Genomic DNA, 288,358 nt, shown 5'->3' on the forward strand with positions numbered 1-288,358 from the left:
CCCAGTATTAAATTAGGAGTTAGCTGCGTTTTTTGACATTAAGGTGTTTTGACTGTTGAGCTTGAATGCTTTCTTAATTGATAGTTGCTTTTAAGCCAACTATGGTTTATGTTTGTGCTTACTCTCTAAAAAAGGCTGTATCCTAGTTCTAAAAAGCTGTACCTTTTTAGATTATATTTTAAACTTACATTAGAATTTTAGGAAGTTTTTGGGGTAAGTTTAAAGTTGAACTAAAATTCTCTTCTGGGTAACCAGCTATCACCAGGCAGGCTCGTTAGGCTTTTCATCTCTACCCACAAATCTTCTCACTATTTTGCAACATAGACGAGTTCATCCTGTAAAGATTGTTCATGGGTAACTCGTCTGGTTTCAGGGGGCCTAGCTAAAGTTCTGTTAGGTTGTTCTAGCTAATTCATTATGCAAAAGGTACAAGGGGTAATCTTTGCTGTGTAGTGTTTTTAATTTTTCTTTCATCTTTCCCTTGCGGTACTTTCTCTATAGCGCCAAGTTAAATTTCTATCTCCTATACTTTTAAGGGTAACTAAATGTTTTATTTTATTGTCTAGTGTTAATTGAATTTATGGGTGTTTGAGCTAGCTTTGGCTCAAGATGGTGAGTTTAATATGAAATCTTCTGGGTGTAAGCCAGATGCTTTGTTTAAGCTACATCTTGTTTATCCAAGCACACTTTCCAGTATGCTCACCTTGTTACGACTTATCTCCTCTTGTGGGTTTAGTGGTTTAAATAGGTTTCTTTAAGGGTTTTGTCACTTGAGGAGGGTGACGGGCGGTGTGTGTGTACTTCATGGCCCGATTCAATTGAGCTCTCTATTCTCAAATTTACTACTAAATCCTCCTTTAGTCCTTAGTTTCATAAGGATTTTCGTGGGTATTCTAGTTATAGAAAATGTAGCCCATTGCTTCCCATCTCATGGGCTACACCTTGACCTAACTTTTTTGGGTTAAGATACTTGTGCTTACTTTTCTTCCTTTTTAGGGTTTGCTGAAGATGGTGGTATATAGGCTGAATTAGCAAGAGATGGTGAGGTGTATCGGGGTTTATCGATTATAGAACAGGCTCCTCTAGAGGGATATAAAGCATCGCAAGTCCTTTGAGTTTTAAGCTGTTGCTACTAGTTCTCTGGCGGATAGTTTTGTTTAGTTAGACTATCTATGTTTAGGGCTAAGCATAGTGGGGTATCTAATCCCAGTGTGGGTCTTAGCTATCGTGTGGCCGGAAATGTTAAAGTTACTTTCGTGCTGTATTTTTACGCTAACTGTAGCTTCTTACAGCCTAGTTAAGGTTTAACTTTAGTATGAGTTTTTCTCTGTAACACTCTGTAACCTGGAGCCTACCAGAGGAGAGTGACTGACTAAGCATTACAGCCATTAACCATTTGGTATGAAAACATCACACGGTAGATTCTGAAGTGAAATGAGCAAGTTGCGAAATAATACACAAAGTGTTATCCTATGATTGTAAAACAAAAATAAAAATAACAACTAGAAAACACTTTTTTTAAAAGCCCATGGAGAGCAGGGCCCCCCCTTACCTCCCATAGACTACAATATGGACTCACTACTCAGAAACCTACCTTTTTGGGAGCTTCACAGTAGGATTACCTGGGCTACTTTATTGAACCAGTGCTGATTCTGGGCCCTGCCAAGACCAAATGACAGAATCGCTAGAGGAGGCACACAGGTGATGGTAGTTCCCAACACTACCCAGGGATCACAACAGGACGTCAGCGCTGAGAACCACTTTGCCAAGCATAGCTTCTCCAACTTGAATGTACAGGCCAATCACCTATGGATCTACTAAAACAGACGCTGGGGCCCCACATGCAGAAATTATGATCTTCCACTTCCTTTCAATCGGACTCTCTGGTCACATTTCTGCAGGGTGTCCACGTGAAGTCAGGAGGGGGTTGGGCTGGCTTCTGCTCTTGCAGCAACCTTTGAGATCTCAGATCCGGCCTCAGTCTACAGAGGTCAGGGAAGGGTCACTTGGTATGTGTGGGTGGTCCCACCAGGGACTCTGAGGCCTCAGATCATGTTCGCCTGGTCTGGGAGAACATCCTGGCTGACCCAGGGCATGTAGATGCCACCGCATGACCAGGTGGGGAGAGGAATAATGAGATTCAAACCAATTCTAGTAAACGCTAACCAAATTTAAAGAGGAAGGGATATATCCCAACTTACTCTATGAATCTAGCACTCCTCTGACACCAAAACCATTACAAGAAATCTATAGATTAGCATCTCTCTTTAACCAAACATTAGCAAATAAAATGCCACAATGTATTTTAAAAGACATCTTTGATGCAGGGTACAGTAAAACCTTGGTTTGCGAGCATAATTCCTTCCAGAAACATGCTTGTAATCCAAAGCACTTGGATATCAAAGTGAATTTCCCCTTAAGAAATAATGGAAACTCAGATGATTTGTTCCACAACCCAAAAATATCCATATAAACGTGATTACAATACTGTAATATAATACAAAACAGTAAAGAAAATACAGAATACAAAGAAATATAAACAAATTAGCATGCACTTACCTTTGAAAACTTTCACGGCCGGTGTGAGGGAGACGAGAGAACGGTTATTGTGTAGAAACGACTCTCACCATCACTAATGGAATCACTGCCATCTATTGGATCAATGGAATCTTTTTCTTTTCGTTCAACTTTAACAAGGAACCTATCCAATGACACTTGCTTTTGCCTCCTCTTGAGGATTTCACAGAAATGTGACACTGCATTGACAATCACCCACAATCCCGCAGGGAGAGAGAGAGAGAGAAGAACGAATTGTGATCATGTGACACTTGGCATCAAGTACTAGTAGTATTGCAAGACATTGCTCGTTTATCAAGTTACAGTTTATTAGAAATGTTTGCTCATCTTGTAGAACACTCACAGAACAAGTTACTCGCAATCCAAGGTTTTACTGTACTTGATCGTAGGAATTCAAGATTAGAAGAACATTCAAAACTCAAGCCATGTATGTAATTGACCACATTAAGAAACTAAAATGAAGAGTACCATGATCATCTCAATAGACATACAAAAAGCGTTAGACAAATGCCAGCATCCATTTCTGAAGAAGAAAAAAAAAAAAAAAAAAAAAAAAAAAAACCTCCCAGCAAACTGGTAACAGAAGGGAACTTCCTCAACCTCACGAAGAAAATCAATGAAAACATACAGCTAACATTGTATATTTAAGTTTATTTATTTATTTTGAGAGAGACACAGTGTGAGTGGGGGAGGGGCAGAGAGAGAGGAAGAGAGAATTCCAAGGAGGCTCCTCCTTGCCAGCATAGAACCTGATGCAGGGCTCAAATTCACAAAACTATGAGATCATGACCTGAGCCAAAACCAAGAGTCGGACGCTTAATCGACTGAGCCACCCAGGCACTCCTACAGCTACGGTTATATTTAACAATGAAATACTGAGTGCTCTGCTCTAATATCAGGATAAAATTAGGATTTCTCTCCACTTCTAGTCTACCTTGTTCTGGTTGCACTAGTCAGGGAAGAAAAAGAAATAAAAGTTCTCTCCTCTGGAAAAGAAGTAAAGCTCACTTCCCTCACAAATGACAAGGTCATTTACATAGAAAACTAGATGGAATTTAAAACTAAATTTTTTTAGTTTTATTATATAAAATTTATATTTATATAAAAATAAATAAGTAATATTATTATTAAAAAAATAATTTTTTTTACTTTTAAATAGTTTTAACTACTGACCAAGGAAGAATTTCAGGGTGAATGGACTGCTCCGGCTCCTGAGTTCATGGCTGCTCCACCTGCGGTCCCAGACCTGCTCTGCAGACAGGCATGTGCCTCTGTGCCTTTTCAGCAATTCCCCACCAAAGACTGGAGTGCTCAGCACCCCGCTGAAGACTGGGGTGCGGCTCCCCCTGTTCCGGCCACCGAATGGGTAGTAATGACCACCGAGTGGTCTTAAGCTGTTCCTGTACAATCTGTGGAACAAAATTGAAATACAATTGATGGAAAATAGATGGTTTCTTTGAAAAATAAATAAATAATAAGAGCTCCTAAAATTAATAAAGTTGTTTGGCAAAGTTACACAAGATCCATAGAAGCATTTCAAGCTTTGTTTCCCTGTAAACACTGCTTTAGCTGCATCCCACAAAGTTGGACATGTACCACTTATTAAATCAGTTCAAGATGGTACCTGATTAAAGACTTCCACTTTGACTCATGTTTATTCAGAAGTGTTTTCTGAGTTCAGATTATTTAGGAGAATTTCCTAATATCTTTTTGCTACTGACTTCTAGCTTCATCCCATTACAGTCAAAGACTGTATAATTTCTTTTCTTGGTTTAGATTTATGTCCCAGAATTTTGTAAGATTTTTTTTTCTTTTTTTAAGTAGGCTCCATACCCAACGTGAAGCCCAAGGCGGGACTTGAACTTATGACCCTGAGGTCAAAGTCTGAGCTGAGATCAAGGGTCAAATGCTTAACCAACTGAGCCACCCAGGAGCCACTACTTTGTAAGATTTTAATTTTTTTAATGTTTATTTATTTTTGAGAGAGAGACAGAGTACAAGCGGGGAAAGAGCAGAGAGAGAGGAAGACACAGAATCCGAAGCAGGCTCCAGGCTCTGAGCTGTGAGCACAGAGCCCAACATGGGCTCAAACTCACAAACTGCGAGGTCATGACCTGAGCCGAAGTTGGATGCTTAACCAACTGAGCCACCCAGACACCCCACTCTGCACCCCACAGTGCACACTGGTTTCAGTGGTTTTTTTTATCATACAGCCGTGCATGTATTAACACAACCATTTTTTAAATATTTCAATCACCACAAAAAACAAAAACAAAAACAAAAAACCCTGTAGCCCTCGGCCATCACCCTAAGTAGCCTTATCCCTCCCATCTCTGGGCAACATGAACTTACTCTGTTTCCATACATTTGCTCACTCCGGACATTTTCTATAAAAGAAATCTATCATCTGTAGGAAATGACCTTTACTTAGCACAATGTTTTCAAGGTGCATCTGGCCTGTGCTTTGTATCAGAACTTTATTCCTTTTTTTTTTTGTTTAAGTTTATTTATTTTGAGAGTGTGAGCCATCACGCGCGCGTGCGTGCACAGGGCCCCAAATAGGCTCTCTTCACCAACCAGTGAGATTATGACCTGATCTGAAATCAAGAATCCGATACTTAAGTGACTGAGCCACCCAAGCGCCCCCTACTTTATTCCTTTTGAAAAACTTTTTAGGATGTAGTTGAATACACATAAAGCAAATTGTACTGTGCAATGTACAGGTCGAGCATCTGTCAAACAGCTCTATCATCCCCCTGCCAGAAATTCTCCCTTTATGGGGCGGTTTGTGAGTTCCAACCCTAAATCGGGCTCCGTGCTAACACGGCAGAGCCAGCTTGGGATTCTCTCTTTCTCTCGCTCTCTTTTCTCTCTCTCTCTCTCTGCCCCTTCCCGACTGATGTTCTCTCTCTCTCTCTCTCTCTCTCTCCCTCTCTCTCTCTCAAAATAAACGAATTAATTAGAAAAAGGTATTCTGCCTTTATCAGCAATGTCTTGTCCCCCAGTCTCAATGAGACACCCCGCCCCCACAAAAACTTCCAACAAACCACGCTCCCATCCGGGGCACTATCTCTCACCCACCTCAGACGCTGAATCAAACCACCCAGGGACCTTCGAGCCCAGGGTCACTGTGCCCACCCAGCTTCCTCCTCAGCACCCAATCCCGAGCTCAGACCTCGGGCCTCACCACAGGGCTTCCGCGGGTTCTGCTGGGCCGCCAGACCACAGGTCACGGACTGAAGCTCCTCGTGCACCTTCGGCTACCCGCCCGCCCACCGCACTTCCGCTCGGCTCCCCGTACCCCTGACGCGCAGGCGCAGCAGCGGGTGGAAGAGCCCGTGGGGACGTCTGGTTCCCGGATTTCCCACCTCCACCTGTGAGGCAACATGGCCGCGCCCTGACCCCTATTTGCCCTTGGAGGCAGCCGCTTTAGGAAGCGTGCCAGCTTTGGTAAAACCACTTTTTCCTTGCCCGGAGTCCAAAGCTGTCCCGCTTGGGCGGAAGCGATTGTAACTAGCCACCCGTCACTAGTCTTGCTTTTTATCAGCGGAGCACCACCACTTACCTAGCTGAGCGGCACGCTCCGCCTGGCACACGGAGGTGGTTTGTATTTGTGGCATGTGTGAGGAAAACAAGCCATCCCTTCACAGACCTCTCCATGAATGTCCTCTCACATAAAGCCCCATCATCAATGATCTCCCCCCAGATATTCCACAAGCACTGATTCCCCAAACCTCCAGTTACTACGGAACTAGCGCATTTGCTCCTTGGTGAGTTACAGATAACAAACTACACAAGGGGAGCTTGGGTGGATCGGTGGGTTATGCCTCTGACTTCCGCTCAGGTTTATGATCTCGTGATTTGTGGGTTGGAGTCCCTCACAGGGCTTTGCACTGATGGCGCAGAGCCTGCTTGGGATTCTCTCTTTCCGTCTCTCTGCCCCTCCCCTATCATGCTCAAAATAAATACACTTAAAAAAAAAAAAAAAAAAGGCAATTCCAAGTGGAATTGTCACAAAGGAAGTTTTATTTTCAGCAAATACGGAGATTACAGGGATTAACTCCCAAAGCCCTGAATTTCCAAGGAGTGAGTTTCTTTTATTTAGGGTTAGGATGAATATTCAGAAAGGGGAGTTTTGTCATCCTGTGTAGAGGTGGAAATAAGGTCATGCCTGCATCTTAAGGCAATTGGCCTATACATACATTGTATGTTATGTTAATGAGGTTTGTGCTCTTCCTTAGGCAGAGATTTTTTTTAATACATATTTTTGTATTTTAGATAGAGCTCAAACAAGGGAGTGGGACAGAGGGAGAGACAGAGAGAGAGAGAGGGAGAAAGAATCTTAAGCAGGCTCCAACTCAGGGCAGAGCCCGTTGCAGGGCTGGATCCCATGGCCCCTGGGATCATGACCTGACCCAAAATCAAGTCAGTTGCTTATCCAACTGAGCCACCCAGGCGCCCCGAGATTTTAACATTATAATGAAGCAGAAATAAATGTCAGACATGGAGAAGGGGCTATGTGCATGCTCCAAGAGCCAGCATAAACTGGATTCTTGGCCTCATCATCTTGGGCAAAGGGTTCAGGGCCTAGCTTACTTTTGAAACAGCACTTGAGAGTTTTGTTTTTGTTTTTGTTTTTACCACTGACTTTCTCTTAAATGGTTAGGCTACAGACTTAGTTTTTACACTACCTTTGTTCCCTAAAAATTCTTAACTACTAAGGTTCTTGCATTTCTTTGTAATCTAGACACCTCCTAGGAAGTTCTGCAAGAATTGTGCTAAGGCAAGTAGGGCACAGATTACAGAAAATAGCTGGGGGCCTAAAATGACTTGTCATTTTAGAAAATGAAATTTAAAAAACACGAGTAACTGGTCTTTTTCTGTGGACCCCTCTTTCTACTCACAAAATGGTTGCATTTGTGGGGGGGGTGTATGAAAATATTTGACCATTAAATATTGGGATAGTACTCAGTCTATGCATCCTCTTTTAATATCTGTTCAACAATTTTGAAGAGGAAATGAATGGACACTTTTCTAAGCCACCAAATTGATTTTGCTAATTGTCATGAACTACCTGTGGTCTCCAAAGAACAGAGTCCAAAACAGTTGCTTCGGACCACCATAAACCATCTTAGGACAAAAGATGATAATGATAATTCAATCTACCACTTGCACAATGCTCCAGGCACAGTTCTAAATGCTTTGCAAACATCAAGTTATTTAAATTTCGTAAGAGGGGCACCTGGGTGGCTCAGATGGTTGAGCATCTGACTTTGGCTCGGGTCATGATCTCTTGGTTCCTGAGTTTGAGCCCCACATCAGGCTTGCTGCTGTCAGTGCAAAGCCCGCTTCGGATCCTCTGTCCCCCCCTCTCTTTGCTCCTCCCCACTCCCACACTCTCTCTCTCAAAATAAATAAAATTTAAAGAATTAAAAAGCTATGGCAGAGGAATAATGGCCCCCAAAGATGCCCATGCCCTACCCTCCAGAACCTGTGAACATGTTACCTTATATGACAAAAGGGACTTTGCAGATGTGATTAAGTTGAGGATCTGAAGATGGTGAAATAATCCTGGACTATGTGGTGGGCCCAATATAATCACAGGGACTCTATAAGAGGAAGGTAGGAAGGTCAGAGTGAGAGTAGGAGATGTGAAAATGGAAGCAGAAATCAGAGTCAAAAAGATTTGAAGATGCTATGTGTCTGGCTTTGAAGAGGGAGGGTTTCTTATTTACAGAAAATTCAAAATAACTGCATGGAACCTGGGACCCAGATCTTGGTTTCTAATACCATTCTCCAATAAAATGAACCAGGGTTCCTTGGAGAAATGACTGACTGGAGGACTGAGGATATATATAAGTTGAGTCTGGGGCACCTTGTAGTTCAAAAATAAATAGACAGATAGATAGATAGATAGATAGAGTGTTCAGTGACAACAACAAATCCACAGTGATGGGGGTATTTTAAAGAGGCACAGGAATCAACTGAAAACAATCTCAATGGCCAAAATTGGAAAAAATCTGAGGAACAAAATAAACTAGTATTGGATTATAACCCAAGGTATGAAATAAGTGTCCAGGAATCCATACTGATATAAATGATTAAACAAATAAGTTAGAACAGATAAATCTCCTATACAGAATTCCAAATAATTTATGTAGATACCTCACCTTCAAGGAGATAAAGCATTAACTCTCCACTCTGGAATTGCGGGCTATCATGCACAGTGATTACCTTCCAAAAAGCATAGTACACAAAGGGTCAGGGACGGGGGGAAGTAGGGAAGAATGACCTTATAATGGAGAAACCTGACAAATACATCTCATCTAGGTTCAACGATGTTGACAGTATGTCCCCTTGGCATATGATATTTTACTTCTGTGGTCTTCCCCCAAAACATACAACACCTGTCTAATAATAAAAATATTAGGCCAATCCCAATAGAGGGGCATTTTACAAAATACCTGCCCAGCACTTCTCAAAACTGTCATGGTCATTAAAAGCAAGGAACATCTGAGAGACTGTCATAGCCAAGAAGGGACTAAGAGGTATTACAACAAAACGTAATATGGTATCCCAGATGGAATCCTAGAACAGAAAGGGACATTAGGTAAAAAACATAGTATGGACTTTAGTTAACAATAATGTGCCAGTATTGATTCATTCATTGTAACAAATGTACCACATTAATGGTAGATGTTAGTAACAGAGAAACTGGATGTGGGATATATGGGAACTCTATTTATGCAAATTTTTTTCCTGTAAATCTAAAATTGGTCTAAAAAACATAGTTTAGGGGAGAAAAAAGTTAACATAGCCAGGCTACCAGATAAATAGTACAAGAGTGGGGCGGTTGGTTAAGTTCAGTTGGTTAAGCATCCGACTTCAGCTCAGTCATGACCTCACGGTTCATGGGTTGGAGCCCCACTTCAGGCTCTGTGCTGGCAGCTCAGAGCCTGTAGCCTGCTTCAGATTCTGTGTCTCTCTCTTTATATATCCCTCCCATTTGTGCTCTCTCTCTCTCTCTCTCTCTCAAAAATAAATAAACGTTAAATATATGTATATATATGTATGTAAAACAGTACAAGAGTAGCTAGTATAAGAGAGGAAGGAGGGGCGCCTGGGCGGCTCAGTAGGTTAAGCGTCTGACTCTTGATCTCACTCAGGTCACGATCTCATGATTCGTGAGTTCAATCCCCACATTGAGCTCTGTGCTGACAGTGTGGAGCCTGTTTGGGACTCCCTCTCTCTCTGCTCCTCCCCCACATGTGCACTCACGCCCTCTGTCTCAAAATGAATAAATTTTTTTAAAAGACATAAGGAATTTTGGGGGAGAGGAGATAACTTCTATTTCTGATCTTTATGAACATCACAGGGGAGGGGAGGTGTTCTGGAGGCAAGCAAATATGGGAGTAGAGGTCAAATGTGGCAATACTTGTCAATTTGGGAAACACTAGCATAGAACCAATACCATCCGCTTTCAGAGGGATATTATTGAGAAAGGCGAGGAGGCAAGCCACAGGTACTATCCAAGCACTGTTGAAGCAGGAAACCACGGCAGCTCTTGGCAAAGAATCTTCTTTTTTTTTTTTTTTTCTTTCCTGAAAATCATTTTTTCTGGCAGGCTGACTCCAAGAAAGCCCTCAGTGATTCCCAACTTTTGGTATTCATACTCTTCTGTAAAACTCTCCCCGCCCTCAGCATGTGCTGGCCTAGCAACTTGCTTCTGAGACAAGATGATAGCAGAGACAGTGGATTTAGATGTCATATGCACAATGTGATACTGTCTATAAACCATCTTCAAATGAGTTATGAGTCATTCACATAGCGATGAGGAAGAGCTCAAGGCATTCTATCTCAAAATACACATTTAGGAGATTTATCTGATGAAAAATGAGGGTGGACTTATGACAAGCCTCCAAATATCCATTGCAACCATAGGTTTATCTCCTTTGTGAGATCTCTGCCATTTGGCTAAAGATTCCACGCACTTAACGTATCCGCAGACATTTCTCATTTCTGACATGAGGCCACAGAATATAACTGAAAACCTTATCCTACTCACCCCTGTAACTTGGCAGGTTTGGGGTGTTCAAACCCAGCACATTCCAAAGGACTGAGCTTTTTTCCAAGTTTATTATTTAGGAGAGAGAGTGCATGAGCACATGAGCAGGGGAGGGGCAGAGACAGAGACAGAGAGAGAGAATCCCAAGCAGACTCCATGCTGTCAGCACAGAGCCCGACGTGGGGCTCAATCCCACAAACTGTGAGATCATGATCTGAGTCGAAATCAAGAGTCGGACACTTAACCGACTGAGTCACCCAGGCACCCCCAAATGGACTGACCTTTGACTAGCACCTTGGAGAGAACCTCTCAGCCCCTGGAGTATACTGCCTTTGTATATTTGGGGTTTGGGCCACACGGTGTAGTTTATGCTAGCAATGTTTTTGGTAAACACCTGTTTTTGTTCACCTGTTGACCTTGAGGAGTGTGGAGTGTGAGTTCAGGTCAGACATATGGTTACTCCATTCCTACATAAGCACAAGTAAACACCCTGGGCACTGAGACAAAGGTGAGTTTCCCTGGTTGGCAATATTCCATATGAGGTGTCACATTGTGGCGGAAGAATTAAGCACTGTCCGTACAATTCCACTGAGAAAAGGCAACTGGAAATATATACCTGGTTTCTCCTGGATTCTGCCCTATGCATTTTACATTTGCTAATTCAATCTGTAACTTTTCACTATAGTAACTACAACCATAGCAGTTCTTAAGAGCTTTATCAGTCCTTTTTGAGAATAATCCAATGGGAGAGTGACCTTAAGGACCTGCTATAACTGTCTTCCTATAATTTTTTTCCTATGAGAACTTATTGATGATCTGGAAGTCAAGCTCACTACAATTCAACCTTCTAAGAGCCACTGATATTTAATGACGTTTATCTTTCCATTATCAGTGCTTCATTAGGGTACTCTCAGTGAAAGTTTTCAACGGCATAAAAAGCTAAAACTTTTATTTATTTTTTTTTTAAACATTTTTTTTTCAACGTTTATTTATTTTTTGGGGACAGAGAGAGACAGAGCATGAACGGGGGAGGGGCAGAGAGAGAGGGAGACACAGAATCGGAAACAGGCTCCAGGCTCTGAGCCATCAGCCCAGAGCCTGACGCGGGGCTCGAACTCACGGACCGCGAGACTGTGACCTGGCCGAAGTCGGACGCTCAACCGACTGCGCCACCCAGGCGCCCCTAAAACTTTTATTAAAAGGCTTTTCCCATACTCTGGTTTCTCTTCAGATTGTATAAATCTTTCATCTTTTAAAAGGCTTTTCCATAATGAGCGTATCAAATTTTCCTTATGAGTTTACTGTGACCTAAAATAAAACACAATTGGTAACTGAAGGCACTACCACATTGACAGTATCCATAAGGTTTCTCTCCTGTGCAGATTCTCTGTTGTCTCCTAAAAGTGCACATCTAACAACAGGTTGTCCTACAAGAACTATATTCCTATCCCCACTCGTGTTTAATGTCTGGAATACCACAGAAGGCCTTCCGGTCACTGTTTAACAGTTTTCCTCTTGTATGGGGTCTGTGATACACAATGAGCTGGGATTTCCACAGTAACCATTTTTCACCTTGACTAAATCTACACGTGTCTCTCTCCTGTGACTTGCCTTGTGTTTGATGAGGCATGACTTGTGAGAGGCTTTCCTACAATCGCTGCATCCATATCGTGTCTCTCTGTATGGATTCCCTGATGTCTACTGAGTACTGACTTTGTGAAATAGCCTTTCCCACATTCACTACATTTTTAAGGTTTCTCTCCTGTATGAGTGATTTGATGTCTCATGAGACTTGACTTCTGAAAGCAGGATTTTCCGGCACCACTGCCTACATAGGGAGAATTTCCGGTGTCAAATCCCTGATGTGTCCCAAGCTGAGACTTCCTGGACACAGCTTTCCCACACTCACTGCAACCATGGGGCTTCATTCTTCTTTCAGTTCGCTGATGTATCCTACAGAATACTTCACCACATTTAAGGTGTTTACCAGGTTTCTCCTGCATGAGTTGTCTGATGTGCAGTGAGCTAAAACTTCTGGAGAAATTTTTCCCACATACACTGCATCCATGGGGCTTTTGTTCTGTATGAGTTCTCTGATGTCCAGTGAGCAGAGACCTTCTCATAAAGGTTTTACCACATTCAATACATTCATAATGTTTCTTTCTTTTTCTTTTCCAGTTTGATGTGTAATGAACTGTCAATTGGTGCTGATGGTGTTTCTGTATTGACTGCATTTAATTCCAGTGTAACATTTTTCATGCTTAATACGAGGAAATGATTTATCTATTAAACTTATCGGTATTCTTCACTGCACAGCTTTTATTCTGGTTAACTAATTTTGAATTAGAGTTCAGTAGGTCAAAACTACCATGACTTTGCCTTAAAGTAACAAGATTTCTTTACAGATTAAACATATTTCCAGATGAACTGTGTTCATGACCTCTTTCCATGTTTTTTTTTTCTTAATATGAAATTTATTGTCAAATTGGTTTCCATACAATACCCAGTGCTCCTCCCAACAGGTGCCCTCCTCAGTGCCCATCACCCACCCTCCCCTCCTTCCCACTCCCCATCAACCCTCAGTTTATTCTCAGCTTTTAAGAGTCTCTTATGCTTTGGCTACCTCCCTCTCTAACTTTTTTTTCCTTCCCCTCCCCCATGGTCTTCTGTTAAGTTTCTCAGGATCCACATAGGAGTGAAAACATATGGAATCTGTCCTTCTCTGTATGACTTATTTCACTTAGCATAACACTCTCCAGTTCCATCCACGTTGCTCAAAAGGCCATATTTCATTCTTTCTCATTGCCAAGTAGTATTCCATTGTGTATATAAACCACAAATTCTTTATCCATTCATCAGTTGATGGACGTTTAGGCTCTTTCCATAATTTGGCTATTGTTGAAAGTGCTTTTATAAACATTGGGGTACATCTTTCCATGTTCTTTAGCTTGTTTGGATTTCCAAAGGCCACTGCATATGATCACCAACTTCTCAAACTTCTAGGGAAAAAAATGAATTCTTTCACAATAATGTTACAGAACATAACTGCTTCTAAAATACCATGGTTTGGGCTAGCTCTCTGACAATTCTACTGTCACATGAAAGAAATCATTAAGTGTAAATTTCTTTCTTGGACAAGAGGAGAAACACAATGAAGTAAAATTATAACGTACAAAAAACAAAACAAAACAAAACAAAACAAAACCAAAAAAAAAAAACCAAACCCAAACCAAACCAAACCAAAAACAGTTGATATAGAATCAATGGTAGAAAATTTCCAATTAGTAAAACTTTTTGGTGCTCTTCGAATAGATCCTTGCAAAATGGGCAAAGAGGATGAAGCAGAAATGTATCTCATTAACACAAGATCAGGTAAGCTGGAGAGACATCTGATCTAACATGATGAGGGGACGTAGCCATTCATTCTACCAATATTTATTGAATGTATACTATGTGTCATGTATTGTAAACAGCACTGGGGTACAGACTAAAGAGAAACGTTCTCTGCATTCCAGTGGGCAAAAAGAGAACAAAATGGAAGGAAAGAAATAAGACAACTAGAGACCAAAAAGTGGTTCAAGGGATATGAAAAAGAATGGAAGTTGATCAACTTTACATAGATAATCAGCAATGAGAAAATAAAAGTTGAGCCAAGAAACCAGGAATAAGGAATGTAAAGAATTACAGAAGGTTTTGTTCAAGTACAATGGCAGTGCAAAGGCCTGGAGACGGAGGTTTGGGCCAGATCAATACACAGAAAGGTAGCCAGTAGGTCCTGAGTACAATCCCAATACAGGGAGAAAGAAGAGTTAATGTTCGAAAGGTAGATGGGAGTTAGATCGTGTAGATCTGACAGGAGGAATCAGAATCTGACGCTATTACCAGTGACAAGCCACTGGGAGTTGTGAGCAGGTGGCATCAGGTTCCGATTTACATTTCCAAAGGATTCCTGACTGTTACACAGATACTGATGGGAGAAGGCAGAGTGTGGGAGAGAGAGGAAACAGGAAGTTAATGTAGTAAGGCAGCCAAGGGATAATGGTGGCTGGGTCAAGAGCAACAACAGTGGAGATGTCAAGTGGATGAACTCAGGATACATTTAGGAGAAAGAAAAGACAACATTCAATGTTGAATTCAACGTGGGCTGTGAGTAAAAGGGAGGAATCGCAGGGTTTTCCTAGGCATTTGGCTTAAATGCCTAAGTACTGGCTGTACTGCTGAGGAGCATGAGGAAGATAGGTTTTGAATGTGGGGAAAACCAGGTCTATATTCTGAGGCACAAACATTTTGAGAGGGTTATTGGATATCTAAGTACAGACTCAATTGGAGATAGGAATGTGGAGGAAGATTTTGGCTGGAAGACAAATTTGGGTGTTATCTATATAGAAATATTACCTAAAGAGAAATGACTAGGTGAGGTCTCTCTGGGAGAGTTAAAAACCAGGAAAATGATGACTCAGGCCTTTACGCATTCTGACTTTTAGGGTTTTGTAAAGAGGAAATGCCCAGAGAATGAGGGAGGCTCTTCCAGGAGCAAAAGGGAAGTGACTCATGACCAGGGAAATAAGCAGGTAGAGGTATTTACTTAGAACAAATTCTGGAAGAGGCAGGTCAGAAAGCAAAATTTCTTTCAGTGGACATCCTGCTCCCGAATCTTGTCTCTCTTATTAATTCAGTAATACTGCTACCAAGTGAATTTCCCTAAAGTGCCCTTCTCTTACAACGTGGGGAAGATTCCTGTAGTCAATGCTCTTTCTGTCTGAGGTTATTCTCATATAAGGACGAGAAGAGGATCATCCATGTGTCTTTTAAAATTTTTAAATCCTGTGAATTTTAAAACCAAAAAGTTGGTGGGGCGTCCGACTCTTCAGACTCTTGATTTCTCAAGTCATGATCTCACCGTCATGGGTTTGAGGCCCACTTTGGCCTCTGCGCTGGCAGTGCGGAGCCTGCTTGGGATTCTGTCTCCCTCTCTCTCTCCCCCTTCCCACTTGTGCTCTCTCTCTCTCTCCAAATAAATATTAAATACATACATACATAAGTAAAAAATAAAATTAGGCCAGAGAACCATCTAAACCATCTAAGCATCCATTAGCACAACACTGCTGAACTGTCACTTTTTCCTTTCAAGTCCCTTAAATAATGGAACTACAGACTATAATAGCTGGCTTTCTCCCGTTACATTCCCCAAGCCCTCTTCTTGCCAATGACACTCCTGATTCTTCCTGAATTCTGTATTTATACCTTAGTTATTGCAGATCTGGAATTCATCAATTAAGGGGTCCTCATTCTAGATCAAGAAACTGGGGCACTTAATCTTCGACTTGTAGAGACTGGTTTAAAGGAAGCTAACTTGGAATTCAAGGAATAGAGAGAAAACTAATTTTTTTAAAAAATGTTTATTTATTTTTGAGAGACAGAGAGAGACATGGCATGAGTGGGGGAGGGGCATACAGAGAGGGAGACACAGAATCTGAAGCAGGCTCCAGGCTCTGAGCTGTCAGCACACAGCCCAATGCGGGGCTCGAACTCAAGACCTGTGAGATCACAACCTGACCGGAAGTCGGACGCTCAGCTGACTGAGCCACCCAGGCACCCTGAGAAAACTAAATATAAGCAAAATATTGTATCTTGGAGTCTCTGGATCACAGAGGGATTTAAATATCATATAGTTGGTAACAGGGTTATAACTAGGATTTTTTAGACTAGGGAAACTAAACCAAGAGTAACAACTAAGATGAATCAAGAGAAAGACCTGATCCAGTAAATATATGTGGAAATCAGCAAAGTATCCATGAGTTTTATGGTTTGATTTCAGGTGAAACCTAAGATTGTGAATTTCTTTGTTTTGTTTTGTTTTTGTTTAAGTGAATTCCATTATTTCAGTATATTTGGGAGCTATAATTCATCCTGAAAATTACAATATTTATAGCTCCTCCCTTACCATTTCATTATAAAAATTTTCAAACATACACACAAGTTGAAAGAATTATACTCTGAACAGCCATATGCCCACCTCCCTGATTCTACAGTTAACATTTTGCTACACTTGCTCTATCTCATAGTCGCCCATCCAGAATGAGGAACTAAATACATAAACATCAAAAGACCAGGTTGTTATAGAAACACAGCACCCAAAGTGGGTTGAAGGTCAGGAAGGGAAATCAGTATTATCCAACGAAGCAGGAAAGTTCGCTAGTCAGAAGACAGCGATGAATCTGAAGTATTCTTTGCAGAGAGGCATGGAAGACTGGATTTCCAACGCAAGAGAAGAGGAAGGAACATACAATGGCCCTATGGTTGGCAACGAAAAAGGGAAAGATTTGAGAATGCTCAGTACAAAAAAAAATCTAAGCGAAACAAATCAAGACCCTAGATGAAGTAAAACAGGACCAAATCCAGAGGTGGGAACACAGAAGTATTTTCCTCTAAATGCATAAGCGATGAATAACATAGGAAAGCAATAACCAGAGACTCCATTTAGATATCCTTAGAGACCATCAAAAGTTTAGAAACTAGAAGATGAGTCACCTCCACAGTATTTCAAAGGTGTGAGGACTTCACGAACCAAGGAATTTACTTCTATTTCTCTTCTACCTGGATGCTTCTCATTCACTTACCTGGAAAGCTCCAAGCACGGTTTTCCTTTTCCATTTATGGTTTATCTCCTAGCTTCAATTTGAAGATTTCCATGGTCTGGTATTTTGGTACCCTATTAGGAAAAATTACAGAATACTTGGAAAAATATATTTGGGCACGATATGCAGACATTGTTACATAATACCTTTTACAGACTGTGCAAGTACACCTTGGACTAGGGCTTATCCTGAAGAGTGGGGAGAACACTCCCCCATCCATCTAGGAGACTGAGAATCTACCGCTTACAAAGTTCAAGTCTTATGTAGGGGTCAGCAGACTAAGGCCCATGACTGTAACTAAGAAGAGCTTCTACATTTTAAATGTTATAAAGAAAAAAGGAGAATATGATACAGAGGACAGTTAGTAGCCCATAGGGCCTACAGTATTTGCTACCTGGCCCTCCAGAAAAACTTTCGCAACCTCTCTTACATTAGTCAGCACTTCAGATACCCCCCAAAATCAGTCCACAATTGAGAAAGACGAGGTCTCAATTGGACACCTTGAGTGACACAGGGAACCAGTCCTCTCCCCCACATTGCTAGGAGCTGCCCACTCCTCCCAGGTGAATTGCACAGCTACATCTTCAAATAACAATGATCCTGCAGCAGTAAATTCTTTTTTTTTTTTTAGATGGTATGTTTTGTTATGTTATTTGAGAAAGAGCACACGCGAGCAGGGGAGAGGGGCAGAGGAGAGAATCTTAAGCTGCCTCAACACTCACCATGGAGCCCAATGCAAGGCTCGATCCTACGACCCTGGGATCATGACCTGAGCTGAAATCAAGACTCAGACGCTCAACTGACTGAGTCACCCAGGTGCCTCGCAGTAAGTTCTTCTTTCATCTGAGGTGATTATTTGACAGTTTGGAAGAGATCTGTGGAAATCTCATCATTTCTGATGTATAGGCTGTATCTATACATGTGAATTTACATTACATACTGTGGAAGAGACGGAAGTCTTATATAGACATCCTGCTACTATAATTCAGTCATCCATTTACTCAATAATTCAGAAGGTTTTCTAAATTAAAGGGGGCACCTAGGTGGCTCAGTCGGTTAAGTGTCCAAGTCTTGGTCTCAGCCCAGGTCGTGATCTCACAGTTCATGGGTTTGAGCCCCACATTGGGCTCTGTGCTGACAGTGTGGAGCCTGCTTGGGATTCTCTCTCTGTCCCTCTCTCTATACCTCCCCTCCACACTTGCTCACAATAAATAAATAAATAAATAAATAAATAAATAAATACATACATACATACATACATACATACATACATACATACATACATACGCACGCTTTTAAAAAAGAAAGAAAAGGGGCGCCTGGGTGGCTCAGTCGCTTAAGCGTCCGACTTCGGCTCAGGTCATGATCTCACGGTCTGTGGTTTCAAGCCCCGTGTCGGGCTCTGTGCTGACAGCTCAGAGCCTGGAGCCTGCTTTGGATTCTGTGTCTCCCTCTCTCTCTGCCCCTCCCCTGCTCATGCTCTGTCTCTCTCTGTCTCAAAAATAAATAAAAACATTTAAAAAAAAATTAAAAAAAAAAAGAAAAAAACAAACTCTACTGGTAGTTCTATACTCAAAATCCAATTCAGCAAAATGGTTTGAGAGGCCATTTAAACCTTAATTCATCTCGATAAATCTAGGTTTTATACCTTGAAAAGGATGGGATAACAGAAGGTATTAAAGGAACTCTAGAAGGAACCACCACCGGTTCAATAAATGCTTTATGCTGGCCAGGTGTACAAATGTATAAAAATTCACTTTATTATGTGTATGCTATACCCCAATAAGAAAGCACAAACGTGCATATGTGTGTGTGTATGCACGTGCATGGACACACACACACACAGGAAATAGAAAAACAACCACAGAAAGCCTCTTCATGCCTACACCAGAAAGCTGCTATTGAAGCCACTACCCACTCTAGGGCCATCGAGAAATTTATTGAAATTTCAATGCCAGGAAATATTTAGGTCTCTGAGTAAAGGATCTACTTTCTCTGTACAAAACTGCAAATCACATAACATTTAGTGCTTCTCTTGCTGGAAATGGCTGCCAAAAATATTGGAGATAATCTGGGTAGCTTAACATAAATAATTCAGAGTCTTAGTTTGTTTTTTTAATTAATATTCTGACTTTTAAAATTCTGAGTAGATTCTATGACCTACACTTCCACCATTCCAAGTTTGCCTTGATTTTGACATTATAGTCAATATTTAGTTTTCTACAAATTCAGGCCTTTATCAATGTGTATTTGTCCCACTAATCGAATCAATTTGTATAAGCCTCAACAAATGCAACAGGAAAGAAAGAAGGGACAAAGAAATCTGTAAAACTCACTTGGACCTTGGTCCTTTCCTTCTGCTCTTAGAAAATGGCCAGAACTGAGATCTTTGTCCTTTTATTCTTCCAGATTGTCACTCGGATTCTGGTCACAGATTTCACAGGTCATGTTAATGACGTCCCCAGAAATAATGCTCCCTGCTCCTGACTTCACTTGATTCTAAGGACTCAAAAGCAAATTCACTTTAAGCAGGATATCCCCCTGAGCCACACACCTTGTCAGTGGTACCACAGGTGCTGTGGTAGGCAGAATTGTGCCCACCGGAAGATATCCACTTTCTAATCTCTGGAACCTGTGAACATGCTACATCACATGGCAAAAGGGGATTCAGGATGCTGATGAAATTACAGTTGCTACTCAGATAACCCAAAAATAGGGAGATTTCCTGGATTATTCGGGTGGGCCAAATGTCATCACAAGGGTCCCCATAAGTGAAAAGCAGAAGAATCCAGAGAGATGTGATGTGACAAGAAATCCACACACCATTGCTGGCTGTGAAGATGAGGGGAAAGGGAGACAGGAGGCAAGGAGCGGGGACGGCCTCTGGAAGCTGGAAAAGGCAACGAAACAGATTCTCCCTTAGAGCCTACAGAGAAGTACTCCTACTGACAGGAAAATCCTTAACTTTAGCAGAGGAAAATCCATGTTGAACTTATAATCCATAGAACTGTAGGGTAATAAACTTGTGTCGTTTAAGCCACTAAGGTTATGTTAATTTATTACAGAACCAATAGAAAACTCATATAGGTGTCCCCTAACATAAAATCTCAATACTTTAGGGGCGCCTGGCTGGCACAGTGGGTAGAGCATCAAATGTTTGATCTCAGGATTGTAAGTGCAGCCCCACGTTGGGTGCAGAGATTACTTAAAAATAAAATCTTTTTCTTTTTTGAGAGAAAGTGAGATCAAGCACCAGCAGGGGAAGGGCAGAGAGAGAGGGAGATACAGAATCCGAAGCAGGCTCCAGGCTCTGAGCTGTCAGCATTTCTGGCTTGCACTCTGTCTCTCTGTCTCTCAAAAATAAAATAAACACTAAAAAAAAAATTAGAAACCCTGAGACAATGTGCATTGTTTTAAACCACTAAGTTTGTGGTACACAGCAATGGAACACTAATACACTGAACGACATAGAAATTTTAAATATTCAAGGCACATGGATAAGGGGAAAAGCACTATTAAAAAAACAGGTTTATTCACACCCTTTATTCTTGAGCCAAAATTATTTGCAGATAATAAGACTGCTCAACTTAAAAAATGTAAATGTGGGGAGCCTGGGTAGCTTAGTCAGGTGAGTGTCCAACTCTTGATTTCAGCTCAGGTCATGATCCAAGGGTAGTGGGATCAAGCCCCACGTCAGGCTCCATGCCCGTGGAGTCTGCTTAAGATTCTCATTCTCTCTCTCTCTCTCTCTCTGCAACTCTCCCTGGCTTGCCCTCTTTCACTCTCAAATAAAAAATAAATAAATAATGTAAAGGAATTCACTGAAACTTTCACTTTCAATAATACCAAGAGCAAGTCAATTGCTCTTTTACAGTGCAACATTGAGAAGCAGGGAATTTTTTTTTTTAACTTTTAATGTTTATTTGCTTTGAGAGAGACAGAGTATGAGCAGGGGAGGGGCAGAGAGACAGAGAGAGAGACACAAACTCCGAAGCAGGCTCCAGGCTCTGAACTGTCAGCACAGAGCCTAACGCGGGGCTCAAACTCACAAACTGTGAGATCATGACCTGAGTTGAAGTCGGATGCTTAACCGACTAAGCCACCCAGGCGCCCCAAGAAGCAGCGAATTTTTTTAAGGTACTACTTAACAACTGCAACGAAGCATAACCTAGGGAAAAGAATAACCCAAAATTTCTGAGACACACATGAAAAAAGACACAACACATTGTAGAGGTGGTGGGTAGGAGAATCTGGATAAGCAGAGAATCATATTATAAAAAAAGTATAAATATATAAGTCAAGCCTATTTAAAGTAACGTATACATTTAATATGACTCTAGTAAACTTGCCATTGGTTCACCCACCTGATGTGACACTATTATATAACCTTTTTATACTATGGAAATACGTTTATAATTAGAAATTAAGTGGTATCTATGTTATACAGATCATTCCACATGTGAAGGTAGCACAAAGAGATTAAACATGTTGTGGTTTTCAGTGGACATCAGAGCTCAGGCTAATTAACAGAGATGTTTTTACTTGTATAGAACAAACCTGAAAGGAAACCTCCAAGAAAAAAAAGTAGGGTAAACTCAGAGACAAGAAGGACAAAACACATCTCTTATAACACCTCACCAGATCTTACCTCATTACTGTTTGTTAGGAAGATAAGGACAAGATTGTTAATGCTGCAAGACAAAAGACTTTCATGAGTACCTTGAGCAATATATGGGCTTGAAGGAGTGAAATGGATTTGGATCAGCTGGAGGAATGTATCATCAAGTCTCTTCCTAGTAGGCAACATTTAAGCCTCAACCTTAACCTACCTACTCTCCAGGGATGCAGGGTCTCCAAGGCTCCAGCCTCTTGCCTCTTCTGTACATATGTCTCCAGACATAAAATGGCTTCCTCCCAAAACAAAAACAAAAACTGACTCCAAGTTAAGTCCGAAATCCAAACCAGAAACACCCGTTCACTAACACCCTTCACCCCAGGCCTCCCTGTGTCTGAGCCCCACAGTGGAGTGTGATCCTGGACAAGAAAGCACATTCACTGATACATACCTACCACTCCAGTTCTTGGTCGCTGAGCCCCACAAACAGAATCACTCACACTGACAACCAACATAACAGACCCTCTGCCATTATTTTTTTTTAGTTTCATCTTTTTTTTTTTAATTTATTTTAGTTACCATACAGTGCAATATTGGTTTCATGAGTAGAATTCAGCAATTCATCACTTACATACAACACCTAGAGCTCATCAAAAGTGCCCTCCTTAACACCCATCACCCACCTAGCCCATCTCCCACCCACCTCCTTCAATCAACCCTCAGTTTGTTCTCTATCATTAAGAGTCTTGTGGGGGCGCTTAGGTGGCTCAGTCAGTTGAGTGTCGCACTTCAGCTCAGGTCATGATCTCACAGTTTGGGAGTTCGAGCCCTGCATTGGGCTCTGTGCTGACAGCCTGGAGCCTGCTTCTGATTCTGTGTCTACCTCTCTCTCTCTCTCTCTCTCTCTCTCTCTGCCTCTCCACTGTTCACCCTCTGTCTCTTTCTCTCTCTCAAAAATAAATAAACATTAAAAACATTTTTTTAAGAGTCTTGTGGTTTGTTTTCCTCTCTTCTCTCCCCTCCTTCCCATATGATCATGTTTTATTTCTTACATTCCACATATGAGTGAAATCATATGGTATTTGTCTTTCTCTGATTCACTTATTTCACTTAGCATAATACATTCTGGGTCTATTACTAAAGGCCAGATTCTCCAGAGAAGCAAAAGAAATCCCCAGAAGGGTCCTTTACTGGCCTCACAGGCACTTCACTCCAGAGACACGTGCAGAGCCCTACCCACTTGACGCTGAACTTCTCTACACTCCACCGCATCTACCACAGGCTGGACCCCCTTCCGAAATGACCCCCATTCTCCAGCTCCCCCACCTCCATGGTGGTTAGGGACGCTTCAGGTAGAGCTGGAACCTTCACGACGTTCCTGGAAGTCGAGTTCCGCCCCCAGATGCGCAACACAGAAGTGGCCACCCCCACCTTGGCGATCTGGGTCCAAGCGGCCAGCAGGAGGGCTGCCAAAAGAAATTGAAATCGCTTTAGGGGTGTCACCTTGCCTTTTCCTGCCGTCTTGTTGGCCACCAGCGCTGTGATGAATGCCTCAGAGGCCGGCACTGGCCCTGCGGTTTTCTACCGAGCCTTTCGGGAAGATGGCGGTGCCCGTGAGGACTAGGCAGGAGCACTCCCACAGTCAGGAAGTGCAGCTGGCGGGGAAGACCCCGGCAGCTGCGGGCTAGAGGCCTTCCCACGGCCTTCGAGCTTTGCAGAAGCCAAGACGTAGGAAAGGCGGAGGCCAGACCGCGGACCAAATAACAAAGGCTCAGGCTCCGAGTTCTGCCAAAACTTGACAACGGTGCCCAGCGCGGGTGAGAATCAGTAACACGGGTCTGGATTAGGCAGGTCAGAGACCTACTGGAGGGAGGGAGCTGCGAAAATGGATGCCCTTGGGGGCCTAGGCCAATCGAGTCTAGGGGGCTGGATTGGAGGCTACTTCTAGTAAGTAGAAGGGAGCCTCCCTCCCCATCTTCTGCCACTCTCCCCCGCCCCTTAAAAAAAAAAAAAAAAAAAAAAAAAAAGGAGGCATAACCTGACTGTACATCAGCAGGCAGTTTGGTGAATTAAACACATCCCTTCACCAGAAGTCAGGTCTATAGCCGTTACAAAAGCCAATTACAGGGATGTCTTGGTGGGTCAGTCGGTTAAGCATCTGACTCTTGGCTTCAGCTCAGGTCATGATCTCATGGTCTGTGAGTTCCAGCCCCACATCAGGCTCCGTGTTGACAGTGCAGAGCCTGCTTGACACTCTCCCTCCCTCTCTCTCTCTGCCCCTCCCCTGCCCACTCTCTCTGAGTCTCTCTCAAAAATAAATAAACTTAAAAAAAAAGGCAATTATAAAACTATCAGTATTTTTTTAATGACTTCTTGAAAGCATGGCATAGTGATCTCCACACAGTATTTATATGATCTTCTTATGGCAAAAATTCATAAACATAGGCATTTCAAAATTTTGAATGGATTAAGTAAAACATAATTCTGAGTATATTAAGGGTTTGGACTTGAGATCAAGAGACTCTTCACTGAGTATGTATCCACTAAATTCTAATCAAGAGATTAACAGTATCAAATATACTGCCTCATGCATGGCCACAGCCCCTGAAACTAGGGAGCTCTAAAATGGAAGTCCTTTTCCCCTCCAGACTGACCTTCTCTTATTCTCTTTCTCATCCAGCATCACTATTATGCAATAAATCAAGAATGGAAGTGTGAGAGTTACCTGGATTGTAGATCACTGGAGGTTGATATGACAACATCAGGGATCAACCCAAAACATAATCTATGTATTATCTTCACAGTCACCACTGAAAAATACATGAAACTGCAAGTCTATAAAGGGCTTAAACAGAGAGACTGGGGAACCTGGCCAACTGAGGGAAAGCCGCACTGAAGAAATGATAATTGAAGATGATGAAGGATGAAGAAACCAAAAAATGAGGCGGAAGGAGGAGTCCTTCTTCAGAAGGAATAAGAATGCTTTTATTATTACCACTTTTTCTGCTTTGTCCCTTTATAAACAGTGATTAAGTCTCTCACGTCACAATGAAAACACTCTGGGGTAACAAGTCTGTTCTTTAGAACCATATTTCCCTTCAGTGACAAAATATACTTTGGCCCATTAATATGTTCACTCACTTTCCAAATCTATATATAATTAGGGTTTTTTTCTTTGTGCTAGAAATATAAAATCATGGAAACCAACACTCCAGTATAATCTTCTGGTGTGATGGAAATGATGACAGATTCTCTCATTGTCTCATGTTTTTGCTCAGTGCCAGTGCTGTCCAGTTCTCTAGCCACTATTCACATATGACTGTTGAGCACTTCAAATGCGGTCAGTGTTAGTGAGGCAATGATTTTTCATCTTCCTGGTTCAGAATTTTTTAAACATTAAAATTTAAGTAAAGCCACTAAAATTAGGGAACTTATAATCTCCTTAAGGAAATAAGAAATAACCATTTTTTCAAAAAAAGAAATACACATTTAAAAAATAAAATTATTATTAATTTTATTAATACATTTATTTATGGGGGCACCTGGGTGGCTCAGTCGGTTAAGTGTCCAACTTTGGCTCAGGTCATGATCTCATAGTTTGTGAGTTCCAGCCCCGCATTGGGCTCTGTGCTGACAGCTCAGAGCCTGGAGCCTGCTTTGGATTCTGTGTCTCCCTCTGTCTCTGCCCCTCCCTCACTCACACACACTCTCTCTCTCAAAAATAAATAAACATTAAAAAAATTTTTTTTAAGTAACTTGTGTACTATAATCTTAATCATTAGTCTTTCCTCCATCTTCCAAAATATGCTCCTTGAGCCAATTAGTCCATGTCTATTTCACTTAATATAGATATTTATGTCCTTTCACTAGATTAGCTGGTGTGTAAAGGTACCACATAAAGATAATCCATGGGGCACCTGGCTGGCTCAGCCTGTAGAACATGTGATTTTTTTTTTAATTTTTTTAATGTTTTTATTTATTTTTGAGACAGAGAGAGGCAGAGCATGAGCAAGGGAAGGGCAGAGAGAGAGGGAGACACAGAATCTGAAGCAGGCTCCACAGAGCCTGCTGTCAGCACAGAGCCTGACGCGGGGCTCGAACTCACAGACCGTGAGATCATGACCTGAGCCAAAGTCGGATGCTTAACCGACTGAGCCATGCAGGCGCCCCAGAACGTGTGATTCTTAATCTCTGGGATGTGAGTTCCCCAGCCCTATGGTGAACAGAGAAATTACTGGAAAAAAGTTAAGTTAAAGATGATCCAGGTTACCTCAGTGCTCTCTCCAGGAAACCAGGGGCTTTTTCTGTTTTGGCCACCACTGTATATTCAGCTCCTAGAACAGGACCCACTACAAATGAAGTATTTAACAAATACCTGCCTGGCTGCAGGCTGTCCCACTATGACCACATTCCTAGTTGCTAGAAGTCTACTGATGTTTAAATTTTTTTTTTTTTCAACGTTTATTTATTTTTGGGACAGAGAGAGACAGAGCATGAACGGGGGAGGGGCAGAGAGAGAGGGAGACACAGAATCGGAAACAGGCTCCAGGCTCTGAGCCATCAGCCCAGAGCCTGACGCGGGGCTCGAACTCCCGGACCGCGAGATCGTGACCTGGCTGAAGTCGGACGCCCAACCGACTGCGCCACCCAGGCGCCCCTATGTCTACTGATGTTTAATGGCGTCTGACAAGCCACAGAAGGCACCTGCACAGTCACCACGTTAAAAAGGTTTTTCTCTTGCAGGACAACACTGGTCTGTGAGGACCTGTGACTGAGGGAGGATTTTCTACCTTGACTAAATCAATTTTCTGATGTTTAGTGAGGACTGACTTCCCTCAAAAAGATCTCCCACATTCAATGCAACTATATGGTTTCTCTCCTGTATGAGTTCTCTGATGTATAATGAGCTGGGTAAGGCTTTCCCACATTCACTACATTTAAAGGGTTTCTCTCCTGTGTGAGTTCTTTGATGTTTAGTGAGACCTGTCTTCTGGGAACAGGATTTTCCACATTCACTGTCCACAAAGGGAGTCTTTCCTGTGCGAAGTCTCTGATGTGCTAGAATCCAAAGCGGGCTCCAGGCACGTCTTTTGGCTGAAGCCTTTCCCACACCCATTGCATATATAAGGTTTTTCTCCTGTATGAATCCGCAGCTGTACCATGAGATTTCCCTTCTCGGTGAAGCCTTTTCCACATTCACTGCACATAAAAAGTCTCTCTCGTGTGTTTTCTGATATACACCGAGCCATGATTTCTTGAGGAAGGCTTTGCCACATACAGTGCATTCATAAGGTTTTTCTCCTGTTTAAGCGTTCTCTGGTGTTCAGTGAGCATGAACTTTCTGGAGAATGTTTTCCTGCAAAGACTGCATTTGTGGGGTTACCCTCCTGCATGAAGATTCTGGTGACCAGTGAACCAGGACTTTGAATGAAGCGTTTCCCATATTTACTTCATACGTGAGGTTTCTTTGTTTTTTTAATTTTCTGATGCTTGATGATTTGGCACTTAGTGCTGATGAGTGTTTTGCTTTCAGGGGATTTAATTTCATTCTGAAATTGTTCATGATTAACGTGAAGAAAGGATTTCCCATCTACAGTATGCTCTGCAGTGGTTCTGCTCTGGTTAAGTAGTTAAATTTGATTTCATACTTTTTCCATGTAAGTCAAACATATCATGTTTTTGCCTTAACACCAAACGAGTTTTGCTCCGAAGAAGAGAATTTTCAAATGTGTTACGTTTGTGTCATTGTTCTAGGCTATTTTCCATGAATTCATTTTGTAAGTGCTCTGGCAGATGACCATCAAGTTTCCAGATTTCTAGAAAATAAAAAAAAATTAATTCTTCCACCATATTGACTAAAATAAAATTATTTTTTAAATGTTTATTTTTATTTTTGAGAGAGAGAAAGAGTGTGAGCAGGGAAAGGACAGAGAGTGAGGGAGACACAGAATCTAAAGCAGGCCCCAGGCTCTGAACTTTGAGCACAGGGCCTGACGTGGGGCTCAAACCCACAAACCGTAATATCATGGCCTGAGCTGAAGTCAGATGCTTAACTGACGGAGCCACCCAGATGCTTAACTGACTAGCCACCCCTAGAATGAAAGTATTTTTTAAATAGCTTCATTTGAGGTGACTTCATGATGAACCTATTATATGAGTATAAATAAAACTCTGTGTTTAATGTTCCTTATATATTAGAAAAAAACAGTAATAATGAATAAACACAAATTTGGCAACTTTCCAAATATTGCAGAACATGCAGCCTGTGCAATACACACAATTTACCGTGAGCAGCAGACTACAGGTTGGAGGGTTGCCTCATCCGAACTGGTAAGAGACTCCTTCACTTCACAAATCCTTACTGATGACTACTGTGAACTGGGCATAGTGCTCATGGTGGGGACACACGTGAGTCCTCATGTTCAGGAAGCCTACACTTCAGTTTGGTAAAACCACTTAAAGGGCAAAGAAAGACACAAGGAGAACAGCTGCAGGTTGTGAGAATGAGTGGGAAGGATCACTGGAGATGGAGAGAAGTGCAGGAAATCAGGTTACACTTGGAAGACGGGCCTCCCTGGAGGATTCATTGTCATTGTCGTGGTTGCCCTTGGGGAGCAACAATATGACGCAGCAGAGAGCTCCAAGCACATGTAACCTACACCTCAGAGAGATGCCCCTTTCCTAAAAGAGAAGCCCCAGTCCCAGCACCTCCTCTTCCGTTACTACCATCATCATATTCCAAATACCATTTCATGGCAGCACTTTTCACCCTCTAGACATACAATATATCTTCTTATTGGATCAGGTTTATATTTTGTCATCTTAGAATGAAAGCTCTTTTTCTGTTTTTATGCTTTTTCTCACTGCTGTTACACTAGGCTATCAAGAAAAAATTCATTAAAAAAATGAATCAAGTAAGCAATCGTGTGTGGAAAACAGTGGGGAGTTTAGGGAAAAAAATAGAAATCTCTGCGTGAGCAAGAAATAACCATTATCACAGGAACACAGAGAAGAATTTCATGTCTGACAAGTAGTATGGTTAACTGGGACTTAATGTCATCAGGATATAATGGGAAGAAAATGGAAGCTTTCAGGAAGCGAATGCAATGGTAACATCGACAATAACCAAAAGGAAGATCAGAATTAGTAAATACACAAAGGAATTAAGATAAAGTAGGCATGAGGCATGATATGGCTTAGGCTTGAATGGAGAATGCAGGATATTAAAATATCTTTTTTTTTTTTAATTTTTTTTTTTAACGTTTATTTATTTTTGAGACAGAGAGAGACAGAGCATGAAGGGGGGAGGGGCAGAGAGAGAAGGAGACACAGAATCGGAAGCAGGCTCCAGGCTCCGAGCCATCAGCCCAGAGCCTGACGCGGGGCTCAAACTCACAGACCGCGAGATCATGACCTGAGCTGAAGTCGGCGCTTAACTGACTGCGCCACCCAGGCGCCCCTAAAATATCTTTTTAGTTAAACTTTGTGAACAGCTGAGGAGTGCCTGGGTGGCTCAGTCAGTTGAGTGTGCAACTTTCGGTTTTGACTCAGGTCATGATTGCAGTGTCATTCCATCGAGCTCCGTGAGGATTCCATGCTGACCCTGGTGCCTGCTTGGAATTCTCTCCCTCTGCCCCTCTCCCCTACATGCACTTGACTTCAGCTCAGGTCATGATCTCATGGTTTGTGGGTTCAAGCCCGCATCGGGCTCTGTGCTGACAGCTGGGAGCCTGGAGCCTGCTTCCAATTTTGTGTCTCCCTCTCTCTCTGCCCCTTCCCTGCTTGCACTCTCTCTCCTCTCTCCCTCTCTCTCTCAAAAATAAATAAAACATTAAAAAAATAATTAAGAAAATGCATGATGTAGGTGGCTCAGTGGATTAAGTGACCAGCTCTTGATTTTGGCTCAGGTCATGATCTCACAGTTATGAGATGGAGTCCTGAGTTGGGGTCTGCACTGACAGTGCAGGGCCTACTTGGGATTCTCTCTCTCTGCTCCTAACCTACTCACACTCTCTCTCTTAAATAAACTTTTCAAAAATGCATGATGTATAATTATGTTCATACACAGTGGTAATGTTTAGGAATGGTTAATTATATCATAAAATTATAAAGAAAAGCATGAAAGTGTTTGCTACACTAGCAAGATGGTAATTACCTTTGGGTGTGAGGACGGGATATAATTGGGAAGAGGTTCACAAACAGCACTGGGGTGCTGGCAATGTTGTTTCTTAACCTGGGTAGTGACTGTTTATATATGTATATTTCTTTTATACCGATTAACTTGTAGATATTTTAAATTAACAAAGAAAGGGAAGAGGTGAAATATACTAAAAGACTGTTATGTTAAAAGGCCAATAATAAGTATTAGCCTAGCTACAAATACCTATCCAGTCAAAGGAGAAAGTGTAAACAAAGAATATAAGGAATTAGTGAGAGGTATGACTCAAATAAGATAAAGGGCTTTTTTTTTTTTTGTCTGAAAGAATACTATGAATATTTTTATGCCGCTAAATTTAAAGTCCTGGATTAATGTTCCTAAAACATGTTAACTCCAGACAATATAGCAGGTGAATTTTAATGATAGGCAATAAGACAAAGATGTCCACTAACACCCCACTTTTGAACTCTATATTGCAGAGGAGAACCAAAGTACTAAGAATAAATTATAAACATTAGAAACTGGAATGAAAAATTAAGGTTATACTCAGACAATCTGGGCGCCGGAGTGGCTCAGTCAGTTAAGCATAGATTTCATGGACTTCAGCTCAGGTCATGATCTCACAGTGGGTGAGTTCAAGCCCCGCATGGGGCTCTCTGCTGTCAGCACAGAGCCCCCTTTGGATCCTTTGACCCCTCTCTCTCTCTGCCCTTCCCCCGCTCGCATTTTCTCTCTCAAAAATACGTAAACATTAAAAAAAAAAAAGTTATATTCAGACACCATCATCATGGACATAGAAAAAGAGATTCAAAGAATTACTAACATAAAAGAGAAAATGCTCCCCCAGAAACCAGTAAGCACATTTTCACAGATAGCTGGCTGGAACCGCACCACATACTAAGCTCATTTCACAGAAATTCAGTCATTAGCAGTTGGAACTGGGACCACCACGGCTGACTAACACCAACCGGTACTTAGTAATAAACCGACCTGTGGATCACCCTGCAAGACGGATGGATACTAAGCAAAACGGGCATTCTGTTGGCAAAGAACAAAGTGTGGACGCAGGGCAGGCAAGTAAGCAACAGTGTTCCCCGCTGCTATGTATTAAGAGGTGAGTGCGGGCGCTGGCAAACATTTTTCTGCAAACGGATAGATATTACACATTTTCAACTTAAGAGCTCTGTCGCAAGGACTCAATTCTTCCTCTGCCCCGGAAAACAGCCATAGACGACGACTAACAGACGGCGGTGGCGATTTAGCCCCTCGGTCTGCAATAAGTCAACCCCTGGACAAAAGGCTTTACAACAAAACAAAGCAAACAAAACCACAGAGAGTTTGGAACTACCCTCCTGCGCTCTGCAGTCTTCTGTCCCAACAGCCCAGCTAAGAACTTCACCCCAAACTCCAGCCCCAGGTCCTTGGCGTCCAAAGCCGCAGCCCTGACAAATATCTCTGTACCAGACACCGATCACACACGCCCTTATTAATCCGAAAACCGGGCGAGACACCCCGATGTCATGAGCACCCACCGGAGCCCCAACATCACTGAGCCCCAAATTAAATCGCCCCCACCCCGCCCGGAACCAGACACTTCGATCATCGTAAATGATCTGCCCCGCCTGCTGCAGGACTCCATACGCTCTACAGCGCGGACACGGTCGTGATCTCTACAGACCCTTAACGGTCTTAATGGCCCCAAAAGTACCCCAACCACAGACACACCTGCCTGGTTCCCCTCAAATACCTCAAATCAGAGGCCCACCTGGTTCTCCTTAAATACCTCCGCCTCGGCGTTTCTACCCTCCCCGACCGTCCCCGGCAGTGATTTCACGGATCCATGCTACAGCAGGTCCACACGTCACCCTGTGAGAAGCAAAACGCCCACCGTGAATAACAACAACAACAACAACAACAACAACAGCAGCAGCAACAACAACAATAATAAAACAACCTTCCAAGGACAAAACCACACACTGACCTAGTTGCCGTCAGATCCGTGGGGAGAACCTGAACGCGGATCTTCCGGCAACCCCTCAGAGTACGGCGGCCGACGAGCAGTGGAGGCCCTCAGAGATCCGCGAACGACGAATTTCCGGTATGTCCCATGAGGCATTGTGTCCGCGTCCGCTCTCCGTGGCCGTGCGGGCGGCCATATTGGGACGTCCGACGTACTCAAAGCAAAAGGGTGGATTTGCGGCCAGAAGCGGGAGTGGCAGAGATGAGAAGCTTCTGAAGTTATCTCTTATCCTCAACGTCGACTTTCGCGGAAGATTGATAAATTTTCAAAGTCTGGAGCTTCGCGAGGCAGACGTGGTGCGGGCTACATTGTGTTGGACGGGCTTGTCAGGAACTTACATGACCGGGCGTATATTATCCACTTTGTGTTAAAAAAAAAAAAAAAAAACTTTCCAAACGAACTAGTAGGAGTTTAGGTGTCGATACCGCAGCAGAAAATGAACTAACACCTGGTAAGAAAAAGTAATACGTCCGGTAAACGGACACCCACGCAAAACTTATGGCGGAAGATTGCTTGCAGAAAGTGGTTTTTAAGAACACAAGATTTCCAGAAACTGGTACAGCGTGAGGCTGGTCATCACCCACCAGAGGGAAAGAGCGGATGGACGAACCTAAATTGGGATTGCGATTGGGGTCTGGGAGAAAGGCCACCAAAAGCGAGCCAACAAAAGTCCGGTGCCAGTGAGAAAGGCACAGCCTGAATCCATCCAATCATGTGAGGGTGGGGGTGGTTAGTAACCCAGGATTTAGGACAAAGAGCGCCAAAATTAGGTGTATTTCAGGCCGGTGTTAAAAATGCGGAGTCCTGGACTCCAGCGCCCAAAGGTTCTGGGTTTGGGAGGTGTTGGGATGTGACTCAAGAGTTCGCGTGGTTTCTTAGATATCAGACGCGGGAGGCTTGTCAGAGACGATCCATAGAAACCATTATTAAATGTTATGTGGTTACAAACTGATGGGTGACTCCCCTCAGTAGATTTGTCTTAGCTCAAATTATACCCAGAAAAGCCCATGGAGGGGTAAGGAGGAGGGAATAGAGCCTTGCCTATAACTACCTATTCATTAATATAAATCAGTATTACTAGGCCTAGTAAGTAAATCCGTATTACTAGGCCTAGTAATTAAATCAGTATTACTAGGCCTGGTATTACTAGGACTTAACGCTTTCTTACATTACATAATCCACTTACTCTGCCTCCATAAAGACAGTTCCTTTGCCTGTTTTATTCACTAATGTATCCTCATTGTACAGAACAGTGCCCTGCGTTGTGTTGGTGCTTTAAAATATACCTGAAGGTTGGGGCGCCTGGGTGGCGCAGTCGGTTAAGCATCCGACTTCGGCCAGGTCACGATCTCGCGGTCCGGGAGTTCGAGCCCCGCGTCAGGCTCTGGGCTGATGGCTCAGAGCCTGGAGCCTGTTTCCGATTCTGTGTCTCCCTCTCTCTCTGCCCCTCCCCCGTTTGTGCTCTGTCTCTCTCTGTCCCAAAAATAAACGTTGAAAAAAAAATTAAAAAAAAAATATACCTGAAGGAATGAATACCAATATCCTAGTATTTCATATTCAATTCTGAGACAGACACGGGATGGGAAATCTCTCCTTCCAGAGAACTCACTGTTTATAACTTAGATAGGTGAATAACTATATGATAGTTACTTGATAAGGAGAGGCCAATCCCAGAAGAGGGAGAGTAAATAATGAAGAGAAAGCACATGTCTCAAGTTCAGCAGTGAACAGTGGAGCTGGAATCTTTGATATGGTGGCAACTCTCAAGGGTGATAGTTCTGTAGGTAAATAACAAAGGTTCTTCTCCATGACATCCCCTAGGGATCTCACCTCCCATCTCCTATATTCTCTATTCCTACAGACTGAGGTTCTTGTCCTCCTGTTTATGATATGTATTCTGAGGATCCATTTTCTTTTCTGCTCTGCCTGGTTTATATTCAGTTATTGAGTTGCTAATCACACTCAGTTTGGAAGGAGACATCTGTATTATTTAGAATTGCCTCTGAAGGACTCATTCCTTCTTTTGATGACAAAACATTCCGACTAGTCCATTGGCTAATTCACTCACTTTCCAAATCAACATATTTGTCTTAAGTTTTCTGTGCTGGGAATATAAAACCATGTAAACCAATACTCCCCAAGATAACTTTCTGGGAATTATAATAGATTTCTCTCAGTCTGTGCTTTTTAGCCATATAGTTAGCTATATATAGTTAACCATATAGGTAGCTGTCCAGTGAGGTAGCCACTAGTTACATACTGCTGCTGAGTACTTGAAATTTGGTTTAGTGCAATTGAGGAACTCATTTTTTTGTTTTTAAAACTTTACAATTTAAACAGCAAAAATTATCAAGGAATTTTTAACCTATTTGGGAGATAAGACATGGACGTGAAAAAAAATAACTTACTTACATCCTAAACTGCTTTAAAGTCCATTAAGAGTCCTTGCCCTCCCTTGAAGCAATATACCCTTTGGACAAGAAATTCTGATAACCCCTTGAGCCAATTATAGTGATCATCCCTTATCCATGGTTTGGCTTTCAAGGCGTTCACCTGAGGTCAAATGTGGTCTAGAAGCAGATGATCCTCCTCCTAACATCCACAGTAGCCTAACGCTAAAACCATCACAACTCCTACACGTCACTTTATATCTCGTAGGCATTTTATCATCTCCTATCATCACAGGAAGAAGGGTGAGGACAAGACAATAAAATGTTTTGAGAGAACACATTCACATAACTTTTATACGGTATGTTGTTATAAGTGTCCTATTATTACTTACTGATGTTAATTTCTGTGTGTAATTCATAAATTAGACTATCACAGGTGTCTGCATATAAGAAAAAACATACTATGGGGGCACCCAGGTGGCCCAGTTGGTTGAGCACCTGACTTCGGCTCACCTGCAGTCAGTGCAGAGCCTGCTTCAGATCCTCTATCCTCATTTCTCTACCCCTCCCCAGCTTGCACTCGCTCTCTCAAAAATAAACATTTTTTAAAAAATAAAAAATAAATTGGGGCTCCTGGGTGGCTCAGTCAGTTAATTGTCCGACTTCAGGTCAGGTCATGATCTCGCGGTTTGTGAGTTCGAGCCCTGCGTCAGAATCTGTGCTGACAGTCCAGAGCCTGGAGCCTGCTTCTGATTCTGTCTCCCTCTCTCTGCCCCTCTCCACTCACGCTCTGTGTGTGTCTCTATCTCCCAAAAATAAACATTTAAAAAAATTAAATTAAAAAAAACAACATACTATGTATAGGGTTGAGTACTATTCTAGCTTCAGGCATCCACTGGGGGTCTTAGAATGTATCCGCAGCATATAAGAGGGGACCACCATACTCTCTATCTTCTATGGACTACTTGTGTTCCCCCGCCGCCCCCCCCCCCCCGCCAAAATTCATACATTAAGCCTAATCCCAAATATGATGGTTTTAAGAAGTGGCCACTTGATGGGATGCCTGGGTGGCTCAGTTGGTTAAGTGTTTGACTTCAACTCAGGTCATGATCTCACGGTTCGTGAGTTTGAGGCCTGCGTCAGGCTCTGTGCTGACAGCTTAGAGCCTGGAGCCTGCTTCGAGTTCTGTGACACCCTCTCTCTCTGCCCCTCCCCTGCTCATAACTCTCTCTCTCTCAAAAATGAATAAACATTAAAAAAACTAAAGAAGTGGGCCCTTGAGGTGATTAGGTCATAAGGATGTAACACTCATGAATCAGATCAGTGCCCCTGTAAGACCTCCCACGAACGCCCTTCCCCTTCTCCTTCCCCTTCCCCTATGTGAGGACAGTGAGATGACTGCCTCCTGTGAGCCAGGAAGCAGACCTTTAGGCAGCAAATCTGCCAGTGACTTCATCTTCGACTTTGCAGCTTCCACAACAGAAATAATTTTTTCTTCTTTTATTCAAGACTTCTCATACTTAGAAAGTTTTGAAACATTCGTTACGTAGTAACTTTGCACTTTTTTAATAGATTTTTTTTTATAAGCCATCCAGGCTACAGTATCCTCTTACAGCAAACAACCAAGACTATTTCACCTAGTGTGGATATTTACATCCTCTTATTAGATTAGCTGGTGTGTAAACATACCACTTAAGGATAATCTAGTAACCTCAGTGCTCTCTCCAGGAAACTAGGGGCTTTTTCTACTTTTGGTCACTACTGTATCCTCAGCTTCTGGAACAGGACCCAGTACAAAAGGAGTATTTGACAAATACTCCATAAACTAATGAATTGACTCAGTCTAAGGCTGCTGTTTCATGAGTGCCTCTGCATAAAATAAACTTTAAGAGCTTACAGCAGACATCCCAGTTTCCAACGAATCAGCTTGGCCTGGGGAAACTGAATTGATATACACATGTCCCATATCCCACCCACCCAATATTAGCCCTTTCCTGATTTTTCATTCATAGCAGCATTCCAGATACAAATTATCTTGTATGTTTTTAAAATTCACCTAATTATTTCCTCCACTTGGTTGAACTCAGACTTCCTCCATTCCTTTAACAGATACAATAGAGCAACTGATGTGTATGTGTTTGGGTTAACATCAGCTTATGCCTCTGTATCAATGCATATTTTTAATAGGATGAGGAAATCAGGCTTTCCCAGCCTCAGCCTTTATACAATTCCTCTCAGTATATACTTTTCAGCCATAATACAATCTAGAAATTTTTGCTCAATCCTTCTCCACGTAGAATGTCTCCAAGCTTCCTCCTACTGGTTTTCTGTGACATAAAATAAGACATAATTGACCACAGAAGGCACGAACACATTCACTGTATTCATAAGGTTTCTGTCCTGTGCAAACCCTCTGTTATCTCCTAAGGGTGCACATCTGGCTGCAGGCTGTCCCACTATGACCACATTGCTATTTGCTAAGAGTCCGCTGATGTTTAATGGCGTCTGACAAGCCACAGAAGGCACTTGCATAGTCACTGTATTAACAAGGCCTTTCTCCTGCACACCACTAGTCTGTGATAAGCTGTGACTCTCTGAGGGAGGATTTTCCACTTTGACTGAATCTCCACAGATCTCTCTTGTGTGTATTCTCTTATGTTTAACAAGGCAAGACATGTAGGCAAAAGCCTTTCCACACTCATTGCAGACGTAGGGTCTCTCACCTGTGTGAGTTCTCTGATGGACAATGAGCTTTTCCTTTGTGGTAAAGGCTTTCCCACACTCAGTGCATTCAAAAGGTTTCTCTCCCGTGTGAATTTTTTGGTGTTTAATGAGACCTGACTTCTGGGAACAGGATTTTCCACATTCACTGCACACAAAGGGACTCTTTCCAGTGTGATGTCTTTGATGTGCTATGAGACAGGTCTTCTGGATGAAGCCTTTCCCACATTCATTGCATATATAAGGTTTCTCTCCTGTATGGATACGCTGATGTACAATGAGATTTCCCTTCTGGATAAAGCCTTTTCCACATTCACTGCAAATGTATGGTTTCTCTCCAGTATGTGTTCTCTGATGGATTTTGAGCCGTGATTTCTTGAGGAAGGCTTTGCCACATTCATTGCATTCATAAGGTTTTTCTCCTGTATGCATTTTCTGGTGTTCAGTGAGCATGAACTTTCTGTTGAACGCTTTCCCACAGAGACAACATCTGTGGGGTTTCTCTCCTGTATGAATGATCTGATGATCAGTGAGGCAGGACTTCCTCTTGAAGGCTTTCCCACATTCACTGCATACATGAGGCTTCTCTGTTTTTTGTGTTTTCTGATGCTTGCTGAATTGGGACTTAGTAATGATGAGTTTCTTGCTTTCAGGGGATTTAATTTTAGTATGAAAGTGTTCATTATTAGTGTGGAGAAAGGATTTTCCATCTCCACTAGGATCTGCAGGGTTCTTTATTTCATTGCTTCTGTTCTGGTTACGTAAAGTTAACTTTGGTTTCATAGTTTTTCCATGTAAGTCACACATATCATGATTTTGTCTTAACACGGAATGAGCTGTGCTCTGATGAACAGTATTTTCAAATGCGTTATGTTTATGCCATTGTTCTAGGCTATTCTCCATTATTTCATTTTTTAAGTGTTCCGGTAAATAGTCATCAAGTTTCCAGATTTCTAGGAAAGAAAAGAACAATGAATTCATTCATCATCTTGATTTGGAAGAAAGATCACCGAAAAACTATCTTGATGTAAGGTGTCTATTTAGTGATGACCCTATGAAATTAGGATCAATAAAAATACATTTTAATGTTCCTCGCACATCGGATAAAACGATAATATAAATAACCCAAAGGATAAAAGTAGTTAGCGTAAAAACAAGGTTAGATCATTTGCAATGAATAAATACAGATTTGCCTCCTTTCTAAAGGAGGCCTCACAAAACATGCAGAGACTGTGAAATACACACAATTTACTGTGAGCAGCAGACCACAGGTTGGAGGGTCGCCTCACCCAAACTGGTAAGAGACTCCTTCACTTCACAAATCCTTACTGATGACTACAGTGCACGGGGCATGTGCTCATGTTGGGGACACACACACACAGAGTCATCATGTTCAGGGAGCCTACATTGCCATTTGGTAAAACCACTTAAAGGGCAAAGAAGGACACAAGGAAAACAGCTGCAGGTTGTGAAACGGGTGGGAAGGAACACTGGAGATGGAGAGAGGTGCAGGAAATCAGGTTACACTTGGAAAACGGGCCTCCCTATAGGATTCATTGTCGTGGTTGGCCTTGGGGAGCAATCATAATGATACACACTGGGTTCCAAGCACATGTAACCTACAAATTCCAAAAGGGAACTCCTGATTTCCCATCCCAAATCTCCTCCTCCACACGGCACCTCCATCACAGTGAATGACAACTCCAGTCTTCCCTTTAACCAGGACAGAACTCCTCAGCGCCTCCTCTCATCTGTCTGTCTTGCTCACACACAGTACCTACACCTACCTCATTGATCAATCCCACCTGCCCTCTTTATAATCATAACCAGAACTGAACCAACACCAATGCCCTCCACCCTCGTGGAGGCCAATTTCTTTCTCATTTTACAGCAGCAGCCTCCTACTTGGCTTTCCTATTCCTCCCCTGCCGAGTCCTGTCCCCTGTACAATAGCCAAAGTGATCCCTTCAAACATAAATTACATCATGTCAAGCCTCCTCTACTTGAAACTCCCTAACGTTTTGTCATCTCATGAGGAATTAAATCAAGGTCTTAACATGTCCTTAAAAGGCCTTATGTGACCTGCTACCCCAACCCCCTGTCACTACCCCAGTGACCTTCTCTCCAGTCTTGCTCTGTCCACTCTTCCTAAATTCTTCAGATCACACTCCTGCCTCGGGCCTTTGAACTGTCCAGGTTTACTTTGGAACATTCCTTACCCAGGGAGCTGCTCACATCCCTCATCTACTTGCTCAAATGTACCTTAAGGATTTCCTATTCCTCAAATCACAGCCAAGACCAAGCACTCATTCTTCAATTATGCTGTTTTAACGTTCCTTATAGCCATTTCCACCCCCAGAGTCTTACCTTCAACCTCCATTCATTCCTTCTTCTTATAGCCCATATTTACTTAAATGTCAGATCTCATCTGCCCTCTGTAATGACCGTATCCAGATCATGACCAACACGTCCCTTCCACCCATTCTGAGGACAACCAACCTGTCATGTTGTACGGCAGCCTCCTATGTGGCTTTCCTGCTTACACCCTTGCCTGCTACTGTCTACTATATACACAGCAGAGGGATTCTTTGAAAACATAATTATTACATGTCACTTGCTATGCTCTCGGGCGCCCGGGTGGCTCAGCCAGTTAAGCAATTGACTCTTGATTTTGGCTCACGTCATGACCTCACCATTTGTGAGCTCTGTGCTGACAGCGTGGAGCCTACTTGGGATTCTCTTTCCCTCTCCCTCTCTGCCCCTCCCCAGCTTGACCTCTCTCTCTCTCTCTCAAAATAAATAAATAAACTTTAAAAAAAAATGAACTTGCTATGGTCTCTACTTGGAACACTCCCAACCCAGCAACCTGTTAACTTCCCTCACCTCTTGGCTCTAAGGCACCTTATCAGAGGGGCGCTCCATTCCTAAAAAGGAGACCAAGACCCTACTGTTCCATTATGGTGACTAAGTTTTTCTATTTAAATGTTTACATATTTTTAAAGGTTTACTTACTTATATTTGAGGTGGGGGGCAAAAAGGGAGGGGAACAGAGGATCTGAAGCAGGCTCTGCCATGACAGGAGTGGAGCCTGATGTGGGGCTCAAATTCACAAACCATAACATCATGACCTGAGCCAAAATCAGACGCTTAACCAACTGAGCCACCCAGGTGCCCTGGTAACTAAATTTTTATCACAGTACTTTTCACCCCGGTGACTAAATTTTTATCACAGTACTTTTCACTTCCCTAGACATATTTATTTGTTTATTTTGATTATTTTCTTTATTCCTTCTCTTAGAACGAAAGCTCTTGTGTTTTTCTTACTGCTCTTACCCTCAAGTATACACTGCTAAGCTACCAGAAACTAATTTTTAAAGGAATGAATGAAGGAAGCAGTCACATGTATGGAACACACTGGGGAGAGTGTAGGAGAGATGATGAAACTCTGCCTTTGTGTAAGTGAGATGATACATCATAGATATCACAGGAAGAGGAATTTCATGTCACATGACAGGTAACGTAGTTAACTGGGATTCAATGTCATCAAATCCAATGGAAAAAATACAAGTTTTAGGGAAATGAACACAGCGGTGTCACATCTATAATGAACAAGACGAAAGTTCAAAATTAGTAAATACACAAAGGAATTAAAGTAGGCATGAGGTAAGATCTGCAGAGAGTGAAGGATGTTAAAATATCTTTTTAGTTAAAATTCATGAACAACTGACTCCTTTAAAGAAGAGCACACTGCAGGTAGGGAATATCTGAGGTCATGCCTGGACGGCCAGGATGTGAGATGCACGGGAGTAAAGAAGAACCTAAACTTACAGGGGCTTCCTGGGAGGAGAGAGGAGGTGAGTTCCTTGCAGTAATTGGGAACTCAGGAGAGTTGCCACGGGGATGAGTGAATTATACAGACCTAAAGTCTGGTGGATCACATTGAGGAGATGTCAGTTTGGGAATTTTCTTAAGTGAGCAGAAGAAACTTAGCTTATTAGAATGCAGAAAAGTGTGAAGGGCTAGGAGACCAGATGAGAAGATGGAAAACAGAACCTTGGGAGAACTTCAGAGTGAGGACAAGGGCACAGTGAAGACTTTGGGGACCCAGCATCCTGGCGGGGATGGAGGTTAGGAAGGAAAATCAACACTACCAATGGGACAGAGGGGTGCAGTAGTCAGAAGACAGGAATTCGAAGTGTTCTCTTTGGAGAGAGGCCTTTGGACAATGGAATTTTATAGCAAGGGAGGTCAAAGGGAATGAAGAGGAAGGGAAAGATCAGAGAATCTTAGGAAGAAGAAAACTATGCAAATAAGCAAAATATTAACATGTAGATAAAAATGAATAGATCCCAGAATAGGCAAAGAGTATATTTTTCTCTAAACTCCTACAAAAAAAAAAGAGGTCACACGTTGGGAGAGAGATGCATGGAGGCACTGCCTACCTATCCTCAAACCCTCTCACAGCTGTGACTCTTATCTGGCCAACTAGAATATGATTTCCACAGCCTAGCCCCCTCCTGGTTCTCTGACTCACCTGAACAGGTTCGAAAGGGGATGTCATCTTCCACTGTCCCTGCTGGTTTTCCTTGATCCAACTTGGTGAGCACATCTGGTTTCCTGGGGTAAAAACCTGTTCATGGGAAATGACAGAAGACTAAGCATTGGGCTTGGGGTCTCTGAAGACCACAGAAATGTTATAGTTGACAACAAAACAATTTTCACATTACAAAGGAAAAACATACTGCCCTGCATGTCTCCTCTCCCGTTGATACTCTACTAAGTACTTGACTTCTGACACCTGATCCATGGGGTTTTCACACATCAAGGAATTCTGTGACACCAAAGGACACCGACTGGGTGTCTGACAACTTAGATCAGTTCTGACAATCTCCACCTGGTGACGGCTTCCGATCCCACAGTTTCACTACCACAAGACTGCACACCTCCTCCACTTCAGACGCCAATCACAAGTCCAAGTTGTTTCTTGAGCTTCTGATAGACTAAATATGGACTGGAGGTTCCCATGACCCCCTTTTTCAGGTTCAATTAATTTGCTGGGGCAACCCACAGAACTTAGTAGAACAATTTACTTATTACGTTCCTGGTTTATTATAAACAGATATAGCTCAGACATAGCCCAGTGAAAGAGATACACGGTACAAGGTATGTGGGAAGGGGTGTGGAGCTTCCATGCTGTGTCTCGGCATCCCACGTTCCCCGCACCTCCGTGTGTTCACCATTTCAAGAGGTCTCTAAACCTGTTCTTGTGGGTTTTTATGGAGGCTTCATTAAGTAGGCATGATTAAGTAAATTAAATCATTAGCCTTTGGTGACTGATTCAAACTCCAGCTGTTCTCTCCTCTCCAGAGGTGAGGTGGAACTGAAAGTTGCAACCCTCTAATCGTGGTTGGCTCCCCTGGCAACCAGACTCCATCCTTAGGTCATATAGTGGCTTTCCAAAATCACCTCATCAACATAAATCCAAATATGGCTGAAAGGGTCTTGTTATATAAATAACAAAAGACACCCATTTTACATTTATCTTCTTATAACCTAGGAAATCACCACTGTTGCAGGAGCTCTGTGCCAAAATTGGAGATGAAGGCCAAAAAGATATACATATATGTACATATACATACATATGCATATATATGTATATATGTATAAAATATACATCTACATATGTATATGTATACAAAAGCATACATGTATATACATAAATATATATATATCACAATATCATACATTTGTACAAAGTAAAGGTTGTGCACTTAGGTGAAGGGAGAACATACCCATGTCTCTGGAGCCAGGGAGGGGACTGAGAATCTAATTTCAGAGCAGCACACATACTCCAGAGCTTTAAGAAGCCGAGAAAGGAAAGGCCACTGATGGGGACCCTCTGAGTGACACAGGGGAGCTGTCCTCACCCAATGACACCAGGTTCCTATAGTTCTCCAACATCACATCCCGGTACAGGTTCTTCTGAGCAGGGGCCAGGAGCTGCCACTCCTCCCATGTGAAGTTCACAGCCACGTCATCAAACGTCAGGGATTCCTGTAATAACAGTGCTCTCTAATGAAGTGATGTCCTTTTGATGGTATGGAAGAAATGTTAACATTTTTCTGCCTATTTCCACTCTATAGGTTTTATCTAGACATGTAGTGGTGCTTTTATTTTGGTACAATGTGGATGAGGCAAATACCCAATTAAATATTCTGTAGTTGTGCACTCAGTCATCCATCCATTCTTCCAATGAGAAGTTTCTATAACATGTAGAAGTTCAATCTTGTTAACCTAGAAACACCATCCATATGGAGATGACAGACAAAAGATATATGTATGTATACTTTTCAGATTAATGGAACTGATTTTTTTATAGGTCTCTACAACACCATTAGGGAACAAAGGAAAGAATAAAATAAACCAAGTCACCTGTGCCTGGATCATTTTTTCTGCTCTCTGAAAATAGCTGGCAATGGGGAAGCTCTGCTTTGTGTCTTCTGGGTCTACTCTTAACTTCTCTTCAGAAATCTCAGTCCTGGATGAGCACTGGGTGTTATATGTAAATGATGAATCACTAAATTTTATTCCTGAAAAAAATAAATAAATATATTTTGATTAAAAAAAAAAAAAGCAGAATGAAAACATGAACATGTTGTTAAAATGGGGCTTGTCCTACTACTAGGTATTTACCCAAAGGACACAAAAACGCTGACTCGAGGGGGCACATGCACCCCAGTGTTCATAGTAGTGCTATCAACAATAGCCCAAGTATGGAAAGAGCCCAAATGTCCCACTAACGAATGGATAAAGAAGATGTGGTATATATATACAATGGAACATTACTTGGCAATCAAAAAGAATTAAATCTTGCCATTTGCAACAACGTGGATGGAACTAGAGGGTATTACGCTAAGTGAAATACGTCATCAGAGAAAAACAGGTATCAGATGATTTCACTCATATGTGGAATCTGAGAAACTCAACAGATGAACATGGGGGAAGGGAAGGAAAATCATGATAAAAACAGAAGAGAAGGGGCAAACCATAAGAGACTCTTAAACAGAACATGACAGGGATGTCCACTCTCACCATGTTCAACATAGTATTGGAAGTCCTAACCTCAGCAACCAGACAACACAAAGAAATAAAAGGCATCCAAATAGGCAGGGAGGAAGTCAAACTCTCACTCTCGCAGACAGTATGATACTCTATATGGAAAACCCAAAAGATTCCACCAAAAAACTGCTAGAACTGATCCATGAATTCAGGAAAGTCGCAGGATATAGAATCAATGCACAGAAATCGGTTGCATTTCTATACGCCAATAATGAAGCAACAGAAAGAGAAATCAAGGAATCGATCCCACTTACAATTGCACCAAAACCCATAAAATATCTAGGAATGAACCTAACCAAAGAGCTGAAAAATCTATACACTGAAAACCATAGAAAGCTTATGAAAGAAATTGAAAAAGACACACACACACACACACACACACACACACACACACAAAACCATTCCATGCTCATGAATGGGAAGAACAAATATTGTTAAAATGTCAATACTACTCAAAGCAATCTACATATTCAATGCAATCCCTACCGAAATAACACCAGTATTCTTCACAGAGGTAGAACCAACAATCCTAAAATTTGTATGGAACCAGAAATGACCCCAAATAGCCAAAGCAATACTAAAAAAGAAAACCAAGGCTGGAGGCATCACAATTAGGGATTTCAACCTGTATTACACAGCTGTAATCATCAAGACAGTATGGTACTGGCACAAAACAGACACTTAGATCAATGGAATAGAATAGAGAACCCAGAAATAGACCCACAAATGTATGGCTAACAAATCTTTAACTAAGCAGGAAAGAATATCCAGTGGAATAGTCTCTTCAGCAAATGGTGTTGGGAAAACTGGACAGCAACATGCAGAAGAATGAACCTGGACCACTTTCTTACCATACACAAAAATAAACTCAAAATGGATAGAGGACTTAAATATAAGACGGGAAGCCATCAAAATTCTAGAGGAGAAAGCAGGCAAAAACTCTTTGACTTCGGCCACAGCAACTTCTTACTCAACATGTCTCTGGAGGCAAGGGAAGCAAAAGCAAAAATAAACCATTGGGATCTCACCAAGATGAAAAAGCTTCTGCATGGAAAAGGAAACAATCAGCAAAATTAAAAGGCAGCCAATGGAATGAGAGAAGATATTTGCAAATGACATATCAGATAAAGGGTATCGAAAATCTATAAAGAGCTTATCAAATTCAACACCCAAAAAACAAATAATCCAGTGAAGAAATGGGCAAAAGACATGAATAGACACTTCTCCAAAAAAGACACATAAAAAAATGCTCATCACTCATCATCAGGGAAACACAAATCAAAACTACAATGAGATACCACCTCACACCAGTATGACTTGCTAAAATTAACAACTCAGGCAACCACAGATCTTGGTGAGGCTGTGGAAAAAGAGGAACCTTCTTGCAATGCTAGGTGGTAATGCAAACTTGTGCAGCCACTCTGGAAAACAGTATAGAAATTCCTCCAAAAATTGAAAATAGAACTACCCTACAACCCAGCAATTGCACTATTAGGTAATTATAAAAAGGATACAGGATTACTGATTCATAGGGTCACATGCACCCCAATGTTTATAGCCGTGCTATCGACAATAGCCCAATATGGAAAGACCCCAAATGTCCCATCAACTGATGAATAGATTAAGATGTGATATATATATATGCATATATGTGTATATATACGTACATATATACGCAATGGAGTATTAATCGACAATCAAAAAGAATGAAATCTTGCCATTTGCAACAATGTGGATGGAACTAGAGTGTATTATGCTAAGCAAAGTAAGTCAGTCAGAGAAAGACATATCATATGACTTCACTCATATGTGGACTTTAAGGTATAAAACAGATGAACATAAGGGAAGGGAAGCAAAAATAATATAAAAACAGGGAGGGGGTGAAAAAAATTAAAGCTAAAAAAAACAGGGAAAGGGACAAAATATGAAACTCCTAAACACAGAGAACAAACTGAGGATTGCCGGAGGGGTTGTGGTGGGGGATGGGCTAAATGGGCAAAGGGGCATTAAGGAAGACACTTGTTGGGATGAGCACTGGGTGTTATATGTAGGGGATGAATCACACGATTCTACTCCTGAAATCATTAATACACTATATGCTAATTAACTTGGGTGGAAAGAAGGGAAGGGGAGGGGGGGGGATGGGAGGGAAGGGAAGGGAAGGGGAGGGAAAAGAAAGAAAGAAAGAAAAGAAGCCAAAATTCTACTTTGAAGCATTATTAAAGAGAAGTGTGATTTAGAGAAAAAAAAAAAAAAAGAGAGAGAGAGCGGCTCTAAATACAGAGAACAAAATGAGGATTGCTGGAGAGGAGGTAGGTGAGGGGATGGGGTAAATGGGTGATGGGCATTAAGAGGGCACTTTCCAGGATGAGCACTGGGTGTTATATGTAAGAGATGAATCACTAAATTCGACTCCTGAATCCAAGACTACACTGTATGTTAACTATCTTGAAAATGAATTATAAAAAAAAAAAAAATCTCAATCTTAGTCAGGTGTATCCCATAAAAACTGACACCATATCCGTAACTTCTTTCTCCTTCACATGATCCTTTTACTCCTGGGGCATCAGGATTTGTGGGTTGAGGAGATGACGTAGTCTGAGTGGTGCACTTCCTCTGGGCCCAGACGCTGTCACTACTCCTGGGCACTCACCTTAACAAATACCTGTCGTATTGCTAAGTGTCCCCCCCCCTTTTTTTTTTTTTAAGTTTATTTACTTTGAGAGAGAAGGAAAGCACAAGCAGGGGAGAGGCAGAGAGAGGGAGAGATAGAACCCCAAGCATGCTCCACACAGCACAGAAGCCCAATGCAGGGCTAGAACTCACAAACCATGAGATCAGGACCTGAACCGAGATCAAGAGTTGGACGCTTAATCAACTGAGCCACCCAGGCACCTCTACTCAGTGTCCCTTTATTTAATACCCCAGAAGATTTATTCTTCAGTAAAGCCTGAGGTTCTGAATGTGGCGAAGGTTTTCCTTCATCGTGTGATGTGTAAGCGGGGGAGTCTGACATGAGACGAGGAAAATGAGGCCCACCCAACACATGCCTGAGGAGAAGGGGAATCAGGCAGATCACTTGCACACAACAGACCACACAGAAGAGGATCGGGGCACTGTTTTCCTCTAAACCACATGTGCTCAAGTATATCTTCAGAGCTTTTCGTACAGCCTGTGAGGACAGGCACTTCAGTTTGAAAACCAAAGTCCTGGGAAAATCAGAAGCATGCTTTTATAAGCAATAATGGTAATATCTTAGGAGGTTTTAAATACATAAGAAACAAAAGTACAGAACATTGTAAATAAATTGGAAAGTGGTGGGGCACTTGAGTGGCTCAGACTTGGGGTCTGGGCTGGGTGTGGAGCCTGCTTGGGATTCTCTCGCTCCCTCTTCCTCTGGCCCTTCCCAGTTCATTCTCTCTAAAAAAAGTAAAAATTAGGGGCGCCTGGGTGGCGCAGTCGGTTAAGCGTCCGACTTCAGCCAGGTCATGATCTCGCAGTCCGTGAGTTCGAGCCCCGCGTAGGGCTCTGGGCTGATGGCTCAGAGCCTGGAGCCTGTTTCCCATTCTGTGTCTCCCTCTCTCTGACCCTCCCCCGTTCATTCTCTGTCTCTCTCTGTCCCAAAAATAAATACACGTTGAAAAAAAAAATTAAAAAAATAAAAAATAAAAAAAGTAAAAATTAAAAATAAAAATAAATTGAAAAGTGGTAAATGAAGTCGAAGTGTTCTAAGATTCCTGCATCACTGGAGAAGAGTGTAAAAGAACTAATTAACATGAGAATTTGACAAAGGAAGGCTCCATGCCGTACAGATAATGTCCAGGGTCCTGACAAAAACCAGTAATTGTCTTGATGTTCATAATTTTCATGCTGACAGAATGGGAAAATATAATGGCATGAAACTCATCCAAAACAAGGCAAAAAAGAGTAAGAAACTGAGAATAAGTGGGGTAACTACAATGCACTTGGATGACTGTTTTTAAACCAAACATACTAAGAATTATATTAAGGATAACCAGGATTCCAGTTAATTACATTAAACACAAATGCCTCAAAATTGTCCCACTGGATTAAAATTTAAAACCTAATAGCATGCTAGTATAGGTTACATGTCTGAAACAATGACATGGAAAGCTCCAGAAAAAAAGATTAGGAAAAAATTATACCACGAAAAGAGTAAGCATAATCTGGTTTAACTATACTCTCAGACAAAATGGACCAGAAAGCCCAAAAATTACTAAAGAAAAAGAGAAACAACACTCACTGGTTAAGAGGTCCAATCCACCACATTATAAGAATTTGAATTTCTATGCACGTAACAACATAGCCTTGAAAGGTATACAACAAAAATGGACCTGGGGTGCCTGGGTGGCTCAGTCAATTAAGCGACCGACGTCGGATCACCTCATGAACTCATGGCTGGTGAGTTCAAACTGTGGAGTCCTGCGGAGGGCTCTGTGCTGACAGCTCAGAACCTAGAGCCTGCTTTGGATTCTGTGTCTCCCTCTCTCTCTGTCCCTTCCCTGCTCTCTGTCTCTGTCTCTCTCAAAAATAAACATTTTTAAAATTTTTTAAATAAATAAATTGCATTTTCATTTATATTTCCTTTATTTTTGAGGCCTTGCTCAAAATAATATAAATTATAATAAATTATAAACATTGGAAACCGGAATGAAAATTAAGATTATACTCAGACAACATCATCATGGACATAGAAAAAGAGATTCAAAGAATTACTAACATAAAAGAGAAAATGCTCCCCCAGAAACCAGTAAGCACATTTTCACAGATAGCTGGCTGGAACCGCACCACATACTAAGCTCATTTCACAGAAATTCAGTCATTAGCAGTTGGAACTGGGACCACCACGGCTGACTAACACCAACCGGTACTTAGTAATAAACCGACCTGTGGATCACCCTGCAAGACGGATGGATACTAAGCAAAACGGGCATTCTGTTGGCAAAGAACAAAGTGTGGACGCAGGGCAGGCAAGTAAGCAACAGTGTTCCCCGCTGCTATGTATTAAGAGGTGAGTGCGGGCGCTGGCAAACATTTTTCTGCAAACGGATAGATATTACACATTTTCAACTTAAGAGCTCTGTCGCAAGGACTCAATTCTTCCTCTGCCCCGGAAAACAGCCATAGACGACGACTAACAGACGGCGGTGGCGATTTAGCCCCTCGGTCTGCAATAAGTCAACCCCTGGACAAAAGGCTTTACAACAAAACAAAGCAAACAAAACCACAGAGAGTTTGGAACTACCCTCCTGCGCTCTGCAGTCTTCTGTCCCAACAGCCCAGCTAAGAACTTCACCCCAAACTCCAGCCCCAGGTCCTTGGCGTCCAAAGCCGCAGCCCTGACAAATATCTCTGTACCAGACACCGATCACACACGCCCTTATTAATCCGAAAACCGGGCGAGACACCCCGATGTCATGAGCACCCACCGGAGCCCCAACATCACTGAGCCCCAAATTAAATCGCCCTCACCCCGCCCGGAACCAGACACTTCGATCATCGTAAATGATCTGCCCCGCCTGCTGCAGGACTCCATACGCTCTACAGCGCGGACACGGTCGTGATCTCTACAGACCCTTAACGGTCTTAATGGCCCCAAAAGTACCCCAACCACAGACACAGGCGTCACAGACTCCCACGTGGTTCCCCTCAAATACCTCCACTTTTGAGCCAGTAATTCCACAGGTCCACCCTACTCCACTTCCACGATGTGGACACCACGTCATCCCATGAGAAACAAACCTCCTATGGGACAAACCGAAAACCTTCAAGGGACAAAAGCACACACCGACCTGGTTTTCTCCAGGAAACAAGGAGACCTAAAGGTAACACTTCCGCGAACTGCTGCTATTCCTGGAACCGTCGCTCCAAGTTTTCGACAGCCTATGGCGGCCGAGGAGGACCCTAAGACTTCGAAGAAAGGCGAACAGTTGGCCGGTATTTCCGGGAGCAGTATGTCCGCGCCCGCTGGCTGTGGCTTCGGGGGCGGCCATACTGGAACGAGTGTGGGACAAGTGACGTACACGAGGCAAGGCGGCCGGTTTGCGGCTGCGAGCCAGTGATGGCCCGGAAGTCAGAAGCCGCCGAAATTATCTCATTTACTTAAAGTCGGGTCTTGCGGGAGACGGCTAGATTTTCAGACTCAATTTCTTGGAGGCAAACTTGGTGTGAGTTAAATTGCATTCTCGAGCTATGCAGGAAGTGACAAGGCCCGAGTGTATAGTATACATTCTGTATTTTATTTTATTTTATTTTATTTTATTTTATTTTATTTTATTTTAATTTTATTTATTTTTGAGATACAGAGCACAAGCGAGGGAGGGGCAGAGAGAGAGGGAGACACAGAATCCGTAGCAGGCTCCAGACTCTGAGCTGTCAGTGCAGAGCCTGACCTGGGGCTGGAACTCAGGAAGGATAGATCATGACCTGAGCCAAAGTCCAATGCTTAACTGACTGAGCCACCCAGGTGTCACTCAAGATAGATCCCAGACCTAAATATAAGGGAGAGAGGCAAATGGGAGGTAATGTTCATAAACCAAATAAGTTAGCCAGAGAGTTCGTGAGACAAGACAGTAATGCATGAGCCATAAAAGGTGATAAATTGGACTTGGTTAAAATTAAAAACATTTGTACTTTTTTTTTTCTTTTAAACATTTGTACTTTCTAAGCACAACATTTAAGAAGAGTGGAGCCAGGAATTGGGAGAAAATATCTCCACATTGTACATCTGATAAAGGACTTATATTCAGAATATATTAAGAATTGCCAAAACTCAACAATACCAAAACAACCATCCAGTTTTGGGGGTCATGAAAATTCAAAAAAATTGGATAGTGGTGATAGTGACATAAGAGCCTGGAGCCTGCTTCAAATTCTGTGTCTCCCTCTCTCTCTGCCCATCCCCCACTCATGCTCTGTCTCTGTCTCTCTCTGTGTCAAAAATAAATAAACATTAAAAAAAATTTTTTTGGGGGGCGCCTGGGTGGCGCAGTCGGTTAAGCGTCCGACTTCAGCCAGGTCACGATCTCGCGGTCCGTGAGTTCGAGCCCCGCGTCCGGCTCTGGGCTGATGGCTCAGAGCCTGGAGCCTGTTTCCGATTCTGTGTCTCCCTCTCTCTCTGCCCCTCCCCCGTTCATGCTCTGTCTCTCTCTGTCCCAAAAATAAAATAAACGTTGAAAAAAAAAAATTAAAAAAAAATTTTTTTTTAATTTAATGAAATGGCTCTCATGGAGAAGGAGAATTTACGAAAATGGTTGCTTGTGTCAAACCTGGAAGGAAATACCTGAGGAGACTTTTGCCATAAAATAAAAATCCTGGGGCACCTGGGTAGCTCAGTTGGTTAAGCATCTCAGGTCAGGTCTTGATCTCAGGGTCATGAGTTCAAGTCTACTTTTAAGTGTGAAGCCTACTTAAAAAAAAAAAAAAAAGAAAGAGAAAAAGCCTATCTTTATTCAGGGACACAGCACTTGATCATGGCGAACTACTCTGATTTTTGCAGGGACAGTGAGGAGAGGGGATGCAGGAGACAAATTTTGATTCGAATTTTTGTTAGGAATCTTGAGAAGGGACTCAAAAGACTGAAAGGAAATACTTCCCCCATCCAGAAGGTTGAGCCTCATGGGGCACCTGGGTGGCTCAGTCCGTTGAGCATCGCTCAGGTCATGACCTCATGGTTCCTGTGTTCGAGCCTAGCATCAGCTCGCTGCTATCAGCACAAAGCCCTCTTGGGATCCTCTGTCTCCCCCTTTCTCTGCCTCTCTCCCACTTGTACTCTCTCTCTCTCTCTCAAAAATGAACATTAAATCTCACACACACACACACACGCACACTGGCCTGGGGTTATGAGTCTCAAAACTTCTAGACTCCTAGGCTCTCAAATCCTGCACTCCCCAAAACCACATTGACCTCAGATTCGATGTCAAGGTTACCGCAGGAGCTCTCCTCGCGCGTGGACGCACCTGCCCCTTCGGAGCCCCAGGTGAAATCGCTGAGGTCGTCGAGGCGCGGTGTTCGTGGGTCCGCAGCTCGCCCCGCGAAGTTAACACACAAGCCCCCGGTCCCGACCGGCCGCCCTCGGCCGTCGGGCCCCAAAGACATCGCCTGAGCGCGCGCCCGCCTTCCTCGGGGGCTGAGGACGTCCCCAGGCGCATTCCCGCCTCCCGGGCTGGGCCCCTCGCTCGGGACCCACACCCGGACAGGCGCCCCGAACCCCGAGCCTCTGAGGACTCCCCGGACCTCGTGGGACTGCAGTGCTCTCGGCGCCCTGCCGGCCAGCGGCTGGGGTCTGGGCGGCGAGGGGCGTGTGCGGCGGGCTCGGGGCTTCCGGAAGTGCGTCTCGGCTCGCTCGCTCCGGGCCTGAGGGCACTCGGGTGGGAGGTGACCTCGTTTCCTCACTGAGCGCTCCTAGCGCCTCTGACCGGAGCAGTCGTTTTGCTGCCGGCCCTCTGTCCGGCGGGAAGAATCGGAACCGTCATGAGGGCACCCGGGGCCTTCCCCTCCTCGAAAGAGAAGGTCACAGGCCTCTTCAGAGGCGGGAACCTACCCGAAGCCCATGTGACGTGGGGGCGCATTCTGATCATCAGTTTGGGGAAAAGGGCAAGCTGAGCACTTAGGCAGGAGCACCTGGGGTGCAGCCAGTTTGCGTGAAGTCCGAAGTCCAAGTGCAGAGAAGACCCCACAGAGCTTCTGGCTGGATCTTGGGTTGACTTTTCCTGAGGTCTGTATTGGACAAACCTACAGTTTCGGCCTCCTCCCGTGCTTCTCCTTTACTCACACTGGCTGCCACACGACCCTTGGGACACTTCCGGTCGCCAAATGCGTGTGGGGATTTCCGCACACCCCCCGCAATTCTCCAGGACACCAGCTGGGCCCTGCAGTGTAACTCCATCCTGACACGAGCTCCCTGGAGTGTCAGGCCCCACGAATGAACCCCCCTCCTCATTTCATACCCCAGGGACCAGTGGTAGCTCCCCAGGTTACCTACAACTTCGGACTTGCTTACAAGTGGGAGTTCCCCACGACTCCTTCCTCCAGTTCCATTGATTTGCTAGAGCAGCTCACAGAACTCAGAGCAACACGGACACCAATTACAAGCTAGGTTAAAGCATATAGGTGAACGGCCAGATGAAGAGACACATGGAATGAGACCCGGAAGGGTCCCAAGCACAAGCTTCTGTCCTGGTGGAGTTGTGTTATGTTGCCCTCCCCCAACCTGGCTGTGTTCACCTACCTGGAAGCTCGCCCATCGTTGGGGATTTTATGGAGGCTTCTTCGGGACTGACCAATTATTGACTCAATTTCCCTCTCCCCTCCCTGGAGGATGGGTGTTGGGCAGAACGTTGCACACTTTTTCATTATGGCTTGGTCCTCATCCAGTCCGCATCCAGAAGCCTTACAGGAGCCCACCCAGAGCCACCTCATTAGAATAAAAATTGCTCCTAATGCACTTATCACTTAGGAATTTACAAGGGTTTCAGGAGCGTGTGCCGGCAACCAGGGGCAGCTGGCCACAAGGGGCAGAGACCCATATATTTCCTATTATCTCATAAGGTCAAATAGCCAACTTCAAAAATTAAGTGCTAAATGACTCTACTTTTCTAATTAATGTTCTATGAATGACAAATTTATAGAATCTCTGATGCCAGGGTTTAGGGTCAGGGCAAAGTGTCACTATGAAGGGGTGGCATGGGGAGTTTGTGTCGACAACACATTCTGAATTTTTACTGTGGTGTTGGTTACAGAAACCTACATATGTGATAAAGTTTCTTAAAACTACATATAAAAAACAAAAATGAGTGCATGTGAAAACTGGTGAGATCCAAGTAAATCCTGTGGTTGAAAGTAGTATAATAATTTCACTTTCCTCTATTTGATATTGGACTACGGTTATGTAAGGTTTTACCTTTGGAAACAGCTGGCTGAAGGGCATTTAGGAAATCTCAGAAATACTCGTTTTTGTGATTCTAAACTTACTTCAAAATTAAAAGTCACATACGACGCCGAGGTAGCTCAGTCGGTTAAGCATCTGACGGTCATGACCTCACGGTTCGTGAGCTCAAACCCCGCACTGGGCTCTGCACTGATGGTACAGAGCCTACTTGGGATTCTCTCTCTCTCTCTCTCTCTCTCTCTCTCCCTCTCTCTCTGCCCTCTCCCATCTCGGTCTCTATTTCAAAATAAATAAACTTAAAAAAAATTAGAAGTTATATAAACGTTGCATTTACATTAATTTTATAAACCACTTGATGCTGCTTATAAACTTGGTTAAACACATCCAAATATATTGAGTTACACATATGAATATATCATTTCATTCTGAAGTACTTCAAGTATTTGGTAATAACAATTAAACTTGGAACAAAGAAATTCAAGGGTTAATTATATAATGAAACAGGCAGAGAACACTCATAGAACACTCCTGCATTGTACATATTAAAATTTAATACATGATTAGAGTAACTGCCATGATTTAAAATTGGTAACATCAATGACAAGGCAGTCAGACATATGGCCGAAGGTATCCTGTTCTCAATGTCTGAGAGGTGTATTATCTGTTATGTTTAGACATAGGACAGAACGCTCTCCTTCATCATTTCCCCAAGGCCTCTTTCCTTAAGTTGTCCGGTATTTTGCTAAAGTCCACCACATTGAACGTGTTCCTAAGTTATTTCTGTGTGGATTTCCTGGCAAATACGTTACTTCAAGACCGGACTATATTGATTACCATAGGAAAGTACTTCTCTAGTGTGAATTAACATCTATTGAGATCTTAACTTCTGGGCAAAGGCTTTCCTAGTCGTTCATGATCTGTGATGATCACGTGATAGGTCTTCTTCCCACCGAAGGCTTTCCTAGTCTGTCACATTCATAGAATCTATCTTAGTCAACACTTTTTAGATGTATAATGTCCTAAGATATTTTCATCAAGGCTGACTGCGCGAGCAGTTTTGTAAATTTTTTGTCAACGTAAAATGTGACACAACTGATCACTAAAGATAATACCATTCTTTGCATTCATTCTTCATTGCAAAATATTATCTTGAGGGCCTACAACTGGCAACAGGTTTTCCCAAAGTGACTATCTGTGAATTCTCTTGTGTTTAACAAGGATTGACAAGTGGGCAAAAGTTTTCCCACAATCACTGCATCCATAGGGCCTCTCTCCGGTATGTTTTCTTTGATGAACATTGAGCCCTGACTTGGTCGTGAAGGCTTTCCCACATTCCCTGCATTCATATGGTTTCTCTCCTGTGTGAATTCTCTGATGGGTAATGAGATCATTTTTGCGCAAAGAAAATTTTCCACATTCGGTACATGCAAAGGAGGTTTTTCCCGTGTGAAATCTCTGATGTTGTACGAGGCAGGTCTTCTTCCGGAAGGCTTTATCACATTCGTTGCATTTGTATGGCTTCTCTCCGGTATGAGTCTGCTGATGTATACCTAGAGTACTCTTCATGGTGAAGCCCTTTCCACACTCACTGCATATATACGGTTTTTTCCCCGGTATGAGTTCGCAAATGTGCAACGAGCATGCTTTTCCCAGTTAAGCCTTTGCCACACTCATTGCATATATAGGGTTTCTCTCCTGTATGAGTGCGCCTGTGCACATTGAGATGACTCTTCTCTGTGAAGCCTTTTCCACATTCACTGCATATATAGGGCTTCTCTCCCGTGTGAGTTCGTTGATGTCCGACCAGCCGTATCTTTGCTGGAAAGCCTTTCCCGCATTCACTGCATATGTAGGGTTTCTCTCCCGTATGAGTTCGCTGGTGTACAATCAGGCGGCTCTTCACGGTGAAGCCTTTCCCGCAATCACTGCATATATATGGTTTCTCTGCAGTATGAGTTCGCTGATGTACAATGAGATCACTCTTCATGGTGAAGCCTTTTCCACATACACTACACACATAGGGTTTCTCTCCCGTATGTGTTCGCTGATGTCTGATGAGCGGACTCTTCAAGGTGAAGCCTTTTCCACACTCACTGCATGTGTAGGGTTTCTCTCCTGTATGAGTTCGCTGATGTACGATGAGACAGTGCTTCATTGAAAAGCCTTTTCCGCATTCACTGCATGTATACAATTTCTCTTCTGTATGAGTTTGCTGATGTGTGAGAAGACTGTTCTTCAGGGTGAAACCTTTCCCACATGCATCGCACATAAAAGGTTTCTCGCCAGTATGAGTTCGATGATGTGCCACAAGACGCCTCTTCTCAATGAAGCCTTTTCCACATTCATTGCATATATATGGTTTCTCTCCTGTATGAGTTTTCTGATGCGTAGTGAGACTAAACTTTGTAGAGAAGGCTTTCTCACATAGACTGCACTCATGGGGCTTCTCTCCTGTATGAGTTCGCTGATGATAAACGAGCCGACATTTCTTGATGAATGCCTTCCCGCATTCATTACATGTATAAGGCTTCTGTCCCATATGAGTTTTCTGGTGTATGTTGAATTGTGATTTCTTAGGAAATGTTTTGTCACATTCAGTGCATTCATAATGTTTCAGTCCTGTATGAATTCTCTGATGTTCAATTAGCCTGGATTTTCTGGAGAATGCTTTCCTACACGTACCGCACCCATGAGGTTTCTCTCTAGTATGAACTCTCCGATGATCAGTGAGCTGAGACACCTTGACAAAGGCTTTCCCACATTCACTGCATACATGGGCTTTCTGCGTATTTTGAGTTCTCCGTTGTTTCATGACCTGGGAATTATTATCCATGGGTTTTACACCTACAGGAAATTTATTTACACTGTAAAATTGTTCGTGGTTACCATAAAGAAGGGATTTCCCATCTTCGTGAAACTCAGCAGAGTTCTCCAAATTGCAGCTTATACTCTGGCTTTCCAAACTTGAATTTGATTTTAAAGGTTTTTCATGTAAATCAAACATATCATAATTTTGTTTCAACAGAAAATCACTTTCACTCTGGTTAAAAATGCTTGCAAATGTATTATGTTCACAGCATTGTTCCACACTCTTCTGAATGCTTTGATTTTGTAACTGACACTGCAGGGGATCATCAACTTTCCTGATTTCTAGGAGAGAAGAGAACAATGAATCACTCTGTCATCTCTCATAATCTTAGTTTGGAATAAAACTGTTTTAAAAAGGCCTTCATGTGAAGTAGTTATTTTAAGTGACAATCCTACAGGTGGTATAATAAGAAATACATTTGGTCTCTATCCACAGTTCTTGGTACGGAGCTTCTAAATGTCCTAATGGGAGTTTCTTTTGTTATTCATAACAAGCCCTTTCAATCACAACTGAGTTTATGCTAATGAGGCGATTTAGCATAGGGTTCCTACACAACCACGAAATGGGGCTGGTACCCAGAAAGACCAAGCGATTATAAGGTTGGAACTTTCAGCCCCACCCACCAAGAAAGGGAAAGGCAGGAGGAACTAGAGATTGCAGCTGTACAGAAACTCTCGGGGCACCTGGGTGGCTCGGTCAGTTAAGCTCTTGACTCGACTTTGGCTCAAATCATGATCTCATGGTTTGTGATATTGAGCCCCATGTCAGGCTCTGTGCTGACAGCACGGAGCCTGCTTGGGATTCTCTCTTTCTCTCTCCCCCTCCCCTGCTCGTTCTTTTTCTTTCAAAATAAATAAACATTTTTTTTTTTTTTTAAAAAGCTCTATAGAAACTCTTAAATAAGATCTGATCAGCTTCTGGGTTGGTAAACACATCCGTGTGCCAGGAGGGTGGTGCAGCCCAGTTCCATGGAGACAGAAGCTCCTGCATTCAGAAATCCTTCATACTTTGCCCTATGTACCTCTTCATCTGGCTGTTCATCTGTATCCTTTACAAATCCTTTATTAAGCTGGCAAACACAAGTGTTTCTCTGAGTTCTGTGAGCTACTCTAGCAAATTAATTGAACCCAAAGAGGGGGACATGGGAATCTACAATTTATAGCCAGATGGACAGAAGCACAGGTAACAATCTGGACTTGCAACTGACATCTGAAGTAGGGACAGGCTTGCGGGACTGAACCTTCAGCTTATAGGATCTGACATTCTTTCCAGGTAGATAGTATCAGAATTGAGTTAAATCTGTAAAACATCCTGATTTTATTCTAGGTATAGACAACTGAAGCAAAGGATTAAAGAAGGCAATTGCAGTTTGTGAAACACAGTTAAAGAAGCAGTGGAGAAGTAAGAGGTAGAGGAAATCAAGATGTATTTAAAGAAAAGATAAGGTTCACTGATGGGCTCAACGGGAGAAGTGGGAAGAGGTTAATGAAAGCGAGGACTCAAGGATCACTTCAGGAATTGTGTGGCTTGGGCTGCTGGACAAAATGTCTCTCACTAAAATAAGGAATATTACTGAAGTCCAGAATGAGGGGAAAATCTAGCATGCATTGTGAAACATGCATGCTAAATGTGAAGATGTTATCTTAAAATGTGAAATCACATCTTAAAATGTGAGATTTTTTTAAAAGTTGATTTATTTTCAGTCGGTTAAGCGTCCGACTTCAGCCAGGTCCCGATCTCGCGGTCCGTGAGTTCGAGCCCCGCGTCAGGCTCTGGGCTGATGGCTCAGAGCCTGGAGCCTGTTTCCGATTCTGTGTCTCCCTCTCTCTCTGCCCCTCCCCCGTTCATGCTCTGTCTCTCTCTGTCCCAAAAATAAAAAATAAACGTTGAAAAAAAAAAAAAAAATTAAGGGGCGCCTGGGTGGCGCAGTCGGTTAAGCGTCCGACTTCAGCCAGGTCACGATCTCGCGGTCCGTGAGTTCCAGCCCCGCGTCGGGCTCTGGGCTGATGGCTCAGAGCCTGGAGCCTGTTTCCGATTCTGTGTCTCCCTCTCTCTCTGCCCCTCCCCCGTTCATGCTCTCTCTCTGTCCCAAAAATAAATAAACGTTGGAAAAAAAAAAAAAAAAAGTTGATTTGAGAGAGAGATGAGCACATGAGAGCAGGGAAGGGATAGAGAGAGGGAGAGACAGAATCCCAAGCAGGCTTCGTGTTACTTGAGGGCTCAAACTCATGAACCGTGAGATCATGACCTGAGCCAAGATCAAGAGCTGGATGCTTAACCGAGTGAGCCACACAGGCACCCCTAGATTGTTGAATTGTACACCTGAAACTAATATAACACTGTATGTTAATTATACTTGAATTAAAAAAAAAATCAGACTCAAGTTCTTGAAAAATTAGTAGAAATTCCATTTGCTATCACTTTAAATTTATTTTTTATATTTATTTATTTATTTTAACATTTATTCATTTTTGAGAGAGAGACAGAGAGACAGAGACAGTGAGTGGCGGAGGGGCAGAGAGAGAGGGAGGCACAGAATCCAAAGCAGGCTCCAGGCTCCAAACTGTCAGCACAGAGCCCGACGCGGGGCTCCAATTCACAAACTGTGAGATCATGACCTGAGCCGAAGTTGGACGCTCAATCTACAGAACCACCCAGGTGCCCCATTTTGCTATCACTTTACAAATTGAAAAGTAATAATACATGGGTACATCCAGTATCAGGGTGTGACTGAATTACAGTAACAACAACAACAACAACAACAACAATGTCAGGGAGTGCTTCAGAGCCTGGAGCCTGCTTCGGACTCTGCATCTTTCTCTCTAACCCTCCCCTGCTCGTGCTCTGTTTCTCTCTCTCTCAAAAATAAATAATAAAAATAAAAAAAAAATCATGTGAAAACAAAAGCTTTAGGAAAATAAATGCAGTGATAACATCTAATAATTAAAGGAAAATCTGAATTAACAAAACCATGAAGGAAATCATTTGAAGCAGACATAACTTATGACCCAGTTTGGGCTGGCAATCATGTGGCATGTTAAAAAAGATATTTTCTTGTTATTAAATAATCTTTGAGAGCTCAGCAAGCAGAGAACATTCAAGGTAATGCCAGGATGGGGACAATTTAAAATGTGTAGTTGTGTTGAACTCAAAGAGAACCTAAATTTTATTTTTTTTAAAGTTTATTTATTTATTTTATTTTATTTTATTTATTTATTTATTTTTCAACGTTTTTATTTTTATTTTTGGGACAGAGAGAGACAGAGCATGAACGGGGGAGGGGCAGAGAGAGAGGGAGACACAGAATCGGAAACAGGCTCCAGGCTCCGAGCCATCAGCCCAGAGCCCGACGCGGGGCTCGAACTCACGGACCGCGAGATCGTGACCTGGCTGAAGTCGGACGCTTAACCGACTGCGCCACCCAGGCGCCCCTATTTATTTATTTTTTGAGAAAGACAGAGACAGCACAAGCAAGGGAGAGGCAGAGACAGAGGGAGACAGAGAATCCCAAGCAGGCTCCGTGCTTCTAGCACAGAACCCGATGCTCTGTGGGTTTGAGCCCACGAAGCCGTGAGATCATGACCTGAGCCGAAACCAAGAGTTGGATGCTCAACCGACTGAGCCACCCAGGCACCTCAAGAACCTGCATTTTAAAAAAAGGATGAAGAGAAGATGATTCCTGTGCTCACACACAGAATGGGAAGTTACGGCTGGCTGCCATGAAGAAGGGTAAAATATATAGGATGAAAGCATGCATACGACAATATTGAGAGAGAAGTCAATTGGACATCTTAAGAAAAGAGAAAGAGGTGGACTCCCGGGAACGGAGGAAACTTAAGAGTGAGGAGAACTGAGAAGAAAACGAGAACAAAAGTATGGAGAACTTCAGGGGTTCCCGGGGTGGGGGTGGGGGCAAAGAACGACATAAGTGCACCGCAGAAGTCAGGTTACCATGGAGACCAAGTATCAAAGGTATAGTCAGAAGTTATGGAAGGAAATCATTATTTCCTGGTAAGCAGGCATAGTAGTGAGAAAAAAGTGGGGAAGTCAAAGTTGTTTTTTTCCAGAAAGGCCTGGAAAGTGGAATTTCACAGCAGGAGAGACACTGTCACAGTGGATGAAGATTAGAAAGTCCGAGGAAGAAGATGACTATGCAAAACAAACAAAAACAAGAAGTATATAAAGCAAACAGGGAACAGGGATCAGAGCTCAAAAGAAAAAAAGGGATATATTTTCCTCGAAATTTCAACAAAGAAGAAGAGTTCCCATAGCTGGAAAACAGATGTGGGGAGGGGCTGTCACAGCTGTGACGCCTTCTCTGCCTGACCAGGGTACTGCTTCTGCAGCCACCCCCCACCCTGCCAACTTCTCACTCACCTGGGCAGATTCGACTGTCGATCTCATCTTCTGTTGTCCAAAGTTCTCCTCCTTCCAACTTGGAGAGTGCATCTGGTTTGCTGGCGAGATACCCTGTTCGTGAGAAATGATAGAGGACTCAGTGGTTGGGGCACCGGGGTGGCTCAGTTGGTTCAGCGTCCGACTGTGGCTCAGGTCACGATCTCGTGGTTCGCGGGGTCAAGCTCCATGTTGGGCTCTGCGCCGGCAGTGCGGAGCCTGCTTGGGACTCTCTCTCTCTCTCTCTCTCTCTCTCTCCCTTCTCTCTGCTCCTCCCTGACTCACACTTTCTCTCTCTCTCAAAATAAATAAATAACCTTAAAAAAAAAAAAAAAAGAAGAAGAAGAAGACGACTCCGTGACCTGGGGTATATCAGGAGGGCATAATGTTACATTTGAGGGAATAAACAATGTTTCACATCTGTAAACATCAAGGCTTTTCTCTCAAGAGAGGGGACATTATATCCTCTTGTCTGAGAGAAGAAAAGGATGCGAGAATCTATCGTGCCAGAGTACTAAAGAGTTAAGTAGCTGAGAAAGAAAAAAACCACTGGCAGAGCACCCTGTGAGAGACACAGAGGAGTCGTCCTCACCCACGGACACCAAGTTCCTGAAGTTCTCCAGCATCACGTCCCGGTACAGGTCCTTCTGGGCGGGGACCAGGAGCCGCCACTCCTCCCGGGAGAAGCCCACGGCCACATCCTCAAATGTCAGGGATTCCTGTTATAACACAGTTACATTTAATAAAATGATATTCTTTCAGTGATATGTAAAAAATGGATAAGGGAAACTATTCTGTTCATTTCACCATAAAGGAAATTGGTGGTTTTTGTTCTTTAATACATGGTGATAGAATAAGAAATCTTGTAAAATATTATGTCACTGTGCAGTCTTCTCTTCATCAAACAAAGTTGAAAATCAGAGAAAGTTTCTGTAATATGTACCATTAAATCCTCTTGCTGGTGTAAGAACATCTGCATAAATTTGAGCATCTATTTGCCAATATGGAAGTACCTAGATGAATAACACAGATTTCTAAGTTCACCACGAGCATGTGAACCAATACCAAAATCAGTGATGAAGACTGCAGATATGCTAGAATCACCAGAAAACCCACACTAATTTCAGTGGTTAATATACTAAAGAAAATAAAGGAACCGTATAATACATGTATAAAGCGAAGAGATTAATGATCAAGCAAATTTATAAAAAAAACTACAAATATAGACACATAGATGTACATAGCCAAATACATATATGTATGTGTGCATATCATTAGGCAGAATTAACTCTACAATAGAAACAATGAAGAAACAGCTGCAGGAACCACGTTTTTACATTTATGAGAAGTAAGGGCACTTAAGGCCTTTACTCATCACAACAGATCTATGAGGAACGATCAAAGACCTATGTGAACTTCAAACCTACGTGTCATGAACCATTAACGTTCCCTCAAGGAACTAGTCTGTTTTCTCCTCACAGTCGATGGCTGTGATACTGTGACATAATCAGAGGTATATATTTGGTATTCATCTCCAGTTCCTGGCACAAAGCTCCTAAAGCCTTTAGAAGGGCTTGCGGTGGGAGGGGCACCTTGTGTTATTTGTAACAAGCCCCTTTCAACCATACCCGAATTTATATTAACGAGGTAACTCTGGTGGGCCCCTAGATACCCTAAGGATGGGGCTGGTTGTTATGAGAACCAAGCTATTGATTAGAGGGCTGGAAGTGTCAGCCCTACCCCAGGGTAGGGAGGGGAGAGGAACTGGAGATTGAGATAATCACTAAATGGCCAGTGATTTCATCAAACGCCTCTACATAATGAAACTTCCATAAAAAACACTAAACTACAGGGCTGGGGTGCTTCCATGTTGGTTAACCCATCAAGGTGCTGGGAGGGTGGCTTGCTGGGAGATGGCATGGAAGGTCCTCGCCCCTTCTCCCATACCTTGCCCTATGCTTCTCTTCCATTTGGTTGTTCCCATCTTGTAGCCTTTATAGTAAACTGGTAAATGTGAAGTAAAGTGTTTTCCTGAGTTACGTGAGCCACTGGAGTGAATTCTCGAACCCAAGGAAGGGATTGTGGGAACTGCCCATTTGTAGCCAAGTCAGAAGTATGGGTACCCTGGGCACCTAATGCTTGGCATCTGTAATGAGGTCAGTCTTGTGGGACTGAGCCCTATAAACTTGTGGAGTACGGTAGTAACTCCAGGTAGTTAGTGTCAAGATTGAATCAAATTGTACACAGTGGTGTCTAGAGAGTTGAGGACCTGGTCGTTGGTATGAAAAAATTCACATGTTTGGTATCAGAAGTGTTGGCAGTAGAAACAGATCACAGTAACTAATGCCTACCATGTAACTTACCAAGATTCTCTTATGATGGCTGTCAGAGATATGTGCAACATTGACAGGTATCGTGACCTACAGCGTCTTGCACAATCACATATATTCCAACAAGAGCCACAAAGTATGAATCCTACGAAAAATATGTTCCTGATCCTACTTGGCGCAGATTTCTCCAGATCCTGCTATTCTCAATTCAAACTATTTTTGTTTAATTGCACTGATTTTTTTTTTTTTTTTCCTACAGGCCTCTACAAATCCACTGGGGGAGGGGGAGGAAAGAATAAAAGAAACCAAAAGTCACCTGGGCCTGGATCATCTTCTTCTGATTTTGGGAAATGGGTGCTAACAGGGATGTTCTGTCTTTAGCTCTTCTGGATCAGCTCTAAATTTCTGTTCAAAAATCTCAGTCTCCAGTCAAAGGTTTCCCCAGAGATGCTGATGCCTAAGTGTTGGAATCTTCTCCTTTTTCCCTGGATTCCTCTTGTCCCTGGGGAGCCAGCACCTACAGGCTGAAAAGCAAATTACTCTGAGCGGCACAATCTCTTTAGGCCCAAATATTGTCACTGTCGCTATGCATTCACCTTAAACCAAGGCCCCCAAAGATCTGTCTTTTTGAAAAGAGAGGGGAAAAAAACCACAAGATGAAGGGGCGGACCTACGCTGGCCGACCACGCCTCTTCCCCTTGAGTAACAGGACTCCGACCCTTCCCTAGCCAATCGGCCAAGGCCACAACCCTTCCCCAGCCAATCGGCTGAGGCCACAGCCATTACCTCACCAACTGCCCCTAGACCCCAATAAAACCTTTGCGCTTTTGAAACTCTCTCTCCCCGGTATCTCACCGCTGTGTCGGTGCAGGTAGGGGATTGAGCTCGAGCTAGCTCGAATAAAGGCTCTTTGCTTTTGCATCGGACTTGGCTCCCTGGTGGTCTTTGGGGATCACGAATTCTGGGCATAACAAAGAAACTCTTCATGATAGAGAAGAAACTGAGGAGTGATGGAGGGAGGTGGGTGGGGGATGGGCTAGATGGGTGCTGGGTGCTAAGGAGGGCACTTGGGATGAGCACTGGGTGTTGTATGTTTAACCAACTGAGCCACACAGGCGCCCCCTACTGGCTGTGGTATGCAAGTGATGAATCACTGAATTCTACTCCTTGAAACCAATATTGCACAGTGTGTTAACTAAAATTTAAAAATTAAAAAAAAAAAATCGGTCTTTTTATTAAGTGCTCTGGGCCAAGTGGCAGGGGCCTCCTCAGGCACATCATTTTTAGGAAAGAGGACACACAGACAGTAAGAGATACACATTTTTCTCTTAAATCATGCATGCCCTACCTCTGCAAAAGTCTTTTTACATCCTAGGGGACATACACTTTGATTTTGAGAACATCATGCTAATAAGCAAATAACACATTGTCTTCATAATTTCTCATTGCCATCCAGTTCTTCATACTCTGTAGAGTATTAGAAGTATAAACCTGTATAGGATAGTTGGCAAAAACATTCTTTAGAAACAGAACTGAATTTTCAGGCAAAAGCACACAGTATTCTTCATCAGAAGACCTGTGTTACAGCAAATAAGAAGGTTCTTCAAGCAAAAGGAAAGGATCTTCCAATGTAAGCAGAGGAGCAAGGAGTCAAGAGAAATAAAACTGGTAAATAAGAGTTGAAGTCTAAATCAGTACCAACTGGAAACATAATAATGATCATCTCTCAGAAGGTTTTAAAAACATGAAGAGTTAAGATATTCCATGACAGGGGCACCTGGGTGGCTCAGTCAGTTAAGTGTCAGACTTTGGCTAAGGTCATGATCTCGAGTTTCATGGGTTCGGGCCCCACGTCGGGTTCTGTGCTGACAGCTCAGAGCCTGGAGTGCTTAGGATTCTGTGTCTCCCTCTCTCTGTATGCCCCTCCCCCGTTCACACTCTGTATCTCTCTCTCTCTCTCTTTCAAAAATAAACATTAAAAAATATTAATAATAAAATAAAATAAAGTAAAAAATAAAGTATTCCATGGCAGCATATAACATAGAAGTGGTGAATGAAAAACTGTTCTAAAATCTCTGTATAGACAGAGAAGAATATAAAAGTACTAATTACCATAATACTTCGACAAATACAAACTGTATGTTATTTTGCAATCTCTAGTGTGAATAAAACTAATATATATATTTTTAAACATACATAACTACATGTTAAAAGATTAAAAATATAATGCACATGGCTTCTGTAGCAACTACTCAACTATACTACTATAGCTCAAAAGCAGTCATATAAAAAAAAAAAATAGGTGTGGCTGAGTTCCCATAAGACTTTATTTAAAATTTTTTTTTTTTCCAACGTTTATTTATTTTTGGGACAGAGAGAGACAGAGCATGAACAGGGGAGGGGCAGAGAGAGAGGGAGACACAGAATCGGAAACAGGCTCCAGGCTCTGAGCCTTCAGCCCAGAGCCCGACGCGGGGCTAGAACTCACGGACCGCGAGATCGTGACCTGGCTGAAGTCAGACGCTTAACCGACTGGGCCACCCAGGCGCCCCTCCCATAAGACTTTATTAACAAAAACAGGCACTGGCCCAGATTCAGTTCATGGGCTCTACTTGCCCAACTCCAAATGAGAACACAAAAGCCACATCATCATCTAAATCAAGGCTCAGTAACACAGGGCCTAGACCACCTGTTTTTGTAAATAGTTTTATGGGAATACAGTCAGATCCACTTGCTGACCATTCTCTCAGGCTTTCACACTCTATCTACAAAGGTAGAGTTGAGAATTTACATCTGAAAACATTACCCAGTACAACATAACTTTGAAAAAATAATCAAAGATGACTTTTGAATATAGAAAGAGGCAAATCATCAGTATTCACCTAACACGTCTGTGTACATCTTTAGTCAGGTGGCTGGCTACAACATTTAAACAGAAAAATTCTAGGGGCGCCTAGGTGGCTCAGTTGGTTAAGCGACTGACCCTCGATCTCAGCTCAGGTCACGATCTTGAGGTTGGTGAGTTCAAGCCCGGAGTAGGGCTCTGTGCTGACAGTGCAGAGCCTGCTTGGAATTCTCTTGCCTACTCTTTCTGCCCCTACCCCACTTGCTTGCTCTCCTCTCTCAAAATAAATAAGTAAACTTAAAAAAAAAATTATTTTTAATTCTAGGCGTCCTCAGTGGCTCAGTCAGTTGGGCGCCTTGACTCTTGATTTCAGCCCACGTCATGATCCCAGTGTCTTAGGATCACGCCCTGTGTCAGGCTCTGTGCTGAGCATGGAGCCTGCTTAGGATTCTCTCTCTCAATGTCTCTCTCTCTCTCTCTTTCCCCCTCGGCCCTGTTCCCCCACTCACACTCTCTCTAAATATTAAAAAAAAAAAAAAAAATCTAGACCATTTTAAATTTTTTTTTTTTCAACGTTTATTTATTTTTGGGACAGAGAGAGACACAGCATGAACGGGGGAGGGGCAGAGAGAGAGGGAGACACAGAATCGGAAACAGGCTCCAGGCTCTGAGCCATCAGCCCAGAGCCCGATGCGGGGCTCGAACTCACGGACCGCTAGATCGTGACCTGGCTGACGTCGGACGCTTAACCGACTCCGCCACCCAGGCGCCCCAATCTAGACCATTTTAAAGCATGCACAGGTCAAGGTCAGTATTAAAGAGCAGGATATTTCACGGGAATAATTTAACATTTTAAAATGTTATTTATTCATTCATTCATTCATTCATTCATTCATTCATTCATCCATTCTTAGAGAGAAAGCCTGAGCAGAGAAGAGGGGAAAAGGGAGGGAGAGAATCTTAAGCAGGCTCCACACGCAGCACAAGCCTGACTCGGGCTTAACACAGAGTCAGATGCGGCTGCTCAGCCGACTTGGCCACCCAACCACACCTAACATTCACTTAAAACAGGCAATAAAAGTATCACCAGTAACCGAAAAATCCACTTCTAAGAACTTCTGAAAAGAAATACTGACAACAGTGTAATATTTGAGAGGTCATTTTTAGTTCCTCATTATATTTTTTCATAAGAGCACTTATGTTTTAAGTCAGAAAATTATTGCCATTCTACATTTAAATTGCTGTTGCTAGATCATTAATGTAAGTTCACAAGTTTACTTTAAAAAAGAGACAGAGAAGTAAGGAAGGAGGTAGGGAGAGAGAAAATGAGTTACAAATACAAATTTTACACAGCGCAAAACCATAAATATGGGGAATTATCAGCCTTTTTACTGAAATACACTAGGCTCCTGCCATCACAGACCACAATTTTAGGTATTTTACTATACTTATCTTCAAAACAACCCTGAGGGAGAGAGTTTAACTTCTCTTTTTGCCAAGTGGGAAAGAGACACAGGTCACACCCGTCACACAATGGAATTGAAAAATCAGATTAATTTCGTTCCAAAATTCACTTTCATTCCACTTCACAACAGGCCAAGACTATTTGTAAATAAAATCTCTGTTCATTAAGTAAACAAAGGAAACAAGTGAAAAGCTATTGGAACGCTATTAATCATGTAATTGCAGAGGCATTTAGAGTACTGGCAGTGATCTGCAACTGTCTTTAAAATGCACCAAAACCGGGGCACCTGGGTGGCTCAGTCGGCTAAGCGTCCGACTTGGGCTCAGGTCATGATCTCACGGTCTGTGAGTTCGAGCCCCGACTCGGGCTCTGTGCTGACAGCTCGGAGCCTGGAGCCTGCTTCCGATTCTGTGTCTCCCTCTCTCTCTGCCCCTCCCCCACTAGTGCTCTGTCTCTGTCTCAAAAATAGATAAACATTAAAAATAAATAAATAAATAAAATGCACCAAAACCAACTAGAAGACTGATTCATGAAAAGAAGATGGATAGAAGCTCAGGTAACTAACTGGTAGAGAGCTAGTCTAGTCTGAAGTCAATGGTAAAATCTAGGTGGTAGGTATATGAATGGTTACTTTAAAATTCTTTCAGTATGTCTGTATGTGTGAAAATTTTCTACACTAAAATGTTGGGTGGAGAGAAAGATACTGTAATAAGAATTTAGTAGGGTGGCCAAGTAGCAAATAAATATTTAGTTAACGGATCTTTTGCATTATAGAAAATGATAAGGAAAAGGGAGTCAGAAAGTAATAACACGCTTACAACTGCAATAAAAATAAACAGTTTATATTGGAAACGAAAGGCTGGGGAACAAATCCAAGGGTATAAATGCATAATCATAAACTGTCCCCCAAATGATACCTAAACATCTCAAACATTTCATCTCTATATAGATTATACATAAGCAAATGCTTAATACGAATCCACTCACAATATCACCGGTTCACACATTAAAAATAATTTGTAAGTGTTTATTATATGAAATAAGGCCAAGGAGAAAATCATAGTACCATTTACACAACTTATCTGAATTATAAATATTAAGCACATAATCTAAAAGCCTCAAATTGAAATCTACTAAAATCTTGACAAGGATTATCCCTTGTGAACGGAACGTACAGTGTGATAAGAACGCACAGTGTGGTAAGAGATTTTACTTGTGTCAGAATCTGAAAAGAAACATCCAAGAGTAATGTGCAAGGAATCTCGGAGGACAAAAGAGAAAAGGCGGCATCTTCAACATAAAACTGCTATTAGATAGGCTGGCTCGTTCATCTCGGCAAAAACTTTCATTCCTGAGAGTCCGAGGGTACGAAGTGGCGCCGGCTGCCAAAAAACCAGAGCTGAAAAAAGGACCCGGGGCTAAAGGGCAGAAGCGGGGACGCACACCCGCTGTCGCTGGCGGCAGCCCAGGCCCGAGCTCCGCACGCCGCGGCCAAGCCCCCCGCCTCCAGGCGCAGCCCACGCTCCCACCCGTACCCCCGACACACCCGGCGGCCCCCGCGTGAGCTCCACGGACCCCGACCCGTGAGCCCCGAAACAGCTCGTTTTTGAGCCCCATACAAAACCCGCTCCACTTGCAGCTGACCGCCACCACTCCCGCTCGCAATCTCTGAGCCCCAGCGGGTAAACGGCCCCCAAATGTGCCCTCTGCACCCGGTCGCTGTTCCCGAAAAATCTTTACCCAAGAACTACGAGAGCACCTCCTGACCGAGACCACGGGCACCGCAAGCGCACACCCTAACACGGAAGAACACCCACCCACGGTCTCCTCCCGCAAGAATTCCACCCACATCACCCCAGGCAGACGCCGACGAACCGTCCCCGGCCACAGTCCGCGAACGCACCTGATTCTCGCCACACACCACTGCGACCGACCGGCACCTGAACTTACTTCGCTGAACTTCGTCCGCGTCTCTCAGCACCGCGGGGCTGCGGCCAACAAGGGTCTGAAGCATTTCTAGAGAAAAGACAACTGGACCCCGGCTTTGCCGCTGCGGCAACATGGCCGCACCCTGGCCTTGCCCCGTGGGGGCAGCCATCTTGGATCTCGGCCCTACGGGGCGCCAAGAGCCCGATTCCGCGCCCGCCGGCAGGGGCGGCTGGGAAAGTGAAAGGGCTCGTCAGTCTGGGCAGAAACGCACAGGTAGGAGGAGCAAAGCTGGAGCTTACGCCAGGCAAAAAACGGTGCGGGGAAAATCCCTTTCAGCGAGCGGACTGGAAAATTAAAATTAGGACACGGCTCGTTGGCGTGATCCTGTTAACAGGAAGTGGAGGTATTTGTACAGCACAGAACTCACAGAAGCCTCCTCGGGGGAGTTTCCAGCAGAAATGGGTTTGAAGCGACTTTTGGACGGAGAACAACGTTCGCAGAAGCTCTGAGGGCACAGGGATGACGGTCGCTGACTAGGAAAGAAAACCGCTGGAACGCGCCAGTTAGGCGTGGGCAAGAGTAATGGGGTGGAAAGGCCACTAAGGCCAGCGAAATGAGAGAAGATCAATGCCCAGGGAAGGGCGGAGCCTAGGCTGCACACAGAGCTTTTCCTGGGTCCAGAGAGGAAGGCAGGGCTCTGAGGACCAGTGGCCAGGAATAGGCAACTGTGACAGCTTCCACAAGAATAAAAGTTGTGTAGGGGCGCCTGGGTGGCTCAGTCGGTTGGGCGTCCGGCTTTGGCTCAGGTCATGATCTCACGGTCTGTGGGTTCGAGCCCCACGTCGGGCTCTGTGCTGACAGCTTGGAGTCTGGAGCCTGCTTCAGATTCTGTGCCTCCCTCTCTCTCTCTGCCCTACCCCTACTCATGCTCTGTCTCTTTCTGTCTCAAAAATCAAAATAAACATTAAATTAAAAAAATAAATAAATAAAAGTTGTGTAAAAAAAAAATGTTATACTACATGTGTCAATTGCGAAAAGCATCAACAGTCATAGCAATATAAATCCTAAATTTAGATCCAACTGAACCTGTCATATACATTGGAAGAATGGAGGGAAAGGACAGGAAAGGCCTGAGTGTGTGTGTGTGTGTGTGTGTGTGTGTGTGTGTGTGTAAGAGAAACCGCCAAACTTTTCCAGAGTCAATGTGCCAGTTTCCATTCCTATGATCAATACATGAGATCCACTCTTCCACACCCTATTACAAAAGGAATAAGAGAAAGGCCAACCTGATTTTTTACATAACTAAATAATAAACAGGCCATTTACTTTTAAAAGTCGCAAGTACTCATAACAAGTTTTAAAATGCATCTAATATTCAAATAAATGCAAAATAAACATGAAACAAAAACATTTTAAACCTTAACATTCATGATGAGCAACATTCACAATGGCGAGGCCATGTGGATAAAGGCACTCTTATGCTAAGCCTAAGTTTTATTTTTTCTCATCTGCATCGTAGGTAACTATTGTCCACCATGTACAGCTTTGAATGAACTGAGGTTATTATCATGCTTATCACAGTTCTAAGTTTAAAAGAGGCACACCACATTTAATAAGTTTTAGGTATTTGGTATGTTTAGGACGACAGGCTTCAGACCAGAGTATGTAAATTAGTAAAATGTTTTTAGAGTACAATCTGCAATTATCCGATTTATTTATTTATTTATTTATTTATTTATTTTTAATTTTTTTTTTCAACGTTTATTCATTTTTGGGACAGAGAGAGACAGAGCATGAACGGGGGAGGGGCAGAGAGAGAGGGAGACACAGAATCGGAAACAGGCTCCAGGCTCTGAGCCTTCAGCCCAGAGCCCGACGCGGGGCTCGAACTCTCGGACCGCGAGATCGTGACCTGGCTGAAGTCGGACGCTTAACCGACTGCGCCACCCAGGCGCCCCTGCAATTATCCAATTTAAGCTTTTCATTCTCCTTGAGCCAGGGATTAATATTAAGAATTGATTCAGTAGAAATTAATCTTTTTGAGAACAAACATGTACAAGGATATTTATGGTATCAATTTTGACAAGTGTAAGGAAATCACTCTTGTGATTCTTAAATTCACTCTTGCAGGGCGCCTGAGTGGCTCAGTCGGTTAAACGTCCAACTCTTGATTTTGGCTCAGGTCACAATCTCACAGTTCATGAGTTCGAGTCCTACACCCGGCTCTGCACTGACAGTTCAGAGCTTGCTTGGGATTTTCTTTCTCCCTCTCTCTCTGCCCCTCGCTTGCTTGTTCTCTCTCTCAAAAATAAACATTTTTTAATTAAAAAAATAAATTTATCCTTCCATCTCTATATTCACACTTTTGGATAGCATCCCCTCCTAGGGACTCTGACTAATGTGTCCAATAAGACAGTAACAAACAGGACAGAACCAGACTTGCTCAGTGAGGTATGGTATATGGTTCTCTTGGAGCTCCTCTAACACATTATACTAGAGCCCAGGCTAGACTCTTGCAGCATGAGATTGTGAATGACCCCATCCATTCCAGTGACACTTAGACGTGTAAAAAAAAAAAAAAAAAAAAAAAAAAAAGCCATCTAGCTTGTGCAGCCCCAGTCCAGACAGCCCACACTAGACAATCCAACCCTAGACCCACACAACAGAATTGGTAAATGTTTGTCTTTAGACATTAACTTTTAGGAAAGTAATTTTGTAATGCAGTCAAAAGAAACGAATACCAGTATGAATGTACACCAGTGGGTGATTTGTTAAACCAGAAATGTCCCTTCATGAACAACCTACAGACATACTGTAAACTGGTGCAGCCACTATGAAACAGTACGGAGGTTCCTCAAAAAATTAAAAACAAAACTACAATATGATCCACCAATTCTCCTGTATCCACTCAAATGGAATGAAGTCACTGTTTCAGAAACACAGCCGTACCCCCATGTTCACTGCAGTATTGTTTACAATAGCCATGCATCAAAACCTAAGTGTCCTATACAAACGAATGGATTTAAAAAATGTGGTACAGACACACACAATTGAATATTCAGCCATAAAAAAGAAAACCGTGGGGCACCTGGGTGGCTCAGTTGGTTAAGCATCCAGCTCTTGGCTTCAGATCAGGTCACGATCTCACGGTTTGTGAGGCTGAGCCCCGTGTTGAGCTCTGCACTGACAGTGTGGAGCCTGCTTGGGATTCTCTCTTTCTCCCTCTCTCTGACCTGCCCCCAATTGTGCCCTCTCAAAATAAATAAACAAAAAAAAAAAAAAAGAAAAGAAGAAAATCCTGTCATATACGACTCATGAATAGATCCTAAGGGTATTATGCTGAGTGAAATAAATCAGAGAAAGACAAATACTGTTATGATCTTATTTATATATGGAATCTAAAAAAAAAAAAACACAAACAAACTCCTAGATACAGAAAAAAATTTGTTTGTGACAGGCAGGGGTGGGGGTGGGATGTGGATGAAATGGGTGAAGGTGATCAAAAGGTACAAACTTCCAGTTATAAGATAAATAAGTCTGTAATAATAGTAGTAATGATGTGTGGAATATCGTTAGCCATTAGGGAGACCCAAGTTAAGCTCCAGATCGGTTACTACTATATACCTAATGAAATGGTTAATGTAAAATATAACAATACCAAGTGCTGGTGAGGATGGAGAGCGACTGAGTCTCTCCTACGCTGCTGGTGGAATGGCTAAAATAAAATCTACAGCCGACCCTTGAGCAACGTGGGGTTGAACTGCATGGGTTCACTTATATGCAGGGTTTGTTTTTTTTTTTTTTACAGTAAAGCACTGTAAATGTACTTTCTCGTTTTTGTTTTTCTTAGGCTTTGTAAATTTTTTAACATTCCAGTATAATTAACATACAGTGTTATACTAATTTTAGGTGTACAATACAGTGATTCAACAATTCCATAAATTACTCAGTGCTCACCATGATAAGTGTACTCTTAATCCCCATGTTTTTACCCATTCCCCTACCCACCTCCCCTCCTAGTAACCCTCAGATTGTTCTCTATATTTAACAGTCTGGTTTTTTGGTCTTTTTTTTTTTTTTTTTTTTTTTGCTTTATTCATTTGTTTCTTTAATTCCATGTATGAGTGAAATCATATGGTATTTTTCTTTCTTCCCCAAAAGTCTGATTTTAACATTCTTTTCTATAGCTTACTTTAAGAATACAGTATATAATACATATAATATACAAAATATGTGTTAAGCAACTATTTATGTTATTGGTTAAGGCTCCCGGTCAACAGTTGGCTATTAGCAATTAAGTTATATGTGGATTTTCAACTGCGTGGGGGTCAGTGCCCCTAACCCCTGCATTATGCAAGGCCAAGTATACTGAATGCCCAGTGCTAGAGAGGATGTGGAACAGTATTTCATACACTGCTGGTGAGAATGTAAAAGAGCACAGGGACATTGGAAGAGACTAGTTTCTTAAAAGGCTAAACACAACTTACCATACATCCCAACAATCATACACTTGAATATTTATTGTAGAGGAATCAAAATTTATGTTCACACAAAGCCCCGTATGCAGATTTCATACCATCTTTACAACAGTTGAAACCAGGAAATCTCGAGTGAAGGGAAAGGGGCACCTGGGTGGCTTAGTCAGTTAAGCTTCAGGTTTCAGCTCAGGTCATGATCTCACGGTTCATGAGTTCAAGCCCCATAATCGGTGAGCCCGAGACCCACTTCGGGTGAGCTCGTGCTGCGCTGCAGGTGAGCCCCGCTTCTCTCTCCATCTCTCTACCTTTCTGCCCCCTGCTCACGTGCGTTCTTTCTCTCAAAAAATTTTTTTAATTTAAAAAATTAAAACAAATAAAGGGATAAACTGGTCATGTGTATTACTAATAAAATGTGTCAGTAATGACACATTTGTATGTGTACTACTCACAATAATAAAACCATCCAGCAACTCAAGTAAGTCTTCAGAGCAATTTGCAAATGACAAAAACATGAAAAGTTTACATGCTCCCTATTAATAAAAAATTATAAATTTGTACATAGTCAATAATATTGTAATAACCTTTATCAAAATTATAAAATTATATAAATACAATATATCTACAAAATATATAAAATCCAGTTATAAAAATGATTTTTATAGCATTCATAGAATTACACGGTTATACTGATGGAAAATGTAAGTGGTTGCAGGAGGTAGGTCTGGATAAAGGGTATGACCATAAAAAGGGAGAGACTCTGTGTTGATTACAGTTTTACATCCTGGTTGTAATAGTGGTTTACATGACTATAATGTAATAAAGCTGCTTAGAATTACAACCTAAAAAAACAAAACAAAACAAAAACTATGAAAATCTAATGAAATCCAAATAAGGTTAAGGGTTTAGCTAACAGTACACTACCAATGTCATTTTCCTAGATTCAACAACAAAATGTGGTTTACATACTGGGAGACATTAGGTAAAAGATACTAGGGAAGTCTCTGGACTATCTTGCAATTTCTTCTAAGTTAAAATGATTTCAAATTAAACATTTTCAAAAATAACTTGGGGGGTGCCTGGGTGGCTCAGTTGGTTGAGCATCCAACTTTGGCTCAGGTCACGATCTCCTGATTGGTGAGTTTGAGCCCCACATTGGGCTCTGTGCCGACAGCTCAGAGCCTGGAGCCTACTACAGATTCAGTGTCTCCTCTCTCTCTGCCCCTCCCCCGCTTGTGCTCTCTCTCTCTCTCTCTCTCTCTCTCTCTCAAAAGTAAATAAACAGGGGCGCCTGGGTGGCGCAGTCGGTTAAGCGTCCGACTTCAGCCAGGTCACGATCTCGCGGTCCGTGAGTTCGAGCCCCACGTCGGGCTCTGGGCTGATGGCTCAGAGCCTGGAGCCTGTTTCCGATTCTGTGTCTCCCTCTCTCTCTGCCCCTCCCCCGTTCATGCTCTGTCTCTCTCTGTCCCAAAAATAAATAAACGTTGGAAAAAAAAAAAAGTAAAAAAAAAAAAAAAAAAAGTAAATAAACATTAAAAAACAAAATTAAAAAAAAAACTTGGAAGGTGGTTTTATAAAATATCTGGTCATAATTAAAAACTGAGTTAAGCAAGTACAAATATCTGGTATCATAAATTTAAAAGTTTCCTTTTAAAATACTTCAAAATACTCGGGGCGCCTGGGTGGCTTGGTCGGTTAAGCGTCCAACTTCGGCTCAGGTCATGATCTCACGGTCCGTGAGTTTGGGCCCCGCGTCGGGCTCTGTGCTGACCGCTCAGAGCCTGGGGCCTGTTTCAGATTCTGTGTCCCTCTCTCTCTGACCCTCCCCCGTTCACGCTCTGTCTCTCTCTATCTCAAAAATAAATAAACGTTAAAAAAAATTTTTTTTTTAATAAAAAAAAATACTTCAAAATACTAAATTTACAAATCATATAATACAGGGTAGTCCTAGAACACTCCATAGAACAATAAATATTAGTCAATGATGAAGAAAGCAGACTAACTTTTAAAACTATGGAATTAGTGACAAGGCAACTAGAAAAGGGTTCCCAAGTATCATCTGAAAATGCACATCAGGTGAATTACCTGATGTATACAATGAGGTCAGACTTGCAATATTTAAAAGCACTCAAACAGGGGCACCTAGGTGGCTCAGTTGGTTAAGCGTCCGACTTTGGCCTAGTTGGTCATGATCTCACAGTTTGCGAGTTCGAGCCCCACATTAGGCTCTCTGCTGTCCACATAAAGCTGGCTTTGGATCCACTGTCCCCGCTCCCCCCACCCCCCGGTCCCTCCCCCACTTGTACCCTCTCTCTCAAAATAAACATTAAAAAAACTTTTTTAAAAAAGGCATTCAAATATTTTCCACTTTCACAGGACTTCATTCCTTCACGAGTTCTCTGGTATCTGACTAAAGGTGCTCTACATTTAGCATGTTCATAGAGTTTTAATTTCTGTATGATACATGACCAAACAAGGCAGGATGTATCACTGACATCCTGTCATACTGTCCTCCTAAAGTTTTTCTCCAGTGTGGACTCTTGACACTCACTGAGGTCTTCTTTCTGGGTAAAGGCTTTCCCATGGTCATGGTCAACATGAATTTCTTTAAAATGGTATTTCTATGAACAATAAGCTCACTGATGATCTACGACGACGATCCCTGATAATAATCTACCTTCCCACTGAAGGCCTTCCTAGTCTCTGTAGTCAACAGAATTTGGCTCAGTATCCACTTCTCAGAATATAATGAAGCTAGCAAGTTTTGCTCAAGGCATCTCCATGCTCAATGCATGAGTTTTTCCAACATGTTTTCATTGACAGAAAATACAGGGTAAGGATCACGGAAGGCACCACATTCACTGTATTCACCAGGTTTACCTCCTGGACAAGTTCTTTAATCTCCTCAGGGCACACATATGACAACAGGCAGGGACACGATGACATTCCAATCTGCCGGAAACAGTGATGTTTAACGAAGTCTTGGTTGCCACAGAAGGCATCACGTTCAAAGGGCTTTTGTTTTGCACGAGTCCACTCGTTAAGTAATGAACCGCGACTCTGTGTTAAAGGAATTTCCAACCTGACTGAATCTACCCGTTTCTCTCGTGTGCATTTTCTTATGTTTAACAAGGTTTGACAAGTGGGAGAAGGCTTTCTCACAATCGCCGCATCCATAGGGTCGCTCTCCTGTGTGAGTTCTTTGATGGACGTTGAGGACTGACTTTGTGGTGAACGCTTTCCCACATTCACTGCACTCATAGGGTTTCTCCCCCGTGTGAATTCTCTGGTGCGTAATGAGACCGTATTTGTGAGAATAGGATTTGCCACACTCAGTACACACAAAGGGAGTCTTTCCTGTATGACATCTCTCGTGTTGTATGAGGCAGATCTTCTGGCTAAAGGCTTTACCACACTCCCTGCATTCATAGGGTTTCTCACCTGTATGAGTTCGCTGATGTATGATGAGGGTGCGCTTTGTGGTGAAGCCTTTTCCACATTCATTACATAGGTAAGATTTCTCTCCTGTGTGAGTTCGCTGATGTATAACGAGGGTGCGCTTTGTGGTGAAGCCTTTTCCACATTCAGAGCACATGTAAGATTTTTCCCCAGTATGAGATCGCTGATGCACAATGAGATTACTCTTCACAGTGAAGCCTTTGCCACATTCGCCGCATACATAGGGTTTCTCTCCGGTATGAGTTCGCTGATGCACAACAAGATAACGCTTCATGGTGAAGCCTTTTCCACAGTCGGTGCATATGTAGGGTTTCTCCCCTGTGTGAGTTCGCTGATGCACAATGAGGTTGCTCTTCACGGTGAAGCCTTTTCCACATTCGTCACAGACATAAGGTTTCTCTCCACTGTGAGTTCGCTGATGTGCGATCAGATAGCGCTTCATGGTGAAGCCTTTTCCACACTCACCACACGTGTAGGACTTCTCTGCCGTAGGGGTTTGCTGAGGCACAGCGAGGCTGCTCTTCGCACCAGTGCCTCTTCTGCAGTCGTTGGCTATACAGACTCTGTCTGGTGCAGGAGTTTTCTGATGCTTAGTGAACATGACATTTCTGGAGAAGGATCTCCCACACGAATCATACCCGTGGGGCTTCTCTCCTCTGTGACCGCCCTCACGGTAAAGGAGCTGGGACTTCCTGATGCACGTTTTCTCACCTTCGATGCATGCTTGGGAGTTCTCCGTGTCAGGAGTCCTCTGATGCTTAAAGACTTGGAATTTAGTGCTGATGTGTTTCGCACATTCAGGGAACTCAATTCCAGCATACAAACATTCACGATTACCACGTAGAAAAGATTTCTCGTCTCCATTAAAGTCATCGGCTTTCTCTATTTCGTATCTTCTCTTCTGGTTAACTAAACTTAAACTTGACTTCAAAGCTTTTCTACATAAGTCAAACACACGATTTTGCGTTAAGGCAAAATGTATTTTGCTCAGGTGAACAGCATTTCTAAATGCGTTCTGTTCTCCATATTGTTGAAGGCTCTTCAGAAATCTGTGGTTTTGAGAATGCTCTTGCAGATGACTGTCAACCTTCCCAATTCCTAGGCAAAAAGACAGTAACAAATTCTCTCATGAGAACAGTATGAAATAAAAGTGTTTTAAAGATGACATAGCGGGGCTGACTCTTTATTGTTGATCATATGATCCCAATTTATTGAAAAAAATTTTTTTTCAACGTTTATTTAGAGAGACAGAAAGAGACAGAGTGTGAGCAGGGGAGGAACAGAGAGGGAGACACAGAATCCAAAGAAGGCTCCAGGCTCTGAGCTGTCAGCACAGAGCCTGATGTGGGGCTCGAACCCATGAACCATGAGATCATGACCCAAGCAGAAGTCGGACGCTTAACCAACTAAGCCCCCCAGGTGCCCCCTACATGATCCCAATTTAAAAGAAAATTATAAAGATGTAAGATGAAATAAATGGAAGATCCAAGGAGAGAAAAGGAGCATATTTAAAGCTAAACAGCCACAAAGAAAAACAGTTCTCATCTGAGGACAGGAGTATGAGGAGGGGCTGTTTAGGTATCTTCAGATACCCTCTCTGCTGTGACACCTTGTCTTCATGACCAGAATGTAACTTCCTCCACCATTCCCCTTGCTGGTTCTCACTCACTCACCTGCACGGGTTCTATCCCGGATTTCATCCTCTGCTTTCATCCATGCTTCGTCTCTGTGTTCCAACACAGAGAGTGCATCTCGTTTGGTAGCTTGACACCCTGTTCATGAGAAATGACAGAAGACTTAGATGCTTAGTGACTTGGGTACAGTAGGTCAAGATGGGAAAATACTACATTTTAGAGACGACCAATCTCTCACATGCAAAGATTCTCTTTCAGGATAGAAAAGATTACACCGCTTTGTCTGGGGTCAAGAAAGGGGACCAAACATTGGACTCTTCTCAAGACCACAGCGATGGCAAAGCTTTCATTGAGTGATAGAGGAAAGGCCAGTGCCCAGGCACCTCTAAGTGACACAGGGGAGTTCTCCTCACCCACTGACACCAGGTTCCTATAGTTCTCCAACATCACATCCCGGTACAGGTCCTTCTGGGCGGGGGCCAGGAGCTGCCACTCCTCCCGGGAGAAGTCCACAGCCACGTCCTCCAGTGTCAGTAATTCCTGTAACGACAACAGTCCTGTTTAATGTGAATTACTTTTAACGTTTATTTATTTTTGAGACAGAGAGAGACAGCATGAACGGGAGTGGGTCAGAAAGAGAGGGAGACACAGAATCTGAAACAGACTCCAGGCTCTGAGCTGTCAGCACAGAGCCCAACGCAGGGCTCAAACCCATGGACTGCGAGATCATGACCTGAGCCGAAGTCGGATGCTCAACCAACTGAGCCACCCAGGCGCCCCTGATGTGAATTACTTTTATCAACATGGAAGAAGCATGAGGGAAGTTGTAATCACCAAAGCCTCATCCAAATATGTTTGTTTGTTTTTTTTTTTTTTGAGAGAGAGATGGTGCAAGTGAGCAAGGGGCAGGAAGAGAGAGAGAGAGAGAGAGAGGGAGAGAGAGAGAGAGGAGCGGGGCTCACCTGAAGCAGGGCTCATGTTTACCCAAAGCCCAATGCAGGACTCAAGTTCACCCAGAGCCCGATGCATGGCTCAAGCTCACCTGATGTGGGACTTGAACTCACAAACTGCGAGCTCATGACCTGGGCCGAAGGCAGAGGCTTAACTGAGCTACCCAGGCGCCCCTATATACTTTTCTTTTTTTTTTTTTTAATTTTTTTTTTTTTCAACGTTTATTTATTTTTGGGACAGAGAGAGACAGAGCATGAACGGGGGAGGGGCAGAGAGAGAGGGAGACACAGAATCGGAAACAGGCTCCAGGCTCTGAGCCATCAGCCCAGAGCCCGACGCGGGGATCGAACTCACGGACCGCGAGATCGTGACCTGGCTGAAGTCGGACGCTCAACCGACTGCGCCACCCAGGCGCCCCTACTTTTCTTAAATGCATTTTAGTGGAAGCAAAATCCTATCTTTCTATATATTTTAGCACCATTTTCTTTTTCACTTATTTATTTTTCCTTCAACTTTTTATTTAAATAGTTAGTTAACATACAGTGCGATATTGGTCTCAAAAATAGAATTCAGTGGTTCATCACAGGGCACCTGGGTGGCTCAGTCGGCTGAGTGTCCAACTCTTGATTTCGGCTCAGGTCATGATCTCATAGTTCAAGAGTTTGAGCCCCGTGTTGGGCTCTGTGCCGATAGCCCACAGCCTGCTTGGAATCTCTCTCTCCTCTCTCTCTGCCTTTCTCCTGCTTGCTCTCTGTATATCAAAATAAAAAAAATGTAAAAAAAAAAAAAAAAAAAAAAAAAAGAATTCAGTGGTTCATCACTTACCTACAACACCCAGTGTTCATCATAAAAAGTGCCCTCCTTACTTCCCATCACCCAACTAGCCCACCACCTTCCCACTCCCTCCATTAACCCTCAGTTTGTTCTCTATCCTTAAAAGTCTCTTATGGTTTGGGCTACCTGGATGGCTCAGTCACTTGAGTGTCTGACCTTGGATCAGGTCATGATCTTGCAGTCCTTGAATTCGAGACACATGTTGGGCTGTATGCTGATAGCTCAGAGCCTGGAACCTGCTTCGGATTCTGTGTCTCCCTCTGTCTCTGCCCCTGCCCTGCTCGCACTCTCTCTCTCTCTCTCAAAAATAAATAAACATTAAAAAAAAATTAAGAGTCTCTTTTGGTTTCCTTCTCGCTCTCTTTTCCCCCCGTTACCATATGTTCATCTGTTTTGTTTCTTAAATTCCACATGAGTGAAATCATATGGTATTTGTCTTTCTCTGATTATTTCGCTTACTATAATACACTCTAGCTCTATCCACATAGTTGGAAATGGCAAGATTTCATTCTTTTTGATCGCTGAGTAATATTCCATCACATATATATACCACTTCTCTATCCATTCATCAGTTGATGGACATTTGGGCTCTTTCCATACTTTGGCTATTGTTCATAATGCTCCCACAAACATCGGGGTGCATGTGCCCCTTCGAATCTGTATTTCTGTATCCTTTGGGTAAATACCTAGTAGTGCAATTGCTGGGTCGTAGAGTAGTTCTATTTCTAACTTTTTAAGGAATCTCCATACTGTTTTTGAGTTGCTGCTCCAGTTTGCATTCGTATCAACAGTGTAAGAGGGTTCCCCTTCCTCCGCATCTTTGCCAACACCTGTTGTTTCTTGTGTTGTTAATTTTAGCCATTCGTTCTGACAGGTGTGAGGTGGTATCTCATCATGGTTTTGATTTGTATTTCCCTGATGATGAGTGATGTTGAGTATCTTTTCATGTGTCCGTTAGTCATTTGGATGCCCTCTTTGAAGAAGTGTCTATTCATGTCTTCTTCCCATTTCTTAACTGGATTATTTGTTTTTTGGGTATTGAGTTGCTAAGTTCTTTATAGACTTTGGATACTAACCTTTATCAGATATGTCACTTGCAAATATCTTCTCCCATTCCATAGACTGCCTTTTAGTTCCACTGGTTGTTTCCTTTGCTGTGCAGCAGATTTTTATCTTGATGAGGTCCCAATAGTTCATGTTTGCTTTTACTTCCCTTGCCTCTGGAGATGTATCTAGTAAGAAGTTGCTACGGCCAAGGTCAAAGAAGTTGCTGCCAGTGTTCTCTTCCAAGATTTTGATGGTTTCCTGTCTCACATCTAGATCTTTCATCCATTTTGAATTTATTTTTCTGTATGGTATAAGAAAGTGGTCCAGTTTCATTCTTCTGCACGTAGCTGTCCAGTTTTCCCAACACCAGTTGTTGAATAGGCTTTTTTCCCCACGCTGTATATCTTTTCTTGCTTTGTCAAAGACTAGTTGACTACATACGCACCATTTTCAAATACTAAAAATAGGCAAATAACACCAGGACAAATAAAATATTTTTACTTTACAAGAAAACTTCACAGCCAATATGAGCATCAACCAGACCACATGCACAGTTTATAAGATAGTATTTTTAATAAATGTAAAAGAATAAGAGAAACCATACAAGGTATATCTAATGCAAAAAGACCACTAAAGTTGATTAGGAATATTTGGGGGGAAAAAAAGAAACTTCTAATAGACAAACATACATACACATACATCTATCAGTGGACAGAAAACAGCAGATTAGATACACTGTAGTAAGCTGGAATATAACTGAAGAAATTACCAAAAATGGACCACAGAAAAGAAGGTTAATGTAAGAAAGAGATTAATAAGCATACAGTGTCAAAAGATCTGATATATACCAGCTTATAGTTTCTCAAAAATAAAAGGGAATACTGGAGAAGCAGTATCCAAAGACCTAAAAGCTGAAAACCTCACAACTGATTAAATACTCCAAACCTCAGACTCACAACTCCCAAAAAACTCCAAGCAGGAAGTCTATACCTCAACGCATTAGACTATGATACACCAAATGCAGAGGGAAACTATAAAAGCATCCAGAGACAAAAGCCAGATCACCTACAGCAGAAACAACCAAATTCAGAAAAGAATGCAATATTCTTTTCAAAGTCCTGATCTTTGTGCCAAAATGGCCAGGCATGAAGGCCGTTTGATATTGAAACACAGGGCTCTCCCTGTGAAGTGTGGACAGCATTGTGTACTCCTAGTCACGGTGACTGTACTCAAGACTGCTGCCAACCTAGGACGCTCACCTAAACCTCACTGTCCAGAGTTTTCACTGAGGCCTCATGATTTATGCATGATTTACTGAAACACAAACTATATCACTGAACTCAATCTCCAAGTTCCTTCCCCTTCCTGGAGGTCACCTGGTTCAAAGCCACAAATCACATGGTTGGTCCTTCTGGCATGGACAGTCCCGTCTTGAGTCACCTCATTAGCACAAATTATTTAGGGCCTACATGAGTCACTTCACTGACATAAACTATAAAGTGTGGTCCCCGTGGCCCATGATGAATACACACAGGTAATTCCACGGGTTTAGAGGTGACCTCCTACAATTGTGCGTGTGAATTCCATCTTGCTAACAGAACCTGTCCTTTGATGACTTTGACGTAACAAGTGGCATGTTGGGGAGGCCCATGTGGCAAGGAACTAAAAAGTAAGAATCTTATACGAGCAGACAGGTAGGAACTGAGGATCTCATTTGATCAGCCCTTCTGGAAATGAATCCTGCCAAAAACCCAATAAGTGAGCTTAGAAGCGCATCCTTCCCCACCTGAGCCTCCAGATCAGACGCCACCCTGGCTTACACCTTGATTACAGGCTCAGGAAAGAGTGTGAAACAAAGTACCCAGCAGCAACATGACAAAACATACTTGGCTTTTGGCCCTGGTTCCAAGTACAAACAACTCCAAAAATGCCTAGAATCTCCAGTGTTAAGTGTTTTTTGTGTGCTAATGAGATGACTGGTAGCCCAGGCTATCACACCACTGCAGGATGGGGGCTGGATGCCAGAAGAACAAACCCATGAGTACAGGGTTGAGCTTTTGGCCACACCTCCCAACCTCCATAGAGGGGAGAAGGATTGGAGATGGAGTTTACGTGGCCAATGATTTAATCCATCATGTCCACATAACGAAATCTTCACAAAACCCCCAAAACTACAGGTTCAGCAAGCTTCCTCCAAGTTCATTAGCACATCGAGGTCCTGGAAGGGTTGCAGGCCCCCACACTCTGTCCTGAGAAAGGGACCATGGAAACCATGATAAATTTAGAGCCCATCAGGGGCACCTGGATGGCTCAGTCAGTTAAGCATCCAACTTCCGCTCAGGTCATGATCTTGCAGTTCATGAGTTCCAACCCCACATCAGACTCTGTGCTGACAGCTCAAAGCCTGAAGCCTCCTTTGGATTCTGTTTCTCCCTCTCTCTCTGCCCCTCCTCCACTCACACTCTGTCTCTCTCTCTCTCTAAAAAAATAAATACACATTAAAAAAAAAATTTAGAGCCCATCAGTCAGTGCAGGAGACCAAGACTTGTGATTGGCATCTGAAGTGGGGGCATTCTTGCTGGTCTGCAGCCTTAAATCCATGTAACCAGTTGCTAACTGCAGGTACTCAGGGTCAGAGAATTGGAGAAGTGGTGTTGGAAGAGATCCAATATCCGGTGTCAGGAGGAAAAAAACCTCATACGGTGTCAAAGGTGTTATGAGTAAAAACAACACAGTCTAGCTAAATCATGTTAAAATTATTGACCACAGAAAGTCTGAGATTAAAAAAAGGTGTTGTTTGAAGCTGCTAAGTTTTGGAGTAATTTGTCAGGCAGCTGAGAAAAACTCACTTCTGTTTTTCTTTACACACTCACACAGAACACCTCAGTGACCAGACGTGTGGGTTTTCCACACCAAGAAATTCTGGCACCAACCACCTGGAGTCGGCATAGACCCCACACGTTTACTATATTGTAAAGGACATTTTACAGGATACAAATGAGGGGAGCCTGGCTGGCTCAGTCGGTAGAACACGCAACTCTTGACCTTGGGGTCATGAGTTTGAGCCCCACGTGTGGCACAGAGTTTACTTAAAAATTAAAAAAAAAAAAAAAAGGATATGAATGAACAGCTGAGATGAAGAGGCACCTAGTGAAAGGTCTGGAAAGTCCCAAACCCACAAGCTTCTGTCCCTGTGGAGCTGGGGTGCGCCACCCTCCCAGAATGTAGATGTGTCTACCAATCCAGAAGCTTTGCAAACCCTGTACTTTTGCGCTTTTTATGGAGACCTCATTGCATGGGCATGATCTAATAATCAATTACTAATTCATTATCCAGTACCTCTCCCTTCTCAGGAGGATGGCGGGTGGGGCTACAAGTTCTGCGCTTCTAATCATCGCTTGGTCTTTCTAGTGATCAGCCCCCACAGGGGACATCCAGGAGCCCACACCAAGAGTCACCTTATTAGAACAAAAGATGGTCCTATCACCCAGAAAATTCCAAGAGATGTAAGAGCCCAGTGACAGACATTCCTATCACCCAGGAAATTATAAGGGTTTCAGAAGAACTCTTGGGCATGAGCCAGGGTAAAAGACTAAGTATTAACAGGAACCAGGGGCAGAGATTTACATATATATATGTTCTTATTTCATAGCATCAATACTTAATGAATATGGGAGATAAACTTTCAAAGAAAGAACTTATGAAAGAATAGAAGAAAATACAGAATGTTTATAGCACAAGAAGCCATGAAGAAAAAGACTAACACATTTTAATTTGAATAAAAAAATAAAACTTTTGCATGGAGAAAAATATTAAGAACAAAAGCTAAAAGACAAGGAAAATTCTAGAAAAATATTTGCAACATATAAAAGGATCAATATACCACAAGACAAATAATATAAATCAGTAAGATAAAAAAGTTAACTTTTATTTTTTTAAATTTTTTTAATGTTTACTTATTTTTGAGAGAGAGAGACACAGAGTGTGACTGGGGCAGGGGGAGAGAGAGAGGGAGACACAGAATCTGAAGCAGGCTCTAGGCTCTGAGCTGTCCACACAGAGCCCAATGTGGGGCTCGAACCTACAAATGGTGAGATCATGACCTGAGCTGAAGTCTGACACTTAACCAACTGAGAGACCCGGGCGCCCCTAATTTTTAAAATGAGCAAAGAAGAAATAATCCAAAAAAACAACAAAGAGACATGTATCTGACCCTCACGACTGATGAGGAAAATGCAAAATGAAATAAGGCAAGAGAATATTAGATCATACAAACTGAAAAATATACAATTTGATAACATAACAACAAGTGTTGGCAAGCTGTGGGGCACTGAATGCTATTACATACCGCTTTCTATCAACCAGGCACTGTTCTAAATGCTTTGTCTAGATTAACTCACCCTTCCTCCCTTCCTTCCTTCCTATCTACGTATCTATCTATCTATCTATCTATCTATCTATCTATCTTTGAGAGAGACCAAGCACATGCTCGTGCTCATGCTCACGGGAGAGGGGCAAAGGGAGAGGGAGAAAGAGAATACCGAGCAAGCTCCACACCCAGCATGAGCCTGATGAGGGGCTCCATATCACTACTGTGAGATCATGACCTGAGCCTAAACCAAGAGTCAGATGCTTGGGGGGCCTGGGTGGCTCAGTCGGTTAAGCAACTGACTCTTGATTTTGGCTCAGGTCATGATTTCACAGTTCAGTTCGTCACTGACAGTGCAGAACCTGCTTGGGATTCTCTCTCTCTCTGCCCCCTCCCCGGCTCATGCATGAGAGCTATCTCTCAAAATAAAAAGACTTAAAAAAAAAGAGTTAGATGCTTAACCAACTGAGCCCCTAGATGAACTCATTTTGTTTATTTATTTATCTACTTACTTACTTACTTATTTTTATAATTTATTTACTTTTGAGAGAGAGACAGAGCACAAGTGGGGAAGGGGCAGAGAGAGAGGGAGACACAGAATCCAAAGCAGGCTCCAGGCTCTGAGCTGTTAGCAGAGCTCGACACGGGCTCAAACCCACAAACTGCGAGATCATGACCTAAGTCAAAGTCAGACACTTAACCAATGGAGCCACGCTGGTGTCCCTTATTTATTTATTTTTAGTGTTTATTTATTTTTGAGAGAGAGACAGAGTGTGGGCAGGGGAGGGGCAGAGAGAGAGGAAGACATAGAATCCAAAGCAGGCTCCAGGCTCTGAGCTGTCAGCACAGAGCCCAAGGCGGGGCTCGAACCCATGAACCATGAGATCATGACCTGAGTCGAAGTTGGATGCTTAACTGACTGAGCCACCCAAGTGCCCCAATCGAAACCCTTAATAGGGAAAAACACTTTCCACTTACTACTGCCAAATCTCTACTCAAACTCCACTTCAATTACCTATTTATGGAGGACCATTTGTAAATCATGCAACCTTTCCACTTTTGTAAGCCATTTCAGTGGTTTTATTCCTGAATAAAACCAGACTGCTATGAAGTTGGGTCCCTGGGTCACCAGACTATGGTGCTCTGAAGAACTGTATCCTCTGAGCTCTGCTTGGCATATGGCATATTCCCAGAGGAGGCCCTCAGTAAGAGACAGCTATAGAAAATCTGCTTTTCCACTTACCAGTAGGCTGTGGGTGAGGATATACCCCAATGATCCCCTCCCAAGACATCCACTGACGAAATTTCCTAAGACCTAAGTGACATAAACTATTGAATCCCCCAAGAGACTGGTCTGCCTGCCCCACAGAGTCAGTGGACATCACATAGCTTTTCATGTCCGTCTGGTTGTGATGTCTGTTAGAGATACGAGAGGCAAAGTGACAGCTAATGTAACCCACAGTGTTCCGATGTCATCCTTCAGGATGACGCCTGTGAGTGATATATTCCTGATCTCACTTTGCCCTGCTTTTGAATTTAGAGTCTAAGTTAATTTCTCCCTAGAACCCAAGTATCCCAATTTATACTTCTTTTAGTTGAATTGATTTTTTCCAGGTCACCACAAATATGTCAGAAAACACAGGAAGGATGTAGCAAAAGAAAATTACCTGGGCCTTGATCATTTTCTTCTGTGCTCAGGAAGCAGTAACATGGATTCTATGACTTTGGTGTCTCCTGCATCTGCCACGAAGTTCTTAGAGTCAGAAATCTTGGTGTCCCCTTGAAGTTCTCCCCAGAAGCAATGATAGCCAAGTCCAAGAACTTCCTCTTTCTTCCCTCATTCCTTCACTTGACCTCTCTTGCTCCTGGGGACCCAGGACCTGTGGGGTAAAGAGCAAACGGACTTTGCCTACACATTCGCCCTGGGCCCAGGTGTTGTTACTGCTGCTATGCACTTACCTTAAAGGACCCCAATATTTCCAACTGTTCCTTCATTTGGTGCCCCCGAGGCTTTCACACCGTAAGGCAATAAATCAGGGGAGTTCTAAATGTGTGAAAGGTATGCCTTTCCTCTGTGGAGCGGAAGTGGCATGGCTATTAAAGGGGAGTTGGGAAAGCAAAAGCAGAAGAGCACAATGCCTCAGAAGCAGGTGGATTATCAGGCACATCCGTTCAGGACATATGGAAGTTTCCATGGGGTGCCTGGGTGGCGCAGTCGGTTAAGCGTCCGACTTCAGCCAGGTCACGATCTCGCGGTCCGTGAGTTCGAGCCCCGCGTCAGGCTCTGGGCTGATGGCTCAGAGCCTGGAGCCTGTTTCCGATTCTGTGTCTCCCTCTCTCTCTGCCCCTCCCCCGTTCATGCTCTGTCTCTCTCTGTCCCAAAAATAAATAAAAACGTGGAAAAAAAAAATTGAAAAAAAAAAAAAAAAAAAAAAAGCAAATGTGGCCAGGGGCGCCTGGGTGCCTCAGTCAGTTAAGCATCCAACTTTGGCTCAGGTTATGATCTCACAGTTTGTGGGTTCAAGCCCCTCATGGGACTCTGCACTGACAGCTCAGAGCCTGGAGCCTGCTTCAGAATCTGTGTGTCCTTCTCTCTCTGACTCTCCCCTGCTCCCACTCTCTCTCAAAAATTAAAAAAAAAAAAAAAAAAAAAAAAAAAAAAAGTTTTTTTTTTAATAAGCATTAAAAATAATTTAAAAAAACCCCAGCACATCCTGTATAAGTCCATTTATATAAAACTTAAAAATATATAAGCTAGCCTATAGTAATGAAAACTAGATGAGTGGTGGCTTGGGGAGAGATGGGGAAGTATGAGAGGGGTAGGTTAAAAAGGAGCATAAAGAAAATTTGGTGCTGAGGGGTGTGTTTATGATCTTCATGGTGGTGATACTTTCATGAGTATATATGTCAAAATACCAATCAATATGATTTTTTAAGTTTATTTATTTATCTTGAGAGAGAGAGACAGACAGACAGAAAGGGGCAGAGAGAGAGGGAAAGAGAGAGAATCCCAGATGCCACTCTCATTACGGAGCCCCACGTGGGGATCGAATGCACAAACCACGAGATCATGACCTGAGCCAAAATCAAGAATCAGTCGCTTAGCTGACTGACCACTCAGGTGTCCCCCAATCAATATGACTTAAATATCTGTGGCTTACTGTAAGTCAATTTTGCCTCAATAAATCACTTGGGAAAAAGGGGGAAAACCTGGTGAGAATTATAATATAGACCAAAATTTAATGCCAATCAAAAAAGGTGGCAACAGAAGACTATACATACTTTATGATTCTGTTTATAAGAAATGTCTAGAAATTGCAAACTAATAGACCCAAGAAGATGATCAGTGGTTGTGCATGGCTGGGGGTAGGAGTGGAGAAGGAGTGGATAGAAGACCAAGAAAACTTTTCAGAGTGATGAAAATGCTTTAAAACTGGATCGTGCTCGGGGCTCCTGGGTGGCTCAGTAGGTTAAGCGTCCGACTTCAGCTCAGGTCACGATCTCGCGCGGTCCGTGAGTTCGAGACCCGCGTCGGGCTCTGGGCTGACCGCTGGGAGCCTGGAGCCTGTTTCAGATTCTGTGTCTCCCTCTCTCTGCCCCTCCCCCACGCATGCGCGCTCCCTCCCTCAAAGATAAATAAAGCTTTAAAAAATGTAAAATCTCCAAAAGTATAGTAAACTTAAATTTCTTAAATGTTTATTTATTTTTGAGAGAGAAAGCGCAAGCAGGGGAGAGGCAGAGAGAGAGAGGGAGACCCAGAATCCTAAGCAGGCTCCAGGCTCTAAGCTGTCAACATAGAGCCCGACGCAAGGCTCGAACCCACGAACGATGAGATCACGACCTGAACCGAAGTCCTACGCTTGACGGAATGAGCCACCCAGGCACCCCCTTAAAGGCAAAAACAAAAACTACATCTTTAACAGTAAATGTATCACCAGCTCACCCCGAACACACTGAATTTTGCGGAGACAGTGAGAAGAGTGGTGATGAGGGGAGGCAAAGTTTTTTCTTAGGTCCGTGAAGACCTTGAAGGAGTGAACTGGGTTTCGATTAACTGGGGAAATGCAGGTTTCAGGTCTGTTTACGGCATTCAGGGTTTGAGCCTGAACCTTCCGATTCTCCGAGGACCCTGGTCCTCCTCAAACACTGACAGCGCCCACCGGGAGTCTCTGAGAGTGAGTCGTCTATTAAACGCCATACTGAACCAACCCAGACTTCTCTAACACGGAGCCCCACATTAACTCGCGAACCTGGACGAGACACGCGTTCACGGAAAAAAAACCTTCCACCCCACTTCTCACGCACCGAGTCCCGTAAGCAGCGTGATCCACGTGGACCTCGAACCCTAACACAGTCGGCCTCTCGGCGGACGATTTCCTCAGACTCTTAATCACCGATTCCCAAAGGCCCCATCACTACCCCGGATTCCTCAATGACTGAACCCAAATAAAATCCCAACGGCGGTCCTTCACACGCGCTCCCGTTTCACGGACGCCACAGGGGGCGAGCCAAGCCCAGAACCCGACTCACCTGAACCAGTACCTCTCCAAACGCCGCGAGTAGAGACGAAAGGCCGCCCACGTCCGAAGCTACTTCCTGGTCGGAAGCCCTTCTTCGCAGTACCCAGGGACTCGGATACACAGGAACCAGCGAATCCCGCGAGGACCTGAGGGCGCTGAGGGATTTCGGGGCTCCGACGGCGGGCTCCGCTCTATGATGTCAGCGGCCACGCCCACCCCGGCGTTTCTAACGGGAGGGGCCAGAGCGGCTCTGCGAGGAGGCCAAAATCATTACTGGCCACCTCAGTGTTTTCATCTCCTCCGTGCGAGGGATGACCAACAAAGCGGTACTAACCAGGTGAGACTTCAGAGACCGGTGCTTACCTAAGGCCACCAGGCACATTTATCCGTCAGGGGAAGAAAGATGGCAGCGCCCTTGTGCACGGCCGAGCGCCGACGTCAGACTGGAGCACCATGGGCGCGGCCATCTTAGAGAAAGGCAGGTGTCCGTATGGCTGAGATGGGCTCATGCCCCGACAGACGGCGGGGGGAAAAGGTTTGTAGAACCTGAGACGTCTTGGAGAGGCGGCGGTCACAGAGTTGACAAAAGCAGTGGTCACTTGACATCTTGGGTGTGAGGAGAGGGCGGTTGTGTTTAAGGAAGACTGCCATTGAAGGGACGAAGCCAATAGGGTGGAGCTTCCTAATAGATGCTAATGTCCCCCCCCCCCCCCCCCCGGAGTAGGTACATAGCTACCTCTAGCGGGAAGGGATGAAGTGAAGGTGCAAATGAGTATGTTTCCTTCCAAAGACAGATGGTGACCGTGGGGCATTGCAGAATATGAAATTACGAGATGATACTTTGCACATTTCCCAAATAAAAAAAAAAAAAAGCACACTTTAAAATTTTATTACTATTTAGGCGTGGGAGGTTTAATCTTAGAAGATGTTAAGTAGCTACTCCCTTTATTTTTTTTTTTAAGTTTTTTTAAATTTATTTTTGAGACAGGGAGAGACAGAGCATGAACAGGGGAGGGTCAGAGAGAGGGAGACACAGAATCTGAAACAGGCTCCAGGCTGTCAGCACAGAGCCCGACGCAGGGCTCGAACTCACGGACCACGAGATCATGATCTGAGTTGAAGTCGTCCGTTTAACGGACTGAGCCACCCAGGCGCCCCTAGCTACTCCCTTTTTAGAAGGCAACTTGAATCAATTTAAAAATTTCTCTTTGACCTAGAAATTCTAATTGCAATAGTTTACTCGGTAAAAATGTTTCTTAATATTAACCACATTGGCTTTTGTAATTTAGAAGAAAAAAACTAAATGTACAATAATACACGAATACTTTGGTAAATTGTGGAATATCCACTCAGAGAAACAGTATATAGAAATTGAAAAGAATATATTGTAGGGGCCTCTGGGTGGCTCAGTCCGCTAAGCCTCCGGCTCTTGATTTTAGCTCGGGTCCTGATCTGAGGGTTCATGAGATGGGTTCATAAGACTGAGCCCTGCATCAGACTCTGCATTAACCATGCGGAGCCTGCTTGGGATTCTCTCTCTCTCTCTGCCCCTCCTCTGCTTGTGCTCTCTCTCAAAATAAATAAGCTTAAAAAAGAGAGAAAAGAATATACTGCAACTGTCAGTTTAAATAAAGAAATATAACTTTTCTCAAGAAGAAAAAAACACGTCTGCTGGATAGTATAAATATTATGACCCCCGTTATGGGAACCAATCATAAACATTTGTCATTGGCTAAATATTAAAAAAAATTTTTTTTTTACATTTATTTATTTTTGAGACAGAGAGAGACAGAGCATGAACAGGGGAGGGGCAGAGAGGGGGGGGGGGGACACAGAATGGGAAGCAGGCTCCAGGCTCTGGGCTGATGGCTCAGAGCCTGACGCGGGGCTTGAACTCACAGACCGCGAGATGCGACCTGAGCTGAAGTCGGACACTTAACCGACTGAGCCACCCAGGCGCCCCAGTCATTGACTAAATATTTAGTTTGGATTACTTCAGGGTTTATACTTATGGGTAGTGAATGTCAAAAGTTTTCATATTCCTGCAGGCCTGGCTGGCTCAGTCCGTGGAGCGTGCCATTCACTCTTGATCTCTGGGTTGTGAGCGTGAGCCCCACGTTGGGTGTAGAAATGACTTAAAAAAAATAAAATCTTGGAAAAAAATAAAAAGGTTCATTCTTGAGTCACTGAAGAGGTATCATATTTTAAAAAGTTTTCACATTCCCAATTTTTGCAGTTTTCCATTAACATCTTTGTATCATGATTCTGTTACTTTAATATTATAAAAAGATGTCAATCTTAGAAAAGTTTTAGAATATTTAATGATGTAGATGTTCATAACATAGTAAATATAATAAAAAGCCTCATTTTTCTTTCATGAAAGACATACTTACATATGTTTGAAAATTTGGGAGAAGATACTGTTAACAATGCTAGACTCTCAGGTATAGTTATGGGTGATTTAAGATTTCTTCATTTGCTTATATATGTTTACTAGTTCTATACGTTTAGAACTTATTGTTGGCATAATTTCTTAATAGTATTATATTCCCCTCAAGGATTAAATGGGCAGCCCCATTCACCTGGGATGTCAAGCTCTGAAAAGTGAGTTCAGCATCTGGTCCAGAGAGCTCAGGGCAGCCTGGGTAGCTTATTCTTGGACCCTGCCTGATCAGTTTCCTTGCCACGGCAGGATGTGTAGATTCACAGAAGGATAGGAAGTAAAAGGGTTCTAAGCGCTTGCTTGCTAGAGCATTCATGTCTGTTTTTTTGTTTGTTTGTTTGTTTGTTTGTTTGTTTGTTTGTTTTTACTGTAGAGTGCCCAGAATCCATCCTGTTACAGAGTGGAGATGGTGACAGGAACACTAATCCAGGATTTAGGGAAGAGATATTAAAATTTAAGAAGAGTTCACAAAGATCATTTTATAAATGCAGGGTCCCGGACCCCAATACTAGAGGTCCTGGTTTAGGAGGTCTGGAGTGTGACTCAAGGATTTGTATCTTTTTCAAGCTTTTCAGAGAATCCTGAGGCAGGAAGCCCAGAGAAAACACTTAGAAACTGATCTGGAGTGTTCCTGGCTTACAAATATGCTGGCTGGTTACCCTCAGTACATTTAGGTCTTGGTTCAAATTACATCTGCTCAGAACAGCCTTCCTTGAAAACCCTTATTAAAATAGTTCCTCCATTACAACTTATGTACTAAGCTTAATATTTCTTCATAGCACTTAGCAGAACTGACATTCTATTATGTATTTATTTTACTCAGTCGCATTCACAGCATGATATGTACCACAAAGGCCATGACTTTGCCTGTTTTGTTCATTTTGTTCATTGATGTGTCCCCAGCGACTACAATGGTGCCTGGCACAGTGTAAATGCTCAAAAAATATATTTTTAGGGGCGCCTAGGTGACTCAGTCAGTTAAGCGTCTGACTCTTGATTTAGGCTCAGGTCATGATCTCACAGTTCATGAGTTCAAGCCCCACGTTGGGGTCTGCACTGACAGCGTGGAGCTTCCTTGGGATTCTCTCTATCCCTCCCTCTCTGTCCTCTCCCCAACTCATGCATATGTACCCACACTCTCTCTCTCTCAAAATGAATAAACATTAAAAAAAATTTTTTATGTTTATTTATTTATTTATTTATTTATTTAAAAAAATTTTTTTTCAACGTTTATTTATTTTTGGGACAGAGAGAGACAGAGCATGAATGGGGGAGGGGCAGAGAGAGAGGGAGACACAGAATCGGAAACAGGCTCCAGGCTCTGAGCCATCAGCCCAGAGCCCGACGCGGGGCTCGAACTCACGGACCGCGAGATCGTGACCTGGCTGAAGTCGGATGCTTAACCGACTGCGCCATCCAGGCGCCCCTATTTTTTTATTTTTGAGAGAGAGAGAGAGACAGAGCATGAGTGGGGGAAGAGCAGAGAGAGAGACACACACACAGAATCCGAAGCAGGCTCCAGGCTCTGAGCTGTCAGCACAGAGACCGACGCGGGGCTCGAACCCATGAACTATGCGATCATGACCTGAGCTGAAGTCAGATGCTTAACTGACAGAGCCACCCAGGCGCCCCCCAAAATTTTTTTTAAATAAAATGAATTACTCAACACTAAGTTGGTAATGAATTTTACCATAACACTGCATGGCAAACGTCTTTTTTTCCCCACAAGTAGGATTTGTAAATTGGATTGCATATCCTTATTATATCAAGGGAAATAACTGACCAGAAAAGAGAGAACCAGAAAAAAGAGAGAACAAGAGCCCTTTTGCTATGAAAACTAACAATTTGCTGGGGCGCCTGGGTGGCGCAGTCGGTTAAGCGTCCGACTTCAGCCAGGTCACGATCTCGCGGTCCGTGAGTTCGAGCCCCGCGTCGGGCTCTGGGCTGATGGCTCAGAGCCTGGAGCCTGTTTCCGATTCTGTGTCTCCCTCTCTCTCTGCCCCTCCCCCGTTCATGCTCTGTCTCTCTCTGTCCCAAAAATAAATAAACGTTGAAAAAAAAAATTAAAAAAAAAAAAAAAAGAAAACTAACAATTTGTTGCCAGCAGATCTGCTCAAGAATTACTAAAGGAAGTTTTAACAAAAAGGAAACGACAGAAGGAAACATGAAACATCAGGAATGAAGAAAAGGGAACATATGGCCAACTAATGTTTGACAAAAGCAGGAAAGAATATCCAATGGAATACAGTCTCTTCAGCAAGTGGTGCTGGGAAAACTGGACAGTGACATGCAGAAGAATGAACCTGGACCACTTTCTTACACCATACACAAAAAGAAACTCAAAATGGACGAAAGACCTCAATGTAAGATAGGAAGCCATCAAAATCCTAGAGGAGAAAGCAGGCAAAAACCTCTTTGCCCTTGGCCACAGCAACTTCATACTCAACACATCTCCAGAGGCAAGAGAAACAAAAGCAAAAATGAACTATTGGGACCTCATCAAAATAAAAAGCTTCTGCACAGCAAAGGAAACAATCAGCAAAACTAAAAGGCAACCAACAGAAGGGAGAAGATATTTGCAAACAACATATCAGATAAAGGGTTAGTATCTAAAATCTATAAAGAACTTACCAACTCAACACCTAAAAATAAATAATCCAGTGAAGAAATGGGCAAAAGATATGAATAGACACTTATCCAAAGAGGACATCCAGATAGCCAACCGACACATGAAAAAATGCTCAACATCACTCATCATCAGGGAAATACAGATCAAAACCACAATGAGATACCACCTCTCACACCAGTCAGAATGGCTCACATTAACAACTCAGGCAATGACAGATGTTGGAAGGACATGGAGGAAGAGGATCTCTTTTGCATTGTTGGTGGGAATGCAAACTGGTGAAGCCACTCTGGAAAATAGGAAGGAGGTTCCTCAAAAAGTTAAAAATAGAACCACCCTACGACCCAGCAATTGCACTACTAGGTATTTATCCAAGGGATACAGATGTGCTGTTTTGAAGGAGCACATGCACCCCCATGTTTATAGCAGCACTACCAACAATAGCCAAAGTATGGAAAGAGCCCAAATGTTCATCGATGGATGAATGGATAAAGAAGATGTGGTATATATATATATATACAATGGAGTATTACTCAGCAATCAAAAAGAATGAAATCTTGCCATTTGCAACTATGTGGATGGAACTGGAGAGTACTATGCTAAGCAAAATTAGAGAAAGACAAATATATGAGTTCATTCTTATGAGGAATTTAAGAGACAAAACAGATGAACATAAGGGAAGGGAAGTGAAAATAATATAAAAACAGGGAGGGGGACAAAACGTAAGACTCTTAAATACAGAGAACAAACAGAGGGTTGCTGGAGGGGTTGTGGGAGGGGGGATGGGCTAAATGGGTAAAGGGGCATTAAAGAATCTACTCCTGAAATCACTGTCACACCATATGCTAAACAACTTGGATGTATATTAAACAATAAATTAAAAAATAAAATAAAAATAAAAATATCAAAGTAAAAAAAGGAAAAGGTGAATATATCATCAGACATGATAGGCTTTGAGTTTTTAAAATTATGTTCGATGGTTGAAAACAAAAGTAACAACTTTCCCTGATAATGGTTCTCAGCATATGTAGAAGTGCTAAGTAAGCATCACGTGCCGTTGGGAAAGCTAAGACCACCACTATATGCTACATACACACACTGGATGGGATGTCTAGGATCCGATATGACCGTGCCAAATGCTAGAAAAGACCCAACTGGAGCATCCGTACACTGCTGGTAGGAATGTAAATTAGTATGGCTACTCAGGAAGAGTCTGGCTGTTTCTTATAAGGTTAAACACAAATTTAACATGGGTACTTATCCCAGAGAAATGAAAACTTACGTTCACACGAAACTGGATTCATAGCATCTTTATTCATAACAGTGAAACACTAGAAACAACCCAAAGTCCATCAACACTGAACAGATAACCATGGTACATTCATCACAAAAGAACACTACTCATAACAAAAAGCAAAACTATTTATATGCCCAACAAAGTGGATGGAACTTAAGGGCAATTTGCTGCGTAAAATAAAGCCTGTCTTCAAAGGCTACACTGTATCATCCCATTTCAACAGCATCCTTGAAATGACAAAATCAGAGTGATGGAGTACTGGTCAGCGGTCGCCATGGGTCAGGGACATGGGGAGAGTGTGACTATAAGGGGCAGCACAAGGATGTTTCTTTGTGTTGGCACAATTCTGCTTCCTGCTTGTGGTGTGGTGGGATTTACAGAAATCTATATATGTGATAAAGTTTCTTAGAAGTCTCCACTAAAAAACAAAACAAAACCTCACACAAATTAGTGCATGCAAAAACTAGTGAAAACCAAAAAAGGTCTATAGTTAACAGCATTGTACCAATGTTATTTTATTGGTTTTGATTATGTATTCCAGTTATGTAAGATCACGCCACTGAAGAAGCTGAGTACAGGTACTCAGGAACTTTGCATACTTTACACTTTCTTGTGAGTCTAAAATTATTTCAAAAAAATTTAGAAAAATCATATATAAGGTTATTTTTGTAAACTACTTAATGCTAACTTATAAACTTAGATAAATACGTCCAAATGTTAAATTACATTTATAAATATATTCCTTTTTCTTTTGCCCAAAAGAGATGAATTTAGAGCCTCAGAAATGCAAGAATCAGATGACACACGTTGGGCACAGAACACCCCTGCCTTGTGTACAACATTAACATTTAATCAGCAGTGAGAACACCCTGCTTTAAAATTATGGAATCACTGAGAATGTGATTCAAGGTACCCTGCCCCAAAATGGACATCAGGTGTATTAAGATTTGTGACAGAAAACTCAGGTATGCATCATTTTCATGAGGCTTCTTTTCTTCAGAATTTCTGATGTTTTGCTAGTTCCAACACATTTAGTGTGTTCTTGAGTTTTATTTCTGCATGACTTCATGAGAAAGGATGAGGCAGAACGTATCACTAAAATCCTGCCATATTCACTGCCATTTTCCTTCAGCATGACTTTCGGACAACTATTGAGGTTTTACTTCTAGGCAACGACTTTCCCACGATCATCATGTTGCTACTGTGTGTAAGTTCACTGGTGATCTGTTATGATCACTTATTAGACAGGATCTTTATTCCCATGAGGCTTTCCTGCTCTCTCCAGCCACAAGATTCATCTTACTGTGTGCTTTTCAGATATATAATTGCCTAAAAATGTTTCCTCAAGACGTTTCTACATTGAATGTGTCAGGGGTTTTGTCTACCTGTTTTGACTTACGGTGTGAGGTAACTGATCACTGAAGGCACGAGCACATTCTCTGCACCCATTAGATTTCACTCCTATTCAAAATTCCCTACCTTCCCAAGGGTGAAAATTTAGCAACAGGCTAATTAATCTACACTGACTTTTTCAGGTATGCTGGGAGCACACTGGTGTTTAATGAGTTCACTGAACTATCACTGTTTGTCTCCTGCCTGGGTTCACTTGTATGTAACTTCAGATTCCCTGCAAAGGATTATGTACTTTGACTTACACATTTTTTGTGTGTATTTTTTTAGTGTCTGTTTTTGAGAGAGAATGCAAGTGAGCCAAGGGCAGAGAGGGAGGGAGGGAGACAGAGGATCCGAAGCAGGCTCTGTGTTGAGAGCACAGAGCCTGATGCACTGAGAGCACACAGCCTGATGTGTCACACTCACAAACCGTGAGACCATGACCTGAGCCAAAGTTGGACGCTTAACCAACTGAGCCGCCCAGGTGCCCCCATTTCTTGTGTGTATTAACGAGGCTTGACAAATGAGAGAGATGTAATCCTCAGTTATTGAACCCATCGAGTCTTTCTCTTCTATGAATTCTTTGATGTCCAACGGTGCTGACTTGGTGTGGGAAGACTTTCTCACACTCACCACATACATAGTTTGTCTCCTGCATAAATTCCCTGGGAGGTACTAAATAGGATTTTCCACAGTCGGTACAAATCAAGGAAGTCAATCCCGTGTGAAATCTCCAATGTGGCACAAGGCGTATTTTCCTCCTCAAGGTGTGACCGCGTTCATTGTGTCATTAGGGTTTGTTTCCATTATGAGTTCTCTGATGTACAATCAGATTTCTCTTTGAGGAGAAGCCTTTTCCACATTCACCGCATATAAAAGGTTTCTCTCCTGTATGAGTTCGCTGATGAACGATTAGACGGCTTTTCACAGTGAAGCCTTTCCCACATTCATTGCATGCATAAGGTTTCTCTCCAGTATGAATTTGCTGATGTAAAATCAGCTCGGTTTCCACAGCGAAGGCTTTGCCACATTCGCTGCAGACATAGGATTTCTCTCCTGTATGGATTTGTTGATGTACGAGGAGATAGCGTTTCATGGTGAAGCCTTTCCCACATTCACTGCACGTAAAGGGTTTCTCTCCAGTATGAGTTCGCTGGTGTACCACGAGATTGCTCTTAAAGGCAAAGCCTTTTCCACATTTATTGCATATATAGGGTTTCTCTCCAGTGTGAGTTCGCTGATGTAACATCAGTCCACTATTCACAATGAAACCTTTCCCACATTCACTGCATCTGTAAGGTTTCTCTCCGGTGTGTGTTCGCTGATGTACGACCAGCCGACTCTTCAGGGGGAAGCCTTTCCCACATTCGCTGCAGACGTAGGGTTTCTCTCCAGTGTGAGTTCGCTGGTGTATGATAAGCATGCTCTTCACAGTGAAGCCTTTTCCGCATTCACTGCATACGTAGGACTTCTCTACCGTATGATTTCTCTGATGTACAATGAGATTACTCTTCCTGGGAAAGCCTTTTCCACATTCGTTGCATACATAGGGTTTCTCTCCAGTATGAGTTCGCTGATGTTCAATCAGTCGACTCTTCATGGTGAAACCTTTCCCACATTCATTGCATAGATAGGGTTTCTCTCCTGTGTGATTTCGCTGATGTATGAGGACATAGTGCTTCGTGGTGAAGCCTTTCCCACATTCGCTGCAGATGTAGGGTTTCTCTCCTGTGTGAGTTCGCTGGTGTATGATGAGCATGCTCTTCCCAGTGAAGCCTTTCCCACATTCACTGCATACATAGCACTTCTCTCCAGTATGATTTCGCTGATGCACAATGAGATTACGCTTCCCTGGGAAACCTTTGCCACATTCGCTGCAAACATAGGGTTTCTCTCCGGTGTGAGTTCGCTGGTGTTCAATTAGACGGCTCTTCATGGTGAAGATTTTTCCACAATCATTGCATATAAAGGATTTCTCTCTTTTATGAATTCTCTGATGTTCGTTGAGCCTGGACTTTCTGGAGAAAACTTTTGCACAAATATTGCATCCATAAGGTTTCTCTCCTGTATGAACTCTGTGATGATCTGTCAGCTGAGACTTCTTAACGAAGGCTTTTCCACATTCACCACACACATGGGCTTTCTCTATTTCATGAGTTCTCTGATGCTTAGTGACTTGGGACTTATTGCTGACGGGTCTTGTACTTATAGGGAATTTAACCGCAGAATGAAAATCTTCACGCTTATCATGCAGAAATGATTTCTCACTTCCGTTGACTTTTGTAGAGTTCCTAATTTCATAGATCTTGCTCTGGTTGGCTAAACTTAAATTTGATTTCAAAGTTTTTATATAGAACTCAAACATATGATTTTGCCTGAAAGGAAACTGACTTTTGCTTTGAGGGACGATATTTCCGAATGCATTGTGTTCGGGGTACAGTTCCATACCTTTCAGCATTCTTTCATCTTCCCAGTGACCCTGCAGGTGATTATCAACTTTGCCAGTTTCTAAAAAAGAAGAGAACAATGAATCCTTTCATAATCTTGTTTTGAATAAAACTTTATTTATTTTTTAGAGAGAAAGAGAAAATAAAACTTTATTTTTTATTTTTTTAGAGAGAGTGACGGAGAGAGAGATCATCTCAAGCAGATTCCAGACTTGGAGCCCGATGTGGGGCTCAATCCCAAGATTCTGGGGATCACGACCCGAGCCAAAATCAAGAGTCGGACACTCAACTGACTGAGCCACCCAGGTGCCCCCGAATAAAACTTTAAGAAATTCTTTGGTGTTTCTTAAAAACGGCATTTTAGTGACAACAGCATAATACAGAATGCCATATATAAATGTTCCTTATCTCTTATACATTGATAAAAACACAATTATACAGACAAACGAAAAGAAAAAAGCAGTAAGTGTACCAATAAGGTGACACCGTTGACAACGTATGTACATTTGGCTGCTTTCTAACTAGGAACTTGCAGAGATACTAAGACACAAGTCATTTTTGGCAGCAAATGACAAGGTCGGAGGGATACCATTCCACAGAACTTGGAAAGACATCAGGTCACAGGGGTGGAAGAGACTACTATCCAGAACGATGAGGGTTGTGTTTATTCACTCCAAGCTGTTTACTGAATGGCTCCTGTGTACAGGCACTTATGCTGGTGTTTGGAACATTTAAAATATGCCTCATTTTCACTGATCTTAAGCCTAGTTGGGGAAAACCAAATGAAGAAAAAAAAAAGAAAGGAGTTGGATACTGTTAAATGTGATTAAAGGAGGAACGGACACTGGAAAGTAGAGAAAAACAGGACATACTTGCATAAGGAAAAGACAGTTAAATGATGAATTCAGCAGACAGTGGTTAGGAATCAGGGTGACCCTGCTAACTTTATGGCTTGAGCCACTGGGTAGGTAGAAACATGTCAAATGGAGATGAGGAATATTACTGAGATCCAGAAAGTGTTGGAAAAAGTCTGTGTTGCAAACATCGAGAGGATTATTAGGAATGTAGTATAGGGGCATCTGGGTGGCTCAGCTGTTTGAGCGTCCATCTCTTGGTTTTGGCTCAGGTCATGATCCCATGGTTCGTGGGATGGGGAGTCCTGCATCAGGTTCTGTGCTGCTTGGGGTTGTTTCTCTCCCTCTCTGCCCCTCCCCCCACACACGGTCTTTCTGTCTCTCTCTCTCAAAATAAATAAACTTAGAAAAATGTAGTATAGACATCAAGATCTGGTTGGGGGTATAACTAGAGATAGCAGTGTGGAAAAATACATACCTGTTATTCAAAAGAGGACCGGGTGAAACATTGGGAGGACACAGAGAATGAAAGATAATGAAAGTTTTAGATAGTCCAACATTTAGTTTGCGGATTCTTTAAGTTCACTGAGAGAAACCAAACTCTGACTAGAGAGATCAGGGAAATATGCATACTAAGGTGTATATAGAAAAAACGCATTTGTTACCTAGCAAATAAGAAAGTAAGGCCTTCAGAATTTAACATGAGCTGAAAGACACTCTTGCATTATAATCCTGTTCCTAAATTTGCCTTTCTATAGACCACCATCCAACTAACTTCCCAAACATCAATCAGATTTAGTGGACCACAGTCCAACCCTGGTCCGCCCGGCTCATATTATCCTATGTTCCAATCATACTGAATAGGCCACGTGTGATTGGCAGGAAATCTTTGTACAAAAAATACAAAACCAAGCACAGCCCTCCACCATGCTACCTCGATTACTCACCTATCAAACCCAGTCATCCTGGCAATAAACGTGTACATCATCATGAATACTCCCATTCATCCATGTCCCCGCTGCTTCTCCTACAGACACCTTCTAATGCTGGCTTTCATCCAGCCAATTCCAGACCACTCTGAATAGTCAACCCCATGGCCTTGCCCATTTCCTATTTCATGCCTTCATTCCTAATTCATGGCAGCATCTTCTTAATTCAAAATGTACGTGTACCTTATACATATCATGCTGTCATTCCATTCTGATCGGACGACCATGAGCTCTATTTCCTCTTTATTTCTAAATTAATCCCTTTATTGTTCGTGTTTAGAGTTACCTTCAGTGAAGATTTAACCTCACCCAAAGAGAAGTCTGGCCCTTGCCCTTGGCTCCAGAGAAGTGATCTCTAGGCCCTTGGAATGTCCTACCTGACAGGAATGTCTTTGTTTGCCTGGGGTCTTTGACCACCGGACATTCTAACAATGTGATTTACGATGGAGGCTTTGGGTCATGCCATATCAGTTCCAACCTTCAGACCCTCAGAGGAACTGGAGACTACAGGAATTAGCCTGATTTCTGGAGGGGCTAGAAACTAAAGTTCAGCCACGTGGGCAATGTGGGATTGAGCCCCAGTAAAAATACCCAAAGGATCAAGTGAGGTCCCCTGGTTGGCAATACTCTGTTATTGTCACACACCGTGGCTGGGAGGAGGAAATGCTGACCATGAGTCTGGAAGCACCATGTTCGGACACTTCCTGGACTCCATGTGACCCAAGAATTCCACTCCTTGATGTATACCCAAGAAAAATTAATGTTCATAGAATAATTCATAAAAGCCCCAAAAGTGGAAGAACCCAATGTCCATCAATGGATGAATAAGTAAATAAAATGTGGTATATCCATATAGTGGGAGTATTATTTGGCAATAAAAAGGAATGAAGTGCTGATACATGTTAAAGCACAGGAGAACTTCAGAAACATTAGGCTAAATGCAAGAAGCCAGACACAAAAGACCAAATATTTTATGATTATATGAAATATCCAGAACAGGCAAATCTGTAGATATAGAAAGTAGAGCAGGGGTTGCCTGGGGCTGGGGGCCTGGGAAGAAATGTTTCTTTTTATTCTTTATCTTATTTTTTTAAAGATTTTACTTTAAAAAAATTTTTTTAACGTTTATTTATTTACGAGAGAGACAGAGTATGAGCATGGGAGGGACAGAGACAGAGGGAGACACAGAATCTGAAGCAGGCTCCAGGCTCCCAGCTGTCAGCACAGAGCCCAACACGGGGCTTGAACTCATGAACCGTGAGATCATGATCTGAACTGAAGTCAGAAGCTTAGCAGACTGAGCCATCTAGGCACCCTTTTAATGTTTGTTTATTTTTGAGAGAGAGAGAGAGAGAGAGAGAGAGAGAGTGAGTGTGTGTGTGTGTGTGTGTGTGTGAATGGGGGAGGGGCAGAGAGAGAGGGAGACACAGGATCTGAAGCAGGCTCCAGGCTCTGAGCTGTCAGCACAGAGCCCGACGCAGGACTTGAACTCATGAACCATGAGATCATGACCTGAGCCGAAGTCGGCCACTTAACTGACTGAGCCAACCAGGCACTCCAAATTTTACTTTTTTTTTAAATTTTTTTTTTTTTTTTTGAGAGAGAGGGAGAGAGAGAGAGACAGAGAGAGAATACGAGTTGGGGAAGGGCAGAGAGGGAGAGAGAGAATCCCAAGCAGGCTCCATGCTGTCAGCACAGAGCTCAACGCAGGGCTCGATGTCACAAACCATGAGACCATGATCTGAGCCAAAATCAAGAGCCAGACGCTTAACCAACTGAGCCCCCCAGGTGCCCCAAAGATTTTACTTTTAAGTAATCTCTATAACCCTGAGATCAAGAGTTGCATACTCTCCTAACTGAGCCAGTAGCCAGGTGCCCTAGAAATGTTTCTTTTTAAAGTGATAAAAATATTTCAAAATATTTCAAAAAAGGAGCCCTAGAAATGTTTCTTTTTTTTTTAACTTTCCTTTTTTTAATTTATTATGAGAGAGAGAGAGAGAGAGAGAGAGAGAGAGCAAGCGGGAGAGGGGCAGACAGACAAAGGGAGATAGAATCCCAAGCAGGCTCCATTTGGGGCTTGAACTTAATGAACCGTGAGATCATGACCTGAGCCAAAATCAAGAGTCAGACACTTAACCGAATGAGCCACCCAGGTGCCCCAGAAATGTTTCTTTTTAAAGTGATTAAAATCTTTCAAAATCGGGGATGGTTACATAACTGTGTTAATGTGATACAAAGCACTCAATTGTATGCGTTAAGTTGGCAAATTGTAGGCTCTGTGAATTATCTTAAAGCTGCTTACAAAAAAAGAATATGAAAAACAAATGATTTAGAGAAATTAGTACAACGGGAAGACCTACGATGAACCAAAGGAAAATCAGAAATATCAACCACAGGAAGGAAGCCACAGAAGCAAACACAGCTGATTTAGGCTAGACCTGATGATGTAAAACCATCTTTTCCAGTGAAACAGTCAACAGAAACTTTTCTAGTGACACAGTCAACAGAAACAGCAGAGATCTTTAAGACAAGAATGCCACAGTTAACAGTGTGGGCAGGATAAGGTGTGCAGTACTAAGACACAATAATGTTAAAATGGGATCAAGAGGGATTTTTTGTGTGGAGGGCAGAGCATTCCTATTCCTCGTGCAGGGACTCGGAAATCGTAGGCAGGTAAAATACCTAGAACTGAATTCACACCAGACAACAAGTAGGGAGGTATCGGTTTGGAGTCTCATCCAGACATCAGAAAGAGCTTAATCCATGAGCCAGAAGAGAAATCTCAAGTATTAGGAATACAGCAGAGAAAATGGAAAGGATCTGAAGACCTTCGAGGTGGGGGAAGAGCTGGGAAGTGGACCAGGGAAGAGACCAGGTTACTGTGGAGACACAACATACAGGGTGGAGTTGGCTGTTGGGAGGGAAATCAGCATTTCCAGAGGGGCCGGAACGTGCAACCGTCGGAAACAGTGTGAAGTCACACATTTCTCTTTGGACTCAGCCCCCGGGAGGGTAATTTCACAGCCAGGGTGGGAGGAACAGGGACACCCACTCTGATGGGGCACAAAGAAGGGGGTCAGCTACAGAATCCACGGAAGAACACTAGGCAAAAGCAACACACATTAAGGCGTAAAATGAAAAAAAGCAAGGATCAGATATCAGAAGAGGAAAAAAAGAGTTCTACTTCCTTCTAAAGACCTGGAGGAAAAGCTCTCCCATGGCGGGGAGATGCATGAAGTCCTCAAGCACCCGGCCCGCCTCCTCTCCCCGGCTGGAGGGGGACTTCCTCAGTGACCCAGCTAGCTGGCTCCCACTCACCTGGACTGGTTCCACTGCGGACTTCCTCTTCTATCGCCCACGGTTCTTCCCCTCGTTCCAGCTTGGCGAGCACATCTGGTTTGCTGGCTTGATGCCCTGCCCGTGGGAGAGACAGGACACTTGGAGATGGGCTGGGGTGTGTCGGGATGGGAGGACGCTACACGTGAGGGGCTGAGGCAGTTTTCACATCTGCACGGCAGGGGTTCTTCTCTCGGGAGAGGGCACTTGTGACGCTGTGATATTATAATATATATTTAGTCTTTGTACAGGCTCCCGGCACAGAGCTTGTAAGGCCCTTGTAATTTCCTGAGTGGCAGCTGTGACAGGAACATCTGTTCCAGGATTTGTTCTAAGTTCCAATTCCTGACACAGGAACTTCTAAGGCCCTTGGAGTCTCCAGAGTGAAGGGTGTCTTTTGTGAACTAATGACTGGTCACAGGGGCACCGATCTAGCTTTAGCCTGGGGGCTGGCTGCCAGAAACACCCACGAGTGATTAGGAGGTTGGGACCTTCAGCTCCAACACCCTCCCCCGGCCACTGGAGACTGAGTTAATCACCAGTGGCTAATGATCTCAATGGTTATGTCTACATAATGAAGTCTCCATAAAAAGTCCCAAAAAACCAGGCTGGGAGAGCTTCCAGGCTGATGAACACACTGGGGTGCTAGGAGGGTGGCTTACCTGGACAGGTCATAGAAGGTCCACACCCCTCCCCCCATACTTTCCCTTCTACCTTTCTTCCTTTTGGCTGCTCCTGAGTTTTATCCTTTATAATAAAATGGTAATCTTCTTTTTTAATGTTCATTTATTTATTTTGAGAGAGAGAGCACAAGCAGGGGAGGGGCAGAGAGAGAAAATCCCAAGCAGGCTCTGCGCTGTCAGCACAGAGACCAATGTAGGGCTCAACCTCACGAACCGTGAGATCATGACCCGAGCCGAAACCAAGAGTCAGACACCTGACCGACTGAGCCACCCAGGTGCCCCCATAAAATGGTAATCCTAAGTAAAGTGCTTTCCTCAGCTCTGCGACCTGTTCCGGCAAATTAGCAGACCAGAAGCGGGGTTGCAGCAATGCCTAATTTATAGCTGGACTGAAGCGTGGGTACAGTGGGTACCCAATACTTGCAACTGGCCTCCAAAGTGAGGGCGGTCCTGCGGTACTAAACCCTTAAACCTGTGGAGTCTGACGCCAACTCTGGGTAGTGTCAGAACTGAAATGGATTGCAGGACACCTAGCTGCTACCTGAAGAGCTGGAGGCCTGGTTGTCGGTGCGGAAAACCCCGCATCATTTGTGTTGCTAATAAAAACAGCTCATAATACGTTAGACCCTTTTAGCATGTGCCAGAGGTGGTCCTGGGAATCAGCCGTTCAGAACAGTGCAGGGACCCTGAAGTGTAAGCAGCTGAGAAAGGAAAGGCCACCGACCGGGCACCTTCTGAGGGACACAGGGAAACTGTCCTCACCCACGGACACCAGGTTCCTGTAGTTCTCCAGCATCACATCTCGATACAGGTCCTTCTGGGCGGGGGCCAGGAGCCGCCACTCCTCCCGGGAGAAGTCCACGGCCACGTCCTCCAGTGTCAGTGATTCCTGTAATAACAAAGCCCTGTTTAACATGAAAGGTTCGCTTTTATTGGTTCATGAGGAATATAAAGGAAGCTGCCCTGCTAAGAGTAACTATGACGCTGAGACCAGTTCTGAAGTATAGGAGGTGTTTTTGTGTGTTTGTTAAGCCCTTCTCTGACACCAGCTGGATGGCCTACAACTGAACTCAATTCTGACACTACGTACCTGGAGACGGCGTCACATTTCACAGGTTAAGGGGTCAGTCCCACAAGACTGCCCCTGCCCCCGCTTCAGACACCAATCCACCCGTTGTCACCCGTGCTCTAACAAACTACAGAGTGGAGGTTCCAGTGACCCCCCTCCTTGGGTTTGATTAATTTGCTTAAGCGGCTCAGAGAACTCAGTGTACTTAACCGCGTACTAGTTTATTATATATGATAAAGGATACAGATTTCATCCAGATGAAAGAGACGAACAGGGCGAGGTCCGAGGGGAGGGGCGTGTCACCCCCTCAGCACCCACGTCCACTAAGCTTGGAACTCTCCAAACCACACACCTTTGGGATTTTATGGAGGCTCCATCACAGGCATGGGGGGGTCATGAACTCCATTTCCAGCCCCTCTCTCCTCTCTGGATAATGGGGATACAGCTGAAAATTCCACACTTCTGATAATGGCTTGGCCTTTCTGCAGACCAGCCCCCATGCAGGAGCTCACCGAGTCACACCATTAGAACAAGAGCTGCTCTGGGGCGCCCGGGTGGCTCAGTCGGTTAAGCGTCCAACTTCGGCTCAGGTCATGATCTCACAGTTTGTGAGTTTGAGCCCTGCGTCGGGCTCTGTGCTGACAGCTCGGAGCCTGGAGCCTGCTTCCGATTCTGTGTCTCCCTCTCTCTCTGCCCCTTCCCTGCTCATGCTCTGTCTCTCTCGGTCTCAAAAATAAATAAACATTAAAAAAATTTAAATAAAAAGTTTATTAAGAACAAGAGCGGCTCCTATCACCCAGGACATTCCAAGGGATTTAGGAACTCTGTCACAGATGAGATCGAAGACCAAATATCGGACCGAAAGACGCCTCCAGTGCTCTTTTCACTTAAGGAACTACAAGGATATTAGGGGGCGCCTGGGTGGCTCACTAGTCAGTTAAGCAGCTGACTTCGGCCTGATCTCACGGTTCGTGGGTTCGAGCCCCAGACTGCAATTATGCAAGTTGATAATGTGCTATTATTAAGCATTGGCGAAGATTTTAGGCATAGACGATCCACATATCACTTAGAAGGTACCCGCTAAATGCTTTACACAGTTTTACTCATTGAGTATGACTACAGACCAATGGAATTTTGTATAGTTAATATTCATCAATCCATTGCAGTCATTATTTCTTTAGATGCCTGGATTAAGAACAGATTATGCTCTTTGGAGTATGGTTCCACCGACACACAAGATGTCATGACAGGTGTGTTTACATACACAGATGTACATAAATCCGGTTACGTTTGTAAGTGGGCCACGTGCACAGATGCACACACAGGTCCAGGGACAGCAGGAGCACACCACACATCTGTTAAAGCGGTATGAAGGAATGAGGAAAGAGGCCATGAAGAGAGAATGTACTTTTTTGCTTTTAAGTTTTATTTATTTACTTTGAGAGACAGCATGAACAGGGGAGGGGCAGAGAGAGGGAGAGAGAGAATCCCAAGCAGGCTCCATGACATCAGTGCGGAGCCTGACATGGGGCTTGAACTCACAAACTGTGAGATCACGACCTGAGCCGAGATCAAGAATCAGATGCTTAACCGACTGAGCCACCCAGGTGCCCCGATTTTTTTTTTCTTTAAAAGGTACTCGTGAGCAATTTGTATAGTTACAGGAAACAAAAACACTAAAAAGAAGAGTAGGTAAAAACTGGATCTAAAAACGGGAAGGGGGGGGCGCCCGGGTGGCTCAGTCGGTTAAGCATCTGACTTCAGCTCAGGTCGTGATCTCGTGGTCCGTGAGTTCGAGCCCCGCGTCGGGCTCTGTGCCGACAGCTCGGAGCCTGGAGCCTGCTTCGGATTCTGTGTCTCCCTCTCTCTGACCCTCCCCCGTTCATGCTCTGTCTCTCTCTGTCTCAAAAATAAAGGTTAAAAAAAATTTTTTTTAAACAGGAAAGGATTCTTCATTTTCCGAGATCACATAAAGTTGTAAAGCAAACACCCTAGAAGCCAGTAATTCAAGCCCTTACTAGACAAAATGTTGTGCAACTATCTAATGCCAAATCTGTACTTGAATGCCAGTACAGGCACCTGTTCCTGGAGCCTTACTTTGGTCCCCTGAAAAAGCCGTGTTCACTGAATTTGCTTGGTTTATCCCCCAGGAGTCTCTGTGGAACTCTATAATAAACAGCAGGAGAGAGTCAGCTGCTGCCTTCATTAGAAGGTTAGTGTTCTAGGGCACCTCGGTGGCTCAGCTGGTTAAGTGTCCGACTCGTGATCTCTGCTCAGGTCATAAACTCACAGTTTGTGAGTTCGAGCCCCATACACTGCACTGATGGCACACAGCCTGTTTGAGATTCTCTCTCTGCCCCTCCCACGCTCGTAGTCTCTCTCTCTCAAAATAAATAAACTTAAATTTTTTTTTTTTTTTTTTTTTTTTCAACGTTTATTTATTTTTGGGACAGAGAGAGACAGAGCATGAACGGGGGAGGGGCAGAGAGAGAGGGAGACACAGAATCGGAAACAGGCTCCAGGCTCCGAGCCATCAGCCCAGAGCCCGACGCGGGGCTCGAACTCCCGGACCGCGAGATCGTGACCTGGCTGAAGTCGGACGCTTAACCGACTGCGCCACCCAGGCGCCCCTCAAAATAAATAAACTTAAAAAAAAAAAAAGGTGACTGCTGAAAACACTGTCTACCCCATCACCTCTAAGAAGAATATAAAATTTTTCCTGAGTCCTCAGTGCCATGAAATATTGACATCCCCTGAGGAACCTTTCTGCTTTCTCCTCTCAGTCACTGCATATCATGTAACTTAGCATGATTCTCTTGTCATTGTCACACATATTAGATGCAGCGTGTCAGCTGATGTAACCCAGAGGATCCTTTAGTTACATATTATGTTCCAACGCTGGTCATTTACCAGGAATCACATTAACACTATATTCTTGATTCTACTTTGCCATGATGTTGGAGGTAGAGTCAAAGTTTATTTCTCTCTAGATACTGAACGGATTTAAAAAAAAAAAATAAAGTTATTTATTTTGAGACACAAAGAGAGAATGTGAGCAGGGGAGAAGCAGAGAGAGAGGGAGAAAAGGAGAATCCCACACAGGCTCTGCACTGTCAATACAGAGCCCGATGCAGGGCTTGAACTCACCAACTGTGAGATCGTGACCTGAGCCGAAATCAAGAGTCAGACACTTAACCAACTGAGCCACTCAGGCTCTATATTTTCACAAGCCTCTATAAATTCACCAGGGAATAAAGAAGAGAATTTTAAAAAAAGACAAAAATCACCTGGGCATTGATCATTTTCTTCTGTTTTGAGAAATGGCCAACAACTGGGATATTCTGTCTTTGTCTCTTCTGGATATGCCCCAAATTTCTAGTTAGAAATCTAGTAGCCAGTCAAAAGTGCTCCAGAAATGACACTGTCTAGGTCGTGGAACTTCCTCTTTCTTCATTCATTTCTTGTCTCTTGTCAGGACCTGTAGGCCGAAGAGCAAAATTACTTTCAGTGTTACATCCTCTCTTGCTGTGTACTCACCTTGACACATGGTCCCCAGTATTTGTGTCTATTTGGTTCCCCAGGAATCATGACTTAGGCATAAGACCCTGAAGTAGCAGGTAATGGGAAGTGGCAAAGGAGAATCGGAACAGAACTCTGCCTCAGTGGCAAGTAATTTTCGGATCAATTTTAGAAATGAGGCCATATGGACAGCGAGGAACAGTGAATTTTTCCTTTAAACTATGTTGCTCTCCTATCTCTTTATTTACCCTATGTACATACACTTCAATATGCAGAACAATGAGCACACCAAAAAGAGAGAGAGAGAGAGAGAGAGAGAGAGAGAATATGAGCTATAGAATCAAAGTTTTAAAAACACCTCAACAAATTAAAAATTAAAAGACAACTCAACAGTATAAATACTGAGCAGCGCCTGGGTGGCTCAGTCCGTTAAGTGTCCGATGTGGTCTCAGGTCATGATCTCTCAGTTCATGGGTTCGAGCCCCACATTGGGCTCTGTGCTAACAGCTTGGAGCCTGGAGTCTGCTTCGGATTCTGTGTCTCCCTCTTTCTCTGCTCCCTCCCCTCTCACACTCTCACACTCTGTCTCTCTCTCTAAAAAACCTAACATTTAAAAAATTTTTTAAATACTGGGAAAATAGCAGACTTTATATAATATATAACCTGAAAGGAAATATCCAAGACAACACACAGTAAAATTACAGAAGGATAAACACAGAATCTTAAATAAAAGGCTAACAAAAACAAAAGGCTAATTAATTTTAAATCTGCTGAATCGTTTCTCTCTCCCAAAACTTTCATTTCTGCGGATTCAAAGGGACGGGATGATGTGGAGAGCCAAAAGAGATTAGAAAATTATATGGAGGAGGGACTTGGACCTGAAGCTTTTAAGGAATGTTAACATTCAACACGTCTGTTCCAGGAGCCAGTCTGAGCCCAACGCAGGAACCAGCCGGGGCCCCTGAGCCTCCAAGCCTGCTGTCACACGATCCTGCACAAAAGACAGGCCACGACCCCACCGAATCAATACCAAAACTGGATCAGCTACACTGACCTCCCTTAATGGTTCCTCAACCACTGAGCTCCAAATTATTGCAGAACCAGAGCCAAACGCCGCCTTCTGTGACAAACACCACCCCACCAGCTGTCAATCACCTACAGGCTGGGTGACCTGCGAAGACCCTAAAACCCTGACCTCAGGACTCTCGGTAGTTGATCTGTTAAGATCTTTAATCACTGACCAGCACAGCCCCCCCAGGATTGACCCCAAAGACATCTCGATTACAGACATTCAATACAGACTCCTCCGTGCTCACCTCCAAAAACACACCCGCCCTACGCTACCTTCACCGACTTAGGGGAGCAACAACTTACCTAGAGGCCGACAGGCCGCCCCTCTCCCCGCCTTTTCTACAAATAGACCCACACAAGGACTTGAGTCTCTCCTGAACCTGCAGCGACCTCTTCAGGGCCTAACTTACTTCCCTAAACTTCCTTCGCTCTAGTTCCCTCGCCCGGCCTCCTCTCCCGGGAACACCTGACGAGGGTCAGCGGCGTTTCTGGCGCGTTTCTATGGAGAACGGAATACGGGTGTCCGGCTCCTCCTTATGAGGTCATAAGTCCGCGCGGCCGTCGCCTCGGCGCCCCGGGGGCCGCCATCTTTGAATACCCGCCGTACGGAAACCTGGGCAGCGGTGTGTTTGCGCCGTGAGGCGGCGGTGAAAGAACGCCGCGGAAACCCTCGCCCTTTCTCGCCCCTCCAGGCCTCACAGGAAAATGGGGAGATGTTCAGAGGCTCCCGCTCACGCGAAGCAGACGTGATATGGCGGTAACCTTTGAAGGGACAGAGGACCCTTAGTTGTAGGGGACGCGGAACGGCGCCGAGTTGACCAAGGCCGGAGCCGTTCCCCATCTAAGGGGCGCGGCTCCTCCGGCCGTGAGGTCTCCGCTCGGTGGGAAATTAAAATAACCTCTGGGCACCTCGGTCTCGATTCTCATTGCGGAAAGGCTCAGCGGCCGTGTAAAAGCTCCAGCAGGCTTGCCAAGAAAGCGGGCGGCGCGCTGCGGCCGGAGAGGGCCGGGGCAGGTGCCCGCCGGCTGGGAGGGAGCCGCGCGGCCGGGAGCTCGGCGAGGGTGCCGGGGAGACCACGGTTTGGAAAAGTGAGATGGGGTGGGGCATGCGGCGGTCGCCAAGAGAGCTGAAGCCACGGTCGTTGTGAGCCTTTTGCCAGCTTCATCCCATCCATGTCCCTTACACATCCCAGGCAGCCACTTCTGTCACTCAAGATTAGGGGCGCCTGGGTGGCTCTGTCGGTTAAGCGTGGGACTTTGGCTCAGGTCACGATCTCACGGTTTGTGGGTTCCAGCCGGCGATCGGGCTCTGTTTCCCTCTCTTTCCCTGCCCGTCCCCCACTCGTGCTCTCTCAAAAGTAAATACATGTTAATTTTTAAAAAAAAATTATAAAGGGGCGCCTGGATGGCTCAGTCGGTTGAGCGTCCGACCTTGGTTTCGGCTCAGGTCATGATCTCACTGGTTCGGGGGTTGGAGCTCCGCATCGGGCTCTGTGCTGACAGTGCGGAGCCTGCTTGGGATTCTGTCGCTCCCTCTCTCTCTGCACCCCGCCCCCGCCAAAATAAATAAATAAACTTAAAAAAAAATTATAAAGATTAGTCTGCAACATATTCATGAAATTAGTTCCGTATGTACTCCTTTTTCTAGCTTCTTGCACACAGCATAATTGCCTTGGGGTTGTTTCCAGTGTTTTGGATATTGCAGCTGGAAATGCTGTGAATATTCACGTGCAGGAAATAAAATGAACACAAAAAACAGATTGACCACAGCCCTGTGCATCTTCACCAAGACGTGTTTGCCAGTCTTTTGCAGGCCTGCTACGCGTTTCTAGCCTGCTCTCGCTCATATTCTCCTCTCCACCCCGCACCGCCTCCCCACCCCCACTCCCGCCAATGCCAGTTGCTGAGCTTAGAAGTCTCCCTCACCGCGAGGAACCAGACACCTCAAGAACACAGGCTGTGTTCACCTGTTTGCCCCCGCTATGTTAAAACCCGTAGGCTATTATAATTTTCAGAATGCACCTGATAAAGTCATGTAACCACAGGTCAAAGCAAAAGACAGTTCCATCTTCATACTCTTCCATCATTACTATGCTGGCCCAGTCTCGCCCCTGATACTAAAATTGTCCCTGCTTGCACCGTTGGTCTGTACTAAGCTCGTTTTCATACAGCAGGCAAGGTGATGCTTGTAAAATACAAATCAATCATGAAAAATTTCCTGTTCTCCATTATCTAATGACTGCAGTACAGAATAAAATCTCAGATATTGAGATAACCAAGTTTAGGTGCTTAAAAATGTATGTTGGGTTGGGGCGCCTGGGTGGCTCAGTTGGTTGAGCATCTGACTTCAGCTCGGGATATGATCTCGCATTCCTGTTTGCGCCCCACTTTGGGCTCTGTGCTGACAGCTCGGAACCTGTAGCCTGCTTTGGATTCTGTGTCTTCCTCTCTTTCTGCCCCTCCCTGCTCATGCTCTCTCAAAAACTAAAATAAAAATTTTTAAAAATATGGGTGCCTGGGGTGGCTCAGTCGGTCGAGCAGCTGACTTCGGCTCAGGTCATCATCTCACAGTTCATGAGTTCAAGCCCCACGTCGGGCTCTGTGCTGACAGCTCAGAGCCTGGAGCCTGCTTCAGATTCTGTCTCCCTCTCCCTGTGCCCCTCATTCGCATTCTGTCTCTGTCTCTCTCAAAAATAAATAAACATTAAAAAAAATTAAAAAAACATTTTAAAAAATAACATTTAAATGTTAAAATATATATATATGTCGGATTCAATTTACCCTTTAATCCAGGGTTTGTGATGGAAATGTAAAACAGCTACTGCATAGCAAATATCCATTTCTTCTCTAACCAGGACTCAAGCAGGTGTCTTTATTGAATCTAGAGAAAGACTGGAAAGAGGAGAGAGGACAAGAGCCCCAGTCATAAGAGGAAAAAGGAATAGAAAAGGCAAACCACATATGCTGTTAAGCAGGTCACAGAGGAAATGGGCACTCAAATTATAGCAACTTTCAAAGGTGATAAGGCTGTAAACAATTTAAGGGTTCTTCTCCAATACACTCAAGAGGAATCTTACCTCCTTTCATATCCCAGCTTTCCTCCATCTTGCCTGAGGTTCTCATGTTTTTTATTCTGCTTCTCTAGGGACCCTAGTCCTCTTCTCTCCCCCTTTTATAGGCAAACATTTAGCCTATTAACACACACGTACACACAGTGTGTTTTTGAACAATTCCATTCTTTAGAACTGCCTTACAATCGCTCATTCTTTGCACTGATAGAACTTTTTTCTTTATAGTCCATTCACCTTCATCTTCCAAATCAACATATAATTCTTTTATTTCTTCTATGTCACAAAGAATGTATGACCCTATAAAGCAGCACCAATCAATAGACGGTTCTGTGATGATGTAATTGTCATGTAATACATCTGTATTGTCCGACATGGTAGTCACTAGTCACCTAGAACTATTGAATTCTTGGAATGTGAACTCTTGATATTAAGGAAATACATGTCTAATTTAACTTTAATTAATCTACATTTAAATAGCCACATGTGGCTAGTGGTAGTGAAGCAGTGCAAAACTATCAAGGAATGTACAGTCAACGTGGGGAGAAAGGACATGGGCATTTCTAAAGACGTATTTGTATCCTGGATTATTTATACATTATTTTTCTCTTTCCAAGTTTTAATTTAAATTCCAGTTAATTAACATACAGTGTAATACTAGTTTCAAGTGTAGAATTTAGTGCTTCATCACTTAATACAAGACCCAGTGCTCATCACAAGCGCACTCCTTAATCCCCATCACCAGTTTAACCCACCCCTCCCCACCCTCCCTCTCGGTTTGCCTTTTTTATTCCTCCCCTATGTTCATTTGTTTCCTAAATTCCACTAGTGACATCATAAGGTATTTGTCTCTCTCTGACTTATTTTACTTAGTGTAATACTCTCTAGCTCCATCCATATCATTGCAAATGCAAGATTCCACTCTTTTTGGTGGCTAACATTCCATTTGTGTGTGTATCACATCTTTATCCATTCATTAACCGGTTACTTATACATTATTAATGGGACTCCTTCGCTTGTCTCCCATTCAAATACTCTCCTTGGGGAAAAATGTACTTAGGATCATTCTAACTCCACGTCATTCTAAGCACAAAACCCGTGATCCAATGATTTCACATCCCATTTCACCTAATGTGGAGTTTACATACCCTGAGTATGTTAGATGGAGCGTGAAGATACACCACTTACATGTAATTCAGCTAACTTAACACTCATTCCAGGAGGGCAAAGACGTTTTGTTCACCTGTGTCCTTAGCTGGTAGAATAATACCAGGTATAAAGCAGGTACTTCACAAATATTCACTGAACGAACAGCAATTCATTGAAAGGCTGTTTCTCAGGTGACTTTACGTAATATAAGGTCCTGAAAATCTGTGAAAGGAGTGCCGACCGCTTTTCAATTAATCCTCCACACTATCCTAGGGAAACTGAACAGATCTTGTATGTTCCCCAAACTCCACTAGTCAAAGACTGCTTTTTCCTATCAACCAACTCTATATTATAAAGATTTTCATTCCTAGCAATATCCAGATACCAACTACCTTATCTCTTTATACTCACAGCAGTGTTGTTTCACTTATGATCCCAGGCATTCCAGATTAGTTGGCGAAACTGAGCAATTGATGTGGAAGCTAGAGAGTATTATGTTACGCAAAATACCTCAGAAAAAGACAAATACCTTATGATGTAACTCATGGAATTTAAGAAACAAATGAACATAGGGGAGGAAACAAAAGAGGCAAAGAAACGACAGGGTTACTAACATCAGACTGTGTATCAACAATATAGAGAATGAAATTTATCAGGCTTTCCCAGTCTCTGCATTCATATTTCTCTCAAAATACACTTAACTACATAATGGCCTGGAATTTTTTGTTCACTGTTTTTCTACTCTGCATTTCCTTCCCATAGGTTTTTTTGAGACATAATGTGTGAAATCATTGACCACTCACTGAAGGCACAATCACATTGAGTACATTTGTAAGATTTTTGTTCCCCTGGGCAAATTTTCTGCCAACACTGGAGGGCGCAACCTAGCAAGAGGCTGTTCCAAAAGGGCTAAGTTCCTATTTGCTAGAAGCCCACTGATATTTAATAATGTCTGAGAGGCGACAGAAGGCATTTGCACAGTCACCAAATTAACAGGACTTCACTTCTAAGAAGCTGTGACTCTGTGGAAGGGTTTTCCAATTTTATAAATCTACGTGTTTCTCCTTTGTGTGGGGGGTTTTTGTTTGTTTGTTTAATAAGGCAAGACTTGGGGCGCCTGGGTGGCGCAGTCGGTTAAGCGTCCGACTTCTGCCAGGTCACGATCTCGCGGTCCGTGAGTTCGAGCCCCGCGTCGGGCTCTGGGCTGATGGCTCAGAGCCTGGAGCCTGTTTCCGATTCTGTGTCTCCCTCTCTCTCTGCCCCTCCCCCGTTCATGCTCTGTCTCTCTGTCCCAAAAATAAATAAACGTTGAAAAAAAAAATTAAAAAAAAAAAAAAAATAAGGCAAGACTTGTAGGCAAAAGCTTTCCCACACCCAGTGCATTCACAGATCTCTCTCCTGTAGGAGTTCTTTAATGGATAATGACCTGTTGCTTCCTGATGGTTTTCCCACATTCACTACATTTATGAGGTTTCTTTCCTGTGTGCGTTTTCTGATGTTTAATGAGACCTGACTTCTGAGGACAGGATTTTCTTTTTTTTTTTAATTTTTGAGAGAGAGAGAGTGAGAGATAGATCGTGAGTGGGGAGGGGCCGGGAGAGAGGGAGACACAGAATCTGAAACAGGCTCCAGGCTCGGAGCCGTCAGCACAGAGCCCAACACGGGGCTCCAACTCACGAACCACGAGATCATGCCTGAGCCGAAGTTGGACACTTAACTGACTGAGCCACCCAGGTGCCCCTGAGGACAGGATTTTCTACAGTCCCTACATACAAAGGAAGCCTTGTTTGCATGAACTCCCTGATGTCGTAAGAGGCCCACCTTGTGGATGAAGCCTGGTCCACACTCACTACATATACAGGGTTTCTCACCAGTATGAGTTCACTGACGTACAATGAAACTAATCTTCTGGGTGAAGCCCTTTCCACAATCATACATAGGGTTTCTCTCAGGTATGAGTTTTCTGAAGTAAAATGAGATGTCATTTAATGAGCAAGGCTCTGCCACATTTACTGCCTCAATGGGGTTTTCTCCTCTTCCATTTCTCTCGTATATAATGACTTCTGACTTCCTATAACAGGCTTTGCCATATTCACCTATAGGTTTCTCTCCTGTGTGAATTTTCTCGTGTCCAGTGAGCCTGGACTTTGTGGTATGTGCCTTCCCATATGTACTGCATCCATGGGGTTTCTCTCCCCGGTGAATCCTCTCACGTTTAGTGAGCTGAGACTTCCTGATGAAGGATTCCCCACATTCACTGCATACGTGCATTCCCCAATTTTGTGAGCCCTCTGATGCTGAACAAACGGGAGCCTTAGTGCTGATGGGTTTTCCAATTTCAGGCAATTTTAGTATGGATTTGCTCATACTTTGTAAGGAGAAAGGATTTCTCATCTCCACTACACTCCACGGAGTTCTTTATTTCATAGCCTCTGCTTTAACTGACTGAATTTAAATTTGATTTCAGAGTTTTTCCCTAATTTTGCCTTAAAGGAAAATGATGGTCCAGATGGACAATATTTTCAGAGGCATCATGTTCACAGCATTGTTCCGCATTTAGTTGTCTTTAGGCATCTCCAGCCATGCAAGTGTCACCGTAGGTGATCATCAACTTCAGCTTCTAGGAAAGAAGAGAACAATGAGTGCCTAGGTGTGGACTAGCCAATCTTTAGTGTTGACTGCGTGATCTCAGTATAAAAGAGTCTCTATTAATGTGCCTTATTTCTTGAACACTGGTAAAAACACAACACACAAAAATCAAGTGGCAAAAGCAAAAAGCATACAAATAAGTTTAGATAGTTCACAATGAATAACTATACAGTAGGCTGCTTTCTAAATAGCATCTTGCAAAACATGCAGAGAGAGCAGAAAATAAGAAAACCACTGTTAGAAGAGAAAACACAGGTGGAAAAAAAAACTTCATCCAAGGTTACAAGGGCTGCATTCAGTCATTCCACAAATCCTAATAAAATGCCTGGTAGGTACTGGCCACAGTGCTGGTGTTGGGAACACGTGAATGTATTATTCTGAGTTTACATTCTAGGTACGGAAAATACACTGAGCAAAGAAAAATGGGAGGCAGGGGCGCCTGGGTGACTCAGTCAGTTAAGCGTCTGACTTCAGCTCAGGTCATGATCTCACGGTCCATGAGTTCGAGCCCCACATCAGGCTCTGTGCTGACAGCCTGCTTTGGATTCTGTGTCTTCCTCTCTCTCTGCCCCTCCCCCACTCATGCTCTGTCTCTCTCTCAAAAATCAATATTGAAAAAAAAGAAAAAAGGGAGACAGCTGCAAATTATGAGAAGTGGTTAGAAGAAGCAAAGGAGATGAAGAGAGGTGGAGGACATGAGGATACACTGTGGAGTAAGACAAGTCTTACCACTGAGTTCAAAATGGGAGGAGAAAGGACATGAAGAATTAAGGTTCACTCCTAAATATTTTGCTGGAGTCAAGAGGTAGGTGGAAACTTTCTTCAAGAGGGTGGATGTTACTGAGGTTCAGAATGTGGGGTAAATAAGTGGGCTTTCCAAAGCATATAAACATTTTGATTTTTATTAGACGGCAAGGTGCCAGTACCCAGTTGGATAGACAAATGTTGAGAACTGGCCTGAGCGGACACAGCGATGTGGAAAATATCCGTATGTAAATTTTTAAGGATAAAGGATAAGCTGAGGTCGTGTTCAGAGCACAAAGACTGAAACAAAGTTGAGGCAAAGGACCAAGATGTTAGTTGCTCAAACATTCAGACTTCCGGTTTGGAAGAGTCCCACCAAAGGAAGCAAACGGACTATGGTGGTCAAGGGCAGAAGCAGATGCTTGTTATGAACAAACATCTCAGGCAATTCAGAATGTTGGACCCTCAGTGTTTGAGTCTGACATTTCTGTGATACTCTTGGGTGGTCGTCCACTTTCTAAAATTTACCCCTTTCTTCATTCTTCAGAGCACCATCACCCTGGCCATACATTTAGGGACAGACTCTTATCTCCACACTCCCAACTTTTAGTCTAGCTGGGGCACGTTCCTGAAGAAAGGGGCAAAGGTGAGACAGAATGACCATCCAGGGAATTCCACCAGACTGGTGGACACGCAGACTTCTCCAGGGACAGATGTGCTTCCACACGGAAGAAGAAGGCCATCACCTTCCGTCGCATTCTGCAAGCTGTACCCGTACAGATGTCACATCTGATTTCCTCCCATTTTGACACCCCTAAGGCACTGATCCCTCATCTTGCAATGGACTGCGTCTTCTTCCATAATTCTGCATTTCTGTCTCCATGTTGGCCTCAGTTAAGCAGCCTTTAGGACCACTTGCCTCCTTCTGAACCAAGACTCGGGCCACTGGTATGCTGTTTTTCCCACAGCCTCAGGCCCTTCCTTATTATTGCTACACAGCTGCCACCAGGTAGAAATTAAGACAACCCAGAGCTGAAAAAACAAAACAACAAAAAAACCCCTACCATTCATCATGCTACCTCAACTAGTTCAATTACCAATACAGAAAGTCTAAACAGTCAGCCTGGCAATAAAAGTTAATATTGCCTTGGGGTGCCTGGGAGGCTCGGTCGGTTAAGCGTCCGACTTGGGCTCAGGTCGTGATCTCACAGTTTGTGAGTTCGGGTCCCGCATTGGGCTCTCCACTGATGGTGTGGAGCCTGCTTGGGATTCTCTCTCCCCCGCCCCACCCCCGTCCCTCCCCAACTCGTGCTTCCTCTCTCTCAATAAACTTAAAAATAAAAAAGTTAACATTGCCTTGATCACCCCATTTACGTGTTTCCATTCCAGTGCTGCCCCCACAAATACCCTCTGATGCTGGCCTCTGCGAGGCTTCAGGCTGCTCTGTGGCAGTCTTGGCCATGGCCTTGCAGATTTCTTACTATTTATGCTTCTCTTCTTTGCCCTTCATTACCTTCTTTATTTAAAATCAAGGTATGTGCCCACATATCGTGGCGTTATTCCCCAGGCTCTCTATATAACTGTAGGTTCTATTTCCTCTAGATTTCCACAGTATCACACCTTTTGCTAATCATTTTGACACGTAACCTCAACCTTGAATTCTAGCAACAATACTATGTGTTCAAAACCTGTTGGGGCGCCTGGGTGGCTCAGTCGGTTAAGCGGCCGACTTCGGCTCAGGTCACGATCTCGCGGTCCGTGAGTTTGAGCCCCGCGTCGGGCTCTGTGCTGACAGCTCAGAGCCTGGAGCCTGTTTCAGATTCTGTGTCTCCCTCTCTCTGACCCTCCCCTGTTCATGCTCTGTCTCTCCCTGTCTCAAAAATAAATAAAAACGTTAAAAATTTTTTTTTTTAATTAAAAAAAAAAAAAACCTGTATTGCATACAGATTTTCATGGATCCATGTCATATATTTACCACAAACATCTCTGCTACTAGGTGGTATTTCTTTGCTTCTTTTGAAATTCAGCATTTTAGCTGTGATTCACCATTCACACCATTCACAGCTGTGATTCATTCATTTAGCTGTGAGTCACCAAATAAAGTCCCGCAACAGCAGCCTCTAAAGAACTGTAGATATCAACATCCCCAGACTTGTACCCGAAATCTAATCAACCAGGCTGAGAGAGAAAGGCCTGGATCCATGCATTATACACACGGTCTCCGACAAAAGCCTTGGATTTAAGAAATGTTTGAAAAATAGATACGATGTTTTTAAGGCTGAGTTTCAGTGCTGTGGGCACAAAGCACTAAGAGAATTCATAGAAGGAAAACAAGCAGTCAGAGACCATTTCATGAACAGAGGATTCAAAGTGCAGCAATACACACACACACACACACACACACACACACACACACACACACACACACAATTATATGAGTGGGAAGACAACACTAAGATCATATCCCTGTCCCTTAGTTTATATCTTTCTTGCTGAATCAGCAACTCCCGACAACGTTTATGGCTCTTACTTTCCTGAAAGACATTTTTGTTCTGCTTTTGGAGAACCAGCCTCTCTTAGATCTTCCAACCTCACCACCTCTTTCTTAATTTCCATTGCTCTTTCTTTCTTCTTTTATATTTATTTTTAAGGGAGAGAGAGAGAAACAGAGTGTAAGCAGGGGAGGGCCAGAGGAGAGGGAGATACAGAATCCAAAGCAGGCTCCAGGCTCCCACCTGTCAGCACAGAGCCGGAAGTGGGGCTCAAACCTACAAACCATGAGATCATGACCTGAGCTGAAGTCAGATGCTTAATTAAGCCACCCAGGTGCCCCCCATTCTTAACCTTCTATGGTACTCATTTTTCTAAACTGTTAGAAGACACTAAAGGGAAAAAAAAGAGGAAGGTGGAAGAAATTTTCTTCTAAAGTGATTTTAGTTCCTTACTAAAAAATCTGAATTCATTCAGGAGTTTCTGTGAACTTAGGAGTCTCTGTTGAAAATAAAAGCTTAACTCACAAATTAAAGGGAAAGTTTAAGGACAGGAGAACAGAACAAGAAATGGAAAACAGAATCTTTGGATAACTTCCGAGTGGGGGAAGAGAAGTGTCTGATTAGTTCATTCAGGTTGCTAGAACAAAAACCAATAGGGGCACCTGGGTGGCTCAGTCGGTTAAGCGGCCGACTTCGGCTCAGGTCATGATCTCACGGTCTGTGAGTTCGAGCCCCGCGTTGGTCTCTGGGCTGACCGCTCAGAGCCTGAAGCCTGTTTCAGATTCTGTGTCTCCTTCTCTCTCTGACCCTCCCCCGTTCATGCTCTGTCTCTCTCTGTCTCAAAAATAAATAAACTTAAAAAAAAAAAACAAACCCGACAGAGATGTATTTCATATTTTTGGAGGCTGGGAAGTCCCAGATCAGGGTACCAGCAGATTGGGTGTCTGGTGAGGCCTGCTTCCTCGTGGGCAGTACCTTCTAGTTACAACCTAATATGGCAGAAAGGGCAGGACCGTCATGACCTAATCACCTCTCAAAGGCCACATCTCATAACACCATCACCTTGGGGATCAGGATTTCAACACTGAATCTCGAGAGGACACAAACATTTAGTCTAGAACAAGAAGCTAAGAAGCCATGGAAACACAGAGATCAGATTACAGTGTGGACACAGCATCCAAAGCGAGGCTGAATGCTGGGAAGGGAAATCACTAGTTTGCAATGGGGCCGTTACATGAACCAATTGGAAGACTATTTTGAATTCAAAGAGCTACGTTTGGAGTAACACTTAGAAAGTGGAATTTCATAGCAATGGAAGTGTGGAAGAAGTAGTCAGAGACACTGCAACAATGGACAAAAAAGACTTGAGAACTGTAGGAAGAAGAGAACTAAGCAAACAATGACAAAAATCAAGATGGGAATGCCCGGCTGGCTCAGTCGGTACATCATGTGACTCTTGATCTCAGGGTCATAATTTTGAGCCCCACATTGGATGTAGAGATTACTTAAAAATAAAATCTTAGGGGCGCCTGGGTGGCTCAGCCGGTTAAGTGTCCCATTTCGGCTCAGGTCATGATCTCACAGTTCACAAGTTCAAGCCCCACGTCAGGCTCTGTGCTGACAGCACAGAGCCCGGAGCCTGCTTCTCCCTCTCTCTCTGCCCCTCCCCTGCTTGTACTCTGTCTCTGTCTCTCTCTCTCAAAAATAAATAAAACATTAAAAATAATAATAATAAAATCTTTTAAAAAAAATTAAGATGTACATAAAATAAACAGGGGTCGGCTCTCGGAAGAAGAAAAGGGGCATATTTTCCTATTGACTCCTACAAAGAAGCTCTCATCAGGGAAGGATATGAGGGGCAGCTGTTTAGACATCCTCAGACACTCTCACAGCCCTGGCACCTTCCCTGGCTCGTGAGAATGCGACCTCCTTGGCCATTCACCTTGCTGTTGTCACTTGCTCACCTGGACTGGTTCCACTGCGGACTTCCTCTTCTATCGCCCACGGTTCTTCCCCTCGTTCCAGCTTGGAGAGCGCGTCTGGTTTGTTGGCTTGATGCCCTGCCCGTGGGAGAGACAGGACACTTGGAGATGGGCTGGGGTGTGTCGGGATGGGAGGACGCTACACGTGAGGGGCTGAGGCAGTTTTCATATCTGCACGGCAGGGGTTCTTCTCTCACAGGAGCGGACACGTTATACACTCTTGTCTGAAGCCAAAGAAGGACCCGAGAATCTACCACTGGAAAGCGCTGCAGATACTCTGAAGTGTTAAGCAGCTGACAGAGGAAAGGCCACTGATGGGGACTCTCTGAATGACAGGGGGGCTGTCCTCACCCACTGACACCAGGTTCCTGTAGTTCTCCAACATCACGTCCCAGCAGGTTCTTCTGGGTGGGGGCCAGGAGCTGCCACTCCTCCCACATCAAGTCCATGGTCACATCCTCCAGTGTCAGCAACTCCTATAATAACATGGTCCTGTTTAATAGAAGTGTTTCCCTTTTATTTGTTATTTTTTTAAGATTTTATTTTTTCTTGGGGTGCCTGGGTGGCTCAGTTGGGTAAGCATATGACTTCAGCTCAGGTCATGATCTCATAGTTCGTGGGTTCGAGCCCCATGTCAGGCTCTAGGCTGACAGCTCGGAACCCGGAGCCTGCTTTCGATTCTGTGTGTGTCTCTCTCTCTCTGCCCTTCCAGACGCAGGGCTCGAACCCATGAACTGTGAGATTATGACGTGAGCCAAAGTCAGACGCTTAACCAACTGATCTACTCAGGAGCCCCACAAGCAGTTTTTTAAAAACCACTTTGTAGGGGCACCTGGGTGGCTCAGTCGGTTAAGCATCCGACTTTGGCTCAGGTCATGATCTCACGGTTTGTGAGTCCGAGCCCCACATCAGGCTCTGTGCTAACAGCTCAGAGCCTGGAGGCCACTTTGGATTCTATGTCTCCCTCTCTCTGCCCCTTCCCCGCTCACACTCTGTCTCTCTCTCAAAAATAAATAATCATTAAAAACTATTTTATTTTTTTATTTTTTTTTCAACGTTTATTTATTTTTGGGGGGGACAGAGAGAGACAGAGCATGAACGGGGGAGGGGCAGAGAGAGAGGGAGACACAGAATCGGAAACAGGCTCCAGGCTCTGAGCCATCAGCCCAGAGCCCGACGCGGGGCTCGAACTCACGGACTGCGAGATCGTGACCTGGCTGAAGTCGGACGCTTAACCGACTGCGCCACCCAGGCGCCCCTAAAAACTATTTTAAATCAGTCTGTAGAAGGAAAATACTATTGGGATATTCTGCATTTATACGTTCAATAGTCCATTTATCTGACAAATCAGAAATTTCTGTAATAAGTAGATATGACATTCTCTTGCCAACCAAGAATCATATACATGGGAGAACTTACTTGCCAAACATTATACACTTGCCAAACATTAATCTTGATATTAAAATTAATAAAACAAGATTAATCAATATTAATAAAACAAGATGAATAAAACATATTATTACACTCATCAAGGGCCTTCCCAGACTTGGTGGATCTGAATTAACCATGTGGAGACAAGAGATGCCAGAATTACAAGATATGTCATGTTTAATAAGTGTGTTTAAAATGTTCTAAGGAATTTTTTTTTTTCAACGTTTATTTATTTTTGGGACAGAGAGAGACAGAGCATGAACGGGGGAGGGGCAGAGAGAGAGGGAGACACAGAATCGGAAGCAGGCTCCAGGCTCTGAGCCATCAGCCCAGAGCCCGACGCGGGGCTCGAACTCCCGGACCGCGAGATCGTGACCTGGCTGAAGTCGGATGCTTAACCGACTGCGCCACCCAGGCGCCCCTGTTCTAAGGAATTTTTAAAAAGTGTTGCAAGGTAGGGCACCTGGGTGGTACAGTCAGTTAAGCATCTGACTCCTGGTTTCAGCTCAGGTCGTGATCTCCCGGTTTGTGGGTTCGAGCCTCCACATCGGGCTCTGCACCAACAGTGTGGGGCCTGCTTGGGATTCTCTCTCTGCACCCCCTTTCAGAATAAATAAATAAATACACATCTTTTTAAAATGTCGCCAGGAGTATTTTTAAATGTCTAAGGAACAGGAACTATAAAGAGACAGGTAGGCAGAATTGAGGAACAGTATATCTGAAAAAAAGAAACACCCCCACAGGTTGAAAGCATATTAGAGGCACTGAAGGTGTAATTAGTGAACTAGAAATTACCCAAAATGCAGCAGAGCTCCTGCAGCTGGGCAGAATATTCCGAAAGACCATGATAATTTGCTAGCGGGACTCAGAACTCACTGAAAGCTGTTACAGCTTATGATAGTTAAAGGATACAGGTTAACATGAGCCAAGAAAAGTGGCGCAAAGGGCAGAGTACAGCAAAGTCCCAGACATGGGGCTTCCAGATGACCTCCTACAATGGAGCCACGGGCAGTGTTACTTCCTCAGCATGCACCTGCGACAGAAGGCAGGGGAAACTGCCAACAGAAAACTCCCGAGCCTTGATGTCTGCTCCGTGTGGGGGCTCAATCAGCTGGGCAGGACACACGCATGTCCGCCTTCAGTCTCCAGCCTCTCCAGGGGTGCACGGACACACAGCCGCCCCCCAAGTCACGCTGTGGCTTTTCCTTGGCTGTTTTAATCTCTATTCTTTCTATCATAAATATAACCTTGAGTATAAAAGGCTTTCTGAGTTCTGAGTCTTCTTAGCAAATTAGCATACCTGAGGGTGGTCCTGGGGACCCGCAAGGTAAAAGGGAACTCACTTGTTTGCTGAACATACATACAATATATGCATAAATATTAACTATTAAATATACGTATATATTGGGCGCCTTGGTGGCTCAGTCGGTTAAGCGTCTGACGTCAGCTCAGGTCATGACCTCGGGAGTCCATTCTCGTCGGGTTCTGTGCGGACAGCTCAGAGCCTGGAGCCTGCTTCGGATCTGTGTCTCCTGCTCTCTCTGCCCCTCCCCCTCTCACGCTGTGTCCTCCCCCCCAAATAAATGAACATTAAAAAAATTTTTTAATAAAAATGAATTAAAAAAAGCAAAAGAAACCTGGACCAGATACCACATGAGGACACAGGGAGAAGGTGGCATGTACAAGTCGAGGAAAGACCTCGGAAGGAACCAACCGTGGGGACCTTGATCTCAGACTTTAGCCTCCAGAACTGTGAGAAACGTCTGTTGCGTAAGCCAGCCAGTCTGTGCTCTGTTATGACAGCCCGAGAAGACTAATACGCCCACCCCACTGAGCCAGACAAGGCAGTGACCCATGTAGACCCAAGCCCGTAGACCTTAGGATCCTCACTCGTCACCCTGTGCCACAGCTGAGAACGTGGCACCTGGACCGAGGGGAAATGATGAGGCTTCAAAGGTAGAAAAGCAGTTCCCTAAAATACATGAAGATGGAAATGGAGCATTCCAGAGTCTAAGTAACCAACAATGCCATTATCATCTGGCAGTCAGCACGCTTAGTAATTGTTACGATTTTTATGAAGGTGAGGGGTGGAGCCTAGAGGATGTAAACAGACATGGCCTTCTCAAAGAGGACCATCTGGAATTACCTATCCTACTCAAATGTTTTATTTACCTGGGACGCCAGCCTCGGAAAGGTGAGTCAGCACCTGGGCCTCAGGGTTCAAGGCAGGCCTGGGCAGCCCCTTCAGGGACCCCGACTGAAGATTCAAGGACAAAGACACGGGCCACGAGAGGCGGTGCAGATTCGCGACACGAGGAGTGGAGATGACCTGAAGCCTGAGTCGAACAAGAGTCCATTTCTGATTCTTTGAAGAGCATCTGTCCCAAATCCATCCTTCCAGAGGCCATTATTTTGCATGTTTTGTTCACCGTGTGTACCCCATGTCTACAACAGCGCCTGGCACAGTGCAGGCGCTCAAAAAAACATCTGTTGCAGTAAATTCCTCAAAAACCCAGTGTTTGGAATTCAATGATGAGACAGCCACTTGATGGCAAATTTCCACTTTTTTCCCTTGTAATCAGCGCTCCGCTTTTAAGCTGGACAGATCTTTCCTGAAGCAAGGGAAAGAACCCTGAGTACAGGAGAGAAGACAAGGCCCCGTTCCCAGGACAGTGAGCGTGATGAAGCTAGGTGTCCCAGTTCATCACATCACAAAGGAGCTGGGATCCCTGAGATAAAAGCTCTAACAGGGGGCAGACTGTGGAGCGAGGGTCAGGGCGCTTCACAGCATCGAAAGAATCTCACCTCCACCCATCTAACGCACCGTCCTCCTTTTTGGAGGTGACGTCATTTTCTATCAATTGGGCTTGCTCTGAGGATCCTGTTCCTTCTCTGATCTGCCCTTTCTCTATTGCCAGGGGCCTCTATTCAGGATTCTTTTTTTTTCGTATAATTTTCTGATCTTTGAAATTTCTTTTCCGTAGCTCCTTTCCTTAAGTGAACAAAAATCCGCTTGACTGATTAGTCCAGTGGGTCATTCATTTAGGCCACACATTTACTTTCAGTCGCCTTTCAAAGCCATGGGATTTGTTTCCAGTCTGCTATGGGCTGGGGAATATGCGAAAATCTATAAACTATCTGGGTAGGGATTTATAATCCAGGTAGAAAGAAAGTATCTTTTAACAAAGTATCCACATCCTATTTTACACATGTAAAACCAACTGAGTCTTTTCCCCATCCCTGTCCAAATAATAACATGCCCCTCGAGCAAGAAATTACCATGATACTTTGTACCTGTTACCTTATGTCCCTTTCAACTAATGTAGGTGTATCTATCCTCTGATTACATATGCTGGAAGGTCAAAGTGCTATATGCATGTAATTCAGTTTAAAAAGAAAAAAAAAAAAACACTTCAAAGGCAGCAAGGATTCTTATTTAGTTCACTACTGTCAGCATCTGTAGATCATGTAAGGAAATAGCTAATGAAAGGTTTTCTGAGCGGTGTGTGGACCGGCTGGGAACTGTCTTCTAGGCAAAGAACTTGACGGATAGGTTATTCAGGAGTTCCGAGTAGTTGTTCCTTTGGGGGATATTTACAAAGTCAAACGCATCCAAATATGCCACGGTACAACACTGAATTAAATGTATTCAGCTTCCTTTTGAAGGACTTCAGTCGTCTAAAATTAACTGAATAAGTTTAGAACCAAAATAATACAGGAGCTAACCAAATACTGATCCTGGGTGGGAATGAAAGATTCATGCGCCCCCCAGAAAAGGGGGGGTGCACGGTTATAGTTCTAACCACTGATGTGCACCATCTACCACCTCCTTTGAATTAAGGAGTCACCATCACATCACTTAGGAGTCTGATTCAAGGTATATTGTCCTGAAATGTCCACTGTGTGGAATGAGGCTAGACTTCTGGCAGAAATCTCTGAAATATTCACTTTCACAGGGCATATTCGCTGGATGTGTTTGCTGCTATTTTGCTGAAGACGTTCCACAGCTGGTGTGCTCAGAGTCCTTTTTTTCTGTAGGATTTCCCCAGCCTGAGGATGCTTCAGTGACAGTCCTGCCACAGTCACTGCCTTCAAAGCTCTTCCCACAGTTTCTCTCCTGTGGGAACCGTCTGGCACCTAGTGAGGTCTTCTCTCTCACTGGGGAAGGACTTTCCCACAGTCATTATATTTCTACCAGCTATGAGCTCACTGCTGATATGGGACCCGTGAGACACCCGGCAGGCTCTATCTTTCCACAAAGGCTTTCTGGATCTTTATTCTATTTGTCTTTTTATACTATTCCCAGGCTTTACGCTATGCATCTCAGTATACGCCTGTCAGCCACACACTGACCTGGCAGGTTTTATTCAAGGGCTTTCCACCTGGATTGTATCACACTTTATGCCTGTGTGCTTTTTGGGACATAAACTATGACGCAACTGGTCGGTGAAGGCAGCACCACATTCACTGCATTCAACAGGTTTCCCTGTGCAAACTCGGTTATCTGCTGGTGGTGCACACCTAGCACCTGGCTGTCCCACCGTGGCTGTGTTCCTATTTGCTAGGAGCCCACAGAGGCGTAACGAAGTCTGAGCCGCTACAGAAGGCATTGGCCTGGACACCTTATTAACAGGGTCTTTCTCCTGCGTGCTATCACTTGAACGTGACGGGCTGTGGCTCTCTGAGAAAGCATTCCCCACCGTGACTGGACGTCCACCTTTCTCTCTTGCGTGCAACATTCCCTTATGGTAAACGAGGCAAGACAGGTGGGAGAAAGCCTTCCCACAGTCAGTGCACCTGTAGGGCCTCTCTCCTGTATGAGTCCTCCGGTGTCTGTTAAGGCACGACTTATCTCTAAAGGCCTTCCCGCAGTCACCGCAGGTATAGGGTTTCTCTCCTGTGTGAATCCTCCTGTGGTTAATGAGACCGGACTTGTGGGAACAGGATTTTCCACACTCACTACACACAAAGGGCGTCTTTCCAGTGTGAAATCGCTGATGGGATATGAGGCAGGTCTTCTGGCTAAAGCCTTTCCCACATTCGGTGCATACATAGGGTTTCTCTCCAGTGTGAATGCGTTGATGTTTAAGGAGATTGCCCTTCTGAATGAAGCCTTTTCCACAGTCACTGCATACGTAAGGTTTCTCCCCAGTGTGCGTCCGCTGGTGTACGATGAGATTGCCCTTCTGAATGAAGCCTTTCCCACAATCACTGCATATATACGGTTTCTCTCCTGTATGAGTCTTCTGATGGGCGTTGAGCTGCGACTTCCAGCGGAACGTTTTGTCACACTGGGTGCATTCGTAAGGTTTTTCTCCTGTGTGAGTTCTCTGGTGTTCAATGAGCCTGGACTTTCTGGAAAATGCCTTGTCACACAGACTGCATCCATGGGGCTTCTCTCCTGTGTGAACTCTCTGATGGTTAATGAGCCGAGACTTCTTGAAAAAGCCTTTTCCACACTCACTGCATACATAGGGTTTCTCTCCTGTGTGAGTTTTCTGATGCACGAGGAGCCGTGATTTCTTGGGGAATGATCTGTCACATTCAGTGCATGCGTACCGCCTCTCTCCTATGTGAGTTTTCTGGTGTTCGGTGAGCCTGGACTTTCTGGAAAAGGCTTTGCCGCATATGCTGCATCCATGAGGCTTCTCTCCTGTGTGCACTCTCTGATGATCCGTGAGCCGAGACTTCTTGAAGAAGCCTTTTCCACACTCACCGCATACGTGAGGTTTCTCTGTCTTTTGAGTTCTCTGATGCTTGATGAATTGGGAATTTGTATTTGCAGAACTTCCACATTCAGGAAATTTAATTTCAATACAATACTGGTCATGCTTTGTATGGGAAAAGGATTTCATATCCCCATTAACCTCAGTCAGGTTCTTTACTTCATAGCTTCTGTTGCGGTTAACTGAACTTAAATTGGACTTCAGTGTTTTCCCATGTAAGTCAAAGATGTCATGACTTTGCCTTACAGGAAAATTACTTTTACTCCGATGAACAATGTTTCCAAATGCATTATGTTCATGGCATTGTTTCATTCTCTTTGGACATCTTTGATTTTGCAAGTGCCCCTGTAGATGGCCACCATCTTTCTTGATCTCTGGGAAAGAAGAGAAGAATGAATCTTTCCATGAACTTGATATATCAGCTTGATACATACTAAAACTATTTCTCAAGTGGATCTGTGTAGGTTGGTTCCTTATTGACAACACTATGACCTCATTTTAAAGAAACTCCAGGAAATATATTTGTTATCGTTTGAACAAAGGTTAAGCACAATAATATAAGCAAAGAAAAAAGGTAAGAATAGTCAGTGCATAAATAAGGTTAGATCACTCAAAATGAATAAACATAGATTTGGCTCCTTTCTAACTGTGACCTTACAAAGCATGCTAAGAAAGTACAATAAAACCAAGTTCCCAGAGGAGATAGAAGGATATCTGTTTTAAAATGTTGTGGGACACATTCATACATCCATAAATCCTTAGGAAACTATGACCATGTACCAGGCATTGTGCTGGTGATGAGGACATAGAAACACATTTCCTGTTTCCACTGAGCATACGTTCTAGTTAGGAAAAACCAAATTAAGCAAGCAGTGACAGAGAAAGCAGGTACAAACTGTGAAAAGTGGGTTCAGGGAGCAATGGAGAGGGAGGTGGAGGGAGTCAGAACATAATGTGGAGAGAGAAAAGACAAGGCTCGCTCACAACTTCAACTTGGGGGGGATTAATACACGTGAGGAATCAGGTCTTATTCTGAAGTATTTGACCTGGGCCAACTGACAGGTGGGTAGTGACTTTTAATGAGATGGGAAATATTATTGGGGAATGTGGGGAAATTAAGCGAGCGTATCAGCCTTCAGAGGCGTTTTGGATAGCTGATATAGACACGAAGAGCTTGATTGGATATGTAAATCCTAAGAAAGGTCTCAACTAGAAATAACCATGTAGAAATCACCAGTGTATAAATGTCACATAAAGACAGGAAACTGCTTGGGTTCGCACTTGGATAAATGAGTACCTTGAAAGATGAAAGTACGGGACCATGTTTACAATTACTGGAACATTAGGAGTTTGGGTTTTTAAATGTTTATTTCTTTATTTTTGAGAGAGAGAGTGTTGGGGGCGGTGGGGAGGCAGAGAGAGAGGGAGACAGAGAAACCCAAGCAGTCTCTGTGCCGTCATCACAGAGCCCCATGCGGGACTCGAACTCACAAACCGTGAGAGCATGACCTGAGATGAAATCAAGAATTGGATGCTCAACTGACTGAGCCACCCAGGCGCGCCAGGAGTTTGGGTTTTAAACAGCCCATGGACTGGGGCGCCTGGATGGTTCAGTCAGTTAAGGGTCTACCTCTTGATTTCAGCTCTGGTCATGATCTCACGGTTTGTGAGATCGAGCTCCACATCGGGCTCTGTGCTGACAGTGCAGAGCCTGCTTGGGATTCTCTCTCTCCCTCTCTTTCTGCCCCTCCCCAGCTCTCTCTCTCTCAAAACAAATAAGTGAACATTAAAAAAAAAAAAAAAAAAAGCCCATGGAGGAAGACAAATACCATATGATTTCACTCATATGTGAACTTTAAGAAACAAAAACAGGGGCGCCTGGGTGGCTCAGTCTGTTAAGTGTCCGACTCTTGCTTTCAGCTCAGGTCATAATCTCATGGTTCATGAGGTTGAGTCCCGGGTCAGGATCCACACTGACTGTGGAGCCTGCTTAAGACTCTCTCCCTCTCTCTCTGCTCCTCCCCTGCTCGCAAGTACATGCTCTCTCAAAAAAAGAAACAAAAATACACAAAGGGGAAAAAAAAAAAAAAAAGAGAGAGAGAGACAAACCAAAAAAACAGACTCTCAACTATAGAAAACAAACTGACGGTTACCAGAGGGGAGGAGGGTGGGGGTAGGTGAAATAGGTGAAGGGGATTAAGATTACGTTTATCATGATCAGCACGGAGTAGTGCGTCCAATTGTCGAATCACTATATCGGACACCTGAAGTGAATATAACACCGTATGTTAACTAGAGCGGAATTAAAACTAAAAATTTAATTAGAAACAAAAATACCAAAAGGGAGAAAAAAGAAACCCAGGGAGAAGCAACAAACATTGTCTACATTAATAAGGGAAATAAACATGCCCATAGTCAGGAAATTACAAGGGTTGTAGACACTCTGTGCCGGGAACCAGGGTGAAAGACCAAATACATGTTTCTTACATCACAATACCACACGAGGGGCTGTCACCTTCTTCTGTCACATTTACATTTTGTACTTGCACACAAGGAATATTCCAACTGTTCCCATGTCAGTGTAATGAGCCCCCAAATCGACACCTTGCCCCCAATAGCATCTTTTTCCAAAATTCTTTTTTTTTTTTTTTTTAATTTTTTTTTTCAACGTTTATTTATTTTTTGGGGACAGAGAGAGGCAGAGCATGAACGGGGGAGGGGCAGAGAGAGAGGGAGACACAGAATCGGAAACAGGCTCCAGGCTCTGAGCCATCAGCCCAGAGCCCGACGCAGGGCTCGAACTCACGGACCGCGAGATCGTGACCTGGCTGAAGTCGGACGCTTAACCGACTGTGCCACCCAGGTGCCCCAAAATTCTTCTTTTTTTTAAGTTTACTTTTTTATTTTGAGAGAGAGAGAGAGAATGAGCGGGGGTGAAGAGGGCAGAAAGAGAAGGAAAGAGAGAGAATCCCAAGCAGGTTCCATGCTGTCAGCACAGAGCCCGACATGGGGCTCAAACTCACGAACCATGAGATCATGACCTGAGCCGAAATCGAGAGTCGGACGCTTAAGGACTGGGCCAGCCAGGTGCCCCTCTTTCAAAATTCTACATATACATCTTGGTTTCCATCGACCCTTCTCCCACTCTGCGTCACTGTGAGCTGTTTCCCCTCGGTTTCTAAAGTACTCCTAGCTTTACCGTTCACTGACAATTAACTTCACCCAGCCCAGAACTGTAGTGCGAGACGCCTCATTCAAAGCTGAACCTCCACGTTTTACATGCCAATTTGTCCCATTTTCTTTTTTTTTATGTTTATTATTTATTTTTGAGAGAGAGAGGAAGAGTGCACTCATGCATGAGAGCAGGGGAGGGGGAGAGAGAGAAGGGGGACAGAGGATCCAAAGTGGGCTCTGTATTGACAGCAGAGAGCCCGATGATGCGGGGCTCCGACTCACGAACCTGCAAGTTCATGACCTGAGCCGAAGTCAGACACTCAACCAACTGAGCCGCCCAGAAGCCCCTGTTCTCTATTTTCTACTAAAATCCTACTTCTAGAATACATTGCTTTACTTCTCACTAAATTCAATTTCTTCCAGTACATATGAAGACTGTGGCTCGACCAATTAGGCTCAAGAGGGCCTGTTTTACAGCATCATATATAGACCAGCCCAGGCCATCACCCTGAAGCTAACAAAAACACGCTCTCAAAAGAAAGGGTCTGGGAAACCCTGCGTTTAACAAATGGCCACCTTTCTGATTCCTAGCTATCCAAGGCTCCTTTATTTATTTTTTTTTTTTAGATATCTATTTATTTTTGAGAGAGAGAGACACACACACACAGAGCATGAGTAGAGAGGGGCAGAGAGAAAGGGAGACAGAATCAGAAGCAGGCTCCAGGCTCTGAGCTGTCAGCTCAGAGCCCGATGACGGGCTTGAACTCACGGACAGCGAGATCATGACCTCAGAGGAAGTCGGACGTTTAACTGACTGAGCCACCCAGGCACCTCTGTCCAAGGCTCTTCTTAATCTGTCCACATACCACACGAGATATACTCAATCCATATTTCCATCTCTAGTCCTAAACTCTCCCTGGACTCCTCTGCCATATCCAAATTCTCCCAAATTCCCATGCATGCAGAGTGGGAGAAGGGTCAATGGAAACCAAGATGCCCATGCATCTCCCAAATTCTCTGAATTATTCTAGCAAATAATCAAATTCAAGGGGGAGGAGGTCATGAGAACCTCGAATTTGTAGCCAAGTCAGACAGAAGCTGTGAGTAACCTGATTGATATCTAAAGCAGGGGGCAGTCTCATGGGATCTGCCCTTAACCTATGGGATCTAACACTACCCTCCAGGTAGATAATGTCAGAACTGAGTTCAATCGTAAGACACCCAGCCAGTGTCACAAAGAACTGCTTGGTGTGGGGAGAAACCCCAACTTGTAGCATCAGAAGTTCTGTGCATGTGGCCGTGGTGTCAAAGGAGAGATACGAGAGGTTTTCTACACAGCCCGGATGCAAGATGGGAAGATCAGAAGTTACGTCCCTCCCAAATTCACATGTTGAAATCCTAACTCCCAATCAAAACCGGAAGTGAATGTTAGGAAGGGAAAATGACGTTATCCAAAGGGACAGGAAGGGGCACTAGTCAGAAGACGGGGCTCAAATTGAACACTTCTCTTTGGAGAGAGGTGTGGAAGGTGGACTTTCGGGGCAAGGGAAGCAGAAGGAACAGGTGATGATACAGCACCGGGCAAAGAAGGCTGATGAGATTTGAAGATTCGAAAAAGAAACCCAGAGAGAAAAATAACGGAGACCTGTATGAAACAACCACGAATTGAACCCAAGCAGAGACAGGTCCTCTAAGCACCTAAAAGAGAAAGGACCCTTCTACGGGAGATTCTCGGAGCTCTGTGACACACGTCCTCAGACACCCTTGCAGCCATGACACTCTGAGTGACTAAATGCGACCTCCTCACCATCTTCCCCACTGGCTCTCACCTGGACAGATCCGACGGCGGGTTTCATCTTCTGTCATCCACCGTCCCCCTCGTTCCAGTCTGGAGAGTGCAGCCGGCATGCTGGCCACATACCCTGTTCGTGGAAACGACAGAAGAGGCAGGCTCTGTGAACTGGGCCGTGGTCTGCCAACACAGAACAACGTTCTATGTCAGGGGCCATGCAATTGCAATTTCCAGGCAGGCAAAGATAAAGGGCTTGTCTCGGGAAAGGCACATGACACCCTCGAATCTGGGGCCAGAGGGGACGGACTGAGAACCTACATGTCAGAGGAGCACAGAAACGCCAGAGCTCTCTGAAGCTGACAGAGGAAAGGCCACTGACTGGGAACCCCCTAAAAGAGAGACACAGGGGAGCCGTCCTCACCCACTGACACCAGGTTCCTGAAGTTCTCCAGCATCACGTCCCGGTACAGGTCCTTCTGGGCGGGGGCCAGGAGCCGCCACTCCTCCTGGGTGAAGTCCACAGCCACATCCTCCAGTGTCAGCGATTCCTGTAACAACACAGTCCTGTTTAACACGACTGTTCCTTGAGTTCCTGAAATGGAAGGAATATAAGGGGAGTTGTTCGCATTTTCGCCACATAGGCCACATATGTACACTTAGGTCTTTGGATATCTTTTTTTAATTTATTATTTTTGTTTTATTTTTAAATTTTATTAAAAAAATTTTCAATGTTTATTTATTTTTCTTTCTTTCTTTTTTTAACGTTTATTTATTTTTGAGACAGAGAGAGACAGAGCATGAATGGGGGAGGGTCAGAGAGAGGGAGACACAGAATCTGAAACAGGCTCCAGGCTCTGAGCTGTCAGCACAGAGCCCGACGCGGGGCTCGAACTCACGGACCGCGAGATCATGACCTGAGCCGAAGTCGGCCGCTTAACCGACTAAGCCACCCAGGCGCCCCAATGTTTATTTATTTTTGAGAGAGAGAAAGATAGTGTGAGCAGGGGAGGGGCAGAGAGAGAGGGACACACAGAATCCGAAACAGGCTTCAGGCTCTGAGCTGTCAGTGCAGAGCCCAACGGGGGGCTTGAACTCGTGAACTGCGAGATCATGACCTGAGCTGAAGTCAGACACTTAACTGACTGAACCATCCAGGTGCCCCCAGGTCTTTGGATATTTAAAAAAAAAAAAAAAATTTTTTTTAACGTTTATTCATTTTTGAGAGACAGAGAGAGACAGAGCATGAGCAGGGGAGGGGCAGAGAGAGAGAGGGAGACACAGAACCCGAAGCAGGCTCCAGGCTCTGAGCTGTCAGCACAGAGCCCGACGCGGGGCTCGAACTCACGAACCACGAGATCATGACCTGAGCCAAAGTCAGATGCTTAACTGACTGAGCCACTGAGGCACCCCAGATATTTTTTAAACTATGTTGCTATAGAAGCAAAATACATCCATGTTTAAAGTATGTATAACAAAATACTCAGTAAGCGTGCAGTGAAGTATCATTCAACAAATCAGAAGTTTCTGTAATAAGTAGTCATTAAATTCTGCTAAACTAAAAACATTTCCAATATATGTATTTGAAGCACTGGCTGTATATATACATGAAGAAGAATCATAGTTTTGCTATATAACTCTGTAATCATTGGAGTTTTTTACCTTTAAAATATATCCAGACTGTTCTATGGGGTTAATATTTAAAAGGTAATAGAAGGGGCGCCTGGGTGGCTCAGTCGGCTCACTCTCGATTTAGGCTCAGGTCATGATCTCACAGTTCGTGGGTTTGAGCCTTGAGTCACAGGGCCTGCTGGGATTCTCTCTCTCCCTCTGCCCCTCCCTCACTCACACACACACACTCTCTCTCAAAATAAATAAACTTTAAAAATATACTGTATTTCAATGGGGTGCCTGGGTAGCTTAGTCAGTCAAGCGTCTGACTTTGGTTCAGGTGTTGATCTCACAGTTCATGATTCAAGCCTCATGTCAGGGTGCTGACAGCTCAGAGCCTGCATCCTGGTTCAGATTCTGTGTTTCCCTCTCTCTCTTCCTCTCCCCCGCTTTCTCTCTCTCTCTCAAAAATAAACTTTAAAAAAAATCCTTAAAAATATACTGTATCTCAAAAAACAAATAAAATAGGGGTGCCCAGGGGCACCTGGGTGGCTCAGTCAGTTAAGGGTCCAACTTCAGCTCAGGTCATGATCTCACGGTTCATGGGTTCAAGACCCGCGTCGGTCTCTGTGCTGACAGCTCGGAGCCTGGAGCCTGCTTCTGATTCTGTCTCCCTCTCTCTCTGCCCCTTCCCTGCTCATGCTGTCTCTCTCTGTCTTTCAAAAATAAATAAATGTAAAAAAAAAAAAATTTTTTTTTAAATAGGGGTGCCTGGGTGGCTCAGTTGGTTAAGCATCCGACTTCAGCTCAGGTCATGATCTCGTGGTCCGTGGGTTCAAGCCCTGCATCGGGCTCTGTGCTGACAGCTCAGAGCCTGGAGTCTGCTTCAGACTGTGTCTCCCTCTCTCTCTGCCCCTCCCCTGCTCATGCTCTGTCTCTCTCTCTCTCAAAAATAAACAAACATTAAAAATATTTAGTAAATAAAATAAAATAGGAGACAGTAGAAATTGGCTTTGAACGTGAGCAAGGAGCATGTACTATCTTACATTAAGGGGGAGTTTGAAAGCAAACTGCCTGGATCCCAACAACCTTACCCAACAACAGTACCTTCAACTCTCTACTGCCATATTTGAACTCAAACACCAACCAGTTCAGCCCCCTGTTCATAAGGACTTTTTTAAAGTCATGCAGTCCTTCCATTTTCTTAGGTCACCTGGGTTTTATTTTCAGAATGACCCTGATGGCCGCAAGGCTGGATCCATGGGCCCTCTTGTTATGGTCCCAGAAAAAACTGTGCCCACTGAGGTCTCCTGGTCTATTCTCAAAGAGGACTCTGAGGAACCCTGTTTTGCATTTAGGAGAAAGTGGAAGTTCAAGACACCGTATCACGTCTAGGAAGCACCCCTAGACAAAAGTCCGGATGCCTAGGTGCCATGAAATATATAGTGACATCCTTGTGGAACCAGTCTGCTTTCTCCTCAGTCATGGTCTATCCTGTGATCATCGTGATTCTCCGGTTGTGATGGCCATCAGAGACATCAGACATAAGCCGACAGCTAACGCAGCCCAAAAGATGCTCCAGTCACACGGGATGTTCTAACACGAGTTAGTGTGGATCCTAACAACAACATGTTCCTGAGCCTATCTGCCTCGATACTGGAGTTGGAATCTAAATCTATTTCTGCACAAATCCTATTTACCAATGTATACTCTTCCATTTAATTCGGTTGCATTTTAAAGTCCTCCAAAAATCAATCACAGAATGAAGGGAAGAATAAAATAAAGTCACCTGGTCCTTAATCATTTTCTTCTGTTATTGGAAAACAGCCAGTAACGGGGACGCTGTGTCTCTAGCTTCTCCTTGCATTGCCCTAAATTCCTGGTTAGAAATCTTGGTCTCTGGTCAGTGGTGTCCCCACAAATGACCGCACGCAGGTCCTGAGACCCGCTCCTTGCTTCGCTTGATGGATTTTGCTCCCAGAGCTGGGACCTGTGGGCTGAAAAGTAAGTTCACTTTGAGTGCACATTTCCTCTGGGCCCAGATGCTATCGCTGCTACTGTCACTCACCTGATTTCAAGGCCATCTGTCCCTTTGTATAGAGCCCCAGAGGCTACTGCACTCTGGAGCAAAGAAACACCAGACTGTGAGTGTGTGGGCACTTTCTTCTAGGAAGTGAAAGTGGGGTCTGCGAAAGATGCCATGAAAGGAGAGACAACACAGCGTGACGCCCCCAAGGGGGCCTCTCACACGGGTCAGTGTTTGGGAGGAGAACAAGTAAAAGGTGAGAATTTGGACATCTATTCCTTTAAAATCACAGGTGCTCGTGTACCTGCTCAAAAGTCTTCTTACGTGGCTCAGTTTGAAGACCCAATGTGCTCAGCAAAGCATTATCTAACAAACCATTTTCATTAATTGTTATGTGAATGAAATAAAGCCAAACCAATGGGAAAAAAATTGAAGCATATTGGACAAGGCTATTCTTTCTGGCTATATACACATTGAATGAAACTATAAAAACATGCTTTATATAAACCGAGTTCAGGGGCGCCTGGATGGCTCAGTTGGTTAAGTGTCCGGCTTCAGTTCAGGTCATGATCTTGCAGTTCGTGAGTTCGAGTCCCGCACTGGGCTCTGTGCTGACAGCTCAGAGCCTGGAGTCTGCTTCCGATTCTGTGTCTCCCTCTCTCTCTGCCCCACCGCTCCCCACCCCGCTCGCACTCTGTCGCTCAAAGATGAACATTAAAAAAATTTTTTTTTAATAAAAAATAAAAAAAATAATAAGCCAAGTTCAAGAAAGTCATAGTAGTGCCTGGCTGGCCCAATCAGTGAAGTGTGTGACTCGATCTCAGGGTTGTGGGTTCGAGCCCCATGATGGGTACAGAGATTACTTTAAAAAGGTAAAATCTTGGGGCGCCTGGGTGGCTCAGTTAAGCGTCTGACTTCAGCTCAGGTCATGATCTCACGGTCTGTGAGTTTGAGCCCCACATTAGGCTCTATGTTGCCAGCACAGAGCTCGCTTCAGATCCTCTGTCCCCCTCTCTGCCCTTCCCCTGCTCATGTGCGTGTGCGTGTACTCTCTCAAAACTAAATCAACTTAAAAAAAAGGGTAAAATCTTTAAAAGAAAGAAAGAAAGAGAAAGAAAGCCATTATCTCTGGGGAGGGGAGGGGGTGGGTTAGAGGCCATCACTTAAGTTGCATTTGCAGTCAGTGAATTTTTTTAAAAAAGATTTTTATTTGTTTATTTTTAAGTAATCTCTACACCCAACGTGGGGCTCAAACTCACAACCCCAAGATCAAGAGTGGCACACTCCTCCGAATGAGCCAGCCAGGTGCCCCGTGATCAGTTTATTTCTTTAAAAAGTACCAGTGACCAACAAAACAAAACAAAACAAATCAGGTACATCATGAAGGAAAATTCCCACTGAATGATAATGACAGAGTGGGAAGTTTCAAGGGCCCATAACTCCACAGAAACATCAAAAAAACAAGCAAGAACTGTCAGAATAAAGAACAAAACAAAACCTTTATCATAACTCTGAAGAACTCTAAACTCATAGGTTTATAGCAGCAGAGTGATCACTCAATCAAGAAAGAGGCAACTTGGGGGGCGCCTGGGTGGCTCAGTCTGTTAAGCGTCCGACTTCAGCTCAGGTCATGATCTCATGGTTCATGGGTTCGAGTCCCGCGTCTGGCTGTGTGCTGACAGCTCAGAGCCTGGAGCCTGCTTCCGATGCTGTGTGTCCCTCTCTCTCTGCCCCTCCCCCCTACTCATGCTCTGTCTCTCTCTGTCTCTCAAAAATGAATAAACGTTAAAAATAAAGAAGAAAGAAATAAAAGCACCAGTGCATACTGGGGAATGTATAAAGCCAAGTACATGCACAGGGCAGGACACCTGCTCAGAAAAAAACCTGAGAAGACCCTAAGCTTTCCCTCTGGCTGATCTCTACACTCAACGCAAGTAGGAAATGAACGGTAAGGCAGAGTTGTAAACAAAATAGTCTGGCTAAGCACTGAAGGAGCACCCCGGGATACAACACACAACCATGAGACATACCAAGTGAAACAAGCCAGACACCAAAGGTCACATGTTGTATGATTCCACTTCTGTGAAATATCCAGAATAGGTAAATCCACAGAGACAGAGAGCAGATTGGTGGTTGTCACGGTCTGGGGGAGCAGGGGAGTATAGAGTGACTGCTTAATTGTTAGAGGATTCCCCTCAGAGTGATAAAAATGCTCTGGAACTAGACAGAAGTGGTGAGGGCACAATGTTACATATGTACTAAAATCCACTGAATTGTTGACTTTAAAATAGTTAACGTTGTTTTGTGAATTTCATTCAATAAAAACAATCCAATACGTCCTAAATATGTTCAGTAAAACAATAAAGTACCTTCTTTAAAGCCAAGAACAAGAAAAGGATGAGCAGTAACACCTCGTTACATTATCTGTACCTATTCTGGAAATGCTACCCAGTTAATTTCATAAAGAATCAAGTAAGAGAAAAAAAGAATCAAGTAAGAATAATCAGTATCAGAGAAGAGGAAGGATATGATTAAAAGTTCCTTCAATATGATTAAGTAAGGGTCAGAACTTCAGAGATTTGAGCGAACATATACCAAAAATAACTTTTTCATCTTACATTCTATGAACTAAAAAAACAATATTTCTCGTATAAAAAAATAAGTTTTTGGTCAGATGGCTGATTATAGGACTTCTGTCTAAAAGTGGATAGCATTCTGGGGGCACCTGAGTGACTCAGTCAGTTAAGCATCTGACTTTGGCTCAGGTCATGATCTTGTGGTTTGTGAGTTCAAGCCCCGCGTCGGACTCTGTGCTGACAATCAGAGCCTGGAGTCTGCTTCACATTCTATGTCTCCCTTTCTCTGTCCCTCCCCTGCTCACACTCTGTCTCTCTCTGTCCAAAATAAATAAACATAAAAAAATTTTAAATAGATAGCATTCCAAAACACACATTTCTTACAGCAGTGTTACGTGACTGACTATTAGGGGAATGGCTTAACACTTCGTATTGAACACTTTCAATAGAGATTTTGCTAGAATCCAAAAAAAAATCCACTTTTAGGAAAAGTTGCAAAAGAAATAATGGAACAAGCAGGCCAAGTTGATATAAAAGTATAATTTTAGGTCTGCTAATAGAGAATTAATTGACTGAATAAAAGTATACACATCCAGTGAAATATTATGCAGCTATGAGAAATGCTAACAATCTATATTTAGTGAAAAGATATACACCTTGAAGTTATGCATAGCATAAGCACATGAAAAGATGCCCAATATCATTCTTCTTCAGAGAAATGAACATCAAAACCACAATTGAGATATAGTAAAAAAAAAAAAAAAAAAAAAAAAAAAAAAAAAAAAAAGAAGAAAGAAAAAGAAAAAGAAAAAAGAAAATTGCAAGCGTTGATGAACATGTGGAGGAAATGGAACCCTCATAACTGCTCGTGGAAATGTAAAATGGTGCAGCCACTTTGGAAAATAGTCTGGTGGTTCCTCCAACAGTTAAACATGTTTACCGTGTGACCCAGCAATTCCACACCAGGTTTATACCCAGAAGTAAAGGAATGTCCACACAAAACTTTGTACACACGGGCGCCTGCGTGGATCAGTCCCCTGAAGCGTCTGACTCTTGATTTCCACGCAGGTCCCGATCTCACAGCCATGAGAAAGAGCCCCACTTCGGCTCTGTGCTAACGGTGTCAAGCCTGCTTGGGATTCTGTCTCCCTCTCCCCTCTCTCTGCCTCTCCCTCGCTCTCTCTGACAATAAATAAATAAACGTTAAATATATATATATTCGTTGTGTTTAATGCTCGATTTCCAACAAAGCTCTCATATCTAGGGGGTCGAGAGGAAGAGATGCGACCCGGAGGAAGAGAGGAAGAGAGGAAGGAAGGCAAACTAGGGCTTGGATTGGAAGGGCTGACAGGGAAAGAAACGTTGGAACCCACCCACCCACCTGCTTCAGCCCTCACAAACCTCTCAAGGGCCGACACACCTGGACTTCCCCCAAACACTCGTCACCCCCCACCCTGGAATAATCCCGAAACCTGTTCCAGACACCTGTGTTCGCTAACCGCGCGCCCTCGCTCCTGTCAATGAGCCACAGGGTAAAACCCGAATCCGAAGCGGACACCGCTTTCATGAACAAAATCCACTTCCAAAACTAGTCCTCAGTCGCTGGGCGCTACAGACGGGCACCGAACCCTGACCACAGACTCGGAAACGTGGATCTGGACAGACGTATAATCACTGACCCTCACAATCCTTCAGGACCGACTCCAGAGGCACTGCACCCACACACACCCGACCACGGGCTCCCACTTCCGTCCTCTCCCCACGGACTCCACAGTCACCTCGGTGTTCTCACCCTGTTCCCCAGACGGACCCACACACAGACCTGATGTTCTAGAGACCCCACGACGACCGGCCACAAGCTGCACTTCCGCGAACTCTCCTGCCGCGCCCGTGCCCAGCTCCCCGCCAGCGACGGCGGCCGGCGAGGGCCAGCGGCGTTTCTACGGAGCACGGACGCCTGGACTTCCGGATTTTCCCGGAGTCAATATGTCCGCGCCCAGCTGGCCACGGGTGTCCCAGGCGGCCATCCTTCTGTACTTGACGTACAGAAGGCGAAGTAGTCCTAGCGGCGAGTCGCCACGAAAGTCTCGGCACAGTGAGCACCTACGGAAAACACTACCATTTCTCGCACCTTAAATCTTGCGCTGCAAACCGCACGGATATTCAGAAGCTCGAGTTTACACAAGACAAACATGGGGTAATAAGCTATGTCCATCTCATTGGGCTCACGAGAAAAGTAAACGACTTTGCGCAAAGAAAGATTGCGGAAAGACACAAGGCGCAGTCATCTTAGAAGTTGGGTGTCTCTACAAAGGAAAACACCTGTCAATGGAGGATAAAGGGCAAACATAAAGGATAAATACCCCAGGAACGCTGATGACTGGATATAGAGGGCAAGAGGAAGATTTGGAGAATCTTCAGTATCTTCTCCAGTATCTGGAGAAGCACTCACAATATAGGGAGAGCGATAACGCCATCCAAGGAAGTAAAGAACAGCGACTGGAAGAAACCAAGCTTCCTTTGGGGAGGTGGAGGGAGACACTGCCGCAGGATTCTCACACAGAGAGATGGGACACATAGGCTTTTCAGTCCAATAAGCAACTTTATTTGTCGTGCCTGCACAGGCTCAGTGGGTTCATACCCAAAAAACTGAGCCTCAGGCACAGAGGAGTGTAGCTTTTACGCAATTTATACTTCTTTGTCTCCCATGTATGGTGACATACAGTCTGACCGGACACAGTCCAAGTTACAGAGTAATGTCAGAGCTACGCATATGCCTATAGGAGTTGATTGGGCCATGTTACCTTCCTTTGTTCTGAGGAGGCCTCCACCACATTCCTTAGGGAGGGACTCTACCACATTTCCTCCTTTGATGCTGGAACCCCCTTCCTTTGGGTCAAAGAGCATCACCTTGGTTTAGAGGTATGTATTTCCATAACATCATCACATGCATGGCCATTTCTTTTTGACCATTGCCTCAATGAGGCTGGAGACAGACGGTATAACCAGGGCAGCTAGGCAAGGTAGGATTAAGCAAGTTCCCAAAATCAAGAGAATAATATCTATGAGGGTTTTGAATCCTCCAAGAGTTGAAAACCACTCTGCAAATAACTCCCCAGGGTCCCAACCTTTCCAGATCTGGATGGGACATGAGCAATCTTTCTCATTCGATCTGTGATCTCCTCTATGACTTTTCCTTCACCATCTATCTGTAGGCAGCAGTTGTTCAGGTTAAACTTTCCACAAAGTCCTCCTTCAGAAGCAAGCAGATAATCTAAGGCCAAGCGATTTTGATAGATGGTATTGCACATTTTGGTTCTCTGTTTAGCTAGTAAGTTAAGAGCCCTGGCAGTTCCATTGGTTATAATTTCTACAACTGCTTACAGTCTGATTAGTCTGTTTAGCATGTAAATGGGAGTGCGGTAACCCCAGGTCCCATCCTCTGCCCAGGTGGCAGGACCATAATATTGGATTATATGCTAGGGAGGCCATTCACCACCTTTCCAATTGCCAATTTGTAGGGCACATCATTTCCTTTGAGTCTCTCTGTCCCCATACACTTGGACTCCCAAATATTCCCCTCTGGCAAGTGGGAGCAGGAAGAGAGGATGGATGAATAGTTTCCAGCACACATAACCCTGACCAGCCTGAGGGAAGTGCTGTATAGGCTGTCCTTCCACATATCCAGTATAATCCACCTGGGCCCGCCATTCGATGGCTGTGTCAACATTGTCCCAGGCCTCTCAGAGATGAGAGAAGTTAGACAAGGGGTGGGGATCTGGTTCAAGGTGATCTGGGGACCCCCACCATTGGGTTTCCCAGGTGGTTGAGTTATAAAATCTTTGGCCTAGGCATGTTATGTTTCCAACAGAAATGGTGAGCTTTCTTCCCCACTGGGCAAGGCAATTTTTCCCTATAATTGAGTTTTTGAGGAGCCAAGCCCCAGGAGTAGGACTGGGGTATTCTGTTCCATTATAAGCTTCACAGGGATCTAATTCTATAGCCTCCCATGGCCATTGATCCCCCATGTTGGTTCCCCTACATACATAGCAAGAGGAGATCTTTAGAGTTTGGGCTATGTCTCTCCTAGGGCTAGAAACAAGTTTCTTACTGTGACTGAAGTGGGAGGGGGGCTACTTCTTATTTCTTCATAGAAGGCGTGGAAGACTTGATGGAACATGGTTGGATGGGCAGTAGTGACTCTCTTGAAATATAGCACAGTCCCTGGGTCTCTGCCTCACCCATGGATCCAGATGCCAATTCAGGTGCCCCATTGCCATTTGGAATCTCCTGGGTTAATAATAGTAAAATTAACAGGGTTACAGGCCTTCGATCGACAATCTGATGTAGTAGCCCCTTCTGAAGGAGCACTGTTGTGCCTTCTTTTTTCCAAGTAGCCCATGAAACACAGCTCCAGCTGGGGCATAAAAACTCAGGTATATAGGCACATAAACCGCTTTCCTCACACACGTATTTGTCATTGAGTCAGTGTTCCGGCTCCCAATCTAAGCCTCTGCATGGTATATCAAGAGTCTGTGGGCCCTCTATGACAAGTGCCCGCTTTTTTCATATGACAGATGCCCCTGGGCCAATACTTATAACCGCACAGACATCAAACGGCATTGACACAGGTCGCTTTGGGTTAGTAATTTATGTCTGGCTGACAAGCCCCCCCCCTCCAGCCCCCACCCTTGGTAGGATTGGACTTCTAACCAATCTTCACTGGGGGAGTATTGTGGGCCAAAGCAAGTGTATTGACTCTCCCGTTGGCAGATAGAATAGGTGGTCTCATTGTGTCTGCAGGGCCCCAGGGCCCTTCCCTGGCATGAGAAGTGGGTATGGTATAGTAAGGTCCAAGTGACTCCCTGGCCTGACCTGGTTATGTGAATACATGGGTCACATGATGAAGAATCTAGGTCTACAGAAGAGGTCCAGATTAGAAGCAACCAATGCCAACAAACTATCCTATCCACAAAAGGAAGGCGAATGCTAACAGAAACCTCTCACCACACTCCCAGCTGGCCGGGGGCGGCCTCTGCCAATCCTATGGCAAAAAGTAGAGCAAGAATCACAATAACAGTGAGAGATGAAAGGTGACAGTGCATCAGAGTAAGGAAACAGATATAGAAAATAAGGACAGTCTGTTTGTCCCACTGGACCGTCGACTCCTCAAGCTTCTGCCACGCGTGGATCAGTCAGCTTCCGGAGTGACTAAAGCAGGGCTGCAGTCTCCTGGAGCCTCTGGAGTTGCAGATTGCTTCTTCCGTGTGGTCAGCTTGCATGGCATTGATGGATCAGGAACGCACTCCCAGTTTGGAGATGCCGGCTTCACTCTGCTGTGGTGAATCCAAGGGATCCACCTCGGCCACCTTTACTGCAGGAGGGGCAGACAAAATGACAGTGACCGGGTCCCTCTAGAGGGGTTTTAGGGACTGGACAGTCCACTCCTTCACCCATATAGCATCTCCTGGTTTAAAGGAGTGAGTGTCTCTGTGGTCAGACTCACAGGTAATTGCTCCCTAACCCAGTGGTGGAAGATGGTTAGGGTAGAGCCAAGGGCCCACATCTGTTGTCTTAGGATTAGATTCCCTATCTCATTTAGATCCCTCCTTATGCCCTTGAAAATACAGGGAAGGCACACATAATGGATTTCATAAGGGGAGAACCCCATCTGCTTAGTGGGGCTACACCTTTTTTTAAAAAGTTTTTTTTTTTTAAATTTTTAATGTTTATTTATATTGGAGAAAAAGCAAAGAGAGATGGTCACAGAATCCGAAGCAGGCTCCAGGATCTGAGCTGTCAGCACAGAGCCTGATGTGGGGTTCAAATCCATGAAACATGAGATCATGACAGAGCTGAAGTAGGACGCTTAACCTACTGAGCCACCCAGGGACCCCTACACCTTGATTCTTAACAAGGCAATTTGCAACACCTGGTCCCAGTATAGGTGGGTTTCCTGACATAGTTTACTTACTTGCAGCTTCAGGGTTCAGGTCATTTGTTCCACCTCCCCGGAGCTCTGGGGTCGGTATGTTGTGTGTAACTTCCAGGTGATTTTTAACCCCTTTGCCACCAGATGCACCACCTTGGCCACGAATGCTGGCCTGTTATCTGATCCCATAGTGATAAGGATCCCAAATGGAGGAATGATTTCTTTTAGAAGTTGGGCCACTTCATGTGCCTTTTCTATGTGAGTAGGGAAGGCTTCGACCCAGCCAGAGAAGGTGCACACCAAGACCAACAGATATTTACAGACTTGGACCTGAGGAAGCTCAGTGAAGTCCACCGTCATATATTCTTTTTTTTTTTTTTAATTTTCTTTTAATGTTTATTTTTTGAGAGAGAGAGAGAGAGAGAGAGAAAGAAAGCGTGAGCAGGGAAGGAGCAGAGAGAGAGGGAGACACAGAATCTGAAGCAGGCTCCAGGATCCAAGCTGTCAGCAAAGAGCCCGATGCAGGGCTCAAACCCAAGACCTAAGCCAAAGTCAGATGCTTAACTGACTGAGCCATCCAGGTGCCCCCACCATGATATTTTCAAATGGGGCTCCCCCAACACTCTGTACCCCAAGGGCAGCCTTGGGTCCCTGACATGGGTTATGCTGGGCACACATTTCACATTGCTTGCCTACTGCTCAGGCTATGCTAGAGAGTAAAGGGATGTAGAAATGTAGGCTCAAAGTAGTCTCAAGAGCTGTCTGGCCAATATGGGTTTCCTGATAGAACTGCTTGACAAGAGTAAGGGCCAGGACCTTAGGAATCGCTACTCAGCTGTCTTCGAATTTCCACCATCCACCTAGGAGGTAGCTTCCATTTTCAGTCTTAAACCAGGTACTATCATGTTGTGAGTAATTAGGGTCCCACTCTGCCCAGTGGACTAGGGAACAGTGTGGTGGTTAAAGCCGCTGATTCCGCTGTTCCTTTGGAGGCTGCAAGCTTTGTCTCTTGGTCTGCCTTACAGTTTCCCCATGCAGCCGTGGTGTCTCCCCTTTGATGTCCCCAACAATGCCTGACTGCCACTCTTTTAGGGGCTCACACAGCGTCTAAGAGTTCAAGGATTTCCTTACCATACTTTGTGTATTTTCCTCGTGAGTTTATTAGACCCTTCTTTTTATATAAAGCCCCATGTACATGGAGGGTGGTGAAGGCATACTTACAGTCTGTGTATATATTAACACGTATCCCTGCCACCAGTTGGAGGACTCTGGTTAGTGCGATGAACTCTGCCTTCTGTGCCGAAGTCCCCTTTGGCAGGGGTTTGGCCTCGATACAACTCAGGGTCATCATGGAATACCCTGCAAGGCGTTCTCCCTCTTTCACAAAACTGCTACCATCGGGGAAATACTCAGAGTTGGGGTCCTTGAGGGGCTGGTCCCTCAAGTCTGGTCAGCTGGAGAACACCTCATCCATGACTTCAATGCAGTCACGATCTGGTTGACCTGGCCTGACAGGCAATAGGGTTGCAGGGTTTAGGGGCTGCACGACCTCTAGGTGAATGCATGGGTTCTCACATAGCATTCCCTGATATGTGGCCATCCGGGCGTTGGATAGCCAGTACTGTCCTTGTACTCCATACATGTCAATACTGAATGTGGCACTCAGACTGTCAGTTCTTGTCCCATAGTTAACTTGTCAGCCTCAGACACTAAGAGGGCCGTGGCTGCAAGTGCCCGTAGGCAGGGTGGCCAGCCTTGGGCAACAGAGTCAAGCTGCACAGATGTGCCACCGGGAGGTGCCATGACCCCAACATCTGAGTTAGGACTCTCAGCACCATGCCAGTATGTTCATGAACATACAAGAAGAAGGGCTTGGACGTGTCTGGGAGCCCCAGACCAGGCATGTTGGCAAGGGCCCACTTGAGCTCTTTAAAGCCCTTTGCTGCTCTCCCCACTTGTGGCCTCATAAAGGGGTTTTGCCAAGACGGAGAAGTTAGGTATCCAGATTCTACAGAAACCTGCAGCTCCGAGTAACTCCCGAACCTGACGTCGGGTCGACAGGACCGGAATTAAACATATGGCCTATTTTCTCTCCAGGCCGAGCTGGCACTGCCCCTGGGAGAGGTGAAAGCCAAGGTGCTTGACTTTCTTTTGACAGGTTTGGGCCTTTTTCTTGAGACTTTATAGCCAGTTTCCCATAGGAGGGTAAGGAGCTCCCGAGTTCCTTCCATGCAATCCTCCCGAGACCTTCCAGCCAACAGTAAATCATCTAATACCGAAGCAGGACACAGCCATGTTGATCCGCTGGGAAGGCTTTTAGGTCTGAGGCTAATGCAGTGCCGAAAATAGTTGGGGAGTTTTTGGACCCCTGAGGCAATCTGGTCCAAGTCAACCGGTCGTTGTCACCATTTTCAGGATTCTCCCACTGGAAGGCAAAGACTGGTTGACTCTGGGGGGCTAGGTGGATGCAGAAGAAGGCATCCTTGAGCTCTAGGCATGTGAAGAAGGCAGCTTCTGTGGGGATAAGATCCAAGAGAGTGTATGGGTTTGGGACAACCGGGTGTAGGGTGACAACGGCCTGGTTTACTGACCTGGTGATAGCATGCAGGTCTTGGACTGGCTGATAGTCATTGGTGCCCGGCTCTGGACTGGTATGAGAGGTATGTTCCAAGATGACTGACGGGGTTGGAGGATCCCATATTTTAGAAGTCTCTCCAGGTGCTTCTGTAGCCCTACCTGTGCCTTACGAGGGATGAAATGTTGTTTTCGGTGGATGGGCTCTGCCCCTGGCTACAATTACTGGAGGTATGTTCCAGGCCAGTCCTGGGGGGTTGTCCTCAGCCCACACAAGGGTACTCTGAAGGGCAGCTCAGGTCCCTGTTGTGGTTCCTCCATGAGACTGTAGAGGCACCATTCTTCCCCTTGAGGAATCCTGACAGTCATAATCTTTGCTTCCGGCTTTCGTAGGGTCCAGAGCAGCTTGTCCATGGGAGTTGAAAGTTATCTGGGCCTGCAGCTTTCCCAACAGGTCCTGGCCCATTAAAGCCACAGGGCAGGAGGGGAAGTACTGGAATTCATGGATGACTTCATGGCCGCCTAAACTGCATTACCGAGGCAGCAGGAAGGGACTGCATGTCTGATTGCCTGTGGCCCCCACAACAGTAGCTTGTCTCTGCGAGAGGGGGCCCACTGGTTGCGTCACCACCGAGTGTTCTGCTCCAGTATCTACCATGAAGTCAGTGGGTCAGCCCCCCATATTCAATTGGACCATAGGCTCTTGGGGGCCTAACAAAATAGATCCCAGTCTGTCCTAGTCCTCCTCATAGTCCTCCATGGCAGTTAGCTCCACAAAATCATCTTTGGGGGCCCCATGAGGCCGTGATGCTGGTTGGTACTGGCCCTGGACCACATGGCCCCTTTGTTTCTGCTTGGGGCCCTGCTGAGAATTACCCAGCCGCAGGGGGCACTCGTTTTTCCAGTGGCTCTCCTGATGGCAGTGAGCACACTGGTTCCATCCTAACTTTGGTCCTGGGCAAGATGATCCTCCCCGCCTGTCCCCTTTTTGGCCCCGGCTCCATCCCTATGGAGCACCTTTCCAGGAGTGTTCCGACTGCTCCACCAAGGCAGCAGCTAACAAGTCTGCCTTCTTCTGCATCTTCTGGCATTCTTTCCTCCAGGCCACCTGGTCACGAATGACAAACACCTGAGTTGCTACTTCCAGCAACTGACTGGCATTCATGCCAGCAAAACCCTCCAGCTTTTGCAGCTTGGGCCAGATGTCCCGTTGGGCCTGACTGACAAAAGCCCATTGACCATACGCTGGGTCACGGGCGCTTCTGGATCAACACGGGTGTAGAGACGAAATGTCTCACATAATGTCTCGTAGAACTGGCTTGGGCTCTCCTCGGGTGCCTGGAGTACTTCTGATGTTTTACTCACATTTATGGCCTTTTCACCCCCTTCCTTCATGCCATCTAGAAGGGCTTCTTGAGACCATTCAGTCCTTGCGAGCCCTCCATCTACACTTGAGTCATTTGGGGTCCTCCCCAGGGAAGTGAGCTTGAGCTTAAGCCTGGGTATCTAGCATCCCAGCCGGGGCATTCTCCTGTAAGCATTTTAGGGCCGCCTGGGTAATTCCACAACGCCCCTCTGTGTCAAAGAGGGTCAGAAGGAGTTGGTGGCAGTCCATCCAGGTAGGTTTGTGGGTTTGAATTATGGATTAGTTCAATCACAGCCTGGGCTTCTCCGTATGGGAAGGAGTATGGTGCTTCCAATTTAGGAGGTCTGTAGTGGTAAAGGCTGGGTACACAAAAACATGCTGGTCTCCTTGGATCTGGCCTTCCTGATCATAAGAGACAGGTCCCCTAGTTTCCCTTAGTGGTATCTGTAGGGCTCTGGTGTTGCTGCAGGGAGGGACTGTCTCTGCTGGCCTGGTCTTCTAGTTGCTTTCCAGGAGGGGTGTATGGGGTTAGGACAAGTGGTCCAGGCAAGCCCATCACATCTGGAGAGGCCGGTGGTGCTGGAGGTGGTGAGGTCTCAGGACTAGAGGCAGGCTCCGGTAGGGTTTCGGCAGCCCAGTGGCTGGAGGCACAGGTGGCAGTGAGGGGGACAGTGGGGCATATCGTGGTGGGGTCTCCTCAAGTTCTCCTGACAGCATGGGTTTTTCAGTTTTGGGCTAGCATTTGGAGAAAGCTGTGACACGAGCCATCATAACTTTACAGTTCTCCTCAATACAGACTTTTAGCCAAGGTAGCCAGGATAGGACCAGGTCTTTCCAAAAATCAATGTAAGGAAATTGGTTGGGGTGGCCTGGATCCCCCACAACAACCCTGAACACTCGGCCAACTAGTTTCTTATCAATGAGTCATCAGAGGACCAGCCCACCTTGAACGATGGCCAATCAATTTCATAGATTGCCTGGAGCTTTCTGGGAGTTAATTTCATACCATAGTCTTCTGAATATTGCTTTTTGAAATTCCTCAACATACACTCTAGGGGAGTCAGTTTACTCTGCTTTCCACCCATTTCCTCCCCCTAACGGACAACTTTCACGCACAAGAGAGGAAAAAAGGGGAAGGGAGGGACTAATTTGGACAGGATGCACACTCGCTTTGCCAGTTTCCTGCCGCTCTCCTCTAGGAGATATTGTAGGCGCCTCTTAGCATTGGCGGGCTCAGTATCAAGTCCTGACAGGGATCAGACTCCTGAGGAAGTCTGACACCACCCTAAGCCTTATGAGGTCCCCACGGAACCGCAGCGGGGACTCAACACTTGCTGTGGCCCAATGGTCAGGTAGGAACCTTTCCACTGAGTGTCTCATTCACACACAGTCACATAGGGACTCCAACCCACCGTCCAGCACCCAGCACCTTGAAATTGCAGTTTTGTCCCTTATAGAACTACTCAGGCAACTCTGGGAGATGATCAGGCTCCCCTTCTGCCTCTTAGGGACAGGTCTACCAAAATGAAACCAAGTTCTTACCAGTCTGATGGGCGGCGCTCCCTGAGCTGGTTCCTGGGCCTCACTGGGTTCCATTGTGCATCCTTGCCAAGTGGTCCACTGACGCTAAGCGAGGTCACTTCTCCTGGAGCTCCAAGGTTTGTACCGTGGCGACAAAGGAAGTGGAAACACAGTCTCTGGATCCCAGGTGTGAGCCCCCAAGAACACAATTACCACCCAATAAAGGTGAGGAGAGCAGTCTCCAGCCAATGTCCAGATGGCAAGTTACATGTGGTAGCAGGCTCCCCATCCTGCTGTGGAGCCAGTGACAAGGACCATTGGTTCTCTGAGAACCAAAGGCCAGAATTTTTGGAAGGAAGGAATAAGGCAACTCCAGGGAGAATAAAAAATTGTGCAAGAAAGGAAAAATAATCATAGTATACTACATGGCTGAGCTATAAGTAGTATTTACATAGTTATCATAAAGTAAACACCAAATCTAATCCAACCAAAATTGACATGTAACTTGGGGGTGCCTGGGTGTCTCAGTTGGTTAAGCATCTAACTCTTGATCTTAGCTCAGGTCATGATCTCTGGGTGTGTGAGTTCAAGCCCTGCACTGGACTCTGCACTAATGGTGCTGAGCCTGTTTGGGGTTCTCTCTCTCCTCTCTCTGCCCCTCCCCTGCTTGTGCTCACTCGCTCTCTCCAAATAAATAAATAAGTAAACATGAAAAAAATATATACAACTCGATTGGAAGAATGAGGAAAGGGAAATGCCTATGGCAGAAGACTATATTTGCGGGAGGGTTGTTTTGAAGTGTCCTTCATGATAAATCATGCCCCCAAATAAATCCATTATAAGTATATCCATCTTACTTAAGATATCAGAAATCTTTAAAAGACTAAAAATCCTTTCAAAACTAACTCCTAAGCTTAAGAGAATTACAAAATAAAACTGAGAACCATATGAGAGCAGCAGTTCCACTCCTAGATATCTACCCAACAATGCTGAAATGGTAGGTCTTCAGGAAGATTTACACAAGAATGTTCATAGCACCTTTATTCAAATAGCTCCAAATGAGAAACAATATAGGTGTCTGTAAATATAAGAGAATGGGGGTAGAATAGGTATAAATGCCCCCAATATGATTAAGAAAAGATAACCAATTTAAATGGTTATGAGGGAAATGGGAGTATGAGGGAAATGGAAGTAAACAATTTATAAAATAAACTAGAATAAGATTTAAAAAAATTTTTTTAATGTTTATTTTTGAGAGAGAGAGAGAGAGAGAGAGAGAGAGAATGTGAGTGGGGGAGGGTCAGAGAGAGAGGGAGACACAGAATCTGAAGCAGGCTCCAGGCACTGAGCTGTCAGCACAGAACTGGACACGGGGCTCGAACCCACAATGAGATCGTGATCGTGAGATCGTGACCTGAGCCAAAGTTGGACACCCAACCAACTGAGCCACCCAGGCACCCCACCCTTAAAATGGGCACAATTTAAAAGATTGATGAGGTGTTGAGGAAACAGACATTCTGATACATTTGGCCTTCCCCCCCCCCCCCAATATGGGAAGTGAGGGTAATGTTTAGGATCACCATCTATAGCTTTCAGAGTACCAAGATAATCTAATTATTATGCCTGAAATAGTTTCCTGTTCAAAAAATGTGTATACACTTACTAAAAATTAGCTATTAGTTTTAGGATATAGTCCTTCAAGAAGGGAAGCAGCCAGTAAAATGTGTCATTCATAGGACAGTTTTGGACAACAATCTGGAATTATCTACCCAATTAAACTTTTACATTCTCTTTGACTCAATTCCAATTACAATAACTTCACTAAAAATTAAATGGGAAAACATTTGAATTGAGGTAAAGCCTGTTAATTTCTACCAACAATTTCTAGTCTTCTATTCCTAGCATTTCGCCACCCTCTACCTTGGCCAATACCGTTACCTCTCCCTCACTACTAGCTCTACCTACCCTGTCACCTTTCACCGGGAGATGTCACTGAACGGCCACCAGCAATCCTGTCAGGAAGAGATCTTTTCCTTAAACTAAATTAGTTTACTCTGTGCCCACAGTGAGGCATGCTGCCTTTGCCATACTACTTTGGCTTCTCCAAGCCCTATATTGTTCTTCATAAGCACTTCCTGAGATTGTTCCCCCTGCTTTGCACTCCCTAAAGGACGACTCCCTTTCCAGCACGCATATGTGCACCTTTGTCAAACTGGCCGCGCCTGCTGTCAAGTTTTGCTGCTTGCCAAGTTTTGCTGCCTTTGGCTTGGTGCGCCTCCGGGTTCCAAGCAGACGGGAGCAAGAGCATCGCCCTTTGCGTCGCTCACAATTGACGTAACGTGGAGTAGTACTGTTATCTAGGGCAGAAAAAGATGTTGTACGGCATCTTCCAATATGGCGGCTCCCGCAAAAATCGGCCAACAGGGCGCCGCCATACTATCTCGTAGTGTCTTTGTCTAAAAGACCGAAAGCTGAACGGAATCTTCATCGGTGGAAGGACGCCCCCGGTGTGGTGGTTGGCAACCCGCAGACTCGGATACCAAAGACGTTAAACTTGACCTGGGAGGTGCAATAGTAGCGCTTGTGAGTCTAAAGCCGAAGTGATGGACCGTGGCCCTTTCTACCAACCCAACTGGTGCGCGAAGGCTCTATTAAGGGGTCTCAGTTTCGCGTTCTGGGAGCGGAATCAGATTGAGCTTGGTTTGTGGAGATTTGGGGTTTATGGTAGGGAGGTTTTGGGTTGTCCGTGAGGGAAGCAAGCCGTTGTGGGCGGTGGATGCATTCCATGATTGAGGAAGCGGGATTGTCGGAAATGGTGCAGGTCTGGGCTGGTGAGGGATTGGAGTGGCCTGGAGAAAGGTGTTAGGACTTGGGGTATTGCTTTTGTGGGGTAGGTCAGTGACTTGGGCTGCGGTCTTGGAGGTAAATCAGTGACTGGCGTTTCCTAGACGTTGGGTCAGTGTTTGGAATGCGCTTAGGGTTAATGTTTGGGGTGTCTTTCAGCTTAAGTCACTGATTAGAGGCAAATGATGGGGAGGTCAGTGTTTGGGGTGTTCATGAAAGAAGTCAGGAATGGGAGTGCCTTTGGAGGTGGTCAGTGAATGGAGTGGCTTGTGGTCAGTGCTTGGCCAACTTTGTTGTCTTTGAGCGTTTCCAGTGGTTACTTTATTTTTTATTTTCTGGTAGATATAAAAGCAGCTATTAAAAAAAAATGTTTTTCTCTTTTCTTTCTTTACTGAACTCTTATTACTAATGTAACTACTAATTGATTCTTGTAGGTTTTCCAGGTAAGCAGTCAGAGTACCTGCAGGTAAGTTTAATTCAGAGAAAAGAATATGGACTTTGGATTTGGGCAGACCTAGGTTTTTATCCATATTCTGTCACTTTACTATGTAAACTTGAGCAAGTTTCTCAACCTCTCTGAGATTCTTTTCTCATTTGTTAAAAAAAGCAAAAAAACAGAACAGTATTAACTACTCATACAGTTAAGGATCACACAGTGGATACCCAAGACAGGTCAGCAAGCAGTATTCCAGTATTTATACCCGTTTCTCTGGATTTTTTAGGCTTTTAAAATTTTCTCATTGGACATTTTTCTCCCCTACTTCTTTGCAATGGTCTTTCTCTAGGTGTAGATTTAGTTTTGAGTACAGTTTCGGTAAAATTACATAATTTAATGGTGACACTTTATTGTTAGTGTTTATTATATAATAATTATTGAGCCATCAGGTAATACATATTACTTGTTTTCTTTAGACGATTATATTTACCTAAAGAAAACAATTTTTTGATATACCTGTATTTGTGTATATCTAAAATACATATACACATACAAATGAGGACTCAAACAACTCAGAAAAATCTGTTATACTCACGGTTACAATTTCTATAATTCCCAGGTCCTGGCTTCCTGGGATAAAATAGTTCTTATGAAGGAAGGAAGTGAAGATACAAAGATCAACGCTGCATCCTTGACCAGAGACCTTGAACTAGAGCTTCAGAAAACAGCCCAGAATCAACAACAGAGAAGATATTAGACTTTCTGACGGTGTCTAAGGGCCCCAGAAAATGTCCAAGTCCCTAGTGAGTTGTATATTTATATATATTTTTTCCATTAGTCTTTGCAGTGGGTTTGGGGAGATTTAATAATACACCTATTAAAAGAATATGTTTATTCAGTATTTATGCTGACTACTCTATACCAGATAAGGCATGAAGAGATAAATGTCAGAATCTGGGGAAAAATAGACAAAGAATCAACCTCACAGCCAGGTAGCAATGAGGATATGTAAATCATATGTTATACACATTGTTCTAAGTTAGAATATAGATTATAGTCCACAAAGTTCTAAATCATAAAATTGAGCTAACAAACTTGTCTTTAGTATTTCCTGTTCCAGTTATTTATTGCTGCATAACAAGCCACCCTGAAACCTGGTGATATGCATTTAATTTTATCATCCTCATGGAGTCAGTGGGTCAGGAATTCAGTGGGTCAGACAGGGCCCCTTGGTGGTGCCTTACCTGTTCATGAGTTCCCAAGACCACCCTCAGAATCAGTGATTTGTTAGAATTCAGAGTGCTCAGAAACATTGTTATATTCACGATTATAGCTTATTACAGCAAAAGGATACAGATTAAAATCAGCCACAGAGAAAGTCTGTAAGGTCAGATCCAGGAGACACCAGGCAAAAAGTTCTCTCCGTGGAGTCACATGGACAGTGTTGAATTTTCCCAGCAGTGATTTGTAACAACACATATTGAGTATTGCTAATCAGGGAAGCTCACTCACACCTTAGTTTCCAGGGTTTGGAGTTTTTAAAGAGAGAGAGAGAGTGTGTGGTGCAAGAGCAGGGGGGGAGGGGTCAAGGGAGAGGGAGAGAGAATCTCAACATGGACATGGGGCTTGATCTCACGACCCTGAGATCATGACCTGAGCCTAAATCAAGAGTCAGACACCTAACCAACTGAGACACGGAGGCGCCACTGCAGGGTGTTTATTTGATTCGGGCACGTAGGCAACACTCACTACATCAATGGCTGACTTTAGTCTCCAGGCCTTTCAGAAGTCAAGCTGCTACGGTGTGGCCCAAGCCCCCCACCGTGAATCACATTGATAGCATAGATCATCTGGTGTAGCTCAGAGCTCTCAGGTAAAGATATTTCCAGGGCTCAGAGGTTACTTCCTATGAACAGGTAAGGACCAAACCGTTCTTTGGCATGTGCAGGGTGTGGACAACCCAGACTGCTGTGTTACTCCTTTATTGCAGTTTGTCTCCACACCATGGTTCTGGAACCTCAGCTGGGAAGACTCAAAGATTGGGAACTGGAATCATCTGAAGGCTTCTTCATTCCCATATCTGTTTTCCAGGGCGACATGACTCAAAAGCTAGGCTGGGCTGGGGCTATTGGAGTATTTATGCACGGCCTCCCAGGGTGGCTCGGGCTTCTCAGAGAATGATGCTAGATGATGACAGAACCAGACTGAAACTACATGGCCTTTTCTGCATCATCCCTTCAGCTGCATCCTCTCTGTTACAAGCAACACCCTAAGACAAACTAGATTCCAGGAGAGGGGAACAGGTTCTGCCTCTTGACAGGGGAGTAGCAAGGTCATGTTGCAGAAGGCTTTAGAATGGGACATATTATTGTAGTCATCCTTGGGAAGTATAATCTACTGCATGGCTGTCAATAAAAAATTGTTGGTGAGGGTCAACCAGGTGGGTCAGTCAGTCAAGCATCCGACTCTTGATTTTGGCTCATGTCATGATCTTTAGGTTCATGAGATCAAGACCTGAGTCGGGCTCTGTGCCGATGGCAAGGAGCCTGCTTGGGATTCTCTCTCTCTCTCTCTCTCTCTCTCTCTCTCTCTCTCTTTCCCTATGCCTCTCCCCTGCTCGTCTTTGTGTACTCTCTCTCAAAATAAACTTAAAAAAACAATCATTGGCTATTTGCCTTACCTTAAGGAGAAAGCTCCTCTAGAAAAGTAGATAGTTTCTGTCACATAAGTAGAAGACATTTCTTTGGTGGGTATTTAGGTTAGATTGCTTAGTGCTCAGTGCCTCCTACATATAGAAAACAACTAAAAAAGTGGTGAGTTTCCTTTGATTATTTCTCAGCCATCCACAGATAAGCCAGTGGTGTTACACCAGAGCCAAACTCAGTGATCAGAGTGCTTTAGGGGTTCAAAACAGTGTAGCTCAAGCCCACAGCTTCCTGGTGGTCTGACTGTGTTCAGGGATAACACCTAGATTATCAACAAGAATGGATGGATTCTAAGACCATCATTCGGTCTTCCACAAACAGCTCTCGAAGTTAAGTTTTTTCTTTAAATCAGTGATTCTCAATTCAAGATGATTTTGTCTCCCCAGGGGACATTTGACAATGTATGGGACTTTTTTTTTTAAGTTTATTTATTTACTTTGAGAGAGTTGGAGACATCACAAGCAGGGGAGGGGCAGAGAGGGAGAGAGAGAATCCCAAGCAGGCTCCGCACTGCCAGCTGCAGAGTCCAATGTGGGGCTTCAACCCACAAACTGTGAGATCACGACTGGAGCCAAAATCAAGAGTCTGACACTTAACTGAGCCACCCAGGCACCCCTCTGGGACATTTTTGATTGTCATGACTGTTAATGGGATCTAGTAAATAGAGGCCAGGGATGCTGGTAAACATCCTACAGCACACAGTACAGGGCTCTATCACAAGAAGTTATCCAGCCCAAAATGTCAGTAGGGTTGAGGCTGAGAAACCCCAACCTATTAGTGAAGTCTTAGAATATTTGCTTTGTAATCTTTTCACACCCCAAAATGCAGACGTCAACTGTCAGTTCATAGTTCATTTCTTCTATTATAAAATTTTTCCAATTATATTAGTAAACCTTAAAATAGTCTCAATGTCTAAAGTTTCAAATAGTACAGAAGTTTCTAGAGATAAACGTGTAAGTCCCTCATTGATCCTTTTTCACCACCCTCAAAATAAATAATCTAAAAAGTTATATGTATTGTTTTGAATTTCCCTGTCAGCAATTACATATATAACTATGAATTTTTATATATTTGAGTTGGGGGTCCTTGGCCCACCCTCCGTCTTGATGATTCTCCAGAAGAACTCAAAAGGACTCAAAAAAGCTGTTATACTCACAGTTATGGATTATTACAGTGGAAAAAATACAGATTAAAATCAGCAAAGGCAGGGGCACCTGCTTGGCTCAATTGGTTAAATATCTGACTCTTAATTTTTTTTTTTCTAATTAAGCATCTGAGTCTTGATCTCAAGGTCATGAGTTCAAGTCCCGTACTGGGCTCCACTCTGGTTGTGGAGCCCATTTAAAAAATTTTTTTTAAGTAAAATCAGCAAAGGCAAAAGATACAGAGTAGCATCCAGGAAAGACTCGGCATCAGCCTCCAGCTATCCTAACCCAGTGGAGTAGCTCGAATAGCACTTAATTCTCCCCATGACGATGTGTAGCAACAGGTGGAAAGTGCTGCCATCCAGGGGGGCTCACCTGCAGCTTGGTGTCCAGGGTTGTATTGAATGTCAGTCAACATAGGCATTTAGCATATGTGACTGACCTCAGCTACTCAGTCACCAGGCCCCCCAAATTCTGATAGAGCGTAGCCCAAGCCTCAGGAATGTGGAAACACCTGTATTGGGCTGGATATTCCAGGGGTTCAGAGGTTATCACCCAGGAGCAAGTCAATGGCTGGTCTTCCTGAAGACAGGCCTTTCTTTGGAGCGTGCACGGTTTTGGCAACCCAGGCCTGCGGAGTCAACCCTTTTCTGCACAGACCCTAATAACCCATTGTCATAATTGAGATTATAGTTCATGTACTTTTCTGTAACTTATTAAGTGTACTTAAGCCAGTACCTTGGAAATCCCTATCAACATTTCAGTAACAAAAAATAATAAGTGAACATTTTTTTTTTTTTAAGTGCTTACAGTGTGCTCTACCTGCTTTAAATTCAGTCGTTTGGTTTCACAACTCAGGATGTATTTGCGGGTTTTAAATGCTCATGGTTTTTCATTGTGCTGTCATTCATGTTACTTCTTTCTTGTATTTTTTAATGTTTATTTTTGAGAGAGAGCACACGCATGCTCATGAGTGGGGGAGGGGCAGAGAGGGGGAAGGACAGAGGATCCAAAGCAGGCTCCCCTGTGACAGCAGAGAGCCCTATATGGGGCTCAAACCCTTGAACCATGGGGTCACGACCTGAGCCTAAGTCACACACTCAATCGATTGAGCCACCCAGGTGCCCCTCATGTTACTTCTTTCTTGAATTCCATGCACCTCTCTCCTTACCCCTCTGAAGTTCAACCTTTATAATTTTTCTGCTCCCCGTTGGTGCCCACATGGTATGTATTTCTTTTTTGCCCTCTATATATGTATTGTAGACTTGTGCACTTCCATTCCTCTTTCTGCAAGCCAGTATGCTCCTTCAGGGTGGAAGCAAGTCTTCCGTACAAAGGAGTATCCAATGCAGTGTCTGACATAGAGGTGCGTTCACATAGGTTGTACTTGGTTCCAAGATTAAAGGATTTGAGGATGCTCTAGTCTATGTCTCTTATGAAAGAGTGAACATGTACATCAGTGAATGATTGGAAGCACCAAGATAGGATATTTAAAAAATTTTAATGTTTATTTTTGAGAGAGAGAGAGACACAGCGTGAGCAGGAGAGGAACAGAGAGAGAGGGAGACACAGAATCCGAAGCAGGCTCCAAGCTCTGAGCTGTCAGCACAGAGCCCAATGTGGGGCTTGAACTCATGAACCATGAGATCATGACCTGAGCTGAAGTCAGATGCTTAACTGACTGAGCCACCCAGGTGCCCCAAAGATAGGAAATTTTAAATAAAAAATTAGTTTTTCCTAAAAAGTATGATGCAAAAGTAGTTATGTAGAAGGCAAATGACTTACCACCTGAAAAATTATTATATGATACTTATTTTTGTAGTATTAACCAATGATAATCCCTTTAGAATGAATAGGAACGTTCTATTGCAGGGCTTACTGTCATTCAAGGATGTGGCTGTGGTTTTTACATGGGAGGAGTGGCAGCTACTGGACCCCATTCAGAAGCACCTGTATCAAGATGTGATGTTGGAAAATTACAGCAACCTGATATCAGTGGGTAAGCAGAGCCTTCCCAGGGTAATGCAGGCAATCAGTTGCCTTTCTTTTCTCAGCAATGAAATGTGTGGAGCCTTACAAGTACCTTACTTTTTTGAACTTGAGTTTCATACCTCATAGATTTTAGTACATTCTGGCCTTTAACAAACAGAGTGCTTTTCTCTCGCTCCCAAAATAAAAGGCCTTTACTTGGCTAAGAGGCAAATTGTTCGGGCCCTTAAAAACAACCTTCCCCGTTTTTCAGAGGCCTTGTAAGCCCAAGTATGTGGGTCCATGGATCCACTATAATTTTCCTTGAGTAGGGTGTCAAGTTACCAAAGCAGATGCATTCTACCAGTTGGAACAAGGACCACCATGGATAACGGAGGAAGAAATCCAGAGTCAGATTCATCCAGGTGAGTGAGAAACCATCCCCGGGGCATAAATGGAAGTAAATTTCTATTTGGTTAGAAACGGGGAGGTACCTATTGTTGTTCAGAGAAATCTTGAAGTTTTTAAGCTCTGAGTATGACTTAGAACAGGGGATGTAAGCTCCCACATAACATTAATACTGACTCCACAAAAAAAAAAAAGTGGTTTTTTTTGTTATCTCATTCTTTTTTTTAATTTTTAATTTTTTTAAAGATAATTTATTGTCAAGTTGGCTAACATACAGTGTATACAGTGTGCTCTTGGTTTTGGGGGTAGATTCCCGTGATTCATTTCTTACATACAACACCCAGTGCTCATCCCAACAAGTGCTCTCCTCCATGCCCATCACCCATTTTCTTTCCCCTTTCCCCCGCACCCCCGCCGTCAGCCCTCAGTTTGTTCTCTGTATTTATTTATTTATTTATTTATTTATTTAAAAAAAATTTTTTTTTTCAACGTTTATTTATTTTTGGGACAGAGAGAGACAGAGCATGAACGGGGGAGGGGCAGAGAGAGAGGGAGACACAGAATCGGAAACAGGCTCCAGGCTCTGAGCCATCAGCCCAGGGCCGGACGCGGGGCTCGAACTCACGGACCGCGAGATCGTGACCTGGCTGAAGTCGGACGCCCAACCGACTGCGCCACCCAGGCGCCTCGTGTTCTCTGTATTTAAGAGTCTCTTATGGTTTGCCTCCCTCCCTCTCCGTTTATAACTTTTTTTTTTTAATGTTTATTTTTAATGTTTGTTTATTTTTGAGAGAGAGACAGACTGTGAGTGGGGGAGGGGCAGAGAGAGTGGGAGGCACAGAATCTGAAGCAGGCTCGAGGCTCTGAGCTCTGAGCTGTTAGCACAGAGCCTGACACAGGGCTTGAACTCATGAACCGTGAGATCATGACCTGAGTCAAAGTCCGATGCTTAACCAACTGAGCCACCCAGGTGCCCCTAATGTTTGTTTATTTTTGAGAGAGAGAGAGAGAGAGAGAGAGAGAGAGAGAGAGAGAGAGTGTGAGCAAGGGAGGGGCAGAGAGAGAGAGAGGGAGACACAGAAACCGAAGCAGGCACCAGGCTCTGAGCTGTCAGCACAGAGCCTGATGTGGGGTTCAAACCCACGAATCATCAGATCATGACCTGAGCCAAAGTCCGGCACTCAACCAACTAAGCCACCCAGATGCCCCTTGATTCCACTTTTTAATCTCTCCATATTAGGATTCTTTTGTTTGGTTTTTATTTCTTTTTAATGTTTATTTATTTATTTTGAGACAGTGAGATAGAGAAGAGGAGGGACAGAGAGAGGGGGAGAGAGAGAATCCCAAGCAGGCTTCACACTGTGAATGCAGAGCCTGACATGTGGCTCAATCTCACAAACCGTGAGATCATGACCTGAGCCAAAACCAAGAGTTGGATGCTTAACTTACTGAACCACCCAGGCTCCCCTTTTTCTTGGTTTTTAAAAGAATACATTTCCGGGAGCACCTGACTGGCTCATTCAGTAGAGTGTGAGACTCTTTTTTTTTTTTTTTAATGCTTATTTTATTTTTGAGACAGAGAGAGACAGAGCATGAGCGGGGGAGGGGCAGAGAGCGAGGGAGACACAGAATCCGAAGCAGGCTCCAGGCTCTGATCTGTCAGCACAGAGCCCGACATAGGGCTCAACCCACGAACCGCGAGATCATGACCTGAGCTGAAGTCAAACGCTTAACCAACTGAGCCACCCGTGTGCCCTGAGTGTGCGACTCTTGATCACAGGGTCATGAGTTCAAGCCCTGTGTTGGGCATGGAGCCTACTTCAAAAAGAAACATTAAAAATAAAAGAAAATAAAAGAATACATCTCCTTCTCTTTTGTATTTGGATCAGATCCCCCTCTAGTGCATCTTGGAACTTGCTGTCCTAATTAATCTTTCTCCCTGGCATCCTCAGTTTACCTGGCTTCTCATCTTTGTTTCCCTAACCCACAGTTATAGCTTTCTTTTCTTATATACTCAGCATTCGTAAATTGTCCCTCTTCTCATTTTCTAGTTTATTCCCTTTTTTTTCTTCCTTCCACTTACAAATGTCTCAGACTTTCACTGTATACCCAGTCTCGTTTCCTCTTCTCTGCTTGGCCTTTGCTATGAAATTCCACTCCTTCTATTACATGATCATTGTGGTTCCTTGGTCTCCTTTCTAGATGACACCTGGCAAGTGGATAGTCATACAGACTGGCACCAAGAAAACCAAGGCAACCTTGAAACTATGGAGAGTCACCACATAAATAACCCATTTAGAAAAATATTGTCTCTAAGCTTAAATTCTGATGTCCCTTTAGCACAAAGATCCCATACATTTGACATACTTGGGAAACACTTGAAACCTAACGTAGAGCACATTATTCAGAATAAAAGCTATGCAAGAAACGAAGTGGAATTTAATGGGTACGACAAAGTAGTTCTTTATACCAAGCATGGGAAAATTCATAATGGAGAAAAATATAATGAATTTAATGAACATTTGAAGGCTTTCGGCCATAAGTCACAGCTTGTTGAACATTGGAAGACTCGAGCAGGAGAGAAACAGTTTAACTGCAGTGACTGTGGGAAAGTCTTTTCCCAGAAGGCAGACCTCATTAAGCATCAGAGAACACACACAGGACAGAAACCCTATGGTTGCAGTAGATGTGAGAAAGCCTTCAGCCGGAAGTCCCATCTCATTTTGCATCAGAGAACCCACACAGGAGAGAAACCTTATGAGTGCAATAAATGTGGGAAAGCTTTTACTGATAAGTCATGCCTTAATAAACACCAGAGAACTCACACAGGAGAGAAACGGTTTGAGTGTCGCCTATGTCAGAAAAGCTTTGGCGGTAAGTCACAACTCACCTCACACCAAAGAACTCATACAGGACAGAAGCCCTACAGGTGTGGTGAGTGCGAGAAGAGCTTCGGCAACAAGTCACAGCTCATTATTCATCAGAGATCTCACACGGGAGAGAAACCTTACGGTTGCGACAAATGTGGGAAGAATTTCCCCCTTAAGTTCAGCCTCATTTTACATCAAAAAACTCATACAGGGGAAAAACCTTACGGATGCAGTGACTGTGGAAAAGCCTTCATCCAGAGATCTGAGCTCATTAGACATCAGAGAACTCACACAGGAGAGAAACCTTATCATTGCAGCGAATGTGGAAAAGGCTTCAGTGTAAAGTCACTCCTCAATACTCACTGGAGAACTCATACAGGAGAGAAACCCTATGGGTGCAATGAATGTGGGAAAACGTTCTCCATCAAGTTTAGTCTCATCCTACACCAAAGAACACATACGGGTGAGAAACCTTATGAATGCAGTCAGTGTCAGAAAGCTTTCACCCAAAAGTCACACCTCACTATTCATCAGAGGTCTCACACCGGAGAGAAACCTTACGAGTGTAGCGAATGCCACAGAGCCTTCAGCCGGAAGTCCTATCTCCTCATTCACCAGAGAATTCACTCAGGAGAGAAACCGTATGAATGCATCCAGTGTGGGAAGACTTTCTCTCACAAGTTTAGCCTTATTATTCATCAGAGAATCCATACAGGAGAGAAACCCTATGGATGCAGTGAATGTGGGAAAACTTTTCCTATTAAGTTCAGCCTCGTTTTGCATCAGAAAACACACACGGGAGAGAAACCCCACGAATGCAGCGAATGTCAGAAATCTTTTGCCCAGAAGTCACATCTTATTATCCATCAAAGAACTCACACAGGGGAGAAGCCTTATGGATGCAGTGAGTGTTGGAAAACTTTCTCCCACAAATTCAGCCTCATGTTACATCAGAAAACTCATAGGGGAGAGAAATCATGAAATATCCACAACTTGTCTTTGAGAGTGAATGGCTCATAACACCAGAGCTTACATAGGAGCAAAACAAAGGCTACCGATGTGGACACACTTTTTTATTTTTTTCCCCAAGCTCGCACGTCATCGCTTATAAAAGGATGGTACTGGGTAGAATGCCAGACGGCAGGAAATCCCTTCCCCAGTACATTTCAGGGGAATGTAGCCCAGAGGGAACAAATAGGAGGGAAGATCTGTGTGTGTGTGTGTGTGTGTGTGTGTGTGTGTGTGTGTGTGTATAGATTGTGAAGATGTTGTTGGCATGAAATCCTGCTACACTGATAATCAGAGAACTGACACGGAGGGAAAAAAATCTATACTTTAATGAATCTGAGGAATCATCTTTCATGGGTGTTGTTTTATGAGGGATGTCATATTCTGTAATTGTGACACAATAGACAATTACGGGAAATATTAAGTATGTAAATATACCTGTCAGAAAATAAAGCAAAAATTATATAACTATGTGAGAATATGGGTTTTACATCTATTTTTACTATTGAAATGATTGTTCATAATTGGGAATTGCTTGTATTATCATACCAATTGGGACTCCCTAGGACACATATTTAAATGTACACAAAACTTGCCAATAGAATATTTGCATTGCATTTTTACATCATTACATCTGTTGTAATTGAACTACACGGTTCATTATTTTAGTAATAAAAAAGTTATTAATAAAAATAAATTCATATTATAAAATTAATAAAATTTATTTTATGAATAAAAATTAATAAAATACTGAATATCTCCTCCTCTGCCACACCTCTATTTACTGGTAAATACTTGTAAATGGGCCTGGAAGATTTGTAGCCTTTCTTGAGTAAAACATTTTTTCAACAATTCCAAGATAGAATTTTTTCCCCCACACAATTAAAAATGAAGTTAAAATGGAGCATACAGTTGATGGTTTGACATCTTTAAATTAAAAAAATTTTTTTAATGTTTATTTATTTTTGAGAGAGAGACAGAGCATGAGTGGTGGAGGGGCAGAAAGAGAGAGAGACACAGAATTCAAAGCAGGTTCCAAGTTATCAGCACAGAGCCCAACACAGGGCTCAACCTCACGAACTGTGAGATCACGACCTGAACCAAAGTCGGACACTTAACCGACTGAGCCACCCAGTTGCCCCAACATATTTAAATTTTTTTAACGTTTTTATTTATTTTTGAGAGAGAGAGAGAAGCAGAGTGTGAGTGAGGGAGGGGCACACACACACACACAGAATCAAAAGAGGCTCCAGGCTCTGAGCTGTCGGCACAGAGCCCAATGCAGGACTCGAACTCATGAACTGCAAGATCATGACCTGAACTCAAGTGGGACGCTTAACCGACTAAGCCACCCATCCGCCCTTATGGTTTGACATATTTATTTTTTTTTTAATTTTTTTTTCAACGTTTATTTATTTTTGGGACAGAGAGAGACAGAGCATGAACGGGGGAGGGGCAGAGAGAGAGGGAGACACAGAATCCGAAACAGGCTCTAGGCTCTGAGCCATCAGCCCAGAGCCTGACGCGGGGCTCGAACTCCCGGACCGCGAGATGGTGACCTGGCTGAAGTCGGACGCTTAACCGACTGCGCCACCCAGGCGCCCCGGTTTGACATATTTAAATAGAGAGCTTAGTACATAAAATAATGGTGCATCACACAACCAAAGGTATTTTAGATCAGATGCAATACAGTGGAAGTATCTTTAAGAAAGAATTTTGTATCTTCTAAACTGATCAGATATTTAAGGTTGGAAAATGCCAAGTATTCACACGTTGTATACCCCTGTGAATTCTAAACAGTTTGCGAGATAGTCCCTGATATTAAAAGACAGAAATAAATACTAGCTTTGGTCCTGGTATTGCTTGATTGGACAATGTGACTTGTTCCCATAATAAATAAAATAGGCTTCTATTTTCCCTATACTACACAAGCTATGCTTCCCTTTGAAGGAGCGTAAGTGAAACTTTAGAGGTGTTATTAATCCTTCCGTAGAATGTAGCTGGAAAGTCTCACAAATTATTTTCTTTTTAAAAAAATGTTTATTTTCAAGGAGAGAGAGCAGGAGAGGGGCAGAGAGCGAGGGAGAGAGCCAAGCAGGCTCCACACTGTCAGCACAGAGCCTGGAGCCCAATCAATTTCATTGACCATGAGATCATGACCCGAACCAAAATCGAGAGTCAGAGTGGAGCCATCCAGGCACCCCCTCATGGGAATTAAACTCTAAGACAAAATGAGCTTAATTTTACTAAACTAGGTTTCCTTTCCAAGCACATTGTTTTACATTAAAATGGGGGAAGTACCACTACAGCAGGTACCCAGTTTGAGGTGACTGAATGGACTCCCACAGCTCCACGACTTACACTTACAGAAGACTCCAATAAAGACAAATGCTACCACATAGCCTGCGAAAAAATAAAACAGGTAAACCTCAAGGTGCTCTGCAACATGCGGGCACAGATTCCACGGACCTTTTTCAGTCACAGCACACTGTCTCTAAATCATAAGCCACCAACATACATGTGAAGTGTCTCAGTTTCGGGGAAATCAAGGCACAAGTTTACTCAGGGGTCTTTTATACTCACTGGTCACACAACCAGAAGCAGCCTTTGTAAAGGGGGTAGATCCTCTTCCTCTGTTTTCAATAAGCGATGTAGACTAGGTGGTAATGCCCACCCTGAGCAGTACAGTACAGCATGAGACAAAAGTCAGAAAGGCTCATGTTTGGGGCGCCTGGGTGGCTCAGTCGGTTAAGCGTCCGACTTTGACTCAGGTCATGATCTCATGGTTTGCGGGTTCAAGCCCCGCGTCGGGCTCTGTGCTGACAGCCCAGAGCCTGGAGCCTGCTTCGGATTCTGTGTCTCCCTCTCTCTCTGCCCCTCCCCTGCTCTCTCTCTCTCTCTCTCTCTCTCTCTCTCTCTCTCTCAAAAATAAATAAACATTAAAAAAATTAAAAAAAAAAAAAGGCTCACGTTAATCCCAGGGACGCTGACAGACTTTCTATCCCAAACCCAGGCACCGCTAGTCTTGCACATGGGGAAAGTTTGCAAATCTTGAGGGTGTGAAGGGTCATAATGGCATGTCAACTACAATGTGACATTATGGTTAGCAAAATAAATACTACTGTTCTACTGTGTGCATTCCCAAAGGATTTGTTCTGGAATGACTGGAAGCTCTCCAATGTCTTGAGTGTAAAGCCTGGGAAGTTGAGGAGAGCACTATTCTCTTGAAGACAAAGATTCTTACCTGTGAGCCCAGAAGCATTTCAGTGAATCAAAAGTCTTCACCATCTTGTCCCTCCAGAGCTCCCACCCCAAACCACTTTCCAACAGGAAAGTCAGCAGGATAAGTGCTTCCCAACTTTGCCTGGCCATGTTCAAAATATTAAAAGGGGAAGAATCTACTCACTACCAAGGTGGAAAATATGTGGTTCATCGCTCATCCTTGCTCGCTCTGTCAGTCAAACTGTATTTGCAGGGAAGGAACTGCTATCAGATACCAACCAAAGTACAGCAAAGACTACTCTCACTTCTCTCTCAAATTTTAATTCCAAACCTAGACTTTCATCAAAACATTTACAGCATCTACAGGATCTTGTGAGATTGAAGGTTACATAAACTACCTCTTTCTTGACAAACCCATTGGCAATGTCATTTGACTCAATTCTTTCACTATGACGTGAGACTAGGAGCTAGTGATCGAATTGCGGACCCCACGGCTTCTCTCTCAACTAGCCATGGTTTGCCTGGGGTGCAAGGGAAGCGTAACAGTGACAGAAGACTACTTTGAGCTACAGAATCTTTATCTTTTTCACCTTGTGCTGACTGTCAGCATTGTGGGGGCTGGTGCAAAAACATGTCAAGCCCATATTAAAAAAGAATAAAGCTTTGCATTTATTCTCACGACATGGTACGGGCCCCTCCGAGTTTACTTCCCCATCCTATCGTAACAGGTAACGGCCCTAAAATTGGCAGTGGGTTTTCAGAACTGGCATGTTGAAGAAATATCTGTAGAGGACTTCTCTGGCGATGGTCTCCTTGTGGACCCTTGTTACCGCGTGGATTCAGGTCCTCTTGGTATTTTTACACCAAGACTTGCCCTCCGCCTGGGTGGCGCAGTCGGTTAAGCGTCCGACTTCAGCCAGGTCACGATCTCGCGGTCCGTGAGTTCGAGCCCCGCGTCAGGCTCTGGGCTGATGGCTCAGAGCCTGGAGCCTGTTTCCGATTCTGTGTCTCCCTCTCTCTCTGCCCCTCCCCCGTTCATGCTCTGTCTCTCTCTGTCCCAAAAATAAATAAACGTTGAAAAAAAAAATTAAAAAAAAAAAAAAAAAAAAAGACTTGCCCTCTACTGAGCATCAGATTATATAAACCCAAGGATATCTCAAAATTCCTCAATCAGAAAAATAATCTTGATGAATGGAAGGCATATATTGATGCTGGATAGTGGGAATTAAGAATTTTATTTGTGGGGCGCCTGGTTGGCTCAGTTGGTGATGAACTTCGGCTCAGGTCATGATCTCACAGATCATAAGTTCGAGCCCTGCGTCGGGCTCTGTGCTGATGGCTCAGAGCCTGGAGCCTACTTCAGATTCTGTATCTCCTCCTCTCTCTACCCCTCCCCTGCTCATGCTCTGTGTCTCTCTGTCTCTCAATAATAAATAAATGTTAAAAAAATTTTTTTTAAAGAATTTTATTTTTTATGTGACTGAAGTTTTTTTTTTTTTTTTTTTTTTTAATGAAAGATAAAAGCAAGGAACACATGGTCCCAGAAAGCTGTAAAAAACAGAAGGCAGAAGGCAGAGGTATACACTTGACATTACGACTAGCCCTACATTCCTTAAGCTGGATATCCAGGTTGGCTCACCTGTGTGACTGAGGCTACTCCCAGTGTACGTGGGTTTTAGAAGACGTTGCAAAATGATCTTAAAATCACTGACTTGTCTTGTAATCCAGCAATTTAGCCATGAGGTCCCTGGTTTTGTCAGTGTTAAGTACACGTTTCCAACACCTATCAGACCCTCTGATTTAAATGCTATAGTTTCTAGGGCCTACAGTCCGATGCACAATTGCATCTCCATTCTTTCTGTCGTTTTCATTTTTCATACCCCCATTATTTCAGTCCTCGTAGAGGGCTGTGAAAGTCATTAGGGCTGGCCGTTCACAAGTCTTTCTCCTTTGGGACACACACGGAACAACTGTGCTTCTCCACGTATTTGAAGTTACATATCACCATGAGGTAGGCTTGGGTGATGAATCAGCAGAAGCCTTAGCCAGTTTGTACTCTTCTATCTTCTGGTTCCATCTCTCCTAGGAACCAGTAATATTCCAGGGAGGAGTCCTATCCAGGGGTCCTGAGTGAGGACAATGATGATGTGGAGCAGAAGTCCCAGGAGACCCACAGGCACACGGAATACGAGTGAGAAGTTGATCTTTGTTGTTTTAAGCCACAGATATTTTGGGGTTGGTTTTATTATAACATAATGCAACACGCTCACTCAGTCTGGAAATCCTATTAAGAAATTCATTGGGGCGCCTGGGTGGCTCAATTGGTGAAGCGTCTGACTCTTGATTTCACTTCACGGCAGGATCTCATGGTTCGCGAATTTGAGCCCCGCTTCGGGCTCTGCACGGACAGTGTGGAGCCTGCTTGGGATTCTCTCTCTCCCTCTCTCAAAATAAATAAATAAACATTAAAATACATAAATAAATTCATTTGTAGCTCTCTATGGACTTAAAAAAAAGTCCAATCTCCTTGACATGCTATGCAAGGACCTTGTATTATTATCTGTTGTGTAACCAAAAAGCATCCCGATCGGGTTTCTATAATCCTAACAGGCCAGTCCTAAAATTCTCACAGGAGACAAACTGCCAAAAAATATTTCAAGCAATTCTAACACAAATATGATGGGGGTTTTGCTCTACTTGATAACAAACAAGATTTACTCTAAATGAATAGTAATTAATATATTGCAGTATCAAGTACAGAGATAGAGACAGATTACAAATTGTAAAAGACAGCTCAGAAATTGATCTATACACATGGAAATTGGATATGGATATCTGAGATGGCATTACAAGTCAGTGCAAAAAGGGATATGATTCAGAGTTAGTTAAAATCAAGGTTAAGGGTACTGTCCTCAATTCAGCCACCAGCTATAAGTTCAGGTGATCCCAGGGCCACTCTCACCTTTTGACCAATTGGCTACAAATTTAGGAGTTCCCATATCCACCCTCATATAAGAAAGACTTACAGGGGTGCCTGGGTGGTTCAGTCAGTGAAGCGGTTAAGCGACCAACTGTTGACTTTGGCTCAGGTCATGATCTCAAGATTCATGAGTTTGAGTCCCCGGTAGGGCTCCATGCTGATAGTGCAGAATTTGCTTGGGATTCCCTCTCTCTCAAAAATAAATAAACTTGAAAAAAAGAGAGACTTACAGAGCACCAAAAGTCCTATTCTTATTCTAGTTTTATAATAGCATAAAGGTACAAATAAGAACAACCCAAAAGAGACACATAGAGAAAAGTCTGTAAGATTGTAAACCTAAATCTTCCATCACCTTCAAGATGCATCACCCACCGGGCACTGAGAAATGACATACTGAAAACAGTATTGCCAACCAGGGAATTTCCCCTGAGCTTCCTATCCAGAGGTCTAATTTGGGTTTTATTACACAGACATGATCGATTTGGGGTCAAACTCAATCTCTAGTCTCTACTACCTCCTGGAGGTCAGAATGATATCGTATGGCTCAAGGCCTCAATCTTCTAATCACATGGTTGGTTTTTCCGGCTGGCCAGCTCCTGAGGTGAGTCATCTCCTCAGCAGAAACTACCTTGTGGTTTGGGGGCCCTTCATGTATAAAAAGACACCCCTATCACTCAGGAAATTCTAAGGGTTTAGAGATTACCTCTTAGGAACCTGGGACAAAGGCTAGCCAAACCCCTTATGGTGGTTATTTTTAAAACAGTCCAATGATAATTAGTTATCCTATGGAAAAAGTAAATTAAGGTGTCTACTTGACACCCTACACAAATGAATGCTTCATGTATTAAGACTAAAAAACAACAAACTGATTTGACACAGGGCCAGACAGTATTTTAGAATTTTCAGGCCACATACAACCTCCATATATTTAACCCTTTAAAAATTTAGAAACCAGGGGCGCCTGGATGGCTCAGTCGGTTGAGCATCCGACTTCCGCTCAGGTCGTGATCTCAAGGCTCATGAGCATAGGGCTCTTTGTTCACAGCTCAGAGCCTGGAGCCTGCTTCGGCTTCTGTGTCTCCCTCTCTCTCTGCCCTTGCCCCACTCACGCTCTCTCTCTCTCTCTCAAAAATAATAAACATTAAAACATTTCTTATTTCAAAAAATAATTTAAAAACCAATCTTCAGGGCAAAGCCAAACAGGCTGGGGGCTGGATTTTGCCCATAAGGTGCTGACCTGTGGAACCCTAAAAGTTTTAGAAGAAAATAAAAGAGACTATCTTTATGATCTTAATGAGGGGATGGATTTCTTTTAAAAGACAGGTAGAAACTACAACAGGAAAGATTGTTAAATTTCAGCTACATTAAAATTAGATATTCCAGGGGCGCCTGGGTGGCGCAGTCGGTTAAGCGTCCGACTTCAGCCAGGTCACGATCTCGCGGTCCGTGAGTTCGAGCCCCGCGTCAGGCTCTGGGCTGATGGCTCAGAGCCTGGAGCCTGCTTCCGATTCTGTGTCTCCCTCTCTCTCTGCCCCTCCCCCGTTCATGCTCTGTTTCTCTCTGTCCCAAAAATAAATAAACGTTGGAAAAAAAAATTTAAAATTAGATATTCCATCTAAAATACATCAAAAACAGTAAGAACAAGCTGCGCACTGAGATCATCTTTTTGTAATGCTTAACCGGAAAAGGATGAAAACTTAAGATTATATAAAGAACTCTCACGAATCAGTAAGAAAATGACAAGAGTAAAAACCAATAGGCAAATATTCACGGAAGAGACAACTCTCAATAGCCAATGAACACAAGATACTTTTTAAAAAAATTTTAATCGCTACACCCAACATGGGGCTCAAACTCCCCAACCCGGGATCAAAAGTCGCATGGTCCTCAGCCAGCCGGCCAGGTGCCCCAAAGAAACTACATTTTAAATTGGAAGCAGCCCAATTTGTGCATGAGCCAATTCTCAGATTTCTTTGATCTTTTCAAAAAAAAAATTCACAGCAGTTCCTATTGGAATGGGTAGTTTTAACAGCTTTCGGAGATTTTCACAAAGTCACGGTTGACCGATGTATATTGTCTGAAAAGTTTGCAGCACTTGATATGTCTCTGTCAGGGCTCAAAGCCGCTGCACGTGGGGCAGCCTGGCCTAGAGCGCAGAGAAGTAAGGCGGGCGCAGAGAACGCGGACCCGCGCACCAAAGCGGCCAAACGGCACGCAGACGCTCCAGAATCCTCGGAGGTTCCAGTAACGATAGCTGCAAGCAGCGGGCTTTAAGACCGGATGACACTGCCATCAAGAATGCTGGTGCGTGATTTCTTCAAAAACCATTCGCACCGCATTGCTGAAGCTACGATAGCGTCACAGCTGCTTTTACATCCCGTTATTTCATAGCCCATACTTCCAGATTTCAACAATTGGTGTTTTCCAAACAGGCCTGGAACAAAAGGCGACCTTGGCTGGGAATTTAGATCGCGACGCTCCAGCACACCTTCCAAGCCTAACCTCAATGGCTGGGATGCCCACTTAGATCCCAGCCGAGCGGACCCTTCCCTCCCCCGCGCCCCCTTCCCGGCTCCACAGACCCCTGACATTCCGCCAACAAGGCCGCGCTCACAGCCCGCTCGTTTCCGACCGTTTCTCGGGCGTTCGTGAGGCGAGCGTAGCGTTGTTTGCGAGCTTCCCCATGGGAGAGACACACGTAGGCGCCAGTAATCTGACCGGAACTCCCCAGGTGAGCGGCAGAAAAACCCCGGGGGTGAAAGACCGCCATGCAGCGCGCGTGCGCCCAGGGTGCCGCCGGAAGTGGGGACGCTCGCGCGCCCCCGCCCCGGCCGCCGTAGCCGGTGCCCGCAGAGCTGGGTGTGCGGCCGGGAACGGGCGAATTCGCAGAGGTGAGGCGTGGCCGCCGGAGGTCGCAGTGGACTCGGGGGGAACCCAGATCAGCGTGCGAGTCTCGGCGGAAGAGCTTAAGGAAGGGAGAGGATCCACGAAGGTCCGTGGCTCTGAGGTTGCGATGCCTTTGCCGCCAGGCCCGGGGGACTGCGGTGGTCGGGCATTCGAATAGGCTCTGTGGAGATCGTGAGGTCAGAGTTTGGGGTCTGTGCGGGTCACTGTGCCAGGGGCGTTCCGGGATTGAGAACTGGAGGGGAGTGGGTGGTATCTGTCGATGAAAGCGCTGTTCAGTTTCCTCTCCACCGACTGTTTTGCAAGGCTCCTCAGGCCCCCACAGATAAGAATTTTAGGGAGATCAAGGGTTAAGCAAATCTAAACTGCTAAGCCTTCTGTTAAAAATGACTTTACTGTAACTAAACTTCCGTTTTCACTGGAAGTTTATTTGGATATTTGCTTTCAGATTCTGACACCAGTAAAACAACATTTGTAGACTCCCAAATTCTATTTCCCAAACATAATTTTTAATCAGAAGTGTATTTCAAGTCTATTCTCTTTTCTTTTCTTTTCTCTTCTTTCCCTTTCATTTAGAGAGAGAGAGTGCGCAAGCTGGGGAGAGGGGCAGAGGGAGAGAGAGAATCTTAAGTAGACTCCACGCTCAGCACGGAGCCCTATTCGGGGCTCCATCACACAACCCTGGGATCATGACCTGAGCCCGAGTCGATCATTAACCGACTGAGCCACCCAGGTGTCCCTCTGCTTAATTTTCACAATTCAGATAAACTCTGGAAATACTGGGATAATTTGCTCTTTTTAGTTAATTTCATATTCTAAACATTTCCATGAAACAAATTCTCTTATGAAAAAATTGTTTTAGTGGCTACACTAATAAACAGGTAAAAGAAGGAGTGATGTTGTGACTAGAATATGATTAAATACTTGCATCTATTTGGATTGCTTTTGAATATTTAAAATATTTAGTTATTCTCTTGATTTTGGCTCAGGTCATGGTCTCACCATTGGTGAGAATGAGCCCTGCGTCCGGCTCTGCCCTGGGTGTGGAGCCTGCTTGGGATTCTCTCTCTTCTTCTCTCTCTCCCTCCCCCTCTCCCCCTCCCTTGCTCGCAAGCTTGCTCTCGCGCTCTCTCTGTCTCTCTCGTTTGCTTGCTCCCAAAATAAACTAAATATATATACATATACGTATATATATATACACATATATATACGTATATGTATATATATACATATATATGTATGTATTATATATATATGTGTGTGTATATATATATATATACATATATATGTATGTATTATATATATATGTGTGTGTATATATATATATACATATATATGTATGTATTATATATATATATGTGTGTGTATATATATATATATATACACACACACATACACACACATATATGTATATATATAGTTTTCGTCCCTTGTCCTGGCAAGAGCTCCTAAAATCCTTGGGATTTTCCAAGTGTGAGAGTGGTTAAGGTGTCTTTTGTTATATTAATGAGGCCACTTTTGCTAAGCATCTGTGGGTGGGGGCTGGTTGCTAGGGGAACCAACTTTGTGATTGGAGGGTTGAAACTCTTAGGCCACCCCCTAACCTCTGGGGAGGGACCGGAGCTGTAGGTGGAATCGGTCCCAACTGGCCAATGAGTTAATCATGCCTATGTAATAAAACCTCCATAAAACCCCAAATGGCCACGGTTCAGGGAGCTGCTGGCCTGGAGAACGTGTGGAGCTGGGAGAGTGGAGAACCAGGAGAAGGGCAAGGAAGGTCCACACCCTTTCCCCATGCCATCTGTGTCTCTTCTGACCGTTCCCGAGTGACAGCCTCTTATAAGCTGGTAACCTAGTAAGTAAAAGGTTTGACTTCTGTGAGCCACTTTCTCAAATTAATTGCACCCGAGGAGGAGGTCATGGGAATCTGATTTATAGCCAGTTGGTCAGAAAGATAAGTCACAACTGGATTTGGGACTGACTTGAAGCAGTGGAGGGGGGTGGAGGTGCAGTCTTTCTTTCCTTCCTATAATAACTGCTATCTTGTTTTATATCACACGTCTTCATGCTTTTACTAGATGTGTATGTATCTACAAACAATACATAATCTTTTGTGCGAGTTTTAGAAACATGAGAATGGTAGTATATTGTATGTATTAAAAAAAATTACAGGTAGGGTGGCCGGTTAGCTCAGCTGGTTAGAGCGTGGTGCTAATAAAAAAAATTACAGGTAGTGTTTTGTTTTGTTCTTCATGCTGTGGAAGTAATGAATTCCTAACTGACTAAGGGCTCAAGTTTGAAATAGGTTTTGGATTTTTATGGAATGTTTTTCTCAGCGTCAATTTTGGTGACCGTAGGACTTTTCTAACCTGCTAATATATTGTAGCAGACACAGTTGGTTACTTGCTGTTGCAGAAAAGAGTTAACACAGCTCTTTTTAGAAAGGCCTTCTTGCAAGGTTGCTTACAGGTCCCTTGCCTGGCATCTGGGAACTTAGCTTTGGGGAGGGTTCCCATCACTCCCTATTGAATGGCTCACTGTGCTTAAACTGTTGTTTCAAGCAGTATGGTTTATTCTCAACACCTGCTCTCCTCTGGGAATCTGGGATTTTGGTATGTGCTAGGCAGTGGGTGCCTACATGAACAGCCCCCAGTAAGAGCCGTGGGCACCATGTCTCTAGTAAGCCAACACATTGTGTGTTACCACAGCTTGTTGCTGGGGGAGGTAAAGGCTTCCTGTGTGACTTCACAGAGACAGGACTCTTGAGAGCTTGCACCTGATTTCCTCCAGATTTTGCCATTTGCACTTTTTCTCTTTGCTGATTTTGCTTTGTATGCTTTCGTGGTAATAATTTGCTGAGGTCTGTCAGTCCTAGTTAATCACTGACCCTGGGGGGTGGTCTTGGGCATTTCCAGCACATCTGCCCAACATCCATTCACTTCCTTCCCTTTTTCTAACAGATTCTCCAGGTGTTCCTTGGCTTGTGGCAGCTTGTCTCTACTCTGCCTCCATCTTCACGTGGTCTCATCTTCCCTGGATGTAGGGTCCACCTGGATACTCCTGGATTCTCTTAAGATCCTTAATTACATCGGCAAAGACCCTTTTTCCACATGAAGTCTCATTCACAGGTTCATGGGGTTAATACATGGATATAGCTTTTGGGGGGGGGGCACCATTTAACCAAGTACAAATGGGGATGTGGATTTTAAGGGATTATATGTCCAGAGTCTAACTTTCTGTATGTCCTTTTTCCCACTTTCCCTTTCTCATTCATGCTGCTGCTGCTTTTTTTTTTTTTTTTTCAACGTTTATTTATTTTTGGGACAGAGAGAGAGCATGAACGGGGGAGGGGCAGAGAGAGAGGGAGACACAGAATCGGAAACAGGCTCCAGGCTCCGAGCCATCAGCCCAGAGCCTGACGCGGGGCTCGAACTCACGGACCGCGAGATCGTGACCTGGCTGAAGTCGGACGCTCAACCGACTGCGCCACCCAGGCGCCCCTGCTGCTGCTTTTTTAAGTTTATTTATTTTGAGAGGGAACATCCCAGGCAGGGTCTGCACTGTCAGTGCACAGCCTGATGCCAGACTTGATCTCACAAACTGTGAGGTCATGACCTGAGCCATGATGAAGAGTCAGACACTTAAATGACTAAGCCATCTAGGCACCCCTCATTCCGGCCACTTCTGCTTCACAGAAGAAAGGCATGCCTCCCCCACATTCAGATGTTATGTTTTATTTGCCTGGGTTAGAAAGCCTTTGGGGGCACCAAGTAAAGAGAAAGTTACAGATACTGACTTTGACTTAAGGTAGGTGCACAGCAGCAGTGTCAGTGTCTGGGCCCAGAGCGAATGGATCATCCAAAATGAACTTGCCCTTCACCCCACAGGTCCTGGATTCTCAGGAATAAGAGAGATCCAGTAAAGGATGAGTAGGGGTTCTTGGAGTTGCATACGGCCATTCGTGGGACATCCTTGTCCTAAGACCAAGATTTCTGAACAGAAAATTAGGGCAGATCCAGAAGAACTAACATCCCTGTTACTGGGCATTTTCTGAAACAGAAGAAAGGCCCAAGTGACTTTTGGTTTGTTGTATTCAAAAGTTGAGTCCTTCATGGATTTGGGGAGGCCTGAAAAAATCAGTTCGACTAAATAAAAAGTGTAAATGGGGAAAAATGGGCTCTGGGGAGAAACAGATGTCCCTTCAAAATTAGGGCAGAGTGGGATCAGGAACATGTTGTTCCTAGAGTTCGTGCATGACTAGTGCTGGACTATGGTGTATAGATCTGCAGGATCCTGCTGGTACAACCATCAGTGTGTACTACTTACTATCTCTGACAGCCATTGCAGCCAGAAAATCACGGTAAGTTACATCAGATGCCTTGACTCAGGACAAAGTGTATCAGTTCCTCAGGAGAGGTCACTATTTCATGGCACGTAAGCGTTAGGAACTCTCTTTGATGGTTTCTTTCCAGAGGTGACCTGGTAGGCTGTGTGATCTCAGCAGCCTTCTTCTAATCAGTGTACGAGCATGGCTGTTACTTACCTGATTATTCTGAGTCCCCTGTGGGAGTAGATCAAGTAGAATTCAGTAGACACTGGTTTTTGAGGAGACCACAGCCCGATGACTTCCATACCCAGCCTTACTTCCATCTGGATTTGTCCTTGAGTAGAACTGAAAGTGCCCAGTAAAATGGAAGGTTTGCACACCTTTCAGAGGCCCTCTGTGAACAGGTCGCTGGACTGGTGTTTGAGTACAGATTTGGCCAGAGGGAGTTACAAGTTCTTATCTGGTGCTGGCTCAGGTTGTTGAGATCCACGCAGGGTTGCCTTAGAACTTCAGCTCATCTCAGAAAACATAGAGCCTTCTGTGTTCAAAACCGAGTTGTCACCTTCCACCTTTGTACTGCCTTTAATTACACAAATGACTCATTGTGGCATAATAAAAAATATATATGTATTTGCTCTTTGTCTCTGGTTCCTGGCTGAGCTCCTATATCCCATTATTTCCTAAGTGGCAGGAGTGTCTTTTGTTTTCATGACAAGCCCCTTTGAGCATATCTAAGTTTATGCTAATGAGGTGACTCAAGGTAAGCCCCTAGATAGCTTCAGGATGAGGGCTGGTCCCCCAAAAGACCAAGCTTTGATTAGAGGGCTGGAACTTTCAGCTCCACCTGGAACTCGGGACAGGAGAAGAGCTGCAGCTGGAGTTCTGTCACCAGTAACCAGTGATTTAATCAGTCGTGCCTATGTAACGGAACCTCCATAGAAACTTGACAGGGTTCAGAGAGCTTCCACGTGGGCAGATCCATCCACCTGCTAGGAGGGCAGTGCACCCCAACTCCTTGGGGACAGAGGCTCCTCCACGCAGGACCTCTTTGGACCTCACCTGAGTACCTCTTCATAGTATGATTTATAATAAACTAACTTTTTAATGTTTGTTTATTTTTGAGAGAGGGGTAGAGAGATAGAGACAGGGAGACAGGAAACAGGCTCTGCACTGAGAGTAAAGAGCCCGATTCAGGGCTGGAACTCACAAACCGTGAGATCATGACCTGAGCCGAAGTAGAATACTTAACCAACTGAGCCACCCAGGTGCCCCCATAATAAACTGTAATTTTAAGTCCAATATTTTCCTGAGTGAGTTCTAGCAAAATCACACCTGAGAGGGGAAGGTTGTGGGAACCCCTAAATTTATAGCCACGTTGCATAGAAGTGCAGCTAACATGGGGACCTGGAACTTGTGACCAGTCTCTGAAGTGAAGGCAGTCTTGTAGAACTGAGTGAGCCCTTAGGCCGGTAAGGTCTGATGCTGACTCTGAATAGTTAGTGTCAGATAGGATTGAATTATAGGACGCCCAGTGTCTGAGAATCAGAGACTTGGAAAATTAGTATTGGAAGAGACCATGTATTTGGTGTCAGGAAGAACCACAGAGTCAGATACATTTTCAATGTAAAAGGCTCATTATATAGTACACATAGTGATAAAGTTCCCCTCCATACATTCTTTGGCCCACAATTCTCTGGCACATCATTAACACATGCTTGGTAGTGTGTTCCTGTGTTCTGGGCATTTACCTATGTGTATCTATGTGTGTGTGTGTATATGTGCATGCCTGTGTGTGCATAGATCTACGTGAATCTATGTAGGCAAATGCCTACACCTGTGAAGACATTTTTACGAGCATAAACTCATACTATGTCACCCTGATGTCCCTAGCATTTCATACAGTGACTGACAAATAGGTGCTGAAATACACAGATTGCAGATGATCTCAGGTTAGCAAGAGGATTTAATGGCTGCATATCACAGATATCTGTAATTTGTGGGATAAAAGAATGACTGAATATTTTAATGACTTTGCTTCTTTCGTGATTAATTGAAAAAAATTAGAAACAGCTTACAAGGTGAAAATGAGCAGAACCACTTCCTTCACATTCCTTTTGAGTAGGGAAAACCTCGCCCTTCCTCCTTTGTGTCTCTTTAACTCTCATATCACTGCCACAGTCACACCACTTCTAATGCCAGGCATGGGGACCCCCCCCCCCCAAACAATTCTCTGACACCAGCTGGGTGGCCTACAATTCAAATCAATTCTGACACTTCCTAGAGTTAGCATCAGATTCCAGGTTAAGGGCTCACTCCCACAAGACTGTCCCCTACTCAGATGTTAATTGAAAAACAGTAGGTCCCCAGGTTACTCACAACTTCCGTCTGATTTGGCTACAAATTGGAAGTTCTCCATGACCCCTCCTCCAGTTCAAATTCAGTTTCAATGAATTTGCTAGAGTGGCTCACAGAACTTGGGAGACACACTTACCAGTTTATTAGAAAAGGTAATAAAGGACACAGGTGAATAGCTGGGCGGGAGAGATGTGTAGGGTGAGGTGTGTGGGAAGGGGCATGGAGCCTCCACCCCCTCTCCAGGCACCATCCTCCCAGAAGCTCTCCAAACCCTGTACTTTAGGGATTTTATGGAGGCTTCCTCACCTAGGCATGATTGATCATTAACTGTTTTCCAGCCCCTCTCCGTTCTCAAGAGAATAGATATCATATCTCAAGAGATATGAGAATTAAGGAAAGTTAACTGGTCTGAAAGTTCCAAGCTTCTAATCATGGCTTGGTCTTTCTGGTGACCAGCAGCATCCAGGAGCCCAGCCAGTTGCCCCATCAGAACAAAGACATTCATACCGTTCTTTTTTTTTTTTTTTTTTTTAATTTTTTTTTTCAACGTTTATTTATTTTTGGGACAGAGAGAGACAGAGCATGAACGGGGGAGGGGCAGAGAGAGAGGGAGACACAGAATCGGAAACAGGCTCCAGGCTCTGAGCCATCAGCCCAGAGCCTGACGCGGGGCTCGAACTCACGGACCGCGAGATCAGACCACGGGATCGTGACCTGGCTGAAGTCGGACGCTTAACCGACTGCGCCACCCAGGCGCCCCCATACCGTTCTTAACACTTAGGAATTTACAACGGTTTCAGGAACCCTGTGAGAAATTGGAGTTAAAGACCAATTAGAGAATTAAAGATGCTCCCAGGGCCCTTATCACCTAGGAAATTATAGGGGTTTTAGGAGCTCTGCCAGGAACCAGGGACAGAGCCCAATATATATATTTTCTATTACCTCGCACCTTCCATTTCAATAAAAGGGAAATACTTCCAAAGAGGACCGTTTTGTTACAGGAATCGCTGACACTGGAGGATGTGGCGGTGGACTTCACGTGGGAGGAGTGGCAGCTCCTGGCCCCCGCCCAGAAGGACCTGTACTGGAATGTGATGCTGGAGAACTACAGGAACCTGGTGTCACTGGGTGAGGACAGCTTCCCTGTCACTCGGAGGCCTTTCCTCTGTCAGCTTCTGAGAGCTGTGGCGTGTCTGTGCTGAAGTATAGGTTTTCAGTCCCTTCCCTGGCCCCTGATGTGAAGGTAGAAGCTCTCCTTGTCTCAGAGAAAAGCCTTTGATTTGCGAACATGCAAATTGTGCAGTCCCTAACATGTATCGCCCTCATATCATTGCAGAGCCCAGGGCAGTTTGATGAGCCTAATAAGTCTTCTGTCATTTCCCATATACAGAGTATCAAGCTCGCCAACCAGATTCACTCTCTGAATTGGAACAAGAAGAACCACCATGGATTTTCAAAGATGAAGTCCAAAGTCAAACCCATCCAGGTGAGAGAAAACCAGCAGTGGGGGAGGGGGAGAGGGGAGGGGAAGGCTGTGGAAATCACTTTCTTGTCATTTCAGGAAGGCATCATAGTGGTGAGGGTGTCTGGGGCTACAGAACTGGAACTTCTATGTATCTTTCTCCTCAGATGAGAGCTCTTTCTCGCTGTAGGAATTTAGAGGAAAACATACTGCTTGATCTCTTCGTGGAACTAATCCCTATCTATTTTTTCTTAGATGTCAACATTTTTTACCCTAGGACTATTCTTGCTTAGATTTCCACATCTTCCCACTTCATCACTTGTCAGAGTCCCTTTCACCTCTCTTTATGAAATTCTTCCTTCCATGTCTTGCTAAGAGAAAACTTTGAATTCATTGTTGTCTTCTAATACACCTTCCTGCCCCGTTGGGAAATACTTATTTCCCTTCATAACATCCAACCCCCGCCCCCCCGGATGCCTTGCTTCCACGGTAACCTCATCTCTCTCTTTTTTAAAGCTGCTGCTTTTTTTTTGAGGGAGTGCACACATGGAGGAGGGGCGGAGAGAGACAGAGACAGAGAATTTCAAGCAGGCTCCACGCCCAGTGCAGAGCTCAACGCAAGGCTTGATCTCAGGACCATGAGATCATGATGTGAGCCAAAATTAGGAATCAGACACGTAACTGACTGAGCCACCCAGGCGCCCCAACCTGGTCTCTTCTTATGCATTTATCTGCTTCTCTCTTTCCCCACTCTGGGGTTACTCAGAGATTCTCTTTTTATTCTCTGCTCTGTCTCAAAGGCCTTAAAACCTTACTTTATTAAAAAATGTTAAGTTCCTGTTCTTTGTGGAGATTCCCAAGTTGAGATCTCCTTTAATATTGTCTAATCTATACACAGTTGACTCTTGAACAACATGGGTTTGAATTGCCTGGGTCCACTTATGCACGGATTCTTTTCCATACAGTATAGTACTATAAATATACTGTCTCTTCTATGATTTCCTTAACATTTTCTTTCCTCTGCTCACTTTATTGTAAGAATACAGTATATAATACATATACAAAATATGTGCTAACTGGCTGTTGGTAGTAAGGCTTTCAATCAACAATAGGCTATTACTAGTTGTGTTTTGGGGGAGTCAAAGTTGCATGTATATTTTCGACTGCCCCAGAGGGTCGGTACCCCAACTCCTGTGTTGTTCAAGGGTCAGCTGTAGCTTACCTCTTTCCATGGCAACTCCCTAGAGTTCACACTTATGTGAGAAACTAGAATGATCTTCCCTCTAAGAAAACCCTTTTCCATCATCTTTTTCATTAAAAATTTATTTTTAATATTTGCTAGGGTTTTGTTGAGGTATAATTGACATTACATTATTTTACAGTTTCATTGTCTTTTTATTTTATTTTTTAAAACAATTTTTTGTTTATTTTATTTTTATTTTTGAGGGAGGGAGAGAGAGAGACAGAGTGCCAGTGGGGGAGGGGCAGAGAGAGAGGGAAACACAGAATCCGAAGCAGGCTCCAGGCTCTGAGCTGTCAGCACAGAGCCTGACACAGGGCTCGAACTGTGAGATCATGATCTGAGCCGAAGTGGGAGGCTTAACCGGCTGAGCCACCTAGGTGTGCCCCAAGAGAATTTCAGTTTTTAAAAAGACAATGATAATGTTTAAATAAATATTAAAAAAAATTTTTTTTTAATTTGAAATTCTCTTGTACTTCTGTACATCTTATCCTGGCCACGCTGTGATTACCTTGGACCTTCTCCACTCTCTAGGGTATTTAAGGTGTCTGCTGTTCCTCTTCTTTAATTAGGATACAATTTCTTCTCACTTCTTAGCCTAAATAAAGCCTCCTGTCCGCTTTACTGTAATTCCTTTGTATATTTGTTAATTCTACTCTTTCTTAATTCAACTTAGATTTTGTTAATGGATTATTGTCCCTAAAGCTTTCCCTTGTCTCCCCATAGATTGATGACAGTAAGTTGCAGTTGACCCTATTATCATCCATGACACAGAAATTTTATTTCTTTCAAAGACCTAAAGTCTCTACTCTCAGAAAGGGGGAGGCATAAATATAACAAAAGTAAACATGCAGAGTTTCAATTTTACTAGATGAAAAGAGTTATGAAGATGGATAGTGATGATGGTTGCATGACATTATGAATATATTTGATACCACTAAACTGTAAACTCAGAGTGGTTAAGATGATAAATTTTGTGTTGTGGATTTTATCACAATCTAAGAAGTGGGAAAAGTACATAGAAACTATGTCTAGTGGTGAAAAGGGCTGTGAACACCAATCCGTTGGCATCACGGAACAGTGGGTGGAAGGGATGGGGTCTGCCCTTCTACAAATAGGAATGTCTGTGGACTACAAGACGTCTGTGAGCAGATGATGAGTGACAGGGAGTAGGTTTCCTGGGTGAAAAATGAAGAGAATGGGAAGTGCAGAGCGAGAGGCAAGAATGTGTCTGAGGAACATCAAAGAAGCCTGTGTGGATACTGCAGAGTGAGCAAGAGGGAAAATTACTGGAGATGAAGTCAATGGAGTAGTGGTGATAGGTTGGTTAGTCATGGAGGGCCTTGTAGTCCATTCTGAGGACTTGATTTTACTCCCAGTAAAGTGAGAAACAAAGTTTGTAGTATAGCAGTGACAGATATAATTTATATTTTGGAAGTGTCACTTTCACTATGGGTAGACTGGAATAGGGCAGAAGTTGAAGCAGAAAGCCAGATAGGAGACCTGGTCATTGGTGGCTTCCCTAGGCTTGAGATGTGAGTAATAGAAGATTCTGGAGATAGATAGATAGATAGATAGATAGATAGATAGATAGATAGATAGATAGAAAGACTGAATTTGCCATCAAAATAGATATCAGGTATCTTAGTTTCCTAGGGCTGCTTAACAGATAACTGTAAGTTAGGTGGCATAAAACAACAGAAATTTACCTTCTAGTTCTAGATGCTAAAAGTTGGAAATCAAGGTGTTGGCAGGCTATGTTCCCTCCAGAGTCGAAATAGGAATCTTTTCTTGCCTCTTTCTAGCTTTTGGTGGTTGTTGGAAATTCTTGGCCTTCCTTGACTTGTAGGAACACCTTTCCAGTCTTTGCTTCTGTCATCCTATGGCCATTTCCGTGTATATTTTCTGTGTCTGTGTCCCAAATCTCCTTTTCCTTATAAAGATGCCAGTCACACCCTAATCCAAAGTGATCTCATCTTAACTTGTTTATATCTGCAAAGACTATTTCCAAAAAAGGTCACATTCACAGGTACCAGGGGGTTAGCAATTGAATATATCTCCTTGGGGAACAAGTTCAACCCACAACATGGGGTGAGAAAAGGAGACAGATGAATGATGATGCTAAGAATTTTTAGCATGAGTCACCAGAAGAGTGACTCTTCTGTCATTCACTGTGATAGAGAAGATATGTGGGAGGAGGAGATTTGGGCTGGGAAGTCAACAGTTCTAAAATGGAGATTGTAAGTTAGATGTGCTTGTTAGCATCTAAGTGGGGCTCTCTGTTGCAGTTTGATGTACCTGGAAAGGTCAGGGAGAGGTGAGGTGCAGAGAAAGAAATTTGGACCAGATGAGATCTCCTGGGGAGTGGATCCAGATAAAGAAAACAAGAGCCTTGGACAGTCAGGGATCAACAGATGAGTGTTGATGGTAGAGAGAGAGCGCATGATGAGCAAGTGTTTTGTGAAAGACAAAGTCAAACATTTTCTAGAGAGTTGACAATGCATCAAGTAAGGTAAGAACTCAGGGAGAAGTAGGTCATTTTTTGTTTGTTCTTCCCACTCAAATAATATATATTTTCACTTTTGTTTGTTCTTCCCACTCAAATAATATATATTTTCACTTTGAATTCTTCCCATGAGATGGTTTATTGCTAAACAAAAATATAGTATTATCTTCCTTCTCTGAATTGTACTTTGGCCCCAGTTAACCAGCCACTCCTAAAGATACTATATCTCTATGATTTGGTGGTACCTGAGGCTTCTTTACTATTCTTGTGTCAAGGGCTTGCTTTTCATTCCTCCTTGTACAAGAAGAAAATACATCTTGGTCATCCATTTATGTCTTCATCAAATAACTATTGTAGCCAGGTTGGAGAGAGACCCACACTTTTCCATCTGTATATCAAGGATTTCTTAAATGCCAGATTGGTATTGAAGGAGTTTTCATTATAATCTTACCATCGCTGCTTCCTCAGAGAGTTGGGTTTTATTAGAATAGGGTTCAGGGCCCGCATATGTCTTTATGCAGAGCCCCCCAAGGGTGCTATTGTGACGCAAGCTGATGAACTACAGTCCTGACACACAGTAAAAGAGATTGAAATTAGTGGGAAACAAAGTTAAGTGTTTCTCTACACCAAAGATTTGATAAGCAAAGATTAGACAGATCTTCATGTAATATTTAGAAATGAAGCTTTTGATTGTGTGAGATGTTTTTGCTATAATTCAAGGCTCTACAAAATTCAAGCAAATAATAAACATAGGGACTACAGTTGACCCTTGAGCAACACAGGTTTAAAAGGCACAGGTCCACTTACACACAATTTTTTTTCCAATACAGTTTTGTAAATGTAATTTATGATTTTTAAAAAAAATTTTTTAACATTTATTTATTATTGAGAGACAGACACAGAGCATGAGCAGGGGAGGGGTAGAGAGAGGGGGAGACACAGAATCTGAAATAGGCTCCAGGCTCTGAGCCGTCAGCACATAGCCCGACGCGAGGCTCGAACTCACAAACTGTGAGATCATGACCTGAACCGACGTCGGTCACCCAACCAACTGAGCCACCCAGGCGCCCCTAATTTATGATTTTTTAAATAACACATTTTTCTCTAGCTTTTTTTTTTTTTTAAATAAGAATACAGTATATAACACATGTAACAGACAAAATATGTGTTAATGTCTTTATGTTATTGGCAAGGCTTCTGGTCAACAGTAGACTATTAATAGTTAGGTTTTGGGTAAGTCAAAAGTTAACGTGTATTTTCAATCACAGGGAAGGGGGTGTTGGCACCCCTAATCTCCCATGTTGTTTAACAGTCAACTGTGTTTTAGAAGTTTAGAAGAAAAGTAACCTAAAGTGGTATAGAAGGAATGCAGAATGATAGTATCACAAAGTACCTTACGTTGCAAGAGATATAGCTAGGCTTTGAAGAAGATGATGAAGAAACATGCCAAAAAATTGGAAATATGCACAGCCAAATGGGGACTGTCAAAAGATTGGCCTAAAACCAGCCACTTGAAGATCAAGGTCAGAAGGTATTTGTTGGAGACTAGTGAGTGGAAAATTGGGTAAACTGGGCACATTATGTTAATGTAAAGGTTTATCACCAGGCTACTTTTGTGATTTTTCCATGTTAGCAATAAACAGGGCACGGTAGAGGTTAGGTTTTCTAAATTTCTGTAGGTAGGTACTGTAGCAATAGTAAGGTGTAGCCAGATGTTCTAAGTAAAACTAAAGGCAAACCTGCTAGAGTCCTGATTCAGGAGGAAGGTGGTCCATTAGGACCCCTTAAATGATACCCCATAACCTATTAATAGTCTACTGTTGACCAGAAGTCTTGCCGATAACATAAAGAGTGTAGAATTAAGGAAGAAGCTATTAGTGGCAAGACGAGAGATTAGTCTGTCAGGGACAGTGAAATGGGAGAAACTCCAGTATGATCTCCATGCAGGTACAGTATGATGAAGAAGGTGACAGTTCCCACATCTGGTGCAGCAGATCTGCTGGTAGAGAAGACTGTGCATGTTGTAAAAGTCTGTAAGGATGATCATGTCCCTCTTTCTGTGGGAACATATGAGAATGTGTCACACCTGGAAGAAAGGTTAGAGTGTTTGGGAAAGTTCATTTGATGATGGTCTACATAATGAACAAGAATGACGTGTTTTAGCAACAAGGTGAGCACCCGGAGTCTGTTAGAATTTTTTTGAAATCAGATTCTATGCATCCAACATTCCGACTTGTCTCTGGGATATTTGTTCTAACACTGGGTCCGCTTATTTCTCTATCAGTGTGGTTGATGCTTGGGTCTCTTCAGCGGTCTCTCAGAGTCCCAAAGCTTGTATGTTGAAATGACTAAGGTCATAGTCTTGTGCCTTCATCTGCTTTGTCTTGACCTTCTGAAATGTGATCCCGTTTAACACTCTGACCTTAGTGATATTTACGTTCTGATGATTTCCACATATCTCCATTTAAGACCTCTCTCAAGTTTTATATATATCTGACTGGGTTTTCCATGTCTGTACTTGGATATCTAATAATTACCTCAAAGGTGATGTGCTTCAAAATGCACTTGTTCTCATCCTATCTGAACTTGAACAACATCTTCATCTTATTAAAAGGCATCACCGGGGCGCCTGGGTGGCGCAGTCGGTTAAGCGTCCGACTTCAGCCAGGTCACGATCTCGCGGTCCGTGAGTTCGAGCCCCGCGTCAGGCTCTGGGCTGATGGCTCAGAGCCTGGAGCCTGTTTCCGATTCTGTGTCTCCCTCTCTCTCTGCCCCTCCCCCGTTCGTGCTTTGTCTCTCTCTGTCCCAAAATAAATAAACGTTGAAAAAAAAAAAAAAAATTAAAAAAAAAAAAAGGCATCACCCATGGGGCGCCTGGGTGGCGCAGTCGGTTAAGCGCCCGACTTCAGCCAGGTCACGATCTCGCGGTCCGTGAGTTCGAGCCCCGCGTCGGGCTCTGGGCTAATGGCTCAGAGCCTGGAGCCTGTTTCCGATTCTGTGTATCCCTCTCTCTCTGCCCCTCCCCCGTTCATGCTCTGTCTCTCTCTGTCCCAAAAATAAATAAACGTTGAAAAAAAAAAAAGGCATCACCCACTTACCCATTAGCTCAAGCCAAATACTTAGGAACACGCTTTGATTTCCTCCTGTTACTTATCCCCAGATAAATCCAGTAATGGGTCTTATCCATTCTTCAAAACACATCCAAATTTCTTCCACTTTTCATTCCCTTTGCTTCCTCAAACTAGGGTCACATTTGCAATTGCCTACTTTCTTCTTTTTCTTGCGTGTTTGTTCTGTTTCTCTTTCCATCCTTAGAGTAGGAGTTCAGTGAAAATAAAGAGTATTTTTTTATTTCTCCAACACTAACATGATACCTGGTATATGGTAGTAGCCACAGGATGTATTGAATGAGTGGATTTTGTCTCTTACCATTTTGAATCAGGTATCCCTCCAGCCTCTGTGATCTGATGTTGCTAGTGACTTCCTTGTATTTTACTCTCTCCAGGGCCTTACTTACAAAGCAGATAATTCTTGATCTGTTGTGAATTTACCCTATATGACACACTCAGCTGTCATCTTTTGGTTTGTTGTATTTGTATTACTGTGTTTTTAAACATTTCTAACAGATAAGTTAGTGTTTCATGAGTACAGAATTTTTTTAGGTGGGGAAGATAGAAATGTTCTAGAGATGGATGATGGTGGTGGCTGCACCACAGCGTGACTGTACTTAATGACACAGAACTGTATGCTTAAAAATGGTTAAAATGGCAAATTTTACCTTATGTGTATTTAGCTACAATTTTAAGAGCTTTTTTTAAAAAGAGATAAGGAATATGTATACAAGGATATGCTTGGAATTTCTTTCATGTTGATACTAAAAGTTTTCCACTAAAGAGCCAGCCCACCCCACAGTACTTTTGAAGCAGTTTTATTCCATATGATGGTCATGGAAAGATTCACCGTTGTCTTCTTTCCTAGAAATTGAGAGAGTTGACGATCATCTGCCTCAGCACTTAGAAAATCTCAAAATGCCGAAGAGGATGGAACAGTGTTATGAACTGAACACATGTGGAAAGACTGTTCATCAGAGCAAAAGTCATTTTCCTTTCAGGCCAAATCATGATAGGTTTCATTTACGTGGAAAAACTTTGAAGCCACACTTAATCAACCAAAGTAGAAGCTGTGACATAAAAGAGCCTGCTGAGTCTGGTGGAGATGGGAGATCCTTTCTCAGTGCTAATCACAAGCAAACTCACACTGAAATTCAATTCCATGAAAGTAGAAGGCCCACCAGCACTAAGTCACAATTCCTTAAACATCAGCAAATACACAAAATAGAGACGGCCCACGAATGTCCTGAATGTGGGAAAGCCTTCCTCAAGAAGTCTCGGCTCACAGAACATAAGAGAATTCATACAGGAAAAAAACCCCATGGGTGTAGTGTATGTGGGAGAACCTTCTCCAAGAAGTTCAAGCTCACTGAACATCAGCGAATTCACAAAGGAGAGAAACCCTATGAGTGCTGTGAGTGTGGGAAAGCCTTCCTCAGGAAATTTCAGCTTACTGAACATCAGAAGACTCATACAGGAAATAAACCCCATGGCTGCAGTATATGTGGGAAAGCATTCTCCAGAAAGTTCAAGCTGACTGAACACCAGAGAACTCACACAGGAGAGAAACCTTATGGATGTAGTGAATGTGGCAAAGCCTTCTGCAGGAAGGCAGAACTCATTATACATCAGAGAAATGAAAGAGGAGAAAGGCCCCATCAGTGCAGTGAATGTGGGAAAGGTTTCGCCAGAAAATCACAACTCATTCTACATCAGAAAACTCATACAGGAGAGAAATCCTATATATGCAGTGAATGTGGAAAAGGTTTCATTCAGAAGGGCAATCTCCTTATACATCAACGAACTCATACTGGAGAGAAACCCTATGGATGCATTGAATGTGGTAAGGCCTTCAGCCAGAAGGCGTGCCTGATAGCACATCAGCGATTTCATACAGGAAAGACTCCCTTCGTATGTACTGAATGTGGAAAATCTTGTTCACAGAAATCAGGACTCATTAAACACCAGAGAATTCACACAGGAGAGAAACCCTATAAGTGCAGTGACTGTGGGAAAGCCTTCACTACAAAGACAATGCTCACTGTCCATCAAAGAACTCATACAGGAGAGAGACCCTATGGATGCAATGAATGTGGGAAAGCTTTCTCCCACATGTCATGCCTTGTTAAACATAAGAGGATACACACAAGAGAGAAACATGTAGATTCAGTGAAGGTTGAGTATTCTTCCACAGAGGGTCACAGCTTATTAGATACTAGCGAATTCATGCAGGGGAAAAGCCCTGTTAATACAGTGACTGCACAGATGCCTTCCGCGATCCCTCAGACCTCATTAAACATCAGTGGGCTCCTCGCAGATAGGAATGCAGTCCTAGTGGGACAGCCAGCTGCCAGATGTGCACCCTCAGGAAATAACGGAGAATTTGTACAGGAGAGAAACCTTATGAATGCAGCGAATGTGGTTGTGCCTTCAGTGGTCAATTACATCTTATTTTATGTCACGAAAAATACATAGAAAAAAACTGGTACATTCAATTAGGAAAAGCCTTGAGCAATAATGTCTTGCTGATAATATGGTTATACACAAACAAAACCCATGAGTGCAGAGGCTAGTTTTAGAAGACCGACTCTGTCTGTCATCAGTGATCAACATAGCTCATCAGGGAGCTTATAGTGAGTAGAGACATGGCAATAGTGGGAAAGTCCTTACCCTTAATATGTGTCAGTTCATACTGAGGAGAAACAGGAGGCAATGAACGTGGGGCACCTAGGTGGCTCAGGTCATGATCTCACGGTTCGTGAGCTCAAGCCCCATGTCGGGCTCTGCGCTGACAGCTCAGAGCCTGGAGCCTGCTTCAGATTCTGTGTCTCCTTCTCTCTCTGCCCCTCCCCCGCTCAGCTCTGTCTCTCTCTCAAAAATAAACATTAAAAAAAAAAAAAGGCAGTGAACATGGCTGGGATTTCAGTGGTACATTCTGCCTCATGCATTAGCAGGTAAAATCACAGAGAAATAAAACTCTGTTAATCCACTAATTGTGGAATTCCTTTAACGAAATACTAAAGTTCTTGTGAAACAAAGGTTTGTGAAGATGAGGAACATTTGAGAGCTTTATGTACCTTTTCTAATTTGACCTATATGTCATGTAATACACCTGATGTACATTTTCAGACAGGGTACCTTGAACCACATTCCTAATTACCATGTTAGTGATTCCATAATTTAGAAGAGATAGTTTCTGCCCTACATCACTGGCTAACATTATCACACTATATTCACTTTTCCCATTTGTGGATTCTTTTTTTTTTTTTAATTTTGTTTTAGAGAGAGAGAGTGTACGCATGTGAGCTGGGGATAGGGGCAGAGGGAGAGAGAGACTCAAGCATGACCCTGGGATCATGATCTCCACTGAAATCAAGAGTTGGAAGCTCAACCAACTGAGCCATTCGGAATTAAAACAGGGCCAGGAAGAAATTAAGTAAATAGTAAAACCGGGCCAGAAAGGACCAAACTTTCCAAGTAACCTCAGGTGCACCTTTCTCTTTTTCTAAAATTTTCTTCAATTCTAAAATTCTTCAGTATCATATAATGTTTACCCTGTTGCATTTCTTTGGCTTTAGATTTTATTTCAGGCAACTGAAGTCCTTCAAAAAGAAATGAATATTTTAAACTCATGAATATAATTTAATGTCCTTTGATGAGTTTAAGTTCAATTTAAAAATGAGAGCAAGCATTACACAATGTCACCATAAAAGCGATTTTTAAAATTTTCTAGACCTGAAAAGATAGAGAAACCAGGTTTGCAAAATGAACTAAAAGCCCAAGTACAATTAGTAATTTAAACCTACACATTAAATAACAAAATACATTCCAACAAAGCTCCCAGTAGTCATTTTCGAAAACATGAGAAAGTAAGGTAGGCAATTTGAACACAAATTAAGAGGATTACTTCCATCCTAGCTCTCCCTGTCCCTTCCCTGATTATTGAATTCTCAGAATGCTGGGAATCTGAAGTTCTAAATGCCTGGATAACTATCCAGTTGCCTCCCTTGGAGGCAGTACCCTGTCTAACCCTAACTTTGGCTTCATTGATGGAACCACCCCAACATTCTTGCTGGTATCTATTCCCATTTTCTCTCAACTCAGAGGGACTCTGAGTCCTACAAACACGAGGAAGACAAAAGTAGATCTTCATAGAATCAGCCTTGGACTGGTATCTCATGCTCCACAAAGCCAGAGAGACTTGGATTTGGACCTAGAGTAGGCACAGGGTTTCTGGAAGAGTAGGGTGAATCTAGTGCTGGAATTACTGAAGGCCTGTAACCAGCCTGGAAAGTATTTTTGGAATCTGATATGTGTAATTAGTTAAATGTAGTCAGGGGTAATCACAGGGGCTGGCATAAACAATACAGGAAGAAGTTCAGACCACGTCTACTGGTGAAAAACTGATCTGAAAAGGGCATGAGGTCAGGTCTCAGGGAGAAACTAAAGGTAGAGGTCAGACGAGATAGTTGAGTGGCATTTAGGCAGCTGATTTTTTTTTGTAAATCAATGACATAAACACCACTAGAATCACTTGGAGAGAACATTTCACTTGTTTTCTTCGAGATTTTGATACGGAATATAATGACCTTGGGTCATGTATAAACGTTACCAATTTTAATACAAACCATATTACAATATCAACTTTATGCGCAAGTGTATGGTCTTGAATGTAAGTTATACACTGTAAAAGTTAGACTATAAGCTTCATGAGGGTAGGGAACTTCTGATAACCCCTGTATACAAGATGTCTAGAAGAATATGTGATATAGGGTAGGCACTTGATACACATGGTTAGTTGACTGAATCCCATCCAATAAGCAATCTTGTCTTGCTTAACTGAGATTTAAAGCAGGGCCAGGAAGAAATTAACTAACCAAATAATAAAACAGGGCCAGAAAGGACCAAACTTTTCAAGTAACCTCAGTGTATCCCAAAACAATTCTTTGTAAGAGGGGCGCTTCAAGAATATTTGTAAGAGAGGCGTCTGGGTGGCTCAGTCGGTTAGCATCCAACTCGGTTTTGGCTCAGGTCATGATCTCACAGTTTGTGGGTTCAAGTCCCTTGCTGGGCCCTGCACTGACAGTGCAGAGCCTGCTTGGGATTCTCTCTCTCTGGCCCCTCTCTCTCTGCCCCTCCACCCCCACTCTCCTCTCTCTCAATAAATTAACTAAATAAATAAATAGAGTGCAAAAATATCCTGATCTCCCCTGTTGTACCTACTCCCCCATAATCCCATAATAAAGTTGACAAACTTATCAGGCAGGAAAATGTGACCAGTGTTGAAAGACCAATCAAAAGTGACCTAGAACTGATATCAATGCTAGATTGAGCGAACAAGGACATTGTATAAACGGTTATAGCTGTATTCCATTATATCAAAGAGAGGAATGATTAACATGTTAATAACAACAATGTCTTGGGTTGATAAGATATGTAATACATTTTACTTCATATTTTATAAACCTTCCCAGAATACTGTTGTTTGTTCACTATCTTGATCAGAGAGTGAAGGGCAGTTAGCAGTTTCCCCTAGGCATTCCTCACAATACCTCTTTTGCCACTTGGCCAAGAACATAAGGCCGCCTTTTTTTTTTTAAGTTCAGGTTCTCTGAACAGTTTTTCACTTTTTAATACAATCTTTTGTTCTCATTATGCTTAAATTTGTACTTTCTTTTGCCTTGCCATAAAGTTCACTGATGTTTTGCATACACGAATAGGGTAAACTGCTCCTAGTTTTTAGACTCGCCCCCCCCCCCCCCCCCGGCCCACCTGTTTTTCATTTTGGATAGTTTGTATTGCTGTGTCTTCAGTTCACTAATTTTTTCTTACACAATGTCTACTCTGCTAGGGACACCTGGGTGGATAAGTCCTTTAAGCTTCCAACTTCAGCTCAGGTCATGATCTTGTGGTCCATGGGTTTAAGCCCCACATGAGGCTCTGTGCTGACAGCTCAAGGGCCTAGAGCCTGCTTTGGATTCTGTGTCTCTCTCTCTCTGCCCCCACCCCTCACTCACACTCTGTCTCCCTCTTTCTCCCAAACATAAATAAACACTAAAAAGAAACAATGTTTACTCTGCCATCAATCCCATCAAGAGTATGTCTTATTTCTAGAAATTTGAATTGGGCCTTTCTTTTTAGATCATTCATATCTCTATTTAATATGGTTTATTTTTTGGGTCTGGGTGGCTCAGTCAGTTGAGTGTCTGACTTCAACTCATGTCATGATCTTGGGGTTCATGGGTTCAAGCCCTACACTAGGCTCTGTGCTGACAACTTGGAGCCTGGAGCCTGCTTCAGATGCTGTGTGTGTCTCTCTCTTTCTCTCAAAATAAATAAATAAGCACCAAAAAAACAAAAACAAAACATGGTTTACTTTTTTTTTTTAAGTTTTTATTTAAGTAGTCTCTGCAAATCACAACCCTGAAATCAAGTCACATACTCTACCGACTGAGCCAGCCAGGCATCCCAACATGGTTTACTTTTAACTTAATTGTGACAGTATTTAAAGTGAGTTTTCAGGGGCGCCTGGGTGGCTCAGTCGGTTAAGCGGCCGACTTCAGCTCAGGTAGTGATCTCGCAGTCAGTGAGTTCGAGCCCCGCGTCGGGCTCTGTGCTGACAGCTCAGAGCCTGGAGCCTGTTTCAGATTCTGTGTCTCCCTCTCTCTGACCCTCCCCTGTTCATGCTCTGTCTCTCCCTGTCTCAAAAATAAATAAAACATTAAAAAAATAAAATAAAATAAAATAAAATAAAATAAAATAAAATAAAATAAAATAAAGTGAGTTTTCAGTATTTAAAGTGAGTAGTTCAGTTAAGCATCTGACTCTTGATTTTGGTTCAGGTCATGTTACCATGGTTTGTGAGTTCAAGCCCTACACTGGGCTCTAGTGCAGGGTGTGCTTGGGATTCTCTCCCTCTCTCTCTCTCAAAAATAAGTATTTTTTTTAAAAAGTAGGCAGCATATAGTTAGACCTAGGTTTTTGTTTGTTTTGTTTTTTAATCTAGTTGACAATCTCTTTTTATTGGGGTATTTAGGTCATTCATAATTAATGTGGTTATGTTCAAATAATGTGCAATTTGTTATTTATTCTATCTGGTTTTGCTCTCCTTTTTGTCTTTTTCTACCTTCTTTTGGAGTAGCTATGTTTTATGATCATTTATATCCTTTGTTGGCTCGTTAGGTGTAACTTTGTTATTTAAGTGGTTCCTTTAGAGTTTACAGAATGTATCATTCACTTATCAGTGTATCTTCAAGTTATCATACTTTTCACATGTAGTACTAGAATCTTGTAATAGTATACTTCAGTTTTCTGCAGCCAGATCAGCTTCGTTGAAGAGATTATCTTCTGGATGCTCCTGGGACACTTTTTTTTTTTTTTTAAACCCTAGGATATATTTTTAGGGGATGGATAAACTGGCTTTACATAATTACACATTAGCATTTCTAACTCCATATACTTTCAGAATCTTTACAAAATATGAAGAAATTTCTGGCATTTAAACTTTAGGCCACCTTTGAGTCAGGTTACATTCAACCAACAAAGCAAACTAAAGCCATTCTAACTGAGCTTACACATTAAAGCCAGAATCCATTCATGGTCAGCCCATATTGTTAAGTTTGCCTGATCCAAATTTTTATTCCTTTTTACTATAATCCCACAAATGTTTCCCAGGATTCTCTTTATATAAGCAATATATATATAAAAATAAATACTTCATAACTACATTGTGTTTATCCAAGGGATGCAAATTAAGTTAGTTGGTTTAATTTTCTTTTTTTTTTTTTTTTAATTGAGAGACGACGCAAGTGAGCAAGGGCGGAGTGAGAGAATCCCACAAGGGGCAGACAGAAAGAGAGGAAGAGAGAGAGAAGCGGGGCTCACCCAAAATGGGGCTCAAGCTCACCTAATGTGGGACTCAAACTCATTAACTGTGAGATCATGACCTGCGCCTAAGTCAGATGCTTAGCCGACTGAGCCATCCAGGCACCCCTCACCACTGTATTAGACTGCTTTGGCTTTCATAACAAAATAACACAGAGTGGGTGTTTGAAACAACAGAAATTCATTTTCTTACAGTTCCTGAGGCTAGAAGTTCACAATCCAGTTTCCAGCAGATTTGGTTTCTGGTCAGGACTCTAGCTGCCGTCTCCCCATGTCCTTGCAAGGCATTTCCTCAGTTTGTCTGCACAGACAAAGAGCACTCTGATGTCTCTTGTACTAAGGACACCAAACTACTAAGATCAGAGCTCTACCCTTTGACCTCATTTAACTTTAATGACTTCATTAGAGGTCCCATCCCCTAATATGGCCACACTGGGTGTTAGGGCTTCTACCCGTGAATCTAAGAGGACACCAACATTCAGTCCATAATATTCCACCCCTAACCACCCCCCCAATTCATGACCTTTTTGCATGCAAAACACATTCCATCCCAACAACCCTCAAAGTCTAACTCATTCCAGCATCAACTCTAAAGTCTATATAATCTAAGTCTCATCTAAATCAGATATAGGTGAGACTTCTGGTACAATTTACCCTGAGGCAAAATTCCTCTCCAGCTGTGAACTAAAATTAGAGAGGTGATTCACTTCCAAAAAAAATGGTGGGACAGGGGTAGGATAGACATTCCCATTCCAAGAGAGAGAAATTAGAAGAAAGGGGGTGATGAGTCCCAAGCAAATCCAAAACCTAGCAAAGCATATCCCACTAGATCTTAAGACTCAAGAAGTAATCATCTTTGGAGTGCCTGGTTGGCTCAGTCAGTGCATCCAACTCTTTTTTTTTTTTTTTTTTTAATGTTTATTTATTTTTGAGAGAAGCAGAGAGAAAGGGAGACACATGATCTGAAGCAGGCTCCAGGCTCTGAGGTGTCGGGGCAAAGCCTCATGCGGGGCTGTACTTCCTGGATCACCAGAACATGACCTGAGCCGAAGTCCGACACTTAACCAACTGAGCCACCCAGGCACCTCTCGGTGGGTCCAACTCTTGATTTTGGCTCAGGTCATGATCCTGGGGTTGTGGGATGGAGCCCCAAGTCTGGCTGTGTGCTGAGCATGGAGACTGCTTAAGATTCTCTCGCTCTGCCTGTCCCCCGGCTCTCTCACTCTCCAAAATTTTTTTTTTCCTTAAAGCATGGAAGCTAACAATACAGGCTTTAAAAAAAAATAATGATCTTTGGTAATTTATCTTCGGTTATGCTCTGGCTGGTAGGCATTGTAGGTAGGACTCATAACAGTCTTGCAACTTTAATCCCTTTAATGGGGAGGCACTCTGCTTGTGGTTGTGTAACTATGGGGAATGAGTTTTGCACTGGGAGCTCCTCAGTTTAATCGTTTGGGCTGAAATATTGAATACAACCACTTCCCTTTCTTAGAGTTTTTTTTTTTTTTTTTTAAAGTTTTTAATTTTAAATACAATCTACCCCCAAGATCAAGAGTCACATGCTCTACCAACTGAACCAGAGAGGCCCCCTCAGCACTTTTTTTTTTTTAATGTTTTTATTTTTTTTTTAATTTATTTTTGAGAGAGAGACAGAGTGTGAGTGGAGGAGGGGCAGAGAGAGAGGGAAACACAGAATGGAAGCAGGCTCCAGGCTCTGAGTTGTTAGCACAGAGCCCAACGCGGGATTGGAACTCACGAACCCTGAGATCATGACCTGAGCCAAAGTCGGATGCTTGGCTGACTGGGCCACCCAGGCGCGCCCCCCCCCCCTCCCGCGTCAGCACTTTTGAGGCAAGGAATTTTCCATCTTTATGGAAGGAAAATCTTGCCCAGCCTTTGGCTCCTTCCACCGTGGGACAGCCACGATTCTCCATTGGCTCTGCCCCTTCTGTTGACCCCTAACAACCACCAGCCACATTTTCTCCTACACAAATCATACCAAGAGCTCTATGATTCGGTTTACCTACTCTCTGACCAACGGCTTTTTCAGCGGTTCTCTACACCCTAGACTGGCCTGAAATGCCACTTTCTCCACAAAGCCCCCTCTAGCCAGCATTCCCAAGATGCTAGCCGGGTTCCCTCCCAACTGTTGTTCCCTTCGGCTCGGGCTTCCTCCCTGTCGAACTTCTACGCTGGCTGCGCCCTCCCGGCTTTTCCCTAGCCTTGAAATCAAAGTGTCAAAGTCCGCCACCTTCTCGGCCCGTCCTGAGAAGAATTCTGGGCAGGCCCGAGTTTCTGAGAAGCTAAGCAGTTTATGCACTGCCCCTGGTGGAAGTTGTAAATTCGGGGCCCAGGGGGTCAAGGGGCCTGGAAATGAAGTGAAATAAAGCGTTTTCAATAGCTTCTCACCGTCCTGGGCCTTCCCGCGAAAATCAGAAAAAGAGATGACCCCCGCCGTAGGGCAATAGGTGGAGAACGGGCGGCTCCCTTCAAGTAGCCTGGAGCGGGCGCTGCAATATGACATCACAGAGGCCGAACCTAGCGCCAGAATTCGCGTCTCTGGAACGACGCGCGCTGACCCTTATCGGTCACCATCCTTTCCGTTTCTGAGGGTCTGGGAGAGGCTGAGGTGGGACTCGGGGGGTTCTGTGGACACAGAGGCAAAGTGTTTAGAGACGTGGTACCGTGGTTTTCTCCAGTGGTGAAGAGCGAGGCCATCGCCAGGTCAGTGTCGGTTCTGGGAGTGTTTCGGGGCCAGGGAGAGCTGGTTGGTTTTTTGTTTTTTGTTTTTCAAACCCCGGAGCTCGTGGGGGGTCGGTGTTGGGGGAAGCTAGTGGGAATTCCCGCTGGGGTGTTCTGTGTCGGAGGGTCACGTGGGGGTTCCGTGTTGGGACGTGCACTTGGAGAGAGCAGCGCTGTGGGGTGTCTGGTCGGGGAAAGCGGGAGTCGTGTCCGTGTCGGTGACCGCCTTTGGGGAGTTCCGTTGTTGATGCTTTTCACATCCTTACTTTCAAAGATGGGGTTTCTGGCCACTTGCGTCCATGTTTACTGTATATTCTTATTGAAAGTACATGTTTTCAGTTTTATTTCCTGCCCATGTAATGACATGCCCAAACTCCTACATACTCCAGAAAACAACTCTTGTTAAAATATAGTGTATTTCGCTTTTAGTGTTGGCATCAGTTTTGTGTAGGTAGTGACATAATTTTATCAGCTATTTTCATATTATTAACTCTGGAAGTTTTCATCTTTCTGTCTTTTTTTTTTTTTTTTTTCAACGTTTATTTATTTTTGGGACAGAGAGAAACAGAGCATGAACGGGGGAGGGGCAGAGAGAGAGGGAGACACAGAATCGGAAACAGGCTCCAGGCTCCGAGCCATCAGCCCAGAGCCCGACGCGGGGCTCGAACTCACGGACCGCGAGATCGTGACCTGGCTGAAGTCGGACGCTCAACCGACTGCACCACCCAGGCGCCCCATCATCTTTCTTTTTTTTAATTAGTGCAGTTATGTTCCATCAAGTGGGTGCTTTAATTTGGGTGGAACTGATGAGGGTTAGGTCCACCACTTTCTGGAACATTTGATGGATTTCCTGTAACCCAAGTGTTTAAAAAGGATTTGACCAGCTGTGGTGGTGATTTTTCCACATGTGTCTTAGACATATCTGGTTATGTTTATTCCTAAATAGTTTATACTGTTGGGTTGCCTGGGTGGCTCGGTTGGTTAAGCGTCTGACTTTGGCTGGGGTCATGATCTCACAGTTCTCGAGTTCCAGCCTCGCATCAGGTTCTGTGCTGAAAGCTCAGAGTCTGGAGCCCGTTTCCGATTCTGTGTATCCCTCTCTTTCTGCCCCTCCCAGGCTTGTACTCTTTCTCAAAAATAAATAAAACATTTAAAAACATTTAAAATAGTTTATACTGTTGTTGTAATGGTAAATGGTGTGGTTTTTCTCCATATGGCCCCACTCCCTCTTTTTTCTTTCTTCTAATTTTATATAATGCACAAGAACAAAACTTTAAAAGGTACACTTAGGGGCGCCTGGGTGGCGCAGTCGGTTAAGCGTCCGACTTCAGCCAGGTCACGATCTCGCGGTCCGTGAGTTCGAGCCCCGCGTCGGGCTCTGGGCTGATGGCTCAGAGCCTGGAGCCTGTTTCCGATTCTGTGACTCCCTCTCTCTCTGCCCCTCCCCCGTTCATGCTCTGTCTCTCTCTGTCCCAAAAAATAAATAAACGTTGAAAAAAAAAAATTAAAAAAAAAAAAAAGGTACACTTATTCTGTCACCTCAGTCTACTACCGTTACTGCTACTAGCTTATAAATCAATTCCTTTATATTTTCTAGTTGACTTTTTGTTATCTGCAAATAATTTTGGTCAGGTGGCAAGTGTATGGACTGTGGAATAAGAAGAACCTGCTTCTGCCTCTGACTTGGGTAGGTTAATGTCTGAGTCAGTTTCTTCATTTGTGAAAAAGCTATCGTAATTCCTAGTTCGTAGCGTTATTATGAAAATTAAATTAGCAGATGTTCTTTAAATACAAAGTGTAGTGCCTGGCACCTAGTCTAGTCTGAATAAATGGTAGCCATGATTTATCAAACTTTATTCCTCTTTCTCAAAGATCCCCCCCCACCATTCTCAAAGATCCCCCCCCCCAGCTTTAGTGAGATATAATTGACATATAACATTCTGTAAGTTTAAGGTGTACAACTGTGTTGATTTAATATACTTATGTATTGCAAAATAATTATTACCTTAGGTTAGCTAACACCTGCATCATGTCACATAATTACTATTTCTTGAAAAAAAATTTTTTTTAACGTTTATTCATTTTTGAGAGACAGAGAGAGACAGAGTATGAGTAGGGAAGGGGCAGCAAGAGAGGGAGACACAGAATCTGAAGCAGGCTCCAGGCTCTGAGCTGTCAGCACAGAGCCTGACATGGGGCTCGAACTCCCAAACTGTGAGATCATGACCTGAGCCGAAGTCGGACGCTCAACCGACCGAGCCACCCAGGTGCCCCCATAATTACTATTTCTTTTACGTGGAGAAAACATTTAAGATCTACTTGCTTAGATCTTAAAGCTTTCAGTTCTATGGTATAGTGTTGATTGTAATCACTATGCTGTATATTAAAGCTCTTCGAATCACTTTATAAAATTATTTTCATTTATATTTTTCCTCTCTCTAATATTTGCTTTATAGATGGCTAGATTTCCCAGTGTCTTATATTCCTGGGAGAAACCATACTTCTCCATAATGATTTGTTCTTTTAATATGTGGTTGGGTTTTATTTGCTAATATTTTACTTAGTATTTTTGCGTCTAGAAATAAAAAGATGTCTCAGATTTGCTTTAGAATAATCCAGTGGTAGAGGGAGATGAGTGGTGGTGTAGATACACAAAATTAGGTTTGCGTTGCTAACTATTGAAGACACAATGGATGTGAGGAATTTGATTATACTGTTCTTTCCTCTTTCTTTGTGCATGGGTTTAATTATACTGTTTCTTCTTCGATTTGGAATTTTTCATAATAAAATTTAAAAATATTTGCTTCTACATTTATAAGTGAAACTGAGCTGTACTTTTCTTTAAGAGTATTTTTCAAGTAGGGGCGTCTGGGTGAGTCAGTCCAACTTTTGATTTTGGCTCAGGTCATGATCTTTCAGTTCGTGGGTTGGAGCCCTGCATGGGGCCCACTGCTGTCAGCACTGAGCCTGCTTCAGATCCTCTGTCCCCATCTCTCTCTGCCCCTCCCCCCTCAATAAATAAACATTAAAAAAAAATTAAGTGGCGCCTAGGTGGGCCAGTTGGTTAAGCATCCTACTTTTTTTTTTTTAATTTTAATGTTTATTTTTGAGAGACAGACAGACAGCATGAGCGGGGGGAGGGGTAGAGAGTGGAAGGCACAGAAATCTGAGGCAGGCTCCAGGCTCTGAGCTGTCAGCACAGAGCCCGATGCAGGGCTCAAACTCACAAATTGCGAGATCGTGACCTGAGCTGAAGTTGGAGGCTCAACTGACTGAGTCACCCAGGTGCCCCAGTGTCTGACTTTTGATTTCAGCTCAGGTCATGATCTCATGGTTCGTGGGTTCCAGCCCCACGTTGGGCTCTGTGCTGATGGCCTGGAGCCTGCTTGAGATTCTCTATTTGCTCTCTCAAAAATAAATTAAACATTAAAAAAATATTTTAAAGTATTTTTCAAGGGACACCTGGGTAGCTCAGTCAGTTAAGCATCCAGCTCTTGGTTTTGGCTCAGGTCATGATCTTACGGTTCGTGAGTCTGAGCCCCGCATTGGGCTCCATGCTGGCAGTGTGGAGCCTGCTTGGGATTCTCTCTCGCCCCCTCTCTCTGCCCCTCCCCTGCTCATGCTTTTTCTGTCCCTCTCTCAGAAATAAATAAATTAATTAAAAAAATTTTTTAAGCATTTTTCAAGTATAAATGAAAAATGAAAAAATAAGCTATTATAACAACCTAGGAGTGCCAACTCATCCTAATCCCCTTCTTCTCTAGAGGTATTCTTATCCTAAAAACATTATATTAAATTTGCCTGGTTGTTAACTTTATGCAGATGGAATCATAGGTTACCTGCCCTTTTGTATCTGCCTTCTTTTGCTCAGTATTTTGTTGTGAAATTCATCTAAATTGTTGCATATAGCAGTAGTTCATTTCTTTTCATTGCTGTGTAGTATTCTTTGGTGTGATTATATTATGTATCCATTCTGCTATTAACAGACATTTAGGTTGTTACTGACTTGTGTCTATTATGAGTAGTGCTGTCATGAACATTTTTGTACTTTTTGGTGCATAAAAGCTGTACTGGGTATACACTTAGTAGAATTCCTGTAGGGTGTACTAGATACAAGGAGAAATGACAAAAGTGATAATGGGAGTTCTCAGCATACCTCTCTCGGTAACATAGAACAAGGAGAGAAAAAGCTAGAAGGCTATAGTTTAACAGTGGTCAGCAAACTTTCTGTAAAGGGCAGCGAGAGTAAATATTTTAGGCTCTGCGGGCCAGATGGTCTGTCTGCACCTGCTTAGCTCTGCCATTGTAAGATGAAAGTAGCCATAGAAAATACATAAACAAATGGGTATGGCCGAGGTCTGGAAAAACATTATTTACAAAAACAGGTCACCAGCCTACGATAGTGCTAACCCTGAACCGTTAGAATAACATGATTAACAAGAATAACATGATTAACAAACTTGATTGATGTAAAACACTCCACCCAACAATTTTCCTCAGATGCACATAGAACATTTATAAAAAGTTTGCATGTGGTAGGCCATAAAGCCAGTCTAAACAAATTTCAAAGGATTGAAATCATTTGGGAGACTTTCTCTACTACAGTGTAATTAAGCTTAGAAAGCAATACCAAAATGATATGTAGAAAAATCTCCATTTTGGGGCGCCTGGGTGGCTCATTCGGTTAACATCCTACCCTTGATTTTGGCTTAGGCCGTGATTTCACAGTTCGTGAGTTCAAGCCCCACATCAGTCTCTGCACTCTTAGCACCAAGCCTGTTTGGGATTCTTTCTCTCTCCCTCTCTGTCCCTGCCCTACTCATGCTTGTGCTCTGTCTTAAAATAAACATTTTTAAAAAAGAAGGAAGAATGAAAATCAATGTATAAGCAAGCATCTATGTAGTTCTCTCTTTTTCTAAAAAAATCTAGTGATTAGTATTTTATTTAATATTTATTTATAAAAAAATTTTTTTTAACATTATATATTTTTGAGAGACAGAGAGAGACAGAGCATGAGCAGGGGAGGGGCAGAGAGACAGGGAGACACAGAATCCAGAGCAGGCTCCAGGCTCCGAGCTGTCAGCACAGACCCTGATGCGGGGCTCAAACTCACAAACCCCGAGTTCGTGACCTGAGCCAAAGTCAGACGTTTAACCGACTGAGCCACCCAGGCACCCCTAATATTTATTTATTTTTGAGAGGGGGGGGGGGGAGAAACAGAGAGAGAGACATAGAGTGAGCAGGGAAGACACAGAATCTGAAGCAGGCTCCAGGCTCCGAGCTGTCAGCACAGAGCCCAACATGGGGCCCAAACCCATGAACCATGAGATCATGACCCAAGCTGAAGTCAGATGCTCAACCAACTGAGCCACCCAGGCACCCCATAGTGATTAGTATTTTAAAGTGCTGGCTTCATACAATTAGTACAGAAACTTCTCCTGCTTTACTGTGATCTGTGAGAGTTTATATAATACCAGAATCATCTGTACTGTAAATTTTAGGTAGAAGTCATCAGGCCCTGATGACGTTTTACTTTTTAACTTTTTTTCATGGAGATTCAGAGTAGAGAGAACATTACAATTCATGCCCATCACTAAGCTTTCACAATTATCAACTCATGGCCAGTCAGGTTCATCATGCCTCTGCCAATTCTGGGTTTTCTCTGGAGAATGTCATAGCACATCCAAGGCCTATTGTCCTTAAACTTGTAAATATTCTATTGTGCATCTCTAACTGGTAAGGTCATTTAAAAAATTCATAACCAGTAGGCCATTTTCAAATGTATCAAAATGAATAATTCTTTTATTTGATCCAAGACCCAGTGCATATTCATATTCAAATTTTTTCTGATATTGGCAATGTTGCCCTTAACATTGGGTTGTTTGAGTTATTACCCAAATAATGTGCATTACATTTCCTTCTTATACCTCTTAGGTCTCTGTTATTCTTTAACAGCCCCTCTTCTGTTTCCTTTTTTCCTCCTCTTACGTGTCAACATGTTGCATTAAGTATATGGCACCATTAACGAAAGATTCTTGCCAAAAGAGTCATCAGACCTCATAAGTCCAACTACCCAGTTTATAAGAAAAGTTTAGGGGAGGTGGGGAAGAACAAGTTAAACTATAGAATGATGAAGCACTCAGCCAAATCCTGAAGCTAGGGTATCTTATGGGCCAGGGTACTTGTTTTCTTCTGTCCTCCCTTCATTCCTTCTCAAAGCCTATGGCTGTCGATTTACAATGACTTGCAACATCTTTAGTTTTATTTCAAGTGGAGATTTTTTTTTTTATTTAAAAATATTTAATTTAAAAAAAATCCTGTGGTATTGCAGGGAAGAAAAAAGACGTGAATTCCATTTTCCCAATCTACAGAGCCAGCTATAACAGTTATTCACATTGTTATATTTATATTTGTGTGTATAAACACACACACACACACACACACACACACACACAGATATAGATGTATTGCTTTACTTTGGCAGAAATACAGTATCGTATACATAATGAGTAGAAATGTGCTTTGTTCATTGAACTGTATAGCGTGGACATTTTTTATTTTCGGAAATATGTATTAACATATTAAATAATCACATAATATTCCATTAGGTAGAATATAATTATTCATTCAATTAATCCTCTATCAGTGGACCTAAACAGTACCTCAGGGGTTTCTACACACCCCGTCTCCTCAAGTTCAGTAATTTGCTGGAACAGCTCACAGAACTCAGTAAAGTAACTACTTTACTTACTATCACCAGTTTATTATAAGAGATACAAAGGAACAGCCAGGTGAAGAGGTACATAGGGTAGTGTCCAGAAGGGTCCTGAGCACAGGAGCTTGTGTCCCTGTGCGGTTGGGGTACACCACCCTCTTGGCACCTCGAAGTGTTCACCAACTCAGAAGCTCTCCAAACCCTGTAACGTAGGAGATTTTGTGGATTAAATAGGCCTGATTGATTAAATCATTGACCAAGCTCAATCTGCAGCCCTTCTCTGCTTCCCAGAGGTTCCAGAGGTGAGGCTGAAAGTTCCAACCCTCTAATCATGCCTTGGTCTTTTTGGGGACCAACTCCCATCCTGAGGCTATTTGGGGACCCCCAGCCACCCATAAATCATTGGCATATAAAAGCTACTCTTGTCTCTCCAGAGAGTCCAGAGATTTTAGGAGCTGTGTGCCAGGAATCTGGGACAAATACCAAATATCTATTTCCCATTGTACCGTGAGTCTAAGGAAGTAGCCACTCCATTCCTAGGTTTGTAACAAAAAGAATACTGTATCTTATGAACTGCTTTTTAAATATCAATTTAGGCTTTTCTCCTGTAACCTATTAATTTATTTTAGTGGCTACTAAAATAAAGGACTAATAAAATAAAGAGGTTGGCTGCCAACCTGACATCTATGCCCCTTAAAAAAAAAAAATCCCTATTTTATTTAGACAGCTATCCATCTGGGAACTTGACCTTAACATTCAGTTCAGCAGGAAATGCAGATTAGTCCTACCAGTCAGGGTACGGCGTCCATTGCCATTCTCAGTTTCATTGCTGTGTTCCAGGCGTGAACATTTTATGCAGCTCTGATCTGTTAAATGTGAGGGAAAGTCTGCCAAGGAGCTTCTTGGAAACAGTTGGGTCCTTGATCTCCATTCCTAGAGATCTCAGTTGTAAACTCATTCCTATCTAACTCCCTAGTTGCTGCCTTGTAGGGTGAAAGCAGTATTCAAATTGACCTCATGGTGTTGGTGTCCTCAGTGTGGGTTTCCAGTTTCCAGCATGGCTCCAGGGCTTGGCCCGTGGGGAGACTGATCTCTGATCTGCTGCTACTGAGGCAAGAATGAGGCTGCATTTGCTTTCCTGATTATGTGGAAGGAGCTGGCTGGGGGTGCACAACAGACATTACAAGAGACAGTTGCAGGGGCTCTGTTTTTGTAACTGTGACCATATAGCCACTCCACAGTATGGCCACTCCACAGTGTGATGTGCCAAGGGAGTAAAGTTCGTAAAGTGCATGAGAAAGAGAGAGAGAAAAAAAAACTGTATCTTGAGGCTATTGGAAAAGGGATGTGTCATAAAGGAGAGAGGCAGATGTGGATTCGGATCCCACGTTGCTACTTAGGAAGGATGTTAACCTGGACAACACACTTCACCTGACCAAGCCTCAGCTTACTTGCGCTTAAAATGGAGACAATGCTGGGGCGCCTGGGTGGCTCAGTCGGTTAAGCGTCCGACTTCGGCTCAGGTCATGATCTCGCGGTTGGTGAGTTCAAGCCCCGCGTTGGGCCCTGTGCTGACAGCTCGGAGCCTGGAGCCTGTTTCAGATTCTGTGTCTCCCTCTCTCTGACCCTCCCCCGTTCATGCTCTGTCTCTCTCTGTCTCAAAAATAAATAAACGTTAAAAAAAAAATTAAAAAAAAAAATGGAGATAATGCTTACCTTATAGAGTAGTACTGAGGATTAAATAAGACGATGGTCATGATTTGTATAGTACCTTGGTCTTCAAATGGGGTAATTGCTCCAGTGCAATAAACAAAAATTTTAGGGATGTGTAGGCACAGGTGGGTTTAAGGCAGTTTCCAAAGCCACCACTTACATACATTATCTTTCCTAAAATTGATCTGTGTGAGAAATTGACAGCAGGCAAGACCATGAGCCGTGTTCTTCTCCCATTTCTTTCATATCCATTCTTGTCCAACTTTGCCTCCCCCCCCCCCCCAGAAAAAAGAAGGCATGTCTCTCACCCATTCCGTATCTCCCCATGGAGCCTGGCCTCATGATGTAAAAGCTTCCTGGGTGTTAAAGAGACAGAGGAAATGTTGGGGCCTGTTGTTAGAATCCACACAGCCGTAGTCTGTGGTCTGTGGTCACCTGAGCTGTGGTCCCAGGTGAATGTCCTCTTGCCATTGAATTTGCTCTTGAATCCACAGGTTCTAGTCCAGGGGAACAAGGCATTATTGGTCCTAGAAGAAGGAGGAGGTTCCAGGCCTGGGAGATCATCATTTCTGGCAGCAGCCTGACCTGAGGTACCTTGACCATATCTTCTGGGCAGGCCCAGAGCAGACAGAAGACAGAGCATATCCTGGAGTTTCTAGCCCTTTTTAAGAACAGGAGAAAATGACCAAGGCCCAGGTGAGGTTTGTTGTACCTTTCTGTCCTTTGTTTCCCAGTGGATTTGTGGAAGCTTCTAACAGACAGTCTGATAAAATGAGGCAGTATATGTTGATAAAAGTCAGGATCTGTTGGAAAATAAGTTTGGGTTATAATCTTCAAATCTGGGCAAATTAGGAAGCAAGGGATATATATAGGTCCTAGGGTCCATACAAAGTCCTTAAGGATGGGAGCTAAATGGCTGTGTAAGGCCTTGTGGGCTGCCTTAGCTTTGAATTTGTGTCTCCTCCTCTTGGCAGCTGTGGTACTAAGAAAACCATGAACTATTACATGATTTGCAGTGTCCGTGAGGAGAAAGCAAACCATTTCTTCAGGGAAAGTAATCTCATTGCTCAGAGAGTCTAAGAAATTTCTTTTCCTAGCTCTCCAGAGAGATTTTGTGGTAGACAGTGTCCTCGATATCAACCATGTAATAAAGGCATAGGATGCTTCCTTTGGCTTTTTCTCATCGTGTTCCTCAGAGTAAGCTCAGGGGGTAATGCCAGAGCAGAACTGGATTGGACAGAATTCTCCAAAAGCAGCGCACCTTGACGATAGAACCTTCCAGCAGTCCACACTTTACCCAGGAACAAAGCCTGGATTATTTAATAGAATGAATGGGCTGCTTGACCTTTGAGCCATTCTCCATGAAGAATTCGGCCATTTGGCGGAGGACAGCTAAAAGTTCCATTCTTCGATAACAGCTTGGAATACAGATAGTGACAATGCTCCCTGTATACCTTTTTGTTTGTTTGTTTGTTTGTTTTCTAGAGAGAGAAAAAGAGAGAGAAGATGCACCTGCACGCATGTTATGTGTGAGAGGAGCAGAGAGAGAAGGGGAGACAGGATCCAAAGCGGGCTTTGTGCTGACAGCACGGCCCCTCCTTTATACCTTCTTTTTTAACTTTTTAAATTTTTTAATGTTTATTTAATTTTGAGAGAGAGAGAGCGAGAGAGTGTGGGGGAGGGGCAGAGAGCGAGGGAGACACAGAATCCGAAGCAGGCTCCAGGCTCTGAGCTGTCAGCACAGAGCCCGATACAGGGCTCGAACCCACAGACTGTGAGATCATGACCTGAGCCGAAATCGGACACTTAAGCAACTGAGCCACCCAGGCACCCCTATACCTTCTTAACCACAGGTTCAGAAAAAGAAGTCAGAGTCAACTATTCTTAGTTTGGCCTTTGTATTTTTATTTTATTTATTTTAATTTTTTTTAATGTTTGTTTATTTTTGAGAGAGAGAGAGACAGACAGAGCACGAGTAGGGGAGGAGCCGAGAGAGAGAGGGAGACTTAGAATCTGAAGCAGGCTCCAGGCTCTGAGCTGTCAGCAAACAGCCCGACATGGGGCTCGAACTCATGAACCGTGAGATCATGACCTGAGCCAAAGTCAGACGCTTAACTGACTGAGCCACCCAGGTGCCCCTGGCCTTTGTATTTTTAAATACTTAATGGTGCATGGCTATATTTAAATGTAAAAAAGTCAAGCAAAAAGAAGTATTTGCACTAAAAGAGAATATCCCCTTTTACCTTTTCCTGCCCAACCTCCAAACCAAGGAGTAACAGATGTTAATAGTTTGGGTCTCTGACTAATCTCTGTATAATTGACATGTGGTAGAATATATTTATACACATTTCTATATGCATACGTATGTGTATATGTTAAGATTTTTTAGGGGCGCCTGGTGGCTCAGTCAGTTAAGCATCCGACTCAGCTCAGGTCATGATTTCATGGTTTGTGAGTTTGAGCCCTGCATCCGGCCTGCTGCTGTCAGCTCAGAGCCCACTTCAGATCTTTTCCCTCTCTGTCTACCCCTCTCCCACTCGCAGTCTTTTTCTGTCTCTCTCAAAAATAAATAAATATTGGGGCGCCTGGGTGGCGCAGTCGGTTAAGCGTCCGACTTCAGCCAGGTCCCGATCTCGCGGTCCGTGAGTTCGAGCCCCGCGTCGGGCTCTGGGCTGATGGCTCAGAGCCTGGAGCCTGTTTCCGATTCTGTGTCTCCCTCTCTCTCTGCCCCTCCCCCGTTCATGCTCTGTCTCTCTCTGTCCCAAAAAAATAAATAAATAAACGTTGAAAAAAAAAATTAAAAAAAAAAATAAACATTAAAAAAATCTTAAATCTATAAAGATTTTTGGTCTTTAATCTATAAACATATGTCTGGAATACATATATACTAGTTGGGGACTTGATTTTTTTTTTTTTTTTCATGTAAGAGAATGCCTTGAAGATCATTGATACCAATGTTTATATCTACCAAATTGATTTTAACATTTGCATGGTATATTACAGCATGGAGGTGCTGTAATACATTCTTGCCTGCTTTTGATGGGTGTTTAGATGATGGATAGTTTTTCACTTATAAACAAAGAATGAACATTTCCTTCTGCACATTGTTTTGTCTCTGAAAATATTTTTTTTCGAATATTATTTTGATACTCTTTTAGCCTACAAAGAACTAATTAGTAGAATTCCATGGTGCTGTTGTCTGAATGTTTGTGTTCCCACAAAATTTATATGTAGAAATCTTGCCCCCCAGGGATGATGGTGTTAGGCGGTGGGGGCCTTTGGACCAGCAGGTGGGCCCTCAACAGAATACAACCATGCTGGCTCCTTGATCTGGGACCTCCTACCTTCCCCAACTGTGAGAAATAAATTTCTGTTTTTATAAGCTACCCAGTCTGTGTTATTTTGTTTTTTGTTTTTTTTTTTAATTTTTTTTTTTCAACGTTTATTTATTTTTGGGACAGAGAGAGACAGAGCATGAACGGGGGAGGGGCAGAGAGAGAGGGAGACACAGAATCGGAAACAGGCTCCAGGCTCTGAGCCATCAGCCCAGAGCCCGACGCGGGGCTCGAACTCACGGACTGCGAGATCGTGACCTGGCTGAAGTCGGACGCTTAACCGACTGCGCCACCCAGGCGCCCCTGTGTTATTTTGTTATAGCAGCCTGAGACTAAGACACAGGGTCCTGTGGTATGTGAAATAGTAACCATGCACGTAATTTATCAGAGGAAGTCAATCAGAACGTGTTCCTGTCCCGCTTTTCTGCATCATCTGTTCTGCCTTAGAGTGCATTGGCATTTGTTGTTACAGGCACCGTTATCATTTGAGGATGTGGCCGTGAGCTTCTCCCGGGAGGAGTGGCGGCTCCTGGTCCCCGCCCAGAAGGACCTGTACCGGGACGTGATGCTGGAGAACTACAGGAACCTGGTGTCAGTGGGTGAGGACAGCATCACAGTCAGTTGTCTTTCATTTCTCATTGAGTAGAACCCATAGTGTCCCTGAAATATCTCCTGGTTGGCACTAACATGTTGTAGGGTATAGACTTTTATTTTCCCGTTTGGCCATAGAGTGTATACGCTCTCCCTTCCCCCAGGAAAAAGATTTTACTTTACTGAAGTACAAATGATGCATAAACTTTCTCCGGTTTTTGTAGGTGCCCAAGCTAAAATACTTGGTGCCAAGTCTTCAGTGATTTCCCATTTTACAGGATACCAAGCCAGCGAACCAGATTCACTCTTCCAGTTGGAGCATGGAGGACCACTGTGGGCAGTAGAGGGAGCAGCTCCGAGGCCACCCTGTCCAGGTGAGTGACTGAAAGGAAAACCAAGAAAACTAGAATTCCAGTCGGTCAGGGAAAGGTTAACACTTTGTTGTGTGGAGAGCTTTTCTTACACCAGTTGGTGACACAAATATAATCAACTCCTTTCTGTATCTTTGTTCTTTATTAGGGCTGTTCTTTGTCAGCTATTAAAGGATAAGGTTTTCCCCCCACCCCGTTTTTTTTTTTTTTTTCCTCATTTCTAGATCTGATTACAGTCTGTCCCACCTTGGATCCATATTCTTACCTGGTTCTCTCCTGCCTCAGCTTTGCACACCTTCTTCCTTATTTATTTATTTATATGTATTTATTTATAGAGGTTGCCCAGGAGTGGGGGAGGGACAGAGGGAGAGGGAAAGAGAGAATATCAAGCAGGCTCTGCACTGTCAGTGAGGGGCCCGATTCAGGGCTCAAACTCATGAACTACGAGATCATGACCTGAGCCGAAATCAAGAGTCAGATGCTTAATTGACTGAGCCCCCCAGGCGCCCCTCCCTTTCTTTTTCTGCAGCGTTCCCACTTCCTCTTCTCCGCCTGCTTGCTCTCAAACAGATGGCTTTGCACTTGGCCCAGCTCTCATCTTCTGCACATCCCTGCCCCTTTTGAAAGGGCTGATATCCCTCCCTGACAACTCACGTCCCCTGAGGTCATCTGAAACCACACGTACCTTGTCTCTCAGGGTACCTCTATCTATTTCTTCACCCTCTGCTTCCCCAACTTGCAGGTTCTGTTGTTTTTTTTAAATCTTCTGCTTGATTCTCATATTAAAAGTTTCATTCATTGTCAAGGCCTAAGCTCCTGTTCTGAGAGAGTCCCAGATTGGGAGAGTCCCAAACTGACCTCTTCTGCTAACGTCTAATCTGCACTGTAATGCAGGTATGTTGCCAGCCACCAGGGCAGCTGCCCTTTGACGTCCTACTCCCCATATGCGAAACCAGAGTCCTCCTTTCTCCCAGATGATGTCTTCGCCATCATAGAGCGTATTCATATATACTGACGAGCTAAGCTTTCTGTAGTCTGACAGTTATTCCCAAGTGGACACCTGCCCTTCTGTAGTCTAATCTGACCTCTAATTCTCTATTTTGCCTGCACCCAGGATAATTATCCTGTGAAATCCTTTTTCCTTCTGCTTTAGTGCCGGAACCTGAGATCATTTTTCCTCCTGGTGAATCCTTTCATTCCTAGTGCATTTTACTTAGTTTCTGCTGTACTACTGTTCACACTGGTGCCTGGTCACCGGTGAGTTTTGCCTTGAGTTTTCCATATTTCTCTATTACTTTTTGGAAGGTCTTTGCTGTTTGTATTAAATTTGTTGTTTTGGGGTGCCTGGCTGGCTCAGTCAGTGGAGCATGTGACTCTTGATCTCAGGGTTGTGAGTTCGAGCCCCGCATTGAGTGTAGAGATTACTTAAAAATACAATCTTTAAAAAAGCTCTTTTTGTTGTTTTGGAAAGGCCTTTGGAAATTGCATGCACATGCTCAATTCCCACCTCAGAGTAGGCTGTGATCATTTAGACTTGGATTGCTGAGTTGCTACACTCACCCCCACACTGGCTGTTTCCAGTTTTTGGTTTGTCCCTTTTTTTTCTTTTCTTTTGAGAGAGAGAGTATGAAGGGGAAAGGGGGGCAGAAGGAGAGGGTGAGAGAGAATCGTAAGCAGGCTCCACACCCAGCACAGAGCCTGACATGTGGCTTGATCTCATGACTGTGAGATCATGACCTGAGACAAAATCAGGAGTCAGACACTTAACTGACTGAGCCACCCAGGCACCCCCAGTTAGTCCCTTTTAATGGTATGGCTGCATTCCTTTGTGGGCAGGGGGCATTAAAGCTGTGAAACTTAATGAGAAAACATGAAAGTGAGAATTGGTTAAAAAAAAAAAAAAAGGCCCACATATATTTAGAAGTTGAGAAGATAAGAACCCAGCCAGGTAGAGTGAGAAGTATCAGGGCTCTGGGAGGAGGAGAGTCAGAAGATGTCCCAGAAACAAGCCACAAACTTATTCCGGGGAGGCAGAAGTGATATAGTTTATTGAATGCCACAGATACCACAATGTCCAGTGAACTAACGGCTGGCATCTATGCATTTGATCGTGTTGCATTTTTACGTCCAGATACTGCCTTCTTTTTATCTCCCCAAAGTTCCAGTGCACACTTGGAACTCCATCTTCCCTAACGTCTCTGTACTCTGTCTAAACTGCACTGACTCAGTCATGATCGACAGGTGTTACTGTATTGCTTCGCTGGTTAGGATGAGGCTTCCTTTTCCATACAGAGAAAGGGTCTCTATCTCACTCTTCCTTACTGCATACAGATTGCATAATCATTCACGTGCATCTGTTCATCACATCTTGAAAACAGGTCTTGCTTCGTTTTTTGTTTGTTTTGTTTTTAAATCAGGGATCTGTGTAAATGTGTGTGAAGTTTTTCAAACCACAGACTTTGTCTCTTAAGATTTATCTTCTGATCTACTAGGTATGGGGAGGGTCCTGAGCAAATGAGGTTGGAAATGCTCGCTAGGCCAGCTGTGCTTTGATCCCTGTAGTAGAACTGCCACCCAAATACAGCTCCAAAAGGTTCAAATGTAATGAAGGACAGAAATACCTTCCAAGTGTCCAAAGTCCTCAGTTGCGAAGGGTTGACAGAGATGCCTGAAATTCTAAAATTGTTAGCATTTGATTATGAGGCATAGAAAGGACTGTTTTTATAAAGTTAGAGAAAATTGAGCTTTGATAAAGTGTTACAGAAAGAATGAAGTACTTTTTGGAAGCATGATAAAATAATTTCTGCAAGAAAGATGTTAGAGTTTCAAATAAAAATGATGATGGAAGGCCTGTGGGTCAGTAAAAAGATTTTGGAGATGGAAATGAGGAAGGCAGTTGAGAGATGAGACTATGTGAAAGGAAATGGCCGATTACTGTGGATTTTATGTTAATAATTGGCTTAGAAAGTGTGACTTTGGTTCTGTCTGAGCTTTTTTTGCTATTTCTAGAGAGTCTTGCTTGATAGATAGCTGGGTAGTAGCATTGGAACAATAAGAAGCTAGAGCTTGGAGCTCTAGAATAAGTGGAAGATAAGACAGGTCAATGTTTTGCTCCTGGATAGAGGATGATTCTTCAGAATCTCTTAACTGGTGCCAGAGAGGAGATAGGAACAGAGATTAAGGAAGAATGTAGCATTAGTTGAAAGGCAAAAATTGGGAGATGAGTCTATCAAGTAGATTATAATGGCAAATATGGATATTACGGTATATACGGATGTGATGGTCTATACTGTGCCGTCCATTGTGTTGGCCACTGGTCACATGTGGCTACTTAAATTTATTTAACATTACGTAAAGTTACAAATTCAGTTCTCCTGTCACTCTGGTCACCCACATTCAGGTGCCCAATAGCCACACACAGCTAGTGGGTACCATATTAGAAAACACAGATATAAAACATTCCCATTGTTGCAGAAGATTTTATTGAATAGCACAGTACACAGTTGCAGTATGATGAAACTGAGGAGAAGCTGATGTTTCCACCAGTTAGGACAGCTATACTCTTCTCTGGGGCAAGGGCGGATGGCCCAAGGACCTATTTTTAAATTCCAGGTGGACATATACGTGTCTGGATATATTGGACTGAGGGAGGTTGTATCGTTTTTACATAGAAATTTGAAGTATTGGCTACTGTACTACTCTAAATAGGTAATTGGTGTTATTATAAAAGTTTAGTTTTGATGTGCAGGTGGAATGAGAGGGGAAAGGTTTAGTAACAAGGGATTATTGACTATTTTGCCTCAATAATCTTGGGATAAGATTCCGTAGATCCTGCATTCTGATTTTCCAATTTCAGCCCTTTCTTATGAAAACCTCCATTGTTTATATGTTTGGTCAGCATTTGTTTGATGTTTCTGGATGGGATTTTCATATTCTCTTTGCATATCACTCTCCCAAAACTGTTAAGACTTGGAATCCATGAAATTCTTGTCCAGGGCCTTCCCCTTTCTCTGTCCATTACCTCATCTGGTTCTGTGTAGTCCAAATGTTTAAGTACTGTTTATATACTCAACTTAAAATTGTTATCTGAAGTCTGGAACTTTCTCCACACTCGTAGATCTAACCGGATACTTCATATTTGTTCTTGAATGTTTATCTCAGACCTGATGCATTCCTCAAAACGGAACGCTTGATTCCCCACACATACCAAACCTAACTCCCTGATTTTCCTCATCGTATTAAATGGCACCAGCACCCTACACAAATGCTTAAGCCACATATCGAGGAGCTATCCTCAATGATTCCCTTTTCTTCTAGCACTCATTCTTGACTGAGCCTTCTCTTTTCCTCCTGTCACTCTTTCCCTTCTCTGTACTATGTCCTTGTTTTTGTACATTTCTCTAACTCCATTGTAGTCAGTCACAGTGAAGCTGCTGTTTGTTACCTCTTTTGAGCGGGGGAGAGGCAGAGAGAGTCAGGGAGAGAAAGAATCCCAAGCAGGCTCCACACTCAGCACAGATCCCGGCACAGGACTCAGTCTCACAACCGTAAGATCACTACCTGAGCCAATATCGAGTTGGACGCTTAACCTACTGAACCATCCAGGTTCCCCAGAAGGTGCTGTTACCTCTTGCCTGAACTCTGCTGTAGATTCTTGTGTATTCTTTCAATATTTTCACCTCTCCAGTTCATTCTTCATGCAACAGCCATGTGGCATTTGGAAATACCAATTCAGAATGGGTTGTATTCCTGCCAGAAAATGTTTGGTGGCATCTGGCCATCGCTCTTATCATAAAATCCAGTTTTTTTAAACTTTTTTTTTTTTTTTTAATGTTTATTTATTGTGTGAGAGAGAGAGAACACACATGTGCATGCAAGCAGGGGAGGGGCAGAGAGAGGGGGAGATAGAATTCCAGGTGGGCTGCGTGTTGTCAAGTGCAGAGCCCAATGCGGGGTCTTGAACCCATGAACCTTGAGATCACGACCTGAGCCAAAATCAAGAGTTGGATGCTTAACCAAATGAGCCACCACCCAGGCACCCCAATAGAAAATCCAGTTTCTAACAAAGTCTCCCTACATCATCTATATGGTCTCAGTTCTGCCTCCCTTTCCAAACTTACCTGTTTCTGCTTCACTCAAGCCAAGGACATAGTCGAGGTGCACCAGCCTCTCTTATGTTTCTTGATCATGCCTAAGTTTTTCTGCTTCTGAGTTTTTGGATTGGTTGGTCCTTTTTGGAATGTTATTCATCGAGTTATCTGTATAACACTGCTCATTCTTACCCTGTGATGTCACCTTAACTTCCTTGTCTCATGGATGATTATTTTCTCTAAGACTAACCTACTACTACTCTGTCACCTTCTTCATACACACTGTTTTGCACGTTCTGTAATTTTTTTATTTCTTTGGTTACTTGTTGATCCTCCCTTCCCCCCATCTTTTTCTCTGTCTCGTTACTAGAATGACAGCTCCACAGAGACAGAATATATAAGTTACCTTAGTGTGACCGATATATTGTAATTCTAATATTCAAACATAGTATGGTAATATTCTAATATCATATTCTAATGTATTCCCAAACACCAGCGCATTCAGTGTTTGTTGGATGAAAGGATCCATCCCCTCCATCTTCTTTTGTTCTGTTCCAGTCACAGTGTGGTTCTGTTTTTACTTGTCTCCATTTTGCAAGGTCCTATTTGGAGAGAAGCCCAAGTTATATTTATTCATTGTAGACTATCCATTGTTGTTTCTAAAGTACATGTTTTTCCTTTTGCTGTTTTATAGTGTTGTCTTTTTCTCACAGAGCACAGGGTACATTTCTCTTAGACTTCGATCTTAGAGCTAGCCCAAACCATGGCTTTTTTTTTTTTTTTTTTAACCTTCTTTTCCCCCTAAAATTATCATGGATGTTTTCATTGTTCTTTTTCCTAGAAGAAATATGGGAGATTGACCATATGCAGTGGCACCCAGAAAACCAAAACGAGATTAAAACTTTGGAAAGATGTCAGCAAAATTATGCACTTGGAAATAATTTCAATTTATGCAAAAGTCTTGTTCCTTTAACACAAAGACACAATAAATTTGGTTCACATTGTAAAGGTTTAAAATCACATTTAGGTTTTGTTCTCCAGAATAGAAGATATGCAGGAGAAGATCCTGATGAGTTTAGTGGATATGGGAAATCCTCTGTCTACATCCAACAGGATACAACTCTTACTGGAATTAAATGCACTAAATCACAGCTCGGTGAACATCAAAAAACTTACACAGAAGAGAAACCACATGAATGCAGTGAGTGCGGTAAGGTCTTCTCCAGGAAGGCACAGCTCATTAGACATCAGAGAACTGAAAGGGGAGAAAAGCCCCATGGATGCAGTGAATGTGGGAAGACATTCATGAGGAAGATTCAGCTCACTGAACATCAGAGAATTCATACTGGAGAGAAGCCCCATGAATGTAATGAATGTGGAAAAGCGTTCTCTAGGAAGTCACAGCTTATGGTACATCAGAGAACTCACACAGGAGAGAAACCCTATGGATGCAGTGAATGTGGAAAAGCCTTCAGCAGGAAGTGCCGGCTCAATAGACACCAGCGATCTCACACTGGAGAGAAACTCTATGGATGCAGCGTGTGTGGGAAGGCCTTTTCCCAGAAGGCATACCTCATTGCACATCAGAGACTTCACACAGGAGAGAAGCCTTACGAGTGCAGTGAATGTGGAAGAACTTTCTTTTTTAAGTCAGACCTGACCAAGCATCAGAGAATTCATACAGGAGAGAAACCTTATGAATGCAGTGAGTGCGAAAAAGCCTTCAGGAGCAAGTCAAAGCTCATTCAGCATCAGCGAACTCATACTGGAGAGAGGCCGTATGCATGCAGTGAATGTGGGAAAGCCTTTGCCCACATGTCAGTCCTCATGAAACATAAGAAAACTCATGCAAGAGAGAAAACTATAAATTCACTGAAAGTGGAGAAACCTTCCTCAGGGAGTCATAGCTCTTTATACGTAAGTAAACTTGCCCAGGAGCAAAACCAGATGAACACGGTGCCTGTGGAAATACCTTCTTCGGGAACTCAGCCCTTGTTAAACCTCAGTGAGCTCCTTGGGGGTAGAAATGTAGTGTTTGTGGAACAGCCTTTTCTAAGAAGTCAGGCCTCAGTAAGTAATCTGGAATTTACACAGGGAATATGTCTTGCAAATGCAGTGAATGTGACCACACCTTCTGTAATAAATTATGTTTTATATGTTACAGACATTGTGTAAGAAAGAAAATCCTCTGGTACCAGGATCTATCTGATACTAGAAAAGCCTTTAGCAAGAATCCTCCACACATTCTATGTGAGAGCTCATTTTGGGCAGAAATGCTATGGAGGCAGCGGTGGTGGAGGCTACGTCTGTGAGAATTCAGACTTATTAAATATCCATGAGAGCCCAATCCACAGAAATGCAGCTATTGTGGGGAACCCGTTTCCTGGAGATGATTATCTCCATTGCTATCAAAGAATTCCCACAGGACCAGAACATGAGGAAAGAATGTGATGATGTTTTCAATGATAAGTTGTACCTGATCACATGCCAGAGAAGTGTAGAAAGATATTAGAGACATTGAATACAGACAGCATTTTTAGTAAAATGTGGAAGAACTCATAGGAAAGAGAGACCCCTGAATGCAATAAAAGATGGAAATTCTATCACCAAACTAACTAATGTGTCACAACTTTATACCTTGGGAATGAATCTGGGAAAGACTTCTCTAATAAATGAAATCTTGGGCACCAGGAATTGCATTATGTAGCAAAAACCTATGAATATGATGAATGTGGAGATACAAGTGTATTAGTTTCTTATCGCTGCTGTAACAAATTACCATAAATTTGTTGGCTTAAAATAACAGAGATGTATTATCTTATAGTTCTGGAGGTCTGAAGTCTGAAATGCATCTCACTGGGCTCAGAGCAAGTGGTTTGGCAGGACTGCATTTCTTTCTGGAGGCTCCAGGGAGAACCTGTTCTCTTTGTCCTTCCAGTTTCTAGAAGCTGCCCAAATCTGTGGCTTGCAGGCCCCTTCCACCTCAAAGCCAGCAATGGCCAGTCAACTCCTCCATCACTCTGGCACTGCCTCCTGCCTCCCTCTCCCACATTTAAGGACCTGTGTGACTACATTGGGCCCACCCAGATAATCCAGGATAACCTTCCTATTAAAATCAGCTAATTAGCAACCTTAACTCCACCTAACTACCTTGATTCTCCCTTGCCTTGTTCTCTGACATATTCACAGGTCCTGGAGATTAAGATGTGGATATCTTTGGGGGGGCATTATCCTGCCTATTGCAGACCACCATCTGGCACCCAGTGATTTGTGTCCATACCACATGGAAAATACATTCACTCTATCCCAGCACCTCCAAATGTCGCAAACTATTAACAGCACCAACTCAAAGTCCAAAAATTCCACCTAAATCTTATCAGCTTAAAAGCCCTAAATCAAGCATTGGGTGAGGCTCTGCGTACAGATTGTCCTGAGGCACAATTCCTCTCTTGACTGTGAGCCTGTGAAACTCCAGAAACGAGTCACATGGCCCTAAAATACCCAATTGCATCTTTTACTTCAAATGCCCTGTGCCCTGTAGCGTAACATATTTACAGGTTCTGGGGATTAGAACATGAATGTCTTTGGGAGGTCATTTTGTCTACCACAAAAACATTACATTTCAGAGAATTCATACTACAGTAAATTCCTACCTAGCCATTAAATAAATGTAGAGAAGCATGTTCTCAGAGAAGTAATTGTCTTTAGTTATCATGGTCCAAATACAGTAACTTTTTTCCCTGAAATCAAGGAATCTTACGTTTGTGTCATTAGATGTGATCACCATGGAATGCTCTTGAAATATGTAAATCAAGTGATACACTGGAGAAGAACTAAATGTTTTAAAGGAACATGAGATTTATGTGCTGCAGATGTTGCCAAACGTATGTTTGTATCTATTCTGAAATTGTATAAATTATCCCGTTCTGAGTATGGTACTCCATACCACACCTAAGTGTGAGAATTTTTCACAGCCGATTCCAACAGCCCTTTTTCTTTAACAGTAAATGTTTAATATATATACCCTAGTTAAATAATGAAAAATACAGAAATGGACTGTAATACAGAATGGAAAATAATAGAAAAATACAGAAATGGACTGCAGACATAGGGTAATAGGGACATCAGGACAGCTGTCTCTCAGAGAAAGGAAACAAATGAAGGAAGCCTTACGATTGCCCCCAGCTTATAGCCTGGAGAGAGTTTCCATTCTGCAGCATAGGGAGAGGGAATCTAATCAGATCCTGGCAGTCTGTGAACTGAGACAGTTTAGAGTTCGGGGAATTCAAAGCGACTCAAGTTCATGGGGCAGATCACAGGAGAGGACAGAGCTGCACCCAGGGTGAGAGAGTTCCCCCATAGGATTTTCAGTTGTGAGCAGCACATATATGTGCGGAAACTCCCAGGGCTGGAGAAAGAACCACTGGAAATGAACAGGCAGAACCATCCTTGGAGGTTGCACACGTGGGGAATAATTTGTGTTTCCAACAGCTGGAATGGAAACCCCTCCTAACATCGGGAGAATCACAGTGGGACTTCAGAAAAATAGTGACTCTACTGGGTGATTCATGTTGGCTCTAGACTAAAGGCTGCTCTGAACCCTCCTGACAAAGTAGAAATGCAAGCGGCTACCAACGCAAACTGTTTCCAAGTAATTTAACTCCTTCCCAGACCAAACCCCAGTAGTATTTAAAGAATAGAAAGGAGTCCCATCGACCAACAATGTCAAACTCAGTGTCTGGCATCTAGTCAAAACCTACCCAGGGATGCAAATAAAAACAAAAACAGGAAAACAGGACCTGTAAACGTGAAGAAAAGTCAATAGAGACCCAGAATTGGCATGGGTGACAGAATTAACAGAAAATGATGTTAAAAACAGCCATTGTAAGTGTTCTGTATGCTCAAGAAGGTGGTGTCAAGTGGATTATAAGAATTATAATTTCCTGGGGTTTCTCTCCACAGGAGCAAAGGGATAGATGAGGCCCAGTCTGGTCACTGGAGCCCCTAACCCCAGGTTGTTCAGCCTCCCAGGAAGAGGCCAGAAGATCATTTCCATCAGTGAGGACCAGGTCCTGTGAGGAGGAGACCCAGACCCAGCTGAAGTTGGGGAGTGTAGTTTGGTCTCCGTCTAGTCCATCTTTGGTTTTTGTGGGAACTGAGGCACCTGTGCACGGCCACAGGTTTCTGGAAAGTGTGGTTTGGGGTGCATGGTCTTCCTAGTTATGGGCTGGTGCTTCTTGGCTGTTTGGCTGCCCCGGGGGTTCTGGCACATGTAGTTCATCTGCCTTTGTCTGTTTTTCTTCACATGAGAATTTGGCCTGGGTCCAAGCGGTTGTTGAAAAGGGTGCCTGTCGGGGCGCCTGGGTGGCGCAGTCGGTTAAGCGTCCGACTTCAGCCAGGTCACGATCTCGCGGTCCGTGAGTTCGAGCCCCGCGTCGGGCTCTGGGCTGATGGCTCAGAGCCTGGAGCCTGTTTCCGATTCTGTGTCTCCCTCTCTCTCTGCCCCTCCCCCGTTCATGCTCTGTCTCTCTCTGTCCCAAAAATAAAAAAAAAAATAAAAAAAAAATAAATAAATAAAAAAAACGTTGAAAAGGGTGCCTGTCAGAATCTTATCACAGACCGCTGGGGCTTCTGTATGCAGTATGTGAGGGAACTGGCTTTCCATGGGTCAGTTCCAAACTCATCCTGTGGCTCAGCTCGGGCAAGGTCAGATCTTGGTAGGTCTGTCCTGCTGTATGGCTGGGGTAAGAGATGGCACTAGACAGCTCCTTTGTTGTGTGGGAGGCATTCGCCCTTGTTCCTCCGGGTTCTAGGTGGCTAGATGGACCCTGTGTTGGGAGCTTGGGAGGGGAATTTGATTGTGGGTCCTACTGAACCTTACTATACCTTCTATCCCACCCCTTCCCCTCCTGGTCCCCAGAAAAACTTGGAGTGTCTTTGTGTTCTGTGGGGTGTCTTGTCCTGGCCTCCTCGTACCCGCTGTGTCACCATGAACAAAAAACTTCTAGAACAGTGTCTGCCATGCAGTGCCTTGAGGACTAAGCAAGCAACTTTCAAATAGTATTCTTATGAATGAGATGATTTAGGCAGAAAGAAATTCGATTTACACACTTTAGAACATACAACAATCTGTACACATTTATAGATTCTACCTACTTTGTCTTGATTTCCAGCCTAGAGCTTCAGTCTCTAGATTTTAGAACCTGCCAGACCTCAGAGGAGAAGTCCAGAATCAGCTACCCCACAACAAGTTGTCTGGTGCTGGTTTGGGACAGGGGAGGATTTACTCCAGGTTTGCCTTTTTCTGTGTTTGTAGGTTTGTTTTAGGGGTGAAGGTAGAAGACTAGAGATTCCTAGTTGGTGTGTGGGCTGATTAGTCCCCTGTCTGAGGCTGTCTTCCTAACCTTAGCTTTGTGCTTTTGAGGGTTCATCCTTCATGGAAAGAGGGGAGTTGAGTAATTGTCAAAATCCTAAAAGCTAGCCTCTCATTGAAATGTCTCCTTTAGGGGCGCCTGGGTGGTTCAGTCCGTTAAGCGGCCAACTTCGGCTCAGGTCATGACCTCATGGTTTGTGGGTTTGAGCCCTGCATCGGGCTCTGTGCTGACAGCCTGGAGCCTGCTTCAAATTCTATGTGTGTGTCTCTCTCTATTCTTCCCCTGCTCGTGCTCTGTCTCTCTCCCTCTCAAAAATAAATAAACATTTTTTAAAAATGGCTCCTTTATCCTTGATCAGCGCTCTCTTGTCAGATGTTCAGAACCAGAAAAGACAATTGACTAAAAATGCTGGCCATTTCCTAAGAACAGAAGAAAACTTGAAGGTCCTGGTGGGTTTTTTGTTTGTTTCTGTGTTTTGCCTTCATTCTCATGGGTTTGCGGAGGCATGTAAAAATAATTATCAAATGGAAACATACGCTTTCCTAAATTCAGAATTTAAGGAAAAATAAGCCATAACATTAAGATTAGGACAAAGGTAGAATAGGGAAATGTAGACCATAGAGTTCACTTAAAGGAATACTGGTGAATAGATATGTAAGAATGTATGATGTATGTGAGTTGAATTACAAATACTTTTTTAAGATTTTATTTTTAAGTAATCTCCATGCTCAACATGGGGCTCAGACTCAATCCCAGGATCAAGAGTCTCACACTCTACTAACTGAGCCAGCCAGGCACCCCAAATTACAAATACTTTCTAATGTTTCCATTATCAATAATGTGTTAGTTTTCTCTTGCCCAAAAAATTCTCACAGACTTTTATAATGCAAATTTATTATCCCACAGAGGTTTGGATTGGCTTGGCTAATTTCTCTGCCCTGAATTCCATAAGACTGAAATCAAGGTGTGGACCCACAGGGCTTTTTTTTTTAATGTTTTTATTTATTTATTTATTTATTTTGAGAGAGAGAGAGAGAGACAGAGACAGAGTGCAAGCGGGGGAGGGGCAGAGAAAGAGGGAGACACAGAATCTGAAGCAGGCTCCAGGCTCTGATCTGTCAGCACAGAGCCCAATGCGGGGCTTGAACTCATGAACCGTGAAATCATGACCTGAGCTGAAACCAAGAGTCAGACGCCTGACCAACTGAGCCACCCAGCCACCCCAACATTTTATCTTGTGAATTTGGTAGATTCACTCATAAATTTTATAGTTTCTGTAGGCTTTCTTGGGTTTTCTTTATACAGAATCCTGTTGTGTGCAAATAACAACAATATTCTTTTCTGATATTTAAGCCTGTTATTTTTCATGTCTTACTGCACTGTGAGGTCCTCTGTTATGATGTAGAGTATGGAAGTGAACTCTCAGTCTTAAAGGAAAAATGCATTTTGCACATGGAATGGTTGTGAATTTTGGTGCCTCAAGGACAGACTGTGCTGGGTTGAATGGTATGTCTTGTTTTTATTATTGTTGTTGATTTTATTGTTATTATTTTAGTGGTAGCTATAGAGCTCACAGTGTGACATCTTTTAATTCATCAAGGTTGACTTAGAATTGATATTGTGCCGTTTTACACTATTCACTTCACACATGACACCTTACCTTTCCTACTTCACACTTGTATTTCACACATTCTACGTCACACTTCCAAAAATGTAATAACCTAAGGGCCATATAATTCCTTTTAGGTCCACACCTTGTCTTTTGAGCTATTGTTGTCCCACTTTTTAGTTTTTTATTGTTATAAGCCCACCTTACAGTGTTATTTATTTTGTACTAAGGCAATAAAGGGTGAGATAGTAAATATTTTCAGCTTTGCTGACTATACAGTCTCTATCACATCTGTTCAATGATCTCTTCTAGAGCAAAAGCATTCAGAGATATGTAAACAAATGGATGTGGCTATGTTCCAATAAAACTTAATTTACAGAAGTAGTCAGGGAGCTGAATTTGGCCCATGGACCTCGCTTCTAAACAATTCACCCTTTAAGGAAAATGAGAAGAATATCTTATTATTTACCATATCTGGTGTTGACTACTTTCTACTGATCGGAGTTTTCAACTAGAAAATTTTCTTTCAGCCTGAAAACATCCTTTAGGATTTCATTTGTGCAGATCTTTCAGCAGTGAATTCTCTCAGATTTTGCTTATTTAAAAATGTATCTCCAGTGGCTCTGTGGTGTAATGTGTAGTGCATTGGACTTCTAGTGACGAAAATGTCTTTATTTCACACTGCTTTTAAATTTTTTTTTTTTTCAACGTTTATTTATTTTTTTGGGACAGAGAGAGACAGAGCATGAACGGGGGAGGGGCAGAGAGAGAGGGAGACACAGAATCGGAAACAGGCTCCAGGCTCTGAGCCATCGGCCCAGAGCCCGACGCGGGGCTCGAACTCACGGACCGCGAGATCGTGACCTGGCTGAAGTCGGACGCTTAACCGACTGCGCCACCCAGGCGCCCCTCACACTGCTTTTAAAATAATATTTTCCCTGAGGATAGAATTCTGGGTTAACAGTGCTTGTTTGTTTGTTTGTTTGTTTATTGGTCACTTTAAAGATGTGATTAAAGTATCTTCTGACTTCCCAGAATTGTTTCTGGGTAGAAGTCAGCAATCATTCCTATCGCTATTTCCCAGTATATAATGTGCCTTTTTCCCCCTCTGACTCTTTTCAAGATTTAGTTTTTATCTTTGGTTTTCAGCAGCTTCAGTATGATGTGCCTGAAATGTGCTTTGTTATTAAAAGATACCATATTTTCCTTTTAATGTCTTTAGGATTAGTAGTGTTGATTAATTTTTCATCACTTTGTTTTAGTTTCTCTTCTCTCTTTTTTGTTAATCAGTCTCCCTATGGCTTTACCAATTTTAGTAATCTTTTCAATTTTCTTGTTTATCAGTTTCCTATTCATTTGTTTTTAGCGTGTTTAGTTTGTTTGCTGTTTTTCCCCTAGCCTCATAAAGTGGCAATTAGATCATTGATTTTACACCTTTCTCTTTTACCTATAACCACTGGTAGGCTGCATTTATGTTATGTAGACCTTATCAGTATAACTGCCAAGCACACACAATGATTTTTTTAATTTTTTTTTTCAACGTTTATTTATTTTTGGGACAGAGAGAGACAGAGCATGAACGGGGGAGGGGCAGAGAGAGAGGGAGACACAGAATCGGAAACAGGCTCCAGGCTCTGAGCCATCAGCCCAGAGCCTGACGCAGGGCTCGAACTCCCGGACCGCGAGATCGTGACCTGGCTGAAGTCGGACGCTTAACCGACTGCGCCACCCAGGCGCCCCTGATTTTTTTAATTTTTAAAAAATATTCTTTTTTTTTTTTTTTGAGAGAGAGAGCATGAGTGGGGGGGGGGGCAGAGAGAGAGAGAGAGGGAAACACAGAGTCTGAAGTAGACTCCAGGCTCTGAGCTGTCAGCCCAGAGCCTGATGCAGGGCTCAAACCTGTGAACTGGGAGATCATGAGCTGAAGTCAGATGCTTAACCGACTAAGCCACCCAGGCACCTCTAATTTTTTTTATTTGTTTTTGAAAAAGAGAGAGAGAGAGAGAGAGACATGGAGGGAGGGAGAGGGAGAGGGGCAAAGAGGGGGACAGAGGATCCAAAGCAGGCTCTGTGTTGACAGCAGAGAGCCCGATGCAGGGCTCGAACCCACCAGCTGTAAGATCAGGACCCGACCTGAAGTTGGATGTTCAACCAACTGAGCCACCCAGGCACCCCCAGAATATTTTTAAAGTGGGCCATGGTTGTGAGAATTGGTAAAGATCAGTCATGCCTGGTAATAACCCACTTTGTCAATATTTTCCTTCTAGTTAGTGCTTTTTGCATCTTGTATATGAAATCTTTGCATATCCCATAATAATCGATGAGTCTTGTAAGTTTTTCCCTAGAAATTTGAATACTTCATTGTTTATATTTAGGCCTGTGATCCATCCTGTATTTACTTTTCGGTATGTGTGAGGTGGGAGTGAAAATCTTGCCCCCTCCCCGTATAGTTATCCAATTGAACAGCTGTTGTTGAAAAGACCATTGTTTTTCCCCTACTGAATTACATTGGCATCTTGTCATAAAATAGGTGATTTTGTATACTGAGTCGTCTTTCTGGGATCTTTGTATTTTTTTCTATTGTCGTATTTACTATCCTCGTACTAATAATACTACCATATCTTGATTATTACAGGTTTTTATGTAGTAAGTCTTAAAATCTCTGAGGGTTATGCTCTCCAGGTTTTTTCTTCTTCAACATTGCCTTGGATATTCCAAGGCTTTTCTACATCTGTATACAATTTAGAATTGGCCTCTATGTTTCTTACTCTCTCCTTTGCATTTCAGGCTGGAGGTTTAGATCTCTATTCCAGTATACTAATTCTTCATCTGTATCTGTTCAGCTATTAAATTGTCAATTAGGTCACCAGTTTTAGTTACTATATACACCATATACAGTCAATTCTTATTGTTGACAATAGTTACATTCTGTAAAGTCACCATGAACACTGAATACCAAATATTGAACAATTGCTCCTAGGAGAAATATGGGTTAGATTCCTGTGAGCCCCTGGTCACAACATTTTCGTCAAGCGATGCATAACCTTGGTTTTTGTGTGCTTATGTTTAAAGACACCTTATTTAACATATATCATTAATTTATTGATATAAATCTCATGACCAACTACATCATAACTCATGCCTATACAGAGCTTATCTAACACATATATTTTCTCCATAAGGGGCATCACTGCCTTACTGCCTTATTGCACTTAGGAACATTAAACAGTTTTTCAGCACGTGCTTGGGGACCATTTCAAGTAGCAAAATCACTAAGAAAAAAGCAAAAACGTGGGGGAAAAAACCCAAAAACAATGGCATTAAATAGACCATGAAAAGGACCCTGGTTTACAGTATAAGAACTGAAACAAGAAGGCAGGACATCATTTTGTTCAAACTCAACTGGGAATATACCCAAGGGGGCAATTCCAATTACCCACTGCTCAAATGACTCTTTGCTCCCTGCAGAATTTCACTGTGACTGTTGATATCGGGGTTACAATGAAATATTAGCAGGTAGGTGAATTCACAGTCAAGAAACCCTCTGTGACTAATGAGGGTTGACTGTACACTTGACCTCTTGAACAACATGGGTTTGAACAGCGTGGATCCGTCACATTTCTCTAACATCCTTTATTGAAGGACTACAGTATTTAAACATATACAAAATACGTGTTAATGGTTTATTATTGGTAAGGCTTCTGGTCAACATTAGGCTATTAGTAGGTAAGTTTTTGGGGGGTCAAAAGTTATACATGGATTTTTGACTGCATAAGAGGTTGCTGCCTCTAACCCTCACATTGTTCAAGGGTCAACAGGTTCATATACATCTGAATAGTCATTAAAAATTTTTTTATGAGAGCCTGGGTTGCTCCATCGTTAAGTGTCTAACTTTGGCTCAGATTAGGATCTTGCAGTTCGTGGGTTCAAGGCCCACAAGTCTTGCTTGGGATTCTCTCCACCCCGCCCCCCCCCCCCGCCCCTCTTCTCTCTCTCTCAAAATAAATAAATAAACTTAAAAAAAAATAGGGGTGCCTGGGTGGCTCAGTCAGTTAAGCCTCTCACTTCAGCTTAGGTTATGATCTCACTGTTCATGAATTTGAGGCCTGTGTCGGGCTATGCGCTGACAGCTCACAGCCTGGAGCCTGTTTTGGATTCTGTGTCTCCTTCTCTGCCCCTCCGCCACTCACACTCTGTCTCTCTCTCAAAAATAAATAAACATTAAAAAAAAATTAAGGGCACCTGAGTGGCTCAGTCGGTTGAGCGTCTGACTTCGGCTAAGGTCATGATCTCACAGTTCGTGGGTTCGAGCCCCACATCGGGCTCTGTGCTGACAGCTCGGAGCCTGGAGCCTGCTTCGGATTCTGTGTCTCCTTCTCTCTCTGCCCCTTCCCTGCTCACGCTCTGTCTCTCTCTCTCTCAAAAATAAACAAATGTTAAAAAAAATAAAAATAAAAAATTTTAATATATTTAAAACATTTTTTAAGTTAGTTCATTTATTTATTTATTTACGTATTTAGAGGCCACGAGTGAGTGAGGGGCAGAGAGAGAGGGAGTGAGAGAGAAGCAGGGCTTGTGCTCACCCGAAGTGGGGCTCAAGCTCACCCGATGCAGAGCTCGAACTCCTGAACTGTGAGATCATGACCTGAGCTGAAGTCCGATGCTTAACCGACTGAGCCACTCAGCCACCCTTGAGTTTATTTATTTTTAGAGAGAGAAGAGTGTGCACGCATGAGTGAGAGCAGGGGGTTGGGCAGAAAGAGAAGAGAGAAAAAAGAGATAATCCCAAGCAGTCTCTGAATGCTGTCAGCACAAAGCCCAATGTGGGACTCAAACTCATAAACTGTGAGATCATGACCCGAGCTGGAATCAAGAGTTAGATGATGGGGCGCCTGGGTGGCTCAGTCGGTTAAGTGTCCAACTTTGGTGCAAACCATGATCTCACGGTTCATGAGTTTGAGCCCCATGTCAGGCTCTGTGCTGGTGGCTCAGAGCCTGGAGCCTGCTTCAGATTCTGTGTCTCCCAACCTCTCTGCCCCTCCCCTGCTCGTGCTCTGTCTCTCTCAAAAATAGTAAATAAATATTTAAAAAAAGGGTTGGATGCTTAATCAACTGAGCCACCCAGGAGCCCCAAGATTTGATTTTTAAGTAATCTCCACACCCAAATTGGGGCTCAATCTCACAACCCTGAAATCAAGAGTCACATAGTCTTCCAGCTGAGCCAGCCAGGCGCCCTGAATGGTCATTTTAATAATATCTCATTCTTTCCTCATATTTTGGATGTGTTATTTCCCAATATATTACAACATACTAATGGCCCATGCTGATAATTAACGCATGTGCAGTCATTTCATGTCTGATTCCCTGTTCTCTCTGTTGATACATGTTTCCCTGAAACTGCATCGTGATAGATGTTAACTAGACTTACTGTGACAGTCATCTCACAGATCTTTTGCAAATCATTATGTTGCACACCTGAGACTGATATAATGTATGTCAATTATACCTCAGTAAAAATAAATAAAAGGTAGTGTTTAGTTGGAAAAAAGATAAAAGGTCCTTGAGGGCTACTTGCTGTGTTTTTATGTTAGCACTTTGCTCTCTACCTTTTAAGTAGATGTTAAAAATGTTTTTCAGGGGCACCTGGGTGGCGCAGTCGGTTGAGCGTCCGACTTCAGCCAGGTCACGATCTCGCGGTCCGTGAGTTCAAGCCCCGCGTCGGGCTCTGGGCTGATGGCTCAGAGCCTGGAGCCTGTTTCGGATTCTGTGTCTCCCTCTCTCTCTGCCCCTCCCCCGTTCATGCTCTGTCTCTCTCTGTCCCAAAAATAAAATAAAAAAAAAAAATGTTTTTCAGAGGGGCGCGTGGGTGGCTCAGTAGGTTAAGTGTCCTACTCTTGATTTTGGCTCCAATTGTGCATCTTACGGTCATGAGATTGAGCCCTGTGTCAGGGTCTACTCTGACATCAAGGACTCTGTTTAGGATTCTCTCTCCCCCTCTCTCTCTGCCCCTCCTCTGTGTCCCCATGCCCGTGGGCACACCTCCCTCCCTTTCTCTGTCTCTCTCTCTCAAAATAAACATTAAAAATGTTTTTCAGAGATTTCTATTTCAGGGATATTTTACCTGTAGGATTTAAGTATTCCTTTCAAAAACTCCTAATTTACTTATTTTTTAAAGTAGGCTCCACATTGATCTCACAACCCTGAGATTATGAGTCACGTGCTCTACCCACTGGGCCAGCCAGGTGCCCCCCAAACTTCTAATTTATTGGATTAGTTGATAGTTAAGTGCACAATTGCAATATATTTTTTTAAATTGAAATATATTTGACATATAACATCATATAAATTTAAGGTGTGTAACATGTTGATTTGACACATCTATGTATTATAATATGGGAAGGCAGATTTAATGGCATTTTATTTCTTACCATAATGAATAATGAAAAGTATTACACAAAAACATAGCCTTTGTAAGGTATGGTAAAAACAACCGAAACATACCTAGAGATCTTTCTCACAACAGTAACGATCACCACAAATTGAAGAAGAATGTGTTATTATAGGGATTCGTGTCATTTATTTTTTTTTTATTTTTATTTAAAAAAAATTTTTTTTTCAACGTTTATTTATTTTTGGGACAGAGAGAGACAGAGCATGAACGGGGGAGGGGCAGAGAGAGAGGGAGACACAGAATCGGAAACAGGCTCCAGGCTCTGAGCCATCAGCCCAGAGCCCGACGCGGGGCTCGAACTCACGGACCGCGAGATCGTGACCTGGCTGAAGTCGGACGCTTAACCGACTGCGCCACCCAGGCGCCCCGGATTCGTGTCATTTAAGGATGTATCTGTGGACTTCACTGGGGATGAGTGGTGCCATCTAGTTCTGCTCAGAAGAAACTATACCAGGATATGATGTTGGAGAATTATAGCAACCTGTGCCAGCAGTTCAAGATGATTGCCCTGTGTCAATCAGAGTGTCACAGACAGTAGCCTTTCCTTTTTCATTTGCCCTGGCTTCCAAAGAGCTTCAACATACTGGACTTTAGTTTATAGGCAATAGATTCTTAATCTGTCTTCTGTTCCCAGACAGAATTTATGTGCTGTCACCTTCAATAGATCCTTAATCTGCCAAAGTGGAAGTGTGTCAGTTCCTGAGACCTTGTGCTTTTCCTGGGTATCCCCCACCCAGTCAGATTATAAGTGTCCAAGTCTTTGTCGTTTCCCATGAACAGGCTATCCAGCTACCAACCCACATATGATCCTTAATTTCGAGCACGGAGGGAAGCCATGGAGCATAGAAGATGAAATGCAATGTCAGTACTCTTCAGGTAAGTGAGCAGCTAAGAACCAGGAAGCTGTGAGACTTTGAAAGTAAAGTAGTTGCCCGTGAGGGGATGACCCCTTCCAAATGTGTTTAAAAAGGCCAAAACGTTAAAGATCATTGCAAATACCTAAGCCATTAACGAGGCTCTCATTTGCCTGGTGTTTCAAGGGAGACGCACCTCTTGTTCTCTCTTTTGGGTTGATTCATATTCAGGAGGATGTTTTCTTCGCAGCTTGCAGACTTCCTTCTCCTCTTCTGCTTCCTGTCTGGCAATGTCCCTCCCTGTGTTCTCCGCAGCTCTTGTTTTCACCCCTCTCACCTGACTGAATAATGTCACAATTCACCTAGTTAACACCGAAGCCTTTGATCCAGGGATCTGGTTTTTGGATTTCTGTGGGCCACGTGAAAAATGTATCAAAACAAGCGAGAAGTTGGGAATGTTGGCCACAGTGGTATTCTCTAAATATGATATTAGAGCTTTGGGAAGGTTCACTGTCTATAGCATGGAGAACTAGAGAAGAATCAGTACGAGAGAATAACTATGCTTATCTTGCAGTGAGAAGCCGAAGGTTCCTAAATTTAACCTGCTTCTCCCAGGTATTTGTTCAAGACTTAAGTTGGTATCTTTCCTTGGTCATCGTTTGCACCTGATGAATGGACTTACTTCATTCTCTGGGCATCTTCTAAAGTCTCCAGAGTCAGAGAGCATGAAGCTTCATCCTTGCCCATTTCCATCATTTGCTCTCAGTGGTTTCATTCATTTTCATGGACTTAAGAATACCATTTATGTGCTGATGACCCCCAAATGTTTGTTTGTAGGCCAGACCTTCTTTTATCCATGCACATTGACCTAGATATTTCATTTCTGCATTTGGAGACTTAATAGCTGCTTCAAACATCATGTCACCTGGTTCCTCTTTTCACTTACACCACAAATCCAATCCATAAGCAACTTCAGTCTATACTTTCTCCTTATTGTATCTGGAGGTCCTCCACTCCTTTCTGTAACTAATGTTTCACCCAAGGCCCAACGTTCATCGTCTCTTTCCAAAATTAATATAGTTTTCTTGAAAATGCTCTCACTTCTTTACTCTTGCTTCTCTCTGTTCGCCACATAACAGCCAGATTTTTTTTTTTTTTGTCTGATTTTATTGCTTGTTTTTAAAAGTAATAGGGGGGGGCGCCTGGGTGGCGCAGTCGGTTAAGCGTCCGACTTCATCCAGGTCACGATCTCGCAGTCCGTGAGTTCGAGCCCCGCATCAGGCTCTGGGCTGATGGCTCAGAGCCTGGAGCCTGTTTCCGATTCTGTGTCTCCCTCTCTCTCTGCCCCTCCCCCGTTCATGCTCTGTCTCTCTCTGTCCCAAAAATAAATAAACGTTGAAAAAAAAAATTAAAAAAAAAAAAAAAAAAAAAAAAAGTAATAGGGGGAGCCTGGGTGGCTCAGTTGGTCGAGCGTCTGACTTTGGCTCAGGTCATGATCTCACAGTTTGTGGGTTTGAGCCCTGCGTTGGGCTCTGTGCTGACAGTTCAGAGCCTGGAGCTGTTTCAGATTCTGTGTCTCCCTCTCTCTCTGCACCTCCTCCACTTACACTCTGTCTCTTTCAGAAATGAATAAACATTAAAAAAAAAAAAAAGTAATAGAAGTCAGTTTTTCCAGACTTTCACCCTCCAAATTCATGGACACAGAAACAAACAAACTTTATAAATCTGGATTTATAAAGATACCACGTTCTGACAGTTACTTGGGTAGAAAGAAATGGGTATGGAAGTTAATTAAGCCATCATATAGAAAGAATGATCTTCTGAGTTAGAGAATAGAGGGAAATATCTAAAGTATAATCCAAGAAAAATCCTGTATGCAATAGTAGATCTTTACCAATTTTCACAAGCATAGTCCACAATCCTAAAAATAGTGTTTACGTAGCAATACTTAAGACCTTATTAGTGTGATAACGGATATATACACACAGGATGACATTCTTAAAGAGAAAATCAGGACATGTCACCTGTCTCCCACTGTTACCTTGAATGGCATCTTGCAACTATTAGTATAATATCTTAATTCTTTCCAGGATCCTCCCACATGTGAGCATTTCCTGACTCTTGCCCAAATTTTTGCTTACTTTTTTATGTAAAAATTTTTAATGTTTATTTATTTTTGAGAGAGAGAGACAGAGAATCCCAAGCAAGCTCTGAGCTGCCAGCGCAGAGCCCAACACAGGCCTCAAACTGATGAACTGTGAGATCATGACTTGAGCCGAAATCAAGAGTCGGACGCTTAACCGACTACCCAGGCACCCCTAAAAATTTTTTTTAAGTATAGCATACACACACAAAAGTGTGTAGATACAAGGGTCCGGCTCAGTTAATTTTTACAATCAGTATACTGTGTAACCAGCAGTAGATCAAAAGTACCAGAGTTCTATGTAAGATCCACTGTGTGAACATAAAATAATCTCTTCCACATTCAGGTGTTGTAAGTAATATTCCTATATATCTTTACATAGATGTCCTTTATTTTTTATTTTTCTCCATTTGAAAATGTTTATTTCTGAATAGTTTAACTCAATGAGAAATCCCAAAATTATACACAAATTTCTTACACATTGTTTTTATAGGTTTCCCTAACTGGTAATATTCTACCACATTTGCTTTATCATAGTATATCTACCTATTATTCCATACATATGTACATACTGTTTTTCTGAACTCTTTACCCCTAAATATGTAAGTGTGTGTTTCCTAGGAACAAGTTAGTTTTTTCATATAACCAAAATATTCAAAAAATTATCAAAAAATAATCCAAATCAGAATACTGACATTGATACAGAACTATTTCACAATATACAGAGCTTACTCAAACTTTACTGATTTTCTCATTAATTTTTTTTATAGTAAACGAAATAAATTTTTTCTGGACCTTTCCTTATTATCTCGCTCATTCTATTGTGGGTACACTGGCTTTCACCCAGAAGTCAGAGCTCACTAATTATCACCTAACTCCTTTAGGGAAGAAACCATATGGATGCAATGAATGTGCAGTGAACGCTTTTGAACCACTCATGACTGTGCTTCAGAGAACTCGTGCAGGAAGGAAATCCCATGAATGCACTGATTGTAGGAAAGCCTTTCCCAGTAAGGTGAAGCTAATAAGTAAAGCTACTCATCAGCAGACTCACACAAGGGAGAGACCGTTCGGGTGCAGTCAATGTCAAAAAGCCTTCGTTACAAAGTCAGCACTCAGCTGCCATCAGAAAACTCATCATAGAGAAGGGAAATCCTATGCATGCAGTAAATGTGGGAAAGCTTTTCCTTGGAAGTCAAAACTCGAATTGCATCAGAGAACTCATTCGGGAGAGAGACCTTTCAGATGCAGAGTATGTGATAAAGCCTTCATGGTTCAGACACATCTGACTGTACATCAGAGAACTCACACAGGAGAGAGACCATATAAATGCTTGGATTGTGAAAAAGCGTTCTCAAAAAAGGCTCAGCTCGTAATCCATCAGCGAATTCACACAGGAGAGAGACCATACAGATGCAGTCAGTGTCAGAAAGCGTTCATTACAAAGTCAGCACTCATCTATCATCAGAAAACTCGTCATAGTGAAGGAAAATCCTATGGATGCAGTAAATGTGGGAAAGCTTTTCCTTGGAAGTCAAAACTCACCTTACATCAGAGAACTCATTCGGGAGAGAGACCTTTCAGATGCAAAGTATGTGATAAAGCCTTCATGGTTCGGACACATCTCACTGTGCATCAGAGAACTCACACCGGAGAGAAACCATATGAATGCTTGGATTGTGAGAAAGCGTTCTCAAAAAAGGCTCAACTCATGGTTCATCAGCGCATTCACGCAGGAGAGAGACCCTATGAATGCAGTCAGTGTCAACAAGCCTTCATCCAGAGGTCAGATCTAACTAATCATAAGAAAACTCAGCATGCAATAGGGAAATCTCATGGATGCGGTGAATGTGGGAAGGTTTTGTCCTCTAAGTCGACTCTCGTTATACATCAGAGAACCCATACAGGTGAGAAGCCCTTCAAGTGCAGTGTATGTGATAAAGCCTTCACATCAAAGGCACATCTTATTGTCCACCAGAGAATTCATACAGGAGAGAAACCATATGAATGTTTGGATTGTGAGAAAGCCTTCTCCACTAAGGCACATCTTATGATTCACCAGCGAATTCACACAGGAGAGAGACCCTATGAATGCCGTGAATGTCAACAGGCTTTCATCCAGAAATCAGGTCTCACTAACCATATGCAAAATTGTCATGCAAGAGTGAAATCTCATGGCTGCAGTGAATGTGGAAAGGTTTTGTCCTGTAAGTCAACTCTCATTATACATCAGAGAACCCATACCGGTGAGAAACCTTTCAAATGTAACGTATGTGATAAAGCCTTCACGGCTAAATCGTATCTCACTGTCCATCAGAGAACTCATACAGGAGAGAGACCATATGAATGCTCTGATTGTAAGAAAGCATTTGCTACTTTGTCAACTCTCATAGGTCACCGGAGAACTCACACAGGAGAGAGGCCCTATGGATGCAATGAATGCCAAAAAGCCTTCTTTCGGAAGTCAGCTGTTCTTAATCATCAGCAAACTCAGCATAGAGGAAAAGTGTCTATGCAGTGACCATAGGAACATGAGAAATAGGTTTTGATGAGTCAGTCCTCTCTGTTCAGAGAACTCATTCAGAATAGAAATGCCATGAATGCTGTGATTATAGTAGACCTTTCTGAAACTTCAATAGGAAGTAAACCTTATAGATGCAAGGAAAGTTGTAAGCCTTTCATCCGAAGACTCCTCTCAGTATACCACAGGGATCTCACCAAAAGAGAGAAACATTATAAATGCAGTGATTGTCAAAAATTTCATTCGGGGGCCTCTGGGTGGTTCAGTCAGTTAAGCATCAGACTTCAGCCTAGGTCATGATCTCGCCATTCCAGAGTTCGAGTCCCACGTTGGGCTCTGTGCTGACAGCTCAGAGCCTGGAGTCTGTTTTAGATTCTGTGCCTCCCTCCCCCCCCTCAAAAGTAAACAAACATTTAAAAAATGTCATTTGGAAGACGCTGCGCATTTAGGAGGCAATACCTGTGGGATGCAGGGAAAGTGGGAAATCAATTTCAAATCATTTTCAAAGCACATTTGTTATACTTTAGGGTATTCGTTCAGGAAAGGGACCCTAGAGTTGCAGTGAGTGCAGAAAAGCCAAGGAAAATCACATCTCATTGTACATAAAAATAAAAATTACAGGAAGGTTGTGATAAAGGACTTACCATTCTCTGGAAAGTCAGACTCTTTGACCATCTTGTGCAGGAGAGAAATACTGTGAATGTGATACAGTCCTCCAATTAATGCATATCTTTGTACATCAACAAACTCATGTAGGAGGAAAACCCTATTAATGTAGCAAAGGTAGTAAAGGCTGCATCTAGACGTCAGAGCTCACTAATTATCTGCAAACTCATATAGTAGGTAAATCCTTTGGCCACAAAACTCATTGCATAGCAAGAAAGAAATGCCATTAATTACACTGATTATCTAAAATGCTTTATTTACATGGGGTTCCTGGGTGGCTCAGTCGGTTAAGTTTCCGGCTTCGGCTCAGGTCATGATCTCACAGTTTGTGAGTTTGAGCCCTGTGTCAGGCTCTGTGCTGACAGTGTGGAGCCTGGACCCCAGAGCCTGCTTTGAGTTCTGTGTCTCCCTCTCTCTCTGCCCCTCCCCTGCTCACAATCTCTCTCTCTCTCTCTCAAAACTAAATAAACATTTAAAAAAAATTAATACTTTATTTACAATTCAGAGCTTTTTAAATTGCTTTTTATTTTTTATTTTTATTATTATTTTCTTGAGAGAGAGAGAGAGAGAGTACAAGTTGGGGAGGGGCAGAGAAAGGGAGTCACAGAATCCGAAGCAGGCTCCAGGCTCTGAGCCATTAGCACAGATCCCAATGTGGGGCTCAAACTCAAGAACTGGAAATCATGACCTGAGCTGAAGTCAGATGCTTAACCAACCGAACTACCCAGGCGCCCCTACAATTCAGAGCTTTTTAAAAATAATTTCATATCTTGTTGAACAGATGGATCTTTCACCACTTCTGAAATGTAAAGCTAAAATAAGACTTTAAGAATGTAGAAGAGTGAAGGGGGGGTGAAGTCATAGTCACACATTTAGTGAGTAGTAAACTGGAAAGGTACGTAAAACTGAGTTGCAATCAGAGGGGAGACCTGTTCAGGGCTGAAGGGAGGTCCTTAGTTTCTTACTACAAAAATCTCTTCTTAACTAAAGGCTACACAAATAAGAGTGTCAGTTTATAGAAAAACTCCAAGTTGCACAAAACCCCATGAGGCAGGAGAAATGGACAGGATGGCAGGATGTGGGCTGTGGGGGCAGCCAGTCTGCAGCAGGGCTGGCTGGGCTGGACCTGTAGGAAACAGCAGGCTGGCAAGTATAGAGGCAGAGGTTAGTGCATTCACCCAAAGCCCTTGCTTCCCAATCAGACTTTCTAGGATGCTGATGCTTTCCTCAAACAAGATACAATTCAGAGCTTTTTAATTGCCCCCTAACTCCCATAGCAGAGAGATCCTGTTCTCAGACGAGGAAACAATTTCCAGGTTCAGTGAAGTTATAAAACCCATAAGGAATCATGTCTGATATATTATAGAAATACTGTGATCATAGTCACGAAAAATGCTTTCTGTGGAGGATTGGATATCATTGAGCATAATAAGCTCTTAAAAATAGAATTTGCTGTCCACAGAGCAGTGAATGTGGCAAAAGCATCAGTAATAGAATGTGTTTTACTTTTGCATTTCTGGATTTATTTCTTCACATCTGACCGTATCTTACATGTGATGCATGTTAGATTTGATGGAATGTCAGGATTTTTCTATGTTTGATGGCATTTTAGATTTGGGTTATTAGCTAAACTTGGAAGCTATATATAGAACGAAATTATTTTATAAGGGATTAACATAATGGTTTTAGAAAGGATTCCAGAGATATTAGATATTTTCTCTGCAAATATGACACCATTTGAATACATTTAAAAATCAGAATAAGGAGAAGTTGAATAGTGACAAAGGTTTATAGGAGTTATGTTCTGGACTATACTGTGTAATGTGGACTTTATGCATTTACCTTTATTATTTCTTGGAGTTACATGAAGGAACATTATTTTTAGGGTTTATTTCTCAGCATAGACATAGAATATTGAGTAACACCATCTTGTGTAAATAGGGATGTTCTATTTCCTTATGAGTCAGAATGTCTTGTAATATGTAATTTGACTCATTAATAAGTATTATAAAGAATTAGACTGCATAAGTTTGCTCTCCTTATTTTTACTGTGTTTTGTAATGTTTCTGCCAAGTGTGATAATCATCACTACTTGAAGCCTCCGTTTTTCTAGAGCCTTATTTCTTAAATATGCAAAAGTGATAAAAGATTTACATGAAATACTAAAAACCAAGCAACACATGAGACAAAGGGGGAGAAAAGACTTGGGTTTGTGTGTGTGTGTTCATGTATATTTATTGCAAGTGCTGTATCATGCAGGAACTTTGGATTTATTATGAAAACACGTCCTTAAGCACTAGAAACATTTTCTGTCTTAGCATTTCCTAAAATACCCAGTATTTACTAACATTAGGAATGACGTTGCAGAAATTGGAATTCTTGAACATAACTGGAATGTGAAGTGGTTCAGTTGCTGTGGAAAACAATTTGGCGGTCCCTCCAAAAAGTTAAATATGGAATTACGTATGACCCCAGAATTCCACTCATAGGTATATATTCAACAAAATTGAAAACAGGTACTTCAATACGTGTACATGAATGTTCACAGCAGCACTATTCACAATAACCAAAAGGTGGAAATAATCTAGATGTCCATCAGTGAATGAATGGGCAAACAAAATGTGGTATGTATATACATACACGTATATATTACGTTTATGTATATATACGTGTATATATATGTGTGTATATATATTTATATACGTGTATATATATATGTATACACATATGTGTATGTGTGTGTATATATATATACATACACGTGTATATATACACACATACACACACGTATACACTCATATATCTGTGAGTGTATATCATATATCTGTGATGGAATATTGATTACCTATACAAGTGAAGTGTTGTTAAATGTTATCACAGAAGCCTCAAAAACATGCTAAGTGAGAGAAGCCAGACAAAGAGGACCACATGTTGTATTCCTGTTTACATAAAATGTGCAGAATAGGTAAATCTATATAGAGACATAAAGCAAAGTGGCGGTGGGGCGCGTGGCTGGCCCAGTCAGAGAAGCATTCAAGTCTTGATCTGGAGGTCATGAGTTCAAGCCCCACAATTGGGTGTAGAAATTGCTCAAATAAATAAAACTTGAAAAAAAAATACAGCAAATTGTTGGATTGGCTATCAGGACCTGGGGAGAAGAGGGCATGGAGACTGACTGATTCATGGTCACGGGTTGGGTTTGGTTTTAGAACGATGAAAATGTTTTGGAACGAGGTGGAGATGGTGGTAGCATAACATCGTGAAGGTGTCAACGTCGCTGAATTGTATACTTTGAAAGGCTAACATATTATGTCAACTTCTACATCAATAAAAATATACCTGAAAAGAATATCATTGCAAGAACCCTGGCCCTCAAAATACAGATAAAAGTCAACAGTTATTTGTGAAAAACATAATTTCTCCTCAAAGCAGATGTAAATATATCTTCTCAGCTTAATGGGTATTGGCTAGCAAAACTTTACAGCTAACATCACATTTAATGATAGACCCTCAAAGATGTTCCCAGGTTATTGGGCAATGGGGTACACACATCTGCTGCCACCTTTCTCCTGAGTACTCCTGGAGATCTCAATCAGCACAATATGACAATAATAAAAATGAAAGGGCTTAAAATTGGAAACAGGAAAAAATTGCCATTCTTTGCAGATGATATGATTGCCTACATGGCAGGAGAATCCACAGGCAACCACGTAGAATAGTAAGAGAACCCAGGAGGATTCTCTGGATGCTTGATCAATATGCAGCTTCAGTTGAGTGCTAGGCAATAATCAGAACATTTTTGAAAAGTACTCTGTTCACGGGACACCTGGGTGACTCCGTCGGTTAAGCATCTGACTTCGGCTCAGGTCATGATCTCAGTTTGTGAGTTCGGGCCTTGCATCGGGCTCTGTGCTGACAGCTCAGAGCCTGGATCCTGTTTCAGATTCTGTCTCCTATTTCTGCCCCTACTTGTTCTCTGTCTCTCAAAAATAAATAAATGTAAAAAAAAATTTTTTAAGTACTCTGTTTACGATAAACATTACAAGAGAATTAGACAGTTTTATACCACTTTATTGAAAACTACTCGAGATAACCAAAATAAAGGAAGAGGTAGATAGGTTACTAAATGTGAAGGCTCAGGGTCACTAAGACCACCTTCACCTCCAATAAATAAGTCTTCCAAGTGCCAAGATGCTGTCAAACATTGTTGAACAGGCAAGAACTGATTAAGTGTAGTTCCCATGAACTTCTTCAAGAAGTTACTGGAACGTGAATTTTACCCATAAGAGATGAACAGGTAAACAATGGCAAAAGAACTGAGTGTAAGCGTCAAATCCCTTTAATCAGAGATATAAAAGCCTTTAGTAGATTATGGGAATTTTAGTCACAGAGCCTAATGTAAGTGCTAAAAACAATGATAATATAGAAATTGTAAAACAAAAATTTGGGAGAGAATTGGGGAAAGAAGGTGAAAGGTAATGTGAGAACCTTGATCTCATCATTTTAGGGAGGGAGGTAAATATCTAAACTGACTTATCAAAAAATGGAAGAACAAATACACATAAAGTATATAAAGAAACATCGAGAAAGATCTGTAGTCAGCTCTGGGTAGTGGAAGGAAAGAAAGGAAGCAGAACGGTGTGAATTGTACTATTCCTCATAGTAGGGATTCCAGGATTAGGGTGGAGGCACCTTCAGAAATGGAAGGCGGAGTCACTTGTTGACCACGCCGCCTTGGCAGGACAGCTCGAGAAGACAAATTTGGGAACGGCCTGAGAGGTGGGTAGGACTGGCAGTAATGGCCAGGGCCCCCACCGGAGGATGGGGATAGCAGTTGTTGCAGCCTTCCCAATGTCTGGATGACTCAGACTATCAGCAGAGGTCACGCCCTTAACAGTGAACCATTAGAACTCAGAGTCTAGTGTGTATGTGACACATCTCATCACTGTGACCCTAAGTGGGAGCAGGACTTGGAAATGACGATTCACTTTGCAGACGCTGGTAGGACCTTTCTCAGCACAGAGCTGAGCACGCCCTGTCTGTCCCTCACTCTCTTAGACACAAGGTTCACCGCAGGGGGCTCGGCAAAGTTTTCTCGCAGCTGCACCTGCTGTTAATTAGTCTATGTCTTAATGATCCCCAGGAACTGCTGATGCTGACTTGTCTTGGGACTAACGTTTACAGCTTCTCTGCAGATGCACCGTGGTCCCTTTGCAGAAGGTCTCAGTGCCTCGCAGATGACAGGGTAATTGCGGCTCATGGGGGGAAATGAACTTGGGGAATCTCAAGACCGATGACTGCTCTGGTTCTACTTGGCATATATTTACTGATGGCCACAGACCTGCTGCTGGTTCCTGTAGCCCTGGTGAGTGTCTCATTACGGCTTAGACTCGGATAAGGTATGGGGGGAATGTCTGAGGGGAGAGGGCAGGTACAGAACTGAACAGGACAGCGGTTTTCCCCTTGGGTCTCGGGGCAACTTTGCCTCAGCTCTGGATTCCTTTCTTGGCTGACAGAGTGGTGGGACAGCGTAACCACAGAGACCCCAAGGCAGGCAAGGGATGGTCATGGGTACAAGCCTGGATGGGGCTGGACATTGCTGAGACTGAGGCCAGCCTGAGGGGAAAGAGTTGCAATTCTCCCTCCGCTTTCCCCTTAAGAGTGCAGACGAGGGGTTTCATTGGCTCAAACCACTGAGAACTGGGCCGGGAGCAGTTGATAAATTTGATGTCAAGAGTTCGGGGTGAACGTTCAGCCTCTAGGTGGGGTCCCATGCATACACACACAGGCTCCTGCTGCTTCAGGACCTCCCGCAGACAGATTTCAGGATTTGGAATGGAGCTGGAGAGATGGATGGATGTGGGTTGTGATAGCGTGTGGCTTTTCTTCACCACTGAAAGGCACCATTTATTTTTTATTTTTTTTTATTTTTTTAAATTCTTTTTTTCAACGTTTATTTATTTTTGGGACAGAGAGAGACAGAGCATGAACGGGGGAGGGGCAGAGAGAGAGGGAGACACAGAATCGGAAACAGGCTCCAGGCTCTGAGCCATCAGCCCAGAGCCCGACGCGGGGCTCGAACTCACGGACCGCGAGATCGTGACCTGGCTGAAGTCGGACGCTTCACCGACTGCGCCACCCAGGCGCCCCTGAAAGGCACCATTTAAAAGCAACACTGACGAAGAGTCCAGCCTTTAGAACGAGGGGCAGCTTTTTTTTTTTTTTTTTTTTCTTCAATTCCTGACTCAGCCTCCCTCCCTGAGGGACTGGGAGCTCCTGACTGTGCGTCTCAACGTCCCAACCTGTGAGCCAGGGATAGGAATGCAGGGTCAGTCCGCACACCAAGTAGAGTGACTGAAAGAGGGTGGCATTGCTGGTACACAGGAAATCTCTAGCAAATAGTAGTCATAGGTCCGTTCTGCATGATTCTAGAGCCAGTGTTTTGCAATAAGATGGACACACAGCTGGCAGCCGCATTATCAAATTCACCCCGTCTCTGTGTGACTCTCCCTATTGACGTCCCAACTCCATTTTTGTGTGGTTTTGGATACTTTGTGGGATGAGTCTGAATGACTCTGTGTGTGTGTGTGTGTGTGTGTGTGTGTGTGTGTGTGTGTGTGTTTGGGAGACCAAAGCTGGACATGGGTATCTAGACACCATGCTTACCAGTATTCCAGTGAATTAATCCTCTCCCAGATATGTATGAATAATGAGACATTACATACCTCAGGTCATCAGACCTTGTCTGCCATGTACTGGAATTGAGTGACCTTGAGAAAGTTGAATTCTCTCTGCCTCATTTTCTATCCGTGTAAAATAGGATAAGAATATTCTTTAACACCGAACACTCCGTGTTAACTTATGTGAAGGCCCTGTGCTTCCTTCCCCCTAATGCCCAACATACAGAGAAGGTCATCAAGAAATTGTATCTGTTCATAGTTTGTCTGAACAGACTGTGAGCCACTTGCTGGGAAGTGGGTTAGAAATACAGAAAATGGTAGCCCTGTTCTAATGTCTTCTTTCTGTGATCTGCATTTCTGTCTTCCTACTCCTTCTCTTTTCCTCTCCTGCCCCTCATTATGCTCCCCCTTAGGTCAATAGGTTCTTCCAGTCCCATTCTTCTTCCTTGTCGGTCATCTCTAAGTGAGACCCAGGGGTTATTTCCAGAACTCTTGAAGCCAGGAGCTCTCTCAAACATCGCTCCCGCTTGGCTGCAGCTAGCACATCTGACTGTGCCTAAGTCACCGGTACTGGACCTGTCCCTCACAGTTCCATTTATTTTAATTTTCATGTTTATTTCTGACGAGGGCTTGCCCCTGGGGCACTTACGTTAATGGAGTTTTTCCCTCCTCGTTCCTGCTGTCAGCTTAAAATTTGTTTCCATAAAGAAGACCCCACAAAGCACAGGCACCCAGGGGAAGAAGGAAACCCAGGGGACATCTTGGGGTCCACTGCAGAAACTTTTAGTCCGTGGCAAAACAAAGCAGATGACACAGGATCCCTAAGACCTGGTTTGCGGGGGTCGGCTCCCACACCCACCACTACCTAATTGTGTGACTTTGGGCAAGGTTTGCACTGTCTGGGTTTCATTGTCGCTACCTGCCAAATGAGAAGAATAATTACTCTATTTATCCCATTGGGTTACGTGGGCATTAAATGAAATCACTGTATTCAAAACCCTGAGAGCTGGCACAGAGTCAATACTCAGTGAGTTTTCACTGATTCCTTATTATCCTTATTGTCCTGGTCTTACAAAGCATAGGTTATAGTGCACGTTTCATTTGGAGCCTGGAGCAGGGCTGGGATTTGGTGGGATTTGATGTATCGGAACCATGTGTCACCTTTCCAGAAGGAAACACTAATTCACCCAGCCCCAATTTGATCCATGACCTGGCTGTGCTATTCTCTCGCGTGCGTTCTGCAGTTTCTGGTCTTGATGGTGCCCTCGCTGCTGGAGAACAGGAGGGTGGCCGTGTCGATGAGAGTCAGCGTGAGAGGGTTTTACAGGAACTCAGCAATACTGTCTGTGGGTGTCACAGCTCTTTATGGAGCCGGCACTGTTACTCTATAGAAAAGTCTCCCTGGGACAGACAAGCCAGTGGGTCTTGTTACAGTCTGGACTGAAAGACAAATGTTAGAAGGAAGACATAATTAGGTCGCAAAACGCAGAGCTGTGGCTCATAGTCAAACAGATTTGCAGGTAGATCTGACTAGTCCTAGACTGTAACCCAGATCTCTCACCTCTGTTCTTCAGGCCTAGATGCTTTCTTTACTAGGTGGGGCACTCTTTGTCCTTACTATGGGGAGCCTCTCAGGATATTCAGACAATACCATCATTATATATTGTCGTAAGACTTTTTTCTTAAGCATGAGATACATGTTCCCCGGTACACCATATTCACTTTAGAATGGAAAAAAGCAGAATCTTGGAGGTATTTGCTACTTAGTATTTTTGAAAAAAAAAAAAAAAAAAAAAAAAAAAGTCTTGCGTGTTGGTAAAGATGGTAGTAAATTCACCTCCAGGGTTATGTTGAGCCCTTAGTCTGTGTCCCTGTGTGTGTGTGTGTGCGTCTGTGTGTGCGTGTGTGTGTTTTAACTAGAATAAAAACCTGTGTCAAAAATTCACAGTCCTAAATCTTGCCTCCTCCGGGGCCATGCATAACTTTGCCGCCTCCAGGAATGATTGACGGCCACGTGGGGGAGTGGTTGAGAAAGTTGCCAATGAAACTCAAGCCATTGCCGTCATTTCGAAACTATTTGTTGACATGTCCTGTGGGCCAGGTAGCCTGCCGAGTGCTGGGTAGGCAGAGACCACAGAACAAACGCGCCCCCTGCTGATACTGAATTTAAGCTGGGGGGCTGAAACACAAAGTGGCTCTAAAATCTTGTATGAATAGCAGAAAGAGGCCTGAGTGAAAGCTGAAGGATTTTTGCTCCAAGGGAAGAAATAACTGGTGGCACCTGATTTAGGAGGAAGGCTTAGCGCCAGCGTCGCAGACAGAGCCACCGTAGCTGAGACCGAAGTAATGACTCAGAGTAATGCTGGCCTATGCACTGTGGAGGATGTTGCAGGCAAAGAGAACATTCTCTGTCTGGAAAATAGGAACGGGCTTGAAAACACAAGTCCTGAGAAGGACAGCTGCATCCCGGGGGCGTACTGGCTGTGCACAGGGGCAGGAAGATGAAGCCGGGAAGGTAGGATTTGGGGAAGGATTTTGTCTTTTAATCCTAAGCACTATGGGATGTCAGCGAAAGCTTATCCGGGGAGTGACATGATACAATCCACGTTCCAAAAGTATTCGCCTGCTCTGGAGAATGCGTTGGTGGGAAGCAAGGGCCGTGTCGGGTATGAATGGGACAAAGGATTCAAGGCCATCGCAATTACTGATAATGTAGCAACACTGCTGGACAGTCCAAGAGAATTAATGGAAAAAATATGAGTAGTAATATGCTTGTTCAGTTAGGGAAATAAGAGATGATGATCACTAGCTTTCTTATACAAAAGCAAGAAAATAGGAAATAAGAAATAGGAGTAGAAATTAATAGCAAATAGGAAATAAGAAATTAATGTGGCAAAAAGTAGCAGTAAATGGAATAAGTTTGAAAGAAGTGTGCAGAAAAAAAAAAACATGTGAGCTGAAAATAAGCAGAGCAGTAAAGAAAGAGAAAAAATTAGGAAATGTATCTCACAATATTATAAGGATATTAGTTCTTCTCCTTTTTCTCTATGAATTTAGAGAAATTCCAGCCAAAACTTAAACTATTCTAATAATTCACTTAAAGAAGAAAATGTGGGAAAATGACAAATAATTTGAAAAGAAAACAATACTGACAAGAGACGTGCCAGATACACTTATCTGAAGCCACATTTATACATTTAAAAGTTCCATTTTTAGTTCTTCTTCTTTTTGGTGGGGGAGGGGATATTTATTTTACTATAATTTTATAAATGTTTGGCATTTTATGTTCAGTTTTTTTTTTTTTATGAAGTAGAATTGACATACAGTATTATGTTAGTTTCAGGTGCACATGGTGATTCAACATTTATATACGTTATGAAACAATCTCCATGGTAAGTCTAGTTACCATCTGTCACCATACAGAGTCACTAAAATACGATTCATTATTTTATCTATGCTGTACTTTACATCCCCATGACTTTTTAATTTTTATTTCTTTAATGTTTATTTATTTATTTTTGAGAGAGAGAGCAGGAGAGGGACAGAGAGGGAGAGAGAATCCCAAGCAGGCTCCACACCATTAGGGCAGGGCCTGACTCAGGACTTGAACCCACAAACCATGAGATCATGACCTGAGCCAAAATCAAGACTTGGACATTCAACTGACTGAGCCACCCAGGAGCCCCATTATTTTATTTTATTTTATTTTATTTTATTTTACTTTATTATTTATTTTTATTATTTTATTTTATTATTTTAATCTAAAAAGTATTTTTAATGTTTATATTTGAGAGAGAGAGAGGGAGAGAGCACAAGCGGGGGAGTGGCAGAGAGAGAGGGAGACACAGAATCTGAAGCAGGCTCCAGGCTCGGAGCTGTCAGCACAGAGCCCGACACAGGGCTTGAACCCACGATTTGCGTGACCTGAGCCGAAGTCAGATGCTTAACTGACTGAGCCCCTTGGGCGCTATTTTATTTTTAAAGATTTTATTTTTAAGTAACCCCTGCACCCAACAGGAGGCTTGAACTCACAACCCCAAGATCAAGAGTCGCCCTCTCCACTGACTGAAGCCAGCCAGGTGCTGCCCCCCCGCCACCTTGACTTATCTTATAACTAGAACTTTATACCTTTTAATTTTCTTTCTCTATCTTCTTTTTTCTCTAATTTTTTTCTCTTTCAACATTTAGGATATACATTTACCTCTGAGAATAGCTCTAACAAACTCCAAGGCTTAGAAGTATGGTGTTTTCAATATCATTCAACTTTAACCATTTTTGAAAACCCTTTTATATGGGAATAGTTTAGAAGTCACAGAAAGTCCCTCCGCCTTCTGGGATCTCTCCTGCACCTGTTAGGTTTTGGTGTGAGTCGGCGGTTTTAGAAGTATCCATATTTAGGTGTGGGTGTTTATTTCGTCTTCAGTTCTCCCACTTCTAGGATTTCCTTAAATTTGCAGCTTTTTTTTTTTTTTTCTTTATCCCTGAATTCTGTTCCCTGGCACCTTGAGATGTTAAGCCCTGCTGTTGTAACTATGATCAAGGGACTAAATGAAGAGAAATTCCCTTTACTACCCTGATCACAGTTATAAAATCTGTTTTAAAATCATTGTCTGCCAATTCCAACATCTGGGTCATCTCGGGTTTAGTCTCTATTGGTTACTTTATTTATTTATTTTTCTTCCTTGAGCATGGGCTACATTTTCATGTTCCTTTGTATGTTTAGAAATTGAGGGTTGTTGTCGGGGCGCCTGGGTGGCGCAGTCGGTTAAGCGTCCGACTTCAGCCAGGTCACGATCTCGCGGTCCCTGAGTTCGAGCCCCGCGTCGGGCTCTGGGCTGATGGCTCAGAGCCTGGAGCCTGTTTCCGATTCTGTCTCCCTCTCTCTCTGCCCCTCCCCCGTTCATGCTCTGTCTCTCCCTGTCCCAAAAATAAATAAAAAAAAAAAAGTTGAAAAAAAAAAAATTAAAAAAAAAAAAAGAAATTGAGGGTTGTTTACTGATACACTGTAGGGAGTGGATTTTGTTACGTTTCCCCAAAGAATATAGATTATTTTCTTTCAGCCAACATTTAATTTGGCTAAGTTTAAATACCATATTTTGAAATCTCAGTTCGGATAGTTTAGGCTTAGATGGACCACTTGCCATCTCGTCCACGTGTGCATAGTCAGGGGTCAGCCAGAGCCTTGGATAGAGGTTACATCCAAATCTATAGTTCCACCTTTGTGGCTTTCTTTTTCACAGACTTCCTTCTCCTTTGCAGCTTCTGTGATCATCCTGAACTTTGTTTTTTGGTTCTTTAGACCAACAGGACTACGGAGATCTATTTGGCTTCAGGCATTTTGCATGTTGCCAGCTACAGCCTGAACCTCAGAAACAGTGTCATTAAAAAAAATGGAAAACCTGGGGCGCCTGGGTGGCTCAGTCAGCTGAGCGTCTCACTTCAGTTCAGGTCATGATCTTACAGCTCGTGAGTTCGAGCCCCGCATCAGGCTGTCTACTGTCAGCACAGAGCCTTCTTTGGATCCTTCTCCCCCGTTTTCTGCCCCTCCCTCCCTTGTGCCCGCAAGGTCTCTCTCTCTCAAAAATAAATAGACATTAAAAAAAAAAAAAAAAAAAAAGGAAAACCCATAGCTCTTCCAAGTGTCAACCCCTTCCAGGATCTGCTTGTTGTTCCCTCTTTAGTGAACTAACTCTTTAGTTAGTCATTAAAAAAAAATATTTTGTCTGGAGTCTATGGCGATTGTTTGCAAAGAAGCTGATTCAGTGAGAGTTGCTCAGCTATTACCAGAAGCAGAAACTGCTCTTTCTTTTCTATTTGACTGTTAGTGTTTTGGCCAGGAAGACTTCTTTCTTTTAATCTTTGGTGTAGTTGACTTCATTGATATTTTATTACCTTCTGATTTTGAGTCCATTAGAAAGCATTTCCCAGATTTTACATCTTCTAATATTTATATGGAGTGTTTCATTTTAACAGACTTATTTATCTTAGTTATCTTTCTGCTCTCATCTGCTCCACCGTTCTGTTTGTCTGTGTGCAAGTATGACTCTTAATTACAGAGACTTTGAAGTATGTTTTAATTTCTGATAGAACTACTCTCTAGCTCATAGCAATTTTATACTTTTCCTACCTAACCTAGCATGTTATTCTTCATTTAATCTTTAGAATCCACTCATTGGGAGTGGAGGTTATGTCCTGGGCACGTACACTCAAGGATTTGGGAATAGACTAAATAATGAACCATCTTGAATGGCTATATGAACATAAGCAGAAACATGCCAGGATGGCTACTCTGAGGGGCAGTTTTGAGCTCACTGGTGTGGAGTGCCCTTCCCAGAAACGTTATTTCCATCCTCAGAAAGGGTAGTTGTCAAGGACCCAAGAGTCCCTTCCAGAGCTGGAAATATTGAAACAAATCTGTGACCGATGCTGTCACACTGAGTTCTAACTTTGTGACCTTCAGGCTCTTTGCTGAACCGCTTCTTCCCATGATCCCAAGAGAATGATGTTTGGCGACTTGATCCTGATGCTACTTTTCTTTGTCCAGACTGGGATTGGGGTCCTGGGGAATACCTTTCTTCTCTCATCCTATGCTTCCACGTCATGTACTGACCATGCCCTGAGGCCCATACACTTGATTCTCACCAACATGGCTGTGGCCAACTTCTTGGTTCTTGTCTCCAAGGGGATCCCCCAGATGATACTCACCTGGGGAGTAACACGTGTGCTGGGCACCATCGAGTGTAAATTTGTCTATTATATCCATAGAATGGCCCGAGGCCTTTCTCTCTGCACCACTTCCCTCCTGAGCAGTTTTCAGGCAGTCACCATCAGCCCCAGAGCCGGCAGGTGGATGGGCCTCAAAGAAAGAGCTTGGAAAAGCATCAGGTCTTCTTGCTTTTTATGTTGGATCTCCAACCTGCTGATAAACATCTTTATTCCCATAAATTTAGAATCTCTGCAGCCTGTTCACAATTCTACCAACATACAGGATTATGGACTGTGCTCTTCTAAAACTCCTGAAACACCTGATGCTACAAGATCCACAATTCTAATGACTTTCCCAGATGTTGTCTTCATGGGAGTCATGATTGGGGCCAGTGTTTACATGGTACTTTTCCTTCATAGACACCACCGGAGAGTGAGGCACATTCACACCCTCAAAAACGCCCATAGATTCTCTCCAGAGGGGAGAGCCACTCAAACCATCTTGCTTCTAGCAAGCACCTTCACATTTTTTTACTTCACCAATTCTGTCCTTACATTTTACAGTGTTTTGTTCAAGTCTCACCTCCGGATGCAGCAAACCACCACATTTCTGGCGGCATCTCATCCCACCCTCAGCCCTCTGATACTATTGCATCGAGATCCCCAAGCACCAAGATTCTGCTCTTAAATGGTGCGGGAAAAAATCCCAAGTTACTAACGATGCATTCACAACACTTTCTCTTTTCTTCAAAGAATCTGGTTATTCACTGACTCAAGCAAAGATATAGGGCTGTCTAGAACGTGATAGACACGTACCCAAGATACTGATGATAAAAAGATTTACATGACGTCGTAGTCATGTAGAGGATTTCAGCTTCGCTTAGAAGGCAATCAAATAAATACAACAATGCATAAATGTCTATATTGTCTCAGCGCTTTGTGATTTTTTTTCTTTGAAATAATTGATGGAAGCATGGCCAAACTGTCACCTGCCTCAGCATTGAAGTGGTGCCTCAACACACAAATTATTCTTGGCAAAAGGGGAAGACTTCCAAGGCAGCTAATGAAATCCCTGACTAATCTGATAGCCAAGCAAGGATTTCAGTGACCACATTCTACAGTGAAAACAGACTTTACTGAATTAGTCCAGGAATGTCACCAAACACACAAATTGCAACAACAGTAACCACAACAAACCATGAGGCAAGGGGGGCAACTTTATATTATTTAAAATGTCTAGTTTCAATAAAAATTTGTGATACACAAAGAATCAGAAAAGTGTGGCCCATACACAAGGGAAAAAGGAGTCCATAGGAACTGTCCCCGAGAGGTCTTCTGTGTCAGACTTAATACACAATGACATTATCAGCTGTTAGAAGTGTGTTCGAGGAGCAGAAAACTAAAGAACTAAAGGGAAGTATGATAATGGTTCTTCACCAAATGGCATATATCAACAAAGAGATAAAAACGATAAATTTACTAGAGGGGCTCAGAGCAAATTTGATCTGGCACAAGACAAAACAAGCCAACACGAAGAAAGATCAATAAACATTATCCACTGTGAGAAAAAGGAAAAAGTGAAATAGAAAAAAAGAAAAAGAAAAAGTGATCTGAGCCTCAGAGATCTATAGCACACCCTCAAGCATACCACCATATGCATAATGGAATCCCTAGAAGGGGGAGAGAATACATGGCAGAAGGTATATTTGAACAAATAATGACAAAAGCTTCCAAATTTGATGAAAACACTCTATACATCCAAGAAGCTCACATACTCCCAAGTAGCGTCAATTCATTACCTTCCCTGCAGGCTTTCAGTCCCGGAAGCCAGACAGAAACCCTGCTTCTCCCTGGGGATGAGTATAGAATGGGTTCTTCCAGATGAGTGATTTCTACCAGTAATCTAAGTTTGGACAGGACCTCTACTTTCTTCTCCCACTTCCTCCCAACTGCAAACAAACACACTAAGGAGAATCAGTTACATATCCAAAAGCAGTCACTAGTAGTTTCCCAAGCCTTTTATCATAAAAATCTTCATGTACATACAAAAACTCAAAGAATAGTACAGTGGACACCATTATATAGATCACGTAAGCTCAGTAAATGTTACATTTTGCTGTATTTGCTTTATCTGTGTATCTTCTACTTATCCATCCATCTCTACTATCCAATTTACTGCTTTTTTAAAGTAAACATTTTTTGGGGCGCCTGGGTGGCTCAGTCGGTTAGGCGTCCGACTTCAGCTCAGGTCGCGATCTCGCGATCTCGCGGTCCGTGAGTTCGAGCCCCGCGTCGGGCTCTGGGCTGATGGCTCAGAGCCTGGAGCCTGTTTCTGATTCTGTGTCTCCCTCTCTCTCTGCTCCTCCCCCGTTCATGCTCTGTCTCTCTGTCTCAAAAATAAATAAACGTTAAAAAAAAAATTTTTTTTTTAAAATAAAGTAAACATTTTTTTAAGTTCATTTATTTTTGAGAGAGGAAGAAAAAACATGAGTGGGGGAGGGGCAGAGAGAAAGAGGGAGGGACAGAGGATCTGATGCATGCTCCGCACTGACAGTAGAGAGCCCGATGTGGGGCTCGAACACGTGAACCATGAAATCATGACCTGAGCCAAAGTCGGATGCTTAACCAGCTGAGCCACCCAGGCACCCCCCAATCTACTTTTGATTGAACTAACTGAAAGTAAGATTGCAGACATATGATCCCTTGCTGCCAAATACCTCAATTAGAATCTTCTTTATTTATTTTTGAGAGGGAGAGAGAGAGAGAGAGAGAGGGAGAACACGAGTGGGGGAGGGGCAGAGAGAGAGGGAGAAAGAGTTTCTGAAGCGAAGTGGGCTCTGTGCTGACAGCAGCGAAGCAGATGTGGGGCTCGAACTCATGAACCTGAGCCAAAGTCAGATGTTCAACCCACTGAGCCATCCAGGAGCCTTCAACTTGAATCTTCTAATAATAAAAGATACTCTCCTACAAACCACAGTGTCTTTCTGATGCTAATCCTTTGATAGTGTGGTATTTGGAAAAAAATAAGGCCCAGATACTGAAAAGAGAAACCTCACTTCAATGAAAGTGTCAGACAAGAAAGCCACAGTGAAGCTTCCTGGGGCCAGGAAGCCCCCAAAGCCAAAGATACAATATAAAGCAGCAACAGAGCCTTCATGAAATTTAAAAATCCTATGACCGTGTTCAGAATCGGGCCCTATTGTATTAGCTTCCACATGGTTACTAGGTCTTGGGACTGAACAACCATAGTCCTTTAAGTTGGGCAAATTGAAGACCGGAGTCCTTTAATGCCTCTGTGAAAAGAATGAAACAATTGAGCTCAACACTCAAGATCTAGCAGGTAAATGAAAAGGTGGGGGGGGGGGGGGGCGGAAATGGGAGCTCTTAGGATAGTGCTCTTTTCACATGAGCTTTTGGCTCCTAGACCAGACACTCGGGCCTAGCTAAACACAATCCTCTCTGTCTGTATTTTTTATATTTTTAAAAGATTTATTTATTTTTGAGAGAGAAAGAACAAGCAGGGGAGGGATAGAGAGAGGGAGGACAGAGGATCTGAAGTGGGCTCTGTGCTGATGTGGGGCTCAAAATCACCAACAGTGAGATCATGACCTGAGCTGAAGTTGGACTCTCAACCATCGAGCCACCCAAATGTCCCCCCCCCCCCTTTTTTTTTTAAGAATTTTTTTTTTTTTTTTTGAGAGAGAGTGAGCGAGAACAGGGAAGGGGCAGAGAGGGAGAGAATCCCAAGAAGGCTCCATACTGTCAGTGTGGAGCCTCACATGGGGCTTGAACTTGCAAACTTCAGGATCATGACCTGAGCCAAAACCAAGAGTCAGACGCTCAACTGACTGAGCCACCCAGGTGCCCCTTAAAGATTTTATTTTTAAGTAATGTCTACACCCAATGTGGGAATCAAACTCACAACCCCAAGATCAAGAGTCACATGCTCCACCAACTGAGCAAGCCAGGCACCCCAAACACAATCCTCTCTTTTAGGATGTTTAAGCTATTTGGTTCCGTGAAGTATTCATAAAAGTGAAGGCAGTTGTTGCCTGTAACTAAAAATCTATTAATTCTACCTAGTTGCCAGCAGTGTAAAGTGGAGTATGTACAATTATTAAAACATTTGTATTCTAGAATATACCATACGGAAAAGTATATTAAATACAATCACACACATATGTATCAGTTTAACATAAAATGGCAACACCCATGTGTTAACAATTATGTGCCACCACTCAGATCAAGCCATAGAACATTCCAGAAGCCCTATTTATCCCTTTCCAGTAAACACCCTTACATCATTTTTAAATTTTTAATATTTATTTTTTAGAGAGAAAGACAGAGTGCAAGCGGGGGAGGAGCAGACAGACAGGGAGACACGGAATCCGAAGCAGGCTCCAGGCTCTGAGCTGTCAGCACAGAGCCCAACATGGGGCTCGAACTCTCGAACCTGGAGATCATGATCTGAGCCAAAGTCAGATGCTTAACTGAGCCACCCAGGCGTTCCTCCTTCTCATCATTTTCAATGGTCCCGGTCCCTTCACAGAGATAGCCCTGGAATGCTATTCTAGATTTTTTCCACAAACACTTCTGTGTGTGTGGAAGTTCACAAGGTGAGTTAAAATTTTATTTGAAAATATAGGGGCGTCTGGATGACTCAGTTGGTTAAGTGTCTGACTCGATTTTGGCTCAGGTCATGATCTCATGGTTCCTGGGTTGGAGCTCTGCTTCAGGCTCTGTGCTGAAGGCGGGAGCCTGTTTGGGATTCTTTCCCTCTCTCTGCCCTTCTGCCACTCACAGTCTCTGTCTCTCTCAAAAATAAACTTAAAAAATCTTATCTGAAAATATAAAGGGCCTAAAGAACGAAGACAGGCTCATAGAAAAAGAATATGGTAGGAGACCTTGCTTTATCGGATTGTGAAGACTTGGAAAGCTCCCATAGCTAAAACATAGTGGTACCGGCACAGGGATAAACAAAGAGACCAATGGAACAGAACGTCCTAAGTCAGAGCCATGAAGGTAAGGAGACTTGATTTATGACAGATGGTACTACATAGCAGTGGGGGAAACCGACTAAATAATGCTGCTGGGATCATTATCTGTGCGGTATTCACAAAAACAAATGACTGGTGGACTGTGACTAACGACGATACACAGGATCCTTCTTTAATGTACTCAGTTTATGTTGGGACACGAGATACAAGAGTTAATCTTCTGGCGTGGACCTCGGGTCCCAGTGAATGCTTCACAACCGTCTCTCATCGCGAAGCACACATCCAGAGCGCTCTCCTCGTACCGCCCCTGCTCCTCCAGATCCAGTTCTAGCCTCCTATTCCCGGTTTTCTCAAATGTGCCGTGAACGCCTCCGGATTCCCAGCCCTGAAGTCCGCTCTTCGCTGTACGGATCCAGACTTTCCCAATATGGCCGCGCCCTCAGAGCGGCTTCCAAAGGGCGACGAGACAGAGCGGGAGCAGCCATTTCCGGCTCAGGCCTGGTCTGTGATTGGCTTAGCGTCCCGGTGAGGTTGGAAGACTGCAGGAGAGAGCGCTGAGGTCCTACTAAGCATGCGCGACGGCACTGACAGCCGCTGCCGAGGTGGAAGAACCGGACATGAGAAGTCTCGAAAAGTGGAAAAAGGATGGGCTGGATATGCACCTTTCGTGTCTGGCCGGCCTACTCCGGTCGCCTACGGTGGCCATCTCGCTCTCCGTACAGCGCACGACGCAAGATGGCGGGCACGATCCGCAATGGCCGCTCCCACCAATACGCAGCGAAATCGTCGCGGCGGAGTTAGCCAGCGGTAGTTCTAGCCGGGGCCGGAGTGAGGGTTTGTGGCTTGATCGCTCACTCCAAAGTGCTACTGAATCTGAGTAATGGCTCTGGACACGGGCCAGCACACCAGGTGAACGGAAGCGGAAGTGGCGTATTGAGGATTGGGTTCCCACGGAGTAAGGTCACAGATTCGCGGTCGAGGTCCTGTGAGGTTTCTACAGGCTCCTTTCAGAGTCCCGCGTTGTGGGAATTCCTCGACCTGAGCTGCGGTTTGCGGTGGGTGCTCGTAGGAAGGTGCTTGTTTAAGGCGGTTTGGAGGCTGTCGGAGTCTTCGGCTGGCATCAGTGTTTAGGACGAGAGACCATTCCTGCTGACAGTGACAGGTGTGCTTCGGCACGCGCCCCCAGGCCGTAGACAGAGGCTCTGGGGGAGCCACTGACCCAGGGGCCCATCGGGGTCCGGTCGGTGAGGAAAGGATCGTCTGGGGCTCCTGTGGTCCGAGTTCGAGCATCCGAGGGGTTCGTGATCCCTGTGAAAATAGCTGTCGGTGGGGGGGGGGGGGGGGCTGTGAGTAGGTGCAAGAGCGAAGTGCAGGGTGTGCAGCAGCCTGGCGTCCGTGGGAGAGGTGGGTGGGGTTGGCACGCGAGGAGGCCTCAGGTAGACAGACATTTGGGTGTGTATGAAGCATTGAAGTATTACGTTTCCCAGCTTTTCATACTGAATTTTAAGCATAAAGAGAACTCGAAAGAACAGCAAAGTGATCACGAGTATACCTGCCATAAATACATCCATTGTTAAAAATTGTGCCATGAACACTGTGTGCGCGTGTCAGCCAGTGTATACGTGTTTGCATGCAAGTGAAATCATGTTAGTCCTAGCTTTTTATGTCCGTTCTGCTACTTGTTTGTGTGATTTGGGGTGAGGTACCAAGTTCTATCTATCATTCGCATTTTCCCCATTCAAACCAATTGGTATCTACCTCACAGAGGTACTCCTGAGGGCCCTACCTTCATGACCTCATCAAACCTAATTATCTCCCAAAGGCCCTGTGTCCAAATACACAACTAATCCTGAGTTTGGGGGCTGTGAATTTTTTTTATTTTTTTAAGTAGGTTCCCCGCCCTAGGTAGGGCTTGAACTCACAACCCGGGACCCTGAGATCAAGCGTGGCATGCTCTACTGACTGAGTCAGCCAGGCGCCACCTAGACGACATAAATATTAAGTCCATAACAGGTAGGTAATTGACAAAAGGAAGTTATCGTTATATACTTATCATCAATAAAAGCAGAAAAAAATCACCTTAAAGTGTCTGTACTATTTTGAAATGTATTTTTAAACCGAATTATATTTTGTATCTATTTTCCTTTTTTAATATATAAAAGTAGGCCGGCTTAAGTGCATATTTCAAAGGCTTCTGGTTTAGTTTTACCAAACTCCCCAGTAATGTTCCATTATGTAATGCTTGCACACGCCATGTGCCAGGCTTTTCTACATCTTTAGCGACAGTGGGTGTATCATCCTTTTAGGAGTCTTTTCTAGTGTGATAGCCCCATTTAGAAAAAGGTGATTAACCTCAGCTTTTCTTTACAGTGTTGTTTAATTAAAGGTCATATTTGATTATTTAAAAATGGAAAAGTCTCCATGCTTATTCATCTTCCTAGTCCCTCCTTTTAATTCTCCCAAACTTTGGAACTACTGTTCACAAATTAGTATGTAGTATTCCCTTGACTTTTATAATTTTATCACGTCTATGAATACCATAAGAGTACACTCTTTAATTTTTCTAGTTTGTAAGTGTTATAAATAAGGATCTTATAATGTGGTCTTCTGAGGCTTGCTTTTCTTGATTCATTACAAGTCTGTGATTGCGGGCGCCTGGGTGGCTCAGTCAGTTGAGCATCTGACTCTCGATTTCAGCTCAGGTCATGATCCTAGGGTCATGGGATCGAGCCCTGTGTCAGGCTCAATGCTCAGCCTGGAGCCTGCTTAAGATGCTCTCTCCCTCTGCCCCTCTCCCCTGCTCGCACTCTCTCTCTAAAATAAAAAAAAATTTTTTTAATTAATTTATTTATTAAAAACATTTTTTAAATGTTTTTATTTTTGAGACAGAGACAGAGCATGAGCAGGGGAGGGGCAGAGAGAGACACACAGGATCAGAAGCAGGCTCCAGGCTATCAGCACAGAGCCCGATGCAGGGCTCAAACTTATGGATTGTGAGATCATGACCTGAGCTGAAGTCGGACGCCTAACCGACTGAGCCACCCAGGTGCCCCCAATTTTGTTTAATTAAAAAAAAGTCTGTGATTCATCCATCTTGCATGTAAGTTTGGCTCATTAAAATGAATTTCATGGCATGAATATAGTGTAGTTCACGCATCCATTCTCCTACTGTTGGACATTCGTATTGTTTCTGGGTTTCGGCTGTTAAAAGTAGTGAGGTTCCAAAGTCTTACATATCTCCTGGTCATTGTGAGAATCTATATAGTCTAGCCCAGAAGTATAATTTCTGACATAAAATAGATGAATTTTCATCTAGAAGGAAAAGCCAAATTTCTCTTGTACCACCTTACTCTCTCATCAGTATTGTAAAAGTGCCTGTTGATCAGTAAGCTTTCCAACACTTAGTATTTTCCTTCTTGTTTTTGACCATCTTTTGAGTGTCAAAGTCCTCTCATTGTGGTCTCCATATGTACTATTCCTATAACTGTGATGGTTGATTATCTTTTTTTTTTTAATTTTAATGTTTATTTTGAGAGAGAAAAAGACACAGCATGAGTGGGGGAGGGGCGGAGAGAGAGAGAATCCTAGGCAGGCTCCACGCTGTCAGCACAGTGCCTGATGTGGGGCTCAAACTCACAGAACCGTGAGCTCATGACCTGAGCCGAGATCAAGAGTTGGATACTTAACCAACTGAGCCACCTGGGTGCCCTGATTATCTTTTTATATGTTCATTGGCCAGTTTTATTTTATTTACTTACTTTAATTTTTAAATTTCATTACAGTTGATACAACAACGTTACAGGTGTACAACACAGTGATTCAACATCTTTATATATTACGTTGGCCAATTTTAAAACTTACAAGTTTGTCTTTACTCATTTTAGAGAATAGTCATGTACTTAGAAACTTAGTCTTTTGCTAGGTATTTTGTGATAAACCATTTGCCTGGGCTTTGTCCCCAGTTCCTGGGAGGTAGCCTCTAAACTGTTGGAATGTCCTAAGTGACAGGCGTGTCCCTGTTATTATTCATGGTGGGTCTATGGATAGTTTATGCCAATGAGGAGACATGGCATGGGGCTATTTCTGCCAGAAAGACCAACCATGCGGTTAGAGGGTGGGGGCTTTGAGCCTGGTGAGACCAGCCTTAGCTCCAAGATGGTAGTGGTGCTGGAGGCTGAGTCAAATGGCCAGTGATTAAATCAGTCCTGCTTACTGATTAATGAAATTCTAATAAAAACTACGGACACTGAAACTCAGATGCACCTCTGTGGTGGCAGTACCCTACATATTGGCACTCGTGGATATGCTGGACGGATAAGTAATGTGTCCCGACTCCCAGAGGATAGGACAATGGAAACTTCTGGTTTGGGATCCTCCCGAACCTCACCCTCTTGTCCCTCTCTCCATTTGACTGCTTACGATTTGCATTCTTTTGCTATAATCTGTTACCTTGCACAGGTTCCCCCAGGTACTTCATAGGTTTTGCTGGTATTGTAAATACTGGTTTTAACCCCTTTTAAACCTTAATTGTTGTTTGAATGTGAAATTCCAATTGATGTTTATATTGATCTCAAAACAGTTGCATAATGACAGTTTTGGTTTTTTTCCAGTCTTCTTTCAATTGATTTTGCCCATTTTATTGCTCAGGTTCTGATCTGTGGTACATTTTTGACTAAAGGTTCAGTGAGAGGTTATCCATGTCCCTGAGTTTAAAGAAATGTGCCGTGGATTATTTTGTAGATACTCTTTCTTGTCTATTTCTAGTTTAGTAATATATATTTTTTTAATTGAGTGGCTTGGGGTTTTCTGACATCTCTTTTCCTCATCTTTTGAGAGAATTAAATGGTTCTTATTAAACTATCCTTGCATTACTGTAATAAAGTCAGCTGTGCATAGTACAGTTCTTCTGTATTGTTTTCCTAGTATATACCTCCTACATACCAGTGGATACAGTTATCTAGCATTTTATTTCAAGTTTTTTTTAAATTATTTTTTTCCTAAGCAATCTCTGCACCCAACATGGGGCTCAGACTCACAACCCGGAGATCAAGAGTTGCATCCTCAGGGCGCCTGGGTGGCTCAGTCGGTTAAACATCTGACGCCGGCTCAGGTCATGATCTTGTGGTTGATGAGTTCAAGCCCTGCATCAAGCTCTGTGCTTTCAGCTTTGGATCCTCTGTCTCCCTCTCTCTCTGCCCCTCTCCCTCTCATGCGTGTTCACTCTTCTTTCTCTCCCAGATATAAACAAACATTAAAAAAAGAGAATACTATTAAAAACAAAAGAGTTGCATGCTCTACCCACTGAGCCAGCCAGGAGTCCCTTATTTCAGGTTTTAATAGAGAAGCTAATAAATGCACTTGGCCTATAAATTTCTTTCTCCCATCGTCTTTGAAATCCAGTTCTGTTTTCTTCAGTTCTCCTACAGTCTAAGACACAGAGTTGTATTTTCTTTCAGAGTTCTCAGTAGTGTGATATTGAGAGTAATAAACTGTGTCCAAGTATTTCCAGGATGTCCTGGCATCTCCACATTACTCTGTGGTAAATTAATTTTGCAGAGCCCATTGTGGGGCTCGAACTCACAAACTGTGAGATCATTACCTGAGCGAACTCAGATGCTCAACCAACTAAGCCACCCAGGTGCCCCTCGGTCTTTTAAATTATAGCCATTCTGGGCCACCTGGCAAGTCTTGATCTCAGGGTCGTGAGTTGGAGCTCCACATTGGGCCTAGAGCTTACTTATAAATAAAGAAATACATATATACACACATATGTAAACACATAAATAAATGACCATTCTAACAGGTTTGTAGCAATATTTTATTTTGGTTTTAATTTGCTTTCCTTGTGTCACCTAAAACAGTTTTTCATGTGCTTAATTGCTGTCTCTCTGTGTTTGGGAGGAAGTGTCTGTTTAAATCTTTTGTTCCTTTTTTTTTTACTAGATTGTCTCTTTTGTGAAGTTGGAAAAGTTCTTCATATTTTTTACATAGAAGTCTTTCAATCAAGTATGCACTTCATTAATGTTTTACTCTAACCTCCTCTGGCTTCATCCTTCATTTTACAACTGTCTTTTGCATATCAAAAATTTTTAGTAATGAGGAAGTCCAATTTATCAATTTTTTTTTTTGTTTATTGTGCGTTTTGTGCCCTGTAATAAATCTTTGCCTAATCCAAGATCACTTAAAGTTTTTCTGTGCTTGGGGCTCCTGGATGGCTCAGTCAGTTAAGCATTCAACTCTTGATTTCAGCTCAAGTCATGATCTCATGTGCACTGACAGCATAGAGGCTGCTTGGGATTCTCTCTTTCTCTCTCTCTCTGCCCCGCTTCCTCCCCCTTTTCTCTTCTCTCTCCTAAAACAAATAAATAAACTTAAAAATTTTTTTCTGTGCTTTCTTCTAGAAGTATCACAGTTTCAATTCTTTTTTTTAAAATTTTTTTTTTTTCAACGTTTATTTATTTTTGGGACAGAGAGAGGCAGAGCATGAACGGGGGAGGGGCAGAGAGAGAGGGAGACACAGAATCGGAAACAGGCTCCAGGCTCTGAGCCATCAGCCCAGAGCCTGACGCGGGGCTCGAACTCACGGACCGCGAGATCGTGACCTGGTTGAAGTCGGACGCTTAACCGACTGCGCCACCCAGGCGCCCCTACACAGTTTCAATTCTTACAACTGTAATCTATTTGAGTTAATTTTGGTATGAGGTAAACGTAAATGTCCTCCTAGTGTTTCAGTCACATTTGTTAAACATTTTAATAGTTTTTCATCATGTTCATGCTTGTCTCTAATGTACTGAATATATGGAGTATATATATAATAGCATTTGTTTTTAATTTTTTAATGTTTATTTTTGAGAGAGAGAGAGAGAGAGAGAGAGGCAGGCAGAGAGGCAGCACAAGCAGGGGAGGGACAGAGATAGAGGGAGACAAAGAATCCAAAGCAGGCTCCAGGCTACAAGCTGTCAGCACAGAGCCCGACATGGGGCTCGAACCCACAAACCACGAGATCATGACCTGAGCTTACCCTACTGAGCCACCCAGGTGTGCCTAGGATAGCGTTTTTAGTGTACTGGGTGCCAGGTCTCTCCCTTTGGCCATTTTTGTCTCTTTCTCTTGCTTGATATCCCCCCTAGCCGTGGGTCATATTTCCTTGCTTCTCTGCATCTCTGGTCATTTTTGATTGGATATCATATATCGTCAGCTTCACACTGTTTAGAGGATTTTCTTTTATTCCTTTCACTACTTTTGAGGTTTGCTCTGGGATGTAGCCAAGTTACTCTGAAAGAGTTTTGATTCTTTGGAGGCTTTCTTTTAAGCTTTCTTAGGTGGGGCCATAAGAGTCTTTTTGGTCTTATTTTGTCCCCATTATTGAGGTAATATTCTCCTGAGACCTCTGCACATTTGAAAAACAGGCATACTAGAAGGTCTTTCCACCCAGGCTAGTGGGAACACTGGCTGTTCCTGATCTGGTGTGAGCTCCAGGAATTGTTGGACCTTCTCCTTTCCTCACAGTTCATTAGACCTTAGCCAGAGACTCAAAAGAACCCTCTGTGCATCTGCAGAGTGAGTTTTCCCTGTCTCTCTTCTCTGGTATACTGCCTGGCAAGTGCTTGTCATCTTTGCTTCCTCAGACTTTTACTTTTTTATCATTAATTCAGCAAGCCTGCTAGACTCTTTGGGCTCCTTCTCCTCAACTGTGGCCTAGAAGGTCTCCAGGCAGTGAGTCTCAGCACACAAATGTTCCCCTTCTTCTCTGACTTCTGTGTCTGAAAATAGTTTAGATATTTCCCCCATTTTTTTAGTTGATTAGGCTGAAAGGATAATTCATCATTCTGGTAATTTCCCTGGAATCAGATTCTACCATTTCTGAGGGTTTGCGTCTTAGTCCTTGGTCCGCCAGTTACCGTGTGGCTTTTCGTCAGGTGTTTGATCTTTCTTTTCTTTCAAACGGAATAATTATAGTCTAGCCACTAGGATTGTGAGGGTTAAGTGATAAAAGAAGATGCTTAAAAACAGTTCCTTGCCTGCACAGGAACTTGCTTTTGCCAAACAAATCTTTCTCTGAATCCATAGATGCGGCCTTCCCAGAATGAGGCACTTCCTATAAAGGAAAAAAAGTAGATCTCGAGTCTAGAAATTCATCCTTACTGAGGATACTCTTGACACCGGAGACACCTGAATGCTGAAAATGACCAAGTCCCAGGTGAGCTGTTTATTTCCCATATTTCTAGAGGTTTATAAAAATGCATACAATCTGATGCTCGCCAGAGTTGGTAAGGGAGTGAGGAGTTGGGCAAAATGGGTGAAGGGAAGTGGAAGATACAGGCTTTCAATTTTGGAATGAAGAAATCATGAGCATAAAAGCTACAGCATAGGGTAGCACCTGGGTGGCCCAGTCGGTTGAGCGGCCGGCTCTTGATTTCACTCAAGTCATGATCCCAGGATCTTGGAATCGAGTCCCGTATCAGGCTTCATGCTGAGAGCCTAAAATTCCCTCTCTCCCTCTGCCCCTTCCCTACTCACACTCTCTTTCTCTCTAAAATAAAACAATTAAAAAAAAATTTTTTTTTAATGTACAGCGTAGGGAATGTAATCAATGATATTCTAATAGTGTTGTATTTAGACAGCTACACATGCAGTGAACACGACATGACTATAGTTTGTTGAATCTCTATTATACAACTGAAACTAATGTAACATTGTGTGACAACTAATTAACTAGTTAACAGTTTAAAACACGTACACAATCAAAGTGAACTATGTATATAGATAAATTGCAGCTGGGAGAGATGTGCTTAGACCCAGAGACGGAATAAATGATCCAGAGGAGCCAATGAAGAAGGGAGTTCTAGCTAATCTGCATGTCACATGTTGCAAGGTGCTAACAGTTGGAACATTGCCACATAAGCAGTGGGATCCAGAGCTGAGTTGCAGACCTATCTGTGATAATACTGGAAACCATCACAAAAGAATAAAAACATAAGATTTACTTTGTATAGGGGCACCTGGGTGGCTCAGTTAGTTAAAGTGTCTGACTTGCGCTTAGGTCATGATCTAACCACTTGTGAGTTCAAGCCCCGCATCAGGCTCTGTGCTGACAGCTCAGAGCTTGGAGCCTGCTTCCAATTCTGTGTCTTCCTCTCTCTCTGCCCCTCCCCTGCTCATGCTCTGTCTGTCTCTCTTTCTCTCAAAAATTAATAAACATTTTTTAAAAAAGGGATTTACTTTGTATATAAGGAGGAAGCACATGAACTTTTTGAGTAAATATTTCCCAGGCATTAAGTGTGAAGAAGTGTCCTCAAACATCGATGGGTCTTCCTCTCCCGTCCTTCTCCAGAGTATGGACCCAGTGAACGGTCATCTTCCTAAGGAAATGTAGGAGATATAAAAGGCATAGCTAGAAAACTTAAAAAAAATATCTTCTTATTTGCAAAGAGTAATGCTCACCTAAGGGTCATTGTGCAGATCATTGTGTTAACACATATGAAGTGTTTAGAGCAATACATAGTAAGTGCTTTCTGTTTGCTTTTGTATCATGAGTTAATATGTAGCACGGTCAATTTCTAAAAGGTAATTCTGAGCATAACATACTTTTGTATATGAAAAACACTGCAGGCGCACCTGGCTGGCTCGGTTGGAAGAGCATGTGACTCTTGATCTTGGGGCATGAGTTCAAGCCCTGCATTTGGTGTAGAGATTACATACATAAACTAACTTAAAAAAAAAAGAAAAAAGAAAAACACTATAGTGTCTACCAAGTGTCTATAGGAAATATAAACACTTGCTCCAAGGTCTGTTGCTGCCTGTGCCCAGGGCATCTGTTCTCTTTGGCCTCTTTTGTCTCGCTGAACTTTTTGCAGTTTCTTGAAGCCAGTATGGTACTTAACACTTTTTTTTTTTAACTTTATTTATTTTGAGAGAAAAAGAAAGAGCACAAGCAGGAGAGGGGGAGAGAGAGGATCCCAAGCAGGCTCAGCGCTGTCAGCACAAAGCCCAACTTGGGGCTTGAACCCATGAACCGTGAGATCATGACCTGAGCTGAAATCAAGAGTCAGCTGTTCCACTGACCGAGCCACCCAGGCTCCCCAGGATTTAACACTTTGAACTCTTCCTCCCTTTGGAAGACCCATGGCTCCCACCTCTTCTAGCTCTTACTGTGGGACACACCACTAAACATACCGGATGTAGCTCTAGCTTGACCACTTCTTCAGGACTGTTATTTCTCCACCTACTTGTGCCCATGTTTTAACTTGAGTATACTTCTGTCGTAACCCTTAAACCATAATGTCTTCCCATATGTCAACTCTGTCAAGGAGTGTACTTGCCACTCTGCACTATCAGAAGCTACATGAAGGCTGGATTATGCTTTATTTCCTTTTTTAGTGCATATGTATTCCTATTACAGTAGGTAACATTACTCATTTTTAAAAAGTTAACTTGACAGAAAAGAGTATGCGCACGTGTGGATGGGGAGGGGCAGAAAGGGGCAGGGGGCAGGAGAGAGAGAGAGAGAGAATGAATGAATCAATCAATCAGTCCATCCATCCCAACCAGGCTCCGCACTGTCAGCACAGAGCCGACTCGGGGCTTGATCTCACAAACCGTGAGATCATGACCCGAGCTGAGCTCAAGTTGGACACTTAACCAACTGAGCCACCCAGGCGCCCCAACATTAAACACTCCTAAGGTGAGTTGCAGATGGTTTTTAGGCAAAGTTTTAGCAACATTTTGCATGGGTGAATGAATGAGTGAAGTGAATGAAGAATGCAGAAAGGATAGCTTAAATGAAGTTATTAGCCCACAAAGCATAAATCAAAACTAGGCATAGAGAAATACTTGTTTATAAACGTCTATAGCAAAAATAATCAGAATAGTATCTATCTCCTACATTTTTTCCATTATATTAACTCCAGATCAAAAAGGGTTATGTTATTACAGGGCTTATTGTCATTCAGTGATGTGGCTGTGGATTTCACCTGGGAAGAATGGGAGCTACTAGATACTGTTCAGAAGAACCTCTACCGGGATGTGATGTTGGAAAATTACAGCAACCTAATGTCATTGGGTAAAGACAACTTTCCTAAATATCTCAGCATGAGCCCATTAATTGCCCCTTTTTTTCCCCCCATTGCTACAATTTATGGGTACTCTGATATCCTTAATGATTTTGGACTCGGAAAGGTGATAGAACCTATTTTCCTTATGACCAGTGACGGTACTTATTTTCATTTTTGGAATAAAGAGTTTCTGTTCTGCTGAGATTTACTGTCTGTTCCCTAAAACAGAACTTTCCTTCAATAGGCCCTAATACTGCTCAGTTCTCTGTGATGACCCCTTGACAGGTTATCACGCTCCCTGGCCAGAAGCAACGGTTCCTGTGGAGAAAGGAGTGCAAGGACTGGTAGAGAGAGAATTCCCAAGTTCGTGTAGTCCAGGTGAGTATACCAGTGCAGTGGGAGTTAGCGGAAGCCAAGTGACAGTTGATCTTGGTGCTTTGGGACCCTTGTTATTTTGGGTTTTTTTTCTCATCGTCTTTGAACCTTTAGAGGTGACTTTGAGTGAGAAGAGGTCACCAGTGTGAATGGTGCTTCCTTCTCTTACCGTGTATGACTCATTTGCTAGCCACCTCAGAGAAGACGTACCTCCTTTTATCTGCCCTGGGTCAGATCTTGGCCTGTTTCATTCGGTCTTTCTTTTTTGGCTCAGTTGTTCTTTTGCAGCTTGTTAGACACAACCCACTTTCCCCATGTCTTACCCATATTCACTTAGCTCTCCTTTTTTTTTTTTTTTTTTTTAAAGAGGTAGGCTTTTTTTTTTAATGTTTGTTTTCGAGAAAGAGGGAGAATGAGCAGGGGAGGGGAGAGGGAAGGGGAGACAGAGAATCCCAAGCAGGCTTGCGCTGTCAGTGCAAAGCCCAACATGGGGCTTGAACCCTCAAACCATAAGATCATGACCTGAGCTGAAGTTGCGGACACTCAACCAACTGAGCCACCCAGGCACCCCCACATAGCCCTTCTGTTACGCTTCTAGAGATTTCATAGATTCCCTCCAAAGTTTGATGACACCCATGTCCTTCAGTTCATTACTTATTATCTATTTCTTTTATTGGATGCCTCTGACTTCTGTGCACCTGCTGTGTATCACTTTCTCCATTCTCTTTAGATAGGGACTTGAGATTCCATCCCCCTCCATTTCATAATGATAGGATTTTTTTTTTCCCTGAAGTAATGTGGCAGGTTTAGGATTCGTATCAGGAAAATACTGAGAATGATGAATCTGTTAAGCAATAATGAAAATAATGCATTGGGAAAAAATTCTTCTCTGAGCAAAACTTTGTTCCATTTGTAGAAAGACCCCTTCGGTGTTTCTCAAGAGGAATACGTTTGAAACAACATTCAGATTCAAAACTTCAGAATAAAAATTCTGCAGAAATGAATTCCAATGAATTAAGTGGCCATGGGAAATCATTTTTCCATACTCTACATGAAACCTGCCATACTTCAGCCCAGTACAGTGAACATAATTTCTGTGTGAAGACTTTCAGCACGGTGAAAAATCTCAAAAGACATCACAGAATTCACACAGAAGGAAAACCTTATGAATGCAGTGAATGTCCCAAATCCTTCAGGTATAAGTCAAAGCTCATAATACACCAGAGAACTCATACAGGAGAGAAGCCGTACAGATGCCCTGAATGTCAGAAAGCTTTCAGTACAAAATGTCATCTTACTCTGCACCAGAGAACTCATACAGGAGAGAAACCGTATGGATGTTTTGAGTGTCCAAAGTCTTTCAGAACAAAGTATCATCTCATTTTACACCACAGGACTCACACAGGAGAGAAACCCTATGAATGCAAAGAGTGTGGCAAAGCCTACAGAGAGAAGACAAAGCTCAGGTTGCATTACCGCACACACACAGGAGAGAAACCTTTTGAGTGTAGGGACTGCGGTAAAGGTTTCATGCAGAAGTCAAACCTACTTATCCATCAAAGAACTCATACAGGAGACAGACCCTATGCATGTAAAGAATGTGAAAAGACCTTCTGCAGGAAGTCTCAGCTTGTTGCTCACCAGCGAACTCACACACGAGAAAAATCGTACGAATGCAAGGAATGTGGGAAAGCCTTCAGTAAAAACTCCCATCTCCTGACACATCAGAGAATTCATATAGGAGAGAAGCCTTATGAATGCAATGAGTGTGGAAAAGCTTTCGTACACACATCACAGCTCATTGTACATCAGAGAAATCATACAGGAAGAAAACCTTATGAGTGTAAGGAATGTGGGAAAGCCTTCAATAAAAAGTCACACTTCATAACACATCAGAGAATCCATACGGGAGAGAAGCCTTATGAATGCAGTGAATGTGGAAAAGCATTTATAGACAACTCCCAGCTTATCGTTCATCGAAGAACTCACACAGGAGAGAAACCTTATGAGTGCAAGGAATGTGGGAAAGCCTTTAATAAAAAGTCATCCCTCATAACACATCAGAGAATTCATACAGGAGAGAAGCCTTATGAATGCAGTGAGTGTGGAAAAGCCTTCATAGACAAGTCACATCTCATTGTCCATCAGCGAACTCACACAGGAGAGAAACCCTATGAATGCGGTGAGTGTGGAAAAGCTTTCATACGAAAGGCAATGCTCATTGTCCATCACAGAACGCATACAGGAGAGAAACCCTTCGTATGTCTCGAATGCCAGAAAGCCTTTAGCAGTATGGCAATGCTCAGTAGACACCAGTTGATTCACACAGGAGAGAAACCCCATGGATGCAATGAATGTGGAAAAGCTTTCCGCCAAAAAAGCCATCTTATTATCCATCAACGGTGCCATACTGGAGAGAAACCCTATGGGTGTGTTCCATGTGGTCAGATCTTCAACCAGAAGTCACAGCTCATTAGACATCAGAGACGCCACACAGGAGAGAAACCGTATCAGTGCATTCAATGTGGGAAAGCCTTTTTTGAGAAATCATACCTCAGTGTTCATCAGAGAAGTCACGTGGGACAGAAACCTTATCACTGTAATGAGTGTGGGAAAACATTCTCTGTCAAGTTCTTTCTCACTTCACACGAGGAAATTCACACAGGAAAGAAATCTCGGGAACACAGCGCTGGAAAGACTTTAGTGAAGGGCCAGATCTCACGGAATACAAAAGAATCCACACAAAGGACACCCTCTGAATGCAGGGAACGTTAGGATAATTTTGGTCTTTGTCAGTTCCAGAAAACTTATCCAGGAGGGACCTTTTAAATGCAGTGAATATAGGAACACCATCTACCACCAGTGTAGCCTAATTTCATTAGGGAAAGGCCTACGAATGAGGTGAAAAGTCAGTATCTTTTCTCGAGAAGAGAAATCCCATTATACGTCACACAGAAATAAAACTTGGCCGCAACAGATGTGTTTGAGGGGTCATGATATAATAGTTTTCACTGAGGGGGAAGAAAAAAACTCGTAAGTGTTGGGAATCCTGGAACACCTTCCAAACAAATGAGCTTTCACACCAAAGAAGATAGCTGACTGAAGACTTGTGATAAGAGATGCCTCTGGCATGAAGTCCAAAACTTACTGTGCATCAGATAATACTTATTAAGGAGAGTTAGTGTAATGTAATGACACTGGGCCAGTTGCTTACATATAAACTTTATAATAGAAATTCTGTTCCTGTCACATTACCAGTTATTTGTAAAAAATACAACATGAAGTAGTCAAGAAGAGCAAATAACTGCAGTATGCTAAAAGACAATTTTGTTTCATGTTTGAATATATGGAATAGTCAAAGCAGTAATTTAAGAAAGGTCCAAGATGTATGTGATTTTTGTCCAGAGGATTTTTGTAGCACATGTATGTCCTGAGTTTCAGGTTTCATTAGATCATGAAAGAAAATCATATACCATAAAATTCTTGTTTGTAGGTGTAGAATCCATCAAGAAATGCCAGCATTGTAAATTTTTGTATATCTTATAAATTGCAAGGGAAGTAATTAGGCTTAAAACTAAAAAAGACTTAAAAAAAAAAAAACTTGGCTGGTATGCGTAAACGGATCTGGTAATACTTTTTAGCCATTTGGGATAATATTCTTTTTTAACACAAATTGTCTTCTGCCACTCTGATTTAATTGATTTAAATATATCAATACGTGTGGTGTAAAAGTTAAATAAGTCTATAGAATAAACAAGGTCCCTTTTCACCATTTCCCCAAATCCTCCCTTTCCTTTTCCATTATTATTTTTTTTAATGTTTATTTGAGAGAGAGTATGTGCGCATGAGCAGGGGAGGGGCAGAGAGAGAGAGAGTAGGAGAAAGAGAATCCCAGGCAGGTTCCACACTGTCAGTGCAGAGCCCAATGCTGGGCTCAATCTCCCGAACCATGAGATCAGGAGCCAAAATTCAGAGTCGGAAGCTTAACTGACTGAGCCACCCAGGTACCCCCCAAAATACTGAGATTTAAGAGTGATGAGTAATCACAACTCTTCTGTCCCTGAGTTTTGAAAAACTGGAAGCAGCTGGTATCTGCCCCACTCCCCTACTCATATACTCTCTAAAATAAAAAAATAAACTTTAATTTTAAGTAAATAAAACCTAAGAAAAAAAAAATCCATGTTTAAAGTAATCATTAAGGGAACAGGAACAGAGTGCATATTTTCCAAACTAGTCAAGGGCAAAGGCAGAATGATTAAAAAACAAAAATTATCATGAACCCAAAAGAAGGCAGAGTATAAAGAAACATGGAATAAAAAAAGATAAATTTACGCTGATAAAAATATTTATAAAAGGAAGTTTTGAACAACATAACAAAAATCAATATAATGGAGGTATTGTATACAATGTTCTCAAAATTCACAGAATTTTCAAGCACTTATTTTCCAAAGTTTACCGCGTTGGCCATGTTCTAGCCTATAATGCAAATCTCAACAAACCTGAAAGGACTAAATAATGTGCACTCTTGTTCTGTAAGCCGGCATACACTAAGTCCAGGACAAAAATTAGCTAGAAATCTGTAATTCTGGGAATCAAGAAATAAATTATAAATATTACATCGTTGCAGACCTTGAGTCTGGAGTTCTCTCATGTTCAGCAAGAGAGCAGACGCAGAAATGAACGCGAGAGAGGCTAATGTCTGGGAGGAGACAAGAGCCCTGAGTAAGGTCCTTTCTCCATATTAGGATCAGAAGGACTACATATATGATGGTCATACCGAAAGACACAATAAAACAGTTATCATTATTCATGTGTGTGAGAGAAAAGGGGTTCCAAAGGTATGTGATGTTAGGGGTTAGGGTCAAGACAAATCAACATCTTGGTGCCAAGCAGGCAGCCCTTCACTGCTGGCACCGTATTTGTCTACCTTTTCTAGGGACTAAGATGAATGGGGCATGCCACCTCAGGCTTAACAAGGCGTATTTCTCGCTAGCAAACCTGGGACGCTTTAGCCCTGCAGCCGCGGCTCTCCGCCTCTAGCAGTTCTCGGAGGCTTTCGTCCTGTGAAAGCGGCTTTCCTCCCTAAGCCTTGTGAACCCATTGGTGCAAGTTCAGAGAATTCTTAAACTTCTCCCCCCACATTGCAGGAGTCAAAGAAGAAGTCGTTATTTTTCCAACTTTGCATTCTAACAATTTTTAAGTATAAAAAGATTGAAAGTCTAAATAATGATGAGGCCTATGTACCTACAAAATAGGTTCAGCAACTTCAGCATTTTGTTATGTACCTATTTTCCATTTAGTTACCTACCTGTTTATCTTTTCAGAATCCTCTGGTTGTAAAGATACTATCACATCTATATTATCATGCATCCCCTACATAATCAAAACATTACTAAACCTAAGAAATTAAACAGTGGAAGTTAAGCCACTGGGGATTCCCTAAGTAATAAGAGCCATAAAAGTGTACACCAGGAGACTTGGCTGCCGCCTGACGACAGGTCACATTAACATGACTAGTCCCATTTGGGCCTGGGTCTCCACTTTGTCGTTGGGAAGATGACAAAATATTCTTCCTGCGTGTTGAAGAAGCACTTAAAGCCAAGCCTTTATGTGACATCTCCAACCCAGATAGGTTGGAGGCGTCCAGGTGAAGTATACTGTTCTTTGATGGAGTAACTTGAACTCTTGTTTCCCAGGATGTGTCACAGACTGTGGAGTTTGGGGTAGGGCTGGTTGGTATGATCAGCGGAGCCCGGCAGACGATTCCAGAAATGCAGTAGTTCCGATCTGCACTTTTTCTGGCTTTAGCATTCGCAACAGTTCCCCGGCTCTGCTGCGGCCGGGCGCCTCGGCCACGTGCAGAGCTCCCCCGCCCCCCTCCACTGGGCCCTCTTTCTCAGGGTCAGGCACGCAGCCCGCCCTCACAGTTGGCTTTCCCCTCCTACTGGCCCCGGTGTCTCCTTTCCCTTTTCCTCTTCCACAACCTCTATACGAATACCCTAGAGTTACCTCTCTTCAACGCACGGGTCTACTGTGTCCCCCAGAGCCCGCTGCCCTTCATCAGAAGTCTTCTCGGATTCTGCTACCAACCCTCCTGCTGGAGGTGCCCACTCGGGAGGCGCTGCGCGTCGGACGCGCTACTGAGCATGCGTACCGGCTCCCGGAGGCGCGGCGGACTGGACGCGCTACTGAGCATGCGTGGCGGTCCGGGCGGGCTGCAGAGGCGCGGGCCTGGAAGCCAGGGAGCGAGACAGAGCGGGAGAAGTGAGCGGAGGCCTCGAACCCGCACGTATTTCAAGACAACCGCTCCCATTGTGAAGCCGCTCAGTGCGGGCAGCAGCATTACTTACCGTGTATCCACGGCCCTGAATTCCAGTGTTTGGGAGGATGCGGCCCTCTTATCTCCGCGTGCCCAAGAGTGAGGGGCAGAGGTGGTCGGCGCGGGGTGCGCCGGAAACGGAAGTGTCGTGTGCCGTTCTTTTAAACCTCCGGTGATGGGCTAAGTCTGTAGGGCTTGCTTAGAGGGGCGGCGCCTAACGAGTGCTTGGGCAGGGTGGTGGTGCGGTCAGTAGTTGGTGAAGGCAGCCTGGGGGCATCTGGCGATGGGTTAGGGGATCTGTGATGAGTGAGGGGAGAGGAGGCTTCGGCGTGAGAGCAGGTGTCACGGGAGTACGTCAGCGGGGCTTAGGGATTACTCCATGGGGACTTTAAGTTTTTATTTTGAGAGAGAAAGCGCAAGCAGGGGAGGGACAGAGAGACAAGAAGATTGTGCACTGTCGGTGCAAAGCCCAACACGGGGCTGGAACTCATGAACCGTAAGATCGTGACCTGAGCCTGAGTCTGCTGCTTAATGAACTGAGCCACCGGGGCGCCCCTCCCTGGGGACTTTTGGTGGTCTATGTTTGGTTGGCTGCGAGAGTCCGCGATAACTTAAATGCCGTGGGTTTTTGAATGGGGTGACTTGGTTCAGGATACGATAGAAGAGTGGGCTTGAGTGATTGTGATGTGAGGAACAAAGGCAAAAGAAAAAATTAAATTTCTTTATAACTTACAGCCCATTGGCAAGTCCTTGAAATAGGCAGAGTGACTGTTTTCCAAGAGGTCAGTTGCCTGGATGTTGACACTTTGCTAAGGGCAAAAGGCAATCTTAGCATTATCCCAAACCCCCAGGATCCTGTGTGCCTACTTAAAACATACAGAAATTCCTTTGGAAGCTTCCTTTATTTCTACCTCCCAAGATACATGTTAGCCATCATCCTCTAAGTATATGGCCCACTGATTCACAGCTGAAGGGTCTCATGACTGAGGGTTTACTAAACAGTAATAAATGACCTTTTCCGAACCACAGCTACCCCCTCAAGGTCCTGGAAACCTTGTTTCCAAAATTCTTGGAGGCTTGTGCTGTCCCTAACGCCTTTAGGACTCTAGTGCAGCTCTCTTCCTGCCTACGTGTCCTGTCCAGTGCTTTAATAAAGCAGTTTTTTTGCACCGAAGACGTCTCAAGAATTCTTCCTTGGCCCTCAGCTCCAAATTTCAAGATTTCCACATCAATTGGACAGCCTTATTTATGTTTGTGATTGGGTAGCGTGTTGGGGTATGCACGGGTCTGAGAAGTGCAGTGAATTGGGGAGGTCTTGATGGACAGAGGGTTTCAGTAATTTGAGTCCACCACCTGGGAAAATGGGAGCAGGCTCTTTGGCGGTATGATTCTCACAGCTGACACACAGTTTGGTCCATCATATCCAATTTCCTACTCAAGGTCCGTTTTCAACTCTCCTTTGACCTCAAGTCCTACTCTCCTCTTATTCTATGAAAAATGAAAATACTTTGAAGTGATTAGATTAATCTGCAAACTGTGTTATGAAAGTCAAAAAGGCAGAAGCTTCTGCCTTTTTGACTTTTGAGTTTTGTAAATTTCACTTGAGTATTTCCTTTGTGGTTGATCATGACACAGGTAGTGAGAAGCCAGTTCCCCATCCCCCCATATATGCTACCTAGAGATAACAATTGTTAAATTTTCATTATTTTTTAAGGCTTTTAATGCATTTTGAAAAGTTATTAATTGAACAGTTTCTTAAAACTGAGTTTATCATGTATGCATTCCCACATTCTTTTAAATTTATTTTTTAAGTTAAAAAATACTTTTAGTATTCCATTAAGTGAATGTACAATGGAATTTTGACTGGTGTCACATTAAAACCCAGGGACACTTGGGTGGCTTAGTTGGTTGAGCCAACTTGATTTTGGCTCACGTCATGATCTCAGGGTTGTGGGATCGAGCCCCATGTTGGGCTTTCTGCTGAACGTGGAGGCTGCTTAGAATTCTCTCTCTCCCTCTCCTGCCTTCTCCCTGGTGCTCTCTCTCTAAAAAAAATAATAATAAAATTTAAAAAGAACTAAACATAAATTTGGGCAAAACAATCTATACTTAAAAAAAATGTTTTTTGTTTATTTTTCAGAGAAAGAGATAGAGTGCAAGCGGGGGAGGAGCAGAGAGAGAGAGGGGAGACACAGAATCCAAAGCAGGCTCCAGGCTCTGAGCTGTCAACACAGAGCCCGATGCAGGGCTTGAACCCACGAACTGTGAGATTGTAACCTGAGCCAAAGTTCGATATTTACCCGACTGAACCACGCAGGCACCCCTACTTTTAACTTAATACAAATTGGTCTCTCTCTCCAGCTCCTCAAGAAAATTTTCTGGTTTAATTATATGCTGGATATTTTTGTCGTCTTTAATAATTTTTACTGTTGTTTTAGTCATCAATGTAACTTGAATTTTCTGAAATGTTTTTCATTATCTTGATGTTTTTTATTTAATTGTTGTGGCGAATTATGTTTATTGGCTTTAGGATTTTTTTTTAAGTTTTTATTTATTTTGAGAGAGAGAGAGAGAGCATAGGTGTGTGAATGTGAGCAGGAGAGGGAGAGAGAGGGTGAGAGAGAGAATTCCACGCAGGCTCAAGCAGGGGAGGGGCAGAGAGAGAGGGAGATACAGAATCTGAACCAGGCTCCAGGCTTTGAGCTGTCAGCACAGAGCCCAACGCAGAGCTTGAACCCACAAACCGTGGTGTCAAGACCTGAGCCAAAGTCAGACGCTTAACTGACTGAGCCACCCAGGTGCCCCCTAACTTTAGAACTTTATTTTATTAAAAAAATTTTGTTAATGTTTATTTATTTTTGAGAGAGAGAGCACAAATGGGGAAGGGGCAGAGAGAGAGGGAGACCTAGAATCTGAAGCAGGCTCCAGGCTCTGAGCTATCAGCACAGAACCCGACGAGATCATCACCTGACCTGAAGTCAGATGCTTAACCAACTGAGCCACCCAAGTGCCCCAACTTTAGGATTTTAAATGAACTCTGTACTCCTGGGGTAAATACCCTGATGACATCCTAACTTTAGGATATTTTAACTTTTAGGGGCCCTAAGTTTAGGGTTTTTTTTTTTTTTTAATGTTTATTTATTTTTGAGAGAGAGAGACAGAAACAGAGCATGAGAGGGGAAGGGGCAGAGAGAAAGGGAGACACAGTATCCGAAGCAGGCTCCAGGCTCTGAGCTGTCAGCCCAGAACCTGACACAGGGCTGGAACCCATGAACCACGGGATCATGACCTGAGCCAAAGTCGGACACTTAACTGATTGAGCCACCCAGGCACCCGTAACTTTAGGTTTTAAATCAACTTTGTACTCCTAGGGTAAAACCCTTGATGACATCCTAAATCAGCTTTTGCTAGATTTGATTTCTCCTCCTCCCTCTCTCCATTATCCTCCCCCTTCTCTGCCCCTCCTCTTCCTGGTGCAAAGGGATGGTTTGGTAAAGCATGGGGACAGGATCTGTGGGCAGAAAGAGCTGCCGATTTATTATTCTTTTACATAGTGTCACTAGTGTTCATGTATGAGATTTGCCTGTAGTTTTCTTCTCTTGGACTGTTCTCAAAACTCAGTTTTTACCAGCTATTGTATGTTTCCCAATAGACTATACTTGTGAAGTTGCACGTTTTAATATATATTCAAAGACTCAAATTTTAATATAACTGTATTGTACTGAGACAGTAAAAACCTTGGGAACAAGCCTCTATGCCCCTGGGAAGCTCCGTGCTAGCCATTACCACTTCTCTTGCAGAGCAAGACACCAGCTAAGGATCAGAGCAAACTAGTCTGAGACACAATGTCTGCCAGATTTGACCTTTTACTGACTTTTGCCCTCATTATAATAGTAAAAATCACATGCAAGGGGTGGAGATTTTAACATGTTAGACACATAACACATGAAGAAGTGTGACCTTTAATTTTTTTTTTAATGTTTATTTATTTATTTTTGAGAGACAGAGACAGAGCACGAACAGGAGAGGGGCAGAGAGAGAGGGAGACACAGAATCCGAAACAGGCTCCAGGCTCCAAGCTGTCAGCACAGAGCCCGACGTGGGGCTCGAACTCACAAACCATGAGATCATGACCTGAGCCAAAGCTGGACACTCAACCAACTGAGCCACCCAGGCGCCCCAGAAGTGTGACCTTTAAATGCACAGGTATAAATAACGTTTTCCCACCTAAGTTTCTTTAAAAACTTTCCCTGACCTCTCCTTGAGGTCAGCTTGAGGATTCCTCCCTTAGTGCTGCCTCCCTTGTGCTCGAGCATAAGCCCCAATAAAGCCTTCCCTTGTGCTTTAAATTCTGGGTCCAGCCTCATTTCCATCGTTGCTGGAAATGGACTTGAGTCTGGTAACGGTACATGGGAAAGTCATCAATCCATAAGTATGCTTAGGATGTCCTTGGGAATATTAATAGAATCTCAGCCTTGGACACTGTATTTCCAGAGCCTTTGGATTAAACCAAACACTTAAGGCTATTTTTGTTCCCAGAAGCCTGATCAGAATCAGCAGAAAGCCTAGCCTGGAGTTCCATGTGAGGATAAGGCCTCGACAATAAAAGCAGAGATTCAGGGCCTGGAGTTAACATGCCATCTAACATAAGCATTCCCCTTAAATCCACAGGTCTCACTTTCTGGGAAAAGACAGATTACGTGATGTGAGGACGTAGCATTCCCGAGTAAGCGGTGCCTTGTCACTGACGGCTCTCTTGACCGAAGAGTTCATACCAAGATTCAGAGAAGAGCTGGAAGAATCCTTTGGGCAGATGTTGGACTCACTGGCCATTTCCCAAGAGCAGCTGAAAATGACCAAGTCCTAGGTGAGCTGTCTTTCCAAAGGATTTGGGGAGATTTCTAAGAATGTGCGCAATTTTGAGAGCAACACTATGTGCACATAATAGTCACGTGGGAAGAAGCACGGACGAGAAGATAGAAGATTAAGACACAGCCAGGTGGAGCCTACGTAGATCGTGGGTGAGAGCGCTTAACGTTGAAACATTGCCGAGTGAACCATACAGTCCAGAGCAGGGTTGCTGATTTTCCGCTGGTGCGGATGGCAGCCGTAATCAAAAGAGAAACGGGCATTTTTATGAAGTACATTTTCCATTAAGACAGTTCCTCACAGTCAATAAATGCTTTCTGTCACTTAGGCAACAAGGTCTTCATCAAAAACCAAAGGAGTCGCCAAAACTCCGTATCACCAGTCCCTCCTCCCTCTCTTATTTGAACCCACTTCAGTTGCTTTTAATCTCCTCCTTCCTCCCAAAGTGGTTTTTATCAGGATCCTCGGTGACTTCCTGTTGTTAAATCCCATGCTCAGTTTTTTTTTTTTTTTTTAAATTTTTTTTTTTTCAACGTTTTATTTATTTTTGGGACAGAGAGAGACAGAGCATGAACGGGGGAGGGGCAGAGAGAGAGGGAGACACAGAATCGGAAACAGGCTCCAGGCTCTGAGCCATCAGCCCAGAGCCCGACGCGGGGCTCGAACTCACGGACCGCGAGATCGTGACCTGGCTGAAGTCGGACGCTTAACCGACTGTGCCACCCAGGCGCCCCAGCCATGCTCAGTTTTTACTGGACCTTCCAGCAGCATCTAACATTGTCGATACTTCCTTCTTCCTTGAAGTACTCTTGTCGTTTGGTGTTCAGAACGCCATGCTCTCTTGGTGTTTCTGCCTTATTGGCCACTTCTAGGGTTCAACTTCTTTTTGTAATTTGTCTTGTCTCCCAATCCTCTTACCTTGTCTCAGGGCTCATTCCCTGCATCTTTTGTGTCTGTATTTTCTCCTTAGTGCTCTCGTCTGGTGTCACAGTTTAAACCGCGCTCATGCCGATGGCTTCCTCTTTCTATCTCCGGTCTGCACTTGTCCGCCAAGCATCACCTCCTGTACCTTACTGCCTCCTTGACATCTCTAAGGTGCACATCTCTACAGGTGCGTCCATTTTGCCATTTACCAAACCAAGCTCTGAATCTCCCCTGAAGCCTGTTCCTTCCACAGTTTCCCTCTTTCAATGAATAGCTTCTCTTAGCTTCTCAGATGAGGGGTCAGCAAACTTCTGTGAAGGGCAAAATAATAAGCCTTTGTGGGCCAGGTAGTCTCTGCTGCAACTACTCAACTCTGCCACCACAGCACAACAGCAGCCATAGCGGACACATCTCCACTTCTCACACTTCCATCGGTCTCTGTGTTTCCCATCATGCGAGGGCAAATCCTGTTGGTTCTGTTTACAAAGCCGAACTCAGATCTGTCGCTCTTCCTTGCCACAGCACTACCCTAGTGAGAGCCATCGTCATCGGTCACTTGGACCACTGCAGCTGCCGCCTCACTGTTCTTGCTCACGTTCTTGCTGTGTCGCAGGCTCCTCTCCAGACCCTTGGTATTTTCTTATAAATTTTGTTTATTTTTTTAAAACAGTATTTTAAAATTATTTTTTTATTTTATTTATTTTTTTTTTAATTTTTTTTTCAACGTTTATTTATTTTGGGGACAGAGAGAGACAGAGCATGAACGGGGGAGGGGCAGAGAGAGAGGGAGACACAGAATCGGAAACAGGCTCCAGGCTCTGAGCCATCAGCCCAGAGCCCGACGCGGGGCTCGAACTCACGGACCGCGAGATCGTGACCTGGCTGAAGTCGGACGCTTAACTGACTGCGCCACCCAGGCGCCCCAAAATTATTTTTTTATTTTAGAGACAACTTGCAAAGGGTGGGGCAGGGGGGCAGAGAGAGAGAGAGAGAGAGAGAGAGAGAATCCTGAGCAGGATTCCGTGCTTAGTACAGAGCCCGCCACAGGGCTCAATCCCACAACCCTAGGATCATGACCTGAGCCGAAATCAAGAATCAGACACTCAACCCACTGAACCACCCAGGAGCTGCTCTTGTAAATTTTAGAATCAGCTTGTCGGTTTCCAGAAAACACCTGCTAGAATATTGGTTTTATTGCATTGGCTCTATTAATTTGGGGGATAGTCAACATGCCTGTACGGTGGAATTTTCTAATCCAAGACATGGCATATTCTTGCCTTTATTCACATTTTCTTTAATGTGTTTCAATAGAGTTTTATGGTTTTCAATATTGAGGTCTTGCACATCCTTTTAAGAATTATTTCTAGGCAGGGGTGCCTGGGTGGCTCAGTTGGTTGAGCGTCTGACTTCGGCTCAGGTCACGATCTCACAGTCTGTGGGGTCGAGCCCCGCATCGGACTCTGTGCTGACAGCTCAGAGCCTGGAGCCTGCTTCGGACTCTGTGTCTCCCTCTCTCTCTGCCCCTCCCCTGCTCATGCTCTGTCTCAAAAATAAATAAAAACATTAAAAAATTTTTTTTAATTAAAAAAAGGAATTATTTCTAGACATTTGCTGTTTGATACTATTATAAGTGGATTATTATTTAATTTCATTTCCTAGTAGTTGGCTACTAGTAGTTGGCTACTGTTGAAATACAGTTGGTTTATTAATACTGATCTTATGGTCAGTGACTTTGAGAAATTCATTTATGAATTCTAATAGTTTATAATTCTTACAGATTTTCTACTTTCCAAATCACGTCCTCTGTGAATGATAAATTTCTTCCTAATTCTTTTGTCTCTTACTTCTTTTTCTTGCCCAGTTGCATTCAGTACCATTTGAATAGAAATGGTGATAGGCATCCTTGCCTCATTCTTACCTCCATGCAAAGACTTTTAATAATTCACCACTAAATGTAATGTTTGCTTTAGGTTTTATATGGATTTTTTTTTGAGAGAGAGAGAGAGTGCACATGTGCAAACAGGGGAGGGGCAGAGAGAGAGAGGGAGAGAGAGAATCCCAAGCAGGCTCTGCATTGTCAGCGTGGAGCCCGATGCAGGGCTCGATCTCACAAACCATGAGATCACAACCTGAGCCAAAGTCAAGAGTCAGACGCTTGACTGAACCACCCAGATGCCCCTATGGATATTATTTTTTCAGATTAAGGCAGATTACTTATATTCCTAATTTGCTAAGAGTTTTCATCATTAAAGGGTGTTAAATTTTACTATGTGCTTTTTTTCTAGTATTTTTTTTTTTTAATTTTTTTTTTTCAACGTTTATTTATTTTTGGGACAGAGAGAGACAGAGCATGAACGGGGGAGGGGCAGAGAGAGAGGGAGACACAGAATCGGAAACAGGCTCCAGGCTCTGAGCCATCAGCCCAGAGCCCGACGCGGGGCTCGAACTCACGGACCGCGAGATCGTGACCTGGCTGAAGTCGGACGCTTAACCGACTGCGCCACCCAGGCGCCCCTTTTCTAGTATTTTTTTGATGTTTTGTTATAAAAAATTTCAGATGTACAAAAAAAGTTGAAAGAATTTTACAGTGAACACCTATATACCAACCAACTAAATTCTATAATTAATGTTTGACTTGCTTTTATGTGATACTGTGATTCATAAGAAATATGCATTTGGTCATTCAGTCAACCAAAATACATTTTTCATGTGTATTTGGTCTTATCCACAGTTCCTGGCTCACAGCTCCCCAGATCCTTGGAATTTCCTAAATACTGAGAGTGATAACAGTGTCTTTAGTTACGTGAATGATGACTTCTTGGAAGCCTCCAAGGAAGAGGGCTGGTTGCCAGGAGAATCAATCATGTGTTGAGAGGATTGGAACTTTCAGTCACACCCCCCTGACCTAAGGGAATGGGAAAAGGGTAAGAGATTGAATCTGTTGCCAGCAGCCAGTGATTTAATCAGTCATGCCCATGCAATGAAGCCCTCATAAAAACCCAAAAGGAGAGTGTTTGGACAGCTTCCGGGTTGATGGAGACTGGGGAGGGTGGTGTACCTGGAGAGTGTGGAAGCCCCATGTCCTTGCCCCATACCTGGCCCTACGCACCCCTTTCACTTGTCTCTTCCCTTGTTAAATCCTTTCATAGTAAACTCTTATTCTAGAAAGTAAAATGTTTCTCTGAGTTCTTTGAGCTATTCTAGCAAATTAATTGAACCTGAAGCAGAAGTTTTAGGAACCTCTGATTTATAGCCAGTCAGTCAGCAGTACAGGTGACACCCTAGACTTGTAACTGGGATCTGAGGTGGCAGACGGGAAAGGCAGTCTTGTGGGACTGACCCTTAAAGTGTGGAATCTGATGCTATCTGCAGGTAGATAATATCAGAATTAAGTTGAATTGTAGGACACTGAGCTGGTGTCCCAAGAATTGCTTATTGTTTTTATGAGGGAACCACCCCTCTGCCATGTTAGAAATTGGGTCTCAGAATACCAAAATATTTGCTTTTATTTAGCCATCCCTTGCTCCCTTGTTTTTTTTTTAATGTATTTTGAAGTAAATTTCAAACATAAGGGGGTGCCTGGGTGGCTCAATTGGTTAAGCATCTGACTCTTGGTTTCAGCTCAGGTCTGACCTCACAGTTCATGAGTTCGAGCCTTGCATTGGGCTCTGGGCTGACATTGTGGATCCTGCTTGGGATTCTCCCTCTCTCCCTCCCTCTCTGGGCCTCCCCCGCTTGCTCTCTCTGTCTCTCAAAATAAATAAATACACTTAAAAAATATATTTTAAAAAAACTAGTAAACTTCCCCCTAAATACTCTAGCATGTATATTATTAACTAGAGTTTAATATTTGTTTATAGTACTTTTATTTATTTTGAAGTAAAACTTATATACAACCAAATATACAAATCTTAGCAAACCATTCAATAGTTTAGACATATATGTGCTCACTGGTGTGACATGCTTTCCATGGATCCATTGTCATGATGATAAGATTTTTATCCTTGGGGCACCTGGGTGGCTCAGTCGGTTAAGGGTCTGACTCTTGGTATCAGCCCAGGTTATGATTTGCAGTTCATGAGATCAAGCTCTAGGCTGCGCTCTGCACTAACAGCATGGAGCCCGCTTGGGATTCTCTCTCTCCCTCTCTCTCTGCCCCACTCATGCGCTCTCTTTCTCTCTCTCTCTCAAAAATAAATAAATAACCTAAAAAAATATTTTCACCCTTGATTCTGTCAATGTGGTGAGTTACACTGGTTGATTTTTGAATGGCAGGATATTTTTAATGAGCTGTAAGTTTCTTCCGTAGGTACAAGGCAAATTTAGATTCACCAAACCTTGGGTATATAATGTATTGTGAAAATGATCATAATAAATTCATGTGCATTTTTTTCCATACCACTGAGTGAAAAGTCACTTGAAACAATGTGTCGTTACAGGTAACACTCACCTGAGGATGTGGCCGTGCACTTCACGTCGGAGGACTGGCAACTACTGGATGTGGTCCAGAAGAAGCTGTACTGGGTTGTAATGTTGGAAACTTACAGCAACCTCAGGTCAGTGGGCAAGGACTGTGGTGAACCCCAGTCTGTTGCCATTTCTTTTTTAACTGCTGGAATTTAGAAGTTCTCTGAAGTGTTTAATGTCTTTGAACTTAGGATTTATAAATGATAGAGCCTTTGTGTCTGTCTGAACGTGGAGAGAGGATCATGCTCTCGCCTCCCAAATTAAAGTTTTTCATGGGGTGCCTGGGTGGCTCAGTCAGTTAAATGTCCAACTCTTGGTTAAGGCTCAGATCGTCACCTCACGGTTCATGGGTTCAAGCCCCACATTAGGCTCTGCACTGGCAGTGTGGAACCTGCTTGGGATTCTCTCTCTCTCTCTCTCTCTCTCTCTCTCTCTCTCTCTCTCTCTCTCTCCGCCCCCCTCCCTCTCTCTCTCTGCCCCTCCTGCACTGGTGCTATCTCTGTCTCTCTCAAAATAAATAAATAAACTTAAAAAAATTTTTTTTCACT

The 288,358-nt window shown here is 43.4% G+C and overlaps 6 protein-coding genes, 4 long non-coding RNA genes and 2 pseudogenes across 40 annotated transcripts; 3 read left to right on the forward strand and 9 right to left on the reverse strand.

Moving 5' to 3' along the window:
* Positions 1–407: 407 nt before the first annotated feature.
* On the forward strand, positions 408–17,950 carry LOC123578026. The gene is made up of 3 exons (XR_006702194.1): positions 408–584; positions 2,597–2,602; positions 17,939–17,950. It is a non-coding gene; the product is annotated as an uncharacterized LOC123578026 (long non-coding RNA).
* LOC123578037 lies at positions 2,708–5,835 on the reverse strand. Its single transcript, XR_006702209.1, has 3 exons — positions 5,753–5,835; positions 3,751–3,986; positions 2,708–2,756 (listed from the first exon to the last, which is right to left on the reverse strand). It is a non-coding gene; the product is annotated as an uncharacterized LOC123578037 (long non-coding RNA).
* Positions 13,471–20,420, reverse strand: LOC123578030. Its single transcript, XR_006702199.1, has 3 exons — positions 19,617–20,420; positions 17,263–17,354; positions 13,471–13,641 (listed from the first exon to the last, which is right to left on the reverse strand). It is a non-coding gene; the product is annotated as an uncharacterized LOC123578030 (long non-coding RNA).
* A 5,550-nt stretch (positions 20,421–25,970) lies between these two features.
* LOC123578495 lies at positions 25,971–28,315 on the reverse strand (annotated as a pseudogene).
* Positions 28,316–36,005: 7,690 nt separating this feature from the next.
* On the reverse strand, positions 36,006–50,268 carry ZNF350 (zinc finger protein 350). Of its 5 annotated transcripts, none has more exons than XM_045440481.1 (5): positions 50,117–50,268; positions 43,617–43,774; positions 43,112–43,238; positions 41,719–41,814; positions 36,006–38,137 (listed from the first exon to the last, which is right to left on the reverse strand). In XM_045440481.1, exons 2-5 carry the CDS (start codon positions 43,629–43,631, stop codon positions 36,780–36,782), a joined length of 1,596 nt encoding a protein of 531 aa, XP_045296437.1. In that variant the 5' UTR covers positions 43,632–43,774; positions 50,117–50,268; the 3' UTR covers positions 36,006–36,779. The 5 variants fall into 5 exon arrangements, with proteins under 5 accessions (XP_045296437.1, XP_045296438.1, XP_045296439.1 ...); XM_045440482.1 differs by having other exon boundaries at positions 49,982–50,268; XM_045440483.1 differs by lacking the exon at positions 50,117–50,268 and adding an exon at positions 47,630–47,674.
* Positions 50,269–54,744: 4,476 nt separating this feature from the next.
* On the reverse strand, positions 54,745–73,163 carry ZNF615 (zinc finger protein 615). The gene is given in 6 exon segments (XM_045440423.1): positions 54,745–55,818; positions 55,820–57,363; positions 61,460–61,552; positions 62,070–62,196; positions 64,124–64,331; positions 73,135–73,163. Coding segments are annotated over 5 exon segments (2,196 nt in total). The 5' UTR covers positions 64,139–64,331; positions 73,135–73,163; the 3' UTR covers positions 54,745–55,401.
* A 3,231-nt stretch (positions 73,164–76,394) lies between these two features.
* ZNF614 (zinc finger protein 614) lies at positions 76,395–113,583 on the reverse strand. Of its 2 annotated transcripts, XM_045440472.1 has the most exons (6): positions 113,365–113,583; positions 111,759–111,949; positions 108,165–108,291; positions 106,702–106,797; positions 99,946–101,601; positions 77,460–78,430 (listed from the first exon to the last, which is right to left on the reverse strand). In XM_045440472.1, exons 2-6 carry the CDS (start codon positions 111,771–111,773, stop codon positions 77,562–77,564), a joined length of 2,763 nt encoding a protein of 920 aa, XP_045296428.1. In that variant the 5' UTR covers positions 111,774–111,949; positions 113,365–113,583; the 3' UTR covers positions 77,460–77,561. The 2 variants fall into 2 exon arrangements, with proteins under 2 accessions (XP_045296427.1, XP_045296428.1); XM_045440471.1 differs by lacking the exons at positions 99,946–101,601; positions 106,702–106,797; positions 108,165–108,291; positions 111,759–111,949; positions 113,365–113,583 and adding exons at positions 79,654–79,752; positions 80,028–80,154; positions 88,483–88,695; positions 91,346–91,470 and having other exon boundaries at positions 76,395–79,078.
* Positions 113,584–115,919: 2,336 nt separating this feature from the next.
* On the reverse strand, positions 115,920–129,427 carry LOC123578496 (annotated as a pseudogene).
* A 97-nt stretch (positions 129,428–129,524) lies between these two features.
* On the reverse strand, positions 129,525–155,448 carry ZNF613 (zinc finger protein 613). Of its 6 annotated transcripts, none has more exons than XM_045440446.1 (5): positions 154,893–155,448; positions 140,666–140,873; positions 137,690–137,816; positions 137,306–137,398; positions 129,525–132,676 (listed from the first exon to the last, which is right to left on the reverse strand). In XM_045440446.1, the coding sequence occupies exons 2-5, from the start codon at positions 140,678–140,680 to the stop codon at positions 130,944–130,946; spliced, it is 1,968 nt and encodes a 655-aa protein (XP_045296402.1). In that variant the 5' UTR covers positions 140,681–140,873; positions 154,893–155,448; the 3' UTR covers positions 129,525–130,943. The 6 variants fall into 6 exon arrangements, with proteins under 6 accessions (XP_045296402.1, XP_045296403.1, XP_045296404.1 ...); XM_045440447.1 differs by lacking the exon at positions 154,893–155,448 and adding an exon at positions 145,301–145,406; XM_045440448.1 differs by lacking the exon at positions 154,893–155,448 and adding an exon at positions 141,411–141,459.
* Positions 155,449–157,223: 1,775 nt separating this feature from the next.
* On the forward strand, positions 157,224–223,417 carry LOC123577992 (zinc finger protein 577-like). 10 transcript variants are annotated; one of them, XM_045440466.1, is made up of 6 exons: positions 157,224–157,506; positions 158,771–158,954; positions 163,874–164,000; positions 164,302–164,394; positions 166,580–168,151; positions 193,590–200,063. In XM_045440466.1, exons 2-6 carry the CDS (start codon positions 158,940–158,942, stop codon positions 194,834–194,836), a joined length of 3,054 nt encoding a protein of 1,017 aa, XP_045296422.1. In that variant the 5' UTR covers positions 157,224–157,506; positions 158,771–158,939; the 3' UTR covers positions 194,837–200,063. The 10 variants fall into 10 exon arrangements, with proteins under 10 accessions (XP_045296422.1, XP_045296416.1, XP_045296413.1 ...); XM_045440457.1 differs by lacking the exon at positions 193,590–200,063 and adding an exon at positions 158,150–158,181 and having other exon boundaries at positions 157,241–157,506; positions 166,580–168,726; XM_045440456.1 differs by lacking the exon at positions 193,590–200,063 and having other exon boundaries at positions 157,241–157,454; positions 166,580–168,726.
* Positions 189,715–202,776, reverse strand: LOC123578029. The gene is made up of 3 exons (XR_006702198.1): positions 202,655–202,776; positions 200,439–200,546; positions 189,715–191,337 (listed from the first exon to the last, which is right to left on the reverse strand). It is a non-coding gene; the product is annotated as an uncharacterized LOC123578029 (long non-coding RNA).
* Positions 223,418–258,673: 35,256 nt separating the features above from the next.
* Positions 258,674–275,857, forward strand: LOC123577986 (zinc finger protein 260-like). 12 transcript variants are annotated; one of them, XM_045440438.1, is made up of 6 exons: positions 258,674–260,857; positions 261,694–261,815; positions 267,873–268,002; positions 270,738–270,864; positions 271,142–271,234; positions 272,148–275,857. In XM_045440438.1, exons 3-6 carry the CDS (start codon positions 267,979–267,981, stop codon positions 274,004–274,006), a joined length of 2,103 nt encoding a protein of 700 aa, XP_045296394.1. In that variant the 5' UTR covers positions 258,674–260,857; positions 261,694–261,815; positions 267,873–267,978; the 3' UTR covers positions 274,007–275,857. The 12 variants fall into 12 exon arrangements, with proteins under 12 accessions (XP_045296394.1, XP_045296385.1, XP_045296387.1 ...); XM_045440429.1 differs by having other exon boundaries at positions 258,674–260,964; positions 261,691–261,815; positions 272,148–275,003; XM_045440431.1 differs by having other exon boundaries at positions 258,674–260,964; positions 272,148–275,003.
* The last annotated feature ends 12,501 nt before the right edge of the window (positions 275,858–288,358 follow it).

Source organism: Leopardus geoffroyi, chromosome E2, assembly GCF_018350155.1.
Source record: "Leopardus geoffroyi isolate Oge1 chromosome E2, O.geoffroyi_Oge1_pat1.0, whole genome shotgun sequence".
Lineage (NCBI taxonomy): Eukaryota > Metazoa > Chordata > Mammalia > Carnivora > Felidae > Leopardus > Leopardus geoffroyi.

What these genes read in the sequence shown, in the direction of transcription:
- ZNF350 (XM_045440481.1), bottom strand. An exon ending in TAGGAACCTGGTGTCATTGG is followed by an intron (nt 41,815 to 43,111) that starts GTGAGGACAGCT and finishes TCCCATGAACAG; the next exon opens with GTTTTTACCCCAGGAAACCA. An exon ending in CCCCTTTCGAACCTGTTCAG is followed by an intron (nt 38,138 to 41,718) that starts GTGAGTCAGAGA and finishes TTTCTTTCCTAG; the next exon opens with AAATCTGGAAACTTGATGAC.
- ZNF614 (XM_045440472.1), bottom strand. An exon ending in CAGGAACCTGGTGTCCGTGG is followed by an intron (nt 106,798 to 108,164) that starts GTGAGGACAGTT and finishes TCCCACGGGCAG; the next exon opens with GGCATCAAGCCAGCAAACCA. An exon ending in ATGCGGTGAATGTGGAAAAG is followed by an intron (nt 78,431 to 99,945) that starts GCTTCTCCTCAA and finishes AGTGTGGAAAAG; the next exon opens with GCTTCACCATGAAGCGCTAT.
- ZNF613 (XM_045440445.1), bottom strand. An exon ending in CAGGAACCTGGTGTCAGTGG is followed by an intron (nt 137,399 to 137,689) that starts GTGAGGACGGCT and finishes TTCCACGAACAG; the next exon opens with GGTATGTGGCCAGCATGCCG. An exon ending in CCGCCGTCGGATCTGTCCAG is followed by an intron (nt 132,677 to 137,305) that starts GTGAGAGCCAGT and finishes CTTCTTTCCCAG; the next exon opens with AGATCAAGAAAGATGGTGGC.
- LOC123577992 (XM_045440466.1), top strand. An exon ending in CAGCAACCTGATATCAGTGG is followed by an intron (nt 164,001 to 164,301) that starts GTAAGCAGAGCC and finishes TTCCTTGAGTAG; the next exon opens with GGTGTCAAGTTACCAAAGCA. An exon ending in CCAGAGTCAGATTCATCCAG is followed by an intron (nt 164,395 to 166,579) that starts GTGAGTGAGAAA and finishes TCTCCTTTCTAG; the next exon opens with ATGACACCTGGCAAGTGGAT.
- LOC123577986 (XM_045440438.1), top strand. Translation starts at nt 267,979, where the DNA reads ATGCTGAAAATGACCAAGTCCCAG. An exon ending in TGAAAATGACCAAGTCCCAG is followed by an intron (nt 268,003 to 270,737) that starts GTGAGCTGTTTA and finishes ATGTTATTACAG; the next exon opens with GGCTTATTGTCATTCAGTGA. An exon ending in CAGCAACCTAATGTCATTGG is followed by an intron (nt 270,865 to 271,141) that starts GTAAAGACAACT and finishes ACCCCTTGACAG; the next exon opens with GTTATCACGCTCCCTGGCCA.